We start from the raw sequence: 206443 nt of genomic DNA on the forward strand, positions 1-206443 counted from the left end.
ATAAAGGAAGCCCTCTTGAAGGCTGGAATGGGTTCATCCAGCACCCACTATAGAATGTTTGTCTTTCAATAAGGTGTCACTGCATTTCCTTTCAGGAAGGAATGACCAAAGGCTTGCCTGATACAATGTAGGTGTCTAATGCCATTTCCAGTAGATGGCAATTGTTATTTACTGCTGGAATTCTCTGTTAAAAGATCTCTGGGGCCAGCTGCTTACAGAGAAGCTCGCTGCAGTGCTGTCCCCTGGAGCTTTCCATTGGAACGCCAGGGCCGTGCTGCCGCAGCCGCCCTCAGTGCTGAGCTCTCTCACTCCCGGCTGGCACCCCCGCCCCGTTCCCGGCAGAGCACTGGAGAGGTGCTCAGGGACAGAAAATACAAACTGCTTTTACAGGAAACGATCTGGCTCCCACATAGCAGGGAAATGTTGCTGCCTCTGCCCCCCATCCTGCCTGAAATTCAATTCTCTCAGTCCTCCCCCACCCTCCCCGAGCCTACTTCCTCCTTCAGTTGCAAGGACAGAGTGGGTCAAGAGCATGGAAGCTTGAGTTTTCTCAGCTTAAAACAGCTGAGCTGCCCTTTTCCCAGCAGCATCCCAAGCTTGCTGTCTCTAACAACTCCTGAACTTCGGCCTGGAAGTGATGGTGCCCTGAGGAGCAGTTGGGAAACTTAACAGAATGAAAATATTTGCCTCTGGGCATACTTTGGGCCAGGTGCTGGTGTCTTGGATGTTGTGTAACACATAAACAGCCAGCCAGAGATATTTGCAGTGCAGGACACAAATATAAGAAATTCAGTGTGTCCCGAATGTATCATCTTATTAAGTGCAGGGAGATACTTGATGTAGCCAGATCTGTGTTGGGGAGAAGTGGTTAAACACCTTAAAAATCATCAAAATGCTTTCTGGGTGGAAAAACGATGCATTTGGGGGAAACTGTTCAGCCAGTCTATGTACAGTACTTGAGATGAGAGGGCCCAGCATTGGAGACTCCTGCCTTTCCTCCCCTGGGGAGGAAAATACCCTTCTCCACATAGTTAAAAAAAGTTGCTTGCATCAGACAATGTCCTAAACTGTTCTTTGTATGATTATTTAGGAGAGCATAGAAAGTATTAAATAGTTCTCCGCCAATTTTCATAAAGACTGATACTTAAATACTTCATGGCTTTTTGTTCCTGCAGCTGTGTTCTCAGTACACTCATAAAATCCCTCCTAACCTATAACAGATTGTAGGGCATTTGGGTTTTAGCTGCCTGTGTAATGTCTTCTCAACTAAAAGAAGTCAGCTGGAAGCTGCAGGATTTTGTTTCTCAGCTCTACTTAAAGCTCCTGTTAATTGCTACAGTCACCTGTAGTATTTACTTTTACCTGTAAAGATTGAAAATGTTGCATTGCTGCCTCCTTCCAGTGTCCTTGAGAGGGCCAATACCGAGGTACCTGGGGAATTCTTTGGCAAAGGTGATGTGCTTTTGAAAATACAAACTTTATTTTTTTTAAAGGACACACAGGCAATTGAAGCTGTTCAGTTGTGCCCGTGTGTTTTGGCAGCTGCCCCGAGACTGATTCCGAGGGCAGTTGGGAGCACAAGGACCCAGGGGATGTTTGCTGGGCAGCCACGCCCTTGGGGCTCCACAACGGGGCAGGGCAAGGAGCAGGGCATCGGTGCCAGACAAAACCTGGGTGTTTCTGTTTGCAGATCCAGCATCTCCTACACAACCCTCTCCAGCAGCCAGAGGCAGCTAAAATAAAACAGAGACGCTTTACCAGTGAAACAGTGTTTAATATAGTTAAATTACTTAAATAGATTTCAATTTCCATGGGAAATCATAACTGTATCCATTTTTGCAAGATCCAGAGTAAAGAGTGTGTGAATACCCCTTGAAATGATCATGACACACTGTCAACAATCACACCTAGAGATACTGGGGACTTGAAATTTCATTGACAACACAACTTCATAAGATGAATCAAAAAGTTGAGAGGACTGCAGACTTTTGGAAAGCAGAAAGCAAACCTAAAACCAAGTGTATGGCATGAAGGTAATGAAACTCAGTGAGGGACAACGGGGATGGGAGGTGGAGGAGGGGAGAAGGGCATAACAGCGTGATGCAACTTAAGTACTCTGCAAACCAGGAAAGATGTAAGGGAGCAAAAGTATAGTACAAGGGCAGACTTGGCAGTTTTACAGAAGTCAATATACTATACTTTTCAGAGATGTTTCCTAGTGGAAGGGAGAAGGAAAGGGGCAATGCCATTTAAGCTCATGTTTAAATGGCTTAATGCTCACGTCATGCTTAGCAATACAGCAAATTAATTAAGACAGGTCCATGGAGTTTCAGTTATTCTCATTGTCGAGTAGGAAAAAGAAATCGCCACCACCATAGTGCAATCATTATGCTGTGAGTACTACAATAATTCTGCCCTGAGAAGAGTGGAAAACAAGTTTATTAAATGTCAAAAGATTGGAGTAATTTTTAGTGCTAGCCAAATTCAATATCAAAACTTTCCCCTCATAGAATATAAAAAATATAGCTTTTTTTAAATTATTTTCTTTTTTTAATAAAATATCAAGGGATTTTTCTTTCATAGCTAGAAAAGGTACATAAATGATAACAGTGAACTATTCAGAAACCCCCCCACTAGTGATAAAGATGCCCAACACAGTATCAATGGCACTATTTTAAGGTCGACCACCTCATTTACACACTTGCCACCGTAATCTTTTCTGAAGATCACCTAATTCCTGAAAATTGAAAATCTGTGAATCAGTTTAAATAAGTGCTTACTACAGGAAAGTCAACTCGATGCTGCAGCACATAGTTCCTTGTAATGTCACATGGCAGTTACAATGTCAGACAACTCTCGGATCAGCAGGATTCTGTTAAGACCATCTACGAAAAAGGATTTTTTAAAAATAAAAGTTCAAATGAGCTTTTTTTTCCTTTTCTCATAAGAGCTCCTGTTAAGAGTTAGAAGATTTGGTTAGAGCTCTTTTTGACATGTCTGAGACCGTCTCAGTAGCTAAAACTCAAAGGTCCCGTTTCCATTGGGAAGCCGCCACCCTCTGCTGGAATGATGCACGGAACAATTCTGTGACTACCGCGGGTTTTTCCTCTTCTTTGGGGTTGTAGATTTTTCTGGATTTTCATTTTAAATGCATTGATTCAGCCTGGAAACTCACCTGTTTGTTGTTGGTTGATTGTATAGTGATAATCTGAAAACTGCCAAGTCTGTGTTCAGAGTATTACACAGAAAAAAATTACACAAAAGTCTACAGGTTATATACACCTCCCCCCACACCTCGGTGTGGACAGCCTGCCTGCTAATTTATATATAATTTACAAAATATAGAATTTGGTATATCTGTTAGATCTCCATGTTTTCAATATTACAAAATAAAAAATACAAAAAAACCCACAACAAATTTCAGGGGAGTTCCCCCCACAAAGTGTCTCTTGTTTACATCTAGTCTTTCCCATGTAAACTGATAGATACCAAAGAAGAGCACAGATGACTTTTTAATAAATATGGTTGTAGAGCCATCTTCCTTTATCCTGATCTTCCCCTCCATCAGGTGTGCCAGCCCCCTCAGAAGAGCAGTCATTTAGCCACGGAGAAGAAGGGAAAAGAGGGGGCCAAGGCTACAATGTCTTTTCACACTAAAACATTACCAATGCCCTTCTAAAAGGCCTTTTTGTGTGCTGCAACAGTGGGTGTCAGTTTTGAAAGCCCATTCAAAACAGCTAATAAAAGCACAGTGGTACAATTCAAATAGCTGGCAGTATGGGATGGAAATATTATGGGAGTGCAAATCCATTCCAAAATAATGCTTTGTAGTGAATCATACATTCCTTCAACCAAGTAAATGTTGTGTTGCGTCAATAAATACTTAAATAGCTTCTTATGCCATCCTGTGGTAGCAGCCTTTTAAAAATGCCGAATTCATGTCTTATCTGTGAACTCCGTAGTGCACATCTTTGGTCAGCTTAGCACTCAGCCAGGAGCAACTCCGAGGTGGTTTCTCTCTCTTGCCTTTCTTGATGGGTGGCCAAAGAATTTGCTGATACCAGCTCTAGAGTCATGGGGTGAAATTTCAGCTGTGCCGCATGTTCAGCTTCACTGCTAAAAAATGATTCTTCTCCGATTCACAATCCTGGGTAATGCAAAATCCGTCTCTGTGCGGGGCTGCAGTTGGTGCTAACTAATTGGAGGCCCTTTTAGAAAGTAGGTGGTCATTTCTCCTTTGCCTTTGACCTTTATGACCCCTCGATACTCCAGCTGGTAGTTGTTGGCTGCTAAAACCTGGTACATGTCTGTGGTTACCTGCAGAATAAACAAGAGTAAACAGATGCTTCCCTGGTCTTCCACACAATTTTTCCATCTGCTTTTGGACTAATCCATGCACAAAATAAAGCAGATCAACTGTTTTGTTTCTAAGTCAATCAACATTTGCACATCAATCACTGACTGAAAGGCTGGCACAAGGTGCTGCACAAACACAACCCATGGGAACCTGAGGAAGTACAGATGTCACACACAGTGCACAGCTGGGGAACTGCATTTTCCAAGGAGGTCACTGGATAAAGCATAACAAATCAGTCACATTTTTTAAAACACACCAGTCACTTCAGTCTACTCAGATGCATATATTATATCACCTGAGTAACAGTAGGAAAACAGGTCAGACTTACTAAAATATCCTCAAAAATTACCCAGAAGTTACAAAGTGAATGTACAGCTTAGGAGTCAGGGGTTGTTTTAATGAAGGAGAAGGTGGTGGATTAATTACAGTGGATTTTCTCACCCCTTTTCAGGTGGTTTTACAGACCTTCCTAGGGAAGCTTCAAGAGTGATGCATAAATATCGATCCAGTTAACTGACAGGCAAGGAAACGGCGTGGCTGCCCCTCTTGGGCTTTACACCCTCTGCTCTATTTTTATAACCCTTCAGGAGTGACATTCTGTTGCTGTGACATTGGCTCAGCAAAAGCAGGACAGTGCAATTGAATCACTCACTGGAAAGGTCACGTCTGAAGGCCAAGGAGATGTGTGATTATCAGACAGGTCCTATTAACCCCTTAAACAATCGCCTCTCTCTGCTGTGTGTCCCCATCCTGCTGATGCCTGGACCCTTGCTGGCCTCACACCACCCAGGGCACAGTGAGCAGCAAAGTGAATATGAAATATTCACAGAAATACAGAGCTGAATCAGGCCCCTGGAAAATGAAACACCACCACACACAGCTGAGCAGCACACGTGAGGGGAGCTGGCAGGACTGCTCAGAGCCAGTGAGGCACACAGGGAAGGAAGCTCAGCACTTCCACCCAGAACTGAAGCGCAAGTTTTTAAACAAAGCTTGCAGTGTTGGTCATGATTAAAAGACAAAACTTGTTGGTACCATCAGCATTCCCTAAATGGCTTTTCGTTCAGTTCTGTGTAGGTAAATGTATGGAATAAAGGGATAAAATGAACCCAAAATTTCAATTCTAATTAAGTTTCAGAATGTGTAAGTGACACAGGGCTGGCAGTGTAAGTTTTGCAGGGGCTGCCTTACCTGAATCCTGTCAGGCACTCCTGTGCTGTCCATTCTGCTGGCTACATTCACTGTGTTGCCCCAGATGTCGTACTGGGGCTTGCGGGCTCCTATCACCCCAGCTACGACAGGACCAATATTGAGGCCTGGAAGCAGAGGAGAAATACACTCACATCCACTTTCTTGAGGCAGGTTATTGTTCAGATAGTGAAAACCCATCCTGAGGCTCAGTGGTTTTGGCTGTGCTTTACCCTGACATGTAAAGCTATGGCCAAACTGGGAGGAGAGAAATGTTGGAATAGAATTTGGGTTCTTTGATCCACTGTGCCCAACTGACTGGCAACTCAGGCTGGATCTGCTCAATCCAGAGCTACTTTCCAGTGCCAGATAATGAGAGAAAGTTTGTTTGCCACCTGGCTAACAAGCAAACTGCTCACTTAAAGGCAGCACATACCTGCTGCAATGCTGAGGGCCTGCAAGGCAGCAGTGCAGAGCCTTCCAGAACAAACACCACACTTGACATCCTCAGTTTTTTTCTCCCTTTTCTGTTGCTTTCTATTCCCTGACTTGAAAGACAATTTAATGTCCAAGAATGCCAGTGCTGGAAGAACAGGGGCAAAACGAGCCCAAGATCAACCACAATGTAAGACCACGCTGTGGCAGGAGCTACACTGCTTCTAATGCCTTAGGAAGCACCAGTGATGCTGCTGTACCCTAAAAAACGACTGTGATATTTCACAGAGGCCGAAGTGGTCACCAGACAATCAACATCACCGTACAGCTAATGTAACATCTGTGGGCTTTACTGTCCATAAAACCCCCACCTCAGAATGATCACTGCCCACATGGAATCCTGTGAGCACAGGGACATTACCTATCTTCATCTGGAAGTTGTTGAATGAATGCTCATTGATGTATTTCATTTGGTCCATTAACCTCATGGCGAAATCTGCCAGAGCTTTGATGTGTGTCTTCCCTTCCTTGTCGTAGGTGGAGTCGTTGAGGCCTGAGGCAGCCATGTAGGTGCTGCCAATGGTCTTGATCTTCTCCAGTTGTCGGAATTGGTCCTCACTGATTATCTGTGTCACAAGAGCAAAAGAGGCAAATAAGCCTTGGCAAACAGATGCTGGTGATGTCCATGCCACATGTCCCACCTTGCTGCAAGCATTACAAAATAGTGGACAGAGCCAGGAAGACAGAGGAAGAAAGGGGATTAGATATTCAAAGGAGTCACAAGGGAAATAGAAGGGATTTCAGTGTGGAAAAAAATAAAACTGAAAACTCCTAAAACTCCTAAAGTAAGAAGAAATGAACCACGGATCCGATAAACCACCCTCCTTCAGGAGCTCCGCAAAGCCCAGCTAAACTCATGGATTCGGTTCACTTTGTCCACCCCGATTTTCTCTGACTTACTTCATCAAAATCAGCAATGATCTCATTGAGCAGCCTCAGACACTCCACCCCCTCGTTGTTGGCTTCCAGCTCCACATAAAACTCGGAGAAGTTGCTGATGGAGGCGAACATGACAGCCACGCACTCGCAGGACTGGTAGTACAGCTCGTCGTTGCGGCGCTCCTGCGCCAGGAAATGCGCGGCCACGTCCTTGGGCAGGATGTTGTGGAGGAGGCGTCTGTTGTAGGCCTGCAGTTCCTCCATCTCCTCCTTCTCTTCGGTGGCCTAGTTTAGGGGGAGACACAGTGATGCACAGCTGCTCTGGGGAGGGGAAAAAAGCTGAAAATCAACTGGCAGTGAGGGCAGAAATAGAACAGGGGAAACTGCAAAGGAGAGCAGAACCAGAGAGACGCAGAAATTTGTGTTTTGCAGTGGAAAATGTTCCATCTCTTCATGCACATACATATGGAAAAGCAAGCAGAGAATAATGCCAGAATCTAGCATTGCATTTCCGAGCCCTGAACTGGGTAACCACTCAGCTCACCCCTTTCATTGTTTTGCCATTTATAAATGAGGATTACAGTGTTTATCTGCTTCCCAAGGAGCTTTAATTAATTGTTGCTTCCTCAGTGCCTTGTACTCAAACCACAAAGACCTATAATTAGAATGATGTCCTGCCACCCAGAAGGTAGAAAATCTGAATAAAACCTGCAGCCCTGCAGCCCCCAGCCATGAGTGCTGGCCAGAGCCCAGGCCTGTCCTGCTTGCTTGGGAATCCCATACAGGGCCCCAGCATCACTCATGGGCACATGCAGTGAAAACATTGTGACCCCAGGAACAGGAGCACAGGGTGGCATTATCCACAGAGTGTTGGTTAGCCAGTACTGCTGCCTGGGGGCTAATGAAGGCTGGACATTGAGCCAGTTCCCACTGCTTAACAGGAGAATGAATGAAAATGCAAATGTGAATATTTCACACCCTTGAACACAGCAAACTAAAGCTCACTGAACTCTGGAAAACAATTCTGCGGTGAATATGAGCTTCCTATATTTATAAATTGTGTTACATTACATGTTCCTGCAGCAGTAACAGCTCAGTTGCCCAAATTAATTTATCTGCACCTTCAGATCTCTAACCCTTTACCATGGAGACCATCCAAGGTATATTTACAAGAAAAGAAGGGGTTGAAGAAAATAACTGGGATGAGATGCAGAGAGTATGCAAAGCAGCAAAGAACAGCAGAGCATTATTAGCATGCCCTGTTATGAGTCAGTTTCAGATTAAATTCAAAGGCACATTATCACACTCCTCAACTCGACAGTGAAGACCTCAGCCATTTTATATTAAATAAAATATAAAATATTAATATTTTATATTAACACCGAAGACCACACATGATCCTCCCACCGCCAACACCCACTCACCTGAAGCTTCCAGAGGAAATCAAGCCGTGCAGTGGATTCCACTTGCTGGGCATGCAAGTACAGCGCCAGGACAAAGACAGTGATGATGACAGGGGTCACAATCTTCAGTGCCACTCGTGTTGTCACCGGGGGGCTGCAGCAAGGCGAGAGCAGAACTCCGTTACCAGAAGAACACGGCCTCACCACACCCTGCACTCCCCACCTGAAGGCTAACCAGCCTCTCAGAAAAAGGCTTTTTGTTTTTCTTTCCCCTCAAAGCCTGTGTTGGTAAAGGGACAAACAATACCTGCAAAAAGCTGGAGACTCTGGCTGATGGGTGCCAGTTTCTAAAGGACTTGGAAATTGGAAATGTAATCCAACTTAGCAAGAGTTGTCATTGATATAAAGGCCACTCTTCAGAGAATGGCCACGCATGCTAAGGGTGACACCACCGAAATGCTGCCAGCCCCTCAGACTGTGTTCATCCTGTCTTCTGCACTGCTTCCCCAGGCTCCCGAGTCTGGAACTGCTCTAGCTCATGGCTTCTCTAATTAGTCACTTCTTAATGGGCTTTGTCGTGTAAGTGTTCTGTAAGCTGAAAAGAGCACTAAGGCACATTCACACCTCCTCTGACAAGCAGGCAAATAAAAACTGTTCAATGTGAATTACAGAGTTATACAGTATGAAAATATTTTGATAAAACCTTTAAATTGTATTAAAAATAAGCCCGGAGCTGACACAAGTCCCACAGGAAAGAGAATGCTCTGAGGGTAGCTATAAATACAAAAGGACCACAGTCCACTCAGGACATCTGCACTCACAGCAATGCACAAACACCAGACACTGCCAGTGAGTCAATGTGCTGATATTGCACCTTGTGAACACAGAATACCTACCGACAGAAACCTATAAAATATTTCATGCCAAGGTGACTCACCATGAAGAGGTATCATTTGCAGACACGCTGAAAGAAAAGCACAAACACAGGGTCAGTGGAGTGTCTGGCTCCCCGCAGCTCCTGCCCTTCTGCACATCCTTGCACAGCACCTCTGCAATGTGGCACCTCCAACACTGTGAGGGGCTACAGCTCTTTTGAAGCAGAAAGCTACTAAAAGATGGGAGGGGGAGGAGAAAAACAGCTTCTGAGCTGCACTCAAAACTCCAGAGTGATCGTGTGACATGGTTAATGTGAGTAAAATATCTAAGGAGCATTAAGAGTGAGAGAATAATTTGGGATTTTAATGTCAGTGTGGAATGCCTGTGCATCCATCACTACTTCATTAGGTCAGACTACAAAATTTCACCCAAGGAAGAAAGCTTTGGGCTTTTTTATCTTGTGAGGGATAGCTCCTTTCTTCTTTTATTGTGGCATGGAGATGTGTTTAATTCCTTTAACTGTAATCCTGCTCCCTTCTTCTGCACATTCCTCAGGGCCAGCTTGTGCCCAGCTCTGGGTACCACAGCCAGGGCACTGAAGAAAACCCTTTAGCACATTCCCATTACTACTGACAATTCTGCAAAGTGCCCACGTGTGTCAGAGCCGCTGGGGGAGATGGGGATGTGCTTTTTGACACTGAAAGCACGGAATGGAGCGTTCTGGTAGGCAGCAGCTGTCTGAGCTCCTGATCGATTGATTGCTTAATGCTGCTGGCTTTGTTCTCCAGTGTGGGTGGGGTATTAGGTGGCTGAGAACCACGTGCAAGCATCTTTTAAAACACTATTTAAATGGAGGGAAAGAGCTCAGTGCTTAAATTACTGTAGTGTCATTGATGCAATTAGAACTTTGCAGGCTAAAAATGTGATACTAGCCCGAGAATGTGACAGCTCTCTAGAGAGCTTCAGGCCACAGTTTTATGGGGTTGGATGGAACCTTGCTACACAATCAGACATAGAAATGATCAAAATCAAAATAGGCAAGCGAACCTAACTGGGAATCTAAAGGGAACATCATATCAAGAAATAAAAGCAGGGCAACTTTCTAACCTTGTTTGTTCCAAGATATTTTCTGCAGTTCTGAGCATGGAATTTCTTCTGACATGGATATTGCAACCCACTGTTGTCTTGCACACAATCTATTGCATGGCTCTTGGCAGCTCCAGCACTGAACATGTGTGCTTGGACACTGACATGGCTTGGAAAGCCTGGGGACTCCCACATGAAAGGCTGGATGCAGTGGAGACACTTCCCACATGCAGCATGATTCCCCTGCTTCCCTAAATCACCTGGCCAAGGATGACTGACTGCCCCTATCGTTATCTCTTATGATGGGAGCATGGCAGACCTGACCCTTGGTACTGAGGCTGCAGCTCACTGTGAGTGTTACTCTCACTCTAAACCTCCACCAGCAACTCTGAAGTGCAGCAAACCCAGTGTTTGCAATAAGTCTGTGGGTAAGTGAAGATGCCCAGTGCAAGCAGGGTGCTGCACTGGTAGGTTGTTCCCCCATGGAACAGACATTTCCAGTAGCAGATGCTTCTTTAATTACTGGAAGGGAACACAGAGAGAAGCTCGCTAACTCCACTGCTGCTCAAATGAAGTGCACATTTTTAGCAGGAAAGCAGTTCCTTTGAGAGACAGCTCCCATAGGACCAGAGCATCTCACTTTTCCCAGCCACAGCGGCAAGGACAGACAGCTGGAACAGAAATGATGGGCTTGATGAACAAATCACAGGGCAAAGCTCTTTGGGCTTCCCTGTGCAGGAGCTGTTTAGAAGATCACATTGGGCCATCAGATCTTTAGACCAATGCTTTAGTTTTACCTTCTGCACAGGGAAAAGGTACCCCACGCCATCCCTGTGCATCCAGTTACACTCCCTGTGTCACAGGCTGGTGTGGCTGCAGCCAAGCCTCCGAACGAGCTGTAATCAGCCTTTCAGCTGCCTGCATGCTGGGTTGGTTTGTACACAGAAGTGTGAAGTGACATCTGCATCACTCCTAATTAGTCAGAGTACCATAGTGGCTGCAGAGCAGACACTAATTACGTAGCTACAATGGGCACCCAATTAAAGTAGTATGAGGTCATGGTGGCTTTTTAGTATCAGCTGGACAATAAGGTCCATCTCTGAACTCTGGGCTACATGCTGAGCTCCCATTTCCCACAACACACAAATGCCCTTCCAGACACTGAGGCAATAAATAGCCATCCATGGAGGTCTTTGCACAGAGCAAATTGTCCCGGATTCCACTGGAATAGGGTTAAATTTCTTCCTAGCTGGTGCAGTGCTGTGCTTTAGATTAAGTATGAGAATGATGTTGATAACATGCTGATGTATTAGTTGTTGCTAAGTAGTGTTTACACTAAGTCAAGGACTTTTCAGCTCCTCAGCAACCCCAGTGAGGAGGCTGGAGGGACACAAGATGTTGGGAGGGGACATCCAGGACAGCTGACCCCAACTGGCCAAAGGAATATTCCATATCTTGTGGCATCATGCTGAGTGTGGGAACTGGGGGGAAATCTGGCCTGAGGCTGCTGCTCAGGAACTGGCTGGGCATTGATTGGCAAGGGGTAATTGTATTGTGCATGCCTTGGGTTTTTTAATTCTAATTCTATTATTATTACTATTATTATTTTCTCTCTTTTCTGTCCCATTAAACTGTCTTTATCTCAACCCATGAGCTGTCTCACTTTTCCCCTTCCAGCACTCTCCCCCATCCCAGCACAGGGCAGTGAGTGGCTGTGTGGAGCTGAGCTGCAGCTGGGGCTGAACCACCACACAAATCCCATTTAGTGAGAGATAATACAGCACCACCGAAAGCTATTTCTGGGAAAACATGCTAACCTTCTCCACTTTATTACTGACATTCTGATTGTGAAGTGATGTAAATTATACTTCCAAGTGCTGTAATTTCGCTTAGTGCTTGAATTACAAGAATGAAATTATTTTTGAGATACAAAATGCTTTTATTTCACTAATTGTGTTAGAAAACGCTAAATAGCTTCTGCTGATGGAACACCTAATATCTGAAAAAAGGGGAAGAAAACCTCATTCTCCCTATACCTCCCCACAGAAAGCTCCACAGGGTTTCCTACCTAATTTCACTCACTTCAGTTAACAAAATAATTTAAGTGATTACTGCCAGTGGCAGCAGAAGCTACACTTCCATTAACTGGCAATGCCAACAAAAGCTGTATATCCATTAATTATTCCTGGGCACACAGGAATGCTGAAATCATGGAATAGCCATGTGAAGGAGAGGAGTAATCAGATGCATCAGACTTGAAGGTTGATGGTTAATGATGGCTTGAAGGGCTGATGGTTAATGGCCATCCTGAAATCTGAGCAACTACAGAAGGTATTTCATAACACACAGGGAAGGGCCATGGGAGTCTTCTCAAACACCCTCCTGTCCAAGGCAGGAACAACCACAGCCATCAGCCTGACAAACAGCTCACCTAAACTGGCATAATTTGATTCACTCACATGTAGGTACAATTGTTGCCTACAAGGGGAAATCATCAGAACAAGGAGTTAACACAACAATGCAATTCCCAGCCAGAAACAAAACCTGTGGGGGAGGACAGGCTGGTGGATGTGCCAGACTTCCCTCCCTGCTGTGGGGATCTCCAGGAGGTGGGGAAGCACCACAGCAGTGGAAGGAGGCTGCCACCTGCATTAATGTGTGACCTGATGACAAGTCAGCTTTTGTAAGTGAAAGGGCAACTGTGCACTCGCCCTGAGCCTGGACCCTTCTGCTGGGAATTGTGCTGAGCCCTGCTGGGACACTGGTTTTTCAAATAAGGACAGAGGTCCAGCAGCAACTGGCAGGAGATCACTGGCCAAACATCAAGCACCACCACTCCACCACCCCAAGCTGGGTTTGGTATATTGTGGTGGCTCACATCACATCTCTGAGCATTTGTTGGAGGATTTTTTTTTTCTTATTTGAGAAATGACATTTCTATATTGGGAGTGTAATACCAGAATTAAGAATGACTAACTACAGCTCCCCACTTCTGGAAAAAAGGAAATACAGATCCAAGTTACATTCTGTTATTAATAGATAGTTCATTAGTCAAGTCCCACATAAAAAAGATCTTAAAGGGAACTGTATTCTCCTACTTGTCAGAGGTGCAGAACAGCACTGGCAAAGCTTTAGCCTCCAGCCATGCCTTTGCTGGTATCCTGCACTTCCCTTGTTGCACCACAGCCTTGGCACTCCCATCCACCTAATGCCACACTGAAATCACTGTGTGAAAGAAATCAGGTGAAGATTTCAGAAGTGAAAGGCACTTACTAGGTGTTGGCTGTAACCAGGAGATCTGCATTGTCAAAAAGGTTGACCCCTGGCACTTCCACAATGAGAACATATATAAATTCAATGATTAACATAAGGATCAATTTTCCAATACAGCTGATCTGAAGGAACACAGAGCAGGCCAGGAGACTCAATAAGACACTGTAGGTAAAGTACTGTATAAAGACAAAAATGGGAAAAAACCAAAAGAGAGATGAATGTCAGCTGGATAAATCAAAACTGAGAACAAAGGAAATTAAACACAGGGATAGAAAGGGATTGGTAGTTTTGTAGTTGAGCTGACCAAATATATAAACCTGGGACTGCCTGTGGAATTCTCCCATGTTACAGAAGTTAAAACTGATGGATGAAGAGGAAAACTGTGGCATTTTACTCCAGGCATTATGTGCTTCACTCTCAAGAGGCACAGGCCTCACAGCTGGACACCCACGGTTGTGACGCAGCTTTTCCCTGGACACAGTTACTGAATTGGCAAAAAGAATCACCCGGTTATGCTGGATTAGCTTGTGCTTTAAGGCCAAATTCTAGACTCAAATTTGCGTATCTTTGTCACACATGGGACCAAGGGTATTGGCAATCCACACTCCTGGGCAGATGCCCACTGCACTGTCCCCTCTGAGGTGACACACGGGCTGGACAAATGTCCCTGTGATAACCCCACGATGATTTGTCCAGCCAGCAGCTGCAGAGGTGCACACGGGGCTGGGGCTGTGCAGCACCTCTGGCACAGCTCTGGTGCAGCAGCAGCTCCTGCCGGGCTGGCAGCTGAGTGCTCAGCGTGCCAGTGCTGCCCCGTGTGACTGCAGACCGCGGGTGCCACTTATAGCTCCCAGGAAAGATAGCAGGGATGCAAAATGAAGAGAGGCATGTTATCCAGCTCACCACCTCCCTGCCATCAAATCTGTGAAGATTTAAGCTTCCACCCTGTCTGGACAGGCTTATTTCTGGCAAAAACCTCATATCATGTGCCTGAGGCAATCCATCCTTTCAGTTTAAAAGCAAGTCCTAGTTGAAGTAGAAATATGCTTATGTTCTGAGCTCATTTATTAATAGCCTGATACATTACATTACAGAAAGTAACTTGTACAGCTTGTGCTTGACTCCTCAGTCTTGACTGCAGGGTAGGATTCCATTGTCTCCTGTGTGGGGCACAGGGAGCAACAAGCAACACCTGTAGCAGATCCAACATGAGCCTTGCAGAGCACAGGCAAGAGACTCCTCAATTCTCAGCCCACTGAACAGAAGGACTTGGCTCAGGGCTGCCAGAGCAACCTCAGTATGCAAAATGGTCACTCCTCATTGCTTAAAATTCCTCTCTGTCCTGGGCCAGCACTCCAAACAAATTCATGGTGGGCACAGACGGTTTCTAGATCTCCACTGTGCCAGATTCTACTCCTGGGTCTTTCTGCAGACACACTAAAGCCTCTTCAGAGTCTCAGTAATGGTGGTCTCAGAAACCTCACTGAATCACACAGGGACAATATTCCTGTTAAGTTAAAAGGAAATATGCTCAGTAGGATACCAGGACTTTCAGTAGCACCTTGGACATCTGGATGGTAACAGATCCACCATAAATCTGTCAGGTCCCCATAAACCCAGATGACCTTGACATAAATTCTACTTCCATCCTAGACAGAGGTTTTTTTTTCCTTTTCAATTTCCAGTAAACAGCCCATGTAACAGCCATGACCTAAAACCTTGGAGAAAGGTCTTGAATAGCTATGCAAAAAGTCTTTCTTTTTCTCCCTTGTAAAGTATTCTACCAGTATGAAAAACATATTTGGGCTGGTTTGGTTTGTTTGTTTGTTTTCCATTAGAAGCATTTAATTTTTTTTCTAAATGAGATGTCCTGAAGACACAGGAATTGCATTGCAAACTGAAGCAGATCACTGTCTGGGCTGCCTACCTGTCTGAGGCCAGACCCACCATACCTTGGGAAAGAATATATAAGCCAAGTTTTTCATCTGGATATAAAACAATGGAGGGAAGTGTCAAATCTATGACTAGACATTGATTTTCAGAGAACTGATTTTTAGGTAAAACTGAGCACCCACAAACTCCATTGAAATGATGTGCAGTTCTGCATGCCATTAAGGACCTCATGGAGAGGGACATTTCCTCTGCTATAGGCAGGATCCAACTATTTTAAAAGCCTACTAATTATTCAGCCCTGAAGGAACTTAAAAATTAATATGGATTCATAATAATAACTTCAGACATTTAAATCTGTGTGTAGTAGCCTGAGTCAGTGCTGTAATGCCAGTCAAGAACAACCTTTCTTTCCTCAGAAGGTTTTATAGTCTTTTTCCAGACTGACCTCTGGAACCCATTTTTTTCAAGCAGTACCTCTGGAAAGTTGCAGTTGGGCAAAGGGCTGTCACAGAATCCCTGCAAGGTGCCCAGGCTGTAGTTGGAAGTCAGGTTGCTGATAAGGCATATGTCCACCCGGTCAGGAGTGATGTTGTATTCAGCAGCCATGCAGCTGGCAAGATCCACAGTGCTGCACATGAACTGGAAAACAAAGGTGGTATTAAGCGCCATAGCAGAGAAAAAGAGAAGAAAACAAAACAGTTTATATCAGTTTAAAAGCCCCTTGGAAATGGCTGTAGCCATGTGCAAAATATGCAACTTGAAATCATCAGCTTATGTTTTACTGCATGTGCAGTTGCTATGTTTTTTCTCCCCCAAAATATTAATTAACAAAATCCAGGCCCCAGAGAACAGCCCATCTCTCTCTGAGCCTGAACTGAGCAGTGGTGTCTGGAATCACAGCCAGACCGCCTCAGTCTCAAAAGTGCAACTCAGAGCAGAGTCGCCTCCGTGCCCGTGAGCTGATCTCTGCTCTCAGAGCAGGAGGCAGCACCGTGCAGGGCTGGACAAAGCCCAAGGAACACTTCCATCCCACTCAGGGTGGTGGGAGTTTAACACATCAGCCTCGTGCCAGCCCTTCCTGCAGGGATGCACATCAGGTTGGCTCCTGCACTTGGAGCAGATGCATTTAAAGAATCACAAAAGGTCCTGGGCACAAATCAGTGCCAGGCATATAACAGGCTCCAGGGATGGAGCTGTTGGGCTCCCATTTCTCTTCTGTGCCCAAAAAGCAAAGGGCACCAACCCCAGATGCTGGCAGTCATAGGCAGGACCATGTTAAATTCAGTGGTTTTAAGGGTCACAATGCTGCAGAGCACCAATAAGAAAACAGTTCAGAACTGAATGGATCAGAAGGAAATAATGGACATACCATGTTGACAAAGGCAGACAGAAAAACCAGGATAATGGCAAAGACTCCAACTAAGGTACTATTGGTCCTGGACTGTACAATCTTCTTAGAAAGAGTCTGGAGAGGAACTGGGAAAAGCTGCATGAGAGAAAAAAAAATCAAACAGATACATAAATCCTTGTTTGTTTTACAGATTACAACCTGCATTTGAGCTGCCTGCATCCTTCAGCGTGGGTCTGTGTGGATGCTGCACAGGGGCTGAGGATGGTGGTGGGGGCTGGCAGCTCTGGGACAAGGGCGAGCAGAGATGTGCCTGTCTCATGGCAGCAGGCCCAGCTGCTCTCCAAATCCACTTAGCCTTTCCTAATGGGAGTGATGGCTCCTGAGCCCAGAGAGCCAGAGAGCATGGCTTGCAGGGCTGTGCTCATCCTGTCGTGAGAAGCAAACCACAAGCCATCTGTAACTGAAAGAGCCAGGAGCTCGAGCCTGGAAATCACTGGAGCAAAAATTTTAAAACGCAGAAATGAAAATACACATCATGTCCCTTTGATCACCAAGGCGTGTCGTAGGGCTGCCTGGTGCCACTTCAGACACAGACTGTGAACAGCCCAGGCCAGCCCTGTGATCTGCCAGACCCTGGCCTAAAGGCGCTGCAGAGATCAGCTGGCCCGGGCTGGTGTGTGGCGCTTCGTGTGTCACTCAGGTGACACAAACCCCGAGGGTGAGGGCCACCAGGGAGCTGTGGCAGCGCCTTGGTGCCGGCAGGGCCAGGAGCTCCCTGCTGCTGCTGCCCACTCACCGCAGCCCTGCGAGCAGGCTGTGTGCAGGGCACAGGCTGACCCCGCGCCTTTGGCAGCCTGGTCAACCCTGCTGGGCCTGGGGACTCCTGCCCTGCTCTGGCTGCAGGAGTGTCCAGCAGACAGCCAGGGCAGCCTCTCCATTCTCTGCCGGGCCAGGGGAAGCGCAGGGCCAGGGCAGGAATGTCACGACACCCCGGTGCAGTGACACCTCCACGGGAATCTGTCCTCGCACAGGGCCCTGCCCCTCCACACCACCGGACCGGGCCACAGCAGATCTGCCCAGGCCTACCACAGCCTTTTCCAGAGCCCAGCTCTCCCTTCCCTTACTCACTGCAGGAATAACCAAGCCACTAGAGGGTATTTTTAGAGACACAAAGAAACAGCAGCACAGCGCCATGGCACTGCAATTTAACTATGACTAATGTTTCTATTAAAAGTCTTGCTTTTCCCTTTTATCCTTCACTCTCACATCTTTGGATATGCAGCGTTTTGTCAGCGCTGTGCTTCCCACACAGCAGCCCTGCAGTGTAATTACCGAGTGTTGGAGTGGCCTCATTAGCTGGGGACTTTTCACAGAGGCAGGGAGAGGTTGTGGCAAGAGTTTTGAAAGAGTTGATTTCACCTGCTACCAGCACGTACTGTGGGTGGAAGGAGAGGACGAGGCTCTGTGGGGGACTGGAGACAAGGGGAAAGTGGGCTTGTAACTTATTTGCACTGAATGAGATTGATCGAAACACACTAATTATGCAATCCTTCAGGCTCAGTCACAGCCACTATCAAACACAGGAAAACACCTTTCTCTCAGAAATAAACCTTGATGACAGAAATCCTTAGCTTTGTTGGTAAGCCACGAACCAAAATATCTCTTTGCCCTACCATGTCCAGCTGCTTCCACACAGATGTCAGCTGGCAGATCCCTACTAGGATATGGAAAATCCAATGGGGCTTTCCTCTGCTCCAGCCCCTACAGGATTTGGAAGGAGAAGGAGGATCTGTGCTGCATTTAGAAAGTTTTCTTACTGTATTAGAGCAGGACACGGTTTCCTGCCACTTCTTTGTTTAGGCCTCAAGCTCCACAAAGGTATTCAGGGATCAAACCTCCATCTGTAATCTCTGGGAAATCAGGCACCTAAATAGAACTTTGGAGTTTTTTGTTGTGGATCTTGGCTCAAGCCCCTGCTGCCAGCAATCCCAAAAAGGCCTGACTTTGAACCAAGTCTGAGATATCAAGCAAAGCGATCAGTGGAAGACACTTAAATTCTAATGAAAACATGTTTTCTTTGTATTAATCTCGGTTCTCATTACTTTGCAAACTAGGAAAAATTTTAGGTCAGTAAACAAGTACAGCTGGGAAAAGTCCTGGAGAAGAAAGAAAGGCCAAAACCCATAGGAGATCAAGGCTGCAGTTGAGAGGGCAATAACACAGTCATGCCGTGCATCTGAGGAACCTCTGCCCCACGAACACTCCTGCAGGCCCTGTCACATAAGTCACACTCTTTCCACTCCACAGAGGCAGGTGGAGACCAGGAACACCTGCAGCTTGAGGGACTCCTATGATAGACACGGAGAGCCTATGTCAGGTCTGACAATTCAGCTCCATCCTTGCAGTGCTTCCTCCATAAAAACATCCACAAGTCAGGGGTACAGCACAAAAGTAGATAAAAAGAAACGAAGATTACTTTCCCTCCCATTTTTGAAAAAACAAAAATAAGACCTCTTCTGTCCTCGTAAAAGAAGCAGACTATCAGGACATTACAGTACAGTGCAAATCCAAGCAGCACTGCTGGTTGGCCCATTGGTTTGTCACTGTGCAAAGTGACACTCAAATCCTGCCTGAGTGAAGAACAGGAGATCTGATGAAATGCCAACTCCCAGCCCACATCTGCACTGCTGAGAAGGGGCTGAGAGGAAGGATGTGACCCATTTGGGCAGCTGAGATCCGTGTTTGGGCAGCCACACAAGCATGAGGTCCCTCAGCACTCTTGAAATCCCTATATAAAGAGAAATAACCACAATGGGAAAAAAGGAGATTGGATTGTCCAGTTGATTCCAGTCCACTCTGAATCGAAATGCATAAATGCAGGTGAAGAAAGGGCACTGCTGTGCAAGTGAAAGTACAAGTTTAAAAAGTGATCCAACAAGTAATATGTTGCACTGAAAATAATCCATAACCTGTAGTCATTTTCATGACAAAATTACTCTAAATAAAGCCCATTCTTTGGAACAACAGCTGATGTAGGACAGAAGAGAAATATTTCTTCTTTTTGTCTTCTTAACATGTAGTGTGGGTATGGAAAAATGCTGAGGTAATTGCTGTTATGTTGTAAGATGAGGTCTTCAAGGTCTGATTTTTCAATTTGTAATAAAAGCCTTTGAGTCATTTTGAAGTACATTAAGATGCTTTTGGAGTAAAGGACAACATCTCCAGGCAACTTGATGTTGCAAGTCATAAGTCCATTTATGTAATTTATTTCACAGTGATTTATTAGTCTATTAAAAAAGTACAGTTTTCAGAGGATTTTTATTTTTTCTGATTGAGACAAAAACCCCAAATGCTTTAGGAGCATCTAGACCAACTTTTGGAGGCAAAGAAAGTGATAGGCAAGCTACATCCATGTAGAGCTACACAAAAGCTTATTTTCTCATAAAGGATAACTTGAAATTTCTCTCCTATGCTCCCAGAACCATGAAAAAAGTTGAATTCTACACAGCAGTGTAGATGCCAGAAGTTTCAGGATTTTAAGAAAAAAACACACACTTGGTAAGTTAGTAGCAAAACAGATGTCTGTCAGCAGAGTATTTGAGAAGGGACCCTGGTTCCCATGACCTTAGACTCTACTGGGAAGGGACACCACCTCACAGTGGCCAAGTCTTCATGGAGCATCAAAGCAAAGAACTGGAACTCTCTTGTTTATTACAGCTGAAGAAACTTGGAAAGCCAAGCTGGCTGTGCCGGCAGTTCCAGCATCAACTCCTAGTCCGTGGAGAATTTTATAGTGGAAGATAATAATGACAGCGAAAGAAAATAAAACATGATCAAGCTGTTCAGAAAGAGCCTGCTGGCCACTGTCAAAGCCAGAGATGGAGAGGCCAAAACAGGGAGGGAAAATCTCACATGAAAGCTGGAAAGAGGATGAAAAAAGAGACACTTATCATGTAACAGCACAGCAAACAGACAAAAGTTATGCTTATGCTGATGTCCTGGGGTGGACACCTGCTTTCCAAATTTGTGTGGAATGAACCACTGGTATTTAAAACACATGCTCTCCTAGCCCACATCTGAGTGTGAAACAAAAGCAAACAATACTGACATCCCTGGCTTCAGGGATTTAATCTGAAGGATCTGTAAAATTGCCTTCCTTCTGCAGGTGTGTAAAAGTGTCTCCCGCAGCAATGTGGAGTACAGAAATAAAGTAACACTCCTTATCCAAGGGCTGGGTAAACCCATTGCTTAAAAATCAAAGACTTGAAATACTGAGATCCTGGATGACAGAAGAGGGCTGCAGCTCTTAGGAGCTGCTGCCATCAGGCATGGAGCTGACAAGCTGGAAGTACCTGTTCCCTAAACCTGGAATAATAATCCATCTCAGAATCAGGTGCTGTCAGCAGAGGCTAATTTGCAGCACTAAGAAGGGACTGCAGCTGGAAGGCCCAATATTTTCAATATTTGCAATCTCTGCACAGAAGCCACACTGGATGTTATACATGAGCTTGTTGTGGGGATGAAAACTGGAAAGGGCTTCAGAAAATCCCATTAAGCTCTGATGTTATTCTGAGTTCCCTCTCATGTCTTGTGCATCCACTGAGGCAAAGCCAGCCTAGAAATAGTTGCAGGCACCACTGAACAGACCTCTTCTACAGGAATTTGGAAGATCAAGGCAAAGAAAGCAAGAATGAAATCTGCCTACCATCCCAGGGACTGAGAAGTCCTGTGTGCCTTTTAAATTAATCTTTAATTAAGATGAGTATTAACTTTAACCAAAAAGCCCAAACAAAACCAGAGGATCTGAATGATGACAGAAGAACAGAGTGCTGCTGGCAGTATGTGGAAGTGGCCTGTCAGTGCCAGTGGGTGACAAACAGCCCTGAGCCGTGGAACTGGCTGGTTGCAGGTCAGGCAGCTGGGGTGCTCCAGAGCTCTCGTCCCAGCAGAACCAGTGAGTGACCCTGCCTGCCTGGCACAGTGCTGGGGTGGTGCTGCCAGAGAACAGCGTGAGGAGGCAGCACAGCTCAGCACCCAGTTCCCAAGTTCTCTGTGGCTGTGACCAGAATCTTGTCACATTGGTGGTTAATTAACTGCTGATACCAGTTTACAAATGGGTGACTTTAGCAGCATCCTCAAATGCAATGGACACACCAAGTACAACCAGGCATCCGTGGGTGCCATTCCCCAGCTCAAGGCACCCAAGCCTTCCTATCAGCAGTGTTATTTCTGACTCTACTTCTCATTGCTGGTAAACAAGCAAGACCAATGGGATGCTGCACTTACAAACTAGGTTCCCTTTAATGTTGTCATACGGCCAAAGGAAAGCCTGTGAGTTGTTAAGTTCAAATAGAAATTGAAGCTTCTTCCACTGGGAACAATCTGCAGCTCTTATTATATGAGAAGGCAAAGTTTAATTTCCAAATCTAACTTTAAAAAAATCAAAAAGACATGCAAGGTGCAAGTCTGTCAAGAGCACCCACATTCAACTGTTGAAAATGGCAGAGAGAAGATAATTAAAATGAGACAAATCATCTGCCTGACATTCTCCATTATCCCACTGTTTCTTCTGCAGGAAACATAATGCTACTGAGCTATTTTGTTCCAGGCTGAGGAACACAGCTGAGCTTGGGCTAAGGAACCTGAATCTGAGCATGTTCCATGTTCAGACACTTCTAGAGTAGAAGGATCCCTAAAACTGAAACACATCAGTGTTTTTAACAGGAACACCTTTGAGTGAAATAGATGAGCACAGCACCCTTCCTACAGTGCTCACTGCCAATTTACCACAGGCTGACAAGAAGAATTAATATGTTTTTGGACTTCACACAATGTATTTCTTTTCTGATCAAAGCCAGCTACAAGAAAGAGCCCAGCGAATGTTGGAAGCTCTGTGCACTCATCTGAGAAAGGCTGATAAAATTCTATATGTTTATGGCTTTTACTTCCCTCCAGGACATTTTTCCTTGATGATATTCTGCTTCTGATTATCTGCCTACCCAAACACGCACATGCAGCAGGGGCCAGTACACAGGCTACTCTGCAGGAAGTTTACAGGGAGGAAATGAATGGTCAGGGTTTGGTCCCACGTTGGAAAATGTGCTCTTCTTACATCAATATGAGAGTGTCTGCAGGGGACTTAATAGACATGCAGATCCACGGAGCGATTACTTCTTGCTGAGCTACAGAGATGCCAACCCTAACATCTGTTTGCAGTTCATTCTGCCTTATCAAAGGCTTTTTCTGTAACCCTTATCACACAGTGTGGAAAGGATGGCTAACAAAACACACTCTGTTAACTGAAGAAGCAGATTGCTGGTCTTAGGCAGAGGACTACAAAGAAACCACAGTACTCACCTTTACACAGGAGTAAATGACTGAAACAAACACCACTGTGGTCAGGATCAGGAAACAGGTCAGGTAAAACCCCAGCATAAATGTAGAGCTGAAATCAAGGAGAGGTTTGGTTGGTTTTGTTTTTTAAATGCACATCATACAGAATAGCTACAGCTCTGCTCTCCAGAACACATTTGTACAAGCTATGACACAGCACAGGCTTTCCAATTAGGATAGCAGTGGGAGACACGAGGTGCCTTGAATACCAACAGATACTCTGGCCTATTTAGAATTACTCAGACAGGCTGCAGAACAGAGAATGCTGCATCTTTTACAGCAATCACCTTCCTGCTGGGGTGCCAGAGGTGGGACTGAGAAACATTTCATGCACTAGAGGAGGTGACAGAACAACTTGTTGTGGCAGTCAGCCCCCAGCTGGCCGTGGGCAGGGCACCCCTGGGAAGGAAGGCAGGCTGAGTGCTGAGTGCAGCTGGGTGGGAATAATCTCAGTGGGAATCACTACCTGTCTTGCAGAGGGAATGTCTGTGCAGCACCACTCTCTGTGCTCTGCCTCGTGCATGGGATGTGAGCAACCCCAGCATAAGGATACTCAGGGATAACAGCCTTATCTTGGCCAGCTTGAGAGGGTCCTGCTCCTCTCAGCTTTGAAGTACAAAGAGAATTCCAGGGCCAACTTTGTACTGTGAATTTTCATCTGTTTTCCTCATGAAGATATTTAACACCAATTTCCTGGTGACTGGTCCCAGTGTGACAGGATAGGCCCCCCCCAGGAGTCGGCCTTGTTCAGAATCTAAAGGAGTATTCTTGCAATGTCACATTGAGGGCAACAACACCAAAGCCAGCTGGTCTCTATGTTCTCTCATGACTACTAAGATAATTGTACTTGCTAATTCACTGTTTGAGCCTTTTTTGAAATTCCTTAAAGCTATTCCTCTTTATCATAATAAATTGACACTGACATTCTCTCTCTAGTTTCAGACTCAGATTCCATGGTGTGTCTTTCATGAAGCTCTGATGGTGACACAAGTGCACCCGTGGTTTCAGTTGGTGTTTAACTGCTACCTTTAATAAAACACCAAAGCTATGCAATTGAAATATAAGGAAAAACAAAGCAAAAGATGAAGGGAAGCGTATCCGACCTGCAGTTAAAATACAGAATTTTGTTTACTCTTGAACCAGATCACCTTTTAGACAGGCCATGCTGACTAAGGACACTTCAGAACTTGAAAAACAAACAAAGAAACAACCAAATAAACAATAACCCTCCTTATGGGCAGCATGTAAGGGGTCTGAACAGCACCATTTACACCACACTGCCATAAGGGATTGGCTCCTGCATAATACAAAGGAGGCAGCCATATGGTTGCCACACATCAGAAATTGTCAAGCTGTCATTTAAATGTTAAACTGGGTTTTATGGAGACAGCGCAGTGGCTGCTGAGGGAGTTTGATGAGCAACACAAGGCTGGTAGAGGGTCTCTGCAGGTGTGGAATTATGACAGCAATATCCAGAAATCCAATATGTACGTCCCTGTTAAATTAGTTACCCTAAGAGAACATTTCTGGATGTAATTAACAATAGGAATTATCTAGTTCCAGTTGTGAGCATCTTTCAGTTCACTTGCAGTTTCCCAAAGCAGACCTGTCTGTTTACACAGTGCATTTGTCCTGATGTTATTTTGCTGATTCAATCCTTCTGTGAGCACTCCTGCCTGGGAGAGTGAACGACAAACATCAGACTACGTGTTGTTTCTGTGACCTTCCAAATATCTGATCTGAACACTACAAACCAATCTGCTCCAAAATGATCTGTGGTGGGAACAGACGTAGAAAACAGCTGTAATGGCATAAAATAGTGCTGGAGCTCTCTTTAGGGACAACTTTTTGTCTTCTTGTAAGGAAGATAAATTTGGAGCATTTTCAGAGCTTCTGTGATCTTGTTCTTCAGTTTAAAAAATTCTAATTCCAAATTTATTTCCACCACAGCATTGCTCAGTGAATGGTGTATTACTGCTATTAAATCAGAGTATAGGAAATACCCACATGCTGTAATTTTAAGTGACTTTTAAAGAACTCTTTGAGAAGAAGTCTCATTTCTGCAGAGCTCAGTGCTGGAAAAGATTTAGTGGGTCGAGCTGTGCCTTGCAGACAAAGCTGCAGACCGGGCCAAGAGCACTGTGCCCCACAGCCCCGAGGAGCTTGTGCCATTCTTGCCTGGGGAAAGAAATGGCTGCAACCCTTAAACCTGGAGCAAACCACAAGCTCATGCATGTGCAGCTCAACCCCTCCTCTGCCTCTCTTCTTGCCCAGCTGCTCTGAGTCCAGAAGAATAAGTACATGAGAGGTTATGTGTCATTTGGTAAGCAGACCCTGAGACCTCAGTGCTCTGAGCAATGAGGCTGTGATGGGTTTTCACCTCCCTGTCCCACGGTGTTGAGGTAAGAGGACAGCCCAGTCTTGTGCTGTGAGTGTGTGCTATGCCTTGGTAGGCAATCCTTCCTACTCGGTGATATTTGTTTTCCATAGGTTTATAAATGTGCTGAACTGAATTTCCTAAGATGGAGGAAAATTGTAAGAGAACTCACATCAGGAAAACAGAAATCCTCACATGCCAGTGAGGAGGTTTTAATCTGCACTAGAAATGGGTGAAAACAATAAGCACCACACATCACTTGAGCATGAATTATTTAAGGATTTCTCTCTTCCCCTTGGTGTTCTGAATTTTCAAGAAAAAAAACCAAAACAAACCTAGGCTGTAATAGAGGAGGGGAGCAGATGGGAGCAAAGGGATGAAAGGGTACTCACTGTGGCACGATTATGATTTGAACAAAGCAGATGAAGAGGAAGACTAGGGAGGCACAAGCCACATAGGCTCCAAACCTGTCATCCACCTGCTTGGAGTACTGCAAAAAAACACAGTTATGTTAGTGGGAAATTTGGCTGGCTGCCTTCTCTCCAAAAAAACTTCTTACTTGGCTTTTGTCTAGATCTCTTGGAAAGCAGTGCTGGTAGGAAACATTCCCAACTCCCCTTCTCCCCCAGGCAATGTCTAAGGGCTTGAACAGGCCCAAAGGTCAGGGAAGGAACACACAGAGCTGGGTGAAGAGAGGATTCCCCAACTGCTCCTTACACAAGAGGAACAGAAATGATTAACTGGGACCAAGGTTCTAGGTCACTGTCATCAGACCTAAACTTCCATGGGAGGTTTCCTCCAAGAGGGACGAATGCTGCTGCTGAGAAGAGCTTGCATTTCATGCAGATGACTTGTTCTCACACCAGTGTGAGGCCGCTGTGGTTTGCACACAGCCACTCCTTCCAGCTCCTGTCAATGCAGCGGCCACGGGGAGCTGATCCCATCCCCAAAGGTGCTTTATTTAGCTTGAAGCTCGCTTCTCAGCACACACCATCTCAGTGTTTGAACCACAAAATAAAAGGTGCTCTGAACAGGTGAACCGCTAATTTCCCTGGCAGTTTTCAGCTGTAAAATTGAAGAGGAGGAGTGGCGGGAAATTACATGTTCGAGCTTTTATCCAGTTCCACACTGATTCATTTAACAGCTGTAAATCCTGAAAAGCTCTGCTTTTGTAATAGATAGTCATTCTTGTCAAGGAAAGACAAAATTGGTTTTTGTATTTTTTCTTGTTTCTAAATAAAATTATAAAATAGTGCAAACTTATGAAGTTTTTTGCATTGAAAGTTTAAGCCAAAGAACACTCAAACATCCTAAGGATCTGTGCCTGAATAAAAAAATAAAAAAGGATTACTTTCTTTGTGCAATTAAACCCACCATTTCTTATGGTACTTTTAATAATGTCATCCAGTGTCCTCTAGACTTAGAAATTAGACTTGGAATTTTAACTTTGCAGCCATCTAGAGCTGATGACAGCTGATAGTCTCTACTATATAGTCAGGGAAATGATCTTTGCCTCACAGCAATATCTGAAACCAAATCAGGAAGAAATCACTGCTCATGAGCTTTAGGTCTGTTTCTCACACTTCCCTTTCTCACATTTGTGGGATAGAGAACTATTTCTTGCTAAAAATGGGCTCCCAAAAATATCCAGAGTACAAACTGCATCTCAATGAACCCTAATAGTATCTGGGCTCTTTTGGGGGACAAAGGGCAGGGAAAAGTCCTTCCAGAGGTGTTTCAGTGCTTAGGTAGGCTGAAGTGGGTTTCTCCAGTGATTTGAAGGAGATAAGAGGTGGGTTATCTTGGTTGACTTAAGACGGTTTGGAGTCTCAGAGAAACAATCTGGTTCATTCTGGATTCCCTTTACTGCTTGTCACTGCATATTCATGTGTATCTGACAGAAATGGCTTCATTTTCCTGGCCAGTACTCCCTTCAGATGACTGTGATTTTTTTAGGACAAGTTATTTTAAGGTTTCCATGAAGAAGCGTTGATTTTTTAAGATCACAACCCCACCTCCAGCACCCAAACCATAGCTTAAGCCCTAAATACAAAAGCCTGACCTTCTGCAGGAGAATTGAAACTCCTAACAGCCTGCCTGATGCACTGCAATGGTTTTTGGATGTTACCTTTTTCTCCAAGTCAGGCTCCCTGAATGTCAAGAGGAATTTGCGCACGTGCTCGGAGCGTAACCGATCGATGCTTCTGGCGTCGATGGCGCGGCCCAGGAACTCATCCACTTCATCCTCGGGGTTCATGCTCTCCTGGGTGCTCCTGAGGACGTCATGAAAAGGGAGCATAAGAGCACAAGATCATTTCTGCCTCTGCACCGTGTGTTATCACTGCAGTGCATAATGAGCTGGAGGTTAATGGCATTTTGCTTATGACAGCTTCAATTGGGAAAGGGCCCGGGAGCAGAGAGGGGACTGATATCGGCTCTAGAGCTCACTGCCAGTCCCGAGTCATTATTACAAGGTTTCTATTTATTTGCCCTTTTTCTATACTACATCTGCTTCCTTGCACTTAGGTCTCATTTCCATCCCTCATTCTCTAAAACCACTGGGTAGCCTCCTTCCCCTTGTCCTCTGACTTATTTTTCCCTGCACTGTTGTGTTATTCTAGCTGTTTGTGCCTCCACTGAAAAAAATATTTATGCATCCAGTCATATTTCTTTCTTTCTAATAACAATTTCTGTAAATATTACTATGAAAATTTCCAAACTTGAACAATTCTCCCTTTTTGAGAAAAAATTGTTTACAGAACTAACATGTGGGGAAAAAATGTGGCCTGACTCCCCCTCACGCAGTTACTTATGAGTATAAAACATAAAACAGAAAGAAAAATCTGTTTACAAGATATTCACTTAAGGAAAGGTTGCAAAAGAAAAAGGCAACAGAAGAAAAAATACAAATCAGATTCCGCTTTCTAAATATGTCAAACAAGGTTATAATCTTTTGTGTCACTGTTTTTCTGAATCTCTGCTATAGCTTCAGAAAAACTGAGCTGATTTTCAAAAACTGTTGAAAAAAAATAGCACTGTAAACTCATTTGTCCTGAGGCACTTTGCACCAAGGATCAGGAAACCTGAAGCAACTCCTCAGATTCTCGTTATTTTTAAAATCTAACAGTATTTTAATGACCTGATGCTGTCACTTTAATGGTCTGCCCTCAAACGAGCTATAGGCAGAAATTAAAAGCTAATCCTGAAGTGCTGTTTTTCTGCTCTGCTTGCATGATTGCCCAGGTTATCTCCAGGGTTTGCCAATAGTTATCCAGTGAAATATGCCCCTCCCTTGCACTGGGGTATACTCCAGCAGATAACTATTTCTGTGTGCAAACCCCATGGTGGCACAGCACTTCGGGCTCATGTTGTGTGACCCTCAGTTCAGGCACTCTGGAGGAAAAATCCTGGGGTCTGACAAGCACGATGAAAAGCTCCTCTGCTTTATTTCCCTGGTTTCATTTGTACTGCACCAGAGCACACAATGCACTCTGTGTTGCAGCCAGCAGGCTCCCACAGGTAAGGCTGTGCTAGAAAGCAGCTTACAAACCAGAATGTGACTCTGTTTTGAAAGTTAAAGGTCCCTTTCCGAAAGGAAGGCTCTTTCAAAGCTTTCTGCAAAACTGGATCAGATTTTAAGGCACCCTCTGTACCTCAACTCTTCTGTGCACCTTTTGGCAAGAGAAAAATAAATCAGGTCCATCTGCTCATTTCCATTTTACCACTCCTTGCCCCAGCCATTGAGTTGAATGCTGGGTCATGACAACACAGCAGTGGCGTCTATTCAGTGGCGATACAGCAATTACAAGACTAGTTTGTCTCAAGGTCGAATCTCTATTTTAGCCAACCTTAGAATTTCAGAGGGGTTAGGGGAAAGAGTTTTTTATTTTTAGGCTCTAGAAGTTATTTAGTTCCTAGAAATTCATATAATTAGCTTTGAACATAAAAGTGTTTTTTTCCCTACAAGGTCAGGGCATTTAATTTACTTCCTCAGAGGAAGCACATCTGCTTGAGCATTCAAGGGGATGCTGCTTATTTTCATTCAGTCCTTGCAACGTCTTCTGGGCTCATAAAAACGAGCAAGGAAATCATTAGGCTTTGTATTTACAGAATGTCTTCCAAGGTCCTGTGAGTTATGTACACACTTGGGCCATTCCCATTTCACCATTTCATACCAGGCATGGGGGACGCGATGTGTTTTCCGCTGGAACCAGAGCAGAGGAGTCAGCTCAGCATCTTGGCAAAGCACTGTCAAATTTCCAGTTCCAGTCTGAAAACGTCACTCAGGAAGATGCAAAGAGAAAGACCTGCCTGCTCGGTCTCTGCCTCGGCTGCCTGCAGGTGTGTAATAGGTTCCTTTACTGCTTGGGGTGTTTCTAACACTGCAGTAACCTCCAAGGCTGCAGCCTGCATAGAAATCCCTCTGCTGGTTTTAAATTGCCTTGCTGGGACATTGGCAGTGGGCAGCCACCCTCACACAGACTGCAGGGAAGCTCAGTCACTTCACACAGACTGAGCTGTTCAGGTGACTTTCACAGCCCACTGTACCCAGGCTAAATTGGAGTACAGCAAGTTTGGGTACATTTGCATAAATCTAATTTTAAATTGGCATACAAAAGTTCCCTGTGCTAAGGAGTGCCCTGGAGGCAGTGCCTGTAAGTCAGAGCTGAGGTACTGTCATAGACTAATGAAATTCATATGTCAAAATGCCTTTTGATATATCGATAGTGGAGGGGAGGGGGGTGGAATAAGGATTTCAGGCTGCCATGAAACTCCAAAAACATATCCTAAAAGCAGTGTTGAGATTTCTTCAAATGCAGCCAACAGAAAATTGTGTCAAGGGACAGGAACAGCACAAACAGAGCTTGCAGCAACTTTTTCACTCTGCTTGCAAATGTGAACGCTACCAATTAACCCAGAGATGCTGGCTTCAGAGCAGTCCAAAAATGTCCTGCTGATTTAATTACTTTCTGCCAATGCAGAGCGTGACCACTGCCAAAATTACATGTATGCCATAATTTTAAAAGCTTCATGCTTGCATCCAGTAACTAAACCTGCACTCAGGCACATAAGGTTTGGTCCTGTTTCCAGGGATGTGTGGTGTCCACGTCTTCCTTTGCTGCCAGATTAAAGTATTGACCCTCAGGATTTCTGCACATGAAGGAACTGCCTTAGTACTTAACATGGTTTAGGTATCTAATTTTAACCATTCTCACCACGAACATACTCTGCTGGAGATTTATTTTTGCCAGATCTTTTACTTGAGTTTACTCTGGACAAAGAGAATCAGAGGCAGGTAGTAGCTTCTTTTGGTACTGAACAGAAATGCAAAAATCCTGAAATCTGTATAATAAGCTGGCACCACAATGAGTGGGACAGCTCAGCTATTGGCTGTAACAGCCCAAGGAACCTTTCAAACTACAGGATGGAGAACAGGGAGTATGGTCCTTGAAGCAACAGAGGAGAGGCTGTTCCTCAGCTGTTGGGTGGCTCTGCTGTGGACCACAACTGAGGCAGCTGGTATTTGTGTTGTCTTGCAGAAACTATGAGGAAAAACACTATCTCATGAGGAATACTGAAAATTTCTACAATTTGTATTCCTAAAAATTATTTTGTTGTAATCTCTTAGCTCTTTTCTGCTCAAAGCATATCTAACATCAAATGAATTCCCAGCATCCATGGATACAACAGGGAACAGGAAACAGTGGGACCAGTGAAACATCCCAGAGTGCACAAAGCTAAATGTTAAGAAAATCCAGTTTGCAGGGAAGGGCAAGGGAAGGAGAGAATGACTCTTAATATTGCCATGATCAAACTCATCACTTTCCTTTTCCTTTTAGGCAGCTGCTCTCAGTGCTCAGCCACCATAATGTGAGTTTTCCCACAGCTGGATGCCTAGAGCCCACAGAAGCATTTACCTGTCCCAGCTCACAGAAATCCACTCAGCCCTGACCAGCAGCCTGAGAAACATCAGAAGGATATGATATTTTAGGGATCAGTCTCCTCTGCTATTGCTTAACTCACTCTAAGCAAGCTTATAATTAATGCCATTCAGCAGGACTGAACAAGAAATTATTGTAAACACCTTCAATACAGGAAATGCTTTTGTTATGTCCAGTTGTAGAAGTTAAGAAGTGAATGTGTTTGGGATTTTTTACTCCAAAGGCAATTTTTCAAAATACCACTCTCATTAAATTGTTACTTTAACCATTTCTCTGAAGTTCTATAGGAAAAAAATGAAAATGTTGCTGAAATTTAGCTATATTTTAGAGCATGAAACTTTGAATTTACTTTTTCAAACAAGCTATCATTTCTGAGTTTACTTTTATATGTAGAAATAAGTAATATGCAATAATGAATAATATAAAATATATACAAATAAACTCAGAAATTATACAGGCATTTCAATACATACATAAACCTTTCTTACTGGAGATTGCCAACACTTACATATATTTTAGAGAAAGATTTCTGTCTTGGGTTATTTTCACAGAGTGGAGATTATTTGGGGCAAGGGGAAGTGCAGCAAAAGCATTTTAATTAGAAAAGCAAGTTAGAACCACCGAACAAATAAATGTTTTGAGGGCAGTGGCTGTTCTGAATGCACATCAGTCAATTCTGTGCCCTCAACTGGCTGTCCCTCCAGGACAAACCTCTGGGGAGCACAAGCATTATTTTTGGCTTCCGGGCATCAATTTTTGTCCTTTTTTAATATGAGAAAAAAATCCCAAACGTGTAAACATAGCAGTGAATGACAGAAGTAAATTTGCTTACTTGTCCTTGGGGTCCTCGAAACCCTGAAAGAAAGGAAAAGGGCACAAGGGTGAGCAAACAGGCTGACCTTGAGAACACAAAGCATCCCGGGAACAGAATGTCACAGGGGACTCTTCGGGGTGCTCATTTGTTAGGTGTGCATGGACAGCTTTTCCCACCCACAACAATATTTTGTGCAGCCGTGTCAGTGGGCAGACTGAGCAGCTTTGGAAAACACATTTCTTCAGATATAAATTCATGGAAGTGCAGATTAAGGAAATGACTGCTGGCACACTTTATTTCAGGTGTCTTCTTTTTAGCCGTCGCCATTACAAATGATACAATGGAAATTGTACTGATATTATAACTGAGGATACTGTTTCAAGTATTTTACTTGAAACAAAACTCAGAACAATAACAGAAATCAACCTCTGTATTCAACAAGGCTGCATCCCTTTATGTCAGGGCTCAGCTAAGGGCAATGGATGCATTTTGCTTTTCATCTCCCCCAGGGGTATCTCTGCTCCTCCCCTCATCACATGCACGCACAGAACATGTTTTCATGAATAAGATTTCAAGAATTATTTATAATATTTGGAATAGCCCAAATATTCACAATTCTTTCCTTCTTTCCCACCTGAATTGTGGTGTAAGTAAGTATTTATGTAAGTATTTATGAGTTATCCATAGTTTTTAAGGCTAGAAGGCCTTAAACAAAATTTTATATGGAGGCATAAGTTTATATGTTTAGCACTAACATACCTAATAGACCAAATTGCATCAAAATTGCCATTTTGCATGGGCTGAAACAAAATGTGTCCTCTGACATCTTGGCTTAAATTTAACTGTAGTCAAGAAAAGTTGTGTATTTGACAAGTAGGGTCAAATACTCAGGCACAGAGTTTGTACCCTGTGTTCCAAAACATAAAACAAATGTAGCTGGGAGATATGAAGAATTGCTTTTGTTTTTCTCCCAGAGACCTCAGGCCAAAACTACTCAGGGCACGCGAGGATATTCCATCTGCTGGACCTGCAGCAGCCGTTCTGGGGTCAGCACACTGGGATCCATCCTGACTGGAAATCAAACCTCTTTGGGCAGAAGCCTTCCCACGGCTGCCTTGTCTAGCACCGTCAGAAACAACACTGACCAGACACTAAATGAGAACAGATTTTGCCCTTGCAATGAGTTGGCAGTGTGGCCACATGGCAGAAGGAAAGCCAACACAGTGTCCCTGAACAGCACCAGCTTTGCCAGAGGGAAGAAGTGAGGTCTGTCACTCAGGTCAGCAGCCAGGACTGTGATTCACTGAGGGAGCAATTTCCATTTTTACATACTCTGTTTCAGACTAAAAGCACACTCTTAAACAGAAACTGCACTTCAACTTAACCCATCAGAAATTCAAATCAAGGAAGTCTCTCAGTCCCATGTCACAACCACCAGCAGATCAAGTGGGAAGAAGGAAATAGTAATGTTGATTCAAAGTTAGCATGTCAGTTATCCAAGACAAAAAATAAATCCCTTTCTGACTTCACATTAAAGAGTGATCATTCAACTTTTTATTGTGTGGTTTTTTTCTTCTTCTTTTGCCTAATTATTTTACATTTGTCAGAAATATCTGATTTATTTATTTATCCTCTAAATAATCCTGCAACACAGTGCCAAAATGGAAAGCTCGCTGATTAATCATGGAGACAAAATGCTCACTAATTTGTCTGGTGTCATAGTTAGTTAGGCTGAAAAAAAATTTTAAAAAATTAAAAAAAAAATCAAGAAAACAGCCAGTACTTGCTTATTGGATAGATATCAAGGTCACATTTTCAAGCGTAGCCAGCTGGGAACTGGATGACTGACTGCAGTGGGACAGTCCCCTAAAATGGTCTGATTTTCACAACCAGCTGTGTAACCATCCATCCCACTGAACTCCTCAAACTAAACACAGATCTCACACTCCTGCCTTTGAGATGCACAAGTCTGAGGACACAGCCTGACCAGGTCAAGTAACTAAAACACCTCAGCAAGCACATCCTCAAAAATTTCCCCAATATTTCAAGTGTGGAATAATATTTAACTGGCCATTTATATGGGTTTGATTCTGCCTTGCTTCTCTCCCTCAGCAAAACTGTTACAAGGAAAGTTTGCAAAATAAAAGAGAATTAATTGATCTAGCTTTTCAATTTACAATACTAAATTGTGCTCGAAATTGTGGAAATTATTTTTGCTGGTAACTCAATTTAAATTGGTGTTGAAAAACGTAAGACCAAAAAAATACGTATTTCAGGTAAAGCAGAAAAGAAAAAGATGTATCACGTTTTCTTTCCTGGATCTTCATTTAATGAGGTTAAATATTTAAGAGTGACTTGAACTTTAATTAGAGAGAATCAGCTCAAAATTAAATGTTGTAGGAACCTCTTGAAGTTAAGCAAATTAAATGATTCACTTCAAACACTCCCATTTCATACTAAAGATTCTTCAAGCAGACTTGCCAAAAATGGAATTGTTATGGAGAAAGGTCTGTGGGATTATTTTAGGAAAAAAATCCTTAAAAACTGGTCATTTATTACAGGATATCTTTCTTATTTGCACTGGAAGACGTTGACAGGATATAGAGCAAATATACCTCCAGGATCTGGCAGTGAGCAGAGGTTTTCCTCCCTCTCCCCTGCAGCATCCATGTTTCAATCACTCACCAGGAAGCCTTGCAGGCAGAGGAGGTGAGGGCACACTCAGAGTCACGCTGCCCACCCTGGTTTGGACTGGGAGGGAAATTTCCCCCGGGTTTTGGTAATGTGCTTTCACCTCCTCCGCTCTCGTGGGCGTGCTCGCTTCATTGAAAAATCTGCACTTCAAATTATTTCCTTCCCCTTGCACAAGGCTTTGAGCACTAATGACATATTGGTCTTTTTTTCTTCTCCACAGCTGGCAAATAGTTTAGTGTCTTCAGGGGTCAGTGGTTTTGCTCCAGTTAAAGCCCTTGGCTCAGAGTAAGGCTGCTCCCATCAATTGCAATGGTCTGTGTTACACACAGGATGAACACACATCCAACCCTGCAGGAATAGGGTCTACATGCATTTTTCTTCATTCCTACTCATAATCTGGTAGCCAAACTTCCAAACTCAAGCAGGAAAGAGAAATACAAGGGGCTAAAGGCACTGTCCAGCACCCCTCATGTCATCTGTCCGTGTCCCACTGTTGGACAGCTGGGCTGGAGCTGGGCTCAGCCTGTTTGGGCACTGCTGCACAGAGAAAAGTCAAAACTGGCATTTCTGTACAAACACATGCAGAAATCTGAACCCCTGAGAAAAAAAACAGGCTGATAAAAATGAGGTGCCTGTCATTTAGGAGAGGGTGTAAAGGGATAGGAGGAGAAACAGTCAATTCCTGGAGTTAAGAACATAAATCCCCTCCTATCTGCTTATGGATTTGTACCCAGCAGGCTGAGACAATGCCAGTGGTTTTCCAGGGCATCATGAAGAAAAGGCTGGGAAGTGTCAGCAGGGATGACAATGGCAAAAGTGCTGATGGCTACAGGAATCGGACAGATAGGAGTTCACAGGAGTTTAGGAATAGCTCCATAATCATGATGACAAAGTAGCCCTTGCTCAGGACAAAATTCCTTTCCTCTAGAAGGGACCATAAGGCACGAGACAGGTCTTATCACAGTGCAGCAGGAATGGACTGCTTCACATAGGACCCCATGCAAATTTTCTTCAGTCTCATTTTAAATATCCCTGATACTGGTGTTTTTCTCGTTCCCCCAGGAAGCCATCAGATTGCAAAAGTAAAGGTAATAGCATTTAATAATTGCTCTAAGACTAAGACAGTCCTCTCTTTGACTTCAGGAACATTAACCCAAACTCAGCTTTAACTCCCTTAAAGGCTCTGCTCTTTTGTCTTTTCTACAGGAGATTATTAAAAAAGGCTTAATTTTATGGCAGATCAGGTGACTCAGAATCTATACTGACATCCTCAGTGGGAGTAGATGTGCAGGAGGAAGAAAGAGGGAATGTTATATTGCTGCATCTGTCCCTATGGCCCCTAAGGCCTGCTACTTTATGGGAGATATTTTATGAATATCTACTGTGCTAAAAGCTCATATGACTGCCATCTCTCTGCTTGACTTCTAAATTAACTAAGCCCCTTTCTTTGAAGATTAAAACTGATTCCTTAAATACAATGATAAAGTGTTTGTCAAAGACCTGACAAACTGACTGCTACCCCGTAACACTTCAAATTAAGAACGATTAAAGGTAATAATTCTAACTTCGAGAACATTGGCTGCAATTATTAACATATCTTAAGTATGCAAAGAAAAGTGGAATAGATTTTATATGCTTTTAACTTTCATTTAACTCCAAAAATAAGACAGTAGAGGGGCTGATGAGCTTCATGACCTCCTTAATGGCAATGTGTGTGGGAAGCATGAATTCTACACTTAAAAACTTCGTTCTCAACTCCAGCAGAGATCTTAAGAGCAAAAATTACAAAGAAACTAATTTTTCTTGCCCTGTTTTTATCCTCAGAACAAAGTTAAAATAGAACTTACATGATGTTAAAGCAGAAATCGAAATAACTTTGGACTTAGGGACAAAATGTGCTTTATAAGAGTTAAGGCCACCTTGCAGAGGTGCTTCCCAGAGACAGTGACCATAGAAAACAGAAAGGGAGAGTGACAGGCTGAGAGTGGATGCTGTTAAAAACAAAACTGTTTTGGCTCTACCACAAAACTAATTATTCACTTCTATTTTCAGCACTGTTGTACCTTCTGCTTTGTCCCTGTGGTCAAAAAGACAAGGCTATGAAGATAGATGCCGTCAGGTGTAAATGCAGAAGCAAAACTGAAGGACTTCAAAGCACTCAAGCCAAAAATAACACAATTTCTTTTTCCAGAGTCCAGAAAGAATAAAGCCTGATATCAAGGATATTTAACAAGCTTCTAAGTGCAGAACAACAGACTGGCAGAAAACCAGTTTATGAAACAGATTAAATGATGAGTGTGTCTGCTATAACTGGAACATAGACTAATGAGGTCTGAAAGGAAAGCTGTAGAGCTCCTTTTCTGCAGCTCACCCCACTTGATAAACAGACTTTTATTCCATGGCATTGGTCACAGGTGGTGAAACCCTCTGCTTTCTTCAACTCAGAATGATTCTGTAGACAGTCCTCAGCTGGCAGACCCGACCTGGCCAATGCCATGAATTTATCTGGGCCATCAGATTTAAATCTATAGATCATAAGAGGTTTTGGTTGAAATAGGCTTTCTCCACCTTAATTAACTTCTTTGAACTCTGAATCCAAATTTTTCCAGTCCAAAGATCACATTTTCAAGTGAAATGATTTCAGTGCCTCATTTGTGAACAGTTTTTAGAACTTGCAAAGCAGACATAAAAATAAGCAGTCCTAGAAATGCTATGAATCAGTTCCTGGCTCCACAATCTCTGCCCTTCCATGTCTACACTCCAAACAATGATTAACACAACAAACTTCTCCAGAAACTACTGTTAGCCTTCTAATCAGATGCAGACAGACTGGATCCAAGCCTAACCAGCCTTAATTGAAATTGCCCACTGGAGCTGGCCAGAGCTGCTCACCCTCTCTGAAACCCAGACCCAAACTTGCTGCCCTGCAGCCTTTTGACATTAAGGCTTCTGTCTGCTTGAGGAAGCTTTGGAAATCATTCTGCTAAGTGCCACAAATCCACCTGTGCAATGCTTCCATGAACATCGGAGGAAATGTTTCTGTGAATAAAAGGGAATTGTATCTTTACTTCCGCAGGCTAAATTTAGTCCCACTCAAAACCAGTCTGACACATTTTAGTACTGTCTCAATCCAAATGACCTTTCCCACATGAGTAAAATTTATTCTAAAAAAGGATACTGAATGGTGGAAAAATTATCAATGCAAGGCTTCCAAGCAAACACCAAACTTTATTTAGGTTTCTCAATAGCAGCTGCAAATCTGCTGTTGCATTGATTAATTCTTTAAAAAAAGGATTCTTATCCTGCTTTTAAAGAAGTAATCAAGGATGACTAAGTCCTGATCAACTAGAATAAAAGTTAGGCTAGCAGATAAGGATACAAAACAGATATAAATCCTCTGATAACTTGAGCAATGTACACTGTGCTGTCACTCATTTATATGAGATCCCATGGATCATGTGAATCACCCTTTTTCCAGGTGAGCACCAAAACAATTACACAGCATAGCTGCTGGATGGGATTCCTCCCCTTGCTGTCTGAGAGCTATCAAAACCATTATAGAGCCAAAAAATTTGCTCTATAAAACCTAGACTAAACTAACAATTTCCTCCCAGATCTGTAGCAATATGTGGAGATTACAGCAGAAAGGATTTTGAGAGTTTCTCCCTGCTTGATTACAAGTTAGATTGCTACAACTGCAGTGAAAAAATGGTGGGTCTAATTCTTCTCCATTGGGGGCCCCTGTCCAGCTTTGCTGATGTCAGTGTTGCAATTACCAGATTTAGCAGATGATTGCTGGAAAAGAGGATAATGATGACCTGCAGTTAAATGAAACCTTTCGAAGGAGGGTGAACCCTCAGTGCCTAATTCGTGGACTCAAATCCAATTCTCTTTGACAGACCTGACTGAGGAAAACTTGTCCTCTGGAGCTTTTATTTTCAATTTTAATTGTTTCTGATATTTAAGAGGTAGAATTGGCACAGAACCAGCTATGGCATCTGTTCCTCTGAGGCACCTGTTACCCAATTTTGATTTCCAAGTAACAAGATCTATTGTAAGGGCAACTTGGAGACACAAAGAGAGGAAATGAGCTGTATTTGTGATGCAGAATTCAAAGAACTGCTTGATTTAGGATGGGGGAACAGGACAAAGAATTATTTTATCATTGAGTGACCCTGCTTGTAGATGAGTGTTGCTTCATCAGAAAACAAACACCAAGCAATCAAGTATCACCTAAAAGGATGTGCAGAGGTCTGAGCAGCACCACAAGGAATCAGACAGCACCCACCTGAAAGAGCTTGTTCTTTATCACACCAGCCATATCCAGGATCCATTTTTATACCCTTGTCTCACATCTCTAACATCTGCATGCAGTAATATTTCCTACACATATATAATCTCTAAATTTGATTTTATGTCAGTTTTTTACTTTGTAACTAACATCGACTTCATACACGATTTCACTGCAAATGAAATGGCTCATTAGCTGTACTCAGACTCATGACAGAAGCATGGTCAGACTGAAACCAGCACTGCAATCTTCAGGGCTGCCTCTTTCTGTTCCTAAACTTCCCAATGTTAAACCTCTCCAGCAGCTGGAAAATGAAATGTGCCAGGCATCTACACGGCACTCAGTATCCACTCTGCTCATAATTGATCGTAACAACTCAGAGGTACCTAGATTGGAAACTTTCTAAAATCTTTACATGTATTTTATATTATTCATGTACTATTTATTCCCTATACATTCTCCCAAAAGAGTCTTTTTAACCTTATTTTTTCGACATTTGCAAAGAATTTTGTGATGCCATTCCAGACTGAAAAGCCCTGAATAAAATCAAATTTGTTCAGGAAAATCAGGGATTCACAAGCTTCTTATACAGCCTGTTCCTTGCATCTAAGTTTTTTCTTAACTTAGACCTTCCTTTCAGCAAATTAGGATGATTATTTTTAAACCTGCCCTTTACAGTCATGGAGAATGATTTATCATTATTTTTTGTCCTTATAAACATTCCTGTATTTGAAGACTTTTGTTTTTAATCAGTCTTCTCTCTTCTAGGTTAGAGCAAACACAATATTTCAGAGCACACACTGTTGAAACTCTGCTAATTTGTAATTTTGTCCACTAGATTATCTGTAACTCATCCACATTCTCCTAAATTATTGTAATCCCAAACTGGATGTGCTTTTCTGGATACAAACTTCATAATGTTGAGCAGAGTAAAAGATGCAAGAGAATAATTTGTCATCTAGAACAGCCCTGTAATTTTGGAAAGCATCAACATTTGCCTTTTTATTGCTGTTTACAACAAACCTCTTTCAGTTTACAGTCAACTACAATCCCCAAATTGGTTTTTCTTTAATAGCAATTTTGTTTTGCTGATGAAAACTGAGACATGAGTATTATTTCCAGAAGTCTAAAATTCATCAATATTTATAAAAGCCCTCTGAAATATACACTGGGAAAAGCAAAGTATTTCTCAGTGGTGTATAAATATTGTTATAGCTATAAATATACCTGTACTCTCAAATGCTTTTAAGTCCACTTATTTTTGACCCTTTTGCAATTACAAACTGGACTAGAGAGACAGTGGGGAAGATAAATCTGGTGTATGGAGATTTGGGGGAATGAGCAGCTCCAAGGTCTCCATTTCCAGATACACTGGTCCTGGACTGACTGCTTTTGTTTAGGAAATGAGAAGACAAGCTGTAAAAAGCAATGCAAGCAGCAAGCAGCTGTGCTGTTCTGCCAGGCTGTGGCTGTGTTCCTGCTCTGTGTGCAGCCACCAGGCTGATCCTGGGCAGGTTCCCCTCCCTGCAGCAGGGTGGGCTCGCAGGAGCAGGGCTCCAGCAGAGGCTGCCAGCTCAGAGCGGGCTCCTGGCGCTCCCGGGGCGTTTGTACCTGCCCTTCCTCTGCACATTTACCAGGCTGTCTGGGGCAGTGGCTCCCCCAGCTAATGGAGGTCAGGATCAGCAGCGTGCAGCATTGATGTCTCTGGGCTGCTGCCTCCCTGGAGGCTCTGCAGGGCAAGAAAGGCCACTGCTAAGCAATGGGAAGGGGAAAAGAAGGATTTGTGATGGTCTGGAGAGAAGACCAGTGCACAATGAAAGTTCAGGGGCTGTTGGGCTGGATGGGATGAGCTGACAGTTGCTGGATGGGATGAGCTGACAGAGTTGCAACCCCATCTGACTCAGGTCCCAGTTAGCCAGGGTAGGAGTAGCAAAGTGACTCCCGTTTTCCAGGACATTTTAGATCACCACCACATGGCCATGTATAGGATAATTTATCTTATTCATATGTGCAAGTGTCTGTAAAAACTCCTATGTGCACATGGGAAAAACTTTAACTAGAAACATCATGGAAAATCTGCTGGACCTGGTGCAGGTTAAGGTCCAAGCCACAACAGGGAGAGAGGCAGGGACCAAAGGCCCCCCCCTGCAATTCCACACAAAGCCCACCAGCTGCACTGGTGATATGCCCAGACATGGCAGCACATTGAATTACTATGACTAAGGAGATGAGGAGAAAAAAAAGGCATATAGGGCTACACTTGATGCTAATCCATCTCCTCTCAGACCGCTGCTAATATATCCTAAGAATAGAGACAGCTACCAGAGCCAGCATTCACTGGAAAGAAAAATGGCCAAAATAATTCTGTTTTCTATTAAATATAACAGTGCCTTCCCAAAAATGCAATTCAGGGAACTTTAATATTCTCTTTCAGGGAATTGTAAGTAGAGCCACAAAAAACCTGTCGTTTTTTTCTTTTTCTGAAAATATGGTTGTCTTTAAAATGTGAAATGTTTCACATTTGTGACAAAACCCAGTGCCCTTCATAACCATTTGTATTATTTCCTACACACAAATGTATTCATATCTAAACATTAATATAATGGAACTGCACATCACTGCTATATTACCTGGCTCCTGCCTGGGAACCATCTCACAATTATCCTTATAAATACCTGTTTTGAAATTACAGAGCTAAGGAGCTCCAAGTCTCAAAGAAAAAGGCAATGTTGAGCTGCCTGCCTTTGGCATAATACCTTGGCATAATCCAACCTTACACGTTCACAGCTTCCAAGAAGAAAGACTACATATAAAACATGCACAAGGTCTGGGGAAAGGCAGGTGATGTGGAACAAAGTGCACATTTCCAGGAGGGTTGAGAGTTGGTGCTGCTTACCAAGCTCAGTGCCATGTCATCCCAGAGGAGCACCAATAAAAGCTTCTGTAGTTCTGCTCCCCTTCTGTCTCTCAGTATTTTGTATTTCTAAGCAGGCAGTCTGCAGCCAGCGTGCACTCTGCATGCATTAGTGCACATAGCATACATGTAACACAGTGTTAGAGATTACACAGTACTGTGCAAAGCTGGGTACTACAAAGAAATGCATATTTAAATTAGAAGTTAACACAGAGAGAGTTGAGACAGGAGATGGAGAAGTTGATCCTGTGTTCAAATCACTAAAATGTCCATCTAGCAGATACTAAAATGGGGGGGCCATGGGGAGCATGTTTGCATTTTCACTAGTGCATGTCAAACATAACAGAACTGTACATCTGTAAATAACAGATTTAAAAAAACAGCCCCTAAAAACAACAAAAAGTCTAGGTGAAAATAATACATCTGAATCAGGTTTCACTTGGTTTCCAAGAAACAGCCTGATGCATGCAACATCAGCTTCTCAAAAGAGAGTTTAATACAAGAGGCAGATTGAGTAGAAGAGACTTTCTGAGCTGCTGAATTTTCAAGAAGGTAAACAGCATTACAGGGAAAGGCTCAAGATAAAGGAAAAAAAAAGTAAGTCTTTCCTCCTACAAGCGAGGGGCAGTGAAGTTTTCAGGACTCAGCTTGGTATTTCAATAAATAATTATGTTTTTCCAACCGAACAACCAGCTAGACACGGCAAACTGTAATTAACACCAAGAAGCATAATACCATTTGGCATGCATACACCTTGTTTCTGAACAGGAGGCTTCAAGAACCCCTTAAAAGCTATTCAAAGAAACTTATAATTATAATTATGTGCTAGTGTGATTAGTCTCTTCTAATAATGTCATGCCTATTGAGCACACCCTACTGAAAAGCCCACATAAAAAATGCACAGTTCCACGGATCTCTATGTTCATGTCAGCAGCCCTCATTTGGAGATCTGAGAAATGGAAGAAACATTACTATTACTATGGAGACTAAGAAATTTGGTTTAGCACTGTAAAATAATATTAGGATTGAATAATATTAGCACCAACTATTAATAAATGTGCTAGCATTTCCCTTTAAAAGATACCATATGTGGTTTCTTATAGCTATGCCTAAATTTTTAAACCGTGGGATTGAATCTCATGTTCATAAATTTTTTTAAATACTTAAAGGCTTTGGTGAACTGGAGCAGAACTTTGACTATAGACAACAAAGTGAGTAACAAATAGACACTTTTTACTGTGCATAAAGGGTCAAACCAGCATAAATAAGGTTATAGAACAATCTGATTATGCATGCAATTATAGAGGAGCTAAATATTTATATTATTATTAAAAATAGCCACTGTAATATAAACTATCTTCTTCATCTTTATTGCAGAAAAAAAAGATATCATCTACACTTTTATGTAAAATAAGCCATAAAAGTCCTCTCAGTGCAATTGAATTGGTAATTAGCTGTTGTTCATTTTAATTTAGAAAGACTGTGAAAGGTACAAGAAAGAAATGAAGATGCCTGCTACCTTAGGCCAATTAATGCATGTACTCGAGAATGTACTCTCCAGGATTGAACATGGCAGTGACATCCCTGGGGCCCCACGAGCACACAGCTCAGAGAGGAGAACAGCACCTGGCTGTGACACTGCAAGCCACAAACCTCTGCAGGTACCGAGCTAATAAAAATGTGTGTCAGATGCCTCTTGAATACTTGGAGCAGTTTTTGCAGATAATCACATCTTCTCACACAGCCTGGGTGAGTGTTCAGAATGTGGGACATGTCAGACAAAAGAGCCTTCTTTGTGCCATTCAGCCTCCCTTCCCCTCTCCAACAACCTTGTGCCTCATCTCACAGTCACTCACCTCCAGATGTACCGATTATTGTTATTTCTGGAGTCAAAGTAGAATTTTCCACCCCCATTTGAAAAACGCCCTCGGGGCTGTAAAAACTTTCAGACAAAGCAGGAGGGATATATAACGGCGTATTAAGAAGAAAATAAATTCATGTCCATAAAGCAAGGCCTTACCATTCTCTTCATCTCCTTGGAGACCTGGTGGCCTCCGAGGTGGTTGTAAAAGGGCCGGTCAACGCCCCAGTGCGGCGGGTTGTGGCTGATGGAGTTGGCACGCTGGCGGTTCATCTTGGCTATCGTGGCTTTCTCGTCTTTCTGGAGTACAAACCAGAGAGAAATGCAGAATTAATTTTCAAGCATTTACACAGCAGTCATTCTCCAAGCATCTCTCACTTCTGATCTCTCGCTCCAAAAGCTGGCTTTGCACTTTGAACTCAGTGAAGCGGCCACTGATCAGAAGCAGTCCCAGTCCACCACCTCTTTCTTATTTTTAGAACACTTTACTGTAAAAGTGGTGCCCATCATTTTATTCCTGTACTTGTTCTGAATAACCATCACAACCTGTGCAAACATGGGGAGCATTCCAAAATGGAGACATCTATCTTCTTTATTAGCAAATTGAATCAAACTGAGTAATTTCAGATAGAAAATTGCAGCTCCGAGCTGAGATACTACACATAGGGTCCTGTGTAGTAAAAAAAAAATAAATGGAAAAGAACAGTACATCTAGAAGAGAAACAACACACAGAATGATTTGAAGAACAGGAGCCTTGAAGCTCCCTGAAGCTATGGGAATACAGGACACCTTTCTCTATAGGCACAAGCACATAATTTTCCACACTTGCTAGAGAATATTTCCAGATGTGCTAAGGAAAGCATGTCAATCTTGGAAAAAAATGTGTACATGTTAAGGGTAATACAATTGCAGAGTGTGACAAAATGGTCTTCCTGACTCTAATGCTGGCTTCCAATTTGACATTGACACTAATTCTCCCGAAGTTTGGACAAAGACTGATTTTGTTATCAAGGCTTTGACTCTTGGCTGCAATGGGAGCTTATAGCACAGGATCCATCAGGCAGGTTCCATTTGAGCTCAGTGCCAGGTTCAAGAGCACAGAAGTGCAACATGTAACTAGGCTCAACAACAGGCAGATTAGTTCCTTATTTTGAATACAGCCAAAAAGACAGGCAGGTTTCCACATGGACCGTGTTCTGTGGACAGAAGTCCCTCTAGCAAGGGCTGCACTGCAGACTGGCTCAGGAAGGATTGTGTGATTTACCTGTACTGATTCAGAAGGCAGAGGGGTGGCGATTGTTATATATTTGCTTAAAACAGACAAACTCTGGAGAGCTTGAAAATTTGGAAGGTGGGGTTTGTTGTTTATTAGTTGAGAGATTAAACCTTTTCAAGAGAATTTCTGCTTCAATGACATTAGAGAGGAAAACAGACTTAATAGTTAATTTTGGATTTCCAGACAACTGAGTTATTTAAAAAGAAAGCCTCCATTGCTTTCAACCCTAGAATTTTGGTTCAAGTGTTATTTGACAATACAAGTAGGTCCACTGCTTTCCTTGCCTGGAGTCTGCATTCCATACCTATTTATTTTGATTCCCCACTATTCAGTGTAACTTGTACCTCTCAGGAGTTTGCAAAATACCTGGTGTTATCTCCATGGTAACCACAGAGTTAAATGTCAAGTGCTATGCTGCCTTAAATTAGGGTTTTCAAAAAGAAATTTAAAAAGGCTTGCTGAAATTCAGTGCTGGAGAAAGCTGCCTGATTGACAAGCATGGGAAATCATCTTCTCTTTCCTTACAAGGAAGAGGCAGCTTCAGTGACAACATTTCCCTTGAGACCACAGCTCACGAAGCAGGCACCAGATATCGCTGAGCACGAGGGGCTGCAGCTCCATGGCCACGGGCTGGGGACGTGGGGCCACCTGTGACAGGAGCCAGGTGGCCCTGTGACAGTGAGCAGCAGTGGTCATGCAGCTCCTGCAGCCAGCAAAGACTTCCCCCAGCCAGGATGGCAAGTGCAGGTTCACGAGGAAAGCCTGTGGTAGCAGAGCTGAGGGAGCTGCCAGCTCCCCAGGATGACCGACGGGGGAGCCACAGGTGCCCCAGGACAGCAGTGCCTCCCACATCCCCTCCTCCCCACACTGAACCCACCACTGCCTCATCTGCAATGGCTGAAAATTCCAGCACTTGGCACCAGCTGAGCTTCACATGAGCAACCATGACAGAGCCACTGGATAACCTCCAGGAGAGACATCTTTTAAATGTTTCTAAAAATACATTAATGTGATGGAATCTCGATGTCCAGATTTGAGTTGGTTTGAGGTTTTGTTTTTTAAGACTCGCTGCTCTTTATACACTTTGCCATCATTTGTAGTACTTTCTTGTGGCTTTTTTTCAGTTATGCAATCTTTTTCATAGTTATGCTTCTTTCTTTTATGATGTGATGCCAGAAAACTGGTAGGAAATACAGTTTCATTATCTCCAAGCAAATAGATACTGTTTTTCAATAACAGAAATGACACTGTCAATCCATTTTATTCCAGCTAAGGGGAGGATTTTCAACTAAATGAAATAAAAAAACCCAGATGTTGGAACTAGTCTGGGGACGCATAAAAGCAAAGCTATGTGGTTGCTTTACAAATGCCTTTACATCAACAGATGACAAAAGTGATATGCAGCAGTTTTTTGCCCCAGGAGTTATAGAATTTGGTGAGAATTTGAGAAAAGCCTTAATGTCAAAGTCCATGAAGACATACTACCCCTCTCAGGCCATGAGTGATCCTCGTACCTGCTGCAAGGGCTAGTGAGTCTGAAGCATTGCTTGATGAATTTGAAGGAAATAAAAGACCTCACACTTTATTTATTGACACATTTGGATTGAGGTAAGGACAGGACAAATGGATAAACATGTAATTCTGAGATTGTTTCTAACCATGAGGTCAGGCGCCATAAATTTTCCATGGCTTCATGAACTCTGGCAGTATTTCCCCCCCACCTCTTGTAGGAAGTTTCCACTGGATTGTGGACTATGTTTCAGCAATATTTCCAATCAGATTAAAACACATATATACAAGCACAGTGAACTTTTGCTTTTCCACATTACATAATGTGCTACTATGTCATCTTGAACAATAGGACTTTGCTGTTAACATCAACACTTATTAAAGAAAAAATAAAACCTGTTGTTTTAAAAACTCGAGATAATTTATTTTCTGCAAAATCACTTGTTCAGTGGGTGATGAAAATAACAAACTCTAAAAATGAAGCATTAGATGGGTCACAGCTCCTCTATGGAAATTTATGGGGATGCCTCCTCTGTTTCTTCCTGGCTAAGTGACAGCATAAGGACAACTTGCACACAAAGCTGCCTAAGGCATAACAAGACTGGAAAAGAAGAATAAAGAAAGAGAAGTGGTAATACCTTTCAGTCCTATTCATTACAGGTACTACCAACAAGAGAAGAAGGTGCAAAAGCTCCTGACAGCAATGAGTTTTTCAGATTTTAGGTGGCTGAACTCCAGAAAGCTGTTGTGGGAACTTTTCAAATCTAGACTCACAAAGAGACTGTAAATCTGATTCCCAGGGGTTTTATTGTGTTCCCACCACCAGTTCCCACACACTGAGCTACAGTAATGCCACAGCAAAACTGCAGAAAGAGCTGAGGTTTTCTTGTACTTATCAATTGAATCAAGAATGCCTGTTACTTCTTTAGTGTGTGTGTGATAGGATTTTCCAACATAATGATCACTGTGAGTGCAACATCTGATCATGGATCAGCCATGTCAGATTGAGCTACATATTATTCTTTAAATTTTCTTGAAGTCCTTCTGACATGTGCATGATGTTTCTGGTAATGTTACATGCTCCAAACCACTGCCTTCATAAATCTGTGTGAGTGGAACCCTGCTGAGTTCTGATTAAATGTGTTAAATTGAGGAATCATCACATTAGATTGATTGTGTTTTAGGAGAGTCACATGCTCAACATTTAAAGGACCATTTTGTTTCTTCAGCTGGACAGAATTCCAGGGCGCTATTTAGAAAAGAATGAGAATTGTTTTTCTAGGAGTTACAGCCAAACTTTTGTTGAGCTGTTTTAAGGCCACCATCAACAATCCTTTTTGAAACTGGTGTGTACCTGGTATTGTTAAAAGAAACACCCAAGTGTAATCAACTGAAAGACATTAGAGAAAATAAACATTTTTTCCCTTTGCAGACTTTGTGCACTCAGCACAGCATGTTTGGTCAGCAGTATTGCTCATCTGTTTGCAGGCACATTTGTTTCTACTCATGTTCAAAGCAAAGCATCACCCTAGATTTGTGACAATGTCGAGGATGATAAAACTAGCCATAAAACTGAGTGCTGTTAAAATTTTTTTCACCTTAAGATCTGTTTCCCACTCCTCCAGACAGACACTTTTCCACCCTTCTCAGAGTAAAGCTTTGAAGTGCTGGGAGGAGCAGTTGTGATGGTTCTGCAAATTAGTGCAGCTCCTGATCTCAGAGAAGAGCAGAAAGCGAGCAATAACCACCAAGTGACACGCTCCTGTACAAGCATCAGAAACTTGGGCAGCACAGGAACTGGGAATAATTAAATGGAGTACTGTAAGAATATCAGGGAAGTGATAAGATAGCAGTACTGACTGGGATGAATGTTTTGAATAAGATTCAGAAGGGCAGATCTGAGAGTTGTGAAGGTGGAGGACCAGAGTTATGCAATATGAATGCTACAGTCTGCAGGGTAAGCTGAAAAAGCCCTGTGTAACATGGACAAAACAAAACCACTCTGCAGAAGGGTAAAGACATTGTTGTGCAGGCCATTGCAATGCCTAGGGGTTAAGTCTGGGAATCACTAAAATGTGGGCAACAGTTTTAGTAATTCTAGCTGATAAATTGCTGTTTATCTGGAAATACAGACTTTCAGGTAAAGAATGCCAGTAAGAAAGAAAGGCAAAGATCGCCTTGGAGAATTCCTGTTTTTCTAACATGTTAATGTATTAAGTCCATTAGAAACCCATATCCAAATGACTGTGAAAATTAACTGGATAAGAACCGAGTCACCCTGTGTAAATCACCCTGTACCATGTGAGGATAACAGAAACTCAGCAGTCTTCGTTACTGCAGAACTGGAGGAGTAGTTTGTTTTTTTCCAGGTAATCACTACTGCCACAGTAGAGACAAAAGGGAAGAAGGCTCATAAGCATACGTTATAAATGGAAAATATTGAATCATGGAATCATTTAGGTTGCATTTAGGATCATTAAATACAACTGTAAACACAGCATTGCCAAGTCCCACTAAATCATGTCTGGAAGCAAAACTTAAAGTGTGATATGCTGAAGTCAGAAACACAACCTCCATTCCAGATCTGTGGAAAACTGCCAAATTCCATTTTAGTTCTGGTAACAGATACTTTTAATAATTATTTAGTCAGTGATCATGACAGAATTTGTAGAGCAGCAAATGCTGGGTTTGGATTAACAGCCCTGAATCCAAGTTTTTCTAAAGAGAAAAAATGTAGTAGCTCTCACTGGCTTTGTTTCTTCCATAGAGCATTTGACAGAGTGCTGTGCTGGAGAGTTAGGGCTAAGACAGATGGGGAATATGAAGCTGGAAAAAGAGCTTGTTTCCAGTGAAATGCAAGAGAGGAAGTATTAGTCTGACTGGAAGTTACTAGCAGAGTTACTCATTTACTGCTCTCGGGGCAGATTTGGTTGAATTTTTTTCTTATCTCACCTGGCAGCAAGTGAGCAGATTTGGTTAATGAGAGAAGCAGAGGTGTATTTGATAGATACAAAGAAAAGGAGTATTAGCACTCCACATTTGAGGACTAGCACAGTAGAAATGGAACTCGAGACATTCAAGTGTACAAAATGCATGATCATTCCCTTAGAGATCACAGACAGAAACTTCATTTCATTATCAGGAATCACAGCAGTTCATCACAGAATAAACAGAAGACACTGAGATAATCCAACTGCAAAAGGTAAAGGTTTCCTTTGATGAGCAAGAAAATGTGAGAGCTTGTGCTTGTCTCTTCTTTGTTGTGCGAAGACATTAGAGGAGTCTGTCTCAGGAGAAAAAAGGAGAGCGAGAGGGGATACAATTGCTGACAGCAGACAACCAGAGCAACTAGGTTTTAGAGCAGCACAGTGTTAGCACTAATGGGAGCAAACAAACCACAGCAAAAGATTCAACAGATCTTTATGGCAGAACCTGCTAATTTCATCTTTTTATCTGCTTCATGGGCAAGTGCTCACCCATGAGGGGAGCAGAATCACAGGACAGGGCAAGTAGCAAGATGAAAGCAGACCTGGAGATAAAGATGAGGAGAAAAAAACCAAAAAGACTGGATTTTCAAACTTTGCATTTTGTTCTCTTTTAACAGAAAGCAACTCTTCTGTGTATCAGACAGAAAACAAGGACTACATTCTTAGGTCTAGCAATATTATTAAAGACTGAGGGAGCAGAATCTAGCTTTTTTCCTCCTAAAACTGCACTGACTATATTCCAGTTAATAGCATTTTTAAAAAGAAAAAAAAATATTTTCTAAGAAGAAGAAGCTATTTTCAGTTCCTGGAACAAAAATATTAGATAGATGTTCCTCCCACTTACTCTGTGCCCAAGAAATGGCCTTAATATGATGAAAAAGTCAAACAAACAAAAAAGACAGAAAATTCAAAGTTGTGGCTCCCCATGGCAACAGTAAGCAGAAAGGGTATGGAACACATACCCTTACATTTTATCTATTTGTTGTAACTCATGGTATTGTTGGGTTTTGGATTGATGAACCAAGTATCCAGATAATTCTGTGTGAACTGAGGAACAGCTCAGGCAGTTACTTGCATCAGCTCTCAAGTCAAAGCTAATGCCAAGCTTTATGTGTGAGGACAGCAGGAACTCAGACACAACTCACAGGAACTCTTCACTAAGTTAGGTGAACATTTTATGGCCATTACTGGAACAGAATGAACTGTCTAAATACATCACAAGAAGTCATTAAAGTCAAGCAGAAATGAAAGGAAAAAGTAAAGTACCAGAACTTTGCCTGCCATCAGGCAAAAAGTTCAAGACTGACTGAACTGACAATGGGCAAAAGCTTTTCTCGCTTCTGATCTTCATGTTATGTGAAAATAAGTTTTTGAACAGGGAGAAGACTTTAAACACTGGAACAGGTTGTCAAGAGAAACAGTGGGTCCTATCCCTGGAAATATCCAAGGTCAGGCTGGATGGGGCTTTGAGCAACCTGGTCTAATGGAAGGTATCCTAGCCCTGACAGGGGGGTTAGGACAAGATGATCTTCAAGGTCCTTTCCAATCCTAGGTTTCCTATGATTCTATGGAACTATTCACAGAGATAAAAAGTAGCTATGGGAGCACAAAAGTTGCAGCAGTATGGGCAAACCAGAAACTCCTCAAACTCCAAATACTTAATACCCATGCATGACACTGGGTAGCTTCTTGTTTATGTTTCAGTTTAGCCCAATAATTACCTAAGTCATGTAAATGTCCCAATTTTTAGCTACTCTGGGACTCAGCACATTACAGCAGCATTACAGCAGTGCTCAGAGACTTCAGCTGAAGGCTACAATGTAACAGAGCTGCAATAAATACATACAAAGCAGTGAAAGAATGGCCCATTTTATCTTCCTATGGCAAATCAAGGCATAAAAATGCAAGTTCCTCAAAATCTTTGTCTGGAATGGAATCCACATCTCTTATGAGTTTCTTACAAGTCTCTGTCCAACCTCCTCAAAATACATCCAGAATGATGTATTCAGAATGTGTTCAGAAATCAAGTCAGGTGCCAACCACTCTGAAGTTTCTGTTTCTGAGGTTTTTTTGTCTACACTTGCAAGCAGCAGAATCCTGATCTTATGTCTTCATCTCTCCAGAGAAACTTTTGGTTCTCCACAAGAACACGTAGATAACCTGGTGAATGCATGATTTAAGAAGTCAGTATAGGCTCTCCACTCCAGGAGATGGGGTCTGGCCACAAGGGTATTTTGGTTTATATTCTTAAATTTTCCCAGCAAAGAGGAAGTGATTTAGGTACCCAAGACATCAGCTGGGTCATTGATAGTCAGTGATGCTCAGGAACAATAATCTTGCACTCTAAGTTCTAATCCTCTTTCGAAGATTGACAATTGTTAATGAGATTTATTTTATGAGCAGATAGAGACCAAAATATCAGATTCTCTCTTTAGCAGATGATAAGGGATTTTCTTGGAGATTTTTTCACAATATCCATTAAGGAGATTTGAGGCTTCTATTCTCTCAGGAAAAGAGGCAATAGTAGCAAAGTCTTTCTGTACAGGTGTTGGTTATTCAAAACAACCATACTGTTGCAACATGTCACAAACACTAATTCACTTAATATCATGGCAGTCATATTTACAGATGTGGGAAAGTTTAATTTGTTTTAGATTCAGAAACATAGGAAATTATTTTCAATTCAGGCCAATCTGTATATGCTTGCTCACACTGTGAATAGCAAAGTAGGGGCTCCAGTGCAGAAATGACTAAAAGAAATATTATTGGCTATGCTCAACTATATCAAAAAGGTCCTTTTCTAGTATTTCAGTCTACTGTTTTTAAAAAGAATATAAACTAGTGATAATTTGCTATTGGCAGTGTCACAAAAAGAAGATTTATCGGCTGAAGTCCACTTGAGTTTGACTTGATTCAAGTTCAAGTCAGTAATGCCCTCATAGCCTTATTCTGCGCAGCCTGACCCATGTCACAGTTGGTATGATCTCATCTTACTGTCACAATGATGACTGATCATTACAGTGGACCAGTTTTTCTCATCTTCAGAAAGAGAGACTGAAAAGCAATGATAGGAACTGCTCTAATCTTCATATTCATTCATCTGGTGAGCAGGCAGACAAAATCACCTCTGTAATCTGACAGAGAAAAGATCTTTGTGGTTTTAATCTATTCCTTTAAGTACTTCTACAAAGTACATATTTATATTAACAACATTTTTCAACATGATTTTGAAAACAACCAAGGACAATTTATTTGAAAGAACTAGAGCTTGATGCAGACACCTTTGTAGATGGTGGCTATTCCCTTCCATGCACATTAAAGTTCGGGAAGAAGAGAGAGAAACAGGAATTTTCGTCCCTGGAAGTCAACTGTTTCTTCTCTAAAGGCTCTACTTTGGTGTGGCAAAGACATCAAGTTGTTCAAGTACCCAAACCTGCAGTAGTTTGTTGGGTCTTACCCGCTTCTGGCTGCACCGCACGATCAGGAAGGTCTCGATGCTGTGCTCCTTCAGATACGCGTTGCGCTCCCCTCCGAAGCCCAGCTCCACCTCGTAGTCCCCATTGAGATAGTTCAGGGTTGCTTTTGTTATGTGGATGCGCCTTGAGTGAGACAAGACAAGCAAGTTTTGTAGACTCTGAAAAGTGACCACCTAAAAAGCCAGGTCCTCAGGGATGGGTTCCATGTACGGGAACAAACAAGCAACAGACTCCAACTGATTTAGCTGCTACCCTTACACATTTGGTGTGGGAGTTTCAAGGATAAACACAACAGCTTCGATGAAGGAACTTACCCAGCTTTGCCCCCTGCTTCCATGTGGTTGGCTAGTGTGACATCGTTGGACCACACGTCAAACTGCCACTTCCGAAGGCCCAGGACGCCGCAGTGAACCCTCCCGCTGTGGATTCCCACCCTCATGTTGACATTCACGCCCGTAACCTCACGGACCAGTCTGAAAAGAGACATGGGGGAGAAGAACATTACTAACAACTGAAGGGTTGCAGTCAGCAGCACAAACCTGCATCTGGAACACAAAAGTCTGTAATGATCCATAAATTATTCACAGATAAACACAGTGCAGCTCATCCACATCAACAGGACAACAGAACAAAACTGGACAAGCTGTACTGCTCTGGGATGGCCAGGCTGGCCAAGAAGAGCCCTAATTAGAACATGGAGCTCTTGGAGTAAATCCCTGTACACTGAACTCAGGATCAAGTTGAGAACTCATAAAAAATTATCTCTGGGGTAGTAAAAGGATTAAAAGTGCTCGTCTCTGATTTCCATACCAAAGCTGGACATAACCTGCCAGCACTCGGCCTCATTAAGAGTAATAGCATGTTGCAAAGAGAAAAAGGAAATGATTTCAGAGATCCTAATTTGTCTGTATGGCACCAAGCATCAACTCTTCCACAGATGAAATATGATATGTGTGTGAAATACCCCACTGAAGTTGGAAAGTTTGAAGGAGCCTTACTGCAGCAAAACTGGAGAACCACATCTATTGCAGTCACTCCAAGCAGGCAGCTACAAATACTCAAAATCTGAATGTAATGAGGTTTTGGATGCTCTGCTTACTTCCAAAAAGACTGCTGGAATACTTTGTGGGTTCTCCCCTTAAGGCCAAAAGTTAACTTCAAGAGCTGTTCACATGAGAAATATATTTAGGAGTGTGGGTAGGGAGAAGTCTTGATGAGGCCTTCAGAACAACTCTGTTTCTCATTATTGCCATCATCACATCATTCCCAGGACATCCATGCTTCACAGGCAAATTCACCTACATCACATTCCACTGTCCCTTCCTTTGAGTAGTAAGTTCCTTGCTGCAAGGAAGTACTTTACACCTATCAGATTTCAATCTCTTCAGTTTTCAGGTTCATCCAGTCCTTTCTAGATAACATCATCTGGATAGGTAAATCCTCCCAGCTCCCTAACAGCAACACAGTCCTAATATTTATGCTTTAGTTATCAATGAAATTGCATGAACAAAGATAGACCAGTTCTGGACTCCAGTTCACTCTTAAGAGTGCAGAACAGTGCCCAAGATGACATCTTGTTGAAATAGCTCCTATCCTCTTTGAGTTCCTTTCTCTTTATGATCCCTGTCCTATGTTTCACTGTCTACTCACTGAAATGATATTCATTATTTTTTATTAACAAGCAGCAGAGATTGTCTAGCAGGTAAAGGATGCTGATATGGGTAGTGTGTCACAGGCTTGTGAACTGAAAGAGCTCCAACCACAACACTTGAGAAAGGAACAGGAACTGGAGTAATAAAAATGTAGCTGCACCCATAAACCTGATAGGAACAACACAGCTGCAGTTCCTCCCTCCACTGGGTGCTACAACCCCACCTGCATCCCCTGCCAAGCCATGTTACTGACACAAGACCAGGGAATTTTTCACAGTAGAGTCCTTGATGAGCAGGTGACTTTGTTCAGACTTTGCAGCAAGCAAATAAGTTTGGTTATTTTTTACAGACAAATGAAATACTCTTTGTTACCTTCCTTTTTTTTTCAGCTCATTTATACCAGCAGTACAGTGAATGCAATTTTCTTGAAGTCTTTCCTATTTGGGATAACATTCCCTGCTGTTATTAGACACAGATGAAATCAACCTGCGGGCAGGGCCCAGTGTTGGTGAAGTCTGCAATCAAATGTTCAGTAGTTATTTGCTACCTGCAATCAAATATTCAGTAGCTATTGGTTACCGTAATTGTGAAACCTCTTATCTTGATCCTTAGGAGAGGAGGAGGGAAGAGGGAGAGCAGGGATGGTGAGAACAGAGTCACTTTCCAGACTTATTAAGAGATAAGATTGTTAAATGCATTCATTATACAGCGAGTGGGAAACAGGTTTTAAAGGCTGCTGAAGAGCTATTTGTAAACAAACACTGAGTGCACCTCAGCTCTGTGTTTATTCCCAGTAAGGTGGGTTGCAGTTAATCAATGAAGTCTAGACTTCCTGGTGTTATTTAGCCTTGTGGGGAATTACACAGCAACACGTAAAGACCTCTGGATTTCATCAGGCCAGCTACTGGGCAATGAACACAGTATTCTGTTTGCAGGGCTAGTGGCTAAGGACTGCTGCTTCTCGTGTTTGACAAAACCCTTTGTCACCTGCTACTTAATTGTATCTCATGTGGAAGAAATAGCATTCTTTAAAGGGCTACTGGAAACTAGTTACTTGCAATTCCTCTTATTTTGCACATTGCACACAAAAAGGAGACTGGTGCAAGGCAATGGAGTTTAAAACTGGGAAAGAAGAGGTAGAAAGTGCTGACAGTGTACACTGCACACAAAGCAAGGGAATGCTGTTGCACACTGTGCTTTGAATGGGGTCTCCTGGGTGAAAACACTGCTTTTCACCCTGTGTATTTGTGTTATGAAAATGAGGTTGAAAACTCTGGGGATGTACTGATGTCCTTGCAGAAATTCAAATGGTTAAGGATGTACTGTACCAAGCTCAGCAAGGAGGTACCTCTAGATTTTATCAAGCTGAAGTGGAAACTCCATCGATTTACTGCATGGAATAAGAGGAGAACTGCTGAGAGATCTTCTGCTTCTCTGTTGGTACCACTAATACTTCAGAAGATGCTTTCAGAAAATAAAAAAAACAAGAGAGGAGGGAAAGAGCGGGAGAGTCTGTGCAGCAGGGATGGTGTGGATATCAAGGTCAGCTCAGGTACCCTCCAAAGCTGACTGAACTTTGCACCTGAACTTGCATACACTCAAGATGACCACATAAATCTTCCTTTAGTGAATTCTGAAAGAATTGGCCTGTGGAAGCACATGTACAATGCAAACAATATTCAACACTGTCTGTAATCCTTTAAGTAATAAAACTAGATACAGGTCTCCTATTTGTTACTCTCTAAAGATAGGAATGGTCTGGACTAACATGGTTGCTAGTCTGACCTCAGGAGCAGGCAAAGCATCACCACAGGTTTTAAAGGAAAAAAAATAAAGATGGGGAAGTAAATGGAAATAAAGCAAAAAGACTGTGAGTCTGTGCTAGAGCAACTTCATGCTTTATTTCAGTAATTAATTTAACTAAAGTAAGGAAGTCTTGAATCTGACCCTTCTGGCATAAGGACACATGGAGAAGAATTTGTTGAACTAGACAAGACAGACGTTAGCAGAATAATTTTAAGGTAAGTAAAAAATAGGTTTAAAGACATATAAATGACTAGTAACTGAAATTTAATAAAGTTATTATTAATCCTATGAGTTCACAATTCTGCAATTCACTGGAATCCTTCTTTGGGAATGAGACTTCCCGTAACTGCAGTAACCTTTGCCTTTCTCATCAAGAGACTGAGTTCTGATATCCACATGACTGTATGGACACAAGTGTCTGCTTTGTTGCTGTCAAACCTTAACAGTATTTTGTTTTTTTGTTCCAGCTGGTTTCCTTTTTTGCTGGCCAGAGTTCTCTGGTTTGGTTTCCTTGCTCCTAATATTAAGAAGAACTAACAAAAAAGAGAATCTACTTGCATTTGTTTTGAGCTTCTCTATGGGGACTATGGTACTTACGAGATGGCCTCTATCATATCCATTCCCATCTCAACACAGCAGTGTGCATGGTCAGCTCTTGCTTCTGGCAACCCAGACACACAGTAATAGCAGTCACCCAGGATCTTGATCCGTAAACAGTGGTTCTCCTAAAAAAAAAAGGGATGATAAAGGAGAAAGAAGTATTCAGCTTATATTCATGCTTGCAATAGCTTGCCTTTTAGGGCAGTGAATATTTAAGAAATCCAGTGAACCAGCACAGTATGTCATTCTTGCAACAGGAGAATAAAAACAAGAGGAAACAAAATTATAATAGAAAACTTACAGCTGCAAGCTTATCGAATCTGGCAAAGAGCTCGTTCAGTGTCATGACCAGCTCCTGAGCAGTGCACTGGGAGGCCAGACTGGTGAAACCCTCTATGTCTGCAAAGAGGATGCTTGGGAAAAGAGAGGGGAAAAAAAAAAGCGTTACAAATTTATTGCTGATATTTGTGTAAATAAGTGCAAATTCTGTGGTAGAAGTCAGGGATGGGAAGGCATGTAGGAGTGTCCCAGCAACAAGGAGCTGAGCAACCCGAATGGCACCTTCTGGTGAGGCCCCTGTCCCACCTGCAGCACCCAGGAGCTGCTCTCAGTAAAGCTGCAAGCACAAAGCGACCAATGTGCTGCCAAATGACAACTGCAGACCTCGCCAGCTGAGGCCAGCTGTGACACAAGGATGTCACATCAACACCCACCCAGGATGGACTGGGAAAGCCCTGTGAAGGCAGCCTGGACTGTTTTGAAAGCACAATTATTTGAATCACAAGTATTATTAATGACTCTTTGATTTCAGTGAATCAATATTAATGTTGTGCTGCAAGGACGACAGTGGGTTGTGGGGTTTTTTAAACTGCACAAAGATTCTGTCTCATTGATAATTACGACATGGAAAATACTGACTTGCAATCAAACCCAGCCACTATAGCAAATTTAAAACTATTCAGTAAAACAAGCAGCAGACTTCATCTAGATAGATCTAAGATAAAAAGTAGACATGCACACACATTTATATAAATAGAAAATTCATAAGCTCTACTTGTATATTGGAACACTTATCCAGTGGTTGATTTGTTCTTTGAAGTTGATTATTCCCATCAAGATGTACTTGGAAAAGAAATTAAAAGTCTAAATAACAACCACTTCGGAATGGTTTCTTCTTTGTAAAATAAAACTTCAACATGTTTTAGGCAAATTGTAGAGGTATGTTTTCAGTTGGAATTCCCTGAATTGCCTTCAGTCAGAAAGCAAAACCAACAAAAATATTTTCACAAGCATTTTTTGCAAAAATTCTGAAACACATTTCAATTCTGGCATGCTTTTCATATTTTCCATCTACATTTCAACTCCAATAAATCACCAACCAAACATATTGCATTAAGTACTTCTTTGTTAGTCACGCTGATGCTGAAACGTACAAGAAAAAATCAAGACAGGAATGCAGGGATGTCTGAATCAAAATATACTTTGCCATTTTTAAACGCTTGAGAAAACACACAAAAATAAATCAAGATTCCACATATTTACAAATAAAAGTAAACCTCCAGAAGAAACACACTTGAAATCAAATGAAAGCTTAGACAAGTCTGTACTGCTCATAAGCAATTGAAGTATGTGCTAATATGTAATGCACAAATGGGAGATGTCTCCAGTTCTGGTGGCAGTAACAAAATGTGTCTTGTTGCAAGCACGTTCCTCTTCCAGCATGGGGCAAATTGCAAATTACTGGGTTTTGAACATGTTCATACTCTGCTCGTGTGCATGTTGCAATAGCCTTGTGTTAGGACAGGAGCAATCTAGATCAGCTGCTGCTCTGATGTTCAGATATCAGTGGGTGCATCTGAAAATGCTACATAGGGATGCCCTGAGCCTTCTCCTCATGCCTAATGAATGTGGGTAAATGACTGAGGTTGCTCCCTCCATTCCCCATCACTATCATGCTAGATAAATGGATCAGACACTTCTAGAAGTGAAATGCTGGCAATATTTCCAACCACACAAATGAAGCAATCAGCAGAGACCTAAGGAGCTGTTCTACACACAGATTTGTGTCAGCTAACCAAGCACCTGAGTGCATTAGGGCCAGCCAGCTGTGTGACCTGCCCTGCCACCAAACAGCTACACCACTGAGCTCTCAGAAGACACTCTCTGGGACACACGGGCTGCAGGGAATGGATAAACTCACCAGGGTATGGAAAGGACTGCATGTGGGATGGCAGAGGACAGAGCAGCTGTCTGGAAACAGAAGACAGAGAGCATAGGCACACATTTGTGTCAGCAGACTGGAGAGAGAACAGGACACAAGAGTCAGAGAGAACAGTCCTTGAGAACAGGAACCCAGCCTGAAGCCTCTGTCCTCTGCTCTCAGCAAGGGACTCTGAAAGCCACTAAATCACTTTATACTCCTCTGCCTGATTTGTCCCATCCACACACTCCTGCTAGCACTGCAGCTCCAGCAGCAGAGATGCCAGCCAGGTTTCCCAGTCCCAGCTCTGCTAATGACCCACAAGGGACGTACAGGGACCAAGGAACTTCTGTTCCTTCTGTTAGTAGCCCTTGTAAGCCTTAAATTCAGCCTGCCCCCTGTAAAATACCCAACAATCCAGAAGTGACTAGGAAAAGAAGTGTCTCTTACAGTAGCCATCAGGGAACAGCACATGATCCTGATCCTGTGTTTAGTCAGAGCTGTTATTTGAAAATGAAGCCTTTATATCTTTGTCCTTATACACACAACACAGTGAGATGCCTGAAGCAGCTCCAGACCCTGCCAGGGTATCTCACCCAGACTAGATGCCTTAGAGATCAAACACACAGCTTCCCACTGCCCTTAACTCTTCACTCCACACTTCAGTCTTACATGTCAGACTACCCCTAGCAACAAAAGGAGTTTATTAAAGGACCATGCTGTTGGTGATTGCGATAAAGGGCCCAACTCATGCCAAATATTTGTCAGTCTTCAGAGGTCATGCCTTTTCCTTGCTGGTGGGAGGACAATGCCAGTAATAGGCCTCCCTTGTGCCAAAATGTGCAGTAAATGACAGTGGTCAACAAAAGGTCAAATGAAACAATTATTATATCTATAAAATATCATGGGATAAGTAAGGCAGTGGTTTAGCAGTACTATTAGCTGAAGCCGATTAGAAGGGATTGACCACACAATCTGCAGCCTGGGCATCAGCAACTATTATCAGCCCTGAGTCTCAGTCCCAGTCCCTTCATCTGGGAGGCTACTGCTTTGTGGAAAAACCAGTTTAGCATGTAATTAAAATGTTGTAATGGTTTCAGAGCTCTTGATATATTTTCCACTCCATCACTGTCTTCAGATTTACCATCTGATTGGGTTTTGTCCAGCAGTAACCAGGGTATGACCTCAAAAAATAGAGAAAATGGTTTATTTCTGGGAAAAACAGAGAAGAAAAGAGGAGTTATCATTAATTTTATATGTATTTTTAAATTCTTTCTGTTTTATTTTGGTTGAAAAGTACCACAAATTGTGTTTTAGGGTAGAGGTGAATACTTTCCTAAGCTCCTATTTCAGTTCCTATTTCCAGCAAGGACTGGCTCAAGATTTCATCGCTGTACAAGGCAAGCTCAGTTTTGTGCCTGTTGCCCTATGTGGCTCATGATACCGACAGGAAAAAAAGATGAAAAAGAGCCTGGTGGCAGATCCTGCCATCCTCCCCCTCTGCTTAGGGACCAGCCTGATACCTGGTCTTGTCCAAGCCCCCGGCAGGGGAACAGGAAAGGCACATAAGGGACTGAACTCCCCAAAGCTGCTGGCTCCTCTGGATTCCACCATGTCTGAAGGGCAGCACAGGGCAGGCTGGGCTCACAGCTCCAGCTGCTGCTGCCATGGGAATGCCAGCCTCTGCCTGAGCCTGGCTCTTCCCAAAACCACCAGGACACAGCAGATTGCAAGGCCTCCATCAGCAGGATGTCTGGGTGCTCTGTGTGCAGTGCTCCACAGAACTGCAAAGGCAGACTGAGTGAAATGGAGGGAGGCACAGCTGGGATGCAGAGACAAGAGAAGAAAATCCCCAACCTGCTGCGTTCAGCTTTCCCATTTTTGGTCTGTAATGCATTCACACAACAGTTAAGATACACCTGGACAAGCAGCTCTGGAACCAGCAGGAGCCTCAGTGCAACATCCCAGAGACAAGCTCAAGCTCAAGTCCATCTCACTGCACCTGGGCTCCTACCACTGCAAGTCCTTTAAAACCATCTCCTGAAAGTCAGGTGATCCTTGCACTACTGATGTACCCTGAGGCAGAAACATCACAGGATCTTTGGGATGGCAAAAGATGGCAAAGGAGAACCTTCTTTGCAAGTGTGCAGGAAGGGGAGAGATTTGGCAGAAAGCAAAGAACATAAGGAGTAAGAAGAGCTAAGGACAAGGTGGGAAGCGGAAAACCACAAAACATTTAAAAACCACACACATCTACAGAGAATAATTTTGCAGTGCAGACAAATGTCTGGAGCTAATACGGTTATCAAAGGAGAGACATGACACAAGTTTCCCTGCAAATGCAGGATTATTCAAAATGTTAAATTAAATCATGAGTGCTTCTAATGTAAAAACAAAAAAACCCAGTCGTGTTCTATTTCAAGCCATGTGCGTGCCATGCACGCCAGCCACAACATAAATCAAGCAAGGCAAGAAACACAAACCCTATCACCATCACAACGGTAATGCCAGTCATGAATATAAACACCATGTGTTGCTGGAAACCAAACATCACAGGCACTGCATGAGAAACAGAACAAAAACCCAGACTCGGTGAGCTTTAGTGGTTTATAATAACTGCAAAGTGCTTTTGACTGGATCTGAACCAAAGCCATGGTATTTTACCACAATGAACACTACCTACAAGAGAAGAAAGAGTTAATATTTCATGATAAAATAATCATTGTTCATTAGAAACAAGCATTCATGAGCAAAGGTGTAACAAGGATGCCACTGGCTATAGACAGTCTGCCCTTGTCAGTGAGCTCACCAGGCTGATGGGTGAGGACAGGATCTCAGGGTGCTACAACACCATCCACTGCAATTGGTGTTGCCTGTTGTTGAGCTACACTGTGAACAAGGAAGAACAAAGAAGGATGGACCAGGATGAAGCTGACAAAACTCTCACTTGAATGGCTGGGTCAAGCTTTAACACCAAAGTGGGTTTTCAGAGAACTACAGTAATGTTGAAGCTGGAAGGGACCTCCAGAGGTCATCTTGTCTGACCCTCTGCTCAAGCGGGGCCACCTAGAGATGGTTACTGAAGACCAGGTTCAGATGTCTTTTGAGTATCTCCAAGGTGGGAGCATCTCTTCAGCATTTTGGTAAATGAGTCAATTTTTGCACTTAGATGTCTGTTTAAAAGCCAGTTCCCCTCCAGCACTGTAAGCTCAGAATTATTTTCCAGCTCCAGTGGCATAAAAATAGCAATAAGTTCATCTGGAAGTTCCTGGAATAGACAAGACCTCAGGATACATCCAATCTCTCCTTCCTAGCTATAGCTACTTGGGGATGAGATGGCACAGAGATCCTCTGTGTCTTCTACTCACCCTGTGCACAAAATAAGATTCCAGAAACACTGAGAACATCTCATCATGCTCTTTACCTGCCAAATTCGATAGCAGCAACAAAAGGACAACTCAAAACAAGCTGAGGACAAGTTCAGAGCAGTGCCACAGTGACCATGGTCAGGCAGCAGCGTGTCTGGGAAATGCAGCACTAATGTGAGCAAGGGCAGCAAAGCCCACCTCGGGAGGGTGAAGTGGCCCACACAGATCGCTGTGCTGAGTGACAGCCCAGTGACCAGTCCAGCACGCTGCTTCTGGACTATCTCAGGTCTCTACAGCACGTCAGCCTCGCTCTCTAGGGACGTCTGTGTGACAGGCTAAAGACACAATCCTAGCGATGCAAAAAATGTTCTCCAGTACAGCAGGACATCAGACAGACCAGAGGTTACTATTTTTCCTTTTCCTACAGTCATGGGATAAAAGCAAACACAACAGCAAAAAGATAAATGCTCTATCCTAAACTTATGTGGTCATTTTGGAGAAGATCCGTTTGGTGTTGGGAATCACCTGTTGTTTCAAATGAGCCCTAGCATGTTGTGACACATGAGCTGGCACAGCTCTCCCTTGGAAAGCAGGGCTCAGTCTTGCACCATGTTCCATCCTGAGATCAGTCATGTTGGCTCCCGCTTGCTCAAGAGGGTGAGAAGGCACACATGTACACAAATGTTGTGATAAGCAAAGGAGTACTGGCGAGAGAGAGAAAAACACAAAATAGGAGGAAATACACAAAAAAACCCCTACGAAACCAAAACCCCGAAAAACTGTGTGCCTTTTCACCTTTTTCTTTACAACAAAAGGCAGGAAGCCTCCCTCCCATCCCTCTTCCAAAGCTGCCAAAAATGTAAACCAAACCCACATGCCCTATTTGAGAACTTCACTCTGCAAGGCCATCCTAAGTGACTCTGGTGATAGCAAAAACCAACAAAGAAGCAGAGACCAGACAGCTCTGGGAGACACTGGTGGCAACGTGCAGACTGCCATCCACAGCCACTGCATGACAACAGCCAGGCTCATTGCAAAGACACAGACTGCAGAGCCCTGCTTTGACTTGAGTTTCCCAATTTTGCTCTCAGGTGAGTATTACTGGAGGTGAGAACTGCCTGAGGGGCTCATGTGGGAGACGCACATCTCCAGCACAAACACTCCACAATTGTGGCTGCACTCTGTCTGCATTAGCAGTGCTGGAAATGCCCCATGGAAAGGGTCTGACCCTGCTGATGCTCAGGAGCTGCTGAGAAAAATGGCACCACACTGTCCATCACGGTCAGTGCTCCTCACTGCAGTGCCTGTGGTCTGTCCCTCACTGACAGCACAGGAAATGAGAAGAAATTCACATCCTGAAATCACTAACCAGAAGGGGAAAAATGCAGCAGTAATGCAATGAAAAGTTTTTCCATGACCTTCCTAGGTTTGCAGTTTACAAGAATAAGTAGCATCCCCAGTTACTGGAATTTAGCTAGGCAACATCAGTACTCCTTTTTTTATTTTAAACGTGAAAAACTTGCTATCATCTCCTTCTAAACATTTTGAGTTACAAGATTTTCCTATTTCAGCAGACTATATTTAACCAGATTGATTTTTCACTGGACGCAAGAGTAATAAATAAGTCTTTTGGGAAGAAAAACTACTTGAGCAAGGCGAAACCAAGTAAAAATAGATATGGAGTGGCTACCCGCTGAACTATAGGTGTGACACACTATAGATGGCTTTGAGATGAGTGAAAGGAATTTTAATCCTCCATCACTGCCAGCTGAATTAGATGCTGCTGTCTGTCAAACCTAAAAAAGAGATCCGACCATTCTAAATAAGAATTTGTGTTATTAAGAAGGAGGAAATTTAGACATTTTTCATTTACCTAAGAAGGGACTGCCAATTTTTTTTCCAATTGTTCTGATCAGGGGAAAAAAAACCATGTAAATGCAAAAGATGCCAAATCCATTCCATCTCCAAGGAAGTTTAAGAGGGGAACACTGAAGGATTGGGGCCTTTGGCAGGAAGGAGCCATGCACGGTGCTGACCTCAACCATTGTGCCTTTGCTGTGGCTCTGAGCAAGCCCAAACCCACCCATCTCTGCCTGACCAAAGAGCTGGCAGGTCTATCCAAACTGGAGCTGAATCCAACCCACACCAAAATAAATCTCAGATTCCTTTTTGTTCCACAAGACAGCCTGAAATTCAGAACTGCATGTAAAACAGAAAGGAAAAGCCACATTCTGGTTTTCAAACTTCAGATGTGTTTTTTCCTTTGAGCATTCCTGCAGTCTATTTTCTGGTATTGGAGCAATCTCTGATATCAAAATCCTGCTGTAAACCAATAAGTAGGACAACAGAGCTAAGAGAATTCTGAAAAAATGGACTACACAGTTACAGTTCTGTTCAGGGCAGGAAGGCACTATTCCTTCCTGCCTTCTCTTTGAGACAATGGCAAAACTGACTGAAGCTATAGAAGCAGCACACTAGGAAAGAGAAACAACTAAAAATTTAAGCATTAAAGCAAAAGAAAACCTGTTGCAAAGACACTGTGTGCCAGCAATCAATTGGTTGTCAGAGAAGGCAAGAGAGTAATATATTTTGTCACAGTTAACAGTTTCACAAGTATATCCTGGCTCAGGCACATGGCATAGAGATGAAATTGCCTCTAATCAGGTTTGTGATGCTTTCTGCTATATATTACTCAGGTCTTTGTATTTGATGGAGAAAGAATGAGCTCTTCATAACTGTGAAAACTGCCTTTAGTCTGTTCTTCTCTGGTATCATGGATATTCAAGCAAACAATGATGCTTTTGTACTCCCTAACCAAAGACCTGCAGTAATTCTGCATGCAGCCGTCACTTCAATCTAACCTTACTTCTTTGCTCTTTCTCCCAGCTTTCCCAGTGTCCTGTCCTCTTGGGATTTATTTGTCATTTCAGCAAGTCAGGCTTTTCCCTCTGGAAAGTCACTACATAATGAAAACATTACATTAGTATATAAATGTCATAATTTAAAACATTAAGGAGCAATCTTGCCTTTCCCAAAGGGGGTAGGTAGCAAAATACAGACTCCCAATGGATCAGCTGAGAAGGGACAAGCGATGTGATGTTCTGAGACACAATTTCCATTGGCAGCTTATTAGATCAATAATACAAAGGGGCCATTAGGTGTGAAAACGGAGTGCTGAAGAACATGAACGTGAGTCTTCCTGCCCTTTTTGGAACAGTCAGCATGAGTGGACTCGCTGCCCCCTCGCTTCTATAGTTTTAAATGTAGTTGAGCAGTTGTGTTTTTAAAATTATACTGATGAAACTGTAAAGAGAAATGGGCCCAAAGCATTTAGAGACACTTAACTGTGCATACTTTATAATGGTCACTTTTCTGAGAAACACCAAGGAACATCGGTGGAGAGGAACTGTAAAATGAAGACATAATTCTTCATCAGGTATTTTGAAAGTTAAAATGGCCAAATGGTCCAAAGAAAATAGTACAGCTCATTAACTGAGGTATCAATGTTATTTGATTAATAAACAAACCTGATTATAAATTTAATAATAAACCACATTCATGTTTTCAGTGACAAGGGAGACTGGCTGCAATGTCAGAATCAAATGAAAAGGAAAAAATCCTGCAGGAAATTGGACTTGTTATCTGGTTGTTGTACACTGCATTAATTTTCCTTACCTGATAAGAACCAGTAATGAATAGATGCCCTCAACTCACAGCTTAAGTCTCCCAAGTTTACAAGGGCTATAATTTAACATTAAGGATTTTTTTTTCCTTTTTAAGATGTCACCTACCATCACCTGAAGTCACCAGTGGCTCTTGGGTTGATATCTATCTTAGATTCCCTTTGGTGACACAGAAAACTCCAGCTTCCATGGAGAAACAAGGTAAATATAGTGAAATTCTGTACAACTGGTACCTGCAATAAAACCACTCCTCCTCAGAAGGCAGTTCAGGGGAGTTACTGCATAAGGATTTCTACACAAAGATGGTCCTTGAACAGGGAATATGAAATTCCGTGCTCCTCTTCAGCCCCTGACATATCTCATATTCCAAACACTTGGCATATTTCCATGATTTCACAGAGTGCAAGCAGTGACATTAAGCAACTGTTAAAATGTCATTGGTACAAAGGCAACAACACACTATTTTCTAGAGACAGCAGTATGGTATATAGATAAAACACATCAAGATGCTTAAGGTGACAAGGGAAAACCTTGGTGGAGCAGGAATGTGAATTCTGCCCTCCTAAGTCCAGGAAACATCCCCACAAACCCTACTCCTGACATGCTGGAGCAGGAACCATGGTGATGGCAGGTCTGCTCCCTGCATATGAAAGTGTCTCTAACTTTCCCCTAAATCTCCCCATATTTTTGAAATCAGTGGTTTCTTCTCATAATAAAGCAGACATATAATTTTAACTTGATTTCAAGAGAATTGTTGTAATTGCCACCACCAGAATAATAGATCTGCATATAAAGAAATGGTTTTTCTCTTGCATTTCCATTGGAAAATTTAATTTCTGTGTTAATGCATTAAGATAGTTCACTAAGCCATTTGCTTGCTACTCACAATATTCACAAAATATTATCACCAAATGTAGTTCCTGCAAACAGCTATTAGTTTACCAGTGTACTAATATCAATAAAACCAATAGAGTCTAACCAGATCTTTTCTAGAGCATGAAAAACCACCTTGGAGACCACTTAAAACACATAATATGGTAATGTGTCTCATAGCACAAAAATAAGAGGAAAGTTGATGTTTCAGATCTTTCTACATCTATACAAAACCAGTCCAGCTAATTTCTGCTTACTTTCTATGCCACTGCAGTAGCAGCAATTTTAGTTTTCACAAAGCTGCATGAAATGGAATTTAAGTGCCAGGGAGGACACATGCCCATGTGAAGTGCAACACAGCTGGCAATAAAATTGTGGCTAACAAGTCACAGGACAGACAGGTTGGGCCTTTCCCTGTTGGAGAGCTGGGGAATCCAGAGCTGGATTCACTTGCAGAGAAGGAAGGAGTTTGAACAAACTGCCTCAAGTGCAATGTCTTTCAGAGTACCCATGTTAACATCCACGCTGATCCTGTCCCTAGCACTGATACATTCAGGTTTCTAACAGATGCCTCGGATTAGAAAGATTTGCCCTTCCAGACAGGAGTAGCCATGACTGTAGTAAAGTGTTTGTCAAACAAGGCATCCGTGTTCTCCCTGGGGCTCTGTGCTGTAACTGCAAGAATTGATGTGGTACAAGTTCCCAGCGTGGACAGGGCCTGGGGCTGTCAGGCAGATCTGGAGCAGTGGAGAGAAGCAATCGGAGCGTGCAAACGGAACACAAACCATAAAGGTCTTTGAGCAGTCTGGAATCTGCAAGGTGCTCACTAAGGGAAACGGCAGCTGTGATATTTGGTGTTTTATGGCTGGGTTAAAAGCTCCTGTAGTTCAGATATCAGGAGATAATTCCCTATTCTTACGCACCAGGCCACTCTCCGGAAGCCTGAAAATGCTTAGCACAGCTACTCTATTTCTTATGTACCACAATAAACAAACTTCCAAAAGTGCTGGATTCCAACAGCCACTGCAAAGAAAGAAAGCAAGCAGGGGAGGGTGGGGGGGGGTGGGAAGTGCAGCAGCCCACACAACATCAAATGCTGGTAGGCTCAGTGCTAAACAGCAGATGATTCTTACTGAATAACTGCCCTAGATTTTGCAAACAATACAGGGAACAAAAATAGAAACCCATTTACATATTGCTGTTAATAACTTTATTTATAGTGTCACAGCTAGAGCACAATAACTGCAGCCATGGCTTAACTTGAAAGCCATTCACTGTGGAAGAGTCAGACAGATACTGTTTTCTCAGTCCTTATGCAACTGAAAAAAAATCCTGCTAACAACATCCACTCACCAGAATCCTTGTAAACAGAACCAGAAAAGAAGTTAACAGCAGCCAAAGCCAAAAGCAAATCATCCCCAGGATCCCCTTGGCTTCTGCACCTCCTGGCTACTTAGGACACACTGTGGTTAATCAAAGACCACCGGGGCTAGAAGCCCTGGCAAGTAATTTTTCACTTCAGTTTGAGGCTCGTGATAGCACCTTACAGGAATACTTGACTTGTTTAATTTATTTCCTTAGTTGTTATTTATTTGTTTGAAGTAAGAAATACAGACAGGGCTCAGACTAAGTCAGCACCTACAGTAAGATATAGTATGTGTCCAGCATTTAAGAGAATCCCTCCCATATCCATGCTGCCATCTTCATGACTGTAGCCAAATCTTACCTGGGAGCCAAGATTCCTGCCAGCTAAAACACTACTGGCCTGACACAAAAAAACTGGCATACCTTTAAGGTACAGAAACATATACAGAACTCTGTATCCTTGATTCCAAGGTATTTTGCAAATGCCTGCTATTTATATGTAAATGGAGTAAAACTGAAAGCAAGAAAACCATCTCCCAAGACCCATCACCCAAGATGTGAGAAAACATGGATCTAATTTTCCCTCTGCCTGAATCCAGCCTGAACTGGACAACTGGCTATTTTGGATTGGGAACAGGGGTGCCCTCAGGACCTCATGCTGCAGCTGCTCATTACATATAAAATACTCAGAATAATTAGAGGCACAGACAGCGAGCGCTCCGCTCTGCCCTGCTGATTATGGTGCACGCTGTGACATGGGACAGTGGGATTCAAGCCGCTGCTCCGGGGTTTGACTCTTTTATAAAAAAATGAAACAAAATTAACAAAAGAGAATGAGGATGCCTTCTTCATTTATGGCCTCTCCTAGGAGATGTGGCCTCAAGCGCCCTCTGGTACATGGGAAAACCGAATTCAGATAACATACCCTGATGTGGGTCGAGCCCCTACGCTCTGATGAGCACAGTGTGCCTCATCTCTTGTGCCTCTTCAGCTCTTGGCTACCTCTGTGTTGTACTTTCTGCCACACGGAATGTCAACTGAATGAATGAACTCTCTGGTTTCCATTTTAGTGAGGAACAGGACGATGCCCCTTTGGCTGGGCAGCCCGGCTGACCTGCCCCGCTGGCTGCCCCGCAGATACAGCAGCGCCCATGAGACCCCAGCACAGAGAGTTGTGTGCTCGGGCACACTCCCTGCTGCTCCTCAGAGCCCTCAGGACATCCTGCAATGGGAGCCCAGCATTTCTGAACTCTCATCAGCCTCACTACCAAGTCAAATTAAAGAGCTCACTGCCCATCTCAGGTTTTCACTTTTCAGACAAGACACCATTTTCAGTTTACTTCTTCTCCTGTTGCATACTTGCAAGGAAAAGCAGCTCAGCAGGTAAGCCACACCTGCAATTTCAATGTCCCTGGGCTTTGCAAGAAATTTGTAATCGCTTCCAATTTCAACAACAAAATTCTACTCAGTTTGCAGCTGAAAATTATAAAGAGTACTGGACAGTAAGAATATCACTTACAATTTACACTATTTACACTCTGTAACACAACTTTGTCTCTACATCAGACGTGTTATCCTAAACTGTGATCTGATGGCCACTATTCCACAGAAGGGAAGAATCTTAGGGAAGAAAGGCAAGGATGTGAGTTTTTTCTCATTTTTAATTGAAACAAAGCAGAACTATTAAATGAAAAGGCCTCTTTTTCTCTTGCTTGGAAAGGAAATGAATCTCACAAAGGGGCTTACAGTAGTTTTGAATGCAATCCAGAACAAAAGGTTCCAAATGAAACAGAATAATTATACTTTTATGGATCAGCTCTTGGCATTTGCTGAAGCCTGATCTGTAACTGCAATTGCTCAAGTTCCCCTCAGCAGAAGCCAAAGTTTTGTTTGTTTTGTTCAACAAATTGATTCTTATTAGCTCATTCTTTGGAAACAGCCAAGGCACAAAGCAGTGGTGTGCATGTTCCTGGGAAGAGAGGCTCTCCACCAACACTGCTATGGCACATAACTGTCCACTAGCTACACCTGCTTGCATCTGGTTCCCTCTGTCCCTTCTCTTTTCCTCCAGACATGCTACCAATTGGTAAATTTGCTTTTTTCTTTCCAAGGTTTTTTTTCTCTTCCCCGTATTTTTTGCCTACCTCTCCTCCCCACTAATATCCCATCAGCTCTGTGACACAGGTTCTCTCAGTTCCTTCATGGTCCAGGGAGTTACAAAGCACCTCTCTGAATTGCTGCTTCATTCAGCACTGATGTATGGGTCTGCCAGGCCTTGGAGATAACAGAAATTAAGTAGTTGTGAGAAGAAGGAGGGTTGTCCTAGTAACCCTCTATTAGCAGCCTTCCCCACAGCGAGCAGGAATGGAGCCAGTGTATCATCACACTCTGCAAAGAATCACATTTAAATTAAAAACTTACCCAAACCACCACCATCAAAAAGCCCCAAACAATGAGCTGGCGTGGTGGATCAAACTGTCACTACTGTAACTCTGCTGGGAAAATTTCCCACTGCCTCCTACATGCACCTTCCTCTTATGTGAGAGGGCAAGTTGTGCTTCCAGATGCTTTGCACAGCTACTGCTGGGACAAACAGGAATTTACAGCTGATCTTACAACAGAGCCCTGGTCACCCAGCCTTCTTCCACTTACTGGGGAGACCTCTGCAACAGGAGCCTAGGAGAGAATATTTTGGTGATGGTCACACAGATGAAAGTTTTATACACAGTCACACTGTGTTTTTCATCTTGGGGGTTGGTTCTGTAGAACTGTAGATCAGGAAGTTGATTTGAAATGTTGATGATCCTCCTATATATTTAAGACATCATTTTAGGAAGTTGATTCAGAAAACAGACAAAACAGACATGGTTATTAGTCAAGAACGTCCTTAGATTTTCTCAGTGCCTTTGAGAGCCTCAGATATTTACCAAAATCACACACAGCAACCACAAAGAGCTCTGCTAGTCATGGCAACAATGAAGATAACACCTATATTGCTATATTTTTAAATATAATTTGTTTTTTAAATAGTGTGACACAGATGCTTCCCAATCTCTGAAAGCTACCTGCAAACTTCCAAGTCTCCAGAACCTACAGTTTTACAAATCCTTATTCCCACCATTTAAAACTGTGTGCATCCTTTGTGGGGTTTTGTAACAGAAACACAAAAAAAATTCTGAGTTTTCTCAAAAGAGCACTTCTATCATTTCACAAGGGCACTGCCATGCCAATGAGGTTTGTGTGATGAAATTAATGAAATCTCTTGCCTCCTCTGCTCTTTGTGCAGTCCACTGGTGCTCCTCCCTTCTGTTAATTCTGTTTCTGAAGCAACCTGTTCTTAGCTTGGTTTCTTACAAAAATTCCAGTAACGGAATGCAGACTGCATGGTCAGTACCAACCTCTCCCCAGTTTTTTCACCACTTAGTATAAACCAAAGTTAATAAAAAAAGAAAGCTTAGAAACTACACTGTGACTTTCATTTACTGAAGGACATAGACTCAAGTTAGCAATGGTACTAACTTGAGTCACAGGATGCCAGACCACTTGAGAGCTCTTCTCCACTAATTGGTTTCAGCTTTTGTCTCTTCATTATTTATCCAGTGTCAAAATTATATACACACCAGTAGGAACAGATGCACAAATTAGCAGCAATTGTTGAGGGATATAAATATAGTATAAAACAAGAGAAGTTAATCCATCCCCATCCAAAACTGTGCCTGTTTTACAGCTTCTGTAAGGGAGCTTCAAATAGTTTTGCAAAGTTCCCTGCATTACAGAATAAAAAGTTTAACTAATTTTTGCTTTTCAGTCATTATCATCTAGGGAGGAAGCAAAAGGTGGGATGATGATTTTAATAAAAACCTCTTCAAGTGTTATATAAACTCAATGTTCTTAAAACCACTTTGCATGTTAACTACATGACAAAGCAGTTCATCAACTGAAGTCTCACAAAGATTTTACAGGAGAAAAGCAACACTGTAAAAATAAGTCTTCACAAAAGAAAAGTTTTGTTCAGAGAATATTCAATTTTTCTTGTCAAGGTTACTCCAGAGTAGAGAGGACTGGGAGTGAATTAGTTGAATAAATATAATTTGATGGGGTTTTTTAGTATAAATTGGATACATCTGTTTTTATCAGACCAATCAGCAGTCATACTTACATTTTAAAAAATTAATTTATTCTTAGTACTATTGTAGAAAAAAGAGAATCCAAACAACCTTGATGAGTTAAAATTCTGCTTTGTAAACTTCTACAAGCACCTTCAGCATTCTCTCCAAATTACTCTCCACAGTATTTCATCATTAAAACATCTAACACTCTTGAATCCATCACCCTGTGAACTTCACAGGCCCTTGTGTAAACTCAGAATAGCAGGGTGTGAATTATACATCACAGGCCCTTCCTAATTGCTGCTGGCTTGCTGGTGGCTGCCGATCCGCAGTCACCTGGCACGCTGCACTCGTGGGATGCTCTCTTTATCCCAACACACGTGTTGGGGAGCGCATCCAGCGGGGTGCCTTGCAGCCAGTTATTTATCTGGTTTGTTCTTCAGAGGGTACGGGCTCGCTCACGCCCCTGGAGACACCAGGGGCTCCCTGCAGGGACCAAGATCACAGTATATTCCCAGTTCAAAGAGGGAGATCACAGAGGAAATGAATACTTAAACGAGTTAGCATGTATTTGTTCTTAAATGTTGCTGTGCACATGCACAAAGAGGTACATTTGCTAAAATATATAAAACTGCTGTATTTTTCGGCTTCAAAGTTTTCATGACTGAACCATCAACACATTTATTATCGAGAGGGAGTGATCCTGGGTTGAAACATCCCCTGTAATGTTAACACCCAGACTTATTGCAGAGCTTTGAGGTCAACTTCAGGTGTATCAAGGCTCCAAAGCAAGTGAATTTCTTTACACATGAATGTTAGCCTGAATGACAATCTCCAAAAGACAAGTGACTTTTTCCTCTCAAAAACAACAAATTAGGAAGAGAGAAGTGATTAGTGGTGGTGAGAGCAGAGTATTTCACCTTCATCCAAGGGTGAAACTTTCTTCTGCACTTCCTTAAACTTATTGCTAATTTGAAAGAAAAAATAAAAATCTGCCATTATAAAATGCAAAGATTCACACCTGCCAGGCATAGGTGAAACTCTCAGGAGCTGACTCCTGACAGAGAGAGTTCCTGCTTAGGTAAAATTCACCGCTGTCATTTAGGGAAAGATGTGGGCAGGCTCATTTTCCTCCTACTCACTTTTCTCGTCCTACAGATTCAACCAGAACTTACAGCAATTAAATACTCTGAACTCACTTGAAACCCACGGTTACCCTTCACCTACGGGCAAAAATATCTTTCTACTGCTCGTGGGCACATGCCTCAGAAAGGAAAAGGAGGGAGAAGTCTTGCCAAATCTTGATTCTGAGAAACAATCAACCAACCCATGAACACACTTTGGAGGAAATCGGACTGGCACAGAGAGCAGCAGCAAGGATGCAAGACATGGATAAAAGTGGCTCTTGGGCTTTCTCCTGCTTAATGCTGCTCCTCCTTGTTTTTAAACAGAAATCATCCATTTTCCTTCTGGCCCCCCACAGAAAGGAAGGAAGACAAGGAGGAAGATTGATTATACAGTAAATATTAAAAAAGTTACTGCTCCTGCCCTTTCCTGGCAATGAGGCCTTCCAGAGAAATTAAAGCTACACAAACTTTGGCTGAGATGAGGGATTGTGTAATACTTGAAAATATCCACGGAAGAACTGTCAGAAATTTATACCTGCCATAATGTAATTCTATTTATTAAGGAGCATAAGTCCTTCACCACCAAGAAACATTAGGAACGGATGTCCTGTGTGTGAGGGCAGTGGGAGGAGGGAAGAAAAAGATGTTTGCTTAGTTGAATTTTTCCTCAAATGTCATAATTCACGATTCCATAGAACCTTGCAACCTGGGAATTTAAAAAACTTCATAAGCAACTAATTAGGCATCACAACACCTAAAAGGTGAAGAGGTTAGGTTGACACAGCTGGTCTGAATACCCTGACACTCGGCCAAAGTGCAACTATTTGGTCATTTTTAACGGGAGAACTTTTTGGTGTTAGCATGTCATTAAATCAGAAGATGAGTTGCAAATGTTTTTTTTTTAAAAGCTGAAAGCAAATGGTCTTGTTTCATTTCTGCAAATGGTTTAGTTCAAGTTGTCAAGAAGTTTAAGAAACTCTGTGAACAGGTTAATGTTGTTAATGTTGAGTACATGATTCATAAGAATTATGTGAAGGGGTGAAGAGAGGAAACTGTCACTTTTACTGCACTTGGATGCCAGCCCTAAAATAAGCTTCTAGAAACAGTTCATCAAAGGAATTTCAATGACAAAGCCAACCTTTATCCCTTCACAGAGGACTTCAAGCCTCCTTTTATAGCACAGAGATTACTATATTTGGCCAAACCTAGATAACATTAAAGCCATTATCACTGCAGTGAGACACTATAAATAGCAATAGTAATGTAAAACACTTAAAATTCTGTCTGGGAAGCATGATAGATAAACAATATTATCTATGCATAATTCAGGGCTTGTCTATCAGACATAATCTCATTCATGATAACATGAACAAATTTAGTTACATAATTCACCTTGTTGTTTACCCAAAATTACTTGCATAGTCTTGGGAACTCCTTTCCTGATTGCTTTTGACAATAGACTTTATATTTAACACACACATATGTGGGAAAGGTCAAATCATGCTCTGAGGTTCTGGATTTGTCAAAGTTAATTCTCATTCAATAAATCAGGACAGGAAACTTTCATTCTCTGTTTAAAGTTTCTGTTCATGTGCATTGAAAAAGAGTGTATTAACCTCAAACATTTGCATCTTTGTCTTGTCACCACACTAAAATTTTCAGAAGAACTTAATCCTGAAACAAATTTTTCTGCCAAAAATTACAGGAAATTATATTTTCATTGTGGATAAATTCGTCTCTGAACTTTACTTTCCATAACAATAATCAGGAGATTATGAACTCATTTGCAGGAAGCCCAGATAAAAAGATTTGCTCAAAAAAGATTGTCTTTTACCCATTCAGGTCAAAAAGACCACAGTATTTTGCATTTAAAAATCATCTTTTCCTTATGGAGAGATAGCCCACCCTCTAAGAGAAGTGTACCACAGTAAGCAATATCATAGCAGACCTGCTCCTTATTAAAGAAGCATGGCTATATTTTACAGACTTACTGCTGGTACTTGAGGAAGATCTCTTCTACACAGGTCTAAATTGACTTCTTTTTTCTTAAACAAACAGAGAAAAAAAAAAAAAAAAGTGTGCAACCTCTATTTCTAAAAACAAACAAACAAAAAACCCAGAACCATGTAACACAGCATTTAAAACTAAGCATATAACAGCAGAACTGTAAAGTTAAGGACATTTCATTTTTCATCTAGAAAAGAAAGGCTACACACATTAACTTCACATAATTTTAGATTAACGTTTTCTGCTGGTAGAGTGGTTTGGGTTTGGTTTTTAATTAAAATTAGAGGTGGTCCCAAAAGCCCAGACCCAATCATCCCTGAAAATTAAAATATTTAATCTTGTCTGGAAGAGAATTTAGTAAGCCACATCTCCCACACAAAATGTCAAGCCAGGCTAAGTGCACAAGGCTTTGCTCCTGTGCCTCCTGAGTTCAAAGGACCCAAGTTAAACCCAGCTGGGTGGAAACCTCCAGAGCCTCATTATTTCCATGTTGACAGTGGGTTTGGAGAGCAACCTCACCCTGAAGATCCAGTAAAAATCAAGATGTCAGGTTCCAGGCATTAAGATGACAATCAAACTTTAAAATCAATAGCTAACCAAAATTCCCATCCATTATACTTTCATTTAAAAATCTACCTTTATAAACAACCTGGGAGAATGGGGGAAAAAAGAATCCCTGAATACAGCTGATGGAGAAGGAAAACCCACCTCTGTGCAAACACACAGACCTTCCCACTCCTCTGAACTGCAGAGGAAATGCTCCTGCTGATAAATCATCAACAGGAAGCCAGATTCAATGGCTGGGCACAGCACCCTTGCACTGACTTCACATACTTCTCAATTGCCTTGACACAATAACCTTTAGCTCATAAAAACTTAGCTCTTATGACATTTTTGAATAGTGACGAACACAAAACAGAATTGCTTGGAGCGCTCGCATCTCCCAAGCTTCCCCATGAGCGTTTCCCTGCACAAAGTAAAGAGCATGCTTGCTTTTATTCAGCCAGTTCATTAATCAGCATCGCTGAGATGCTACCTCCCCCCTCCACGGTGTTTGTGTGTGCACGTAAATGCTTCAAAATCATCCACAGTCATTCCCACTAGAGGTGGTTTCAGTGCACCCAGGCAAGAGCAAAGGCTCCGTGCTGAACTCCTGGTGTGAAATGAGTCATTTGTTCCAAATCATGTTTCCTTTCTTTAATATTCGCACTTAGTTATTCATTTCCCTAAAGTACATGAAGATGAGATGTTCCTGAGTTATTTTCTATTTGCTCTCAGCACACACACTATTTTATTCCTATTTCTTATCTTGCTTTTCCAGCCTTTTCCATGATTTCAGTGGGCTTTGATTTAGGACCTCACAGGCACAGACAACAAAGCCCACACTTTGAGGAAGATATCATTTGTTTCCTCTTAAGATCTTTTGAGACCTTAGAGTCCCTTTGCACTGGAGATAGTCAGCACCTGCAAGGGCCTGATTCCTAAACACTCATTGCCATGAGGAACAAAGTTGAAATGACTTTAAAGCTGCAGACGCGAAACTATTACATAAATGCTTATATTAGTCAATAAATACACAAGATGTGAAAATTAAATGTTTGCAAGTGTTCTGTTAGCTGGTCACATACCCATTTATGTATTTATTTTTCACCTTTCATGTTCCTTCACAGCCATAGCTGAAAATCATAGCTCTTTTCTCCTTCTATAGTCTTGGCCATGTGCCATGTTTTGCTGCATCTTCTGAGATATCATGTCTCCAAACCAGCCATTATCTTTGGTCTATTTTTTTCCAGTCACAATTGTTACATCAGATTCCCCTTCCCCCTTTAAAATTTTTCATTGGCAAACTTGGTTCGTTATTGTTTGTTTAGTTTTCATATATGTAGTCATATTAATTAAAGATTCAAATCAGTATCATTCTAAACAGATGCTAAAATTTGACTGCTGAGCAACTTTCAAACCTGCAAAATAATGACATATGGAAATTGATGTGGAAGACTAAAATACCATAGTGTTATGGCATAGCTAATGAATTGCACTTAGTTTGAATGTCAAGTTGACCTTTAAGTAATGGAAAAAAGTAAGTCACAATCAGCATCTATCACAAGAAATTTACACACCTACTTGAACAAGCTCAGTGTCATTATGGAAAAATGAATGTGAAGACACAAAACTTAATTTACTGTAGCACGATGTCTGCTGAGGGCACTGTGTATGGCCTCTTCCCCTCCCCTTCTTCACCGTGCATATATCCTTTGTTTTTCATCACTGAACCATTATTGTCTGATTTCTGATACTGTTTCCGTCTCCACTGTATTGCTAGTGGATCTTTATCTCTTTACTGAGTCACAACCAAAAAAACTGAAGGGATGAATTGCATCCAAACCAGCACACAAACTCGCCCTGATTTCAGTGTGTTTTATATAAGACTCTACATTCAACACTGAGCAACTTCCCAATTTTCTGCTTGTACACTGCCTCTCCCAGCTACCCTCAATCCCAAGGTAATGTCTTCAAATGCACCAGAATTTCATGTGGATTTTTTCACGTCAACTATTGGAGGGTGCAGTATGTTAGAAACTCACTTTTATTTGTTAAGCATAAAGTATCAGAAAATACAATTCACCAACATACTAAAGCTGCACAAGAGAGAAAGGCTACACAGGGAGGTCACAGGAAAAAAACCTCTTGTTGTAAGGGGAGATGAAGAAGGGAAGTTCTCTGTCCCCAGTCCCTGTGTCCCAAAAGAAGTATTTCCAGACTGACAGAGCTGTTACACAGTTCTAGGACCTGGCTTACCTGAGACATAAGTGATCTCCAAAGAGATCAGGTACAACAGCAGAGGTGAAATACATTAAGATTAGGTTAAACTTTGCAACTGCAGCCTATAAAGCTATCAAGCCACCTGAAGTATTCTTTTATTGCCTCTTCCCTAGAAAACTAGACAGTGGGAACCAGGAGATGTCCAGAAGATCCTGGGGCTGGACTACTTCAGCAACACAGGCTGAGTTTGATTTTGCATGACTTGCCAGAGATTGGATATCAAACTCTTCTCCTCATCCAGGCAGACCAAAGAGCAACACATTGCTGAGTGACTGAGCAGGTGTCAAGGCTGTCACTAATGGACTCCTTGCTTGTAATTCCAAACTGCCAGAAACCACTCCAGCAAATCCAGACCTTAGCCAGGCTCTGCAATTCACCCTGTGGGAAGTGTTCCCAATTTTTAACTTGCATTCTGTCACCTCTTATCAGAGGGGCACTTGTAATTGTTCAGAAATAACTGACCCCAAATATAACACCTTCTCAAAACCATCAACACTTACTCCAGGAAAAGAAAAAAGGAAACAAAAAGGGAAAAGTTAAGGAAAGAGATCAGTTCAAGTCACTTCTCAAAGGAAGATGGTGTTTGAATGAGGCAATCCTCCTACCATCCTATAAACAAACTTTCAAAAGTCAGCTAGAGACACTTGAGAGTCTTTACACTGATTTTGGATTATGTGTCTCTCACATCTTCATCCCTGGGTGTTCAGGGCCAAGCATTGGGAGGGTCCCTCATCCCCCATGGCTGGGAGACAGGCTGCTGTTCTTACCTGACATTGTCATGCTTCTGGATGTAGATCTTATGAAACATCATGTCTTCCTGTTTGGCATTAATGTCAGCTTTCATCTCCATGGCAACATGTCGAGGAAGTACAGAGAGCAGGAGACGCTCCTGTGGAGTCAGACAGATGAACCAATTAAAACACCTGCTGCCCAGTTAACAAACACACTTTGTTCCTTACTGGGGAGAAGTGACTCATCCGTTCGGTGAGAGATGAGCACAACCAGGCAGAATGGGCTCCATAAACCCACTAGCTGATCCCCAAACCAGCCATATGCAATTCTGTTCCCAACTCCACAATAAGAATTCAATGGTTTTAGAAGAAAAAGTATTACTTTTCATTCCAGATGCACTGGGGTTACAATTCATGGTTGCCAATACTTGCAAGTGAAGCAACTCAACGAGTGTCTACTCACCGTTCTTGGAAGGACTCTGATATTGTCTGACCTCCCACACAGTCTCTGCACACCACCACCAAGTCTTCCTTCACCTAACACCAGAGGAATGATATCCCAACACCCTTGGGCACTATTTAAAATTCCTCCCTTGCTTATCTAATTATCTAAGCACATTCCCCCAGCAGGCACAAACCTGCTCTTAGCAGCTAAAATGTCGTAGAAACGCCCTGACAAAACCAGCATGAAAAGTATTATACTGCTACACTTTAAACTGCTATTAATGCCCAATTGCACTAAGATCTGTAAACCCACCCACTCACCTACAAGAGTATTTTTAATAACCACATATCATCAACAGTTTGTGGCTCTCCTTGCCCCTCACTTGGCAATTTTATTTACTGATCATAGCTTTTATGTGACTTTTGTAACATTATTTTGCAAGCTGTTCCTACAGAGTATGCAAAAATTGACAAAATGACGATTTTCTGGTGATTTTCCTAAAAACTCGCACAAAAACAAGTGCTTGTTATGATTCTAAATTTGGTGCTGATTTCACACAGAAATCACAGAATTTAAATCTGCAGGTAATTCGTGCCCCAGGGGATGCATTTGTGTATATCAGGAATCACACCTGAGAATTCTGCCCAGAGCTTCATTCTATTCCCAGTCACACCCTGTGAAGTTCAAAAGGCTTTGCTATGGCTCATGAGGGTGGGAGCATCTCCTTTGGGATCAGCTCTGCTCTGGTCCCATCCAACCTGCAGGCAGTGCTCTGGCATAGCTGAAGAATCCCAAAAGCTTGTGCCACTCTTGTCTTTATTTTTCTTTCCCTGTAGTGAGCAGGAGGAGGAAAAGGGCCTTTCTTCTTGATGACACAGACAGAAGGTGGTGCAAAGGAAGGTCCCCAGCCTTATCTAACAGCTCATTAATTCTCAACAACCCAGGGAGCAGCAGGGTTCAAACACAAGCCTGACTCAGAGGGGTCAGCAATCCTGTCCCAAGTACTCACGTCACCAAACCACTTGCCCATACTGCAGTTATGGGCACATTTCTGGCTTTTAATTCCTAATTTTAACTGAAAGTTCACCATTTATTTCTTCCTCTAAGGAGAGAGAAGAACCCTGAGGGAACCAAGGGAAGATGAATTCACTGGAAATGTGCTCAGCATGCACTGAGACATTTTATAGTCTGTAGCACTGCCCAGTATTTCTTTTTCCCCCTTCAGTGTGCCTTAAAGAGACTGAGTCTGCCTTCAGTCTTTGAAGAGATAGTAATAACACAGAAGATGTGTTGGAGGGATTTCTATCTCTGCTTAAAACTGCAGCAGTCATGAAAAGATTGTTTTTTAAAGTCCTGTCACAGTCACTAGCATACCGCAGGTGCTAACAGTTCCATATCCATTTCTTTTTTTAAAAAGCAGCTCATGAATCATGCACGTGTCCTTAGGCTTCTGTCAGCTATTGGTGCACTCCTTGAGTGGAAAAGCACAACACATTTGTTTGCTTTCCTGAGTAAATGGTGTATACACTGCTGTCATTTGCATATTCTAATAGGCATCCTCAAATGTGTGAAAGCTGCTATTTTATGTGTGATTTTACACATCCTCTAAATAACTTGGAGCTTTATGGGAGGTTCAGGGGCACCCACAGGTTTGGAACATTCCCTGTGGGTGCATGAGCATGGAGGGTTTACTTGCTTCCAAAACAGGGAGGCAGCGTGTCTGTTGTGAGCACTCCAGGAGATTGTCACCTACATTTCCGAGGAGCTTTTACTTGAGAGCCCCCACCCCTACTCTTCCTGACACCAGAGGCACTTGCCAGATTAAATCTCCAATATTTTCAAGACACTTCAGATCTCCAGGAGCTGCACTAACGCTGCTCTGAACTAATAATCAGGGAATAAGATAGGATCATCAGGTGAAACAAATGCATGCGGCACAACATCCCCTCATGCAGCTACTAATTAGGAAGTTGAGCTCTGTTACAGATCTGAGCATTCTTTATTCTGTTTGCTTGGAGTCATCACAATTACTGAAAATAACCTCTGAAGCTAACAGAAGGCTATAATAAGTGCATCTGTAAGGCATAAGCCACATGAAAAGGCCTTCAAAACAACAAAATCCCTATTTTTATTTCAAATGGAGGAGAGAAATTAGGGTCTCCACTAGAGACAATTTTCATTTTGATACAATAACTAGAAAGTGCTGCAGCTCTCACTGTAAAATCAGTTATTATGTACCGGTGAAGTGACTAGGACTGCTGTTTTACAAGTATAACAAGGCAGTGGTCTGACCTGAGAAAAAGAGCAAGAGCAAATCCATATATTATTCTCACTTCAAAATAACATGCAAGTATAGTTCCACTGAATTATACATTAAACAACTGCATCCCGAGGAGCACCAGTCTCTGAAACAGGCACATAGATGAAGGAGTACAACACAGATCTACTCTATTGACACACGTACACACGTGGACACACGTGTACATGGGCACACACATTCCCACAATGACTCTGCAAAGGAATTTCAACTATTTATGAAGTCCTCTCCCAAGATGACCTCAAATCACTATGAATATTTAGTATCCTAAGATTATCCTTTTCTCCTCAGGTTTAGTAACAGTTACTTTTTACCAAAAGTGATGCTGAGATTAAAAAAAAGGAGATAACAACTTTACAGAGACAAAAGGCATGCAATGCTAGAATTAAGACAATGCAGTCCCAAAAACCCATCTGTCACTCAAATGAGAGAACACCTGATTTTTCATGCAAGAATATTTCGCTCTGGGCAAACAACAGTGATTCCTCTAATGCCTCTGCCCTAGGTCATCTCAAGTAATGAAATCACAAGTCATCTCTTTTCTGCATTGGACATTCTGGATTTTCTATTTACTTTCAGGTTAATTTTGGGTGCTGGTAGATGCTCAATAAAGGAAAATACAATTTGCCTGAGAAAATCTGCCTGCCTTTAACAGAGCACACAAGAGCACCATCGATCTCCAGAAAAAGACAAGCAACTATAAATAACAGTGTTGGCCCGTGCAGTTGTGATTTCCTCCACCCCTGTTTGGAGACTGGCTCTCCCAGATGTGGGCTGAGCTGTCCTTATTTGTGTCTGCTGTCACCTCATGCTCATCTCAATGCATTATGCATAGAGAGGCATCTGAACTGAACCTGAGATCAATGACAGTGCAGGCTGTGGCAGCAAATAATCTCATTAGGAGTCTCCAGCTGCCAGGACCTGCAGTTACTGTTGGAGGGCCTGAAGAGCACTTGGCAGTGACTGGCTTTTGACCCACGTTTTTCTGATGTCCTGGCTTTCTTATGTATGGTATAGCACTTCCTGGAGAGGGGGAGAAGAAAAAAGCAGCAAGAGAGGGCATTTGTCAGGACTGTTCTTGGGAGCTGCTTCTGAAACAGAAGTGCCCAAATCCAGCAGAGCACAGGCATCTGAGCCCTGCTGCTAAGGCAGGCTCTCAGCAGGGAGGACAGAGCTGTAATCAATATGTAACATGGCATATCCTCTTGGCTCAAGCCTTTCCTCCTCTTCAAGGTGTGGAAGGAGGAGTGGCTGCTCATTTCATCTTTCTGAGACAATATTCATTGCAAAGGAAAAAAGGAGTCTTGAGTGTGAATCTTGTTTTCATACATAAAGTACCAAATAAGCACATGTACATGTTAATTCACAGTGAGGACTGAGCAGCAGCTATGCCAGCCAGAGGTACCTCATGAAACACTGCCAAAACACAAATCCATACCTGCAGATGGGCTGAGACATGAAGGAAAATGAAACTGAGTTGCCACAGAGATGCAAAGACTCCCCAGCTGATTCATTCCCCTGACCTCTTCCCAAGCCCACAACCAAGCTCTGAGATATCTCCCAAGGGACGAGTGGAAGTCCCATTTCATGATTCATTTGAAATTGGACTGAAGAGACCACTGTGAGATGTACTGCAGGGCAGAGATGTGTGTTAGCAAGGGAATAGCTAGGCTGCCCCAAAACACCTTCTGTGTCTAATTCTGAGGACAGAAGAGACTCATTGCAGGAGAACCCACAAATGAATTAGGGCAGCAGATACATTCAGTACCCTGACAACTAAGCTGTATGTTGGCAGCAAGAGGGCTTTTTATAGCAAAAAACCAATGAAGTTGATGATGAATCTTTCTTTTTGAACAAATACAATTCATCTGAAGCCAATAAGATATTGACAGGTGTGTAAGCAGCTAGGAGCCTTTGGGAAAGGAGGGAAGAGAACTTTCTTTGGAGGCAGCAAGGAATGTTATGTTGTGTGGCCCTATTCTTGCCTGCCTTACAGCTGCCTTTTGGCAGTGGCTTGGCTGACAATCATGCCAGGCTTTGACCTTACAATGAAGGTCACTCCAAAGCCTGTGTGTTGCATCTGCATTTAACACTTGGCAGCAATGATGGATGAAAAAAACTATGCAGACTGTGTACTGTGGATTTTAATCCACAGAGCACATGCCACTGGATATGTTGCTTGTCTCTGGAAAAGTCTATCAGAGTATTAGACGAGAACTACACCATGAGCTTTCTTTCAAACCTTTAAAAATCCTATCCTCTAACAACAACCTATTCTTGCCTGGATTACTCATGAAGGAAGAAGCTTGCAAATCCCATCCTACAGGAACAATTTGCATGCTAATTCTGTTTCAGTGTTTTTATTTTTTATTTCCAACTGTTGCTCTTACCTGCTGCTGGTTTTCCCTTTGAGAGTGCAGCCTGGCTTGTATGCATTCCCTGGTTTCCTGGAAAGCCTGTCTTTGGGACACCTCTGCTGGGTAGTGGGTACACACGCCTACAATGTTTGTACAGGAGAAGATGAGAACGTTGGAGACCAGCTGCAACAAAAACAAAAAAAGAAGGAAAAAAAAGAGAGAAAAACACTTGGTTACACTTTGGAAAACTGCCATTGGTAACAAAGCACCAGCCAGAATCCAGCCCCTTCCATGACTCCTTAATCCAACACATATTTAAACATCAGGCTCTTAATTCTAGTGTATCTAGTCTTTAAAATACAAAACTTCCATATATGACCTCAAATATATGTTCTTTCCACTCTGTACTACTTCAGAAAGAAAAGGTACAATTCCACTGGTAGTTCTGCAATCTTGCTTTTGGTTATCTATTATCTGGGAACTACTGAGACACAAATCAATCTAAAAATGCATCATTGCTCCATCACTGGAAGCCACTTATAACTCACGCAGAGAGATCTGGCGGAGGAACACTAATATTTTCCTGTTTGTGTACCTATATGTCTGGCTCAAAAACATTTCAAAGGTACATTAACCAATATTTTCAAATACTGCTTAAAATACTGAAGGTAAAGTGTTGTTATTCATTCACAAGGTTTCAGAGCAGTTTTTATAATCTAGTTGCAACTCAAAATCTTACGTTTCTAGATAAAAACAAGTTTTTTACATTTCTGCATGAGTACAGAAACGAGTTGCTAAGTCTGAAGCATATTTCAGCTGGACAAGCATGAAGGAAGATATGTCACTCTTCTGCTCCCATGTGTGTTATGTTTTGTACAGAAACAGTCACATAACTTTTGCTGAAAACTTGTGTTGCAACCTTTTATTTCCCAACTATTTTTTAATAAAAAGGAAAAAAATATTCATGCCCATTGCTGGTATTTGTTTCAAGCAAAATGCTCAAAGCCCATTCTGATGGCGTAATGTAAACGTTTCCCTTAACAGAGGTCCCTTCCAGGAGGACTTCTTGAGACTTGCACAAGCTGTACTGGATCACCCTTTGAGGACAGACTTAGTTGAAACACCTCGCACCTCTTCCAGGGGGAAAGACTGTCAGACTTCCAAGATTCTTAATAACACAGATCTTTGCTCTATTCCCTAATGTGCTCAAATATATCCTTTGCCTTTATTAATTTTTTACTCGCAGAATAAAAAAAGCGGTTTCCAGCCCATTCCCTGAAAATATGGAGCCACTCTGAAGGGCAGGAGAGCTGCAGGACAGCCCTCAAGCCCTGAGCTCACAGGGATGCTCAGAACTCCCCAAACCAACCTGGACACTGTGCAGGAGAGAGGAGCTGTCCCCATCTCAAACATGGACTCACACCCCAAGAGCACAACCTCTCCAGAAAAATCTGACTGGTGGGGTTGCAGAACTCTTTGACTGCGTTCGTATGCTAAGGACAGCGACAATTCTTTTATTGACAACTCTGACTCGAAACAGGACTTAGGCAGAAAAACCTCCTCTTTCAGCTCAAGATAAGCAACACCATCCACCACAGCCAGAGGAGGGACTCCTCTCTGTGGATGGCAACACTCCAGCTTCCCGAGGTGCTGCACCCAAGCGCTGCATTTGGGCCATGTCCCCACAGTGAGTTCCCACATTTCTGTGCCCCACTGCAGTACAAGGACCTGCAGGTCATGGACACCCCCAGGTGACTGTCACCATCTAGATGGATTTTCAGACCACTGGTTTTCTAGGATGAAATTATTGTCAGCCCCTACAGATGGGTCCCTCCATGCAGAGCCCGCAGTTCGCACAGAGGTGGGGCTGCTGCAGGTGCAGGTCACACAGGTGGACATAAAATAAGTCCCAACCCTAAACCCACAGATCCCCTTCACAATCATAGTCTCAGTCAGCTCTTTCTAAGCCCTGCTGGATCCTGCCGGATCCAAGGATCTCCACCTCTCTCTCCCAGGTTGATCAAACACCAGACAACCCCCACCCAGATCCTGCCCAGTTAACCTGAGCCACTGCTGCACCCAATGGGCATACAATGGTATTCTTTTGGTGATAATGATGAATTTTAAAGATGAAAAATCCCCCCGGCATAAAACTCCATCCAGTGCTTATCATATTGAAAAAACAAAACAAAACAAACCTCACAACATTATAAGAGTGTCACAATAGGGGTTTCCTGGGATTTACTCTGATTCCCACTCCATGGGTGCACTGATTGAGACTCTCAACCAATGAGCAGAACTTCTACAAGTTCGATCTCCTTGCTATTAGAGTTGTGCAGTAATTAGAAAATTTGTAAGGGCAAATAAAATGGTACAAGCATGTACGATATATTTTGAATGAATAAAACTGAGAACAAAGAAGGTTTTAAGGGAATAAGTAGTTTTCTGCTTTAATGTTAAGGCTCTGAGATTTCATTTCGCTTACAGTCACTAGCACAAATCCCCGAAAACATCCCCAAAACAATGACTCAAGCCTCTCACCAAGAACAAGAGACAACAGGTGGTTTAGATGCCAGGCAACATATCAAGAATTGACCCAGCAGAAAGAGGAACCCCTCAGTCCTGAAAACAAGCTTTTTTTAGGTCTTTCTGGACAAATTGGTGTTGTGCCAACAAAAAGTTCCCCCAGTAGGGTCCCCGCAGAGAGATACAGTTGCTGTGATGATGCTTAAAGAGCCAGGCTGTGCTGTTCAGGGTGTGTGCTTCATTTCAGACACGAGACAGGGAGTACAAAAAGCACCATCAGAACTGACATTAGTAATAAGGTTTTTAGAACACCAAGCAGTTCAACTTTTCAGCACTCACTAACGTCATTTTACACAAACCCAAGGGACTTCACAGACTGATTTACAAGACAGACTCAGATGACCATGCTTCATCAAGTAAGAACAAAAACTATATTGAAATGTAATTTTTAAGTAGCAGAGAGGCAGGTATCTGTATTTATTCTGTTTAGCAGGAGCTCATTTAATTCACAGTATGGCATCTTTGCAACACCCTGAATCATAAGGAGTGAAATGACTGTGTAATATCTGTGTTACTGTGTAACTTTTCTGTGAAAATATTAAAGATCTGCAGAGATTTAAAACTGACGCTTCTTTTATTTGCAGCCACACTTGTTAGTGAGCTAACAAAGAGAATTCTGTTCAATATCTGTTCACAATTTGCTACACAGCCATTTCAAAACACAATAAAGGAAAAAAAATATCTAGGAGCAATAGTTTTTTCACAGTCCTCTGTCTTAACAAAATAAATTTATATCCTGTTTGCCAAATGGTACTACTTGCTTATCAGCTTCCTTGCCATTTTGCTATGGTAACCAGCTTCAGTCCCAAGAGGAAAGAGATGATGTAGATACTAAAAATCTGATTCCCTAAGCTCCATGGCCTGAAAAGTAAAAACATATTATGGCAGCTATTTCAGACAATCTGTGCTTGAAGAGCTGTTCAAGGCAATGGAAAGATAAAATTGTCTGTTTTGTAGTTGCCTTCCTTCCCCTGCCTAACTGGAGATTTAAAGCAAGAAGATTCCTACCTTTCTGATTTTGGAAAACAATAGTTTATAAAGACCATTTAAGTAACATATAACTCCTAGATAAGCTAATAAACCTGCCTGCAGTATTGGCACATATGACTATTTCATAAACTAACATATTTACTCTTCCATGACCTGTGTGAGGCAGAGAAATGCTGTTCTCCTGGTGTTACCAAGGCAGAGCTCTTCAAAGGTGATTCAGTTCCTAAGGAAGAGCTACGTACTATGAGGAGTTTTCAAAAAACCTCTGTGACTCCTGAGTGCCATTGAAATAATAGATCACTCAATCTCAGACAACAAAACAGTTTCCAGCTCCTTTGATTTCATCGCACAAACAGAGCACTGCAACGCTTTTGTTGAATCTCCCGCAGGAAACTGTTTTCAATAATTTTTTCCCCTGGTGACTGAAGGGGAAAAAAGACAAGAGATGGAAACAGTTTAGTTCCACATGTTCCAGGAGTTATGAAAACCTGGTATTACAAAATCAAAATGGAGAGCTAAATTTGTCCTGACACCAGTGTTATAAAATTGATGTTTTGGGCACCTCAGGCCAGGCTGAGGAAGAAGCAGGATGTCTCAGCGGCCAGGAGAGAGCCTCCAGACCACCACAGCAGAAAAAGTATCAGCTTGCATCAATATTGCCACACGTCCCCCTGCTGTGTTTCTGTTCGATAATTCTTCAAACACCAGATGCTATTCAATATGTAATTAAGAGACAACAACATGCTTAAGAGAAATAGCATCAAGATAAATTTAGTTAGTTCCCTACCTCTGCCAGAGCAAACAAGGTTGGCTATTGGCATGGGAAGGTGGGCCATATTCCTTGCAATATCATTGCTTATTATAAAAGTCACAGCTTCTGGTTTTTGCCAAGTTACTCTGCTTTGGTCCACTTCTGTTGCAAAGGCTCAGGGTTACTTCTGTTCTAAGTTCACAGCATTAGGCTATTCCCTTTAGTTTCTAACACCACTAACCAGTATTCTGTTTTACAACACCATGAACCAGTTTTTCTATTTATTTTTCATTTAAATCAAAATACTGTTTTGATATTTTTCTAAGGTCATGTTTTGAAAACAATTACTTTTGAAGCTTTTACTGTGTGGCAATAAAACTGTCACAAGGAGAAATAAAGCACATATATGGAGATTAAAAAGTCATGCAAAACAACCTGCAACAAACACCAAACTATGTAACCCTTCTTCCCAGAGCATGACACTGCTCTGCCTCAGCTTTCCAGCTCTCATGATACTCAGCCATAACACTTGACTTTCTAGGCTACATTTCAAAGTGGTTGTATATGGAACTGGCAAAGTGGTCCAATTAGTAATTGCAGGGGCAGACACTGAGATTATCTTTACTTCTGAGAGTTACATTTTTAACCTTTAAAAATTATTATGAAATCTTGAATACTTACTGCAAACAATGTAAGAACAAAAATATGATGATTAAAAATGCTCTAACTATCCACGACAATGCTGCTGCACCAATATGTGCAATCATGAATTAGAAGTATGGATAAATTCTAAAGACAAAAAGGACAAATATTATGAAAAAGTGTTGTTGTTATAAGATATAGCTGGTGCTGTTTTTTAAACACTTTCCCTGAACAGCAATTAACCCTCTATTGCCTCTTTATACAGTACTGTCTAATAAAAAAATTGGAGGAGCTACAGAGCCAAAGGCATAATGAAAATTAAAATGAAAGACAACATCAGCTGGCTCCAAGATCAAATTACTCATGTATTTGTGTTGTATATACAACAACATCTTTCATTTCCCAGAGCTACAGCCAGCAGAGTACTGAGATAGTGAAAACTTGTAGATGATGCTGGAAAGATTTATTAAACAGTTAAAGTCACATGGTCCTCTCCCAGTGCTTGGCCAGTAAAGAACAGTGTAAGTACTGGTGAAGAAATCAGGAGGTTTCAATTTCAAACGTGCCAAGTACTTTGTCTGAGTATTGAGAGATAAGTGCAACATCCAAAGATTACATCAATCCCCCTGAGAGGCTGAGAACAAATTTTCTGTTGGTGCTGTGTGGTGCCTTCCCTCCCTGTTTGCCACTGCTGTACAGCAGCCACTGCTTGGACCTTGAGCAGAAGAGAAAACCAGTTACAGCCACTGCCTTCCAAAGGCTTCTCTAACACAGGAGCAGCGCTGCTGAAGCCAGTGTCAGGAGTTTCAATGCCTCCCTAAGTCATAGTTAAACACTGCAAAGTAGCAGAATTCTCTAGAGTATTCTTTAGAGCAATGTTCTACATATGCAGTAAATCTCTTCAGGTGATGGGGAGAACAAAAAATATCTCTGCAGAAACACTTCTGAAACTTTTTTATGTTCCTTCTGTTGGGTAAGCCTACAAGGAATAAAAGCTGCCCACTTCACTCTTTCAGCTAGAAAGAGTGTATTTGGCATAAAGTCACTCGCTGAGAGTGGCACATGGTATTTTGGCTGAAAAACACTAAAATAGCCCTTATGCTACTTGTGAATCTCTCTGTTCATGAACTGCAGTCGATAAAAACATTAATCTGACGCCATCCATTCTGTATATTTCAGTGACCATCCCACCTTTCCAGTCCCAATAGTACCCTGATCTCTCAAACGTGATGCTCTTCTCCCACAGGAAAGCCAAAAAAGTATTTTGCCCCACATAAGCTAATTCTTTCTTTAGAATGAAGAGAATTATTATCTAATTTACTTTTAAAATACATGGTTGCATGTGGAGACATAATATACTATACCCCTAATTCACAGCAAAAATCAATTTTAAAAATTCTCTTAATTGTTTCATAGCATATCAAAATCTTGGATGCTGGATTCTTAATTGTAATGCTTCACACCTTATTCTATATAATTTTAATTAATTTACTGATTGTTGTAACTGCAAATCTTCTGTGCATTCTTGCCCACCAATATTTGTACTGTTATGCAGAATAGAGTATTTATGATTTGGGTTTTTTATCATTAAAATCTTTAAATCCTGCTCTTATTAAAGAATAAAATATTACCAATACAGATTCTTTTTTAAATGAGGCTTCTCAAGAGGAAAAATTTTTACATAAAATGGATAAGTTCTACTTCCCTATCAGTGTTTTATTAATTTTTCTGCTGGGATTTCATTTTCTTTCATTACTAACTGATAAGATTAAGAAGCAGAGAATATATTGTCCTAACCAAATCTTGGTGTAACATCAGCTAAGAGAAATATTTGTGCGTCTAGGTTTTCCTGGAACTCTATCACAATCCCAGAAAAGCATCCCTTGCATGCATGGTGCCACAGCCTGGGGGAAGTGCTGTGCTTCTCTAGCAATAAAACAGTAGGGAAGGAGATTCCTGGCTCTGCCATCCATCCTCAACAAACCTCTGTGGCAAACAAGTTTTTCTTTATCTCCACATTTAACATACTTTAAAAGGTACAAATCAGCACTAGTTTTCATGCAAGGATCCTCGATGGTGATTCAGATGAAGCAAGGCAAAAGCTGCGTGGCATTCCAGGAAAACACCCCGTGGCCCTTGGTGCAAGAGGGAGACTGTGAAACAACTTAGGGGGAGGCCTCCTCCACTACAACAGGGACATTTCTCCTTTCCTTTCCCCTGCTGACAATTCAGCCCCTGCTTTTTATTTCAATTACCACCTAAGTCTTGGCAAACAGGCTGTCCCCTTGAAATCCAGTGGCTCCTTATCTTAAGAACACCAGCCAGATGCTTCTACTGAGCACAAGACGCACGTTTGGCCTGTTTCAAATCTGCTGTGGCAGCCTCCAGAAGGAACAACATGGCAGAAATGGAGGACCTGGATTGAAACACATCTCATGAGCAATACTGTGCAGCATTTGTAACATTTTAACCCTTCAGCCCACTTGACCTGACCCTAGTAAAAGTGCATTTGTACCACAAGTGAATTCATCTCCCTGGAAGTGTGTTTATTTCTGATCCACAGAGGTGACAAAGACTTCAGCAACCAAACACAATCTTACCAAAATAAAAGCCCTTCAAACGGGCCTTCAAACATTAGGTACTTCTCTTTGAGGATGTGAAAGTGGATGAAAGCTTTTAGACCTTTCTGTGCATGACTCACAGCTGTCATTGGATAAACATCTTCCCATAAAAAACATGTCAAGATAATTTTGACAACTGTACAAAATTTGCCCAGATGCATGATAGCTTAGGCAATTTAGACAATGACTTTAGTTAAGAAAATTAAGCAAAGCTCTGATATTCCAGCAAAATCAATTGTTCTGCAAATGATTGTAATCACGTTTGAGTTATTTTCATGCCAGTCCCACCTGTCCCTGTGCTCCTAAGACACGAGGAGCTGGTAAGATAAGATACAATAAGCATTAATAGAAAAATATCGTAATTGAATGGAAGTTGGATTAAGATGTCTGGTTATCCAGATTCTGCACAATGTCTCTCAAGCTAATGGAAGCTCTAATCAATGAGGAGAAAAGTCAAGAAATGTGCTTTATTCATCATTTATATCCCTTTTCCTTCCCTATCTGATGGAAGGGATGTGAGGGACAGAATACAAATGCTTGGGTTTTCTATCAGGCTTTCTTAAAATTAATCTGCTACACTGAAACACACATATAAAAATCCATTGATACACACCAACTAACTCAACAAGCAAATACACAAACTGATCTAAGCCATAGTGAGAGCAATATTATGTTTACTTTGCTTTTCTGCATTTTTTCCCCCTTTGGAACGGGTTGTGCCTGGCAGCTGTCCCAAGAACGTGATCTCACAGAAGAGACTTCTGAAGCCCAGGGTTCTTCACCGCCACCTCTGTGCCACTCCTTCCCCTCCCCATCCTCCTGTCCAGGGGTGCTCTGCCTTTCCCAGACCCTACACAGTGCCAGCAAATGCTTCACAGAGAAGAACATGCCCAAGACTTGTGGCTGCATTCAATGGCTGTGGGAGAAAACATCTGTGCTAAATAGGCAAAACCATGAAGACAAACACCCCTCTGCTTGCCCCTGTCACAGTGAATCCTAGTCCTTAGTGTTCCTGGGAATATTTCAGGCAGCCCTGGACTCAGATACAGGCAATGCATCACATCCCTTATCTTCCATCGTCATTTAAGCACAGGAGTCACCTCCAGGTCACTGGGAAAACAAAAATATTTATCTAGTTACATGAAAGTCCTATTTATCTGGGAAAAAAAGGAACATTCTCCACTTGCTCAGCAGGCAGAAATGGGTGCCCTAAATATGGTCTGTAAGACAGAAAAAATACTATTTCCCAAGCATTTAGAATGTGTGTTTTGGGAGGTGGTGAGTTAGACTGGTTTTGTTTGTTTGTGTGGGAAGAAATGTAAAATTGAAGAAAGAATGGAATACAGATGGGTATTTTGGTTTTGATTTAAAAAAGACCTCCTTTTTTCCTCTGTTGCTGGATTTCAAATCAAGCCAGAGCCACTTGCCCACAAGCTCTGTTCCTTCCTATTAACATCCCTATCCTGACATATATATTTTAATAAACAAAACTTACCAAGCACTACCAGCAAAGTTTGAACTCCTGAACTGAAGCAATGGCTTGCACTGGATGAGGCGAAGGAGCAGCATTCATAACAGATTGCAAAGATTGTGCACAGCCACCACCAATGTCCGAGTCAATCTGTGAGGGACCTGACTGGATCACATCCTCTCCTTCAAAGGCTGCTGCCTGGTTTTGTCAGCTGCTACAGTAAACTGGGCTTACTTCTGCATCAGAGGGGATGCACACAAGTCTGAGATTTGTTATCATATCTGGCTGCTCCAGCAGCTGAGCATACTGATCTCTGAGCAGATTTGGATTCAACAACACAAAAACTCAGTAAGCAAATTCCTGACCAAATGTGAACCGAGCCCAATGGTCAGCTTGAAGGCACATTCCTTGGCCTTCAGCTTTGTCACGCTGAATTTCAAAGGTCTACGGTAATATAATAAAGATTTTATGCAGAAGGTCTAAAAGACACTTCAGAACTGTTTATGAAGGCAAGTTTAAGACAACCCAATGACATTGGTTATGACCAGCTCTGTTCATAATACAAATTACAACATAATTGAGCCTGCCTGGATTTCACTGTACACAACCCCTCTACTGTGTGCCTTTGGAGCTGCACTACTGCACTCTTCATGAGTCTTTCATTCTGCCTTCCTTACACTGCAAATCCTGTTATTATCCACCCTGCCCTTTCCTCTCAGCTCCCCAGTTCTGTCTGTCCCAAACACACACACACGATTCCAGGATCAAACCAAATGACTGTTTGTAAATTAGCCAAGACAACCCTTGCTCTCTTCCAACAGCATCAAGAATTTGGTTGCTCGCTACGACGTGTTTTTCACAGCATACTCTGCAAGTCACAATTTACACTGCTTTGCAGAATCTGAAGGAAAACATTTCAAGGTAAATTTTCAAGGCATTTGTATTGAAAGCATTATCCAAGCCCCATACCACAAGACTGCACCATTAATTTCTGTAAGCATTATGAAATGGCAGGAAGCTGGATTTGTGAATCAAGATATGCTACAGGCAAAGAATGTTTGAGTAGGATCTTAAACCCGCTTTTTCTTACTGTCAAATGTGTAAGATGAATATACTGAAAATACTGGAATTACAATACTGGAAAAATGCCACTGTGTAACAGAACTAAACAAACTAACTGCACTTTCCTGGAGACGCACAGTTTGGAAGTGCCTTTAAATTCTGACAATTGAAGTAAGTTGGGTTGGCTGGGAATTGGGTAGGATATAAAGAAACTAAATCCAAATTTCTGCTGCTAGTGGAAAATTTTGAGCCTGTAATTGAGCATGTACTTTTATTCTCCCCAAGATCATTACCAGAAATTATGCAGCTGAATAGGTTTTCTGAGGTGAACCTAAAATAGACTGAATATCATACTAACCTCCCCAAGAGGATACTGTACACCCCAGAACTGAACTTTGAAAAACAATATATTACAATTATTTAAAGCAACCTAATATGAGGAAGACAGACAGAAAAAAATAGGCAGTGCTTATTTTCAGAATTTTTTGTAATATGACAAGATAGGACCTAAGAGACCTCCTGGACTATAGAGCTCATTTCCCACTTGCCTCTTAAAAATTGTGGTAACCAAAAACCTGATACCACAATTCGGTTGAAGTCCTCTGAACAGCAGTAGCTGCTTTTCTCATATTATATGCAATATTTTTCTTAATATATTCCAAAGAGATATTTTTCTTGTAGTGGACAATATTGACAATAAAAAAATTAGCTTGCAATCTTCTTTCCTTGTCATCATCATCTATTTCATCACTGCTTAAATATTTAGTCATGGCATTAGATTTTTAATTTCCAAGAATACACCTCCTATGCTATTACTAGGCCTTGCCTAGTAAGCCTTTCACAAATCAGCCCTTGTATCATGTTCATATTAACTAGTTCAGTTCAAAATGAGTTTATGGAAAGTACTTCAAATGTGGAAGATAACTGGATAAACAATTACATGAAGAGAAAATAGAGCCAAGAGGTTTTGCTGTCTATTGAAAAACAGGTACAGTTGTTGCCTTTAAGTCTAGGAAATCAAAGCAACACAAATGAAGAATTTAGCAAGAGATAATAATAAAAAAGTGGTGAGAAATGTTTCAGTATGTGATCAGATCCATGACTGTGGCTTGAAATGCTAAACTGGTTCTTTGCCATGCTACTGTAATGTGATAGCATTTGTCAGTTTAAATCCAATAGGGAGCTCCTAAGCCATTTGGATAGGATAAAGATATTGGAAGCAGTTGTCTACTCTTATCAGTTTAACTGTATCAGCATAAGACAGAACTAGAGAACATTATTAATTATATCTCTCAGATGCTATTTCATCATACACTTCTTTGTGCTTTCTGGTGAAGCAAATATGAGCTATCCCTTCAAATGTGAAATAGGTGGTCCTTGACAGCAGTGATAACTGGCACATCCTGCTGCAGAGCTGGTAAACTCACAGTAAACAGAGGAAAAAGTGAAAGGACAGCAAAAATCACAAACCACAAATCTCCTACTATGCAATGCAAAGTAGGAAAATACAGAAACACAACAGATTAAACCAAAATACTTAAATGAGTAATTTTTGTCATTGACTTCATTCATCCACTGAGGGCTACAAGACAGTCTCTAAAAATTGCCAACTGCTCTTTGAGAACAGCAATACCAAAATAAACTGAGTCAGATGTACATTGTCTGCCTGTGAACAAAACCCCTCCAAACTATTCCCTTTTAAGAAACCATTTCGGAAATTTATAGCAGAAATCAACTGATAACCACAACTAGTCCAGCAATCAGATGCTGAGCTGTTGGCATAATGTCAGGCAGTTCACAAAGTCTTTGCAGTTCTGGAAAACACACACACACACACAAAAGGCAGAGAGAAGGGAGAGTGTAGTGAAACCTCAGAAGGGGCAGAACCCACACAAAATGACAGGAGAAAGAAATGGAGATCAGAACAGAGCACCAAGAGTGGTAAGTTATGGACCAAGAGGCACAAACAGCTTTTTGGAATGATTACATATTTCCTTCCTATAGAACCTGAAATCAAACCACTGGTTTTTTTCCCCACTGTTTTTTCTGCCTCAAAAAACAACTTCTGCTAAATAACAACACGTACAGTCCCTTCAACCAGCAGGTCTGGAAAGGACCAAATGGACTCTGTTGCCATCCCCTGCACAGAGAATGTAAGTATTAAACACTGTATTTGTCCTGAGACTGCCTTGAACCAGAGAAGTGATTTAAGGCTGCAGCAGCAAATACCTAAATGCTGAATAATGTTCATCAGCTCACAGGCAAGTTTTTATCTGTTTCATGTAAGGCTCAGTGGGCAATGTGTCACATTTCCAAGCATGAGTACTCAACTTCAGAGATTCCATTTACCCTTAAAATATCACTTTTACAATGCAAAATTGCTATATCTGATGATCAGCACTGCACACAGAGAACTATCTTAAAAATGGCTGTTAGTTACTTCAGAACAAGCTGTGCTCTTTTGAAAGAGAAACTAGTTGGAAAATCAGCATCAGATTTTGTTGGAATTTCAATATGTATATGAGACAGCTGAATATCGAGGACTTGGACCCCAGGGAGAATATTTACTTTCCTCACCCTTTCCTACCACTATGGGTAGGTCAGATGCTAGATACCATTCCAACTGTGCACACATCAGTTCTAAACAAGAATTAAAATGCTAGAAGTTACCTATCCAAGAGAAGAATGAGAATTAGAGATTGAAAACAACAGAAACAGGAAGATAAATTGGCTTACTACCCATGTGTTTCTTCAATTCGAGAAACATGAGCAGCATGATGTCTTGCGGGGGAGGAAGGTAGAGAAAAGAAAGATCCAAAAGTGTTCATTGTCCTAAGTCCACTGCCCTACATACTGTCATAAAAGCCACTCCAGAACTGGAGTTAGTGTGGCTGACAGTGACTAAACCATAAAACAATTTGGTGGATCATGAAGAGCCTGCCTGCAATCATGCCTTCTCAGCTCTGCTCCTGGCAGCTCGAGTGCCAAACATCAGCTCCAGCACCAAAGGAAAAAAGATACACCTGGCAGGAACAGCTTCCATTTCAGGGAGAAGAAAGTCAGTCCTTGGTCTGAAAGCAGATGGAAAATGTGCTCAAGCACACTGATTCCCAAACTGTCGGAAGCAGATGAAGATCCCTGACATGGAAAATCATCGTATTATCAGCAGGTGCCATTCCCTCAGGGGAGGTGAATAACTCCATAGAATGGCATCTCAGTCTTTCTCCAACTCTACAGAATTGCCCCAGCCCAGACACACTGAAATCTCACCCACCAGAAGTTCCATCCAGCCCCTTTTTACCTCCTCTGTCTGTAACAGCTGCATTAAACAGAACACACACATTTCTTCATGTTACCTTACACCTCATGTAGTCAAGAGGTTTGTACTAAGACCCATAAAATACTGACACTGTCACTAGTGCTTTATTCAGACAGAGAATTTATTTAATCCCTGAAGCTATTCCCACTAATTTTTACAACTATCACAGTAGGGGATTATCTTTTAAAGAAATTATTAGGTTTTTCAAAATAACTTTTTTTTTTTCATATATTCCCCCCTTTCAACACAGTTTGCTCTGATCTTTAGGCCTCAGTTCCACTGTTTTCTGTCCCCCTGAGTATAATTCTAGTCCTTCTCTATTTGGCAAGATATACAGAAAGTGAACTTACAGTCCAGACCTCTAGGATTAAGATTCAAACAGAATTTTAGCATTTCCAGGAGACCTTTTACTAATCAGATATCATTACATCAGATTCCTTTCCATGTCTATTTTGGTATATCAGACCTTCCTGTCTTTTGTTTGTTTTTTCCCTCTGTGTGCATTACAGAACCCAGTTTTAATTGCTCTGCAACACCTGATTTAAAACCATCTTGAACATATTCAAGGTAGCACATTAGAAATATTCTCTAGATCTTATGCTGAAGGACTCAGTCACTAATCCATTTAAGCAGCATGAAGTGATAGGAAAGTCACATGTAAATTCAATCAGAAGATTTTAAAAATTGCTTTTTTTTCCTGGTCCCACAGGGAAATCAATTTTTGGCATTTCTGCCCACACACTCAAAGATTTTTCAGGTGTACAGCTGTCACCAGTTCATTAAGATGCTTTGATGAGGTGTTTTTAGGATCTAAAACTCAGGATCTGTATAAAAAGTTAAATTTGTAAAAGCAGTTTAAACAAATGAGCTGCTCCCACAGTAAAGCATTTACTTTGGGCACCCAAAATTAAAGCAATTAATGAACTTTTTAAAATTCTCAAAAAAACCACCTTAGTTCTTGTTCCCTTCCATATTCTGGTTGAGCAATTATATCCTGAGCTTTGATGGAGACAGACACTGAAAGGTATTAACAGACACAGTGAGGGTCACTGTTCAGAAGAGGAGAGGCTGTTGATTTTATTTCCCACTGGAATCTACTGGGAATAAATGAACTAAAGGATTCCAGAAGAACAGCTTGTTCTGTGGGCCTTGCTCAGTTCAAACAGGAAAAACATAAGTTATTAAAATATATACACAGAGTACAAGGACTGAAAACAGGCTCTGAGTTCTTTTGCTCTCCAAATCACAAGCCTAGACCAAATGCCTTGACTCTTCTTACTGCATTACTGTTTTTTATTACTACTAGTGACATGCCAGCACTTCTGTGCATGCTGCCTCCCTCACCACACTGTCAGAGACTGCCCATACCACAGAGGTTCCCATTCAAACCAAGGTTTTTATAATGGTTTCACAGCAAGGCAGCCAATGACTGAATAAAAAAGGGACAGCAGTCCCCTTCAAACAGGCTCAGTTTTCCAGGCCAGTGCACAAAACACCATTGCTACCTCTGCTGACCACAAAACTCCAATACTAATACTTCAGAGAAAGATACTTCAGGAAATTCTACATTAGACCAATGTGTGACTACAACAATCTACACATCATTCCTCCAGGAGCCCATTGTTTTGGTTCAGCATCATGGTTAATGTTTCTTTTGCTATCCTAAATGCAATATGCAAGGGGACAGGGGAGCACCGATCTCAGCCAGTCCTCTCGGTACTTACCTGCTACAACCCTGCCCTACCAAACTCTAGGTGCTAAATTTAGACATAGAAAGGATAGAGTTAATCCATCCTTTCTATATCTAACACTAACAAGCATTAAACGATTTCCTACTCGATCATTAACCTGTCAAATTCAGCATAATAAAATCATCACCAGTTTAAGGAACTACAAAGGACTTGTCATGGAGAGAATTTTAAGAACACGACAATCATGTATAAATTTAAAAAACTAAGTGATGATCCTTTCCAAAGCTGGATCCTGAAGAATAATTTTCCACCTTCACACAGTAAAAGCAAATGCTTCTGCAAGAAGTTTTTTCTTTAAAAAAAACTTCTTAAAACTTTCTGAGCTTTCTTGCAAAGAACTCATTTGAATCACAGAGTCAGTTGCTGTGACACTTTAATGCTTTTCAGGAACCAGGCAGTGGTCTGGTATACTTTAAGTTTATGATTTATATTTCCCTGTAGTCTATCACAACCTATTACAACTATCAACAAGAGTTAAGGTGGGAGAACTAACACAGTAATTTTCCATCCACATTATGCCAGCTCTCAAATGCCAGACCTCTACTCCCAGAGTGTCTGCAGAGGCAGTGCAGTGAGTACATTGCAATCTCAGCTGTGAGCAAGTTACTGCTGGGCAATTTTCTAATACAGCCTGAAAATGCAAGAGATAATTCCAGGATCTCCACAAGCAGTAGGAGGAGGACAGTATTCCAGGCACAGTTTGCACTCACAGTTTGGAAACATCTGTACTATCAGATAAAGAGCCTTTTATAAGCAGTACTAAATTAATGAATTTCTACGAAGTATAAAGAGAGCCACAGAACAGAGATCCTTAAGTGGTAGCACACTGACAGATGAGGCCTATAATTTTGTGGGAGGAATTTCAGTGTAACTGCTTTTCCCTCACTCAGTTGTTTCCTGTGGTGACCAGCTCCCCTACCTACACCTTTCCTAGAAAGAGGGCTGCGACAGCAGCCAGGAGTTTCAGGCTCTACCTGAGCACCCTGCAGCCACCAGGTTAGCATAGCAGTCACACCGAATCACCTGAGAGAAACCGTGGGGTTCAGACCCACGAGAAAAGGTTCATCCTCAGCACGCAAGAAAACAGGGCCTTCAAGGTCATTGCAGAAGGTCTCATCTCCTTATTCTGACTAAATGACAAACGAAGCCCTTTGGGTATTCACAGAAAGGAGGGCTGCTGGCTGAGGTCTGGGTGTCTCCACCAAGCACGTCTCAACACAGCCAACAATTGCACTGGTGAGGTGAGCAGACAATCTTGGGGTGGCCTTGTCTGATGGTGATGGACGAGACTGTCCTGTCTCATTCACTCCCTGCTGCGCTTGTAGCCCTGCTTGATTTATTTGTAGCAGCAATACATTAATGTTATCTGACAGCCACTATTAAAGTGTCACAAGCATGTGTGTGCAATAACACAGATACTGCAGGGAATTTGCTGCAGGCCACTACCTCCTAGGCACAGAAAGCAAGGGGAGGCAGGGGAAATACCTTATGAAACAGAGATTAACTCCTAATTCCTCTTACTAGGAGAGAAAATTGACAAGGAAAACTATTACAGAGACCAAGCATAGGCAGAAGCCATGGTAACATCCAGACAAAATGAATGCTCCAAATTTTCCCACCTGTGTCCTGATAGTTACAAAACCCAGCAAAACCAAAACTAAACACAGGCACCCATAGGGCAACATCCCACTCACCCCACATAAGAAGATGGGCAGACTCACATGGCAGTGCTAAGTAGAAGGGTGACAACGGGCTGCTGGAATAATTAAAGAAAAATCTTCTCTCTTCCCTTTGTTTTTCTTTACAGTGGTGTACAAGCATGGTGATAAAATTGGCCTGCCTTTGGTTGATGACATCTGCTGCCTCCTCTACGACCCCTCAAGTACTTACAGATCTATTCTTATAGCATGCTTGAAAATGAGAGATAGTACCCTCATGTCTCATACATACAGAACAAGCAAATATTTAGCCCAAGGTCACAGCAAAAAACAGCAGCAAAGCCAGGATTTGCATAGAGATTTCTTAGGCAACAGATTATCCAATACTTTAATAAAAGCATTCACCATATTCTCTGTCTCAGCCTCTGAGACAACAGCTAAACAGGGAGAACTAAGCAAATATTGCTGTATCACCTGATGTCAGAAATGTTACAGAATCTGCCTTAATAATCATATACCCTGTGAATTCTGAGAAGTGACTCCAGGTCCATAACTCCTGAAAGCTGGAAACACTTGATAGATGCAAAAATCTCAGATACTGAGGAATAAAATCACTCTGATCTAAAGAACAACAACTTCATAACAAGAACCAAAGAATTATTTCTGTTCTGCGTGAGACAGAGCTTTTCATCTGCAAGTATGTGAAGGACATGTAAGGACCTCCCTGGCTCTTTTATGGCCTCACTGAAACCATAATGTATTGTCCTCAATATTCATGGATTATGGACCAGAATGATCATTATATTCACTGAAATTCAATGTATCAGGTAAAACAGTATAATTCTGTTACTTCTTCAAGGAACACTGAAACTAGCTTCTAGAAAGACAGCCAGGACTGGGCTGTTAGTCACCTGTCAAACATACAAAAACCTCGTTATGATTAGGACAGATGTCTTATATCCTTTGCTTCCATACTTTAAAAAGTTAACACTACAAAGCATTACTTTCTATCACACAATTACATTTTTTAAAAAAATTATCATATCTTTGTGTTGCTTGAGTGAGTTGACAGAGCCAGCTGATGTGGCCTGCTAATCACAAAATGCAGCAACGCTCATCATTGAGCAGAGCATAAAGCAAGGTCAAAAAAAGGTGCTGCTCAGTATTTACTGGTGCCTGTGCCAACATTTTGATGTGGTTTGCTAAAGATTCTACTACACAGGGCCTAGCAAATGCACAGCTGGAAAGGTTACTGCATCTTCTCATGTCAGAGTACTCCTAAACCATCGCAGCAGTGCACTTTGCTCAGCCACCTCCATCACCATCCTCCAAGCACCTTTCCTTCTACTCAGCAGGATGGCTGATGCCCCAAGGACTGACAGGGAAACTAGCTGTAATCTATTAACTGCATAAATTGCCTTCTCTCCTCTTAGTGCTAATATGGTCAAAAAAAGGGTATGGGTCAGATTTGCACAAGTATTTAGGCCAGATGGGCAGATAAGCAGTTAGACTATGTAGACATACATTAAATCACATTAAGTGCCTATCTGCACCATATTAAACTGAGCTTCTTTCCCTTTATCAGATTCATAGTAATTTAATTGGAGCTGATTAGAAATTATGGTCTCCAGGGCCAATATGAAAAGTTTACATCAGATCGCTCCAAGCCACACTGCCAGCCACAAACTGCTTGCTGTTGTGTAAGCAGAGACCCGGTGCCAGGCAAGTAAACTGGGGAGGGTGGGACACTCGTGTTGTGGGGGACACAAATCTTGAGAACGAGCTCTGCAGAGGGACAGAAGAGGAGGCTGATGATGGCTCTGTTCGCATGCTGCAGCCAGCTCCATCTCAAGCTGTGCCTTGGCTTCAAGTGCCCCAAGGGGTAAAAGTGCACTAAAAACAAAGGCCAAATAAAACATGCTTTAATTCGCAGCCATTAAAACCCCAGCTGCAAATATAACTGAAGCATGTTTCTTTTTAAAGAAGCAACACAACACTTTCTCCCTCCAGCCCTGTTGACTTCAAAGGCTTCAAAAGAAACTTGATGCCACGACTAGAGGCAAAGCTGCCATTAAGTGCCAACTCCCGCAGTTGCAGCGATTTTGAGGCCCCAAATTCTGTTTTGATTATTTACCTTCAAATTAATTTAAAAGACAAAAAGAAGAAGAAACAATGAAAGTAAGATGGGAGGCAGTTTCTAGCATGGCAGTCTGCTTGCCAACATGTATGACAAGAGCTGGGGGAGGTGAGTAAATGCACAGAACCCACAGCAAGACATAACCTTACACGTACTTCTGGTGCACTCCAGTGAGGACCATCTCTCCCTAGGACTACACATGGCTCGCCACGAAGGATTTCTTACGTCCCTGTCCCCTCTTTTATTAGAGTTTGTTTTACCAGCCTTGATCAAGTTGAGCACTTGCACAAAATGAGCCTGAAACCCCTTTTAAAGTGACTTCTCTGGCACAGACTGCACATTAACAAGATATTCCCAAGCTTTTAATTTATTTTGGTGTTCCCAACAAACACAAACAAAAGTTAGACTTCAGAATTTCCTGTTCCTGCATATTTAAAAGTAATGCAGCCACACCAAAACTCCTTGGCCACTGCTGGGTCTTTGGGGAGAATAATCAATGTGGACAATAGCCCCTCTTTGCTTTCCAATTCTCCATCAAAGAGATGAGAAAGCAGGGAGAGAAAAAAAGCTGAGGAGCAAATAGCTGAGTTGACTCATATCTTCAGAATGTCACTTTAAAGTGACCAAGTAACTATTCCTTAGCCCAAACCAGAAAGAATACAAGTCTGCATATAAAAGTATCTTGCATAAAAGCAGAAGTCTAAGTTCAAACTAAACATGCTCAAGGATGCATCCCATTTGAGCAAGTGCAATATACAGGAATCTTGCAATCTTTCAGATAAAGTAATAGGGGTAGTAGAGGATTGAGAGCAAATACTCGTGAGGGACAAGGCTGTAATCCAGTCACACTTGCATGTGCATCTACACCATCCTCTGGACAAGACCTCATGGAAAAATTAGAGCAGTTAATTGAGAACAAAAATAATAAAGATTTTTTTTTTTAGCACATAATGAAAGCACAGAAGACTTCAGCCCAGCTTCCGCCTCTGCAGCAGACCTACTGTACAAGCCACAGCTACTCGCTTAATATCATTATGTGCCAGAGCTTGGTTGTGGATTATTTTTGTTTCATATCCCTTCTCATATTTAACCAGGCCTCTCAGAGAACAGTTTACAGTTTGTTACTATGCAGCTCCACAGGCCCTAGCACAATGCAGCTCCTGGTCCTACGGAGAACAGCTTAATAACCATTTATTACAAACAGTGTGGCCAGCCAGTGGCAGCAGGGAAAGGCACAGAATACACAGCATAATTACTCTTCATGATTCAAACCCACAGTCCTGTCCCTTGGACAAAGTCTATCTTAGAGCCTTCAGCTGGTCAGAAGAATCTCCTAATTTCTGCAAAAATTAAATCAATGCACCTGCAGCAGCATCAGTATCAGTTGTTTCTTATCACCTACCTCTAAAACCTCAACCTGTTGAATCTCCTTTGCCACCCAAAGCCCCTCTGCCAACCAACATGCTGAGTCACATCAGGCAGCCATGAAGGCTGTCTTCAAATAGCAACCTGAAATATCATTTCTTCCTTCCAGGCCATCCTTGTCTCTCTCTGAGATTTATTTTCCTATGACAACAAATAAATAAATTTGTATTTATTTATCATAGGAATACTATTGTCATACTATTTTCCTATGACAACAAATAAATTGTGTTCCATTTAAAAGCAATTTGTAAAAAAGAAGCAGTGAAAATAAGAAACAGACAATGCCTTTTTCTTTAAATCTTTCCAACATAAAATAGGAAAGAATGCCTTAAGGTTTCCAAGCCAGCACAGTTTTCTTGGTTTGTTTATTTTAACACAAGTAATTCAGAAAGCATGAGAGCAGGACGTACTGGTACCAACTATGTTATCTCAGCAGTGCTGCAATTTCCCATAGCCTACACTATCTGCAGGACCTCTGTTTCTTTATGGTCATGAATTCAGAAACAATGATAGAGCTGAATAAAATCATGAGCCTTGATTAATAATAAAGCACAGAAATCCTGCATTTGACCAAGGCTTCCTGGCTAGTACCTTAATGGAAATAGCTTGGCATGGGAGATGCCTTACAAACTCAAGTACTTACTATTCAGAAGACACACAAAACCTACAGTGCCCTGAACCCAGCCTTATCACCAGTCTCAGCTTTTCCTCATTACCTTTCATCTGCAAAGGGTACTGAGTGTGTTGAGGACGCCTACAGTGCATCCACAGGCAGAGCTAATGAGTGCCATGGGTGATGCAGGCAGGCAGAAAACCATGTGGTGCCCTAATGACAGCAGTGGCCCTCCTAAATGCAGCTCAGGACCCTGGCAACACAAATGCTAGCTGGCCCAGCCAGGCTGGCATCTGCCTGCAAAGATCTAGCAGATGTACCCTGTTTCTCTCTGTGGAGGCTGGAGAGCCTCTCCACTGAGCAGGACACCCTGAGCAGCAGCAACAAGGAATGTCAGGGTCTGACCAGCTGAGTGCTGCTTTCTTCAAAAGTCACAGTGATTTTGCACTGACAAGCAGCTCTGGATTTTGAATGCATGGCACACCTGAGAACCTGGTGGGGAGATCTCCACAAGAACTCACTTGGTTTTAAGGTGTAGTAGAGAAAAGTACATTTTCCCAGCTTGGAAGGGGTAAAGGAGAGGGGATGAACCTACAATATTCTGTTGTTGCCTAAGTCTAGAAAACAGCAAGTGAGCAGCAGAACAGTGGAGCTCACAGCGTGATTTCCCTCCAGACTACTCTAAACTTGGAATGGGGGTTTTTCCAAATTTATTGCTTCTCTGATTTCATAACAAATTAGCTCCATGTACCATTACAAAAATTGCTTTGCTGTCAGCCCTGCAGGCTTAATTTGGGGTCTGGGAAGCAGAGGGTTCTTCCCTTCTCACACATTGTCAACAGCCACACAAGGTTTTGAACACTGAGTTCCACCCACGCTTGTCCTTGTACAACCCCAGTGGGGCCTTTCACAAGGTTGGACAGGTGTAAAATGACAGAACTTGACCTAAAACAGCACTAAAAAGACAAAGCTGAGGGAAAAAAAAAGCTGTTGCTCTGCCATTACTTAATAGACTTGAATTTACTATGTTTTCTGTTGTTTTTTTAAATTATTATTTTTAAAAAGAACATCAGCGTATCAAATCAGAATGAAGATAACTGAAGGAAAGGGGTAGGAGGAAAGAGAACTGCTGCCAGCAGTCAAGGCAATACTACTGTTTTCATAGAGCACGTGTTCCCTTTAAAAGTGGTCTGAAAAGCCAGAGTGAGCCATCCTGCTACTCCAGCACTGTGAGAACACAAAATAGATGGTTGGAAACTGGGCCTACGGTGTCACAGGCAATCTCCCAGAGATTTATGTAGGTGACTCTTGAATCTAATTAACTTTTTCCATCTCTATGATGCAAATCTCTCACTGATCATAAATACTCTGCATCCAACTAGCACAGAAAGAACTCCTATAGGGTGCAACACTCCTGTCGGCAGGCAAACAGGAGCTAAGGCTCTAGATTAAAATAATCCAGGTTAGATTTGGATGTAGTTGCACGCACTAATTGAAAAGATTGCCCCAAAGCTGCAGTAGTCCTGAACACATTGAGCACACGTGCAAGCAAGCATGTTGTCGTGATGCTGACAGATGATGAATTTGTTTGTGTGGTGAATACATACCAGGAAGAAGCAGCTGGAAGTGCATTGTAATGTGTGCTGTGTATGAATCTAATCTCTGCTGGTATTCTTTGGATCCTAGCTGCTGGCCAGCCGGGTGCAATTGTGCCAACTTTAGTATAAATTTCTGTTTGTGACTAAAGGACCAAAGAACTTTAGCTGAAGGGCAGATATTTGAGGAAGGGCCAGCATCAGCTATCCTAAAATAACGTTTTTTGAAGGCATAGAAACAACAATCTTCAGTTCAACTTGCAGCCACACATTTTCAGTTTGAACACTGTTCTCTGGTTTAACTCAGTCTTCTCCTGCTCTTAGCTGTCTCATCTATACATGAAACAGGGTAAACAACTGTGTTTTAAAATATTCTATGTTACTGTTTTGTAATTAAGGAAAAGCTATTTCCTTTTCATTTCCCTGTGTGAGAGACAGACTGTTCATTCCTTTGCTAACCCCTTCTTCTTCCAAACATCTAATTTCAGGAAATTAATTCCCAAGCCTGGCAAACCAAACCTGTATGCAGTATTCCCACCTCCACAGGGTCTCATTCAGTGCACAACAGAACTGCTAATCCTCCCTTGGACAGGAGCACTTCACCAAATGCATCCCAGGGTTGTACTTGTCTTTCACGGCTGCACCGCTCCAGCAGCTTAGTCATTCTCGGACTGACTCATGCACTGTGGTCTTTCTCCTTTTCTGCCATTTCCAACTGATGAAGGCTAAGCACAGAGCTGAAATTAAACCTATTGTGATGATTTAACCCCTATCAACTCGTAAGACCCTACCTCAAAGAAGGAGTGTGCAGCTGTAAAGCAGGGTTTAAGGCCAAGGTTTCTCTGTCAATAAACATCACAATGGAGATCACCCAGACAACCATCCTAAAAGTTCACTCAGACGAATCTCTTTTCTCAGATATCCATCTGTATTTGCTATCCTTCAGACCTATGGCATCCTCTCCAAAATAAAGTATTCCTTAAAACTCTTTGTAATTCAGTGTACCACCATTTGCCCGTTACAATTTCTTCACTCATTTTCCTCCCTGTCTGCACTTCAGCATGCTTAAAACTTGCTTGCATTTAAATATGTCAGTTACACCATCACTTCTCCATATCTCTTCCTTAGCAATGCTCCTTTCACCTCTTCTCTCCCTCTCCCCTGCTGCTCAGCAGTATTGTCCTGAGGCAAAACAGTTATTCACCTTTAATCCATTTCTAGGTGGTCTTTAACTCAAACCCAGCCTTGGCAGCTGCTGTTCTTCCCTTGCTCTATTTTTATCTTTGTAAATATGTTCAGGCAGGCAAAAAAAGAACAGGATTGCTGCAATTAGGTGGGTAGTTAAGTGACACAGCATGATAAAGAAAACCAGTTTGTAACACCTCAAGGTTACAGAACCTTGTTCTGTAACCCAGCAAGAACTGAACCAAGAGGCAGAAACGCTGACCAGGGACAGGTGAGATACTGCTCACAGCTCTGCCACATCGGCCCATTCGTAGGAAATAACAGGGTACAACTGCTATCCTTGTTTTGTAGGCAGTTACAACTTCACTGCCTGGTGGTTCACCTCGTGTTTGTATTATTGCTCAGATCCATTTTTTCTGTTTCTGCAAGGTCAGCTCTAAGAAATAATAAAAACTGATTCACACTAACGAACCTCGAAGCAGTCAGAGAGCATGGAATCTTTTGGCAGCATATCTGGAACTAAATATTTACTGGACACGTTTCTAATCTAGGGACTTGGCCAAAATGAGAGAGAAGGCATGAGAAGCCAGCATTTTCCAAAGCAAGCACAAAACCTCACACACACAATGCCACACATCCCCTGCTGAGAGATCCCAGAAACCTGGCCGCCCCCGAGATCAGTGATCTGAAAGGAAAAACAAGAGTGGACTGGTGGGCTGGGAGGCACATCAGCCAGGCAGGCAGCTCGGCCGTGCTGTGCCAAGGAATAGCTGCTTTGACCCTGCCCCGTGCTCCTCTTTCTCAGCAAACATTGCTGCTTGCTCCGCTGAGGCAGAACTCCAGCAAATGTTGCACTATCGCAGGACTAAGGTAAGGCTTAAAAATACCCTGTTGGACATGTTACTGTAGGTGTGATGAGAAGGTGTGATTGCCATCATGGGCTGAAATGAGCTGCTCACTTCTGTCATCGCCTTCCTTTGCCCACAGCAACCCTTTCCAATCAAGTAATCCTAACTGATCTTGGAAATCAATCAAACTTCTATTATGTTTACATACAATAGACCACCATGACTCACTTTCATCTACAATCCTTAAGCTTCAAACACTGGTTTAAAACAGGCCACAGATTACTATAATCATGTTTACACAAGAAGTGTAATATGCCAACCTGTCAAAATATTGTCAATATTTATTGCACATAAATCCATCCCCCAAAACTGAAGCAAAAACTTAATGAAAGATTAGAATTGAGGCAGGCTGGAAAAAAGGTGGAAGTTAATATTTGAATCAAACACTAACAATATATGGATGAAGTTAAAAAAAAAAACCCTCAGGATCAAAAAGAGAGAGACTTGTCCCAAATAAATAAGGCAGCTTCACAACAAGCATAAAGCACACAAAATTAAAACTTTCATGACCTATAGAAGACATCAATACCAAAGAGAAAGGATGGCAGACTGCCCTTATAAGAGTCAGGAGAGAGAAGTGCAGTAAATCTGTGTAAGAAGAGGAAAAAATGCTACCTACATAGAAAAGCAAGCGAGCAACATGCCTTGCTTTCAGAGGATGAAAAAATATAACTAGATGGCCAAGCATCATGACAAGATGAACTATATTTCTATAAAAGTGGAAATTGGACATGCCTTTTTCACTGCCACTCCTCAAGGAAAAATGCATGTGGGAAGGGGCTATGTTATACTGAAGGGCTGCAAGGAATCTTTAAAAGCAGACTAAGCTCATTAAGCTATTCCATGTTTCATGTCTCCTCAAGGAACCATATTTTCTATTACATCTGGGGAAGAACAGAGCTGATTTCCACCTCATTTAGTACTTTTTCTGAGAGACTCTGCTCTGTCCTATGCAATGCAAGCTTGGATGGATCTCAGTGGGAGTTAGCAAGTGAAGTTTGCATATAAATGTCAGGAAGGAACTCCATGTTATTTGCACCTAACCTTATTTTCCCATTTCATCTGGGGCAGTTTCATTCCTGCTGGAACTCTGCAGTCCAGGGGAGTTTTGGGTAATCCATATCTTGAATTAAACACTGCACAAATAAAAGGGCTGACATATGAAAAAATGAAAGTCCTTTCTGCTTTGCCCAAGTTCAAATCTGTATAATATGGAGTGATACAAAATAAACTTGAAGGGCTCATAAACTAGTTCTTATTTCCATAGATTTTAATGGACATAATCCATACTCTCAGTTTTGCTGCACAACTCTCAGCTCTATGAGTTTACAATAAAGTTCTAAAATTGGAAAAATGTGACACTAAGATGCATTCAGTGGTTCAGAACATGAAAACAAATAGAGTATTAACACTACTTACTTGTCATCACTTACATTCCTATGGGCTAGAAAGAAGTTACAGAATATTCTGAGTTAGAAGGGACCCACAAGGATCATCAAATCCAGGACTTGTATGAATGGCCTGCATGGGGATCTCTTGTTAGGAGTTTGCACAGTGCTCACTGCAGCAAGGTCCTGATCCCTCACTTCAGACTTACAGTGTAACAGAAATTAAGGTCTGTAAGAAACCAGCTAGTGGTCATCTCAGCCCCCCAACACAAACAAAATTGTTTCACAATATCAGTTATTCTTATGGCCATTCTCTGCTGTTACCATTTCAATTTATCTACAGACTCCCTCTACAAATCAGTGTCTTTTCATTATCAAGTTTTTTTAATTAACTTCTGATCTCTTTCTCAGTTTCCTTCTCTAAAATTCTTAGGATGTTCAACATCTACAATGACATACACATACTTTTACTGCCAAAAGAGTCTGCAGCATTGAATGCAAAATTTATGGGGTTTTAACTCTTGCTTCAAAAAAATATATGGCAGAACGGCATCCATTTTTAATTTTTCCCTGTTTAGTTTGCTCCTCAATATTTGAATATTTTTTGTCCCAATTGGGACAAACAAAAGCCTTTACAGAACTGATCACCAATAAAGGCAGTTTGATTTTTTTGTTGTATCGGATATAAAACAACCTGTAATATAAGCATATATAATCAATACAAAAATCAATGCAAATCTGATCAGTGTTTGATCATGGATCAGGTAATTGATAATTCATTACCATGCATAATTGATCATGCATGGTAACAGATAAAGTAGAAGAGCAGGAAACTCTTCAGAGAAAAATTCAATGATAAACTGCCCACAGAAGGAAGCTTCTTCCTAACCTCCATCACTCACCATAATTCATGGTCTAAAGCAGAGAAGTTTTTCTCTATAAAGAAAAAAAGGGGAAGTTACTGGTGGATGTGTTCCAAACCTTGAGGAAGCATTATTTTGTTCAGATGTCATTACTTTTCTACCTAGGATACAGCAGTATTAGAATTGCATAGAAGATGCCTACTAATAATAATGGAAAATATTATTTGCTGTCCTCTTCTGACATCTGTTCTGTTAGATCACCACAATACAATGAGCAGACATGCTCATTCACCTTCCCACAGTGGAAGCTCCAGAAATAAATAATTTTTTTCCTAAAAATATTTTTCCACCCACAAACAATGGCTGTTAATTTAAAATTCCCCAGCATGCAAAAAATCAGTCTTTTTACTCTTTGTTCTGTGACAGAAATGCATTTCATATACCATCATGTCCATTCATCTCACTGAGCCCTGGTCTTCCTTAATCTTCATTAACCTCTACAGTTCCCTGCCATATTGAACTACTCCCTATGCTTCATCACATTTTCCCAATTATCCTCATAGTGTCCCTGCATCACAACGTGAAATATTGGACTTTGTACAAAAGGAAGTGTTCCTAAACCTTTATCTGCTGTTTCTTGGCAGGATGTTCAATGCAATGCTACCATTAGAAGCTGCACCAACTCAACAAAGAGGATAACAATGTTAGTGAGTAATTTTACCAGCATATTGTGACCTAGGGGACTCCCCACATGTAATATAATTATTGGCTTCAGAAAAATAGAGAACAATGATGTTTGCAATCCAACATTTAAGGAAACTTTCTGCCCTTTGGTATCAGGGCCAGCTGGGTGATGACAACTTCACTCAGCTTCCCAGTAGCTGGATATATCTAAAACATAAAGGAGGTATGGGCCTTTGAATTCCTCTATTCCCTGATAAAGGAATCCTATGGGTGGAGCTGGGGATGAGTGGGGTGCTAAGATGGATGAGTATTTGGTGAGGAGCTAAAATACAGACAAGTATTTCTTCACTGAAAAATAAATCCTGCTGAACTTTCCACAATTCTGTTGGACAGGGACCTCAGGCATTAGGCTAACCTGGTAACAAAAAGCTAGGATAAATTACAGAGCAGTCTTCCCTTCTCTCCCATGCCAGGGAACTCACATTTTCCAATGTGCTATTTCAAGACAATGTGAGAAGCTTAGAAAACTCCTTTAATCCTTTTATTTCCAAATGTTTGCTTTGGGTGGGCCAGCACTATTTGTGCCCCAACTTCTCCTGGTCACTTCTCAGGCTCACACCACTTCACAAGATAGCAGCAGGGATGAAAGCAAACACCTCCTTAAAATTCTCATTGCAATCCAAACAACAGCTGCTATTCCTTCTGAGGATGGCACACATTTTTCAGCCTGGTTATTTCTCTCATCTCTTTTAAATTCATGTGTGTCAGTAGATTTGGATTTATTCTCCAACAAATCTTCAGTTATACCCTGAAGCTTTTCATTTCAGAGCTGGGTACAACAATAAGGACAGTGGGTCTCTGTCTGCTTTTGCTTTGCTGCTTAAGTGGGGCATAACATAACATTTCATATTGCCCTGGATTGCTGGGTTCTAAAAGCCTTTTCCTTTCAAAATGACAGTATAATACATTACTTCAGCTTCTGAGCCTGGTCCTTAACCACAGCGTGCTCTGCACACATCCCAGAGCTGTACAAGGGACCATGACAGCCTTCAGTGCTGCAGCTGCTCCCTGAGAGGGTCAGATCCTGGAAAGACTTTTGGCCTGGGATGAAGGATGATCCAAACACCCTTTTCTTTGATTCCCAGTACATGGTACAGATCATCATTTGGCCATGGCTCTGAAACTAAGCAATTCTACGAAGCTTTAACACATGCCCAGTTCCATTCACATTTTGGTTTTAATACAGAATTAATACTTACTCTATTTTATCTATAGAATTTGTCCTATTTCAATCCTCTCCATGTCACCTGTGGTCCAAAATGCACTGAAGAAGATGAAACCTTTTACAGTTGCTTTAGATCATGAGATCTGCATGATTATCAATCTGAACATCAATTTGCAGAATTTTTCACAAAGAAACAAATATTAAATTAGAGGTGCCAAAATAGTTTTATTCTGAGCAATTTCTTACAGGAGAAGGAATAAATTAAGTTGTAAAGAAATGTCGTAATGGGAAATTTGAAGTCTACAATATTTTTTTAAATCCATGCTTTCCTTCTCTTGCATTTTTTGGCATTAAGATGAACATTTGCATTATGGTAAACTGTTAGTGAGGTCTAATACAGAAGCACTGTTTACAAATATTATTAAGATAATAAGCAAGAACTTCATTACTCTAAATTTTCTCATTTATTTCTCTGTTTTATTCCTAATCTTATTTTCTATGCAGCTTTTCTACCTGAAACTGAAGCTATGTGGGTTTGACACCTTTCAGAGTGAAAATAGGGAGTTACAAAAGAAGATGATTAACTGTGAAAGAACAGAGTGCTAGTTGTGCAAATTCCCTTTGAAGAGGAGTTCTAGTGCATGGGCCTGGAATGCTGGTTTACCTGAACACATCTTGTTAAGATTGCATCTAGGTTCAAGACTGCATTAGTTTCACAAGGCTGCCAAGCCCTTCCAAGAGCTCCTCTTTTCACAGCTTTCAAGCAGTCCTTTATCTCCTTTAGATTTGCCATCAAATAAAAATTTATGGGTGCTATATTCAATTTATGGCCATACACAGAAACCTTAAGTTGTTCATCTTTTAGGACATCTGTGAGGCAGTGGACAAGTTTACATGACAACACCACAGTGCAAAGGGACATGAGTTATTGCTGGCCCAAGGCAATGTGTATAGTTCAAATGCATGGTACAAAGCCATGTAAGTCTTATTAACTCTAGTTTAAGGTGAGTTTATTAGGTTGCACTAATTCTAATTTAAGGAGATCATTAGTCCGTGACATTCAACCTGAGTGCAGCCAGCCAGCTCAGGAGTCTTTGCACTGAATTCCTGAGCATTGTAGGCTCCAAGGACAACAGAGACAAAGGTACAAGTTGTTGGAAAGCTGGAAATTGTTTCCTCAGGTCTTCAGTGCCAGCACTGATAGGCAGTTTTACAGTCAATCTCTTTAAATTTCCATCCTTCTCTCCAAGTCAATCAACTCAGTCTGTGGTGCCTTCTGCATTTCTAGATTCCAAATGAACACATCTCAAGAACATGAGGAATACTGAGCTGCCATTAAACTAGTGATATTGTCCAACAAAATCAAGATCCAGATTTGTGCTGGAAACAATCCAGAGATCACTGCTGAAAGAACCATTTCACCTCATTAAGAATAAAAAACCCCACAATACTATGAGACCCTGTGAGACAATAATTTGTAATTATTAACATGAATCTATTCAAAATTAACAAAACACAATTAAATGGTAAACAATATATTTGCTACAATTTCTACTAGATTTCTTCTATTCGAGCTCTTTATTTCTCCATTGTCCTCACTCTAATTTCAACCTCATGTGATTTGCTTTGAACAAGACCTGATAAGTCTTGTATTTTTAAGGATTTTTTTTTTCTAAAAACAAGAGAAATCAACCGTTTGCAAAGATGTGAGCAGTTTCTTTGATTAATCTCAGTAGCCACCAGCAACTACTGTTAGGAATCTCCTTCCCTGGAGATACTCTAAAGCCAGCTGGACACCATCCAGAGCAACGTGCTCCGGAGGACCCTGCTTGGGCAGGGAGGTTGGATTAGATGATCTCCAGCTCTAGAAGATCTCCAGGTCTCTTCAAACCTTACCCAGTCTGTGATTCTGTGAAACAGAGAAGGTGAATATTTACCAATGCTCCCTATAAGAACTACAGCAAAATGGTAATGTTAGAAAACAGCATTTTATACTCATTCCTCCTTTATGTACCATAATCCAACCTCTTTTTTTGTAAGCAAAACTACACGATGCAGTTGACATATGCTGACATCACTTGATATGACATTAAGTCAAATATGAAAAAAAAAAAAACCAACAGAAACTCTGGTACTGGTATATAAACAGGAACCTGGTCTGCATGACACAGACAGCAACACTGCCAGTCTGCTCGAACAGGAGAACACAGATGATTAAAGTAATACTGTAAGAAGTAGAGCAGTTGCAGGACTGACATTATAATATATGAAAGGCTACTGCAAAAACAAGGAAAATCATCTGTTCTGTTCTTCATGTTCTTCACTGTTAGCCAGGACAAGAACTTAATAGAAAAAAAAAAAAAAAAAAAAAAAAAAAAAAAAAAAAAAAAAAAAAAAAAGCAGATTATCATCATTAGTTTTCTTCTCTTTTTTTTTTTAAGGAACAAACACAACTTTCTAAATGTGAAGATAATTAAGCAGTGGAACAGATTGCCTAGGGAAGCTGGGAAATCTCAAACTCCAGAGATGCTGCATAATAATTGAGACAGGTCAAAAATGACACTTAAGCCTTCCATCTTGCCTTTTTTAATTATTATCTTACAAGCATGACTTTTTAAATGGCAGAGTTTCCTAATAAATACAGTGTGTCAATTAACATGTCAAAGGATTATACATCTCAGTTGGCTTATGCTAGGAGAATGAAACATTGAATAAATACTCAAATTATTTTATTTATTGGAAATACTTATTTTCTAATTAAGAGGAAAATGCACTCTTGCTTCTGTAACTAAGGGATTCAGCAGTGTTCCCAGTGAGGCCAAAACTCTCACCCATTTCAGTGAGACAGCAGTAATTATGAGCATCATCATCTCCATAAGACTTTTTAACACAAAATCAAAAGAAAAACCAAACAGAACAATCTTTTGCTGAAGAAGAGAAAAAGCACCCTCATGCTTTGCCAAAAGAGGTTGGCATGGATGACAAGTTCCTGCTGGATGAGAGAGAGAGCAACGTACTAGCTTCTTCCTACAATGTGCTTATTTTTGTAATTACATTATATAAAAGGAATTTCATTCCATCTGCTTCATTGGTGACAATTTGCTCGTATTATGGAGTTACTACAAAAGTCAATGACACAAACATAACAAATGTGAAACAATAAAACACATGCAAAGTAAGAATGAGTCTATTAGTTTAAATGTTCAGGCTGGTTTTCATGTCCAGTTTCACATTATAATGAGAAAACTTGCTCATCTTCCTAATCACATCATTTTTAATGTGAGTTTTGTTCACTGCTACAATTTAATCTCTTCAGACACTGAAGTCTTTATAGGACAGAAGTCATTTATCTGCTTAAAGCAATCACAGTATTGCAGTTTGGGTTCTGATGGGACTCTGCTTCACTGCGACCTTCATACTTAATCACTAAATATCTGAAATGAGAATTTTATATCAGCAGGGCTTAAGGACAGAGCTATGGAAAAGGAAACCCATCCATCTTCCAAATGATAAGTGCTCCTTTTCCAAAAAGTTGTAGGAAAAAACTTGTTCAAACCAATGGTTCGCTCTCATCTAGAAGACTGTGTGCCGAACTATTCCCTCCATTAAAAAAGACAAAAGATCTTTCCAATATTTATAAACAAATGACAATGATCAAGGGCATGGGAGGAAAAGGCGTTCTCACAAAATGACATGGGAGACTGGAACTGCATACCTGAAGTAAGAAAGTGAGTGACAGAAGTATGTGCTGGCACAAAATACCAGCAGAATGGACATCAGAATCCTTTATTGTCTTTCATAACTAAAGTCCAATGGGTTATTCAAAAGTTTACCAGGTCCTTAGTAAAGCTTGAAAAATTCTAATGATGCTAATGAAGCCAAAGTCTGACAAAGGTTCAAGGAAAAATTGGATCCATCTCTGGACAGTTGATCATAGGGGTGTCCAGAAATGAAGTTCAGAAATGACAAGTGGTGAAGGAGTTACATGTCTAACACTCTAGAGGTTATGTTAACCTCAAAGCTACTGGCTTTCAGAAGAGTAACTTCCTTGGGCAGAGTAGCTGCTTTCTTCTGAGTTCTGTAAATTGACCTCTGAAACACCCAGGACTGGTTACTGTCAAACACTCTGCAGATGTAATGCCATATGCTCCTTCCTATGCTTTGTTTTCAGAAACAGCGCCATGGAGATGCCCTGAAAATGCCCACTAACTGATATTTTTCCTCAAAGAAGAAAGTCTTTCTGCTAAGTTTCCTAAAAAGAAAACTGAATCATTACCATTTGAGTAAACCTGTGGTTTAAAATCGATGCAACATTACAACAATCAAATGTTGCTCATATTATTTAACCATTAAACAGAAACTTAAGGAGCTGAAGTCGTAATAACATTTCCATTGTAAGCAGAGTTCACATGTCAAATGACTTAGTGAATTCTACTTTGTGACTGCATTCTAAGTGGTGTTATAACACGTTTGGCCGCCAACCTCAACATGATTAAATTCTCACCACTTATTTCAACGTGGGATACTCAGCTGCATTCTAAACACACTCTTCCCATGAATTTCCAATTGACTTGTGCTGTGTAGTGCAAGTGAAGTGCAGAAAAATTCCACATGAGGAGAACAATCCTTTCCATTTCTATGCAATAAGCTGTGTATGGATGAATATTATTTTAACTAGCCTCATTAATTTAAAAAGAGGGTTTCCATCCTGTGGAATGCACAATGACAAACTGCCTTCTGGGTCGAGTTCTTAAAACCTCACTGCAATAGCTTTCCTGACTGTCTTTCAAAAGGAATTTTAATTCTGCCTCAAATTCATCTGTTTATTAAAAAGGGATGCTACTTCCTCACTTTAAAGAGAAAGGGAAAAGTAGTGTTAATTTGTAGTAGGCCTAATGCACAAACCGTTGCCCTCTTGGGTGCAATACTGCCACTGAAAAAGCAATGTGAGATGTTATCGCTGCAGTAATAAAACCAAGAAAACATTTCACAACAGCAGAGTGCCTTAATCCCACAGGCTTTACAGAGATACCAGTGTAGGAATTGCAGCTCTCTGAAATGCAGTCACACACACTCAACTTGGTCCCATTGGATGAACCTGTTGGAAAAGGCTGAGGCAGCTCAATCACACACAGGACAAAAGAGAGGAGGAATTGAACAGCACCATCTCTGAGGGAAATTCCAGTGGAAATTTAGGTAGATTGAATGCAGCCTGGTACTTCAACAGATCTATCATTCCAATTGTACAACTTTAATAATAAATATTCAACACATGCCAGAACTCCCATTTTTATCTGTTGTTGGATAAATTTGTCTCATATTTAAATGACCTCAAAGAGAAAGAAACCCTATCCACTGTCAAGGTTGGAAGAGACACTTGGGATGTGTCATCTGACACAGTAGATGTTAACTGGCTCTGAGAAGTGATTAGATATTAGTATGACTGACAAGCTTTAAAACAGAAAAATGCCAGACAGAAAATGATCTAAGCATCGGTATCTGAAAGGACACAAAACACAGACTTCAGCTGTAAAATACATTGTTCTAAAGCTTTTGTGTATGAATCATGGGTTTCTTGTTTGGTTTACTTGTATTGCAGTGATGAGCAGGAAGACGGAGGAAGGAGACAGAAAGGCAGAAGGCGCTCCTATCTTAGCAGCAGGCCCCTAAAAGAGCTCTCAGTTCATTAGAAAAGCCCTGGAGAGTCAGTCCCCTTCTCTCAAGCTAATCATGCTGGAGAGCTCATTTCTCTGCAGTCTGTCTGTCCAAGACCAACAGAACGACCCTTTAATCTGTGCAGGCTAAATTGAACCAACGGGGGCTGGCTGAATCATTAAATTAATGAATCATTAAAGGGATTTTTTTTGTGAGAAGCAAGTGTCTGAGTAGAAAAATAACAATAAGAAAGGCTAGAGCTCTGAAGTGCAGTGGTTTCATGCTGGCTGCACAATATCCATCATAGCACGACTCAGAAATCCATCTTCACATAATGTTTCATCCCACTCTCAGTAAGGCCCTGGATAAGTCCCATCTCTCAAAGTCATACAAGTCAAACTGTACTTATTACTAACTCAGGCTGAGCAGTGCAACAGTATTAACTCTAGCCTCAAATACCACAAGCAGCAGATGTCCAGCAACAACTGTTTTCCTACAAATAAACAAACTAGAGCGCTGAATTCTTGAGTAGCATCTAAAGAACACCAAACTTCACTCAGAGACCCAGCAGAGAACTAAAACAAAGCAAAGCATACTGCTTTGAGATGCTGAACTTCCTTATAGGGACAAAAAATGTCTAAGAAAGTCCAGGGATATCAAATTTATATCCTAGAAAGGAAGAGGAGGAAGAAAATATCCATAGATTGAAATAGCTTATCTTATTGAACTTTATGTAAATAAAGATGAGCTTATATAAGTCCATCATTGTTCACAAAGAAGTTCTCAGTGTCAATTCAATAAAAACACTTTAATTAATGCTTTGAGTAGACACTTTTTACATGTAATTATTTAAAGCACTATTCTCTACAAACAGAGCTATCAGCTTCACAAAAGGTGGGGATTAAAAGACTGAAGAATCAAATTATTCCCTTTTTTTAGAGCAACTTGCTAAACTACCATTTCCCCCCAGCTGCCAAACATAGCTTTCCCATAAAAGGAAACTACTTTGGCTAACATGAGTTCAGAAGTAAAAAGTCTTTTTGACCCTGACCTGAGAAGTACCTGCAGCAAAACTCTTAAAGAATGGAAGAAGAAATTTCATGATGAAACCGAATGTTTTCTGTGTGATGGGACATGGTGGGCTGAGGCACAAAGAGGAGTTTTCAACGAAGAGAACTTGGGTGAATGCGCTGCTGTTACAAAACCACTCTGGGATTAACGCCACCCACACAGAGACTTACTGGATCCAAGAAGCTTCAAGGCACAGAGTGACTGCTGCATCTTCAGCATCCCTAATGCAGCCAGGACCAATTAACCCTACTGATATTCTGCACCAAATGCCAGAGATTTCTAAACTGCACCCAGATGAAACCAGTTTGAAAGAAGGGAATCAAGAAACCCTATTAATGCTGAACTATCAGACAAGTCCACAAAGAGTTTCTTGTTTTACACCTGGAGATTCAGGGGATGAACAGCAAAGTTCCTCTTGTAGCCTCCCCAGTTTTGCTATACAACGCTTTGCTTGGACACTTCACTGTGCCCAAATTTATCACGCTATGCAATGGAATAGCCCTCACTCCTGAGGAGGATGATGTGCTTTGGGATGGTGAGAAATACAGCACACACTGAGCACTACAACTGCTCCCTGCTGATAGAGTTTGGTATGTTCATTGCTCAATGCTGAGCCACGCTACCATGATGAGCTACCATGAGCTATCTAATGCCACTGCTTAACTATTTTTATGCTACTGCCCTCACAAAAGCAAATGTTTCCTTAAATATAATTCATGTCTGCATTTTCCACAGCTGCCCTGTGAGCAGAGAAAACATTCCTCCACTCAGGAGTGCTTTGCTTTGGCAGGGAAATGATGCAGAACGCTATTCCTGCTACAAAGCCATCACGCTACCATCTTTTCTCTCTTTCCTGCAAAAAACTGCTCCCAGTGTTGGCTGAACAAGCCCGCTCCACACAACACTGCCAGATACCAGCCACAAACACTTCACAGATTTGACTGCAAATGCTTTCTAGAATCTATGTCCAGAACAAACTCTCTCAGAAACCTCACCGCAGTATTTTAAGTGACATTTAGACCTCAGAGACGAAAGCAGCATGTTTTACATCACCGGCACCACTATCTCATTTAATATACAGGGCAGCTATTGAGTTAGATGTCCCTCCACAACACATAATACGCATTAGATTGCCTGGAGCTCCTCTCTTTGAGGACTCTGTAAAGGCAAACTAGTTTGCAAACAGAATGTATTGTATGTGAACTCTGGCCAGGAAGAGAAGGAAAGAATCTAAGTGAGAATATCCTCACACATAAATGCTAAAAAAAAAATAATCCTATGCTTTTTATTTATTTACAACGAAGCTGCTCAATTTAGAAAAGACAGATGTCATCCACATTCACAATCTTAAAAAAAAATACATACATAAAGAGTGCACCTGGCAGCTAAAAGTTACTGATTTTCAAATTCCTGTGGTACAATAAATCTGAATAAATTGAATTCAGCACTTTAAAAATACAAACTACTTTGTTCCTATAAAATCAGTGCAAGGGATATAAATGCAAGCTTTTGATTTCCATTTCATCTTGATACAAATAGAAGAGGTACTTTCTTATCAAAAAGTACATGAGATGTGAAAGCTTCCTGCTGGAAAGCACTGCTAAAAGAAGAGATAGATCCTCTTAATTAAGGTTGTCTTGTATTTGTCTCCCTAAAACAGACATGATCAATAGGTGCAGAATAAAATTGATTGCTGCAGCACATTTCATTAGGTGAAGCAAATGCCTCCATAGAGATTAAACATGTCTTTAATATCTGAAGGTGGTAACACCTGTCTGCTTGAAATTGTGATCTCTCTGGGGCAAGGTTGAAAAAAACCCAAACAACCCAGATTACTAGTAGCTGCGTAATTCTCATTTCTGTCTCCCCCACTCCAAATCACCAAACCCCGTATTGCAGAAATTATCTTTAGGGCCCTTATCTATTTGACCCTTTGTACTAGCACTAAATGTCACATCCGTCCCTAGCAACAGCTGCTCGACTGAGCCAGGTCCTGTCTGTCCCACAGATTTCTGCATCGGAGTCACCCTGGAGCTCCAGCAAAAAGCCGTGGGGGGGACAGGGAATGCTGCTCCTGCATGGCCAAGGCAGGAAGGTGAGGAGGGATTCTGCACCCTGGAGGGGTGTGGGGTCAGCATGTGCAGAGCAGCATTCAGCAGAGAGGGGCCCTGCCAGAGGGAGACCAATGGCGAGGACAGTTCTCAAGGGCTGAGCACAGCTTTACTGCAAACACCGCCCCGTGTGTGCCTTCTCCCAGCTCCCTCTCACCGCGGGGCTCTTCCTCATTGCCAAGTCGCTGTTTCCAAAGGAACGCAGCCAAATGCTGAACAATGAGCCAGTGCAAGGGAGTGACTCAGGCAGGGAGGGATGGATGGAGGGATGGATGGAGGGATGGGTGGATGGATGGATGGATGGATGGATGGATGGATGGATGGATGGATGGATGGATGGATGGAGGGATGGATGGATGGATGGATGGATGGATGGATGGATGGATGGATGGATGGATGGATGGATGGATGGAGGGATGGATGGATGGATGGAGGGAGGGATGGAGGGAGGGAGGGAGGAAGGGAGGGAGGGATGGATGGGTGGATGGATGGATGGAGGGATGGATGGATGGGTGGATGGAGGGATGGGTGGATGGGTGGATGGATGGGTGGATGGATGGGTGGATGGATGGGTGGATGGATGGGTGGATGGATGGGTGGATGGATGGGTGGATGGATGGGTGGATGGATGGGTGGATGGATGGGTGGGTGGATGGATGGATGGATGGATGGATGGGTGGATGGATGGGTGGATGGGTGGATGGGTGGATGGGTGGAGGGAGGGAGGGAGGGAGGGAGGGATGGATGGGTGGGTGGGTGGAGGGATGGGTGGACGGATGGATCACACCCATTCCGCTCCATGTGGGGAGTCTGATTTGGTGAGCTTTGCTCACCAAATAGCTTTGCTCACCAAATAGCTTTGCTATTTCCAAAAGGGGTTCTTGGTTTCTCTTCTGTTTTCTCCAACCACCTCACCTGTGCATGAGGGAATGAGAATGCAGAAGATGGGTCTGGCACCACAGGAAGTGTTTTGCAGCAGTGTAAATGACTAACAGTGGATGTGAAGCCCTGTAAAACCAATCCCACTATTGTTTTATGTTTTCTTTCACAGAAGGGTAAATAAAAATGCTGCTTGGAAGCCAAACAATAGGAAGGATCAGAAAGAAAAGCAGCTGACCCAGCATTACCCCTTCATCCTGCACCTTTGCTGAAGTGAGAACTATTATAGGACTCAAGCTACTTGGAACATCATGAAGCAATTTTCTGCCAGCAAAGCCCTGAGCTGAGGAATTACTCTGCACTCGGGCTCAGATCCTGCTAGAGCTTCCACACAGCCAAAGATTCATGAAACGTTCCTCCACCCATGTTGAAGGAATTGTTTTCATTGTAACTACAGTCGCACCATCTGTCTGAGTTGCCTAAACAGTACCATGTGCACAGTTTGAGCTGCCCTCTCAGTACAGATATTTACATGCTCTTGCACAATACACTTACTGAAAGATGGATGAAAAGGAGGCATAATCCTACCGAGGCAGCTGCAGGGGAAAATTTAGGGAGAGGTATTTGGATTTGGCATGACTTGGAATGTTCAGCAAATCATTAAAACATTCTCATCAACAATCCACAAACACATCCACGTCCATGTATGATGGGAAGGTAGAGGACCTGGAAATAACATTCCTACTTACCCCATTCCTACTGAAATTCATGTTTCTGTTGCCAACTAAAAGTTTAAGTCCTGCAAGAGATGACTAAAAGGAGGTGAGTTCTTCACTACACGTGGATTCTGACTTGAGAAAATTTCAGTCAACTTCTGACTTGGAAGAACCATCACTGTAATTAAGTCACTTGCTAATGGTGCCATTTCTAAAGTAAGATTTGTGAGCACTTTTTTCATGTTTTCCCTTCAGACCACCTGCAAACCAGTAATGAAAAAACACTGTTTGCACTTGAGCAATCCCCACACAACTGGCATGGAAAGACTAAGAGGGTAACTGCAAGCATCATCCACCAGTTTCTGGGGCTGAGGTTTGTGTCTCCACACTCTCAGACCTGAGAAATCCATGACAAACAGTTTTTCTGGGTTGTGACTAATCGTTCCCAGTGAAAGGAGATATTGGCCAGCTTTGTCTAAACAAACTAGATGAGGCATGTTCAGGAAAGGTGTTAGCTAACGTTTTAAACACCACTTAGCTCCTACTTTAGGTAAACAGTTTAGCTAAAGCAGTTGGTAAACACTGTCCATTTTCCTAGTCTGGACAGCGGCAGAAGTTGCTTTGTCCAGATTTTCACTCTGGTGATTTATATGAACTATTTTGCTTTAAACAATTCCTCAAATGGAATCGGCTATGATGTCCACCAGGAATTTTCTTCTCAGGTGTGGCAGGGCTGCACCACAGGATCAGAGGCCACATCCACGCCTTCCCCCTCCTTATCACCTACCCTGAAACAACAGGTTTCTACTGAAGTGGGATGAAAGAAGCCCATCCTCTAAGATAAAACAAGGCTTGTAAATTGAGGGAACATGTTTTGTTGAACTGACAGCAGAAAAAGCAACTTAGAGACACATAAATAGTTTTCTTCATTTCTTCTCTCCCTGTCCTTGGACCATCCCACCTCCAAAAAATTTCATCGTCTAATGAGTTGAACTGCCATACTGGTACCTGTTACCTACCATTGTCTAGATGACCACCCTGTAGTATTGCCAAGATTGCACCAAGGTTTAAAGGATCTACATCTACATTTAAATAACATGAATCTCAAACACCCAGCAATTTATTTAAAGGAGACTCACTTATAATGGGACTAAATTTTTCAAACCTGCAGGAAGTTACAATAGTGGTGTAGGTTTACAGGGAAGAACCTTCTCAGTGTTCAGAAGGGAAAGGTGACTGAAATCAATGTTATCCTCTGAGTGCACAGACAAAGAATAAAAGCAATGAAATGCAGATGATGCCTCTGAAAAGCTGAAAGAGACAAAGGATAGAAGTAGGACAGAAGCAGGACAGTAGACAAGAAGGTATTAGCTGCCCTGATTCACAAGTTTTGAAAATCCAACACAGAAACAACTTCTTGTGGCTAAGTATGAATATGAAATAACAGTAAACCTCTCTTGCCCCAAATCAGAACCTAGATCACAAGAGCAATGCTTGTACTGAGGAACATGAAAGATAAAAAGGGAATATTCTATAAATAGATCAGAAGGAAGGAACCAATGATTGAGAGAGACTAAAGTAATCCATGCTTTCACTGCTCCATGTCTTTACCAAAAAACCTTAGCTATGACCAGGAACTTCAAACAATTCTAAAAATCGGTCGAAACACAAACCAGAATAAGGAAGGAAGCAGCTAAAAAATGTAAGACAGGGTAAGTGCAGTCAAGCCTTCAGTTTTGGTGAAATCCAATACTGAATTTAATCAGAAAAACACAAACCTGTGAATCATTGCCAATCATCTTCAAGAATCTCCTATTAACATTAAACACTCAGCAAAATGGGAAAGTCAAATGTTGCAATTCTCTGTAGAAAATGAGGGCTTTGGGGAATAATTAGAAACAGAGGGTGAAAGATCTGGATTAGTTTAAGAAGGAATATGAGAGGACTACAGTAACTTAATATATGCTAGCAATATTTAAAGAAGACGGCAATTAATCATTCATCACATTTACAGAGTAAAAGACAAGTAGTTGACTCTATTTGCAGAAGAGAAGGTTTATTAAGGTCAGACTCCAGGGAATTTTTCCCTAAATATGGACAGTTAAGGATGGGAACATGTCCCAGGAATACTTGTTGAACTGCGTTCACTAAAAATGCTTATGAATAAAAAAAAAAACAGCTTTCAGGAACATCTTGGGATATTCAGTTGTGCCACAAAAAAAAGGGAGTGAGTCATGAAAAATGAAGCTGTGCAGTTTCTTGAAGTCCTTTCCAGGGGTAGATTAAATTTCCAAAGGCTTCAGGAACAAACCAGAGCTGAGGGAGGGGGAAAATAAAAGAACAAAGCAGCAGAAAGCAAAGCCCACCTGCAGGTAGCTGCTAGTCTCACAACTTCTGGTTCTTTTAGAAAAGCTGCACTGACTTTGCAAAAGGATTCAGAAGAATATGCTTTTTTGGGACAGTGATTCAAACCTGAAGCTGTGCTATGGGTGCTCTGAACTGCTCTCAGAAAAGCCTCCTTTAGTTGGCTCTTTAGGCTGAGAAAACAGCCTTCACAGCTAGATCAACCCTCCCGAATACTATTCACTGCTCTTGACAACAGTGACAAACCTTAGAATGTTAATTATTTCACTTGAAAAATAAGTAAAATCCTGCTTGCAAAGAGGGATAATGTATGTGACCCATATTGGACATGGACTGGACCAAAGTTCTCTTTCTCTAAGCTGCCAGCAGCTCACAGCCCCTTGCATTTAATCAACTGCTGGAGCTAGGGAAACATTTCCTTGGCCTGAGCATTGCTGAAGTGACATCACTGGTGTGAAGAAGAGAACTTGCACGATGACTGCAACCAGAAGGTTCTGTGCTATTGGGGTGGTGTTTGGAACAACTAAGCAGAAAGGCTCTCTCAATAGGGATGTGCTGCTTATTATTATCTGCTGGACAACAAAACTTACTGGCAAAGTCTTCGGTGAATGAACTCAAAAAAAGGAATGTTTCTTTCCCTTCCCGAGATAAAAATGTCACTCTGGTGAAAACAAATTTTTCTCTTGCTTTTTTATTTAAATGAAAAAGCACAAGTGTTTTTGCAGGGGCAGGTTCCTACAACAGGAGGAGGCACATCTATGCCAAACATCATACATTCTACTATTAGCATAAAATTACCTGCCACAAGCAAGGCTTCCTCTACCTGAGTAAAGAACAATGCTGCTTACACCACGAGCTCCTGCCTGCATGCCCTGTAGGAGTCAGGGATCATCTTCCTCTGCCCAGGACTAGTAAATGCTTCTAATTATAGCTTAAAAACCCTCTAGTATGGGGGGAAGTTGCTGTCTGCCATAACATTTATAGTAGTTATACACATTAAAAAGTTGGAGAAACATGATCTAGTGATACAGTGAAACTGGCTCAGTAAGAACCACTGGGAGATTGGGAGGCTGATACAAAGGTATTTTTAAGCAAGCAGTTGAAAGCAGCCCTCCAATAGTTTGCTGCTCATGAAATTAGTAAGGCATACAAACAAAAATATTTTGGGAAATTTAATTCCAGGATTGTTTTTGTGGAAAGAAGAAAACATTCCATATGAATGAGGCTTTGGTAAGTTTAATGCTAACCATGTATTGTAAATACTCTTTTGTAAAGCCACACAGCTACAACCCACCGTGGTGAACACAGACTGTGTGCAAAGTTTAACGTGTTTGGTTTGTATGCAGATAGAACATCAAGCTATGAGTAAACCTGCTTTATGTTCCTTTTCTTCTGACTATTCTTGTGAAACACAATGAGCTGAAAAAAAACTGAATTACAGGCTGACTTGAGATCTGTATCTTTTTTTGGATCACTTAAGCTACATCCCTGGATTTTTACTGTAGTATTCTACAGTTATTACAAACATAACAGATGCTCAGTGTACTTCCATTGCCATCACCAGCATTGCATATTCCTACAGTTGTCCTGAAACACAAATGCTTAGCAAAGCTTTCTGGGGAAGCTCTTCAGCTTGTGGGTTGGTCAAAAGGAAAAATGGGAATTATAAGCATGTACCTTATAAAACAGCATAATAAAAATTACATTTATCCAAGCAATATCCTGTCAAAGGAGAGAAGCAAAACTCAACAAGAAGCCCAGTTCAGTGGCTCCTACCCATCTACACCTTTACATTATCTCCAGGATAATACTATATTGAAGAAGTGTCCTCACACTATAGTTCCTTGAACTACAAAATTTCCACAATTCCCACACAATAAACAAAACCCAACTGCAGATACTCCGGAGGGAAATTAACATTAAAGAAAGAAGCCCTAACAGAGAAATACAGTTCAGTTCAATTCAGTTCGGATTGACACCCTACAATCAATACTTTCAGGCCATTCCATAGTCTAAAATCTGTGCTAATAAAAATCCCTCAGAGGGGAAGCTGAAAATTCTTTTCTACACTTTAGGCACGGACTCACAAACGCCATTGTGGGATCCACCTCTCAGCAGATACTCTAGAAAGTTTGCCAGGAAAAAGTTAGTCCATGTCACCTCTCCTTGAACAGGCAGCACATGGTATATGCATCACCTCACCTCACTGTGATGGGTTTGATACTAGAGTATTAGAAGACCTAAAGCCAGGTTTACTCTACTATCAATCACTGTCTCTGAAAATGCTGAATTTATAACACAATTTTTATAAATGCTTTATCATCAAATGGCTTCCAAGCAGTTTATACGTTTCTAATACCAGAGAAGTCCTAAAAAGTTTAGTTTCAGTATAAATCCTGTTTTTACACAGCACATAAAAAAGCATACCTCAGTGAAGAATTCAGCATGGTTTCCCCAAATCTGTCAGCTTTGAGTGCCAGAACTTAACTTTCAAGCCACACAATTGGGAGATGCATACACTCACTGGTTGTAAAGATTCTGTGTTAAACAATTATTTTGCTTTTTGTTTCAAAAATAAATTATTGTTTCTGAAAGCTTTCTGTACCTTCCCCAAGATCAGGAAAAAAAAATTAGAAGGGAAGCTACAAACAAAATCTAGATGAATATATTTTCAGCGATGTACTTCACTCATTAGACTCATTGCTTATTTTTGCAAAAAAACCCACACTTAAGCTGAAGAAGAGACATTCATCTCTGGCTCACATGGTACATACACAGCATTGCATAGTGGAGTATTTTCTTAACTTTGAAAAAGTGGGTTTTGCTAGCAACACTACTCATGGATGGCCCTCCATCCCCTTGGCCACGAACAATTGCCATGTCGTTGCAACTTGGAGAGAATTTGGTGGAAATCAGCTGCTAAAAGTTTCTGGCACTGGAACGCACCTCCTACGAACTTGGCTGCCCCCTCCTGCCCCCTCTTCTGGCAGTCACGACACTCGCCCCCAGGCTGTCAGGGCTCTTCCCCGCTGACACAAGGAGTCCCGTGTCAGCGCAAGGCAGCGAGATTCTGGAGAAAGAGCTGCACCCCAGCGGCTTTGCAGAGCTCAGAGCAAGCTGCCCAGAGTCCAGAGAAACCCCCGGTCCCACCTCATAACTGTATCCTGCTTCTCTGTCTCCGCAGCATTTTCGGGGCACAGCCACCCTCCCCCAGAGGATGCATCTGCACGCAGATGACAGGAACAAACTCACGGTGCCAAGGCAGCCACAGGCAACCCAACAAATGACACTTCACTTTCAGTTTTCCAGGAATGTGCGAGAGAGGTTTATGCTGGCTCCACTGGAAGCTGTGCTGCAAACAGGGCTTTTACAGGACTGTCTCATGTCCCTGGGAAAAACACTTTATTTTCAGGCAGCTGTCACGGGAACAGGTTAAGAGCAAGGACACTGGCATATTCCTCCAGTGCTCAGCACGAGTTGGCTTCATGTCCTCGGGCTATGCCATGCCCTTACCCTACTGCCAGCAGGGAATGGGGTAGAGAGGTGACACAGGGACCTCGCTGCACCAAGTAGGATTTTTATCTCGTGAATACAGAGGCTGGTTACAGGCTGGCTGGGATTGTGGCCTTTTCCATCATTCTGATGCACTTCCTGCCTCAAAGGCTCTGGTTATGTAAATTAAACTGTGACTGGAGAGGCCCTGAGGTGGCTGAGCAGGATTCCAAATCCCACTGCCCACTATCTCCTTCCCTCATGAGGCCATGCCCCACGTGACTTAAGTGCCAAACCCTGATTTTTCAGTATACTCAACTCTTTAAAAGCTCTGTGTAAAAGGAAAGCACATTTAGCATGTCAGCTGAAGAAGGAAAGGAGACGGCCAAAGTTCAGCACACACAGAGGGGTTGATTTTCTGCTCTTACTGTGGTGCCCCATTTCCCTGTCCCTGGCAAGGAAGGGCCATGCAGGGCTGGGTCACAGCGATGGCCACTCGGCCACCACCCCCTTCACACCCAATTGCTGCTTCTGGTCCCAAGTTTTGCCTGTCTTACCTTCAGCAGGGTACGAACTTGGGTTGCCTCCCTCTCCTCAGATGCTATTTTACACAATTTCTGGGAGCCTGAGTAACTTTTGAGGCCTCTTCTGCATTGTCAAACGCAGTAGAAAACCAGCAAGCTGGGTTAAATCTATCCTGGTGAGGGAGTGAGGTGAATTCACAGACAGTGCAATCACACAGGAAAATCAGGCTGAAAATCCCAAATAGAAACAGAAAAGCCTGTCAAAGGTTGTTTGTAAGATCTGCTGGAATGAGAATGCGGGTTATGAGGAAGAGCTCCAGGAGCTGGCCTGCTTCCTCCCCCATCCCACACAGGGTATGGCCGAAGGTTCCCCTCAGCAGCACCACGGGACCTGTGTCCCCCTTGGCCCGGCCCAAAGCAGAGGGATTAGTGTCCCACAGGAGACCCAGTTAGACAGAGAACCAGCAGACACAGTGAGGGAAGGTAACCAGGCCCTTCCTGAGGTACAAAAATTGCATTCCTTCAGACCCCAAACCCCCCGTGTTCTCTGCAGTCAGGGTTGGGCTTTTTTTCCCCAATATAAACAACAGACTTCTCCTTTTTAAAAATGAAATTCAGAACAAAGCCCATCAGTACCTTGTGATCCAGAAGGCACAAAGGGGTTTCCAGTTTTGCTTTCTCCAGCCCTCCACAGTCCCCCTCTGCAGGGTCACCTCCTCCTCACACGTGTCCACCCTTGGCATTAAAAAGTAACAAGAAAATCCCCAGGGCCCAGGTGAGCCCCACTCACTGGCACTGTGCACCTGCTCTCCAGACAGGACTAAACACAAGGCACAATGCTGATTTGTTTCTAGTAGTACACAAATTTACTAGTAAAAACCTCACAAGTAAACCAGGGTGAAGCTCCAGGCGTTCACAAACTGTTTGCAGAAATACAGCCACGCTAGCAGGGCTTCATTTGTTGTTTAAGCATATGCAGTCTCGGATCCTTAAACTGTCAGCAATTTCACTGGCATACATACAACTGACAAAACCACTCAGCCTCTTTTGCAAAAATTCCCAGTCCTCCCATGATGTTCCAATTAGATCTGCTACTAATAACTGTCAGCTTTGTGAACAATTTCGCATAATTCACTTGGGCAGAAATCTTCCTTACAAATCCATGACTGGGATTGAAATAATCAACCATCACTCACTTTCACACCATCACACAGCCACATTTCATCCTGTAAACTTTCTCTTCAATGCCCCACAGTGCTGCCCTAGTGACACTTTTCTCTGTCTTTGTTGAATTACAATATACACAGGAACATATGAAAGTGGGAGGACCCAGGGCAGCAGCTAATCATCTTTAGGTCCAATACAACTTTCTTTGCAGCTGAAGGATTGCCCATGCCTTTCTTAAGGACGTTCTCCCATATGGAACCCAGGAGAGCATATCCACTCATTAACTCTGATGCTATCAGTCTATCTTCGTTCTAATCTGGGAACATGATTGATTAAGAGCATGAATCTAGCCTAGACCAGAAAAGACCAGATATTAAAATGTGCTCAATGGCTCCATAAGCATGACGAGGTGCAAATCTGACCTGTTTGTAATGGTAACATTTTTCTCTACTTTCTGATTTACTTCAACTTAGAGAAAATACATGGCAGTAAGTGCAGCATGCAAAATTAAATCTTGGCCTAGCAATCAGAGACAAAGCAGTCAACAAAAGCTGAAGAATTTCTTTCATCTCCTGGTTTTTGTTTTAAGAGATGAATATCCACTTTGAGCTTTAGATTGAGAAGCCTTTGATGTTACAGGGCAATGGAAAGGAAACCTCTGCAGAAGTCTGCAGCTCATGCTCTGTTGGCAGAGGGCAACCTTTCCTTATCAGAGCAGGCACAGCACAGGAGGACCCCTCTTTGCCTCCAAATTGTAGCTGTGGCCTGGGATGCATTTGTATTGTTACCTGCCCTGAACTATCACACAGTGGTGCAATACTCTTCTAGTAAGTGGCCACATTCCTTTTCAGAGGTGGGTGCAGTGACTCATTTTCTATATATACACTGGTTGAAGTACAAAATGCTGCTGCTTTTTTTTTTCCCCTTGTAGTTGTTCTCAACATATGCTTTTCCATTTCTCATTATTATGTTACTGAGACAGTATGCTGAATATTTATGAGACTGAAATACAAGTTAACTGTGCCATTCCTCATAAATGTATATTTTAAAAGTTTCTTATATTTATTGTAAAATTTTCATGATTCAGAAGTAATCTAACAAGAGCATTCCTAGACACATAATTTCCTCTACCAGTTTGTCAGGTCCAGTTTAGTTGTTCAAGGGTTACAGGATTAAAAAAAAAAAATCCATCTATGTTTATATATAGTAATACATTAGAATATAATAGAATCCAGTCAACAAGGTAAATCTCTTTTGTGTGTTCTCCACCTGTCTGTAAACCATCTGCAGCTGGGAAGTTTCATTGTTAGAGGTCCATTAATGAGATCAATACAAGCTATATCCACAAAGGATTAGTTGGCTCATATGCTATTGAAAGACTCTTGGGTTCAGCAAACTGTTTTGGTTCTCATGTGCAGTTATGCCTAACCATGCCCCTCCTTTCCTCCTCCAGCAAGCCAAAACCTGGAAATGGAAGCATTCCCATTTTTCCTCAGTATCAACTTACACATACAAAAATCAGGCAATAAATAGATTGAGGGATTCTAAATTTATCTTCAGTGGATACTCTGGGAATGATGGGGGGGTATGTAAAAGGGAAGGCTCTCTGCCAGATATTGCATCTCCTGCATTTATTAACCGGCTTTTTCCCTGCTTTCCTTTGTGACTTATCTCAGGTCTAGTTATGCATTCAGCAGTTTTAGTTTTGGTTCCTGAGCAAGCCCAGCTGCAGTTGTTGCCACCTCATATCAATAGCATTTAATGGCTCTCTTGTACCCTCTACTTGTACCCAAGAAGTCATAACTTCTATTTCTGGATAATAATAGGTGCAGGTGAAAAAAAATTAACAGACAGCAACAATAATTTTAAAAACACTCCCTCCACTTTCATCCCCTAGTGTAAGGCAGCAGAAGGACAATAAACACAGAGCTGCAGAGAACAAAAGTCTGCTTGTTTCTCTGGGGAAGAAAAAAACATCAAAATGTGCATTTGCTACAGAAGAAATACTGCCTTTCTGGTCATATCTGAACTCACATGACAGATACAAGTTGACATAATGCTGCAGTTATTTATCACACAATTGTTTAAAGATGCCTCTTAATAAAATACAGTAATCACACAAAGTATCACAAATCCACCAGACCAGGAAAACTAATATTTACTCAATACTAAATACCCAATGACCATGCAAGCCTCTGAGGAACCAAATTTGGTTACTGTGTTGCTACTTGGAAAGCCAGAGCTTCAGTGAAAATAGATTATTTGGATTTTTTACCAAGCTATCCAGCTTTACATTTGCCATCAAACAGCCAGTCACAGCACACAAGTTTTCCATTTCCAGAAATACTGTGCCTTTCAGCATGTCAAATGCCAGTAAAATGGATTTTTACCTTTGTGTTTAGTTTTGCATTGGTTTAGCACTCATGCAGAAACTGGAGAGAGAAAGGGTTTGAAGAACAAAGCAGACCTTGACCCGAGTCATGTCTGTGCACCAGGAGTAAGGAAGGAGCTGGAGGAAAGCAGGGTCCCTTGCTGCAGCCTGTGTCCTTTGCTTACACCCCTCTTTTCCTGCCCAGGTGGCATTTCCTGCCTTGCCTTTGCAAGGGACAGCACGAAGAAGCCTTCATCCACTTTTCATCTGTTTATTTAATGAATTTACACAGTCTGGCCATATAAACTTTAATGTTAATTTTTTAAAAATGTATTGTTAACTGCAATTTTTAATCACTCGGAGAGAAAAGTATTACTGAGAGACAGCTTTCCTCTCAGAGCAGTTTCTGTGCAGGTAGAGACACTCTAGCACAGAGCAGGGCTGTGTTAGAACTCCAGAGCTAGCCTGAATTGCAGGAAAAGGACAAACAGATCAGGGTGGTTTTCTGCTTGAGCAAATGGCTCATTTTCCCCTCACTACTCGGTGTTGCTTTGTACAGCAGTGGAAAAACCTGAGTTTGAAGAAATTGCAATTCAACTGAAACAGGCAACAACTGAGGCAAAAACTTTCACATACATTATTTGCTCAGTTCTACCCATTAGGCAAAGATACGTGCTATAAACAGCAGGAAGGAAGAAGGCTGCTTGGGGATACTGGGAAATACAGTGTCACTAAATGCAATGGGCTATCCATGGATAAAACCCATTGAGTTTCTGCAGACACAGTTATGTGATCTAAGTTACCCTTTTCTTACTCAGGGGAGAGATCTTGAAACCGTAACATGGAATTTTGGCATGGAATGCCAAAATGAATGCTTGGGGATGGTAAAAGGGAAAAATTTCAGTGTCAGGGATGATTACAGAAGAAACAGAGAACATCATCTCTCTGCATATAAACTGAGTTTTGCCTGCATTTTCATTAATGGGTGCTGTTCTGAAATGGATTTGGGATAATTAGAAAAAGACAGGGAGAAGGAAGACATAAATAGCAGAGGTACAAAACAGCTTTTTTTACAAGAAGAGATTACCCAGATGAGGACTTTGCAGCCTGCAAGAGAGATCACTGTGGAGAAGAATATGATTATGGTCTAGTATCAGGAATAGCACAGAGACAGTGAGCAGGAACAACTGTTCTCCTGATGCAAGAAACAGGGGGCACCAAATGAAATGGTCAGACAGTTTGCTTAAAACAAGAGGGGCCAATTTTATTTTTTTTTATTATACACTACATAATTAAGTTGTGGGACTTATTGCCACAGGATGTTTTGAAAGCCAAAAGCATAAATGGATTAAAAGAAAAGCAATTAGAGAAATTCATGGAGGAAAGGTCCACCATGGGCTATTAAATACAATGATGCAGATACAACCTCTGGCCGAAGCAGAACCCAAATGGCTGGCTGCCAGAAGCTGGGAAAGAATACTGCTGCTGCTGCTGCTGCTGCTGCTGCTCCACACTGGCCAGCAGCAGATGCTTTGGGAAAAGAAAGGGAAGGGCCAAGCTCTGGTCTGAGTCACGGAAGTCTTTCTGTGACCCAGTGGAGCTGTTTCAATGCTCTTCTGAAATGGACTAATTTGTCTCTGATAATCTGATGCTTATTAATATCCAAATTTAATTCCTTCCCTATACCACAAATTAACAGAAATATTACAAAGAGCAATTATTTAAAGTAATGTGATTACCTATACTTCCTACTTTTAGATTTTCTTTTATCTGGGCATTGCTACATGATTTAAAAGCCACTTCAGTTAAACCTATTGCTGCATGAAATTTCATGTCCATGACAAAAAGCTTTCTATGCTACTACAATAATGCTTCCGTGTTGAAACCAGAAAAACATCTTGCTAAATGCACAACAGTTATTGCTTGGAGGAAGAGAAATGTATCAAAGCAATGAAAGGCCCCATCTTCTCTCATATATATCAGTATAAACTAAATCCACTGCAATGAATTTCCATAGATTAGCAGTGCCATGGCAGGACAGGATCATCTCCTAAAAGCCATTAAAGACATGCTAGATTGTCTCAACAATACAAATTAACAATTGCATTCTTGCAAATTTCTCTAAGGGCAGTGCAAATATGCAGAAAAATCCATTACTGAAATAACAGCTAATCAATAATTCAGGGCTATGCAGAAATGCATATGCACGAGGCAACACAAATCACTGTCAGCTTCTGGAGTTCTGTTTCTGCTTTAATATTTCCCTAGCATAGTTTTAGAATACTGAGTTATTCAGGTGCTTAAGGAACAAATGAAGCAATTTTATCAAAGTGAGATTTGTTCCTCCTCTGCGTTTTCAAAAAACAGGGAAGATGAGATTCAGGTAGGTGGACAGGTTTGAAGTGAGAGCAATTTGCACTAAATCTTTTAAACTTTGTAAGAGTTTTCAATACTTGAAAAGTGTCCATTCCACTTCTCTTTTAGATGCTCCTCACAAAACAGGCTGGAGAGGGCCCTGTTCTCATGCATTCCATGAAACATTTGTGGGGGAAGAGTACATACTGAGAAATAGTTGAACAAAGGAAAATGTTATATCACCCCAAAGGGATCGCTCTTAAATTCAAGATTCACATCCAAAAGACTTAGCATGGTTGGCTTCTAAAGCAAGTCCCTAAAATAAGCTGTAATAGTGAGCTGTTGAACATAAAAAGGGCAGCTTAACCCCAACTCCACCTTCTCTGGTTCTCCTGCTTGGAGTAGAAGGCCTGTGCAAGGTCTGTGAAGGGATGGTTGTACACTCTCCTCCTTCGAGAGGACTTCAAGCTGCAGACCTTGGATGCGAAGGGGAGCACTGGGGCAATCAGCTCTACTCTGACACAACACTGTGGGTTTTCTATAGATAGAGATAGATGCCCTACACTCACAGTGATAATGGTGTAGAGCTCTTTCTCAGAGGCTGCACTGCCCAGAGTTACACGCAGGGGAGAACTGGAAGCCCCACAGCTGCACTGTCAATGTGGCCCTATTGCTAAAATTCCCAATGCCCACAAAGAATCATGGGGTTTCCTGCAGCATCTTTACAGCTAAGAGAGACCAGGTTCTGCCTCGTGCTGAAAAATCTCTCATCCAGATCAAGGTGATTCAAATATAATGAGCTCTTAATGCTGGATGAAAAACTTGTAGTAAATGTCTATAGGAAATGCACAACTTCAGCTTCCCCTCCATCTCTGGGTAAAACAGCTCAGTTACCACGGGAACACGTCTTCCCACAGTACCATAATCTCCCATCTACCATGGGAAGTGCAATCCAGCACCTCAAAACAACCCTTGCTTTGAACAGTTCCCCCTCTCCTCTTGCACAGGCACACAGAAGCATGCACGCACACACAGGCACAGAATGACTCCGTGCTGCTGCTGGCTGGGATGCACAAGTACAACAGAGCCAGACCTATGCACTAAGTGAGGGAAAAGCTCAGGAAAATGCTTTATATTTTCACCATCTGGTGTCAATCTAAGGCCACTTGAGCCACAGCTTCTCCAAAGGAAATCAAGGGATGCTAGCTAAGGAAATGCAGCTTGATAGGCTTTTCTACACATGCCAACCTTATTCTTGCAAAGGAGCCTGAAACATTCTCAACTGACCATCACCATAAAAATATGAATAATTTTTTAAAGCTCCAGACAACTAGGGGAAATCTGTGGCATTTGGGAGCAGCAACCTTCCTCTAAGACCCTGACATATTAGAGCAAGAATCAGTGAAGTATTTAAATCCATATAACCTGCTTTAAACATGCACCAAGCCCTATCTGTAACAAGCATGGTTTAACTGGAAGCTTGGAAATGCCTGTTGGGAGTGGGGAGGAGGGGTAATCCATAGCATGCTGGATCCAGTTCCTTTAGGGCTGTACATCACACATGTGATTAGGTCAAGTGGTAAGACACAAAAGATGGCCTATGCTTCCAGTTACTCATCACAGTGAAACTTTTGCCAAACATTTTAATGCCAAATGGTAATGAAGTCTGTGGACAATTCAAACTTAAAAAGAAGCAATTTCGGGGAATCCTTACAGAAAATGATGATTCCATATCAGTAATTGCAGTGATATGTAGTTGATTAGCTATCTATCTCCAGACCTACAAACACTCAAATTATTAAGCAGGAATCAGTCTGATCCTAGGCAATAGGGCAAGAACCCAATGATACTTTATCAACAAATAGATGTCGGATTTAACACCAGTATTCTATGACCCCTTTTATCTCTGGGCCTCAGAGCACTTTAACAACATTAATTAGCCTTGTGACATAGCTCTGATACTCATTTTACGAGCACAGAGCAGTTAAGTTGCCCCCATGAGGTCAAAGGTGAGCTCCACTATCCAGGCATCAAATCTATCCAGTAAATCACTCCACTAGTAATATATTTAATATATTATAATTAATATTAATATATTTATCAGATCAGTTCCCATGCTTGGGTGGACAACCTGAGTGAAGTTTCAAGGATCTGATATTTCCCCCAAGCAGACAGCCAGGAACTGCAAAGCATTCCCCACAGTGCAAATCTACACCAACATCCCATTGGATGGCAAGTCTCAGAACCAGCATTGGAGCCTTAGGAGTCTTGTTTTCCCAGACCTGAAGTCAGTATGGAGACTCCTAATGCCATACAGATACCAGAGTGCATTAATTCCCTTCCTAACCTGCAACCACTGACTGGAACTGAGAGACCACAACCAGTCAACACCACTGCAGAACTCAGTCCTGCATAAATGATTGTGAACCGTGCCTGGGAGGAGGAGAGGTGTTAGCACGAGGAACGAGCCCTAATACCACACTTCTATCAAAGAGGGCACAGGCACAGAGGGGAGCTCTGCTCAGTCTGTCAGGCACAGGCAGGGGTTTTCCTCTCCTGCAGAGCTGAGAGGAGCAGTGATCAAGGCACTCAAATGTGTAACAGGTTCAGTTCCGTCACCAACTTGTGGTGTGGCTTTTCACATGCTACTTCACCCTTGTGTTTGTTCCTTCTTTAATAAAAAACTGTGAGAACAACTATTTTTCCAAATTCAGCCTCCCCTGCTTTTAAGTCTGGGAGATAAACTCCTTCAATTCAGCCACTCAATATGTATGGAGGTGCACAGATCAAAGACATCTCCTTTTTTGCCAAATAATCAAAAATCATACCCAAAGATGTTCTTTTTGGCTTGTTTGGATTTTTTTTTGGTTGTTTGGTTGAAGTTTTTTTGTGGTTGTTGAGGTTCACAAACTGACTGCTTTATTATTATTATTAGCTTCAGGTATCCAGATCTCTTTTTAAGGTTCACATCAATTTAAAGGTAAAGACACAGCTTCAAAACAAAACAGAAAATGCAGTTTACCTCTCCTCACAGCTGTTTTTCTTTTTAGACAAACCTGAATGAACTTGTGAATGAGTTCATCAGCTCCATCTCAAAACCAGCCATTTTCATTTCTCCTTTTTGAGCTGAAGAAGCTAAGTAACAATTTGTCTAATTTTACCTGTCTCCTTACAAAGAAAACAAATCAGTGTTTCATTACAGAATCACAGAACCACAAGGTTGGAAGAGACCTTTAAGATCACTGAGTCTAACCCATGCCCTAACATCTCAACTAAACTAAACCATGGTGTTGAGTGCCACAGCCAATCCTCTTCAGGTTCATGTGATGCAAGAGCTGTTGTGTCACTGCACCATGTGGAAATTAAGAGTATCTTAATGCATCCCAGCTACCCCAAGCTCGCTCAGAAAGCCTCAGATGCTGACATTTTGTCATTGTAAATACACGAGATGCCACAAACCCCCTTGCCCAAATACTGCCTGTAAGCACTGACTGAACAACAGGGTCTAGGGCACATTTGCAGGTATGCAGAAAGTGCTCTTTGACACACTGGAGGGAGGACTGGATACTGCTGTACAAGAACACCTTTTTTTCCCCTTGCAACTGCATCTCAGATTGCTTAACCAACAGGACTGCTCAACACGGGAAGATGATCTGTTTATTTAGCCTAAATTCTGTAACTGACTGTGAATTATAACTTCTTTTCTCCTCACCAAACATACAAATCGATGGTGTAAATACCAACCAGTTTCACCCAAAGGAAAAGTGTCAGAAAGGGGCAAGGCTTGAACAAAACCTTTTTACAAGCACAGTGACAACCTCTGTTGGTGAAGAAGCAAGCTTAGGGCTTCCTGGAAGCCATCAAGGTTATCAGTACCCAGGGAAATTCAGCTGTGAGACCAATGATTTGAGGAAAGAAAGGTGAGAGAAAAACTCATTACAATAAACAACTTCCAGTTTCCTTGGGTACACTCCACACTGTCCCTTCTCAGTTTTTTTTCATCCTCTGACCACCAGTGACTGCTCAGCCTATCCTGGGGACATCACACCACAAGGTTCAAATGCCTCCCCACTACTCTCACCTGGCACAAACATCAAACCTGGGCTGTCATTTCCCCCAAATTAGAGAAAGACAGAGCAGCAGGGAGGCAAAAGGATGTACAGGGTGGTGGTGGGTGCTTCCAGGATCTTCCTGGAGCCTGGTGAGTGGAGAGATTTTAGCAGATGAAAGCCATTCCCTGCTCTGCACTGTCATCTTCTACACAAATCACGCACAAACAAGGGAACAAAAGAGATGTGTTTGTTCCAGTTCTATTAGAAACACAAAGACATTGTTTTGGTGGACAATTTGTTTGCTCAGGAAAGCTCAGCTCAATTGCAGGAGCAGCAATTGCTGTGAGGTCCTGCAGGTGATTTGAACAGATAAAGCTAAAACCCCCCATTCAAATATCACAGGCCTTATTTTTATCATCACAGAGAAATGGCCCTGGTTTGCTTGTGCAACTTTAACATGTAAAATAATAAACATGGAAAGACAAAGCTTCCTTTTAGACTAACTTGTACAGTCATTAACTGTGTTCATAAGATGCTGCACCCACAACAGATATTCACCCTTCTTGGAAATGGGACTTGCACTAACCCTTCTGAAGTCCTGGTCATGTACAAACAGCATCCACTGGCTTGGCTTTGTCTATCTTGTGGCTTAATCCTTAGCTGACACATTACGCATGGATGTCTTACATTGTTTCTATTCCAGACTTTCCCAGCAAAAATGCACAAAATCTTGAAAAACAAGCACATTTTTTAGAAGTTGTTAGATGTATTCACTTATAAAGAAAAAGCAGTCACATCTGTGCTACATGAGATGCGTTAGAAGGCCAAGATGTAATTATCTCATTGGTGGTTTAAATATAGCTTTCACCAGAGAGAGTTCATCTTCACCCATGCTGTAAATTGGGTTAATTTTTCAGCATGCCAAATGGCAATTTGTTCTCTTAACATCAATGGCTTTAGTAGCATCAGCTGCAGCTTCACAATATTAACATGTACCCTTCAGAACTCTGAAAAATGAATTATTCACCCTAACTTCAACAACTGCTTCATTCTCAAATCAAACAGACAATATTAACCCTAAATTATTCTGCATTAGAGTAAGCAAGAGCTGTCTGAAACAGAGATGAAGTCAGTATTTACTCCACTGAAAAATCAAGCATCTGTTTAGACATGCAAGTCTGTGACAGTGTTACCTACAGGAGCGAGAAGTGCTGAGTTGTGAATGTGCAAAATTTTGCAAAGGGACTGCTCAGTTAAAATAGCATTGCCTTAGCCCACATAGGATACAGCAAAGTATGTATTTATTTAAATGAGTTGCAAAACTCGTGGTGGAATAGTTGGCAGGTACTTGCACAAACATAACAGGAAATTATGGAGAGTTTGAAGAGACATAGCTGGTCTGCATTTCTGACAAGGCAACTTTAAAACAAACTTTTATTGGTCTGAGTGAAAATTCTGTGATACAACAAGCAAACAAACAAAAAAACCCCACAAACACTCAAAACAAACAAACAAAAAAAAATCCCAGAAGTGTTTATCTTTTTTTTTTCCTCCTGTGGCAACCTTGATTCTGAAACACTATTTTCTAAAATAGGAAGATTTTCTACTTTTTTTTGAAGCTGCCCTATTCAGTTTTTCCAGTATTTTATCTTGGGTTTTTTTAAGAATATATTTATATTTGAGAGTTAGACTATTTTTATGTACAATAAGCTGAGATCACTTAACACTACATAAAACAGATAATAATCCTACCTCCAGATATATGATATCTTAAAATTATCTTTGGAAATTATTTTCAAGGACTACCTTTTCTGATGAAAAAGCTGATGAAACTACGGGTATTCCAAAGGCACTATTTATTATCAGGTAACCTGGAAAGTGTCATGTCCCTTCCTCACACTTCCACCTACAGACTTGTGCACCTCCATGGGTCTGTACGAGTGTGCAGAGGCACATCGGGTACATCAGCTTCTCAAAAATCCAAGAAGAGCTGCAAAAGTGGAATTACAGGATTGCACAAAGGCTTTACCTTCTTAACCCCACTTAATACTTTGTACATGACACAACTGTAAAAAATCAGACATCCCACAGATTCTGACATTTTGTCCTTCCTAAGGAGTGGGGAGGAAATGAAGATTGACTCTGAAGTGTGCACTTGGATTTTCCCCCAGTTCATGCATTTCTGACCTCTAAGAGAGAGACACTGGGGGTATTCCAAGTGTGTGGTGGAACCACCTGTGCCTTTTACACCTGTCCCATCTTTCCTATTTAACATTCCGTATTTCCAGTGAGAGCAGGTTCCACAGGAACTGTAAGGAGCAGAGGTGCAATGATCTCTGTTGGAAGCACTGGTGGTGCACCAGCTTCCTCCCACACAGAAGCAGACACAAACCTGCTGCCAGCACACTGCGGCTGCCATACCTGGTCTGGAAGAGTTGGGGTCATCTCAGCTATTCTGTTTGTAAAGCCACCTTCATCTGGGAATTAATTCTACACAAAGACAATTGATAACGTGAGGTCAATTCAGTGCAAAGCAGCAGTGCAAACTTCAAGGATAATTATTGCTGAAGTGAAATATCTCTTTCAGAAGGGTCCCCTATCAGCCCTGCCTCCTTACACACAACACTTCACTCTTTTCATGTTTCTCCTGCCCATCTTTCCCTGACTACAGGTAAGTATATATTTACACAAAGACTAGCAACAATAGGCCCTCATTGTGATTTAATGAAAGGGAATTTAACTTTGGAGTCTGAGTAATTGCAAGAAATAAAATCTAGTTTAAATATTATGGTTTATTTAACATTCCTCTTAATCAAAATGTAGTGCACTATTTACAACCTAGTTAGAAAGTTTTATAGTGTTTAAAGAAAAGCTATTCCCATTAGGAGGTCATCAACAACACAAATCTTGTGCAGATGTCTATAAGACATAAGCTGGCAGCATCAATCACCTGCCTTCACTGCCAGTATAGTTTAAAAATTATTACTATAGCACATGAGTTGAGCACAAAAGAACCAGATTTAACCTAGAAAACAATTGAAAGAAAACAACCGAACCAACAACCAACATCTTCTCCGGACCCCTGAATACTGACACACTTAACAAAAATCTCAAAATTCTACTTTTTATCTTTGTTGGCATTGTTTGTGATAGAACAAATTAATGTAAGATACTGACAGGTCTACAAAATAAACCTGTGTTGTCCATCAAAAGCAGGAGCAGTTTTAAAGCCTTCCCTAGGCTATCTTGACTTTGCAACTGACAGAGAACACATTTTCAATACCTAATTCCTTCTAGGTCTTTGAAAAATATGTTAACCTATTGACCTTGGAAACCCTTCACAAACACGAAATGTGTGTGAGTGAAAAGCCCAGTCTCTAATCTCTCTGTAAGGCATCTTTGGGTTTGATCCTCCCACCCACAACCATCTGAGCATGCCAGACACAACCAGACTGGCTGCCGTGCATTTTCCAGCCTATTTCCTAGGGGATAAGAAACAATCTTTGCAGACTCTGACAACAGGGTTAGCCCTGGAATGAGGTAAAGTGCAACACCCATTTCAGAATGTCAAATAAAATATTGCTCTTGCAAAGTACTTCACTGTACAATAACTGCTTGGGTCAGCTTCCTGCAGAAGAACTTGCTGTGGTTTTACAGGAAAGAACAAGATGAAGGAAAGCATCCCTTCCCTGTGGTAGAACAGGTTTCTTTAGACCTCAGTTCAAATTAGTTCAATTTCGAGTGTCACAAAACTTTGGCTATGAAGAGCTATCAACACTTAGAATCTCCTTGTTGCAATGAGAAGCATTGCCATCCACAGCTACTTGTCAGCAGGCCTTTTCTGGGTATCACAGCAGAAAAACCTGCGAGCACTAGGGCAACAGGGCAGCAGGTACCCCATCTTCCCTTGGACATCAGGACGTGGAGCCCACATAGATGTTTTCCACACCCATGGCAAAGGTGGCAAACACACAAGTAGGAAAAATCCTGCAAATTGCCTTTAAACTGTTTGGATAATGCCAGCAGCACATGCAGTCCAGCCCATAACTTACAGCTCTGGAGAGCTGCAGGGGTTACTGCTGTGCCTTTCCTGATGATGCATCCCCTAGTCTCAAGGCAGGTGAACTGCATGAGCAAAGCAGCGCTGTCCATGAGCTCCAGCCCTTCCAGTGCTGTCCATGAGCTCCAGCCCTTCCAGTGCTGTCCAGAGCTCCAGCCCTTCCCAGTGCTGTCCAGAGCTCCAGCCCTTCCAGAGCTGTCCACGAGCTCCAGCCCTTCCAGTGCTGTCCATGAGCTCCAGCCCTTCCCAGGGCTCTCCACGAGCTCCAACCCTTCCCAGGGCTGTCCAGAGCTCCAGCCCTTCTCAGTGCTCTCCACGAGCTCCAGCCCTTCCCTGTGCTGTCCAGAGCTCCAGCCCTTCCCAGTGCTGTCCACCAGCTCCAGCCCTTCCCAGTGCTGTCCATGAGTTCCAGCCCTTCCCAGTGCTCTCCACAAGCTCCAGCCCTTCCCAGTGCTGTCCATGAGCTCCAGCCCTTCCCAGTGCTGTCCAGAGCTCCAGCCCTTCCCAGTGCTGTCCATGAGTTCCAGCCCTTCCCTGTGCTGTCCAGAGCTCCAGCCCTTCCAGTGCTGCAGCACTGCGGGTTCAGGTGGTGCCATCGGGTGTCAGCCCAGGGTGCTGTCCATCCACGGAGCACACTGCACACATCCTGCCCTGAAAGCAGCACCACAAGGCCTGCCCGGGGCATCAGTGAATGGAGAAAACAAAGATGACCCCTGGCAAAGTTTTTGTGCTTCCCACAGACCTTTCCCCGATACATAAAGTCATGCTGTCCCCTTCAGAAATCAAATAATTTAGTTTTTCTGACACAACACCCTGGCCTTTCATCCCACCTGTGTTATACTCCCATTTATGCAAAGCTAGTATTTTGCCTTTTTTATTTCCCTCCAAACATTCCCTGGATCCTGATGAAATCCCAGGCCCTCACCCCTTCAATCACCTCTTCCTCCTCAGCAGAGAGGCTGGGACGTCTCTCACGTTTGACCTTGCCCCTACACAAATATGCAGCGCTGCTTTGTTTCCCTTTTATGGTGTCTCTGCTTATTGCTGATGGTGGTAATTTTAGTTTGTATCAAATCACAGCTAGATTGCTATCCCATAATGTTTACAGTCTCCTGTAATGTATATTTTGGAAATGCTAATGAAAACAATTTTTAAAGAGGAGAAAGGAATGGCATTCAAATTGTGCACAGAGCATGAAGAAAAGCTCCCCATCTTGTCAAGATTATCTGTGGGTCTCTAACACTATCCTTTAATATTTAACAGCAGCCACAGGCTCCCATGGGGAAAAACACACCTTGGAGCCTTCTGAAAATCACAACACATTGTTTAGATTTGAGGTTTTAGAGGGTATTATGGGCTTTGAACCTGTCCCTGATACCAAATCTGATCCCTGTTTGCGCGTAAGAAGATTGTTTTAATCAAAACCTGGAATGGTCTTTCCAAGAAGCAATGCATGCACTGAATACAGAAGCTTTTCCAGGGGATGCCACTAAAGAGAAGAAGCAAAAAATACAGCTATGGCTACAGAATAGCTGGATCCTGCACTCTGCTGCCTTTGAAAGGAATGCACTATACAAAGGTACAAAACTGGTTACGTTCTCCTCTGCACAGACCTCAAAACTCATGTTTCAGTCTAAATTAATATAGATATACAGTATTGTACTCTTAAAGAAAACTAATGAATGGTTCTGTATTCATCTTTCTCACTACAGATCTGTTACAGCTTATCACATTAATCATATTCCAGCTCATAAGGGGGGTAAACCCCCCCTTGTGCCAGAGAAAAGTATCGTAAATTCTGATATGCACCTAAACACTAAGTTATTCAAATAATAATAAGACATACAAGTTACTTTTAAGCTGCTAACAGAAGATGAGCCTCAGCTTTGCTGTGCACAGGATGAATTTTTTAATAGTGTTCTCTCTAGCTGTAATCACTGATAAGGCTTTTGCAACAGTTTTAAAAAGAAATTGATGTAATTTTGTAGCTTTATGCATAATTCTGGGAGTGAAATAAGGGCAAGATTTCATCCTACATCCATAAAGAGGAGCAGTTCATAATTCAGAGCCTAAGGGTGGGACAAACTAGAGAGGCTTTGTGTCACCTGTTGGCACTGCTGCTTGTGCTCTTTCAGCTGCTCTGACCTTTGGGCCTTTCTGAATTATGGAAATTGTGTGAGGATGCCCCACGGGCCACAGCACTGCTCAGAGGCTGTGCTGCATTAGGGACTGTAGATGTGTCTAATCTCATCAACCCTGCCTATAAAATCACTGCCCTCTGAAGCTTTTATGCTGGAGGGATCCTGCCACAGCCACACATGGAATTAGAGCATTTACAGTCCCTGCTAGCAGTTTGAGATTGGAGGACTGTCAAAGGGCAAGGATTTCACCCAAAAGAGTTAGCAAAATGGCCCTCACAAACACCATGCAGAGTGCTCAGGCTCATTCAGTCTGCCACTCAAAGAGCAACATGAAGCTTCAGTTAAAAGCTGATAATTATGCATTAGGGAGTGCAGTCATACCTATCCCTACCTATGCAAAGCTGACAACACATATGCAATCTGCATGTACACAACCACAGCCTTTCTAGGCTAGATACTTAATTAAATTTATTGTTAATGTGGTTAAAGATAAGAACAGTCCCAGAAAATCTTGCCTCCTGAGGCAGACAGATGCTCAATTCCCGTTCTGAGTAAATACAGAATTTGGAGAGCCTGAAACCAGCAGGTTTCAAGTCTACTGCACCAAAACTAGTTGTCACCAGAACTTGCAAGTTGTGCCTTCAGCAGAAAAAGAAAAAATAAAAAAATTATGGCTAAATACATTAGACAGGCATCTAGAACGGGCACATCTGAATGCATTTAACTGTCACCAAGGTTTTTGTTATACCAGTGGCTGCCATCTGCCTTCTGGAGAGAAACACGAGCGAAACTTTCTGCTGTGACCACAAGAAGCTGCTCTGACATAGGAGAAGTAGACTGTGAAAAAGGTCTTCAGAGGTGTACCAGGACTGAGCTGGCTCTGGACCTCACAAGCACCAATGGATTAAAGAGTCCCACTACAGTGAAGGCACTGGACTGGTCACTGAACAGGTACTACTGAATATCAGCTCTGCTTACAACTCCAGGCACTCTGCTGATCAGTCTCTCTGCTCTATTTCAAGTGCAAAAATGACAGAACATTTACACAATTTCTCTGTAAAATAAAATCTGATTTGTTGCTGACAGTGAGGATTCAGAACCTAGATTTCAGTTAGGGTCTTGAGGCACTCAAGTGACAACAACACGGTGTTTAGAACTGAAGTACAATAGTGATAGCTTCTATCGCAGTGAGCCCTTAACAAGACTTCCATATGCTCAGTAAGTTTACCTGTCCAAAGTTGTTACCATCCCTGAGTTATTTTAGATTCATCAACTGTCTATGAATCTTTCGAGCTGAAAGGCTTGAAATTAACAAGACTGGTATTAATGGTTTAATTTGGAAATTAGAAATGGATCTCGGACTCACTTCAAATACTGTGGCATCTTTTCTAAATACAATAAATGATTTCTAATCTTAACTTTTTCTTAGGTTTCATTTATTCAAACAAATAGTCATTTATTAAAACTTCAAACACACATTTTCCCTGACTAACAAACAATTTCAATTCTCTAGTCAAAAGAATAAACACATGCAACATATAATCACTGTTTTTTGCCCACTCTGGCGTAGATGTACCTAATTAGATCACTAGAACAGCAACTTGTTAGAAGTCAAACACATTTCTCAAAGATATCAAACAGCAATTTCTAAACAATATGAAGACTGCAGCTTTCATCTGCAAAGATCATAAACACAACTGGAGAGAGGAACTGACATTTATGAGGGAGATAGGGGGGCTTTTCAAGTGTTCAAAACTTGATGGATGATGTCTGACCTTAGCAGCACGGATCACTCAAAATATGATAGCATTTTAAAGTTTCCTTTTAAAACCACAGACACATGAGAAACCATAAGAAGTCTCAGCTGTGGGACTTTTCCAAGGTGGTTAAGTTTATGTGTTCATTTGAAGTGACAAGCAACTACAAGATTCCTAATATTCCTAATACATTAAGTCAATCTACTTTAACATATATAAACCTGATCAAGGTGCAAATGGAGTGAGGTTCCAATACATTTTTCTGAACGACGTTTATTTTTTAAAGCTTAAGAGTTTTTAGAATTTGTGACTTCCAGGTTGTTTTAGTTTCTAAGAATTTCATTCCCAGAAGCTCACTGTAAGTAGTTCTCCCTCTATAAATAATGCAACTTGATACAGCAAGCAACACATACTAAAAAAATTTCATTTTTCTAAAGGTTTTATACATTTAAAAGTTCCAACCAACTCTGTAGGTCACCCAAAACAGGATTAGTATTGTTTTTGCAGAGCTAAAAAGTTGCTTCAAGATATTAGAGATCAAAATGAAGATTAAGCTGTGCTGAAATCTTGACTGTTCTGTTCATTTTCATGCAGGGTGGATCTTTCCATAAAATGGGAACTGCAGTGTTAAATTCTTGCTTGTTAGTTTGAGGTTTTAAAGGAGATATGTCAATTACACTGTTATTTATTTAGGAAAGACTTCTTTGGATGAACACAAAAAGAAGCTTAAAAGGCATTACTCCATTTTGTGATTTTGAATACAGAACATTACATTACAAGATTTATGGTAGTTATATCCAGTAGTAAGGTACTTGTCTTTACTCAGTGCTCTCTCCCCTCCTCATCTTTTTCCCTAGTGTCCCCATTTCTCTGCACCAAGTTTAGTTTCTGCTTGCCCCATCTTCAAATGTCCTTTTTTAGTTGTCTGCCCTTTCTTCATAACCTTTTCTTCTTACTTTTTCACTTCCTCATGCCAGCAGTACCAGTACATAAGATCTTTCAACGAGGAGCACAGCTGACTGAAAAGCTGCTAAAACCCCAGAAGCTCACAGAAGCTGAAAACCACAATATCAATATGTTTCTAAACAGATGATGTTTTGGACAGTGGGCAATGAGACGTTCTGGGAGTAGACTCTAATCCACTATCTTTCCCTTGGAAAGGACAGAATAATAATGATGGAGCTTGAATCCACCCTTAACCTTTGCCCTCCACTTCCACCCTTTAAAATCACAATCATCACAGTTACCATTGAGTATTGCTTTAATTGCAACTACAAACAGTGCTGTTTCAAGCTCATATCATTCTTTGAGGCAAACACTCTGCTCTGGGCTCCTTAAGTTTGACAAAGTTCATTTTTCCTAAGCATTTTCTGGAACTCATCACTGGGTAAAAATAGTAAAGAGTTGGCCCGAGGAGCATTTTTTCCTGCCTGTTAATGTATTTCCTGCTAGCTCTGTCTTGTGAAATAAAACATGTCTCAGAAAGCAGTCTGTGCTAAAGAACCTTCCAACAGCTCATGAGTTTGAAGCAGACCTAGTATTCATTCCATCTGACAAAGCCTTGCCCCTGCCCTGAGCAGACCAGCAGCCTCTTTATCACATGGTGTATGAAACATCTGTACAGCAAGGCCGCGCTGCTCCTGCTGCGTTTATTATTTCGGTCTCTTCCCAGGCAAAATTAACTGCTTTGTCACCACGTTCATTTTGACTGTCCCACAGATTAAAGCCATCAGTAATCACTCCCCACCCTGCAGCGCTCTCCAGGCAGGGGACTGTTTGTTCCCACACTATCTTCCCGCGGTGGAGCGTGGCAGTGCTGATGTCAAGAGCCGGTCAGCTTTGGGCGGGTGTGTTATCGTCTGCGGTGCAACCCGGACCCGATCACCCGCCCTCCCTCCTGCACAGACCTGCCCACAACACAGCCCACGCAAACTTCTCATTAGAAACACCTCTGCAAAAATTAGATAAAGCATCAGGACACAAGAGAGACTGAGTAAGAGACAGTCTTGTAACATGCAAGACCATATCTAAATAAGACATTTAGCCAGATGTTATATGGCCTAATTTTTGAGGATCCTTAATACCACCCCACAAGTGAAATGTGAATCAGTGTTTTGCAGAGAAGCCAATAGCCAGGTCGGGATCTTCCTGCACACTTCAGGACTGTAAAATAACAACCATGTCTAACTGAAGTAAGTTATAGTTTAATATCTATGGCTACATGACTAACAGGAGAGAGGTTAGTGGGCAAGAGGGATCAAAGCAACGCCAGGATGCTTCAGTACTAACACAAGTTTAAACTCACTGAATTTGTTTTCATTTCAAATCACTGTATCATTTGAAGACTCATAAGGCAGACAGCTTGCTCACCTTGGACCCTGGTCCTAGGAGCTGGCTCTGTTGCCACCTGCAGTCACCATCCCCTATCATCCTAACACTGCACAAAAATTAAGTTACGGAGATTTGTTTACCAGCTACAGGAAAGTAAAGGCAAAGGAAAGTAGGGAAGCAAGGAATTAATTCTTCAGACACCAGCCTCACTGTGTAGTGCACTGCTCATCAGGGCAGCCTAAGAGCTTTACTCTAAGTGAAGCCTACCTGACTAGCTGGGTACCTTTTGTGTCATGGCAAGATTTGAATCAGCACTTCTGAGTCTATCCCAAAGCTTCCTGTGATTTTAACACTGGGTGACCAGTTCATGTGACAGTGGCCGAGTCAGGGGGCTGAGGACCCTTATACCACACAGCAAACACTGTTCTGTGGATCAAGACCTCGTTCAAGTACTGGATAAAACAGCACAGCAGGACACTGGCTGTCAGCCCCAGTGCAATCCAAAGAAAAGAATGCTTTTAGCACAGATTAACAAAAAAACATACAAAGGAGGAGTTTGGCTGAACCTCACAGACATAAGCAGAGTTCTATTAAATGAGGGTCCGGTCGAATATAGCAAACGTTTACAGTGCACCGTTGCAAATTAACAACCCAGAGAGCTACAAAAGCTCCAATAATCCTACTTTTTTACATTTTGCCCCCATGTTTCCAGTCAAAAAGTTTCATGGGCAAAGGTAATCAAGAAAACTTTTTTAAAAGTAGCAAATGTATTTCACATTTTGATATTTCCATGGAAACATTTAATACCTTGTGTAGCACAGTATGTTCTTTAAACCCACTAAGCTCACGAGAGACTGCATTTTGTCAAGAGAAATGGATAGGCTTGTATTACTGCTGGCAACACTCTTAAAATAAACAATGTCTTGCACTTTCCTTCAAGTGTGTTTATCCTACATTTTCCTCTGAAAGAAAATGATCCCACAACATGGAAAAAGGATATTGAATCCCAGCAAGTGGTTTAGGGCTGCCTGGTGCAGCAGAAGTGCCCAGTACAATTCCTGTGTGCAGATGGCTGCAGCACGGCTCACACAGCTGATCTCTGACATTGGGCTGGTGATATATTTCTCCCTGGCAATTTGTCCATAAAAATAACTGGCATTCTTATTAGCACGGCTGGCCAAGACCCGAGTGGGTGTGGAAACCAAAGCTGCAGGGCTCGTTGTTCCAGGTCAAGGAGCAGACACCTGGAGATGAGCCTCCTGCCCCTGCCTGTGCTGCTCATGCTGCATAAATACAGTTAAACTTCATTTGCCAGAAGGGCTGCTCCAATGCAAGTCACAAACATTAAAAAATCGTCATTGTTATAAATTACAACCACAGCTGCCAACTGGAAAAAGCTTTGCATAGCTGTAACTGATAATTGTGCAATGCTGTCAAAACTCTATCAGAAACTACATTATCACACACACCCTAAAAAAGTATCCTGTTCCACCTCATTTTTGTCTTAAAAGGTGTGAAGAAATTGCAGTTTCCAAAGAAACACATACTTTTTCCTCTTAATCTCTGCCGTGTTTAAACACACACACATTCATGAATACCAAGGATTTTCTGTTTGCTCCTGTAGCACACCCACCACACACAAGGCACATGCTGCTACACACTGCACTTGTACTCCCACCTGCTGTAAATAAAATAATGAGTTTGCAACACAAAAGATCAATAAAGGTTACAACTAGATATTGCAACTAACCGAATAAATGTAAGCAGTCTGTTGTCACTGGGAGAAAATAATTTAAAACTGACAGGAGAGTTAGCTTTTATAGAACCTGTATTCCTAATGCAAGTACTATTTGGGGAACCATGTAATCAGTATTACTTCTTTAAAACCACATTTTTCGTAACCTAATGAATATTTCTCTGAGTTTTAGTTTGATGCGTGGGGTAAAAACAGATAAATTAAGGGGAGATAAAAAGGATGGCACCACATCAGTATATCAGCACAGAGCTGTCTTCCAGGCACAAGGTGAACCATCAAGACTCTTTCTATCTTCTTTTAAAATTCACTCCTCTTGAGCATAATTCTTCTTTAAGTAAGAGGCAAAGCTCTTATTGACTTTCAAAGGGAGCTGAATGGGGTCAAAAATAAGTGTTTCTGAAAGATTTTCCATAGACACAGCATCAAGAACTTTTCCTGTCTAATATATCATTACAATGAGATATTCACTATCTGTGAATATCTGTGGAATTCACTATCTAAATAAGCAGGAAAGGTAAAGATTTTCATGCAAATTGTCCAAAATGGCAGAAGGAGCCTGTGGCAGAACTACCACCACACATTTCTCCAGTGCTGTAAAACCATGTTCAGTCCTGCTGTGTTCCACCTCCATCAGCATTTCATGCTCTCCGCATTGATAAGAATGTTAACAACAACTTCACACTTTTTCCTGGTAAAAATTAGGAAACCTCCTTCCAGAAAGGAGTTTTGGCACCAAGGTGGAAAAGCAATCTGATAAAAGCTTGGGGAACCCACACTGCTCTACAGAGACACACTCCATAAGCTGTAAAGCCATCAAGCTTGGGCAGTCAGGACTATTTATATGAATGCCAGCCCTGTAGCGGATCCTTCGATGCTCTGCCTCACCCACACAGGCTCAGTTTGCTCTGTCTCACTCCTGAAACTACAGCCACAGATAATACACAAGGAAGTAAATAAGAAAAAAAATTCCCCCTTAACTTCTTTGGTGGTAAAAACAAGAGAGGCTCCTAATGAGAAAAAAAAAAAGGCAGGAAGAAAAGAAGTTTGTAGGGACACAGTTTTGTTCCATCCAAAGTCTTCAAAGGATAGCTTTGCAAAAGAGGACAGAGTTTAATCACCACGTCCAGTATTGCAGTTAAGAACATAAATCTACTGTATTTATACCCTGGAGACTTTGTGTCTTCCCTTGTAACTTTGTGCCAGTCCATTCCTTGGATGCTTGTTCCTGCTCAAGATTCTCCTTTCTTAAGCAATAAATCCAGTGGGCTGGTGCGCTGGCAGACTCTCAGGTTTCCCTGCTGCCAACATTCTTGTGCCTCCAAGGAAGCATTTGTAAACATGACATTAGGAAGAGCTTTTGAGACACTTCCCCAGGTAGAAAAAGACAGATACAGACCCAGTGAAACACAGGCAAGACAAATCCCAAAAACCAAACCAACCAACCAACCAAACCCAATAAAAATTAAGGACTAAAAAAACCTTGCTGCACTGATTAAACTGCCAAATGAGACTGAGGAGTTCATTATAAGACTTTCTCTGTATCACTACCTTACTGTCAGATTTCTCTATTTCACGTGAATTTTATGTTGAAAGAAATACCAGGAGAGAAAGTTGAACTTCTCCACCTTTTGAATCTTACATATTTAAGTTGAATAAGACTTATATATGTATTTCTATCTGTTTCAATCAGATATGAGACACTTATCTCTATCACAGCAACACAAAACCCACTAAGTACAAACAGTCTCATGGAATAGTATTTGTATTTTCACTTACCAAAGCCTAATCATTGAATGTACTCATCTCTCTGATAACAGGTTCCCTGACCCATTTTGTTAAAAATAGCCCAATATAACTCTACACACCAGCATGTGTACACACACAGTGACTAACTGGTCCAAGGAAGTTCCTAGTCCTTTCAGATTCATCAGCATCTTCAGCTTTCAGCTAAAGATAGTTGAGATTAATAGGAAATCGAACACCTCAAGCTTCCCTGAAGTACTGTCAAACGATTTAACTCTCTGTTTCTCCAGCTAAAAGAGCATCTTCAATAAAAAATTACTCCCTTCTACTATTACCACTTCAGTCCCTTCCATCCTACCAGGTGATCTGGTACATAAAAGAAGTTACCAGCTAAAACTGATTGTGCATGGAAGACAGTTCATTTATTGAAAAAATTACGAGAAGTTGTGTTTTGGTTTACCTCTCCAGAAACAACCTTCAACAACTCTAAACCTGATGGAGACAGGAAAACCAAGGGACAAATAACATACAAAACATGGAGAGATGTGCAGATTGTATTTGACAGTTCCCTGCATTACATATTCTAACTGTAGCCCTGTACAGCTGCATGCACACACACTCCCAAAGGTTCACAACCACAGTTTAGTAAGCCCCAAAATGAATATATTATGCTCAACATTGTCTCAGTATCCAGAATTGCTGTCATTTTAACACTATTGATGGTCTATATGATGGTAACTAAATCTTAAGTCACTTGCAAGCAAATCTACTCAACTTCCTGACTTCAACATAACTTTTAAGAGGAACACTAAGGTACACTCCCTGTCTGCCACAGTAGTTACAGGTTTGATCTTATAACCATCTTCCCTAGAAATAAAACTTGCAGCAGAATATGCTGCTGAACATCACAGGGAAGTCTGCAGTACTTCTCCACTCTCCTGTGGAAATAACTCCTCCACTGTTCTCCAGAAATTCCATTTCACAGCCCTCGATCACAACCAACGCAGCACCATCCAGGCATTCGTGCAAGAACTCTGTTCCTAAGCTTTTGAAAAGAAATAAAAGGAGCTAACTGTACCTTAGAGGAGCCTTTCTTTACAAGTTATTCTTTTTAAGGCCACGCTGCAGAAAATTTAGAGAAGATTTTAACCAATCTATACATGTTATGACAAAACATATAGAAACAGACATAGTTCCACATTCTTTGACAACAGAGAGTATTTTTCTTCCTACCCATCATTCTGCCTTTTCTGTATTCAGAATTACAGTGAAGCATATGTTCCCAGTACCATAACCACCACTGGATTTCTTTCAAGCTTTAACATATGAAAAGCCTGAGATACACCAGCTTCTCTTAAAATGACTACAGTGAATTATTCCCCAAGCAGGATCAGTCCTGATTTATAGCTTATAAGCAAATATCAGGATGACCTGTCACATGAAACAGATAAAAAATTTGTTCATGGTTTTTCAAACCATAATTTTGACCTTTTAATTTTCCAATTATTTCTCCCAATAACTGAAAAGATTTGTTTTATGATACTCATCATTTAGGAGACCTTGGCAAGTGCATACGGTATCTTTCAGCATTGCTGCCAAACAACTTGAGTTACAGTAATAAATCAAGGCATAACTGTCCTGTGCTGATAAGCAGAATTACCAGCAACACATGTTTTATAGCTTTAGGATATCACTTATTTGTATAATTGAAGTCCTACCATCACCTGAGAGAAATGCACACAAAATATAGTCACGAAGCATCAGTGACACATGGCACAAACACGGCTAATAATTTTAACTTTATCGCTGCCCTTCCCATTGTGATTTGGAAGAACATTGCTGGTTAGCAACTGCAAGCAATGATACACTTCATTCAAAGAAAACTGAGGTGAAAGAGGAGTTTTGTTCTTCACCAGGACACAGCCTATTATTCATACAATTTGTTCTCATTTCAGCTGCCTGAACTTTGGAAAAGCAAATATTTTAATAAATTGGCACAAGAGCATTGTAGTGTCCTTTGTAAAAAAAGGTTTGTAAGGCTCATGCTGAGGTCCAGCCCTGCACCAGCTTTCTCCTATCCAGCTGTATGTTCTTCAAGTCATTGGTCCCTTTTTCTGTGTCACTGTTTTGTCTGAGGAAACCGCAGAATAGGCGAGAAAGAAATGCACCAGCAGCTACCTGCACACTACCATGACTCGTTTTATTTTGTGTGCAGGGTGAAAGGACTGGCATTGGTGTGTACAATATCATAAAATACTGAGGTATGAAACAAGATGCAGCATTGTGCACCCTTTGCTGTGCTCTGAGGTGAACGCAGCCAGCCTGGAAGAAACTGCTTTAGAAAAGCTTTACACAAGGAAGAGTACTGCTTGTCTTCAGTGCTTCAAGGCTGACTTGGTGCTTTCCTTTGGCTATCCAGTCCCTGCCTTGTTAGGTGTGCCTGGTCAAGAAAGAGTTCTTCACCCAAATGGGGCTGGCTCCGCTCATTAAGACATGCAACAATTCCTCATCAGCTTAAACCATGGGGATTTTGTGACTTCTCACACCAGCTGGAAGACCCAAATATGCAAAAGAGAGCAAAGAAGTGCTGGATCCTGTCTGGAACCCTAGAAGAGGTGAACGCATGGAGCAGCAGCAGGTAGGGAAGCAGCCTGTCCATCATGCCATGTCCATCTCCCCTCCCAAGGTGCCGGCTGAAGGCGGGAATGGCAGACTCTGTATGCTGGGGCCTCAGCAGAATCTGAGGGAGGAGATGACAGCAGAGCTGCACCTCCTTCCCCCTCCCTCTGTGCCAGTCCCAAGAGGCCTAAGCAGGCATGCACCTGAACCCAGGGACAGTGCAGTCACCTGCCAGCAAGGGCCACTAGCTCCCTCCTGGAGGGATTTTAGCTGAATTCTCCATTCGTACTGGCTGACCTGTGGGTGCTGTCTGGCCTCCTGACATCCTTATTTACCCACTTACTGTGGCTCCAGGCAAGCAGCCACGTCTTCCCTGTGGCTTGTGTGACTTATCTTCTCTCTTACAAGAGAGCAGAGGCGAGTGGGGCACTCAGCAGATGATGGGAGCTGACCAATCCTCATCAAAACTGAGAGGGCTGTGTTTGCATCTGGCAAAGTTTATGTGTTTTGTTAGAAGATGAATACAGGCATCACCATAAAACGAGTATTTTTACACCTGAAATATACTGTAAGAAGGGATTCAGATTTTTATTTGCCAATTATGAAGACATTTATTTCTATCTCTAAATTCAGAGCAGTGAGATTCTGCAGCAAAAGGCATGCTATTTCCCTGCCAGAAAGTTAATTTTTCTTCTTCCCTGTGGAACATATTTTTCATTGTGGCAGTTTCTGAATACAGAAATGTGAAACAGAGGAAGCCTGGAGATCTAGTGAAATTCCACAGGACTGAAAAAGTCTCAGCCTCTCAGTGCTGTGTGGCTGGGGGTACACTTATCTCCATAACTGCCAGGAGCTTTCCCCAGTGTTTTGCCACCACAGAACACTCTCAGTTGTAATGGATTTATTTCTAAGCAACTCTTTTAACTGGAGACAGTGAGTTGCTATGGACAGGAGGAAAAAGATTACCCTATTCAGAGAAAGATTTTCTTTGGGGAAAAGTATTGAAACGTACGGTCAGCAAAACAGTCTGCAAGCACAAGAGAGATCTGGAATCTCAAATGTAACCTTGAGCTGCTGCAGGGCTTCATTTGTCCAAGTCTCTGTCTCCCCTGACCCGTGAAACCAGTATTAGATCTTCATTTGCAGAACTGTTAAAAATGCACTGTCATTCACCATCTGTTCAACATCCTACTAACCCAGTCTTGACATGAAACACCTTTCCCTCAGCTGTCAAAGAAAGAAGCAGAGTTGCAAGAGTTGCCAAAGAATCTGCCTCTTTCTGAGCATTACCATCTTTACAAATTATATTAGCACTTTAGGAAACTAATTTCAATTAGCAGGCCTGGCAGGTCACTTGGAATGAAAGGCAAGAGGGAAGAAGGTGATATTTAAAACATTAATCTCAAATCACATCAGGGAAAAACGCAATAAAACTACACATTTGTCTGGCACATTTGGTTGACTCAGAACTCTGAAATCTGACATTACCTTGTTACAAAAGAAGCATTTTCAGCTGCATGTTATTTTTCTACAGGGATTTGACTCATTTTTCCAAACTTTAATTTAGAATCAATTGTTTGCTGTGTTATTTTCACACATAAAAGGCAGCACTGGCTCTTATTACCCCACAGAGATTTTTAAAAGCCTAGAATACAGTTGTGGAATAAGTTGCTCCTTTATTTAGGGAGAGGGCAGAGAGGGGGAGGAGAAGCACAAAAACACCTTCAATTGCTTGAATCACTTAGTTAGCCAAGCATCCTAATGCCTTTGTGTTTCAAAGAGCAAGTCTCTAAGCCACTAGGAGTTGCAGGTTTGTGAAAATTGAAGGCTAATAAAACCATTTGACTGTCATTTCTGAGTGGGTGGAAGCTCTCTTCTGAATCCATTTGGAAATGAAATCACCCACACATTTCCATACTTGATAAAGACCATAGGACAAATGACCACCTGCCAGCAGAGAGAGGGGAGGGGAAGAGGGAGGAAATAGAAAAAAAACCCCAAACTTTAACACGAGCTTTTCAAGCTGTGTATTTGTGACAAGATGCTAGAAACGAACATTAAAAACTGGTTTTTATTCCTCAGTAACCTTACAGAGCTATGGAAAAGTGGTTTTTTCATAAGCATTTTTTTTCTACTTCTCAAATATGGGTCACAATTACACACAGACTTAATATAAAACAGTTCCACAAATTCACTCAGATCAGTACCGTGCCTTTTAAGATCTGTCTCAAGCAAGGTTTTGCTCTGTGAATCAGAACTTTGCATGAAAAGGGTGTGGAGGTAATGCTGCTTAGAAATTAAGTATCTCCTCCAAGCTTCAACAGTTCAATCAACTTGTTATCATTATGAGAAACATGTAGTGTCTGGAAACCTGCAGTCAGCTGAAGCATCAACATTGCACCCCTTCGTATGCTGAGCTGATAAGGCATATTCCACAAGTGGGATGTGGAAGAGGCAATGAAACTTATTTTTAAAAGAAAAAAAGAACGAAAAAACCAAACCAAACTAAACTCAAACCAAACAAAAATCCAAACAAACAAACAAATCCCCAAAACAAACGTGTTAAAAACACCCAAACCGCCACAAAAAATCACACAAACTTCCCTGGGAATTTAGTATTCCCCTCTCTGTGCTGAGGATCTCAACCCTGACAAATGGTCCTGTGTTCATCAATGGAATAAACTACAATTTTGGGAAGTCTAGGTTCTGTGTCTGGCCCAGTGGCCTCTGGTTGCCTTGGCACTATAGAAGGACTGTCCTGTCATGCCTTTTACTAAAAGTCCCCTCCTACTCTAAAGACCAGCCTGCACAAAAAAAGACAAAGTCTGAGAAGGTTTCAAGGAAAAATTACTAGAATGATCTGATCTTGAGAACTGATCATAAGGAGCTCATTTGCCCATCTCAATGAAAGCAAGACAGAGAGACAATTATTCATATGCAGAAAAGAGCACTGCTGCCACAGAGCTTTGAGTCATGCAGCTAAAGGCAGAACACGATTGGAATGTTTTCCATTGAAGCATCCCAATCATCAGAATTTTAGAAACAAGATATTCAAGCTGGAAACCGAAGGCACATTTTTAGCACACAGGTAGTCCCTTATTGTGATGGCTTAGAGAGGACAACAGTAATTAATTATCATTTAGTTAGGACATAGTTTAATCTAAATGGAGGCTCTCGCATGAAGATTGCCTAATTCAACAGTACACATCCCAACTTAAAGCAAAAATTAGCTGTGACTCACACAATGTGTCATTTAGGAGTTAAAGCTGTAAGTCTGAACACAATCATGATGGTGAATTTACTCTTTGCAGGGCTTCCCCAGCTGGGAGTTTGCAGCAATTCAACACGTGTCCCTTAGTACAGATATGCAGTTATCACCTGCAGGCACATCCCTTCACTGTGCAAGGGATGGCCCCTGAGCAAGGCTGATACTGGCACGTGCAGGGCATGAGGGGAGCAGTGGAGCTGAAGGCACAGCTCCTCTCACATGCAGTCCCCAGGGCAACACAGGCCTCTCTTTCCCTGCACTGGTATCCATACATGCTGAGTTTGAATTTATCAATACAAAGTCATACAGGTTTCTAGAATATCCACATTTTACAGAAAAAAAATCATTTCCCCCCTGTTTTCTACACTCATTTACTAAGCACATCACCGGGTCCAATGGACAGCTCTCATGTTTCGGAAGGTCAGGACTTTGACCTCTATACTCTCAACATCCTGCAGTCAGAACAACGTCTAAAATTTACATCAGGGTGCAAAGTAGCAGATGCCAATTTTACATGAGCAGAAACCCAGATTTGAAGACTTTAGCTTACGGCCTCTGAAGCTCAAACATGTCATAGTGGGGTAAAGATTCCTTTTATTAGCAGTCATTCAGAATACGCTACACTGAAGTGATTTTGCTGCTAGCACATAATGCACCACTCTTAAATTTTCTGCAATAAAAGCTTTATACCACATCATTATTAATTTATATCATAAATGCTATTATCTTCAAGATGTTCTCCTTAATAATTCCTTCAAAATTGTAAAAGCTGGCTGAAAGCCAGCCATAGTGACACTGAAATGAAAATAAAAGATTCCTGAAAGCTGAACCACAGAATGATTCTCATCAAAAACTAAAGCAGAATGTCAGTGTATTTTAAATGTTGACATTTTAAGTAAAGCATGACCTTATGCCTCTGGAATTTCAGTGTAGTTGTTATATGGAACCAATTCCCCATTAAAACTTTGAGAGACAGAGTCATTAAAAAATATAGAGAAGAAACATCCAGCTACTTCAGCCTAAGAACATTGCATTTGATAATTTCTGGTGCTTAATTACACTACACAGTACTTGACTGTGCACCTTGTTCTGAGCTGCATGATCAGGACAGCTGTTCTGTATGCTCAGCTGAAGAAAGATGCAGAGCCAGAGAAATAAATGACTTCATGTGAACTAAGAGCAGACAGCAGTTATGAAAAAGAGGATAGGCAGTCAACAAGGTGTGACAAAGACTGAATAGCACATAGGTCCTTATGTAAGGCTGTTCTCTAGGCACCACCAAGATGAAACTTCAAGTGAGGACATGCAATTTCACAATATGTAGCAGCTCTCACCACTAAGCAAAGAGAGAAACTGCAAGCCAGAAGATTCAGCTTTTTCTCCTGCTGCTGTTCCATCACAAAACCACAGGAATCACAGAACCTCCCCAAGTCACAGCTTCTTGCCAATGGAAGACAGAGAAAAAGCATCTCAAGATTTTTTTTTTCTTTTCTGGGACAGAAATGGCTCATGTTTGTACAGTGATACAAAGCTGAGCAACTTGCACAGCTTGATGAGCACTTGCAAGCACAGTTCCATGTGCCTGGGCAGAAACACCAGTTCCATCACTCTGATTTCAGGACACCTCTGCTGAGCTGCAGCGAAGCACACACAAGGATATAAGGGGCAGAGTGAAAGTGAGACTGAGCTTTGTGAGGGAGATTGCCAGAGGGGCCCAAAGGAAGAAACCCATCTGTTCTCCTGTCATGACTAAGAGAAGAACATGACCACACGACTTGTCCAAAACACTGTGATTCTGTCATCAGCACAGCCTTACAAAACAGGGGAAGCAGTGGATAAGGCTGTGCAAGGCTGGTGGTGTCCAAGCAGGAGGGGGAAAGGCTGTTTTGGTTATTAGAATCTGGTCTGCCATTCACTGCTCCGTGGAGATAACTTTTAAAAATGTGAGGTTCAGGGAATTCCGTTTCCCTTGAGCCCAGTAGCAGAATATCATCTCACTTCATTTAAAGTAATGCAAGATTGAGAAACTTTGCCTGTCTTTAATATAGCTATCAGCTGAGGGGGGGAGGGAGGTAAATCACCATAAGCAAAGTACTTAACCAACTGTTACTGATATTCTGAGTGCTTTCCTTCAACTTCCTTCCCTTGATGGGGAAGGTAAAAATTAAGGATGTTTTGCAGCAACAGTGCAACAGGCTATGAAGAATCTCCCTGCTGAGCAATCCTAATACAGATCAGGCTTTTGCAAGACTCAAATTTAAGACAATCCTGATACCCAAATTTCATCTGTCAAAATTCAAGTTCCCATAACTGAGGCTTTCATTTTTACAGAAACTGTTTAAGTCTGTCACAGCCAGGACATCCTGAGGCAGGTTCTATGGATCATATGAAGAGTGCATAAGGAAACTGAGGTCAGAATGGAAAAAAGAAACTAAAATGTATTTGATCAATGTGCACTGTGAGCCAAAATGAAGCAAAGATCAAAAAAAGAACTGGGATTTCATGAGCTGAAAGAAGATGCTGCTTTTTCCTTCCTGGTCAGGAGGGAGGATTCAAGGTGTGATGCACTAGGATGGGCTTAGGTCAGTATGATTTTCAGATGTCACAGTGATGAGTGTGAAACAAACACAAGGAGGAAGGCTAAAGAAATAAACTTGGATCTTAGTAAATATGACCAACATTTTTAATTAAAGACCCAGCTATTGTGTATTTGGTAGACACTAAACACTGGCTTAGAGCTGCTCACATCAGCATCCCAGCACACTATCAACACTGTTAAAATGGAAATCCCTCCAGACACTGCCACTGAAACCAGTTTTTGCATCACAAAGTCTTAGTTTTACATAGCATTTTAGGCCTGAAGCAGAGTACAGTGGAAACAGCTCTCAAAGTACTTGAAATAATTAAAGAGAGACTAAAAGAAAAATTGTGAGAAAATATCTGGTTGAAAACCTCAAGATCACAGGAATTATTTAAAATATCAAGAGATGTGAAGAGCAGAAATGGGACAAAAAAAATCACTTTGAGGCTATGCATCATGGAGATGAGACTGTAAAGCCCAGGAGTATAACCAGGATTGCTTCTGCTTTGAAAAACTGTTCAGCAGTATTTTTGTTTTGCAAAGAATAAAGATGTCATAACAAAAATTAGAGATCTTAAACAGTAAGAACAACTGAAGGAGGATTTATTTGTTTGTTTGAATGAGACAGACACAGCACACACACAGCCAGGAGGCCCTTCTGAGCCTTGGGGTTAACTGGCTTCCAGTCTGGTCTCCAACAGGAGGTCTTCATGCTACAGAGAACTGCACATAAACACAATCCTAATGTAAGCCAGGCTATTAACACAGGTATCACATGCCTTAAGTCCTGGCATCATGGAGGTGGTTTCCTGAGAATCTGCAACTCCAGCTCAGTGATATCTCATAGCACAAGCTTCCAGCAAACTCCTCCTGTGGCTGGGACCACAAGGCTGTGCCCTGGGCAGATTTTCAGTGCTCAGAGAAAAAGCTCATCTGTAGTAACACAGTCATCCTTGAGAGTTCCACCAGACTGTAAAATATGGCTGTGATTGGCCAATGGGTTAAAAAAGGGAGGGGAAAAGAAGAAGGAAGGAAAATATATGCAGAAGGAGCTTCATCTTGTGTGCCCGTTTCCTATGGAAACAAGGCTAAACCCAACAAATTATGAAATGAACACTCAGTTCGGTGCCAGTTGTGTTTCAGAGCGTAAGATGACAGAGAAACCTCAAGCAGCAGAGAGCAGTGCCCTTCACTGTCTCAAGCAAGAGTGTCAGCAATAATTGCACTGATCAGTTTTTCAGGATGCATCACATTATGGCAGTGCAATGGGGGGCAGGGAGGGAGCAAAGAAGGGAGCAAGACCAAGCAGATATCAGTAGATTTTGAGTACATGGTTGGCACAGAGATACTCCAACACTGAAAGGCTGCAAAAGAGCCAAATTAATGAGGTCTAACTGGATGATCTGGACTCTTTTTGTTATCCCATCTCCTGCGCACAGTTCATGGAGCTTGCTCCCCACTGACGTAGTTGCCACGTATAAACAATGCATAGTACACATAAAGGGAGGGTAAAAAGAAAATATACAGCAATCCGCGTATTTAGGCTTGCCAAGTGTTGCCATTTGCCTCTATATACAGATCTCAGAGCTACTAAAGAACAGAAAAAGCTCAGAACGCCTTTGCATTTCCAAGCATACGTTCTCTTCTCTGTAGTGACTCCTCTTTTAATGTCAAGACGAACATTCTAAGTTAGCCAGACACATTCCAATCCAGCAGAAAGGAATTATTTTCCAAGCCCATTCTAAGTCACTTGCTGTTAGTGCCATGTAAAGCTCTGAATCATCAAGTAAATATAACTTACTTTTAGGGAGGCAGCTTTGCAGAATAACTTCTGTTCTTCAGCACCCACAAGGAGTCATCTAAATTACCCACGTGCACAAAGACATTAACTCCACCAGGCAGATAACCAAGCGAAACACCAAGGGCTCAAGCACCTTGTACGCTATCTAAAAGAAAAGCCTGTTTAGGTGAATCAACAGCAGAATACACAAAGTGTTTTAAAGACCCTCGGTCTCATTCTAATCAGATTCCTGACTGGCTTAGCAAGCGCCTTTTCCAGATCTACCACTCACTGCTCATCTGCTGAGGATAGAGACCACTGTCTACTGCTCGTTTCCCTGGGGCCCAACAAGGCAGCTTTGCTGGTGGCTTCTGTACACCACCAGAGAGCAGACTCTGGGATCTGCCACCAGACAGATAAAACAACCTTCAGCTTGCATGGAATTGCTTTGTCACAAAAGAAATCTTATCCAAGAACAACAGCCTTTCAGTTCGCTACCAGGATTGCAAAATCCTCTGAAAGAGGAACTCGCAGCATTGGCCCTCAACTCGCAGTTCCCAGCACATGAAAGGAAAGGCTGCCTTTGGCAGAGGGAAAGCATGGCCTTCACTCAGCCAGCTACTGGGCAGTGCCATGTCACCCGTCCTCCTTCCAAGCTTCACCCAGTACCACTGAGTTACAACATCACATTTTCCACCGCAAAGCACTGATGCCTCCCTACAGCCAAGTCTGCCATCACATTTCAGGAGTACTCCAACCTCTTTATTAAAGGCTTCATGGACACAGAACAATCCATCTTCTGGTTTTGGTCAGAAAAAATGCTTCTTCCTGTTCATTTTTTTAAATTTCAGATTTCTTCTCATCATACTATGCTGTACTTCTAGAAAGATGTATTCTACGTACCCACAATCAATAGTTATCCAAGACCTTGTCTTAATATCTCCCTTGGAAAGTTAAACATTCTGACACACAAACACTGCCAATTAATTACACAGGGCCTTATTTTCCAGTAGAAATAGTAATTCACATATTCATGCACCTGTCCCTAAAGATGAAGCCTCTTTGGAGACAGCCATATTATGAAAATGCACAGACATTTGCCTAGTCCTAATTTATTCTAGCATTTTACCAAGGAACTCCATAGCTTTTATAGTCAGTAGGTTTTCATTTATTCAGCCAAAACAAAGATCTGCACAAAATTAATTTCTCTGCCCAGCCAAACACATTTTTTAAGAGCAATCCACTACCTCAACTGGTAACAGAGAGAGGTAAGCCAAGGGCAGTGTCTTTATTGCAGTCACCAAGACTTGATAACTCAAAATAAAGATAGTCTAGGACAGGAGTAGAACAGCCCACTTAAAATATCTGGATATAGAAGACAATCAGTGGTTGATTCTAGAGCACACTTATCATAACAAAAGTAGCTTCTTTTTCCTCAGGTGATTTTGAGACAAACAACAGGTCCCTTGCTGCTGCCCGCTCGGAAACACGAAGCCAGAGTTTCCATGCCATGTAGCAGGAAGGTGTCATCTTTCTGTGGTGTCACTTACTCACCAGCTCACACCACCCACGCCACTGCTAGAGCGGACTCAGCTCTGCCATGGAGCAGGTTTTCCCCCAGGCAGGGATGCAAACAAGCCAAGGTGCTAAAACATTCAGGGGAGAGAACTGACACTCAGGCTGCACACTGCCCGTCTGCTGTGGAATGCTCAGAGTCACCTGCAAACTCATACCTGGAAGCCCAAACTTCCTGAAATGCCATGTCAGCCTCTGCCCCTTCTGATCCTACTCATCTAAACCTAAATATTAGGTTGTTTCACGATTTCCAAGCCCCCAGGGCTCTGACACCTGAAGTAGTGAAGTTAAGTAAGTAATGACTAGCAGGGGTTTCCTTTATGTGTCTTCTCTAATGTTAGAGGAGACCAGCACATCTGATAAGCCCTTTGCCCAGCTCAGGCAACCTAAAGTACAGAACCAGGTGTTTGGGTCCCCAACACGGTCACTTAGGGAGAGCTGGGTATTTCGGAAAAGTGCTGCTCCAGACTCACATGCCATAACAGAAGTCACCTTCATCCCACTGCTAAGTTTTGTATGTGAACGTCTCTAAGTCCCCTCCCCAGGATACAGGTGTTGGAATGAGAGCTGAGCACTGGAGATCTTCATGTAGCTGGACGTGAGACCCTGACTGAGCACCGAACATGAGGTTCCCTCTGAAGATTTCTTTGGCATATGTGTCAAGCAAAAAGGAGGTCATGCTGTCCCTGCTCAGCTTTAATTAACAGTTTATTCAGCCAGGAAAAATGAAAGATGCCCTACTCAGTTAAAGAACATTTACAATTATGGTACCCACCTTCCTGCACTATCTGGCTGATCTAGATGAAGGCACTCCCTAAAAGCAGCCAGAAAGCAAACGCCATGGGAGCAGAAGGAAAACATGACATCACAGCCCCACGGTTAAAACACTTCCATGGATGTGGGAGAGCTCAGTGCAAGGTATCATTCCAAGAAACATTAAACATCACAAGTGCCTGGAACTACATCTAGGTTCACCCAGCCCTCCTCCCTACGGATGTGGTTTTTGCAATAGCATAGGCCGTTGAAAAATCAGGACTGAAGCATGCAATTCTGATGAATGATGGCAATAAATTAGCATGTGATGAGTCTTCATCTTTTAAAGGCAGCTCTCTCCACTCATCTCTAGTGCTATGGATCTTTACGTTACTTTGAAGAGATAGCAAGATAAAAAACACTGCGAAAGCATTACTGAATACTATTTTCTCCTCTTTCCTCTCCTTCAATTTATATTTATCTCATCATTTTGCCAGTGAAAATCTTATTTGATAATCTCTCTAAAATCTTCTGAAACAATTTTAGAAACCTGAGTCAACTGGATGTTGAATTTTGACAAGTTTTTGAGAAAAAGAGTTATGCTTAACATGTGATCCAAAAAGGTAGTCTCAGATATTTCAATTTTAAAAAGATTTTCTCTGTAAAAAACAACCTAGATTTTCTTCAGATTTTTTAAGCTCGTCTGTCTTCCCTCAGAGACAGCTGCTCCCTTGTTAGTAGTAGCAGAAGCAAATAAGTGTAAGCCTCATGACTGATGATAAACACCACATCTTGCCATAGTTTCCCAGAGAAATGAATCTCTAAGATCAAGCGTGTCATTAAAATCACCTTATAACTTTGAGACTGGAAACTGTACATAAGGAGGCAGCATCTCTGAGAGACTAAGAAAGCATAAAACCACCTGGAGCATCTGGCAGAGCATCAGTGATGCAGCATGGCTGCTTAGCATGGAAGCAGCATCTCAGATGTGTCGTCCTGATTGAGATACACAGGGAGGTTTATGAAATGCCTTTTTCACTGAGCATTAAGTTACTAAATGCCAAACCAGCAAATCCCAGAATCCACATGTAAGTAAAAGAGATATACTTGACTGATGTGTATGCATGAGGGAAGGAAGCTGTGAAGGATATCATGACTTCACTGAATGATAAGTTACACACAGAGCGAGCCTCTCGATGGACTGCTGGGAGCCATCAGGGCACAGGGACTGCAGGCAGACTGATAAGAGCATCAAAGGAGGCTCTTACCATTTGCATTAATGTAATTGGCTGTTGCACGGGGATGTAGACAAAAGATAATGATGCCAGTAGTTTGTTATTCTCACTCATTGTTCTTCCTTCTCCTCCCGCAATTAGAGCAACTATACTCAGAATGCAGTGCAAAATTATATTGCCCGAATTCAGTGTACCAGCCCCAGCAGACAGTTTCTGTTTAGTTTGTTGTCTTTCAACATGCAGCACAATGCAATATCAGAGGCTTAAGATAGATAGCAATAAACAGCATGGGCTCCTTACCAAGATTCATTACTGATTATGCCATCAGCATAGCTGTTTTTTCCAAAATGAAACGTTTGTTTTCCAGCAAGAGAAGCATAGCTATTTCTGTGACAGAGTCCTGATGAAGCATCCAGTTTGTGAACAGGGACAGAATATGTCAGGTCTGTTTAAATCTGGGATGGGATAAAGTCACTCAGGTTTTGCTGGAAGGATGTATTCTCCTGTTATCTGGGACAGCTCCTGTGTTCTGTCAAGATGCAGGAGTGATGACAAAGTGGCTTGGCAACCATCTTGTCAGCAGCAACAGCAAGAAAGACAGAATAGCACAGCTTAGAAACAAGAGAACAAACACACACTTTCCACCACTGTGACCTTTTCCTCAAAGGGCAGAGAAAGTGCTGTTATCAGGAAGATATTAGAAGGGACCTTGGAAAGAGAGCACTGCTTAGCCAACTGGTGGGGATTGTTCTGTCCCCATTTGAAATGTTCAGGAGAACAGTCTGAAAGTACAGCAAGGAATTCCTAAAAACAAAGCATAACTAAAAGCATAACTGATGACCTGCAAAGGGCGAGGAAAGGTCTTTAGCTAATGTGTTTCATTACAAACCCAATTTTACAATTTTAAACAAAGCAAGTGTAAAACACATGGACATTTTGATGTGCAACAACACTGTATTATAGTGGAACACTACAATTACAGGACCACCACTAATTCTCCATATGAGAGCCAGAAATATCCTTCATTTGCTTATACAACGAAAGAGTCATTATAAAGGCAGAGTCTGCTGAAGCTACCATCAAAGCTAAAAACTAATGGAAAAGGTGGGTGCACTTAAGGATAACAACATTAATCATGCTTTCATTGTCCTTGAATCAAGGACTAGAGCTGGTGTTTCTTCTGGATTTCAAAGGAAAGTGTAAGACCTGTGCATACAGGAGTGCCTATCTCACTGCACCACACATGGGCCTCTGTCTGGCCATTTGGGCAGCTCAGAGGTTCCAGTTATTGATTCCTCAGCCTTACAAAATGACAGATCATTAGGACATAACATTCCATCATGAAATTAAGAAAGTGAAAGAAATTACCTGCCCTACTTTAATCTTATGATAAGATCTATTTCAAAGAGGAAGGTTGTCTTTTTTCCAGCTTGCCTAACATGCATTCTTCAACTGCTTCTGTTTTGCACATCAAAATGCCTTGGACAAGATTAAGTCAGAATCAGTACTATTTAGCAAGGTGCTGTTTACCAGTTCTTGTTGCCTTGGTAGGTGAAAGAACACAGCTTCCCAGTGAGGTTTTTCAGCTACTTTGTTTGCTGTTTTACATTACTTAATTCTGGATGCAAGATAGGGAGAAATAATGAATTTCCCAGTAACTGAGCCCTCAAACACAAAGCACCTCTGTGCCTTAGAGACAGGAGTCTCACTGATCCCATCCAAAGAAATTCCATGTTGGCAATGAATTATCACTCTAGAAATACACTTTTCTACCAGGTGGGATTTACATTGCAGCTTGAAAACAAACTCCTGCTAAAGGATCAAAGTTTCTGCTTCAGAAGGGTTTTACACAGAGCTGAACCTGTATGATCACCATTCAAACATGAAGGCTAAATTCTTATTTCTATCAAAGCTGCTTAAGCTCAGAGCTTCCCTATGAGAATTTCCTGGTTCCTTATCCAGAGAAAAACAAGACCTAAGTGCAGGTGGGAATTCAGCATCCTGAAAGAAGCAGCATTTGTCAACTAAATTATTTTCCAAAGCAAAAAGTTTAAGAGATGAAAACTTTGTCCACAAGTGAAAGATCTGAATGCCATGGTGACAGTACTGGCAAACACAGATTCATTCTCTATTAAAGACCTTTTGCTTGACTAGCAGAGTCACACTGCACTCTCTCTGAGTCGTCTGAATCCTGAAATAAAAAGGGAGTCTTCATGATACAAGGTGAAGAAAGAGACATTCAGGAAAACATTTTAAAGTAAACATGTGAAAGCTCCAGCTTAACTGGTGTGGCTGGAACTTGGGGATGATTTATCAAGACTCCACTAATACAACATTTAGAAATCTTAATAAGAGGAGCTAGCAGCCACTAATAGCAGTAATATGCAACTGAGTCCAGAAGTGATGGACTGTTTCCAGCTCTGCCACTGACTGGAAGTATGAAACAGTCTGAGTGCCAAGGCAGCATCATTAAGACAGCATCAGTGTGAATTACTCATTTTTGCCACTTTATTGCAAAGGAAAGATCTCTTTGTAGATTAATAGAAACACATCTAGCTCTTCTTCTGCTTGTCCCCAGAAAGTGAGATCTTTTTTTCCCTACTTCATAAACAGAGCTTGTATTTTGCAATATTCATTCTTCCAGTTTGTATTACCAAACAGGTGCACAAAGACACCACATATAGGAGTACAAGAGAATTATGTATTTCAGCTCCCCCAGTATCTGCTTTTGTTCCAATGACACATCCCCCAAATTCTTAATCTGAATAACTAGGGAAGCAATTTACCAAGATTTTGAGGAAATAGGGATAAAATTTGCTTTCTTCTCTATCTCAGTCACCATCTTCTTCATATGTAAACAGAGGTTTTAAAATCACCTCTATTTCAGTCACCACCCTATAGAAAATTCATCCTCACATTTCACCAATGCTCTACTTTCTCCCTCTATCACAAATCATGGTCCACAGCTTTTTGGACTTTAGTATGAACAATTAGTTTTGTTATTGCCATTGCTCTTCAGTGTGAATTGTTATCTGCTAAAAAATTGTCTAAGCTCACAAGCAGGCATCAGAGGAAAAGAAACTTTCAGCTGCAGAAAATGTAGTCTGAGCAACTAGAGATGGCAAAGTTGAAAGTTTATTTCATTCTAGGTAATAGCAACACATTCAACCACCTAAAACTGCATGAAGTAAAGAAAGGCAAGGCATTCTACTGCTGGTTCTTTTTCTCCTTTGCATAGCCCACCCCAGCCTTTCCCTGGGAGAAGGGAATGGAACTTTTGATTATGGTGCCCAAGGCAAAATAAATTGTAAAATGTCCTCGGGTTGGCCAACGGGGAAGAAAAAGAGACATTGCACACCCACTGTGTCCTGCCCCCATCTAGCAATGCCTATTCCAGAGGTAAAACCTGCCAAACCAAATCTTTCAGCTCAAACAGTAAAGCTTGATGGGTTTTGGGACAAAGACCTTCAGCACAGAACACCTAACAGATGTTAGATGTGCTCCAAGAAGTGACCTCTGCCAGAGTTTGACCACAGGGAAAGTAAAGCTGAAATTTTCTGCTTTGTTAGCAACTGCTGGACATCCCTAGGCTAGACCACACTAAGCTTTCCCCTTTTATACAAGGAAGAAATGGGAACAATTTTAACACAACAGCAGAGCATTTTACATTAAGAGCTCAGGGAAATATCTTTCAATTACCTGCAGCAGCTTGCCCTCAAATTTTTATAGTCTGGACAAAAAAAACCCCAAAAAAACCCCACCCAAACAACAACAAAAACCCCCAACCAAACAGGCAGTACAAACACCAGGAAAACAAGTGACTCACATAAACATCCCTCCAATATCTTTGCAATGTTTTCTTCAAAGGTAACTTTATCACTAAAACACAGATATTATTAACACAGTGTCCCTAGGGACACTGCTAACAGCAAGACTGGGGGCCTACTCACAGGTTATAGAGTTGCTGTACTGGGCATCATACGAGACAAAAAGTGACACGCTTACATTTGATTTTTAACACAGGAGCTGAGCTGCCCCTCACCTACTCAATTTTCATCACTAAATTCAAGAGAAACAACCAAAGCATGATTTAAATCCTTGAGAAATACAACTACTGCTTAAGCATTTAGCAGGGGAGGCAGCACATGGAACTCTACTTAAAAACAACTGAATGCACAGATCAGCATTGCAGACCCTGCCACTTCTGCTGGTTTTCCTTCTATATAGCTGAAAAGGAGCAGAGCCAGGTCATAAACACATTTCAGACACTGGTTTTCTGCAAATCCTCTGGAGCAGAAAACTGCATGCTGGGAGCCTGGTTGTACTTGCAGAGTTGTTCCAGAGCTGTTCCAGGTTCTGGTTCTAAGGTTCCAGCCCTGCAAATGCTGGAAAGAGCCTCAGCCCATGCCATCTCCCCATCAACGGGGGAAACAAATATAGTTTCCCATAGATTTACTGTTTGGTTTGCTGAGATTTACTTTAATTGTTGATAAAATCTTTTATTTTACAGTTGGGATATTTATAACTTTTTTCTTCTCTAAGCATTCAAAAGGCAGAGGTCAATCTTCCAGTGTTACCATCTGTCTGGATGGGCACTAATGCATGAGGTGTGTTGTTCTCCACTTGCCTAAATACATCCTGTTTTATCTGAAATTGCTACTGTATCAGGGTCCTCTTTGGTTCAAAATAATGAAGTTACTAACACTTTGAAAGTTACAGTGAAGAAAGGCAGAGAAGGGAAAGAGCCTGATTTTCTTTGGATGCCAAGCCAAAAGTATCACAAAACTATTCATATTAACATTTTATGCTTTATACCACCTCCTGATCTGTAAGCTGGTCCTCTGAATCCCAACAGCATCCTTTAAGAATGCTGCAGAAATCCACGTTGTTTCGCATTTTTTTTCAGCATCTTGTTTCCAATATGCTAATTAGAGGGGAAGTAATTAGAACAAAATTAATTTACCCTTCTATATTTGCTGTTCCAAGCTTTCACCAAGTGCTGAAGGAAACTGACAGTCAGCATGTCAAAGAGCTATTTCTAGCCTGTCATACAAGGTGTGAAGAAATACATGGCATTTGACTGGTTTCTCCTGTCCCTACTGAATTTGTGGCTTTAAGCATCAAACTGTCAGAAAGGGTGACTGTCACTGACCGTAAATGGTAATTAATTCCAACAGCCCCTGCAATGATGCTTGTATCACTTTAACTAAGGCATGCTGTCCAGCCCAGCTGGAGAAAAACAACAACAACAACCCAAACAAACAAATTTAAGGACCATATCTGTGCCTGAATTTTATTCCTGTGTCTGTCAGGGTGGCTTGTTTAAAGTGCCCTTTCTCATGACGTGGCACATGTGATGGGTCAGCAGAAACACTGCAGCCTGGTGGGGTGATATGGGGAAGGCATGGGGTGACTGAAAAGCTCTGTGACCTTCAGGTCACCTTAGTTTTTATCAGAAAGCAGGTCTGGGTAACCTCAGCTTCAAATTTCCTCTCTGCTCCTGGGACAAGATCAACAGATACCACTGACTACAACCAGTTTGGATTTTATTTGCAGCCTTACAGATAGAGGCCAGAGGAAACAGCTCAGGTTCAAGGAGAGGTTTGCTGTCTCACCACCAGTATTGATGGACTTACAGTTCTTCCAGGGATTTGGCCATCTACACATTTTATAGCTATATCTCTTCTGCTAAGCACTGAGTGGAAACAGTTCCAGGAAAAAAAACTCTATACCTACAGAATCTCACCCAGTGCATTCTTCAGCAGAATCCTTTACAACTGTGCTGGGATAGACAATTATTTTCGTCTCTCCTGTCTGACCCCAACTGGGAAAATATACTCCAGATACTGTTTACTTCCAAGATTGTTGTATGAGACAGAGTCAGAAGCTGACTCACAAAACACAAAACTTTACTATTATTATAATTTCTTTTACTGCATTTGCAGAAGGAAATGTGCAGAAGGAAACGCAGAAGGAAAGGATGCCATTTGTTCTCAGCAAAACTACTCTGGCTGTTCCTCACCTCTGTGTTACGACCCAGCTGCTTGTAGGCTGTGCTATTATTTCTCTCAGATTTTTCCAGGAACTGAAGCTTGATGGATCTACAATTCCCCAGTATTTCCCACTCCCCTCTCCCCTTTTCTAAAAGGCAGCCATTATGTTTGATACCTTCCATCATTCTGTTACCTCAACGACCTCTCAAATATAACTAATCCTCTAAGAAGGGGGTTTCAGCCAACTCTCTAAGTGATCCAGCAGCCTTGTCCTGACAGCAAATGGGGCTTTTAAGAAAATGGCTCCTACCACCACTGAGAGGAGCACCCCTGCTCCAGTGCCCAGGGCACAGCCCAAAGGCAGGACAATTTTCTGCCAGTTTCATCAATCACTTCTCTCATCACATGAGAGGCTCACCAGAGGTTTGAATGTAACAGTCACATTGCTGCTCCTGAAACAAAAACTCTGGAAATCAAACAGCCTGAAACAAAGACTGTGGAAATCCAACAGCCTGAAACAAAAGCCTTGCTAACATCCTGATGTGGTGCACATCCAGCTCAGCCACTCTCATGGAAAACAGCGAAACCTCCTCAGCATGGATGAAACTACATTACCATGAGAACACTTAGAACATTTTATTTATGTATAAAACCACAAGTCTTTGTAAACGGTACCGCATGCTGTCACACAACTGAATACAAGCTAAGAGTCATGTTGATATAAGCCATCATCACACTTCAAAATAAATACTCATCTGCTAGAAATCCCAGGTATAAGCCAAGCCTAACATGTCTCACAGCCAAAAGCAACTCTCCCTTTTAACGTGACCATGGACTTCCACAATTTTCTAAACACTTCAATTCAAAATGGATACATTGTGTACAATTTCATATCTATAAAAGAAAAAAAAATAAAAACTCCTCAAACTGATTGCAATGAGGTACTTGCAGAAAATTCACACTTAATCTTGCTGTCAGAAGAATAGCATTTTGCCAACTATAATATTTAGGAACTATTCCTCCTTCAACAGAGAAAGTTTAAAAATATTTGTCTCAAGGAGTTCATGAAGTTCTGTACATGCATTTGGGAGTTTGTCCCAGGGGACAGAGTTAGGAGATGAAAATACTGTGTTGTACATGAATTATCGTGGGCTCATCTAGAACACCTTAGGTTGACAGCAGCCCAGCTGGTTTCCCTGGTAACTAGAGACAATCAACAAGCAAAGTTTGAGGAAAAGTGCCTGGTACAAAACCATTTACACAAACAAGAAGGTATTCTAAAAGACTGGCAAAAAGTCACTGAAGACGAAAAGTCAGTACTCCAAAAAGCCTCATGTTGCTTTGGCTCTTCAGCAGCCTTGCCTTGATCTACAGAAAAGAGCTTGGAAACACAAGCCCACTATCAGTAGTTTAAAATCCCTTCACAGGGATTCACACTGGGCCTAAATGCACCCCCTTAATTACATATTTAAATACAAGACTCTTTAAGCTTCTTCTCAGCATGCTATTGCTCGTCTGCAATGTACTGCAACTTTGTAGAAGGAGCCCATGTTGCCTACATCTGAGCTTCTGAGTCCATTCTGGAATGTAATGGATTCCATTCTGGAATGTAATGGATTCCATTCTGGATGTAATCATGTAAGTTCCCAAGACTTTCATCCAATTTAATGTTGAGCCAACAACCAGCTTCTACCTTTGCATCACTCTCATTCCTGAAAGAATACAACTGTATTAGAGCACCTTCCTTGTAGGACAGATTCTGATACAGTATTGAGAGGTTTCCATAAAGAGTACTTCTGTTAAGCCCGAAGTTCCTCATTTATTTTCATACTTTGAGTTTAAAATATTTCTATTCCTATTTTAGTAGTTAAAATGGCACAATCCATGACAACAGTATTTTTCAGTTACAGCATAAAGGCAATAAAACACACCAGGCACTACCCAAAGCCTGTAAATTCAGTTCTATTAACAGTTAGTTCCTCATTATTCATAAATGCTGTTCTTCTGAAAAAAACCTCATTAATTAGGTAGTTTTAGGTGAAAGTCCCAAAGGTCAGCCTACTTTGGCAGAGATTATTATAGAATGGTCAGTTGAGGTAGGCTTACATCCACATGCAAGGATTTCGAGATGGAGCCAAGCACAGGAGCCCTACACTGGGAGATGGCACCTGCAGTATTCAGCAGAGTTCCAAATTTCCATCTCCATTTAAGCACACCACTGCTTCGGGAAAACTAATAAACCTCAGAAACAGCAGAGGGTGGAGCTGTCAACAGAAGCTATTCTGCTCTGCAGGGCAGCCCAATTTCCTACAAAGGCAATGGAAAGAATCCTAATGGTTTCAAGAGGGAACTTGATCACATTTGCATAATGCATCTGTGTAAGTCTGAAACAGCTCCGTGGATGTTTAGCTCCTCAGCCCATGCAAGAGGCACTGGCTTAAGAAAGTGAAAGTGCAGGTTGCACAGCATCTGCACAGGCCTTGTCTGGGTAAAGCTTTCTGCAAGCTTATTTCTTTCAGGTGGAGCCTCACCTCTGCCTATAACCTATACAAATATATCCAGCTCAGACAGAGGAAAGGCTGCTTTGGCTGTCTGATGCTTTTTATTTGCAGAAAGTATACTGATACCAGGGTCTCCCATCCATTTATTTTAGGCTGATCAAACTTAGCCTTTATTTATTTCCTGGTGTACGTTTCTTTTGCTATCTTAAAGGTCACATATCAATATTGATAAATATAATTCAAATTTTCTTTTTTTTTTTTCAGTACAGGAGATACAGAAGGTAAAAGTAACAAAGAATACTACAATCTCTATCAAGTAGTTTATTATTAACTTTCTTCTGCAAGGCTAAGAATGAACAAGGCATCCTGTATACCAGAAGGAAATGTAGGTACTTTCCAATCTTTCCACTGACAGAGGTGAAGTGCTGCCAGCTAAAATTTAGTTCTCAGTTATGGGTTTGGAGGACTGTAGCCTCCTGACCCTTCAATGCAATGGTTGTGTATCACCACCAACCACACCACCTGACAGCAGAAAGGTAGATAGCTATAAGTCACCAAGAGTGAAGAAATTAAAGGTAAAAGGCTTTCAGACACTAGAGAAACCTGCCACTTCACTGCTTATCAGAGGATCTAAAAATACTATTCAATTAATTTACCCTTTAAGGGTAATTTAAATTTAAATTAACAGTGCCTCAGTCAGTCAATATTGTTACTTGATTGCAAACACAGAAAATGAATTTGGAAAATAAAGGGGAACAATGGAAAATAAAGGGAAAATCAGAAGGTACTCAGCCAATGTTATGGCCATAGGCAGAAGACCCTCATCCAATTTCCCTCCATGTTCTCTGTGAAGCAAATTAACTGGAGGGAAGGTACTTGAACTTCACCAAACACTGACAATGTTTATAAAAAGTGGTTTTAGGAAATTCCCATACAGCAAGGGTTAGGTTACCAAAATGAAACTCATTTCTCTGGAAAAGCTAACACCACCTCGAATATTCAATTATGAGCACTGGCACAAGATGGAAATATCGTGCAGCATTCTCCTTTGGAGCATGGACTTCCCAAGTTGTTTCACAATGGAAGACGAACTGAAGAAGGAAATATTTAACAGAGAGCCAAAATGCAAAAATTTTGGAGCCAAGTCGAATTTAAAACAACAGCAAATTTGACACACAGAGAAACGAGCAACAGATTACTGTAACATTTTTTTGTTTACCTCAACACGATTTTTAAAAGCTACTTTATTTTTAAACATTCAAAAAATTACTCCATAGCTAAAGGTAAGAGACACACTCTTTCATGTTTCACACAAACAAGTAAATGAAAGGTAAACATCTCTAAGTGCAACATTCAAGCACATCTTCAGAGATTCTCAGCAACTCTCTGAGATTATTTCACTAGTGCAATATCATTAATTTAGGAATCTAGTGCTAGGATCTAGGCTCAGCTGCTGCAGCAGTCTAGCTGCTTTTTACATGATGCCAATATTTTATGTTTTTCAAAGTCCATGCTCTTCCAAGCTCAACAAGACCATTAGCACTGCTGTTAGCATTCCGTGAGATAAAACACACTGTTTTCCCAAATGTTGTAGGATTCACTAGTAGTAAGAAAAGCGTTCTGCAGTTTTCCTCATTTTACATACAGGGACATCCCTCAGCAATGATGCAAATCAGAGGTTTAGTGACAGCCAGCACAGGAATGAGGGTCCTATCCCACATTCCTGTCCCCTGTAAGACACAGCTCTCCTTCTGGGCCTGCAAACCACAACGACTTGTCTGAAATCTCCAGCATCTTCCCCACTCCTGTGGACATTTAGAAGAGAGAGAGAGAGAGACAAGAGAGGTGAACCAAAAAGTTGGTGGTTAGAGATATCAGGATGACACACTGGGACAGGAAGGAGAGAACCAGGGAAAATTGGCAATGAAAGCAGAGGTGATGAACACTAACCAGAAAGATCTGGATACAGGGATGCAGTGAGAGCTACTGGAAACCAACAATAAATAGTGATGGAACACAGCAAACACCATTCTTTCTCCCTGTATGCAGCAATGACCTGGCAAAGAGACAGAGGCTGAAAGAACAGACCAGTCTCTTGGATGGAAGGATGGTAAAAAGAATAGAGAAATTAGCAAAAAGTTATCTGAGTCAACAGAGAAAGTGGTGGCAACTTCATCAAGAAAATAACACAGGATCTGTCGGTGGAAATGCACAGTTGCTGTGCATCACAGATGAAAAGTCTTTGCCAAAGACTTTAAAGTTTGTTTCTTGGCAGTGATCATGTGGCTCAGTAAAGGCAGCAGCACAAGAAGCTGACCATCACCATTTCTGAAAGAGCAGAGAACCCCAGAGCAGGGCTCTGTGGCTTTGATGGGTTATCCCAGGGACTAACTGGCCCTTCACTGCCATGAGCTGCAGGCTGTGCTTCCCTGAGCACAGGGACCTGAAGTCAGAACAAGCTGTTCACTTCCTGTCTTCTCGCAAATGTCTCCTTGTAAAGAGATAACTCAAGTGATGGCTGCTCTGTGGAAATCTCCAAGGAGCACCATCCAAAAGGGCTGGGATACATGGCAGGGGGAGGGGTGCTCAGCCATCTAAGCCATGGTCTTTCTTTCCTAATTACACTTTTTTGCCAAGAGGTAATTATTTTGCCTGCTTTGTCTTCAACTTGACAGTCTGCTGATCTCAGAGTCACCACTCCACATGTTGATCTGGCAGAGCTCCTCTCCATCATTTCCTAGAATAGGGGTATGTTTATTTGAAGCCCTTATGGACAAGATAGACTCCACAGAATCAGCAAAACTATTCCTATGATTCCCACTTCAATAACTGCCTTATACCTTTGGGTATAAAATTTCACCCAGCCCTTCTTCCCACACCTACACAAAGCATTTCATTCCAAATATGCAGGGAATAGAAGCTGTAAGTAGATATTATCAGCATTATCCCAGACCCTCCAAAGTCAATGAAATATTAAGTTAAGCAGTCACTGCAGCAGGATCTGGTTATTTAACTATTAAATAACTGAAATGAACCAGCCTGTCTTAATGCAGGGTTGTCCTATGTCCACATTAATCCAGGTGAGCTGCTACAGCACAGTTACAAAAAGTACTTCAGTCTTCTGAGAATTTGTATTTACATATTTCCTCTGTGATGTCTGATAAACCAAAGGAAATTACCTTCCAGATTATGCAGGGTCACAGGCCATGACCAGAGTTATTCAACTTAATGTATTTCCATGACAAATCAGACAAATCAGTCCAATTATGCTACGGACCAAGAAGGAATTTTTCACTGTGGACAAGGACTCCCTGAGGTGAGACCCAGACAGAGATCTGAGCTGTCTGGGCTTGCTCCATGCAATTTTCTCATGCCATCAATATTACGCTGAAAGCCTGAAGATCATCTCACTTTTCACTGATGTAGTACACACATCTGGTGCCAGGGGAAAAGACAGAGCCCTGTCCTGTCACTTCAGTTTTGTCATAGAAACTGAGGACTCTCCCTCCAGAGCAGCATTTACAAAGGCCCTTGTTTTTTATCACCCTGCAAAGAGGCATTGAGTTCCCAAGAACTGAAAGACTCCAGAGATGCAGCTAAGGCCATTGATTTTCTCTCTGCATCTTCTCCTCACAGGACGGATTCTTCCAGAGCAAATTCCCTCCCTAAATCTCATAGCTGATGGTACAGGCATCCCAGAGGCCTTTTGCTTTCCAGCTTTTCCCCACACATGACTTAAGATTGCTGAATCTCAAAGGCTGCTTCAGGGTGATTCATTTGCTTTAGAAAGATCAAGCCTTAAACCCAGAGTTCACTTTAGCCTCTTCCATAGATTGGCAAGCTTTTATAAAAACAGTGGCTAAATAATGAAAGTGGGCATGATGGTTTCCTAATGCATGGTTAGGGAAAAAAATAAACCTATAAGTAAACAGAACTGTAATCCTAGCCTGTGCTGAACCACGGTTTTCCGTGGATGTTCTCAGTGTCCCTCTTCTACAGGTCCTTTGACCCATCATAGCTGTGCAAGCCCTCATCCCACATTCCTGCAGCCAGAGCCCTGGACAAGTGGATTGGTGCCACGGTTGCCCCTGATTTACCACACTGCCTTCCTCAGAAACAATGTGCACCTCTAGATGGCCCAAAATGGAGTAGGCATCTCAGATATTCCAAGGGATTTCCTCTCCCTCATTATCCCGTGTCACCTGAGACTGTCGCTGGTGTTGGAGACAGAAGTACTTTAAATACTTCTCCTCTTCTTCAGTCTGCTGGCCAACCACCCCCCAGCTGTGAACAGCTTTATTTTACTCTCCCAGCTCCAGTGAGACCACTGACAGACACATCCCCAGGGACTGCCTTGCACAACAGGAAATCTGCAAAGTGCATTTCTCTTTGCTACCTTGCCAGTTTTCTAGGCCAAACATTATTAACACAGACAATAAAGCTAAGGGAGAAAAGAGAGACACTGTGCCCAGCCTTGTCAGTGAACCACCTGTACCATGCCCCAAACCAGCCTTTGGTGGAATTTCCATGCCCACCACAGTGCAGCAGGTGTGTGCTGATCTGGGGATGTTTGATTATCCCACACTGAGGACTTTTAAAGCCCGTGGGAGCTAGAGTTAAACCTGGTTGCCACCCATTCCTACTGTGAACACTCTTTCAGGAACATGCCTACAGAGGAGCAAGTCTGAACGTTTTGGTGGGTTTAAAATAGCTCTCAACCAGCTTGAGAAAAGCAGGGCTGGTTTGGGGAGTGTTTCTGGCAGGGTTGGCTGAGAAGGCACAAGTTTGCATTCGTACTTTTGACTTCTCTGTTGTAGGCATGATAGCGCAAGAACTGTGCCGACTGTTGTGTTTTGGTATGTCCAAACAGCTTTGCTCTTCCAAATCCCTTCACTTCTCCTTCAAGCAGGAAAACAAAACTCTTTTACTCTAAACCTTCCCACCTGCTGGCAGGCTAATTCTCACCAGAGGGCATGGGCTTTCTTGGGTACATACTTTCCCAGGCATTCCTGATAGAGGTAACTGTCTGCCCAGGATTCAGATGGATTCCTTTCAGGTCCTGGTACCATACGCTGTGAATATATATGGCATGATAGGAAATGGGAGTATAAAGGCACGAGGTGTGACAACTCCTACCCTAAGATTGTGGATTGATGTGGGACATCACACAATGATTAAGTCACCCTGGGGATTAAAATGGAGCCCATTGCAGCATTGGCTGAAAAACCAGAGCAGACTGAGCAGTTGGCGCTGCAAGTGCCAGAACGCTCAGAGGCTGCTTTCCTCCTCCTTTCTTGCATCTTGTGGGTGACCCACTTGCTCCAGCTGATGCTTTCCTGCAGTTTTGGCACTTACAGAAGTTTTGCCCAAGTTGATGCCCTGACCCTCGTTCAGGGGAGCTTTGACACCGCAGCATTTTGCCTCCAAGATCGTGTTCCCCCACACTGCTGTGCCCAGAGCCCCGTGTTCCCACCAAAGCCCTGGAGCCCACACCCCCGGGCAGCAGGCACAGCTTCCAGCAGAGGTGGGGAAGGGAAAGGCACTTTCCAAAGAATCTGAACAGACCAATGTGAGCGCCACAGTCTGAGTTAACATCAGATTTCAAGTGGAAGAGCTGCTGGCGACTTGCCCAGATTCCCTGGCCTGCTGCCTGCCAAGTCCTCAGAGACTATTTTTATCATTATTTATTTATTAAAATTAACTGTCTTGGGGCTGGACCGCAGACAGACAGAATCTAAAAATGCAGACACTCAGTGGAAAGCTAGCTGGGAGGTAGGTGGAGAGGTTAATAATGATATCTGGTCCTGTCCCGTTGAAGGGCAAAATCCCCCAACCTTCTAAGAGAGTTTGTGGCTTAACAGGTTTAAATTCTTGCAATTCTTCTAGGCCCCAGGTTGCCTAGAAAGACAAGGTGCTGGCTCACCTGGCAGGTACATGTGCCATTTCCATACAGACTGGCAGACTGGGCCCACAGCTCATGAATTTGGAGAAAGGTCATGAACCAGCAGGAGCAAGAAAACAGTACTGTGAAGGCTGACAATGCACGGCACCAATGCTGAATGGGAGACCACTTCAAGGAGCAACCTGAATCACTAACTGATCCTTCACTACAAATCATTTTTATCTGCTAGGATCCTCCACAAGGCACTCTTTTTTTCTGTCTGCCTGAGACCACCAAATTATACCACATAGGCTGCTTGTAAGTGAGCAGCCATGTCAGCTTCTGCTGCTAGATACCTCATGTTTTTCTGGTGCCTTACAAACCTAAAGAGAAGTTCTCCCCAACCTGTGCTGAAAGCAAGCCAAAGAGGCCATATATCCCATATTAAGCCCAAACCACACTCTGCTATTTGGAGAATGCAAATCCAGCCAAAGCCACAAACAAAATGGCTTGTTCTAAAATGCATTTCCAGATGGATTGCAATGAATGAACACCTACAAAGAGATTTTCATCTTTCAAAAGGAACCAGTGCATCTGATCTCCCCGAAAGCCAGGTCTGGGAATGGGGAAACTACGGAAAGGGAGACTATCTCTTTCTACAACAGAAATACTTCACACTCAGATGAATGCTTTCCACCCACAGAACATAAAGCATTTTTTCTAAAAGCAAGCACTATTCTGGTTTCCCTCAGAATAGCAGAAGCAAGGCATGTAAACCCCTTGCTCAGGGTCACGCAATACAATATGGTATTGTCAGCTCTTTGACCTTGCTTTTCCAGTGCTTACCTTGCCCTATTGTGCTGCCCGGGCAATGTGTTGATAGACAACAGGCTTTCTAATCCAGCAGAGCCCTGTAAATCACAGCCACCAGTCTGCCCACATCGTGCCTGGCTTTAACTGATTCAGGAGCTGGCAGCTGTTGCCAGCACAACACTGATGCAGGAAACCTCATGGCAGTCACACATGAGCAGCATGAGCCTTGCAATCATGACACAGCACACCGCTGGGAGTGCCACACAAATCACACTCCCTCTGGATGCTGCTGGACAGACTCCTCTGCAGGACCAGAGGGGTGTCAGTAGTTCACGTGACTCACACTACTCTGCATATCCCTGCTTACCCTGGTTTCACTGGCATTTCTTGATGCAAAGGGATTCACAGGCATAATGATGCTTTAGCACACTCTGAAAAAGCCAGAATATACGTGGGTTACCTCACAAATTCAAGGTCTCTCCTTTTTGCACTAATCCAGGCCTGAAATTCGGGTGTCTCCTTCAGGCAGATTGAAATCACAGCCCAAATCACTGCACTGCTACCAGCACAAGATTTTAGTAACACCTTAGAGACTACATGCAAGTATCTCCCTCAAGAAAGCTTTGCTTGTATTCCAAGCCTCACAGCCTATGAAACAGAAAGCACAAAATCTTCTCTTCTCCCATTTAGAACAACACTTTAACTAGGAAGGCCGTTTCCATGAGATGTGCACACATTTCAAAATGTAAATATAGCAGAGCAGGAAAAGAAAAAGGACTCTTTGACTGCTAATGAATCACCCTTGTTGAAAGCTTCCTTTGGGGCATTCTGCCATCTGAGTCACTTTGCTCTGCATGCTTCTTAGCTCGGCTCTCTCCAGGCTTCATTCACCTGACATACATCTCTCTTTAGGCTGTAGGCATATATGCCTCTGCTTTTCTAATTCTGTATGAGCTAGGCAATGGGTGAATATATGGGTACAGATATTTTAACGTAACTGTAAGGACAATGATGAAGGGGACAAAAGCATTCTTTAAAACAGCATTTTACATTCAAGAGTCATCATGGTACAGTCAGAACAGTACTTGTATACCACTCCTCATCTTCAGAACTTTGCTAAACATTAACCAGCTGCTCCTCATATCAGTTGTGGCATGGACTCTATACACATGCATTAATTTCCTCATCAGTTTAACAAAGATGAAATTGATAAATTAAAACGTGTTGCTAGAGAGCAGGGCTTAAATTAAAGACATGCATGAGGACTTGGGCCCTCTCAAGCCCTATGATCTGGCCTACCTGTTAACAAAAAAAGCGTTAACTGCTTTCTCCTCTTTTACTCTGATGCAATCCAGGTCAGACCCCATTAGTTAGATGCATTAAACCATGTATGACCACTTTCAGAGCTGTGTTCTGGCCAGTTTCTCTCGCACTGAACTCAAACACAATTTCACCCACACAAGCACTAGCAAGCATGTGTGTCCTGTCTTCCCCTGTATCATCTCAAACTACCCTTCTGCCCCTTCCTCAGGTAATTTCAGATCCAGTCAGTTCCCAGATTTGGGTATCCATATATCACAAAAATATTTATTCTGCCACAGCAAATGCTTCTTTTGGTGGCTGTGCCAGGCTATGCAGGTTCATGGTCTGCATTAAACCAGACCTGAAGATTTCTGTTGAGGAGAAATCACATCTGGTAAGCACATCCCTGACCAGCACTTCCTCCAGCAGACCCCGGCAGAGTTCCCTGTCTTAACGAACCAAGTTGTGCTCATCCTCAGCAGTTTTTTCTCTCCATCTAGCCCTGGCAGCCTCCACCTGTTCCTTCTAGAAGAGGCCTCAGCAGGTAAAACATGACTTCAATAAAAGCAGGGGAAGAAAGCTGTGTGAAGCCTACCCTACGCAAAAGTCCAAGACCCCACAGTCAGGATTTGCTTTAATACAAGATCCAATGCCCTCCAAGTAAGACTGTGCACACAACTACTGATCTATGCTGCTGGGCAAGGGCAGGGAGAGGTAAAAGTATTCTGCAGAGTACTCTGCTCTGTCTCCTGAAGGTTTTCTGACATGATTTGCCTCTGTAAAACACCCTGCAAAGAGAAACTGGAATACACCTGCTCAGCTGTCGGGCTGAAGCTGTCGGGCTGACTCACTCACTGAGCCACACTAACACCCAGCGTGACTGCAGCTCAAGTGACACTCCAGCTTCACATGTTCCTGGGTCTGCCTGCTCCTGGTAATCCTGCAGGGGCAAGAGGACACCACCACCACCACCACACTGTGGGAAGTTTTGATCTGCAAAGTTAACTCTGTCCAATTCCACAGGCTGGGAGCCTGGAAGAAGAGGTGGTGGCAGCAACACGAAGACAGGGCACGGGGCCCTGCCAGGAGTGTGCATTAGATGGATACTGACCCTTGGATGATTGAGCTTGCTAGCAGTCTGCTGTGTTTACAGTTATACAGCAGATGGTTCCTTTAAAACAGAAAAGCTCAAAACAGGAGGTAGCCCTACCACCAAGTTGTTTAGTGAAAGTTTCCTACAATTTTTCCATTGTCAGTCCCAGCTGAGAGATGTTTGTTATGGAGAAGTCACACGTGAAAAAAGGACAAGCACGTGCACGCCAGGAAACTTCTGTGTTAGTCCCAATATAAGATCTGTGACAAGACATGGTGGGTCTCATTTTCTGAGTGTTTCTTCCATTCAGCCCCTTGTCCTCTCATCCCTTCACCCTCTTTGAATCCTCCTTCACACAATATTGAGCAATCATTACCCACTTGTCCTGCTGCCATAAACCCACAGCCCCTCTCCAAGAGACCAGCAGGTCCTGGGCACACTTGGCCCATTTTGGTGCCACAGCAAAGCCTCTGCACTTCCCTGCATCCTACACAGCTCACTACCAGGCTGCTAATTCAGCTAGCTCACGAGATTTTTCAGGCAACAGATAACACTTCACAATTCATTTTAATTGCAACTTCTTCATAGTGTTTTCCTTTATTCAAGGGAGAGAAGAAAATTTAAAAAATGCTTGATCCAGTCCAGATTACAACACTGATCCTTGCTTTCAAAAGAACAGAATTCTTACTCTGAAAATAACAACTCCAAATGACATCTCACATCTGTCTCCTCAGCTCCATGCACCATCCTGCTGATCCTCCTGGTTTCTCTCTCAGGCTGTTGCCCTTGCCACCTCCGTACAGGCCCACAAGCCTCCTCCATCTCAGCAAAGTGTTTACTGTCTCCTCACACGCTCACTCCCTTTTGCATCCCATTTTCAGCTTGACCCTTCCCAGGGTGCCACAGACCTTACTCCACCATCCCATATCTCTCACTTCTTCTCAACAGTAGGCTGCCACAGCCTGATCTTTCCATGGATGGCACAGAAGGGTGGGGAACAGAGGAAAACAGGCAGGCAGGCAGGATTGCAAGCACAGAACTCAGCAAGGAAGCTACAGGGAAGCCATCAGCACCTCTCAGTGCTCGCCCTTTACCTGCACACCACAGAACAGGCCCTTCCTCCTCAGTCCTACACACACAGAATTGTCAATAGTAACCTCCTCCCTTTTGCTCCCCTGCATTCAAGTTTAGAGCTGTATTCCCATAAATAACAAAACCAAGCAGACACCGAGCCTCCAAGTCTACTGTATTTTCTTTAATTCGTAGCAGAAGTCTGCTGTTCAGGGTTTAGTCAAAGGCGCTGTGAGAACCCTTTCTGCTCTGCCACACCAATTTCCACTGCAGATCACATCAGTAATCAGCATGCTGTGGTATGCAGGAGTGGTCAGGCAGCTCATGCCTGTTCAAGTGCAGCTACATTCAAAAGTTGGACTGAATAGTAGGAAATACAGAAGCCCACAAGCTCATTATTTATTCTGTAGAAATGGCTAGAGGCAAGAGGAGGCAGTCACACTGTTTAGTCAATGAAAAATGCTCTTTAGGAAGATTTTAGATGTCTAAATTCACAAGACCCACTTGGGAACTTTCAGATGCCTGAGGCATACCACGCTGAGAGCCAAGGCACCACAGGGAAGAATGGTTTTGGAAACTTCATTTCACATTTTAACCAACCCAGTAGGATGCAAGAAGGTTTTACTCCTTCCTCAGACCTCTCCTAAGCTCCCTCATTACTGAGACTGGAACACCAAGGCCCTCAGGAAGCCATAACCATTCCCTGTACACTGCAAGGTAGATGGGTCAAGCCAGCTGTCCCATAAACTCACTGTGGCAAATAGGAGATGCTGCACAACATAACCCAACCCACTTTCTTCTGGCACAAAGACCTCACCATGATCAAGACAGAAACTCTGTGCATGCTCATCCAGGAGGACCAGACCCCTGTCTTCATCACATTCCTCAAACAGCCCAGCACAGAGAGGGATTCCAAAGCTTGGATTAGACACAAGATCATTGCAGGGGGCTATAATGGCTATAATGCAGCCTCCCAGACTCAAAGCAAGGGATTGCTCACAAACACAGCTGTGCAAAAAAAAAAATCTCCCTATACCATACACTGTTCCCTTAGGACAAGTTATTCTGGTCTGAAAACAAAAAATGAAAAAAGAAGGAAAAACAAAAGAAGTACCTTTTAGGAAACATAGCTAAGTTAAAACAAAGGCTAGCCATCCTTTTCTGCACCTTCAAGGCAGATGCTAACACACATCTGTGCATGCAACAGCCTCAGAACATGAACCAGTTCAGAGCACAGAGATGGAAAGAGGTGCTGGCACAGCTTCCTTGGCCATTGCTGACAATGCTGTTTTGTTCTTCCACAAAGTTGTTTTGTTTAGGGCCTTCTTTGAAAATTCCATCATGACACATGTGCAAAGTGCCAGCTTGGATAAATGTGCTCCTCCAGGACTATTTTCACCATGGTTAATATTCTACCCCCCACAACCTCCTCAACCACAGTCTGTTCCACATGCTCATTACTTCACAAGGAAGAATATGCAGTCCTGTCCCACGCAGTTTCTGTCTGTCTGCCCCTGCTCCTCCCAAAAGTCACCAAGCACTCCTGGGGCAGCTGCTTTTCATGGATTTTGAAGCTGCTTTGAAGGCAGCTGGGATGATGGGGCTCACACATCCTTCATGAACTCCCTCCACCTCCGTGGATCACGAGCCAGCGCTCCTGATGACACAAAATCATGGCTCGCTGCACACTTCTGTTCCACAAAGTGTGTTATTCATCAGCACAACAGCCTAGGACCTTGGCATAAGGAAGTTAGGAAGCACTTGAGTATTAATGCTGGCTAAGTAAAAACCTCCTGATTTCCTCAGCAAAACAGCACTTGACCCACATTTTCTAGAAAGCAACAGCTTGCATGTTACTCTGTGCAAACTCTACTTAGAAAGAAAGAAAACTGACCCACATTTGAACTGTCTCAGTAACCAGTGGTGCATAAAAAAGGCTCCCAAAGTAACACCATTAACCCAGCGTGTTATCTCCAGTAGATGGGTTCTCCAAGACAACTTTACAGAGACTAGTGCTGACCTTTTTCTTGCCTACAGCATCAACTCAAAACAAAGCTGGTTACTACATACTCAATCATGTCCTGCTTCTGGGGAAACAACCAGATTTGACCCCAAAAATACAAATTCTAAACTACCAGCTTCCTATGAAGAGACACTCTAAAAATATGACCTTTCAAGCATTCAAAACCAAACCTAGATGTGTGATCTGTGGTACAAGGTGCTATGAGGAAAGCCATGTACAGGAAGGCCTGCACCAAAACTTCCTTATTGATTTAACATACCCCATCTATGCCTCTATGCCCTCCTCCTACTGTCAGTGACTTGTAGGTCTCTTCTAGAATATTAATCCCTTACTATTCCTATAATCATTGAGTATTCAACTGCGAGGTTTTTTGCCAGACTTTTCCTATGCAGTTTCATTTTAAAAATATTCTGGAACAGTTAAAATTTTGGTTAAGAAACACATCATGTCACTTCATGTATCTGGGACTTACACACATGCCATCTATACTCCAGCATACAATCCAGAGCCATCACTGGTCATGCATACACACTGGATTTCACAGATATTTGAAGGCCCCCATCACTGTGGTATCTAGTTCAAGAAGATGGATTACAGAAGAATTGCTCTGCAGTTTCCCACCAGCAGGTTCCTTTGCCAGGTGCTGCCACTTGCAGTGCAGCTCATCAGAAACCAGCCCAACGTTCTGCTGAAAGGAGGTCAGAAACCAGGAATGGCATCAGGGAGAGATGGTGCTGGAAGTCTGTGAGGCCCAACTGCAGCACATGGGCAAGTCATGGCCTGATTTGGCAGAAACAGGGATCATTTCCTCTGCAGAGCAGGCAGGTGGGCCAGGCACGGCAGCAGAAGAAAGAGGCAGGATGCCAACGTAAGCCTGAAGCAAATTAAATATCAGAAGGCAGCAGGTTCCTTTGAGACTGCTTGGTTGCTCTCTTGGCAAAAGAGAAAAGCAAGCCATTAAAGAGGCAGAATACACCCGTGTCAACTTCATTTGCAGCACTAATTGCCATGCACGTGCACTAATTGCCCTCACATGAAGTGCAAGGGACTGGGCACTACTTGAATCCCAGGCAGTGAGTGAGTCTTCCAAAGTAACACTTGTTGAATCATGCTCTCACCACACATTCCACTTGTACCAAAGAAAAATGGAAGGAATCCGTGCAGTCTTGTTTTTTCATGAAGTTACCCACTGCAGCTTATTTAGAGACCAAAAAGGAAACTTTAACCAGACCACCAGAGATATTCAAAACATTAACAAAGTTTGGAGCTTCTTACCAAGGTAAGAGAAGGTAAGAGCCACTGAAACAAACTGTTCCCTGCTGTCACTCTGGAGGACAGGGCAACAGAGATCTATCCTGCAGCCACCTTCTGTGACTGCCTTTTCTTTTGTCAGCAACAGCAACACTGTTTGATTGCTCTCAGTAAAAGCTGACGGCTGTCACAGCTCATCCTAGTTACCTGCACAGGTAAAGTGCATCAGAAAAATAAACAGTGGTGGCAGAACACAGAGCTGCACTGCCTGGGGACTTCTGGGCCTGTTTACATCCCTAGGGAAAAAGCAAGGAAAAAGCAGAGGGAGGGAGGGCTGCAGCAGGTGGACAGATCATGCTTGGCCATCCTCTCTCCTGTTTTGTTAAGGGTTTCCTGGAAAAACAGAACTGTGAGACAGTGAAACAGATTGTCCAGAGAAGCTGTGGATGCCCCATCCCTAGAAGTGTTCAAGGCCAGGATGGATGGGGGTCCGAGTGACCTGGTCTAGTAAGGTCCATGTCCATGCCAGGGGTGCTGGAACTAGATGACCTTTAAGGTCCCTTCCAACTCAACCATCATGATTCTACAAAAAAGGGGATTATGTCCTTCCCTCCAGCAAAGTCTGAAAGCAGTATATGTCCCTATCAGGATGTTAGCATGTCCTTAACATCCTTCAGCTGCATTTGCTCCTAGCTCATTAACACTTCTTTCTCACTAGATGATACCAACCCCTTTAAACTGCTTGCTCAGGTGTGCATGTGCACCTCTCAGGCTATTTTGGTCCACATATATGGGCTAAACTAACTTTGGGTGAGTTGGGCTGCAAGAAAACTTTTCAGTCACTGAGTTTGACTGTTTGGCAATAATGGTATTGCTGCTGAAGCACTCACAACTAAAAAAAACCTGGAAAACCAGACTGAAAGATCCATTACCACATAAGTGAAGAACAGGAAATGCACCTCTCACTACTATTTTTTTTTACAGTATTTCTTCCCAGTTTGTTGTTGTTGGTGGTTTTTTTTTTTGTTTTTTTTTTTTTCCCCAGGACCTACAGAGAAGTCAGGCTGGGGAGAGAGACAGGACACACTGCAGGCACATCTTCCAACAGTGTGTCTCTGATACACTGCAGGGTGCCTAGCAGAAGACAGATGCCTCTCAGTAATGTGAGGATTGATCAGTGTAAATCAGTCACTATTGTTCTACACCAGCTGTCCCTTCATACAGAAAAGCCCTGAGGGGAGTTGAAGGCATTTTGCAAGCAGCCAGAGGGAAAGAGGTATTTTTGGTGATAGGCAGGAGGCATTTAGATTCCAACTAGTTTCTTGTTGTGCTAAATAAAAACTAGACAAGGCAACAATGATTTTGGGTATGGTTCGAAGAGAGGTAAGATTCCTTTTAGATCTAATTGGGACAGGGAATACCAGAGGGAGAAGTAAATACCATGGCCATTAAGATTCAAAAGTTAGTTGACTCAGTCCTGGAAATTGCAGCTCTGCCCAAGACCACTGTTTATGCAGAAGGCACCCTCCAGTTTTTTTTTTCCATTCTGCTGAAAGGAAATCAACATTTTCCCTCTGCCCGGACCCAAATGCTGTTTCAATGAGCAAGCCAATGTTACAATGCCACCCATTTGAAGGGAGCACAATATTTCTCCAATAAGCTTCAGCAGGAGGTTTGGCAGGCAGGGAGCTGTCACAGCATCTCCCCATGAAGTTTGACATGCAGGAGATATGCTCATGTTGCAGCAAGGCTCTGCCTCAATAGCGTATGGAGCACTGCAAATGGCTTAAACAGAAGGAGAGCTGCTGGAAACCAAAGGAGCTTCTCTCAGAAAGACACAGAAGAGCATCACCTGCCACTTCTGTGGCATTCCAGGGGGCACCCTGGGATCTTATTCATACAGGATTTGATCACAGCTGCTGAGGAATTGGCAACAAAAAGGTTTGATCTCAAGGAAGAGGTCATGCTCTGAAAGCAGATCATTTCTCTGGGAAGGATGAGTCGTAAGCAGTCACCCCTTGCACAGAAACACCCACAGAGGGGACACTCGTGACCAGGCTCCTGAAAACAGCTTTGGAAATGGGGCCAAGGGCTGGCTAAACATGACAGATAAGCTCCTCTCTTGACAGTCCCTATCACAACCAGCCCCAACCCTTGCCAAGGAGGAAGGCACTTAGCACAGAGTTACACTATCTGTTCTAAAAGGAAATGACAAGGGCAGTGCACTAAGTTAATAGTATAAAGTACTCCTCACTTACATAAGCTACAGTCGTAGCCTGAAGATATTATGGTAAAGATTGGTCTGTTCAGAAAAGTTCATCAAAATAAATTGAAGAAAAGTATTTAAACCTGTGAGAACACTTCTTTTAACAAGCATGACTTTATTTAGTTTGCATTCCCTCTGGAAGTGAATTAAATTAACTAGGTCCATTTGCATCTAAAATAGACAAGTAAGGTGGTTTCAGCAGTGGACTGCAGTTTCTGTATAGAGGGCTCTATATTGGGGTTTAACTAATCCACAGAGTGTTACCTTTCCTAGACATCGTTACTGGGACAAACCTTCAATGCCATGACACAGCCAGATACTCCTTACCTGCATTAGGGAAGAAGGAAAACAAACAAACAAAACCAAAATTGCAGTTTCCTAACTTTCTCTCTTGAGATACGAAAATATTTTCAGGAAATACTTCCTTAAGTATTTGTTCACAGTAATTTCAACCACAGTGCAAAAGGCATAACACTTCTAAGAGTCCCTGGAGCAGGCCTGGAGTTCTAAGGAGCTGCCTGAGTACAGCTACCCTGAGAGCTGAGAAGGGCCAGGCACCAAAAAGGAGGTGACCTGTGAAAGGACAAGTAACCTCCGAGCTGGCTGCTTGCACTGCCCTGCTTTCAGGAAGGCCCCTGAGGAGTGAGACCCAGCTGTGCCAGATGTCATTCAATGCACTGTTTGTGACAACAGAGAACGGCAGGCTCCGGGTGGGGTGGGAACTAAAGCCAGGTGAGACAAGGAAACTGAGCACCAGTTTCATCTGAGAGCAGCCAGAGAGCTCTAGTCACAGACAGCTCCTCTTTCCTGTCTGCTCCTACCCAGGGCTGTGCTTGCTGGTTTGCTTAACAAAAACCACCAACAAAGCAAACACACTAGAAATCACATCAGTGCTTCTGTGACCCTGAGAGCACATACACAAAGGAGGGGGTTTTTCAGGGGGTCTGTGACTAGTACTGCTGCAAATGCTTTAGGCTGACTAGGTCTTGTCTTGGTGCAGCAGGATGGCATATCTGAGCTCTGGAAGCATCCTTCAATCACACCATTTCTGGTTTTGTACCTTTTGAAAGTTATCAGTACATCTGTCATATCAAGGGGGTGGCACTTGTTCTAGCACACCGACACATCTAAGAAGATAAAAGCTGGAGCTCTAGTCCCTCATTTTCCTGGCTTGTCAACAGCCTTGCAAATTTCTCAGATGTGATAGTAAACCCATATGCACAGCATCTATTTGGTGGTATACTGCTAAAAAGTCCAGAATAGACATGGAGCAAAGAAAAATGCCACATTCAACATCAATTAAGAAGCCAAGAACGTAATTACCCAGTAGAAAATCTGGGCACGATGTCAGAACCCCTTCACAACTATCATGTCCATCTGTGTTATATTTAAGTAGATGCCACCAACTTGAGCAGAGAAATATCCCCAATATGTTCCATCACAGGGTATTAAACTCCTGTCTTACTAAGAGGAGAGAGGAATAAATAAGTATTGGTTCAGTTCACCTTCAGTTCAGAAATCCCTGCAGACTGCTTTTTCAACTGACAAATAGTGTGCAATTCAGCATTTAAACTTTTTTTTTTTTTTCTTCCATACCATCCGAATGGAAGAAATTTTAAAGTGTAGGAGAATTGTTCAGTGGGTACTGTTAAATGGTTAGTGGGTACTGAGCTCAGAAGTCCATCCTGGCCTTTAGATGCAGAAAGTTCACCACTCAATAGCAGTTCCCACACTAGTAACCTACTTCATGTTCAATGGTCTGAAAGACTGCATTTAGCTTTCAGCATGAGCGAGACTGACACTGTGATTACACATTCTCCCACCACACTGCAGAGCCTCCTCTCTCCTTAGCAGCACAGAGCATTTCTTCCTCTCCCCTATGAGATTACAAGTAACCACCTGCCCGAAAAAAAAGAAAACCCATTTAAATGGATGCACCTTCATTAATAACATGTCCCTTGGTCCCCCCATTTGTGCAATTCTGTGTATAAATACCCACAAGTTAAGCAAGAATAAACAGCGAAAGCTGCCACTGGGTACCTCCCAGCAAATGGAAAGAGTTCATCACTCAGCAAGCATGTCTGGGGAGCTCTGTCATCTGTGGGCTGACCAGCAAACTACTGTTTTTAGAAATACTGATTTGAGTAGTCCCTTACCACATTGCTGGCTCTAAGAATTCAGTCTGCAGAGTGAGAGGGACACAGGGATCCGTGCTTGTAGCATTTAGTCTAGAGCAGAGAATTAAGGGAAGGAGGCAAGGCGTTTTCTGGAAGATCCAGCAGGGAACTGTTTGCATCAGCAACATTTTATGACAGATCCTTGCAAGCAATGTCATAGCCTTTTCTTCTGACTATGAAGTGAGACAGAACGTCTTATACAAGCTGCAAACATATTTGAAGAATAAACAGTTTGCATAAGTTGCCTCTTTGAGAGATCAATTTCTAATGTCGGGGGAAAAGAAAGAGGAAACACAAACCTTTCTTTATTTCTATTCCCTCTGTGTTGCATCAGCACAGTCCTTTGTTTACTGTCTGCAAAGATGCACTCTGATACTAGTGGAATGTGTACATTGAATTTGAAGGGCAGCTTTAATTCCCAAAACTCAACCTCCCAAAAGCAAAGTTTCCCAGGAAAACACAGGATGATAGCCAAGCACGGCAATACCACAAAAACCCAGCTCACAGTAAAGAATTTGATGGGTATTACATGGGTGTGTAAAACTTTTCATGAAAAGAAAAGGCAGTTTAATATTTCATCTGGAAACTCATCACTCAAACTGTAGAAGAAGCAGTCTAGGTAAAGGAATTATAAACAAAATCAGGGCAGGATTGAAGATGCTTTGAAATATACTTCTCTTCTGCTATTTCTGCTGCTATGAAGTAGGAGAAGCCACAAATGATGACTATACAATGCACACTACAGACAGTCCTGATAACATCTTAAATACACAAATATGATTTGTGTTCCTGATGTCTGGGGAAGGGAATAAAGATACGTGGCAATTACATTAGTGACATATAAATATGAAGAAAAAAAGTACATAATGATGTTTTATTTGCAGAACAAAGCCTGACAATATAATGGAACATTCTATAGTGAGTGCTGTAACAAAAATCCTACTTGGCATTAGTGAGGCCACCCTGGCACCAGAAGCAATAATGTCAGTGATGCCAATGCTGCCCCCATTAATTCTTCAGCTGTGGGGGGTCCTACCATTTGTAAACACTTCATCTTTGTGGTGCAAAAATGACTGTGTCTGCCTGAAGCAGTTCACAGGCTTGTCTACCTACCAGGCTCCTGGTGGGACAGAGCTTCCCCAGTGTTCAAGAGCAAGACTGGAAGAAGGCAGAGCTTTAAAATGTGTTCAGTCCATTTCTGAGTGTCAGAACAAGACCATTCTAGCATTTAGTAGAATGCCAAATTCTACTGCAGGCCTGCTGAATGATGCCATTCCTGTACCTGCCAGTGATGAAACCAGCAAGAGTCAGCACCGTCATAAAACATCCCAGAGAGTTTCACTGGGAGTGGTCCAGTTGCAGGTGCTAAAAAGCATTCTGAGTCTTGTCTTGGCCTGACAGCCATTTAATGTGTGACCTTAATAACTGCTAGAAACTTCAAACTTTCTTATGATAAGGTGAGAACATTTAGGAGTTCAGGAGACAAATATTAAAATTCTTGTCTGTTTCCCACACCCCCTCATAACTAGATTATCCTTTTTAATATCTTTGGGGTTGTGTTTTTTCATTCACATGAGATTTCCCCTTGGGTTTTTACCTAGCCTAAGGACTCCATAATAATGAATCAAGTTTTTGGCAGCAGCAGCCTACATCTCAGGTAAAGACAAAAAAAAATTACATTTTTTAAAGTATCACCAATGTCAAAACAAAAAGAAGAAAGAGCATCCCATGGATGAAAGATATCACAAGTTCAGATCACTAGGCTAGACTTCAGAGGGAGGGAAGGAACTAACACCAAGCATATCCCACATCAAAACACAGGACTTGCAGGAGATGAAAAAGTCACACAGCAGTTACACAGGAACCCCACCCATTTCCCCGAAGCTGTAAATCTTCACATTCCTTGCACACGCTTTGTCACTGTCCTACCCCTCTGGGCCATAAAAAACCAACATGTAGCACATCATGAAATCCTGTAGCAGCTGGAAGGCTGGAGGGAGATTCTGGTGCACTCCAGCTCCCTCTGCACTACGTCCTCTGGGCACAATTACCTGTGCAAGGTGCCGTGCAAACTCTGGAGTAAAAAGCAGAAGACAAGTTTTGCCCAAGGCTGATAAAACTTGGAGCTTTGTCTTCTACCTCCTCAAACAAAAGTGGGTATCTTCTCTGAACTGCACCCACCCGTGCAAGGAAAAAGAATGAAAAAAAAAAACAACCCCAAACCAAAACCCAAAAGAAAAACACCCAGGAAGATGGAAAAGAAAAACAGAAAGAAATAAAAAAAAGTAAAGTGAGACAAGAAGAAAAAAAAGATGAGACGGACAAGAAGAGAAGAAAGACAGGAGCTTTTCACAGCATGGGTTTTCAGGAGCCACTACCAGCTACAGGGTGGATCACTTTACCACACACACGGAATCTGCTGCCTAAATAATTTTGATTTTTACCTATCAATTCTTCAGCTGCTGCTGGGAATTTTTCATTACATCTTCTACCAGGACAGAAGGGCAGTTCTTTTAGTTCGATTAGAAACTGAGAGTCATATCCAGCAGTACCAAAATTTGATGACCAAACCAGCTATTCCCAAAAGACTGTAACTATTCCAACTACTGCAATGGCTAAAAAGTTAGCAATTGTTTCACTTTTCTTAAAAGACAGAGAGGGAGCCATGGTACATGACTGAAAGATTAGCTAATCAGACACAAATTGAATGCATTTGGAGAACAGCCTGGTGCCCAAAGTTCACATTCCAGCTGGGCTGAGTCCCAGTCCTCTTCCACCCCAGATCTTGGCAGCGCTGCCCACACAACAGCGGACTCGGAGCAAAAGGGCATTTAGGAAGCACTGGGCCACTCAGGCTCCAGGAGGGCTCCAGTTCCAGTGAGCCTTTAGCACCAGGATAATCAGTGTTTTGTATCACTGCTGTTCAGGTTTATAAATCATCTGAATTAGGTTAATCACAAAAGACCATGTAAATAACACGTCCTGCCTCGGACAGGTCTCTGACAGAGAATGGGAGTCACATTGGTGTCAAACAAAGCCATCATGCCCAGGACACTGAAGAATAAATCACTGGCTGCTTTGTAAGATTAGGGCTTGGAAGTTTATCCTTCTGCCTCCTGTACCTTCACAAATCCCAATGTTGCTCCGAAGTATCTTCACCTCTCCAGAAACAACCAGAACTAGCACACCCTGCCTTTTCAAGCATGTCATAAAAATGCCTAGAAGGACAAGCCTTTTTGCTATGTACCTCAATCACCCCATTAGATTTTGTCTTCAATTCACCAAGATCCAAGCCACCTATAAAAGTGTGATTTCTACCACAAGGCTGAGAGAAATTACACAAATAGGTCAGTTTATCAAGACAACAAACCTATTAAGAATCCAGGAACACGGAGAAATTAGACGCACAGCACTCTATCACACTAACAGGTTTTGATACTGGTGAACAGTACAGTGAAATATTAAACTAATTCATGGTGGGGGGAAGGAGGATAAAGAAAGGGGGTAGATTAGGAGGTGACAGGATCATAGGGTAATTTAGGAGATAACAAAAATAGATAAATGTCAAGCAACACATGCCCGAGAGATAAAGACAATATTCTTACAAAGGACTAAATTGATACATAATACCTCAGGGATTTACTTAATTACTTCTATTACAGAATTACCCTAGGAAGGCAACTATCAATGCAACAGTTACTGAATATTTCAGGTTGCCATTTTTTCCTCGAACAGAAGACAGCAAATCAATTTTCACTAACTCCTGTGCAAGTGCTGCACAGGCAGATTTTTCAGTAGTGAGCAGCGCTGGAGCTCTCCTTACTGCACAAGAGCCCTACTGATATCAATTTTTATGCAGAACAGAGCATTAAGTGCTGTTAGAGGTACCCAGTACCTGGCCCCATGTGGGGCACCTTAAAAATCCCATCCTATACAAACATTACTGAAATCTGTTTCCCAGGTGGGCAAAAGTAAAACAGGCAGCACATAACCATAGGAGAGCTGACACACTGATCCATCTGCATTCCAGGTAATTCACCTCTCCTTCTTGATGAGCAAAGACAGTGCTGCTTGAAGGAAATGAAAGCACAATGCAAGGACTTGATTAACACACTGCTGAGAATCTGTCTCTAAATCAGTCATCACTTACACATATTACCCATGCTGAGGCTGAGATGGAACATACAGTACTACTTCTCCTACCGTGTGACTTCTTGTTGAATGCCATTCAAATTGCCGACTAGAAAGCATCTCTACGAGGTGCTAGGAGATCTCCACTGATTCAAGCTGATTCCCTGGTTACAGTAAGAAATTGTTTTTAGCCCTGCTGAAGTGAGTTTGTTTATGAAAAGGAGAGAGACTGGTTGTCATACCAGCATCTTCTGAGAAACAGTTAACTGAAATGCTACACTTTCAAGAGAGCCAGCACGCAGGTGCAGATCAATCATCTACCATTAACGTGCATTGACAGAGAGGACAACACATACACACTTTTTGGAAGTGAAGGATGAGGAGTACTAATGTAATGTTGTCCTGATGGAGACACAAAAACGGGTCAAGCAAGAAGGAGCCCTGAATCAGAGAGACAGACAAAAGACGCGCTGAGGTAGCTCAGAACCATGCTATGAGAGATTCTTTGCAGAAGGTTTGCAGTAGTATTTGGGGAGAAAAGAGATCAGTGCATTTCAGTTTCTCTTTCAATAAGGTTACTGACACAAGACAAAAAAGAAGGTATTTATTTTTTGTGGTACCTTAACAGTCACTCACTCACACAGAGTTAATAAACTTCAAAGACTTAACTGTATCCTCGAACAAGGAACCTCAGAAAGCTACAATAAAACAGGTTTGGATGGGAAAACAGGAGTAAATCTAACCTCAGTCCACAGGCTTGTTTGATGTTTGTATGCGGCATTCTTATCCCTTACTCCTGGTCCCCCACCCACTCCCACACACAATCCCCATCCCTTTTTAAGTCTGATTCAGAGTCCAATAACTGTCTTGTGAAATTCCCTGTCCCTTAGCCCACAGCCTCACAAAAATGCCAGTGCTTACTCAAGACTATCTGTGCTGAGGGCAGCTGGTCTCCTCACATGACTTCAGTTAAGATCTGCAGCCCACAGGCTGAACCTCTTCCCGTGTGCCCGTACACGCCTGCGGGCCAGCCGGGCAGCCCGCTCCGATCAGACAGAGAACGAACCTCACTGTGACCTCTGCTGCCAAGGCAAGGCAGACTGCTGATACAGAGGATCAGTACTCTTTCTCAGTTAAGTGTTAGAAAGCCTCATTCACAGGTAAAGTAATGCTTACGTGAATTCTAGAGCTGAGTGTGTTTTCAGAGCCTGAAAGCGCATCAAAGGCAACACAGGGAAAGGCTGGTCTGAAAAGAGAGACACTTACATGCAGTGAAATGTATTTGTAATCTGTCCCAGGATAACACAAGGACATAAACCTGAAGAAAAATCCAGTCATTCCCTCCCAAGTAAATCCAAAAGCAGTTCCTCTAGAGCTAACTGATCACAGGAACACATGAAAAAAAAAACCTTTTAAGCAGTCAGGATTGGTAGTTGGTAGAGCATCACCTATTCACTGTGTTCTGTTTCCAGAAGCATGCTGCCTTTGCAAACAAATAAGTTCTCAAACAGAGGATTTCATTTTCTCTCCTCTCTCAGCATTGGATAACTTTTTTAATATAATGCAATAATTAGCACTTTTTTATTCCAATCAAAGCTCAGTTCAAGAAGCCAAGATCATTGCCTCTAGCTGATGAGACTCACAGAGGTACCAACTATACTCATCTTTTTGACAGAAGTTCTTTCTCTTTTGAAAGACAGACTCCTCTTGGTAGCAAAGAGAAGCCAGAGCCTACTTTCCAAATCCAGTGACCCCTGAAGAACTATTTTAAGAAGCAGCTCAGTTAAGACTCAACAACGACAACTACTTTTACTCATCTTAGGGATTCAGAAACAGCAGACTGTCTTAACCCTTCCATGAAGTCTGACAAGCATAGCCTTGAACCAGAGAGTTTGGGGACAGAAAAATCCAGCAATGACAAGAGAAGATAATTCAGACAAACTCATGCATCCTCAGCTAGGGAATCCAACAAGCTGCCTTTCCCCCAAAAGGGACCTACTACCAAGAATTTCACTCTCTTGAGAAAGAGGAGTTTTTAACAGGCTACGCAGCCTTATAAAAGTGCTCAGGAGTCAACACAAGAGTCACTCTGCTTTAAATGTCAGTGGATCATAACAGGAGTGTATTATTTCTCTGGTTTGGAAACAATTCGGAGAGGATTGAAAGCAAAAAGCTCTTACAAACTAAAACTTGCTTTGGTATTATAGTTTAAAATGCCACGGAAAAGAGAGGAAATGTGATATACATCCTAACCAGCCTTTCTTCTGTGACTGCTGGATGTAAGGTACTATCCAGTCAAATAGTCGCAAATGTATTCACATCCACTCCTGCTCCACAAAACCCAGGCTGATGTGACTGCCAGCATGAAATCACAGAAAACAACTCCCTCTTCTTGACTTATCTGTTCCTCACCTGCCCTTGCCTCTGGTAGTTTGAAGGAGGAAAATATGGCTCGCGTGCGTTAGGGGGGCACAGCTGAACACAACAGATTTCCACGGCAACGAGATACAGCCCCAGCGAGGAAGGCCTGCTAATAGCTGTGAGGCAATGTGCTCAGCAGAACAGACTTTTCTATCAGACAGCCAGAGATAGCAGCTTGTGTTCATACACAAACGTGTAAGGAATCTGATGCTTGGCCTTGTACAACCCCGCTGAATTCAGCCTGTGCTGCACCAGTGTAGACCACAGCAAGATAGAGACTGTGTTAGTAGGAAAAATAAACAGGCAACGTGGAGACAAGCTCTGCCTTTAAAGACAAAGTGAGAGTGCTCCTAGGACACTCCTCATGAACTGAGCATTCATTGCCAAACCGTAGGAAAACCCCAGCATTACTATGAAAGTGAAAGCAACTGTGCAGTGCACAGATTTGTGCACACTGTACCATCACCTACTGCCCATGCTTCTACCTTTGACAAGCGCACTTACATACACAAGCCAACCTCTTATAAACCTGCTATTTCGAAAGGCAGGAAGCTGTAATTGTTCCAAATTTTCTACTGGGGGAGTCAATCATTTAGCCTTTGTAATTTAGGCTCCTTCCTATTAAAATACAGTTAGCAACATTTTCCAACGTGATGGTATTTTATTTGTTAGTATCCTCCAAACTCTGCTCTTAGCAGACTGCTAAATCTTCTACCCGCAGTCATGACAGGATTTGCCTTGACATGAAAGAATATTGTCTCCAAACACACTGTTTTCAACAGGAGAAGTATCAGTTCATAAAGGAAAAAAAGCACACGTGAGGTTTTGCAAGAGCAGAGCCCCGGTGGGGAAGAGCTGAGGCCATTAGCAAACTTTTTCAAGTCAAGCAGAAAAACACCAACTGTCCCACTCACAGTGTATGCTTTGCTGGAAATGCACAAAAAGCCATTTTTATCAAACATAAGAAAAATATGTCATGTACAATTTATAAAAATATCTGTAGCAAATTAAGAACAAAACCAGAAACTCTCCAAGTAGGCTTAACCAGGCAGGGGGGAGAAGAGAGCAGTTTCATGGGCTATTTTGTACAGCAGAACAGTGACAGCCTCATCCTGATGAGGTTTTCTTTAAGTCCTATAACTTTTCTTGCCTCTGCAATAGGTGGAACTCAAAACAACCCAGAATTAAGACTCCAAGCTGGCACTGAGCACGAGGCTTTATTTTATATTATTTGTGTTAGGGCTGTAAAACTACCAAACACACAATTTTAATAAACAATCCCTGGTTACACACAAGCATCAGGGCTGACTCTGTGACAGGCTCATCCTTGCTCAGAGTCCTGCACATCAGAAGGATGACAACTACCTCACAGCTTGAACGTTTTACATGTGCTAAGCTTAAAGCACGAGTCCCAAGGCTGCTTGCTTCGCTTGAAGAGTGGCGCCTTGCACTGCTGCTGTTTATACAGATATGGTAATTAAAAACTGCACTGTAATGCATTTGATAATAGTCTTATTGTTCCCGTGAACTGAACTGCTTCAGTTAAACATCATATCGCAGCTAAAGAACAACCTGCATCTATACTTTTTTTTTTTGTACTTTTTATCCTGCCTGTAGAGGAACTCTGGGCTTTTTCACCATAGAGATTTCCAGCACATCTCAGAGTGAAACATTTTCCTTGTAAACCAAACAGCCTACCCCACATTCCCGTGGAGCATGCTCTCCTAAGACGCCGAAGCTCGGCGCCAACACTGAACCCAGGGTGACACACAAGGATAACCTCTGCCTGATAGAAACAGCCAGACTTTCTACACATTTCTCAGTAAAACAGCAGCGTGCTTGGACACTGCTCCACAGGTGTGCTCAGCACAGGGCTGTTTACATTAAATACAACTGAAGGGCACTAGCAGGGCTGGCTGACAGTGCTGGAGCAGCCGTCATGGGAACCCAGCAAGGCACACTTCTTGTATGCTTAGAGCCTTAACTTGGATCAGAAATGAGGGAACACCACAGCAGTGAAAAAATGCAAACTACAGGCTAGCCACCACACTGTGCACCATCCCACCCAGCAGCAGGTAACCTAGGAGTTCAGCTGAAAGTCCTGTCAGCCTTTCAGCACCAGGCAGGCCTGTAGAAGTCAGACTACCCCACTTCCCTTGCCCTTCAGTGCTGAGCACACATCCAAATCACTCAGGGCTTGCCTACCTGCTTCAGGAGGAACTTATCCTCCGCGTTGATCTTGAGGGAGACGGCCAGGTGGATGGCGGAGAGCACCACCCCGCTGATGACCGCAGCTCTCATCCGCACTGGCAGCAGCGTGTAGATGCTGTAGATAAAGAAGACGGTCCACCAGATGCCCTCTGAGGCGCTCCTGGGCCACACCAGCAGAACCCCTACCACTTGCACTGCCAGGATCACCAGGATGACAGAGTAGCACGCCAGCCACATGTGGTCCTGGTGGAAGTTGTTGCGGTTGCACACCATGCACAGCACCACCATCAGCACGATGGCCAGGGAGAGCACCACCACATAGGATACCTCATAGCGGCCGTGTGCGGCATGGAAGATCAGCATGACCACACAGACCAGCACCAGCACGGCCATAAGCATGGTGAGGCTGCTCTGGTTTAGCCGAAAGAAGTAGCGCTGATAGAGACGTTCCAGTTTCTCAGACTGGAACTTCTTGGACCTGAAGATTTGCAGCAGGCTACTGCAACAACTGCCCATGGAGAAGGCCGCCTCGGAGTCCCCCTCGTCCCCGTCCTCTTCCTCCAGCTCCTCAATCTTGGCCTTGATGCGTTTCTCGTCCAGCCCCAACTCCACAGAGCGGGGCCGTACCTCCCCCTGCTCCCCCAGCTGCCGGGGGCTGGCATTGTTGGGGGCAGCGGGGGAATCACTGCCGGGCGGGTGGCGGGACCGGTGACGTCGGCTGTCGTCACCGTGCTCCTGCCAGGCGGATTTGGACCTAAAGCTCATCATCCTGCAGCCGCTCTCCCCGCGGTTCCGGGGCTCGTAGTCTTCCTCGCTCCTCCACCTGCTCGACATGCGGGAGGCCTTCTTGCCCGAGGACCTGTTGGGAGGCGGCGGGTAGGAGTAGCCATTGGCCCGGGCCTCCGCCTCGCCCCAGGCCGAGCGGTGCTGCTCGGTGCCTGCCCAGGGCGCGGGACCGCCGAAGCCCGGGGGGCTGACGCTGTTGGACCGGGACATGCCCTGAGGGACGGGGCCGCGGGCGAGGGGATGACCGCCGGGCAGGCGCGGGGGACGAGCCGCCGGGAGAAAATCTCAAAAGGCAGCGGGGAAAGAGGAAAAAAAGAAATGAGTGGGAAAAAAAAAAAATGTAAGAAAGAAAAAAGGCAAAACCCGCAAACGCCCCGAAAGTCTCCGGAACGGCCGGGCGTCCCCAGAGCCGGGGTGTCCCCGGCGGGACGCTCAGGGCAGTGCCATCGCCGGCCCCGGCACTTGGACACCGCCGAGCGCGCTCGGCACCGCGGGCACCGGGACGCCCTCGGCTCACGGCCGCTCGCCCTCAGCCGCGCCGCGGCGGCCGCAGGGGCTCGGGGCGCCGCGGGGGAGCCGCATCGCAGCGCGCCCGCACCGCTCCGGCCCGGCCCCCGCCGCTCGGGGCCGGGCGCAGGGCGGGCGCTTCGCCGCGGGCCGGTCGGCGGGGAGCTGGCGAAGGCTCAGGCTCGCAGGGATGCGGCAGCCGGCGGCGGCGGGAGCATCCCCTGCCCGAGGGGCGCGGCGAGCGGGCTGCCCGGGGCGGACCGGGCTGCGGCGGCGCTCCCGGCTCGCCTCGCCTCCCAGCGGCGGAGCCCCGGCGGTAAGGCACGGCCGGCGGCAGCCGCGCCGCTCATGCACCCGGCCGCCGCTCCCGCTACGCCGCGGTGCCTTCTGGCGGCCGCAGCGCCTCTCCCACGGGCACCGGGGGAGAGGGGAGAAACCGGCAAATCTGAAAAATCGGAAGGGTAAGGGGAAAGGAAAAAAATTCCAAAAAAACCCGAGCGGGAGCAGGGGCGGGGGCTCGGCGCTGCCTCCCCCGCGCTGCCGGCGGGGCGGCGGTGCCGGTGCGGGGCTGTGGCGGCAGCGGCGGCCCCGCGCGCGGCTCTCCCGGGGACGGCGGCGGCGCGTCCCGGCCGCGCTTTGTGCTCCCCATTCAGCCGCGCGCCGACCGCGCCGCCCCCGCCCGCCCCCATTGGCGCGGCCCCGCCGCCGCGCGCCGCCATTGGCCGCCGCCGCCGCCGCCCCGCCAATGCGCGCGCCCGGGGCGGGGCGCCTTAACCCCTTCGGCGCGGCCCGGGCAGCCCCGGGACCCTCCGCGCGCCGCCTCAGAGCCCCGGGGCGGGGGGCACGGGCAGCAGCGCCACGCACCGCGGGCCGAACGGTGAGCAGAGGAAAAGCAAGCCGCAGAAACCCCCCTGACAGCATCAGCACCTGTTACTGCACCTACCTTAACACACAGATTAAGGGGGAAATACACACACGGCTAGGTTCACCTTGTTTTTTCAACCACTTCAAGCTACAGCCCTCAGCGTCACCCGACTGCGCTGTGACACCGTTTTGTGGCATATTCCCTAACCTGGGAGTGAGGCACGAATCACAGTCGTACCTCACAGGCATGACGACACCACAGCCGTTCCTAGCAAGTTTCAATCTCCAGACTCTTCCACAATGTTCTTTCAGGTGAGCCACTCTTTCTGCAGATGCCAGTGAGCCAATTAATGATTTACAGTGTTTTGAAGGTAAGCATCATATGTACTAAGAATAATATTATTGCTTGATGTTCTGCATCATGTTTTATTAAAAACAAACTGTCAAATCAGATAACTGCTTGGCTTAAGTTGCTGAAACTGGTAATTGTCTAGATGTTTGTTCAAACATTGAAAATCCCTGCTCACAACTAGTCCTTAGCAGTAGTAGTGCTGAAGCTGTGGTTATCAAGGGACAGAGATAAGCAGCGTTTGTAGAGAGGTAATATTGCTGGACACAGTGGGGGAAAAGAAGCCAAACCAGATAACCTTCCAAACAGAAGCCCTTCACGTGTCTTTTACACGTGCAAGTCACTCCACAAACTACAGCAATTTAGGCCTTTGTGCATTTCAGTGGTTTGTAAAACCACATGCTGAGTTTTCAGCAGCTTCTTCTGCAGAGCATCTTTTACCTACCAGGAATTCAGAGTTAAAGATTTTCACTAAAACAATACACACAACTATTACGGTGAGGCTCACTTACATGGCACCTTCCTGACAGAGGCCACATACTGCAGCTGATCACTACTGGTCTCACTGAGGAGATATTTTTAAATATAAATACCACTGCCCTTCAGATGGAATTTATCATTGCTTGTGACATTATACAACACTGTCACTATCCCTACACTACTTTTGTTCTACTCGAGTAGAACAACACTCACGAATTGTGTGGTTGGTTACTCTGGCTGCACAGTACCTGAACCCAAGGGATAAAGACAGTAAAACTATTCTTCAGTGAGCTG

General features: G+C 42.4%; 1 protein-coding gene across 1 annotated transcript; it reads right to left on the minus strand.

Annotated features, from left to right (window-relative positions):
* Positions 1-2354: 2354 nt before the first annotated feature.
* ADCY5 (adenylate cyclase 5) lies at positions 2355-205073 on the minus strand. Its single transcript, XM_063400863.1, has 21 exons — positions 203158-205073; positions 84833-84982; positions 79717-79838; positions 57696-57807; positions 57392-57519; positions 53651-53809; positions 53318-53459; positions 44247-44387; positions 32346-32368; positions 27700-27844; positions 25964-26061; positions 23159-23246; positions 16820-16936; positions 15925-16089; positions 13558-13733; positions 9260-9286; positions 8344-8476; positions 6941-7204; positions 6402-6606; positions 5549-5673; positions 2355-4317 (listed from the first exon to the last, which is right to left on the minus strand). Exons 1-21 carry the CDS (start codon positions 204157-204159, stop codon positions 4192-4194), a joined length of 3648 nt encoding a protein of 1215 aa, XP_063256933.1. The 5' UTR covers positions 204160-205073; the 3' UTR covers positions 2355-4191.
* Positions 205074-206443: the final 1370 nt, after the last annotated feature.

The sequence above is a fragment of the Prinia subflava genome, chromosome 6 (genome assembly GCF_021018805.1).
Source record: "Prinia subflava isolate CZ2003 ecotype Zambia chromosome 6, Cam_Psub_1.2, whole genome shotgun sequence".
Taxonomy (NCBI): domain Eukaryota; kingdom Metazoa; phylum Chordata; class Aves; order Passeriformes; family Cisticolidae; genus Prinia; species Prinia subflava.

Bases quoted from the DNA above. Each gene is read 5' to 3' on its own strand.
- ADCY5 (XM_063400863.1), bottom strand. From the start codon at position 204,159: ATGTCCCGGTCCAACAGCGTCAGCCCCCCGGGCTTCGGCGGTCCCGCG. The intron at 84,983-203,157 runs GTAGGCAAGCCC...TTTTTGTTGCAG, and splicing joins ATAAGTTCCTCCTGAAGCAG to CTGGTCTCCAACGTTCTCAT. The intron at 13,734-15,924 runs GTACTGCTTGAA...GTCTTTATACAG, and splicing joins CCAACTGCAACTTTCCAGAG to TACTTTACCTACAGTGTCTT.